The 288,358-nt window shown below is 37.3% G+C and overlaps 8 protein-coding genes and 1 long non-coding RNA gene across 64 annotated transcripts in view; 6 read left to right on the top strand and 3 right to left on the bottom strand.

The window, feature by feature from the left end:
- rols (rolling pebbles) overlaps nt 1-85,483 on the top strand; it is a 605,989-nt gene extending 520,506 nt beyond the window's left edge. For 3 of the 42 annotated variants that reach the window (XM_067097857.1, XM_067097859.1, XM_067097866.1), the window contains exons 2-16: nt 63,916-64,071; nt 67,252-67,341; nt 67,963-68,220; nt 68,988-69,119; nt 70,388-70,465; nt 71,887-72,129; nt 73,057-73,197; nt 74,690-74,797; nt 75,128-75,385; nt 75,827-77,163; nt 77,472-77,879; nt 78,185-78,864; nt 79,102-79,297; nt 79,501-79,601; nt 82,558-85,483. In XM_067097857.1, the coding sequence (XP_066953958.1) occupies nt 63,916-64,071; nt 67,252-67,341; nt 67,963-68,220; nt 68,988-69,119; nt 70,388-70,465; nt 71,887-72,129; nt 73,057-73,197; nt 74,690-74,797; nt 75,128-75,385; nt 75,827-77,163; nt 77,472-77,879; nt 78,185-78,864; nt 79,102-79,297; nt 79,501-79,601; nt 82,558-82,798 (4,427 nt within the window). In that variant the 3' untranslated portion in view covers nt 82,799-85,483. Of the gene's footprint in view, nt 1-31,828; nt 32,182-63,915; nt 64,072-67,251; nt 67,342-67,962; nt 68,221-68,987; nt 69,120-70,387; nt 70,466-71,886; nt 72,130-73,056; nt 73,198-74,689; nt 74,798-75,127; nt 75,386-75,826; nt 77,164-77,471; nt 77,880-78,184; nt 78,865-79,101; nt 79,298-79,500; nt 79,602-82,557 lie in introns of those variants that run through there. The other 39 variants (XM_067097860.1, XM_067097868.1, XM_067097876.1 and 36 more) reach the window with 20 other exon arrangements.
- Nucleotides 85,484-95,361: 9,878 nt separating this feature from the next.
- Nucleotides 95,362-127,542, bottom strand: LOC136834960 (uncharacterized). Its single transcript, XR_010851940.1, has 3 exons — nt 127,456-127,542; nt 98,155-98,336; nt 95,362-95,703 (listed from the first exon to the last, which is right to left on the bottom strand). It is a non-coding gene; the product is annotated as an uncharacterized lncRNA (long non-coding RNA).
- LOC136834959 (carbohydrate sulfotransferase 10-like) lies at nt 114,898-140,227 on the top strand. The gene is made up of 6 exons (XM_067097856.1): nt 114,898-115,445; nt 133,479-133,652; nt 134,358-134,551; nt 136,765-136,911; nt 137,133-137,315; nt 137,458-140,227. Exons 1-6 carry the CDS (start codon nt 115,107-115,109, stop codon nt 137,609-137,611), a joined length of 1,191 nt encoding a protein of 396 aa, XP_066953957.1. The 5' UTR covers nt 114,898-115,106; the 3' UTR covers nt 137,612-140,227.
- A 13,970-nt stretch (nt 140,228-154,197) lies between these two features.
- LOC136834958 (zinc finger protein 596-like) lies at nt 154,198-184,584 on the top strand. Of its 2 annotated transcripts, none has more exons than XM_067097854.1 (19): nt 154,198-154,415; nt 157,768-157,890; nt 158,454-158,541; nt 158,738-158,838; nt 159,182-159,279; nt 161,321-161,607; nt 163,046-163,116; nt 164,711-164,868; nt 167,178-167,284; nt 169,616-169,707; nt 170,047-170,154; nt 171,326-171,513; nt 172,242-172,402; nt 175,659-175,798; nt 176,529-176,724; nt 177,899-178,110; nt 179,488-179,646; nt 180,504-180,629; nt 183,726-184,584. In XM_067097854.1, the coding sequence occupies exons 1-19, from the start codon at nt 154,281-154,283 to the stop codon at nt 183,903-183,905; spliced, it is 2,730 nt and encodes a 909-aa protein (XP_066953955.1). In that variant the 5' UTR covers nt 154,198-154,280; the 3' UTR covers nt 183,906-184,584. The 2 variants fall into 2 exon arrangements, with proteins under 2 accessions (XP_066953955.1, XP_066953956.1); XM_067097855.1 differs by lacking the exon at nt 154,198-154,415 and adding an exon at nt 157,229-157,332.
- A 9,930-nt stretch (nt 184,585-194,514) lies between these two features.
- Nucleotides 194,515-204,609, bottom strand: LOC136834955 (zinc finger protein 8-like). 6 transcript variants are annotated; one of them, XM_067097847.1, is made up of 5 exons: nt 204,247-204,609; nt 199,167-199,258; nt 197,547-198,081; nt 197,066-197,165; nt 194,515-196,262 (listed from the first exon to the last, which is right to left on the bottom strand). In XM_067097847.1, the coding sequence occupies exons 1-5, from the start codon at nt 204,342-204,344 to the stop codon at nt 195,144-195,146; spliced, it is 1,944 nt and encodes a 647-aa protein (XP_066953948.1). In that variant the 5' UTR covers nt 204,345-204,609; the 3' UTR covers nt 194,515-195,143. The 6 variants fall into 6 exon arrangements, with proteins under 6 accessions (XP_066953948.1, XP_066953947.1, XP_066953951.1 ...); XM_067097846.1 differs by having other exon boundaries at nt 197,066-197,183; nt 204,247-204,557; XM_067097850.1 differs by lacking the exon at nt 204,247-204,609 and adding an exon at nt 203,587-203,980.
- Nucleotides 204,610-205,093: 484 nt separating this feature from the next.
- On the top strand, nt 205,094-220,342 carry crc (bZIP transcription factor crc). Its single transcript, XM_067097852.1, has 3 exons — nt 205,094-205,446; nt 212,465-212,668; nt 218,666-220,342. Exons 2-3 carry the CDS (start codon nt 212,536-212,538, stop codon nt 219,910-219,912), a joined length of 1,380 nt encoding a protein of 459 aa, XP_066953953.1. The 5' UTR covers nt 205,094-205,446; nt 212,465-212,535; the 3' UTR covers nt 219,913-220,342.
- Nucleotides 220,343-227,479: 7,137 nt separating this feature from the next.
- mRpS9 (mitochondrial ribosomal protein S9) lies at nt 227,480-264,165 on the bottom strand. Its single transcript, XM_067097853.1, has 10 exons — nt 263,809-264,165; nt 260,924-261,071; nt 260,622-260,725; nt 252,559-252,732; nt 249,196-249,281; nt 244,105-244,180; nt 242,244-242,369; nt 240,286-240,441; nt 235,092-235,254; nt 227,480-227,665 (listed from the first exon to the last, which is right to left on the bottom strand). The coding sequence occupies exons 1-10, from the start codon at nt 263,896-263,898 to the stop codon at nt 227,574-227,576; spliced, it is 1,215 nt and encodes a 404-aa protein (XP_066953954.1). The 5' UTR covers nt 263,899-264,165; the 3' UTR covers nt 227,480-227,573.
- A 2,572-nt stretch (nt 264,166-266,737) lies between these two features.
- Nucleotides 266,738-271,704, top strand: Prp18 (pre-mRNA processing factor 18). Its single transcript, XM_067097845.1, has 2 exons — nt 266,738-266,874; nt 270,338-271,704. Exon 2 carries the CDS (start codon nt 270,344-270,346, stop codon nt 271,388-271,390), a length of 1,047 nt encoding a protein of 348 aa, XP_066953946.1. The 5' UTR covers nt 266,738-266,874; nt 270,338-270,343; the 3' UTR covers nt 271,391-271,704.
- An 8,021-nt stretch (nt 271,705-279,725) lies between these two features.
- sm (smooth) overlaps nt 279,726-288,358 on the top strand; it is a 783,427-nt gene continuing 774,794 nt past the window's right edge. For 3 of the 9 annotated variants that reach the window (XM_067097812.1, XM_067097809.1, XM_067097815.1), the window contains exon 1: nt 279,735-279,877. In XM_067097812.1, the coding sequence (XP_066953913.1) occupies nt 279,758-279,877 (120 nt within the window). In that variant the 5' untranslated portion in view covers nt 279,735-279,757. Of the gene's footprint in view, nt 279,878-288,358 lie in introns of all 9 variants that reach the window. The other 6 variants (XM_067097830.1, XM_067097828.1, XM_067097826.1 and 3 more) reach the window with 4 other exon arrangements.

Below are 288,358 nucleotides of genomic sequence, written 5' to 3'. Positions count from 1 at the left end.
TTTGGGAGGAAGATTTACTATTTTTTCTTCTTGATTAAGGGGAAGGATTCAATATATATCTCCCCCTCCCCCTTCCCTTCCTTTATGGTGGAAATTCACGTGATTTTCCCCCTTGCTTTCAAGAAAGTATTGAAATGCCTCCCCTCTCATTGTGGGAATGGCTACTTATTTCTCCTTTCCCTTGCTGGTAAATTTTAGTTATTTCTTTCATTTCATTATTTGTGGGAAGTCTACTTATTTCATTTCTTCTGTACTTAGTAGGAGCACTACTAGAAGGAGTCTAAGTACTCCTTAATTTAGGGTAGAGCCTGCTAATAACTCGCTTCCTTAGAGGGGGAGATCGACCAATTTTCCCCCTTCCTTTTTGGGGGAAAAAATCTAACAACTCCCTTCCGTAGGGGAGAATGTTCTAATTTCCTCCCTTAGGGAATATATATCAATTTGTCCCCTTCTTGAGTTTTTTTTTTTTTTTTTTTTTTTTTTTTTTTTAAGGAGACCAAATTGGGCGAAGAAGTTCAGAGCTAACTTGACCGTTTAAAGGAAAATAGAGGAGGCAGGAATAAATTACGGAGAAAGAAAGTGCTTGGGGAACGCAGTGGAACCCTTGAATTTCTGTTTGCCTACATGTATGAAACCTGTAGCTGGCTCTTATATGTACTCGATCAAACTCGTGAAGGCTTTGTTTTCAGATAATCTTAATTTTTTTTCTCTTTGGTGGTATAATAATTGATTTCGCTATTATTATCAGTGTTATTAGTAGAAGTAATTATTGTAACCGTAATGTTACTCTTCAGATGGAATAAGCAAATTTTCACATAAATGACTTTCTTTTATTGATAAAGAAAAAATTAAAAACCTAGGAAATTATATTAAAATCCAGGCGAAAATAGTATTCAGATTATAAGTAAATAAAAAAACCATCTATTCATTTCCACCTTCAAATTAATAGGATTCGCCTTCCCACGTGAAGGACTCCTGGTCTTGTCTTGGACCACCTGGTCCTAAGAATCCTTCGGCTCGTATTCCTGTGCAGGTACGAATTTGGAATCAAGGTGAACGCCCTGTCCGAGAACAAGTTTTTTTTTTTTTTTATAAAACGCTTACTTTTTGGCCTTAGACATGCACCTGCGTTCTGCTTTATTAATGCTGTTTTATTTTTCCTGATTCATTCCGTTCGTTAACGAGTTTTTAATCAGTTACGTTCTTTTTATGTTATAAAATGATTCGCCTGGTCCTCTCTGTATTATTAATCTTTAGTTATTGGAGTTGTATATGTTTAGAGTTTTCTTAAGATATAGTGTTTCCCCTCTCGTTATATATAACATACCAGTACTGTTTTATATTCATATTTATAATTTTACGATTAAGATTATACAAGGCGCAGATTAAATGACAGTTAATTTTTTTTATTTTCATTGTTCATTTACATCTGTACGCATGCATGAAAATACACTAGCATTTATATATATATATATATATATATATATATATATATATATATATATATATATATATATATATATTATGTGGTTCTTATATATAGGAGATATATGTGCCAGATATATATTCACCACACATTTCCATTTTATCTGAGGTCTTTTGTAAAAACATCCAAAAATTGATCACCATTCCCACGCGGACATAAATGCCATACCGGTAGCTTCCTGCTTCCTTTCCTTCCGGATGGTGTAAGAATGGGCGCCCCAGCAATCTGCACGTGTCCGTCGGATATTTGCAACCGATAAAATTAACCCGTCCTCTGTTATTTTCAGCGTTCGTTGAACGCCATGCGTCTGCGCGTTTGTCTGTCTGTGCTTGGCTACGGCATGAGGTGGGGTTGGGGTTGGGGGGTCAGAAATATTTGCAGACTTCCCAGTCGGATGTACCATTGCGCGAGCGATGGTATCTTGTAAATTCTTCGGTTTTCGGATATTGTTGGTGTTGTCTGCAAGAGCACTCAGAAATCCAGTGAATAAAAAAAAAAACTGACTTGCTTGTATTGTCTTTTCCGCAGCTTATTTCAAAAGAAGATTCGTATTCCATCAACAGGAAGTTGGTCTTTACAACGGCGCATCTTAAAATCTTCGATTTGAGTCCCTGGGAATTCTGTCTATGTAACGGCACCTCACGGTTGTCAGGATTTCATACAAATGGGTTTGCGCTACCTGAAGGCTTCTTAGGCATTGCCTTTGCAGCGGCACGCCGTCTAAACTTGGGTGAAGCCATGTTTATGACCTGTCGAGGTTTTACTTGCCTCTTTTTCTCGACTGTCTCGGCTGCTGCCATTATCATCATCATCGCTCTAACCGGCGACTTCTGTTTGAGTTGTGCGTCCGTTCTTTTTATGGGTGTCTCTCGGGCGTCTTTTGGCCGCCGTGCATTCTTTCCACGGTTCTATCGTTCTTTTTGGGTGGGTAGTTTTTTTTTCTATTTTGTGGGTAGGGTTGTTACGGGGCGGGGGATGACAGAAAGTGCCCTTATGCGTAACAACTTCTTTGGTCGGCTTTTCAGAGAAGTACTGTAGAGTTCTGGAGGAATTCAGTCTCAGCAAGCTTCTTGGTAATTTGCCTTCTTGTGTTTGGGATGTGAATGCTTATGTACATCAATTTTTTGCTTGCACCGGGATTCAGATGAGCATCTAAATTTTTAAACCAGAACATTGACTGTTCTAAGTAAATGTCAAAATGTGTCAAAATAAAATTACATGGATGGACCTCCATTCATCTGGGCAAAAATAACCTTTCTTTGTTATGCCCCCAGATACCTTTGGAAATTTGATCAAGGTCAGCGTTTCTTGAAATGTCAGATTAAAAGTTTTTATTGCCAAAACTCAGAAGATTGGGTTGTTAATTTTTTTTATCTGTATTTTTATAACCGAATGAGCAATTTACGCAAATAGCGTATGGCCTATATTCCTGAAATGTAACCTTAGGTCAGTTTTACAGTCGCGTAATACCCCTTGTTAGTGTTATTGTCATTGATAAAATAGAACTATAAATTTCACTTAATGGGTCTTTTTGTCCTGTTTATTCTGAGCAACTTCCGATTTCTCTTGCAATATTTATTGCGGTACTCAAAAAGGTAGTCTCTAGGATCCCAGAGAGAGAGAGACCTTTTTGTGAGTTACCCTTTGTTTTTGTTTCTTGTCCGACTCTACGTTTACAGGATGCTCGGATGTCTTAAAGTAAGTTTATGATCTTCCATTATTCAGGAGAACCGTCTAATTTACAGAGCCTCTCTCTCCCTTCCTCACCCCTCTCTCACTCTCTTCTCCTTACCCCTTCTTCTTAACTCATCCATAGCCCTCTGTTTTACCTTTCATCCTCCCTTCTATATCTCTTCTTCTCCTTATGTGCCTTCCTCAGTCAGCAGCGGGTACGCCCATTTTGTACTCGGAACATCACAAGAGGCCGCCCACATAAGGCAACTTTTTGGCAAAGGAGGGGAAGGGGACGTTTTCTCTCTCTCTCTCTCTCTCTCTCTCTCTCTCTCTTCCTGGCCGGGCGTCTGATGGGACCTTTTTCTGCATCCGCTTCCAACCATCTGTGATGGAATACGATATTTCGATCTCCCTGGCGACAAAAGGTTTTGGTGGGGGGACATCAAAAGCATCGCTCGCGCTTTTAATAACGAAAGGAGAAAGGGTGGGGTTGGGGTTATGGGTTTTTTTGGGGGGGAGGGGGCGGGGGGAGACTTGCAGAGGGTTTCAGGAGAGGAAGGAAGCGAGGTTTGTCTGGCCTGAAGAGGTTTCGCAGGACGGAAGGCATACTGACGCGATTCCAAATTTGAGGTTCGTTTCATTTCCTTGATTAGGTTTTGAGGTTTTTTTTTTGGGGGGGGGACGTGCAGATTTTGCGAAATTCATAATTCATTTTTTTCTTCAAGTGCTGAGTTTTTAAACATCCTAACATTTATTATTATTTTTCTTTACTTTTTAATATGTAAGCAGGCAAATAGAATTGGTTGAACTGTGTCACAGCTATGAAAATTATAATGTTTTTCATTATTACTCACTTTGCTCATTGCTGTAATATGCTTAAAATAATGCTTCGAAGAATTATTGTACTTTGTTTACATATATTCAGACTATATCCAGGGACACGTCACTTACGCCTAATTGTCACATACCCCTAAAGACCTAACCCAAGGAAAAATACAGACCGTGTACCCCCTCGGGGTATAAAACCAACGTAACCATCTGCCATTTCACTGGCTGATTTTACGTTCCTTTCGTCTTCTTCCCCGCTTGGAAATATATGCTCAAGAGAGAGAAAAAAAAAACAAAACAGCGATTTGGCTGGTTGGTTTTTAAGTTCCCCCGCTTATTATTGCCGTGTAGGTCGACCTCCGAGATGGGATTTAAAAGGTGTTTTTCTAAGCATTGTCTGGCTGCCCCGGAACAACGCTTAGGTATGGGCTGCGATTTGTTGCTGAAGGCTGGGAGCTTTATTTAGATAAGGCTGCGACGAAGTGTTGGGAAAACGTGGAAATGGTGGTCTGAAAATGAATGCTCTCTCTCTCTCTCTCTCTCTCTCTCTCTCTCTCTCTCTCTCTCTCTCTCTCTCTCTCTCTCTCATCACTTCACAAGAAAGCACAGTGATTAAGCAATTTATATAACTCTCTCTCTCTCTCTCTCTCTCTCTCTCTCTCTCTCTCTCTCTCTCTCTCATTGCGTCACAAGAAAGCACAAAGATTAAGCAATTTATACAACTCTCTCCCTCTCTCTACCAGTCTCCCATCACTTCACACGAAAGCAAAGAGATTAAGCATTTTATATTCTCTCTCTCTCTCTCTCTCTCTCTCTCTCTCTCTCTCTCTCTCTCTCTCCACCATAGTCTCCCATCGCTTCACACGAAAGCAAAGAGATTAAGCATTTTATATAATTCTCTCTCTCTCTCTCTCTCTCTCTCTCTCTCTCTCTCTCTCTCTCTCTCTCTCTCTCTCTCTCTCTCTCTCTCTCTCCACCTCAAGACAGCACAAAGATTAGTCTCCCTCTCTTTCTCTCTCCACCATAGTCTCCCATCGCTTCACAAGAAAGCACAAAGATTAAGCAATTTATATAACTCTCTCTCTCTCTCTCTCTCTCTCTCTCTCTCTCTCTCTCTCTCTCTCTCTCTCTCTCTCTCTCTCTCTCTCTCTCTCTCGTATCCTAACCACAGTTGGCAAAGCGCAATCCAACCAGGCACTAATTATTTATGCTAATGAGTTTCTTTAGGTAATAACTTCCGTCTCTCTCTCTCTCCCCCCTCTGGGCGACAGTATTCTAAGAATGTGGCGGAGGCGTCGGGAAAGAATAGCTTTTGAAACAAAAAGGTCTTCAAGGGGCTGGTAAAGGAGTGAGTGAAGTATGTGAATATTCTTTGATTTCTCATTATTATTATTATTATTATTATTATTATTATTATTATTATTATTATTATTATATTTGAGGTCGTTACCAAATCTAGCCTTAGTAATGAGACAACGTATGGCTGTTGCAACTAGAGCCAATTCTGTCATAATGGCGGAAAACTATAAATATAACAAGTAACATAGACTGGGAAATAGATAAATGACGGAATGGATTTTATATGCATTTATTTTTGCAATGATATTACTTATCTTTTCAAGAAATCCTCATACGAGACTTTATTCACTCGTATCTATCCCAAGCCAGAGTACAGTCAGATTGCTGAGGTAACTCATTTAAAAAAATTAAATTAGTGGCTCTCGCAACAAACCTTACGGCCTCGTGCAAGCGGTAATGGAATGTTTTTGGAAACTAAGACCAACATAGTACTAATTGGGCTGGTGTCCTTTGGAAACGTTTTAGGAAACGTCTTATTTGGGGTTATTATCGATATAAAATTACACTTTTTTATAATCTGTTTTTAGTCTAAATATATTTATTTGTTTGTATTATACTTTTCAGACTGTTTACTTGTACAGTTCTTTTCACCAAATTTATTAAAAAAAAAACATCATAAGCCGTGAGTGAAAAGAAATTCTCTCGGCGTCTCAGTGAACGATATAAAATTTGACTTTTTGTTTATAATTATCTGGGGTTCATATATATATATATATATATATATATATATATATATATATATATATATATATATATATATATATATATATATATATATATATATATATTATTTATATTTCTTGATGCATATATATTTAATACTTTCTTTCTCGTGCATTTCTTTAAACCAAATTAATTTCAAGAAAAATAATGAGCCGTGCGTGAAAAGAGATTCTCTCGGGGGCTCAATGCATATGGCGAAACTGCCACTCAGCTCCCGAAAAGAATAAGCATCTCGGCCCTGCACGCGTGGTTTTTTTCGCCCATCTGCGAAAATTGTGTGGGTTTTCGGACGGTTTCGCGGATTTAAGAATGTCACAAACGTCCCGAGAATGTCAAAACATTACAGTGACCTTTGGTACGCGAGGGATTCCGGGTTAAGATCTTTTCGGTGTCCCTCTTGAGAGGGGTCGATGCCGGGGGCTTCCGCAAACGGCCCATTTGCAAATAGTCAGAAGAAAAACTCTCCGGAGGAGAGAGAGAGAGAGAGAGAGAGACTGCGAAGCGAAACACGGATCTCGTGCCACTGTGCGTTCTTCTTCGTCTTCTTTGTTTCTTCTTCTTTTCCTTCCGCGTCGGGGTCTCGTCTGTCTCCCGAACTTCTCACGACCCCCGCCGACTCGGCATCACTGCCTTCCTCCCCCTCTGACCTGAAGGACCTGAAGCTCCTCCTCTCATACCACCAACAGACCAAACCCCCCTCTCCCCTCCCGCCCCCATCTTTCCCTTGGCACTGAAAGTGCGTGTGTGCCATGTTTGTGCCTCAAGTTGCTTCATTGCCTTGCACTGGCACTGGCTCCCCTCGTGTGTTTTGAGGGTCACTGGGAATCATTTAGTTTCACTTTTCGTGCATTGCACTGAATTCGACGCAGTTGAACGGTTGCTTATTTAGCTTTAGTGTTAGGGAGGCGTATTTGGGGGGCGGCGGAATATGTATGCCATATTATTGAAGGTAAGCATTTCATCAGCAATTATAATTATTGATTATTTATACATACATAGCCTATATATATATATATATATATATATACTGTGTTATATATGTATATATATAATGTATATGTATATATATATAAAGGATAAATCATTTTTTTTTTTTGAGAGAGAGAGAGAGAGAGAGTGAGAGTGAGAGTATTACTAGACGGTATGCATGACGTGAAGAAAAGGAATGTCGGGTATTCTAGTCATTTGCGGGCTTTCATCCATGACATACCATAATCTGAATAAGGGAGAATGGTACAGGAAGAGAGAGAGAGAGAGAGGATGAGGGTTAAGAAATGTAATTAAGTTAATTATTCCTACCTTTCTTTTCCACCAATGCCTTTCCCCCGTTCTTAGGCCTTTGAAGCGAGTCCGTCTCTAATCCCCGTTTCGTACTTGTCTGTAATGATCGCGGTGACGCAATGGTCTAATTTTAACCTCGGGTGGATTAGATTCTCTCTTTTTATATATAGGAGGGATTCGACATTGCTCGCATTTTTCCTCCTGCGAGGAGATCTCGCTCAGATTTCTGGGAGGGCGGGGAAGAAATTCCCAGTTTGAGAGAGGGAGTCGCGTCTAACTTCCTCCCTATCGCCCTCTCCCCCCCCTCCCCCCTCCCATTTTAGTTTATGACGTTGTAACTTTTTATTGGAAGTCGTCTTGCTTCGGACGGCCGGTCATTCGCCAGGTTGATGAAGTCGTTAGTGACATGGTCGTCGTGACATCGCGCCGTCTGGGAGTTTTTGTTTCCCCTCGTCGCCGCTTCTGTCGGAGACATCGAAACTGCCTGGCGTCTGTAGCGTCTTTCTTAGACCATGGTCTTTCCTGGCGGGGAAGTGGACACCGATGCGATGGCCACTGGCCGCCTGGCATATGGCTAGAATCAGCCGGAATGAGGCTATCAGGAGCCGTCGAGCCCACACCAGGAGCCTGGTAGCCGCGTCGTTGGGCAGCACCTGAAAACGGCTGAGGACCATCGAAATCTTTTCGCAGTCCACCGGGGTCGCTGATGATGGTTCTGTTAATAGAGGTTTATTTTCCCGTCCACCTCTAATCAGGCTGTGTCTCGCTGATGGGTATTTAAAGACGTGGGTAGCGGAATGAATTAAATTAAGGGTAAACACACCCGCCGAGTAGACCACTACGACACGGCAAAGCGATGTAAGAGTCGCTTTGGTGCCGGAGACTCCGAATGACACGCGTTGGTGTTAAGTGAACCAATGAAGACACCATTGCAAATGTTATGTCTGGGTTGCAGGACTCTCTCTCTCTCTCTCTCTCTCTCTCTCTCTCTCTCTCTCTCTCTCTCTCTCTCTCTCTCTCATAAACAGTCGCTTGTATCTAGGCCTGCATCCCCAAGACCAATAACCGTCTGGTCTCGAATCCCAGCCGCAAGATCGAACGGGCGATACCACGACCGGCGTTCTTTTTCCGTCTGTTTATCGTCGCCTTTATTCTCTTTATCTGTTTTATTGCCCTTGCCCTTTGTCACGCCACACGCGGCGCCGGAATACTCAAGGGTTCCCGATGAAGGTGTTTTTTATGTATAGCAAAGAACCGTGATGTAGGTTTTCTGAAGGGCTACTAAGAATACTTGAGAAGTTTTCAGAAAATATAATATATGATATGGTTGATATATGATGAAGGGCTTATTGCAATGTTTAAATATTATTCAGGTATGAAAAATGTTTTTTCAATAATTTGTAAAAACGATTGTCTCTGTAGTTTTTTTTTTTCAGTACCTGTGGAGTTGTTCACTTATTAAAATTTACCGGAACTGGCGAAAGCAGTGGAGATAATTTTATATATTTTTAATTGATATTTATGTCGTATTTAGTCAGCCGTTTGCCATTCAGTTGCTCGGGTAAAATGCCTTTTATAACTCTCGCAATTACTAGTTACAAAATTGGTAGGAGCCTGAGAAATTAAGTTTAGTTATTTATAATTTTTCATTTTTTTTTTTTACTGGGAGCGCCTTTTTCAGAATCGTTCTTATTTTACGTCAGCTTTAATTTAGGAGTTCCCCTTTTTGCACCTGTGTGTACCTCGACACGAACGTTCGAGTGATGGGATTCCCCTCAGCTTGATACGACGACAAGGGAAGATCTTTTTCGACCCCTCAAGATACTCTGGTCTTCCCACTCGATCTGATTACGCCTTCCTCTTCCTTGTTGCCGAGGCTTGGCCGAGAGAGAGAGAGAGAGAGAGAGAGAGAGAGAGAGAGAGAGAGAGAGAGAGAGAGAGAGAAGGCCCAAGGGGGTCTGTCTCTAACGCTGGAGAAATAGGAAAACAAACCCTGGCCATGCCAACTAGAATTCTGTTCCTGGTTCTCTCTCTCTCTCTCTCTCTCTCTCTCTCTCTCTCTGGGGATGCTAGCCTGACGGCTTCATGGAAGTTCTAAGGATGTATGTACCTACGCGGTCTGGTTTTTCATTGTGGTACTGACAAACGCAATGTTGCTGAACTTAGCTGATGCAATGACGTAAAGCGTGGAAATTTCTCATTATATATATATCCATATATATATATATATATATATATATATATATATATATATATATATATATATATATATATATGGGTGTTAATATATGTAAACATATATAAATAAATTTCTGACTCATCGGGGCCGAACCCAGGTCTTTCAATTGAAAGGAAAGGCCGCTACCAACTGAACCACGCAAGTCATTAAGGAAATTGGAACTTAAGTACATGCCTTACTCCTCTGTGACCTAACTGTGCAACTCGTGCTTCTTTTGAGAAGTATTTTGGTGCCGTGGTATTTATAAAGGGCCGATTTGATCTACGTTTTAAATATAGCCTCGGATATTTGTCAGCATCTTCGATGTGGATTCTGTTAGACCTAAGAGCAAACGGAATCCCTTTCATCTCTCCTTTTAGAAAGGGCGAGGTGAGCTAGAATCTAGAAATAGATTCCATGTGCGAGGAAAAAACATAGAGCTAAGACCCACAGACGTTAGACGTAGTCCATCGGCGTTTGCTTCTGTTGGGAAAGGATGGTTATTCTTCGCCGGATATATTTTTTCATAATTTGATTTTTTTTTTCACCGGATATAATTTTCGTATTTTTCTTTGATAAAAATTTTTCACGGGATATATTTTTTCATGTTTTGATGATTTTTTCCGCCTAATATAATTTTCATATTTTTCTTTGATAAAAAAAAAAAAGTTATTTTTTATTTTTTCCACCGGATATATTTTTCATATTTTATTTTGATTGGAAAAAGCGAGATATATATTTTTGATATTGTAATGATTTTTTCCACGGGGATAATTTTCTTATTTTAATTTAAAAAAAGTGTTGCTCAGGTAGACGTAAAATTGAAATTAAAGCACTTAATGTAATATAAATAGTTTTTTTTTTACTTGAGCTTTATTTTTTAAGATTTTATTTTCAGGGAAAAAGGAGACCCCAGATTTACCATAAGTAAAAATCAGTTGGGTATTAGCTTTAAGAAATTATATACTTGAAATCTCTTTGTGACATCAAGCGCAGGTATATTAGTTATGACTATTGAGAGATAATCTTTTAGATTAACAGATAAAAGAAATTTAAATTAAAGTAATAAATGATAATGTTATAAACAACACTGGTGAAAGAAAATATCCAAATATGGAGTGTGTTTGTATGTGAGAGAGAGGGAGAGAGATTATGACATGGAAAGATGACCTTTCTAGATTAATAAAAAAGGAAGGTAAAATTAAAGAATGAAATGGTAATATTGTTTAAACAACCTTAGTAAAGAAAATATCCAGATATGGTTTTGAGTGTGTGTGAGAGAGAGAGAGAGAGAGAGAGAGAGAGAGAGAGAGAGAGAGAGAGAGAGACAGACTGACTGACTTGCTTGAAAAGGTTGCGCCCATGACGAGAGCGAGAAGTCTTGATTCTCTCACGAATATTTATAGGAGCAACCTCGGTCGTTGCTGTTGCCAATTTCATGCTGATATGGTTGCTGAACGTGTTGATTGCTCTGTTGCCGTTGCTTCGTTGCACCTGGTTTTTTGCCGGTAACGTTTTATGATGTTGGTTTTCATCGAAGAGAGTTTGAGAGTTTCCTGTTGTAGTTGTCTTGCAGAGATAAAGGAAAATAAAGCCGTAAGTTGGATAGTCTGACCTGGAATTTTTACTTATGTAAGCATAGAATTTTCTTATATTACCTAAAAGGTACAGTTGATTCTGTACAGTTTAATTAGTCAAGTTTTATTTTATTTGCGATTAAAGTATTTTGGTTAATTTTTTTTTTATCAACGGAAGGGGTCTTTTTTTCAGTTAGAGCAGAACTTTTATTCTGTTCATTTTAAGAAGTTATATTTTATAATTCTGTGCATTTGAAATGATTTTGATAATATTTAATTTAGTTTAAAAAAAAAATAGGTTTTTTTTTTCAACCCGCGTGGAAAAGATGTTGGTCACTGATTCTTCAGTGTATTTGGCATAAGACTTAAGTAGCATTTAATGCATTTATTAGGTATACAGCGTTAGGACATTCATTTATGTAAAATAAATCCTGCATTTGGAGTAAGTTTGACGCAGCCATAAAGATAAAACACGAATGAAATAACCATAGTAAGTGAATAAACTCCATAAAGTAAACATTATTAGGTAATAAATAATTCATCGACGATAGTCTTAATAGTTTCTAGGGAGCAACTAACCACTTTACGAAATTAGCTCATTCACTCTGAAGGATGAACGAACCATTTCACATTATTCCTGAATGGAATATTTCTCCTGATAACCAATAAGAACTCGCCGTTTGTCAGGGCACCGTCGTTAGAGTCAAGGGAAGGTAATAAAAATTAAATGGTCATGGAGAAGAAGGTTTGGGTAATTTTATCTCCTATGGGCCTGACCGGAAATACCCAGCAAGTCGTGAGGGGCTTGTATGCCTTTAGATACATGCCCTAGAGAAACCACCCCCCCCGCCAAGAAATCCCGTAGATACATACCGTCATGCCCTCAATGGCATGCCCAAAATACATAGCCAAGAGACGACCCTACCCGCCATATAGAGATGGACATGTTAATGGCCGTAAATGGCCTTTAAATATTTATAGGAATGATAACAGTTGTTCGTTTCAGTTTTAACCGTTACACAAACGATTATTATTATTATTATTATTATTATTATTATTATTATTATTATTATTATTATTATTCATAAAAAAAAAAATCTCATAACCGCGTGAGTCACTAAAATGGTGAAGAAATCCACATTGGTGTAAGAGTAAATATATACTAAAAATATATATATACATATATACTGTATACATACAAAACGTTTTTATATATTTTTAACATATGTTTATATATATATATATATTTCTTATATTATTATTATTATTATTATTATTATTATTATTATTATTATTATTATTATTCGTTTTGTATTTATTTTTAATATATATTTACACTTACCATTGTGGATTTCTTCACCACCATTATTATTATTATTATTATTATTATTATTATTATTATTATTATTATTATTCGTTTTGTATTTATTTTTTATATATTTACACTTACCATTGTGGATTTCTTCACATTATTATTATTATTATTATTTTCTTTATTATTATTATTATTATTGTTCTTGTTCTTGTTCTTGTTCTTGTTGTTTCTAATATTTTTCCACGGACACCTAAAACCCAAAACACGCAAAATTTAAAAACATATATGTATATGATTCAAACGCCACCTTTCCTCCTCCTCTCCCCCCACAACCTTCCTTTCCATATTGCACCATGAGTTCAAGCCTTATTTTAGACAGACGTTGATGCAGTGTGACAGGGCCGGTTGCGAAGCAGGAGCCTGGTGGCGTCATCACATTTCCTATAGGGACTGCTGCCTGCTGCCTGCTGTCTGCTGTCTCTGTCTGCTGTTTTTCCCTCTGCTTTGTGCTCTGTAAATCTCTTCAGTTCTGTGTAGAGTTTAGCCTTCGCCTTTTAGCTTCTTTTTTATTATTATTATTATTATTATTATTATTATTATTATTATTATTATTATTATTATTATTAAAAGGGGTTGGGTGTTAAGTATTTTTGGGGTAAAATGTCCCCTGTCCTACCGATGTTTAGAAGGCACCCATCCAAGCACTGACCAGACTCAACGTTGTTTAGCTCCTCTGAACAGACGACGAGTGGTATTATTATTATTATTATTATTATTATTATTATTATTATTATTATTATTATTCACAGTTTGCACACATTCATCTCCAACAAACCAAAGCGTCATTAGACTGCCAAATAATGTTCCATTAAATTGCCAAATGATCTTCCGCTAGATATAATATCCCTATTAATAAGTGAAAATTTCAGAGCCCTTATAAGTTAAGTAAAAATAAGTAAGCAAATATATGTGCAGTCCAAACAGCTGTTTGGATTGCTGTGAATCAGCGACCAACCATTTTATTTCCTAGTTATAATTTTAGTTCAGTGGACCTTTCCTGGTCTTTATGTATCTTGTATCAAAGTATACCGAGTGGTAATTATGAAATGCCCTTCTGCCATCGTAGCAGTTACAAGATAACTGTTTGTCTGCAACGAGTACATTTAATGAGATGCAGCTTGCTCTGGCTTGAAGTAGTGATGGGAAATTACCATTTATTTTGCTTTTGGATCTAACTTTTTTTTATTTTTATTTTTTATTTATTTCCTGTTCCCCTGGGTGTATGGAATTAAGCCATTCATCTATAAAGGGAAATGCATTTTCTTGATTTGTTTATCGTCATCCGCGAGGATATATTTACTATGGGGAGGGGGCGGGCGAACCCATTTCCGTCCCCCCCCCGGCACTGTACCCCTTTACGCCTCTGCTCCCAAAATCACCCCCCAGTCCCCCACCCCCATAATTTCCCATTTCCCATTGGGAATGAATAATTCAGTCCCTCATAAAACTGAAATGTATTTCCATAATTTGTTCTTCATCTGTGAATAATTACTCGGAAGTTGGTGAGGGGATGATGTACCCAATTCGTGTCCTCTCCTCCTCCTCCTCCTCTTCATGATGTCAGGCACTGCAGAAAGAGTTCGTCGTCATGCACTTTTTTTTTTTCGCCCTCCCAAACTTCCTCGGGACGGATTTAGCCCCGTGTCACCTAAGGGGGTCTTTTGAATTCCCCGTAGCTCCCCCGTCGTATGTTCTCTCTCTCTCTCTCTCTCTCTCTCTCTCTCTCTCTCTCTCTCTCTCTCTGATAATGTGTGTGGTCTTTGCATATTTTTCTCTGTATGTTTAGCCCCCCTCTCTCTCTCTCTCTCTCTCTCTCTCTCTCTCTCTCTCTCTCTCTCTCTCTCTGATAATGTCTGTCTGCCCTTTGTATATTTTCTTTCTGTGTTTATCACCCTTTAGGATAGTGTTGAATGCTTCTAGCAACCTCTCTCTCTCTCTCTCTCTCTCTCTCTCTCTCTCTCTCTCTCTCTCTCTCTCTCTCTCTCTCTGATAATGTCTGTGTGGTCATTGTATATTTTCTCTCTTATGTTTAGCACCTTTTAGGATAGTATTGAATGCTTCTAGCAATCTCTCTCTCTCTCTCTCTCTCTCTCTCTCTCTCTCTCTCTCTCTCTCTCTCTCTCTCTCTCGTTAATGCTTCACCGCCTCAAAAGAAGTACTGTACCTTGGCACTCACTCACAAGGTCTTGTCGTTGCCGCTGCAAATGTTCGCTTTTTCTCGTATTTTGAGTCCCAGAAACAGTCACCTGTTTCAGTGTTTATTATATTTTTGAAGAGAATAAGCAGATAAAGGAAGGGAATTCATTAAACATCTAAATTTATTAATACGTAAACAGTAATGTATGTCAGTAACTGTATGGATACTTAGCAACGATGTGCGTCGGAAAACATAGGAATTAAATGACCACTAGTGTTCCGAAGCTGTTTTCAGCTTTCGAGTTTTTGCCAAAGCTATATATTAACATTTGAAGACCTTTGCTATTGGGCGCAATTTTTTTTTTTTTTTTTTTTTTGTGGGCCATGATCCGTTTGTTTTCTGTCGTTGGAATCCTTTATTTTTTTTTTCACTCAGTTGTTTTTCATCCTGTAGTATTTTATTTTTTGAAACTCGCTCACAAAAGAGTTAAAGTTACGACGTAGATTACTACTTTTTAAGTTAGTTCAAATGCAGTCGTCAGTCTATCTTTCAGAGCAGTTTATATATTTTTATATTTTAGAAAATTGTAGAAAGCAATACTTAATCATATTTGTTTTTTCAAACTTATATGTATGAAGGAACTTGGGTTAATTATCTAATTTATTATAAAAGTTTTGATTGTTTTATCTTCTAGCCTGGAAACTGTGGGATACTTCGTGTGATTTATCGTAAATCTGCACTTTAGTAGTATGCTGTATTCAGCAATATGCTGAATTTCATATGAAAATAACTTGCCTTGATGTCATTGCGTCTTTAGTATCACGGGGAAATACCCGTGGTTGGTTTGTGTTCGTTATCTAATCAGTCCTTTATTTTTATCTTGTCTTGTCCGTATCTGAAACTGCCCTTGCTTCGCCGTTTATTTGACTTGGCAAATAAAACACTCGCACCTCCATTTGCTACCTTTTGATGTCGCCCGATTGAAAATAGTCCTCTGAAGTCTTTTGACAAATAAAGAAAACATGATAAAAAAAATTATTCTCACCACCGTGAACCTATGCTGATGAGAGAGAGAGAGAGAGAGAGAGAGAGAGAGAGAGAGAGAGAGAGTATTTTTAGTGCCCTGGCCTCGGCTTGTATCTGAGACTTGCAGCTCCCCAGGGAAGAAAATTGGCGACAGGTAGTGAGTGATTTATAAGTTTTTTCACTTTTTTTATCTTCGTAATTGCGAATGACCACCACAGCAAATTGGGAAAGGTCCTTGTGGTTTTTCACTGTGTTGTTAGTTGCAATAACCTGCAACTGAAATAAGGTTTTATGGGGGTTAAATCTTGTAAGTTTTTGATAAATCTCATGAAATGTTAGTGTGATTTTTTGACTGAGCTATGCAACTTGGCACATTGTAACCGCTCTTAGTATTTTAGTGATTGAAACCACTCCGCATTTGAGTGCACTTGTTGAGTAATCGAACTCTTCATTTGTTACGTACATCAAGTTTTAAATTGTAATACCACTGACTTATACACCACATACATACCTACTTACACACACACACACTATATATATATATATATATATATATATATATATATATATATATATATATATATATATATATATATATATATATATACATACATACATACGTGTATATATGTGTGTGCATATATGTAAGTAGGTATGTCTTGTTTCATGTATTCTTTTAACTCCGGGAATTGTTGAATTTCTCTCTCTCTCTCTCTCTCTCTCTCTCTCTCTCTCTCTCTCTCTCTCTCTCTGATGAGGTGGTAAGCTTGTTAAGGTTCGTGCTCAAGTGAACTTTAGAATTTAAGGCAACCTTCTTTCTTTCTTTCTAGTATGTCTCTGTAGGTGTAAGGTAGATAGGTATAGGTAAGGGGAGGTAGGGGGACTTTCAAGTCTCTCTCCCGGATGACTTCTGAGTCTTGTGCCAGTCAATTAAAGCCGTGCAAAAGCGGAAATAAAAAGAGAGAGTCGGACTTGCCGGGCAATAAGTCTGCGCAGGAATTTCGGACAAAGAGGAGAACCGGTTGGGCTAAAAGGTAAAAACGAAATTGTTCAGTTTAAAGTAAAGCGACCATTAAGGTACTCCTATACCACTGAAGTTCTCTGATAACTGCCTCGGATAGCGGCGGGTATTTTTATGGGGTGGGTCTTACTTTTGGGGGGTACTTGGAGAAATCAGTGCTCAGGTGAAAAGGTAAGAGTAACTATCTGGTTGCCGCGGCGCCCCCCGTGCCATGGGCACCCGACTTGTCCCTCTTGTCTGTTTCCATGCCCTGGGCCTCGCTCTTACTTCAGAAAGTCCCGTGGTGTGACCTACTGAATTCTGCGTTTTGATTTTTAAAAAATCCTTAAATGGTTGCAAAGCAACAGTTGGGGCTATTCCGTTCATTCATATTACAGTGTACTTTAATCTGTTGCTCCGTAGCTCCTCATTTAAACTTGTTTAGCTATTGACATGACTGTCTCTGTTCTATCTTGCTTATGAAACTCAGGTATTATGCACATTTGTGGAGTGATAGTTAAATAAGATCAAATGTGCAGTATATGGTTTTTATATAGAAAAACATAACCCTATGGTAAATGTCCATTATTTAAAAAGAGCGCCAGTGAAACTTGCAACAACCCATAGTGATTTGGAACAAAATAAGTTTCATGTTCCCAAGGCCAGCAGAGGAGGAGCAAGGATTTTCATACACTTTACAAGAGTGGGAAAATGTATATACTGTAGATGGCGTTTTAACTGAAAGTTGGAAAATAGATATGACTTATTTAACTGTAAAATGCTATTACGAACAGACATTGGAATTGTTTGCTATATTTCTTTTGGCTGATATTTTTTAATGGGCATTACTTTCTACGAAACCCAGCTGAAGAATTTAATAACCTTTATACCTTCTTCCTAGTAGAGGTGTACAGATTTATAATAATGATAATACGAAGAGAAGGGGGTTGACAGGCGATAGAGAAAGAGAGAGGGATTAAAGCGTGACAATACAAAAATTCCATTTGTTTCGGCCGGAAGACGACATATCTCTTAAAACAACCGTTTAAATATAATGGTTAATAAAATTGAAGTCGACTTCTCCTGGGGGGGTAGACAGACATCCTTCGAAGATCTGTCTACCGGAGTCATTAAACAGCCATCGTGAATTTTATTGTATGACTCTTAAGCATTCCTCACCCCCCTCCCTTCCATATATTTTATGTTTGTTTATATATTTGGTCGTAAAGTAATGGTCTTGAATCGCGTGTATGTTGGTGTCATGTTTCTCCAGTTTTACAGTATTTCATATATATATATATATATATATATATATATATATATATATATATATATATATATATATATATATATATATATATATATATATACATTTATATAATTTATATAATGTATGTATATATATAATATTAATTACTTTTACTGTAATCCAACAGCGCACTAAGAAGATAAAAGGCCTTTAAAAACTATATACATTTTGCAACTATATATTTCGGATACTTCTGTATCCCTTTTCACTGGGAACAGAATGATTGCAACTTGTGTTTAGTGTTTTATAAGGCTTTATATATATATATATATATATATATATATATATATATATATATATATATATATATATATATATATATATAATTGTTTTATAAGAAAAATAATCCCTTTTAAGTTTATACCGTCTCCTGATCTCGTTTTATTACCAACACTTTGGCAGCGAGGTAGAGATCGCAGATCCCATATCCGCTCGTAGCTGTTGTCCATAGATCCCCTCCCTCCCTAAATTTTAGTATCGTGTCGTTATCAGTTTCTGAATGCCGATTCGAGCCGTGGACGATCCCGCGGACCCGACGCATAATCGGTTTTTAATCTCTGGCGGGTTTGTGTCCGAACTCCCGTTTCTGCTAACGCGGTGTTCGTGTCGCGCGTAAATATATTAGAAGCCGCTGTTTTATTGTGTTGTATGGAGACGTTACTACAGCGTTTCGGAATGGGTCTTGGCGATTGTGGTTTCTTTTGGAGAGAGAGAGAGAGAGAGAGAGATTGGGGAAAGGGGAAGAGAAAGAGTCATGCGTGGGTATACGTACTTTGTGTAGTGCAGGTAGTGAATTTTCTTTACTGCGAAACGAAAACCTATGTATTATAGGAGAGAGAGAGAGAGAGAGAGAGAGAGAGAGAGAGAGAGAGAGAGAGAGAGAGATTGGGGAAAGGGAAAGAGTCATGCGTGGGTATACGTACTTTGTATATTGCAGGTAGTGAATTTTCTTGCCTGCAAAAAGAAGACCTATGTATTATAGCAGAGAGAGAGAGAGAGAGATTCAGTCGCTCGTGGGCAAAAGTACTTTGGGTATTGCAGGTAGTGAATTTTCTTGCATGCGAAAGGAAAACTTATATATCAGAGAGACAGAGAGAGATTCATACCATTGTAAGATGCCTCTGCAGAACTTGGAGAGAGAGAATTCTCTTGTTTAAAAGCAATTTGTTTTATTACTTTTTTGTGAAAGGGGGAGATAAATGACCTTACCTTCTGGTAAAAATCGAAAATTATTATCATTATTATTATATCGAGATATGCTGGGTATATATATTACATTTTCAAGGCTTCGATGATAATCATGGAATATTTTGGAGAAAAATTATTGCAATTAGTTGTTCTTTATTTTTGAAATTATTTTTATATTAAGAGAATTGTATCAAAAAGCCATAATTATTGTTGTCGTCTAATCTCCTTATTTATTATCTCTCCGTCCAGTCTCGCTGAAAATCACGAGAATAAACAAGTGTTGAATAACTTATCTTTTGCTGTGCCGCTTGAAGCCACCAGTCTGAGAATGCTTGGCTTTCCCTTGTGTACCTATTTTGTACTCGAGATGAAATATATACCCTTCTTTAGAAAGTTAATCTCTCTCTCTCTCTCTCTCTCTCTCTCTCTCTCTCTCTCTCTCTCTCTCTCTCTCTCTCTCTCTCTCTCAGGATTAATTTCCTAGGCTTTTTTTTTTTTTTCAAATCGACTCCTCAAGGGCGTTGTGACTGCTTACGGCTTAATTCTGTCTTTTAGATCATTTTTTCCGAGTTGTGGTGACACTGGTCTCGTCCCTCCTCCTCCTCCTCCTCCTCCTCCTCCTTCTCCTCTTCTTCTTGTATGTTGGAACCTTGAAATACATGAATATGCCGAGTAAAAAAATAAAATCCTAGGGTCGGACGCACCTGTAACGTGTAGAGAGATTGATCGGAGAAGTGCTGCAGTTTTTGTAATTTATGTCCCCGTTTAGCAAGTGTTGAAAGCAGGTATGTTGGGACCATACTTCTTTCTCTCTGTCTGTCTTTCTCCCAAAGAATCTTTTTTTTTTCTATTTTGTGGTGACAAGACTAAGAGATTTGTGTTTGCATGGGATTCTTTGTGTCAAGTGATGGCAAATAAGTGATTTTAAAGTGTCTTCTTAAATATTTTGATGCAGGAAAGAGGGAAGGACGTACACAATTCCACAGTCTGGCAGAAAAAAAATTATAGATGTAAATTATCAGAAAGATATAAATTATCATACCGTTTGCACGTCGAATTCAGGAGTTCTTGGCCAGAAGTGAATTAAAAGGATTAGTTGACACAATACCTTGCAAGAAGCTACGACAATTGAAATCGGCCGTGAATCTCCAGGCAATTATCCTGTGTATTGGCAATCGTACTCGGAGGCATATCTCGAGGGTATCAGATACCGGAGTGCTTCGTCGACTGGGTGCGATAAGATCTTCTCTAGTTTCACCCTTTTTGAAGCTTCGGAGGAGTTCAATTTTTCTCTTGTTTGGAGGCGGGTGGGGTTGGTTAGAATTCTTTGTAAAGCTTTTTTTTTTTTTGTGGGGGCGGGGATTGTTAAAATTCTTTTGTAAAGCTTTTTTTTTGGTGGGGTTAGTTGAAATTCTTTTTAAAGCTCTTTTTTTTGGGGGTGTTGGTTAAAATTCTTTGTAAAGCTCTTTTTGGGGAGTGGGGGTTGGTTAAGATTCTTTGTAAAGCGCTTTCTTTGGGGAGTGGGGTTTGGTTAAAATTCTTTGTAAAGCTCTTTTTTGGGGAGTTGGTTAAAATTCTTTGTAAAGCTCTTTTTTTGGGGATGGGCGTGGTTACGGTGGGGTGGTTAAAATTCTTTGTAGAGCTCTTTTTTGGGCGGTGGGGTTGGTTAAAATTCACTGTAAAGCTCCTTTTTTGAGGGGGGTGTGAGGGTTGGTTAAATTCTCTGTAAAGCTCTTTTTTTTTGGGGGGAGGACGCTTTTCTTATTTTTCATGTTTTTTTCAGTGTTTGTGAACTAGCATTTTGGAAAGTGTTTTCTGTGTTGTTTAGTAATGACTTGCTTTTGATGGGATTTTGCGAATCCATAGATTTTTTTTATTATACTTCCGTCTTTGACCATCATGTTGTAGGTTTTTGGAAAAATTTTACTCTCTCCATCGTGTCCGCCTTTTTTTATTCACCAAAAACCCTCCGGTTTTTAGTGAACTTTTGTGCCAGTCTTGTTTTTGAATATACATTTCATGTTAGCTCTTTTATAGCCATATTAAATTTTGCCGATAACGCTTCATAGTTCCGTGTTTTATCTTTGCTCTCACCACAAGCACTCTGGGGTAAGCGTGGGCAGCTTCGTTGTGTAACCTTGGCGAACAGGTATTGGTTTCGTCGAGATAAACTGGCTTCGATTATTTTATCTGATCTGTTCGCATTTTCGACAGAACTGCCTCTGGTTCCGTTACCCAGTTACAAAGGGCTCTCCCTTGTTGCAGCGGAACTGGTTTTATCTGAACTGCTGAAAGAGATGCTTCTAGATTTAGACATAAAGATGTAGTTTTATTTGGGCTTGGATAAGAGCATATTTAGTTCAACGCGGGGTTTGGGCAGGTAACCTAATGTCTTTACATTGCCCAGGCCTGATGGGAGCGTAAAAAGTGATAGGAAGAGGGACTTTAGTCCCCAAGGAAAACTTTATCTTTTAGACTTGTCGTCTTCCGTTGAAAATTTGCAGTCATTTGTCAGTAAAATTAGATTTTTATTTAACTTCTTTGCATACAGAATTACTTAACAAGTTGTCTAATTCTTTTCTTTTCTTTTACAGGTAAGCAACACAGTTCACGAGACGAAAGAAAACAAGGATTTGTGAGTGTTAACTGAACTGATTTCATATGTTCATATGTTAATGTATTTTCATTATAGTTTTAGTTGTTATGAGGTGCACACATACACAGACATACCCACATATCCGGCTGTGGGAATGAGGAATGTCTTTGGGCACGTTCAGTATGGCCCCATTGACCTAAGCATTGAATTATGCACCTGGTTGTTAGTCAGCTAGTGGGTCATAGCCAGGATAGTGTGTATGTGTATTTATTTCTGTATTTTAATCGTGTATAAAGCAAGCGAGTATAAAGTAATACCATTTGGTTTATATGTACTCTGTTGGGGGATGTGTCTCACCATCACTCTTGATTACATTGTTAAGAACACACATTCACACACACACACGAGGAAACACTGAAATGCTCCAAGCCCAAGCTCTTTGAGCGTGAGCATTCTCCGATCATCCAAACTCTCATGCTCCGATGATCCCAGTGTGTTTGCGGTCGAGTTAGCAGCTAAAACAGGTTTGCATCGATCCAACGGCCATTGGATCGGGTTCCCTCTATACTCTGGTTCGTGTGATTTTTGTAACTCTGTTGACAGATCCCGGTGGCTCTTGATAAGAAGAGGCCGACGGGGCGGGCAGATCGTGTCCTTTATGTAACCCAGGAGATTGACCAAAAGGCCTGCTGGTGAAGGCCGTTGTTAGGGGCAACTATGACCTCTTATGTAGCCCAGGCCTGAAGCTGAAGACGAAGGGGAAGGTGAAGCTGTTTCTAACCCGTGAGGAAACGGTAGATACGTCTCTTACTACTTAAGTATCTTCAAAAAGAGAGAGCACATAAACTGGAATACAGAAGCATTGTAGAAATTCCAAAGCTGGGGGAGAAGACGTGTGCGCTGAAATCAGCATCCTGAATTCAGGAACTGCAAATACAGACTATATGTTGCCAAAGAGAATTTTATAGTAATTTAAATCAGGCAATGTTTTTTAATTGTGTTTTTAGTGCTTTAATGATTTCATATGGGTCAAAGTGTATTTATTTACTTTTCAAGACATATTTATTTGCTTTTCAGTGCCATAAACAATTTAGGCAGTATTTTTTCTAACTCATGAAAACAAGCTCGTATTTAGCATCCATTAATTTCTCTTTCATTCATTTCTGCCACTCGAGAAATCGACAGCACTGAAATCCGTATTTTTAGTGTCACATGCCCTCCCGGGGGGTAGAAGCCATGCTCCCAAAAACCCATGCGTCAGAAGGCACGTCTACTCCATCAATCGACTGACAGACTCAAACCCATTCCATCCCCCCAGTTCCCCACCTCACCCCAACCCCTGACCCCAACCAAACCATCACCCTTATCCATCGCCTTCTCTCAGGATATACTGATGCTTCGTGACATACCCCAGATATTGATATATTTTTATGACAACGTAGCATGGTTCGTTTAGCTCGTGAGGTGCGCTACCTATGCTCTCTGTGTGTTTTCTACTGTAGATTGGAGAAGCATAATATATATATACATATATATGGCTTTTTATCATATCACTGTGACAATTTTTTATATTCGCAGACATTAAGCTACGAATGTCGTTTAACGTGTAACTCACTCTATATCTCGGAAATTATACCGAAGGCCAGTTACAATTAATAAGTGGTCAGTCACCTGGCGGATTCGAACCTCCGACAACAGCTCTATATATATATATATATATATATATATATATATATATATATATATATATATATATATATATATATATATATATATATATATATATATATATTATATATATATATATATTTATATATATATATGATTTAAATTTTGCTTTTCTTAGTTTGAATGTTTTCCAACTATGTATTCGATCTATTCGAAAGGGCGTGTCATCACGCCTTGCAATGGCACCTTTGATTTTGTTTATTGCCTGGGACTCGGCGGTGGGCGCTTGATTTTAAGTGCAGACAGACAAATGTCATCTGTTTACATTTGCCGAGCTCGGCCGTTTAGCCAGGTGGTGACGGATTCACGTAAGGATTCGATTTTATTTTATTTTTTTATTGGAGTAAGATTCGTTCCCAACTATTTTTTTTTTTAAGTGGTATTGAACACGTTTATGATCGTCATTTTAAATTTGGCAATATTATTAGCCAGTCATATTTTCATACCTTTCCTCGGTATGCCACTAAATTTCTGATTTTGTGGTAACAGCTTGTAATAGAATACGTCTATTATGATGCCATTAGTATTTAGTATTTCCTGGTGTTTGTTTTTTATTATTATTATTATTATTATTATTATTATTATTATTATTATTATATTACTTTGAGTTTTTGTAGATACCTTGTTGCTATGTTTAGATGTGAAATATCTGTTGATACCTTCAATCATACAATATGTAGTTTTGGAAGTGTTATCAGTGTTATTGGAGTTATTACGACTGTCATTACTCCATGATGATGATAATGATGACAACGGTAATGATACAAGCTAGCGTTTTTTCTTACAGCATGTGTTGACTGACATGACATCCGATATGGTTTCTTGGGGTTGAGTCTCTCTCTCTCTCTCTCTCTCTCTCTCTCTCTCTCTCTCTCTCTCTGCAACGCAGTTTTCATTGCGTATATAATGCTGTCATGTGCTTGGTATATAAAGGCACATTACGGAGAATGGTATGGGGATGTAATTAATATATTCGAAAAGCAGGTTATTTAATTAATGTGGTGGTTTGTGTGTTTTATACATAAATACGTTTGTACGTAATTATCTGTCCTTACTAACCTAAATGATGCACAATTTTGATGAATCACTGGGATAAACATGAGTAATGTCTATATATTACTTAGTTGTGGGTCCCTATTTTTATACAGTAGAAATATATCACTATATAAATGAATTTTGGATTACTTAACTAAACTGTACATACATAATACTTCATATAAAGAAACCTATCTGCTACAAACATGCATGCATAATTTAAATACATAATTTGAACCGAATTATATCATTTGAATATGATTTTTTCTCATCGTACACGGATAACCAAAATTACAGCTACTAAAAAAAAAAAAAGAATAAGGTCACCATTTATGCTGTAGGATCCAGGTGGCAGCCTATAGGAATGCCACATTGAATAAAAAATATAGTAATGATGTACGCGAACATGTTTGTGCAGTTGCCCTTACGTAAGGGGAATTAGATCTTAGTGTCGCTTTTCATGTCATTGTCACATTGATTACTCATAAACGTGTTATTAATATACGATTTTATTCTTATTTTTGGGGGGATGGGGGATTCATACTGGATAAACTTTCTAAAACATGGCCGATGTTTTATACAAATAAAACTTCAGTTTGAGGATGTGTGTATTTCTTGTAGTCAACGCACACTTAAGTCAATTCATCTCTGTTATTAGCCCTTAATTTCTGTTCCCGTCTCCAAACCAGTCCATCTCGTCATTCAGCGCTCTCCCATTATTAAGGCAGCTAGACGCGTGACGTAGCCAGGTCACGTGACAATGGGTTTCCAACTGTCGCCACCGCCACAGGATGTTTGAAACGAAATTCGAGACATTGGAGGAGGTGGAAAGAAAATCCTACTCCTTCTCCCCCCCCCCACCCCATTTTAATTCACCATCTCTGTCCACCCCCCACTCTCTCTCTCTCTCTCTCTCTCTCTCTCTCTCTCTCTCTCTCTCTCTCTCTCTCTGTAGACCCTTGCTTCTTTCTTCTTTGCAGTGTGTCACCTGTGTTTGCTTTGTATAAGAAAATGAGGTTTAAATGCTTCTGTGCGTATATGTTTTTGCTTGCGCGCGCTCGCTCAAACACACACACACGCACACACACACTTACTGTATACAATTCCCTGCAATCATAACCTGTAGAGGTCAAAGCCTGGCTTTTTAAAAAGTGATTGCAGCCCATGATGGCACCTTTATTAATACCAGCATGTTCTTTGCAGTTCAATAGGGCGTGCTACCAGCATGCGCTTTGCAAAGTGATTTGTGCTTATGAAATAAGACCATGAAGTGTGTGTGTGTGTGTGTGTGTGTACGTTTGTGAAGTTGCGGGGTTGTCATTTTTCTGTGCAGCGTGCTAGTAATTATTATTATCATTATTATTATTATTATTATTATTATTATTATTATTATTATTATATCTTTGTATTGCTGTTGTCGAGTTTGATCGTTGCTTAGAGCCTTGAAAAATGTAAACCGCTTTTATTTAACGAAGTTACTTTTTTTTATAAAATTATTGCAACATTTCGTTACATAACGTTTCCACTTTCTTGTAATAGAATATTATTGGATACTTTGTTATTGGCTGAATTGTTCCAAATTCATCTTCTTTTGTTTTCCTATCCAGTTATGCTCGTATTTTGGATATCGGTGTGGTAGTATATTACTTTTGGCCCCTATTTTTATCTTTCCACGTGTGGCATTCTGTTCCCTGGAAGCTATTCTAGCTAAGTCAAGTGTCGTTTGCTTTGTTTTCTAAGAATATGTTCATTGCGTAGAGTGGCATTAATGATAGTGCCTATAGTGATATTAATAATAGGAAGGATAATAGAAGTTATTGTAATGGTAATGCTTATGACTGCAGTAACATTGATATCTACCAAAAATTTTACTAAGATATTACAATCCTTGGTATTTTTCACTTAATTAATACGATACAGTAAAGATTCAGAATTACATTTGTTACATAGGATGCTGTAACATCATTCACAAACAAAAGAAAGAAATTCAAGGAAGAATCCCCCTTTTCAAGACCAAACACGTACGGGCGACTTTTCGCACGAACTCCTTCCCGTTTGGCGAAAAGTGTGTGAACGATTTTTTGTGCACGTGTTTTCCTAATTTTTTTGCTCCCTTTTTTTCCCAAGATGGGCCCTCGTTGTTGCCTTTCCCGGCCTCTCAGACCGAGCCTCTACCCCTCTTTTTAATGCCTTTTTTCCTCCCCCCTTCGTTTTTCTCAGCGAGGGGTGGCGACGGAGAGAGAGAAAGAGAGAGAGCGAAGAAGCCCTTCGAGTTGGTAGGGGTCAGGAAAGGGTATGGCTGATTAAGGGCGCGTATGGAAGGGGGTAGGGTGGATCCAGGAAGAAGGGGTGATAGAGGGGAAACAAAAGGGGAAGAGTGAGTGATTGGGTTTTCGCACGTGTTTCAAAACGAGGTTGAGGATGGCGGAGATAAAGAGCGATTACTTTAGATGAAATGGGAGTACTTTGCTGTTGTTGTTTTTTGTGAGTTTGGAGACCGTGATGGGAAAACAGTCTGGGTCGAAAGGAGACCATTAGAGGTGAAAGATTGGTCTTAATTTCTGTAATTGCAATTTTAATTTCTAAATAAGCTTCTAAATTGTAATGTGAATTTCTGAAAATTTTCTAAGTTTTTCTAAGTAAACTTTTAAATTGTAATGTGAATTTCTGAAAAATTTCTAAGTAAACTTTTAAATTGTAATGTGAATTGCTGAAAATGTTCTAAGTAAACTTCTAAATTGTAATGTGAAATTCTGAAAAATTTTCTAAATAAACTTCTAAATTGTAATGTGAATTGCTGAAAAAAAATCTAGGTAAATTTCAAAAACGTAATGTGAATTTCTAAATAAACCATCTAAAATCAAGCATTTTAAATAGTAGCTGTATACATGAAGAGAGAGAGAGAGAGAGAGAGAGAGAGAGAGAGAGACATTGGAATGCATAAGATAAGCAAATGAGTGCTGGGATAAGTAGGGCTTTTGGTAATAGTAGTAGTAGTGTTTGGGGTTTTAAATAACACCACTTGTCGATCCCTGGGAGAGAAAGACGAGAGAAGGAAAGTTGTAAGTTGATCTAGAGTTCCCTCTCGCTCCCCCTCTCGTCCCCTCAGATGACAGGACTCCTCCAGCTTCGTCTGCGTCGTTATAATCTCATCACCGCGTGGATCAGGATGTATAAAGCTTTGGGCCTTTGTTGAGATAGAGATCTAGAAGTGGGCGTGAGTACGAGAGGGAGTTATTATTTTCTTGTCATTGTAAAATGTTTTGAGTTTTTTTAAGGTCGTAGGTAAATATCAGGAGCTCCGTGAGAATACTGATATCCATTTTGTTTTTAAAGATTATGTTAACTTCTGATCAGTTGTGAAATATGTTTAGCAGAATATTAATATTTTTTTTTTTTACTTTCGCTGCTTATTTATTTATTTTTTTTACCTGAGACATACACTGAAGTTAACCCATATTTTTATACGTTGTATTTCATTCGTGTAAATTTGTTCAATTTCGTCTTTTAGGGACATTTGTTTGTCCAACGATCATCTGATCCGCCCCTCTTGCAAGGAAAATCAATCAGTTGATGAATTACGATTAATCTGTTCTTTGTGCGGCCTTCAACGCCCGTCCCGCCTTTTGAAAAAAAGAATTAACAATCCTTTATATGTTCTTAAGAGATTGGGATTATGACATTCGTAATGAATGACCTGTAAATGTTTTCCCTATTTTTTTTTTGTTAAAAGTTTGAGGGGAAAGAAATCCTTTGAAGAGAGCATTTCCATTCAAAAAGCGTACCTCGGTAGGAACTGGTTGCATCCTTGGCAACTTGGAACGCTATAAAGTGCGTAGGATGTAAAGGAAGGACGGATGGAGGACCCCCAGGTACGGGAATCGAATGAAAGGATTCTTATCTGAAGGTCCTAGACGCCAATTGAAGCGGCCACCCCCTCGGAGTTCTCCGAAAGGCGGAAGTAACCGTTTTGGAATGTCTGGCTGGTCGGAGATAGAAGGATTGGAGTTACGACATTTTACGAGTAATTTCGTGAATAGGAAATTTTAGAATGTGAACGGAACTGGTCAGTTGTTTCGTGTGTATGTCGATGTAATGAATTTCCCATTTAGATGGTTTTCATTAGGGTATATGGGCGTAATGTTATTTAAGGTGCTACTGTATTGACAGACTATTATATAGGAATTTGCATAACCAGCTGAATGGCATGCTTAGTGCATGAGTCCTCATTCTGAATAATTAGAATTATTAGTTACGTCTACCGTAGTTTTTAATTTCTTCATAGTTGATTCTGCTCTCTCTCTCTCTCTCTCTCTCTCTCTCTCTCTCTCTCTCTCTCTCTCTCTCTCTCAAAAGTTTACCGTATAATTATGTCATTTCTTTGTAGATGATCTCTCTCTCTCTCTCTCTCTCTCTCTCTCTCTCTCTCTCTCTCTCTCTCCCCATCATCGAATATGTGAGAGGCTCGGGCCATGAGTCATTTCTCGGGGAGGAAGGAAAAATAATCCCCTTGGCCAAATGTCCGGGATTCCGGGATTCCGAGCGTGAGATTTCGCCAGCGACGCCGATGACAACAGGCTGTTCCAAGGGTTTAAGATATTACTTTCCGTGATGGCTTTTCCTTTTTATAAAAAAAAAAAAAAAGAACAGGGGGAGTCTCCCCAAAAGCCAAGAGGGTATTACTTTTTTGGGGGGATGGCCGAAGGGTGCCTAATAGGGCCAGAATGATTTTAAGGGGGAGAGGGTTGCAAGCTCATGCGTATTTTTTTCGCACGTTTGAAAAATCTTTTTTTTTTTTTTTTTTTTTTTTTTTTTTTTGGGTCGAGTTTTTTCTGATCTTGTTTTTAGGAGTCTCTCCACAGGACCAGTGAAGTTTTAAGGGTAAGGGTTGACAAACTCATGCCTAAATTACGTGTAGGCTTGGGAGGACTATTGTATTACTGTTATGGAAAATTAAGTCACCCCACGGGAATGGAAAAGTAATTTTTTGGGAAGGCTTTGCTTTATCAGTCCCATTCCTTCCACTAGATATTGATAAAACTTCTTTTGAGAGACCTACTTGTGATTGGAGAAATGTTTTAGGAGGGTCCAGTGGTTTGGCACTTATTAGATTCATGTTTGTTTTTCCCGTATGAAATTTTAGTAGGTTTATGCTAAGTGCCATCTATACAGTTTTTTGGATAGTTACAAATATATTTCTTCCACGACTTTTCACTTATAGAAAAAGCTCTCCTTAGCGGCCAAAATTTTTTTTTTTTTTTTTTTTGTGTGTGTTTGTAAATTTTCTGGCCAAATACAAAAGAAATGTCACACTTGGCGTTCAGGCTCACTGCACACACACACTTGATTCCTTTCAAGAAGCTTTCTCTGAAAGCGTCTTGTGATTCATTCTTCCGCTGAGAGACATCCTGAGAATTAGCGAAATACTTCGAAGGGTTTACAGTGCGAGGATCTCCTCTTCAGCCTTCCCCTAACATTTCCTTTATTCTTTTGTTATTTCAACAATTTGGGAAAACAAAACGGTGCTTGGGGCTTTTAGAAGCCTTGGGATTGGCCCTCGTGTTCCGTGAATGGCTTTGGGAATTCGAGGCATTCTGTCATGTTGCTTAGGTGTGGTGGTGTCTGTCTGTCTGTCTCTCTGTCTGTTTTGAAGATGGAGGCATTAAAATATCATACCTTATTTCTTTATCGTAACCGCAATGCCCCGTAGAGGGGTAGTACCGTCAGTGCACCTCACGCGTGGAGCACTGTAGGCATTACTTAAGGTTCTGTGCGGCGTCCCCTCGGCCCCTAGCTGCAACCCTCTTCCTTCATTTTAATTCACCTCCATTCATATTCTTTCTTCCATTTTATTGTTCAGCCTCTCCTAACAATTGTCGGAGTGCAACTCCAGTTACATCACTGTAACCTTTTACTCTCAATTTCCTTTTCAACGCTGAATGACCTCATAGGTCCCAGCGCTTGGCCTTCGACGTAAATTAAATATTTTCTGTTTTACTCAAAATCTCAGACAATAAAGTTGTGTTAGAATGTAATTCATGATAAACTATACTGAACGTTGCATCGAAATTGATAATCACATGCTATTTGCATTGACGTAATAACATTTAACTGATGTTCATTCATCGCGGACTTGCACATTCCATTGTGGAGGCTCTCAGTATGCAAGCCACGTGTCGCTTCAGTGTGCTGACGTCACGGAGTTCATGCTAGGCCAACTGTGCCCTGGGTTTGTGGCGTCAGTGTAATGACGTCATGAGATTGGTATTAATGGCACTCTCTCCCTGTCATCCCCCCCTGTAATATAAATTAGATTACAGAATTCTTTGCATTCTTATTTGCGACATTCTTGATTAAGTCGGATTTTTTTTTTTTTTATTGTAACGTATGGGTGTTGAAATTTTCTTTGTTTTAACAGAATTATGTAGAGGGGACAAGATATATGACAGGCATACAGTTACAGTTATATATATATATATATATATATATATATATATATATATATATATATATATATATATATATATATATATATATATATATATATATATGGACCATCATTATTCAGCTGTTTTCCAGATAATTAGGTATTCCAATTTTCTTGTCTTTCTCCATCACGTTCAGTTCATTAATGTTGCACGCAGGTTTATCACTCTTCTATAGCTCTCTCTCTCTCTCTCTCTCTCTCTCTCTCTCTCTCTCTCTCTCTCTCTCTCTCTCAGCGAGGAAGGAAAATCCTTGCTTGTGGTGCAGCTTGTGCAGAGCATGTAGGCGTAATACTGTGATGTTTATTTGATGGCTGCCTTTGGTTTGCTGACCCTATTTGCAGAACTCAAGGTTACATTACCCAAATCTTCGTCATTATACCCTTCCTCATCGTTCTCTTCCTCTCTTTCTCTCTCTATTTTTTGTTTATGAAAATTTTTTAGAGCTACAGTTCATTCGTTCAAATTATCAATTTTTGAACTGGAATTATAAAAAGATTCTCTCTCTCTCTCTCTCTCTCTCTCTCTCTCTCTCTCTCTCTCTCTCTCTCTCTCTCTCTCTCATTTGGCGAGTACATTTTATAACCTACGTTTTAGTCTTTTTGCCTTCATTCATAATTACTAATGTTCTTTTCGTGTTGTTGTGGTATTGTTTTTTCTCCCTCTTCCCATTGCATATACAGCTCCGTATGTTCAGTACGTGTTTGAATCCTGTTATCAATTCATGTTTTAATTATGATTCACACTCGAGGCCACGACGTGGGCGGGTGCCAAGAACACGTTGATACTCGCTGGTGACCTGCGAGGTGCCCAACTTAGCTCGAGTGATGCAAGGCCCAACGTCTTGGGCACGAGCCTATAGTCAGCCACTTACGTTCTGGTGTTCGAATATATTCACTCAGTCTGGTGATCCTTCCTATTGAGAGAACTTAAATTCTTAAGAACAGTGCAGTGGTTGCCTTGCTTCCGTTATCAAGTGCCAGATATTTTAAACAAGTTTGTTAAGTGCCGGATATTTTAAAACAAGTGCAGTTATTTTGTGGTATCATGTGCCCTATTTTTGTTATCATCGCTACTGTGAGTACAGAGGTTTATCTTGGAAGATAAGGCGGACAAGGTCTTTTATTTGTGACTGCTATGGATGGACGAGGTAATGGTACGTTTTATGTTATTTATGTGTGTATGTACTTATATATGGTTTAAAATGCTGTGTAATCAATATGACGTCATGGCTGGGCATAGCAGTTAAAAGACGACTTATAGCCATGCCCTTCCGAAGGCCATGGCCGCAGTATTTCAGATGTTCAAGAACTGCCTTGTAATTGCGAGGTGTTTATTCAGATCCCAACCCAACCCCCCTGTGTTGGGTGGGTATCTGACATCACCTGTCTTTCGGTAAACACAAACTTTAATTGATAACAGTCTCCTGTAGTTCTTTTATTTATTTATTTATTTTTTATTTATGTTTATTTATTTCCATACTTTTTAACGAAGGTTTGGTTGTGAATGTTTGGGCATAAATTTTATTATTATTATTATTATTATTATTATTATTATTATTATTATTATTATTATTATTATTATCTTCGTCGTGTCAAGTGGTTTTTGTATGGCGCGCTTAGCCATGCAATTTGTATATTTTAATTTCAGTTATGAAGTCTCTCTCTCTCTCTCTCTCTCTCTCTCTCTCTCTCTCTCTCTCTCTCTCTCTCTCTCTCCATGGCATCTGGGATCTACAGTCTCATGGGAAGTCGTTGGGTTTGTCTTTGTAAGCTGCCTTTATTTGATCGTTCCCTCCAAATCTTATATTTACTTGAAACTGTATTTGCGAGACGTGTGTATCTAGATAAGCCTTTTGTTTATTGTGTTTTTACTTGCACAAGTCATTTTTGCATGTTAGCTTTTTTTTTTTTTTTTTTTTTTTTTTTTTTTACTTTTTACTCATCTCTGGCCGTTTTTGGCATTCGTCAGCAGATTTCAAACGCTCGTTTTGTGAAGCGCTGAAGTGAACTATCATGAAATGTATCTTTAAAATGTTGTGTGTATTTAAATACATTCGGAATCCTTTTGTATTCCAGTTTCTTCCGTCTCCGTAATGCATTCTTACAAATAATAATAATAATAATAATAATAATAATAATAATAATAATAATAATAATAATAATACTGATAATAATAATATTCAAAATATCATGATGAAAACTTTAGGTCGCGTGTTGCAGTGTGACCTTTTTAATGTTTTGCAATAATATTATTGCGTGGTTATGCCTCTTATTTACAATTGTTATAAGCAGAATTTGTTTATCTTGTGGGTCATTACCCGTAGAAGCCTTTGTCAAGGTACCTGGAGTCTCTAGCACTTTGTTGTTAAGTAGAAGATGCTGTTTTGATCGTATCTCGACCTTGAAACCTTTCTGAATTATGGGAATAAAGCTTCTTTATATTGAGAAAATATCTATTATTATTATTGTTGTTGTTGTTGTTGTTGTTGTTGTTGTCGGCATTACAACCTTTACATCATGACAGAATTTATCTAAAGCATAAGCACATACATCATTCATCATACATACACACACACACACACACATATAATATATATATATATATATATATATATATATATCTAATATTGTTGTTGTCATTACAACCTTTACATCATGACAGAACTTATCTAAAGCATAAGCACATACATTATATATACTGTATGTATATGTGTATATATATATATATATATATATATATATACACGCACACATACATACACACAGTACATATGTGTGTATATACATATATGCATTTGTATTTGAGAGAGAGAGAGAGAGAGAGAGAGAGAGAGAGAGAGAGAAATATCTATCCCTTAATCCTGCAACGTTCCCAGAACAGCAGTCTGTTGCAAAACAAATCAAAGCAAGTCATTTGACCACGAAAGAATATTTCAAGGATAAAGTCGTTACATCGGGACGTTTTGTCTACAAGGAGTCCTCTGTTACAGGACGCTTACATAGTCCTCTCGAGAGCTGGTTTTAGGAGGCTGGGATGCTAGTGAGGGGGGGGTTGTACCCTCCTTTGGGGTGTCTTGGCTGGGGGTTCCACTAGTGGGGAGGTAGGGGGGTGGATGTGCTTCCCAGTAGGAACCTGAGTAAAGAGACGTTGATTCAACACTATCACAACCTGCTCTTAACCACCCCCTTCCCCCCCGCACCACCTAGGTCGTGGGGAAGGACGTGACTTGGTCATTGGGTGGGGGAGGGTACAGGGAGCATGCGGCTTATTTCGCGTTGACCATAAAAGGGAGGACTTGAGTATTTTGCAGCAGCGTCGGGGAGCACACGTCTTTCATATGAGAGAGAGAGATGGCAAAAGTCTGTCTGGGGTCCACATGTAAACAGACGCTCTGCCTCGAGCTGCATCTCTCTGCCAGGGACAAGGACTCGCGTGGGTGGTCAGGCCCACCTGGGAGGGGGGGAGGGGAGGTGGTGGTAGAGTGGGAGAGAGGAGAGGGGGAAAGAGAGGGAGGGGGAGCTGGGAAGGTCGGTGAATGAAGAGGAAGATGATAATAGCATCGAGGATGGTGGGAAAACAGGAAAAGGGGAAGGAAAATTTAGCAGGTGGCAGACAGGTGAGAGAATGGAGGTTGATGAAAAGGGCAGTAAATGAAAACTGGCTTATATTATATATATATATATATATATATATATATATATATATATATATATATATATATATATATATATATATATATATATATATATATTATATATATATATATATATATATATATATATATATATATATATGGTGTATATAGTGTGTGCAGTGCGTGAGCGCGCACGCGCCAAAGAGAACAGGGGATTCCTGCTTGATTGTTATATCAGGTGATTGTGCCAGTTGGAGCAGTTTCTTTTCTTGTAAACAATCTCCTTTCATGTTATATTGGCTTTGAAGTTAGGTAAAATGACTCAGATATTGGACGGTAACTTAAATTCGTATTTATTTCGGAAGCAGTGGTTCCAGAAAAAATTAATTCATGATTAAATATTACAACATCAACTCTTGCAACTAGCCTATCTGTTAGTAAAGCCTTCATGAGCCAAGCACGGTTGGAAAAGGTATCTGTTTGCGTAGTTTTATCAGGTATAAATATCTAAAGCGTCTTCGATTTTTAAAATGGGACATTTTAGAGCAGTGTCAATAAAGACAGTGCAAACTTACTGCCTTCTGTCTGTATACTCTCAACGACAGCACCAGACAGTAAATAGCTAGAGTCTAGATCGGCCAGAAAACGTCTTTGTTCTCGGTTACTTGACAAAGTTGTATAAGTCAGTTTCTACAAAGGCATTTTGATTCACGATGTTGAAGTTAACGATGGCCTTGCTTTAAAAATCTGCACGAAACTTTAGAACTGTTGGCATCTCTTCTTGTTATGACTTTTTAACTAAAAGCAAGTCTTTTAAAACTGAGCACACAACCTGGTGCACGCCAAGACTTACGTAGTCTCACGCCAAATATTTTTAACAAATTGACTGCCATAATTGCTGTTTCATTATGTGCCATATAATTATCGGCCTTGCTAAGAGTGTAATTTATTGCATGCTATTGCAGAGGATGATGTAAGACCCTATCCTCGTTACCTGCCAAAATAGAAATAAAAATAAACGAAAAAGTAGAATACACCTCGAGACAAGAGATGTGTTGGCGGGATTTGTTTGCGCTACGAATTTCTTCAGAAAGGGTGAACATCGGCTTGGATTTGGTATAGTGAGGTTTTTATAACCCCCTTTTTCATTTTGTACGCATTGCCACAACAAAACGGAAATTTGTTCAAGAGGAGTTTGCATTTTGTAATAATTATCAACCCAAAATTCAAGGTTTAAATTGAAAACGTAGGCGATCCTGATCAGAACCGGAGTCTAGTTTGCAAGGATACGAACGACACGGCTTTACACCCACACTTGTCCCGACCAGTGACTCCGCCCTGCACCTGCTTCGAGGACCGTTCGATTACGTCTCCTCAATTATTACATTTATCCCTTCTAAAATATCCTCTCCCGTTTATTTTCTTCTTCATACATCTGTTGCCTCCTCATTCTCCTCGGTTTTTTTTATCATAATATGATAAAAACGTGCGGTTTTTAAGCAGCAAGATAATATAGTTTTCAAGGTATTCTCTATGATTAGTATGGGTCTATTAGTAAGCGTCTGTTCAGCTGATTCTTATTTAAAAATCTATTTTTGATAGACCGGTTTACCTTTCATTCGTAGACATCAGCTTCTCCCTAACAAGATTAGTGATAGACATTTACGGCTAATATGCGTCATGTTTAATTCAACATACCAGAAGGAATTTATATATATATGCTGTTGGTTGATCATGTCTCTCTGACTGTGACTAGTCTGGTGGTTATCAGTATTCATATTAATACCATGACTATAATTAAAAGTTTTCTTTTGAACTTTTGATGTACCTTCATTTGCATTTTTATTACTGAATTCTAATGAGCGTTTTCGTCATTCCCTCGGCATCACTAAATTCCAATCGGATATTATGATTATCTTGAAAGGTTGTTCTAGACTAAGCTGGCATCCGTCAGTGCGTATCGTAAGTGTGGTAATGTGTTAAAGGTAAAGAGTATTAGAATTTGAAAGAAACCTAGACGCATTTTAATCGCTTATACTTCTTTACGTTTCTATGAAATGTAGAATCAGTTAAGTTTAGTATAATTTTAGAGACTTGTGAATGAATTATTTGAAACTTGGTTCTCATTTGTCGAACTCAGTGCAGTTGGTAAATGTAAAAAAACTTGATATTTAACAAGCAGTTTATTGTGCTGTTGAATTTATCCTAATTATTTATTGCAGAGGCAAAAATGGCGAATAATTGGTAACATCTAGAGCCGACGATTTTAACACCTATTATATCACTCCTCCACCCTAAAGATAAAGAAGTAAAAGAAGTCTAATTCATAACAAGGCTATATATAAAGACTGAAATTAATCCGCCCATTATGTCCACTCCAGAACAATTTGTACCCCTTGCCAACTCTCTCTCTCTCTCTCTCTCTCTCTCTCTCTCTCTCTCTCTCTGTCGCTTTATTTTTTACTGGTCAGTCTCTCGCACCTGCATTAGTGTCGCCTTGTGGAGTGCATCTCTCTCTCTCTCTCTCTCTCTCTCTCTCTCTCTCTCTCTCTCTCTCTCTCTCTCTCTGCCTCTGCTTGTGGGCGAATTCCATAAAACCCAGTAGGTCTGTTAACCGAAACAGCAAAATATTTGGGTGGTTGTTAGATGACTGTTGAGGGTCGAAGCTAAGGTAGGGAGAGAGAGAGAGAGAGTAAAGAAAAACGGATATTAGTGTTCATTACTCTGTTAATATGTATACCACCAAAACAAGAGAGTCTGGACGAGATGATCCTCATCCCAAGGGAATGACTCTCTCTCTCTCTCTCTCTCTCTCTCTCTCTCTCTCTCTCTCTCTCTCTCTCTCTCTCTCTCTCTCATATCAAGTTTATAGTCCAGGTTGGTTATAATCAGGGTAAATCGGAATGAATTAATTTTTGCCACTATCCGCCTGCACACCTGCGTCTGTACCTTGAAAGTAACTCTCTCTCTCTCTCTCTCTCTCTCTCTCTCTCTCTCTCTCTCTCTCTCTCTCTCTCTCTCTCTCTCTCTCTTCGAAAACGGGTTCACAAGGGCAGACACATCAATATTATGTACTGTGTGCTGTAAAAAAAAAAAAATGAGTGGTGTTCTGTTACATTAGAATTTAAAACATTTCCTGAATGCTTTTTATTTCTCTATCTCTTACTGTTCGGCTTCAGTATTGTGCGATTTCGTAGATATGAATAATGTGATAATTGGTCATTTCCTTCTTTTTTATTTTTGCAATGAGTAAATGAAACTCGCAATCTAATGTTTTTAATCCTTTTCTCTCCTCTTGTAAATTGTATTACAGTATTCATTAATTAAATAATTTCATATTTGAGGCTGACATAAATGATAATGAAAATTTATTACAGCTGTATTTAACGTTTTGCGTTTCATATATATTTTATAAACTTCTCTTGACTTCCTGGTATGTAACTTGCATTTATGTATGTGTAGCGCGCTTGCGCACACGTAGGCTAAAGTGTCATGGGCGCGGTTGTTCTTGTGATGGAAGGAGGAGGACGGGGGGAGAACGGACGGGTGGGGTGTGTTCCCCCCTGTTTACATATAAGAAAAAGTGTGTCTGCAAGTAGGATGTGGAGTGTAAATGCAAAGTATGTTTTATGGGGCTTCGAGCCTTTGAGAGTGGCAAAGGATTTGTTATTGTATTTATTCGAATAAATATGTTTTGGGCTTATCAGTGATTGTATTTATCTTTTTTTTTTTTTTTTACTTTTCGATTTTGTGTTGACATCATGACGAAGGGACATTGATTCGCTGCTTTTCATGAAAGAAGTCGTATGTATGTTTTCCATGAAAAGGTTTGTATATATATATATATATATATATATATATATATATATATATATATGTGTGTGTGTGTGTGTGTGTGTGTGTGTGTATATATATATTTATATATATATATGTTTATATATATATATATATATATATATATATATATATATATATGTGTGTGTGTGTGTGTATAGTGTGTGTGTGTGTGTAAAAATACACATACATATAATTTCAAAAATTCTGGGAAGCAAAATGTGAGTTGTGTTCATTTTTTATAATGCACGATTTATTATTTTTTTTTTGGTTGCCGAGAATTATAGCTAATGTCTGGTATCTTGTATTTAACAGTTGGAGGCAATTTCATTAAGTTTTGGTATTAACAAAAACGATAATGATTATGAACTTGAATTTAAACGGTCGACATGATTGTGACCATTGCTGTGACGCCAGAGTGCGGAAACCAACCTAATAATAGTGGAGATTATGACTGCATATTTTGAACTCAATACAAGGCTATCTCGTATCACACATTTGAGCGTTTGAGAGTGCAGCTCCGTGTTTTGTGGACAAGATTATTCCTGGGGTGCGCGAGATAGATGGTTGTGATTTGTGGGGAATTCTTAATTCTTTAACCTTCGTGGAACTGACCTGTTCGAACGCTGTGAGCGTCGCCAGAGCGGAATGTGCATTTCGTCTGTATATTTTCAGTTTGTTGACTTTGCCAAGCTTGAAACAGCGTGCTGGTTTGTTTAATGTACTGTAATAGCCACTCATTTTGCAGTCGTATCATTGTTAAGCGCCAGTAATATTTTTCTTAATATATATTTTTCTGTATACCTTGGAAGTTATAAGGCAGGACCTCTGAAAAAATTCTCTGATCAATGCTTTGTCAAAACCTTGATGTTAAAACTTTTAAATCTTTATGCTTCCCGAGCATAAAACAACGTATCTTTTAACATTTTCCGGTAACTATTAAGTCCACAAACTATCGACCATGTCAGCCATAAAAAAAAAAAAACCCACCTTCAATAAACAATGCTGAAAGAACCCTTGAGTGGAAGTCAATATTGGAAAATCGTGTTTTCGGTATTTTGCCAAACAACCCTTGACAACCAGTCTTGATGTCAACATCCCCTCCCCTCTACCTCCCCCCCCACCCCGTTCTCAGTGATGCATGGGTTGATGATGTCATCTGATGTCTCGCTAATACATCCCACGCCACGTAGGTTAAACTGGTTTTTTTTTTTATTCTTTTTCTCTTAAAAGTCTCTCAGTCACCGACATCATCTTTTCTACCTTTTTTTTCTCGCTTTTGTGTCTGGAAAACAGACGATGAAGGAATGCGTGGGCCTTCGAATTTTCCTGAATTTTGAGAGAGAGAGAGAGAGAGAGAGAGAGAGAGAGAGAGAGAGAGAGAGAGAGAGAGAGAGAGAATTCTCTCCTGGTAATGAATAAATGTGAGAGAGAAACATGAGAGGAGAGTTTTTAAAGTGTATGGGAGAAAGTGGTTTTCATTTTCCGGATGCAGAAAGGAAATGTTTGAGAGAGAGAGAGAGAGAGAGAGAGAGAGAGAGAGAGAGAGAGAGAGAGAGAGAGAGAGAGATTTGGTATTCGTCTATCAAAAGTTGTATGAGGAATAGTGTAGACTGAATCGAACAGCCTATGAGGTTCAGTGGTGGGAGAGAGAAAAAAACAGAAATTTAATATCCGCTCTAAGAGTTGCTGTTTGGGTTAAGTCAAATGAAAAATAGAAGGGACATAGTAATTCAAAAAGTCTACGAAAGAGAGAAACGGGGCGGTGTTTGTTTAAGCTTAAGGGCGTTGCAAGATAATGTTGTTTTTGATAGCTAAACACCGTTAAAACTCCCCCATTCCTTGACACCTTGCGTTTTACTCCAATACGCCCAGAGAAATAAAGGGAATGCCTATTGTTATTCACGCTTAATTATCTTCCGTAATGGATGTTGAACGGATCGTAAAACATTTGCTATAAACAATTCCCTCTTTTCCTTATAAGAGTACCCACTATAATCAGACCCGTTTTAAGAAGGAAATCTCTCTTCTTTTGGATTTTCATCATCTTTAAGAGGCGTGGGTACCTTTCTTTCCTCGATGCAGGAGAGAGGGTTATAATGGCCGTGTTGTAGTGACCTCTTTCAAGAGAAGGATTTGGAACGCCCATTCTCTTTCTTCGGATTCAGAAGGTTTTTTTTTTTTTTTTTTTTTATCCAGACTGATTCGGCCATTGCTACTGACCCGTAAAAGTAAAAGAAAAATATCTGTTGTGATACTTCTTGGCTATTGTTTAATTCTAGATTGAGAGTGTATATATATATATATATATATATATATATATATATATATATATATATATATATATATATATATATATATATATATATATATATATATATATATATATATTATATATATATATGACGAAATAACACCTATTTTTTGGAATTCATTCTTTGATAATGCAAACGAACTGTTTGCACATATACTGTATATATGTATATATATATATATATATATATATATATATATATATATATATATATATATATATATATATATATATATATATATATATATATATATATATATATGACGAAATTTATTTTTGGAATTCATTCTTTGATAATGCAAACGAACTGTTTGCACATATACTGTATATGTGTGTATATATATATATATATATATATATATATATATATATATATATATATATATATATATATGAGAATAGATTTCATTTACTGAATAATAATATAATAATAATTATAATGTGTGTATCTGTGTTTCACGATTCTAGATTTTCAACTCACTCATGTGGTTTTTAGTTCTCCTCAGCTACATATTTTCTTTCATGTCCTTTATTAGCAGTAAGTTCCCCAAAAAATGCTATACATATGCAGAAGGATATCACGGAAAATTATAGGGAACTAATCTTAGGAGGAAGGGTCAACAACGAGGTACGGTACAAAAAAATGTATGGGAGTTATAACTATTAGATCTTCCTACGCAGAGGAAGAGGGACACGTGGTCCTTACTTCTCCATATTCAAGTTCCCGCTCTGGAAATGACCTCGGGCGCTCGTTCTTTTATTAAGAGGTAGGATTTGAGCTTATGACAGGGATTTAGACCTTGAAGTGGTTGTAAAGAGAGAGAGGGTGGCCTTAGATCAGCGTCGTAGAAGTAGTAGGAGTGCTACTGTGATTATTACAAGAGCATAGGCTACTGTTTGATTTTTTTTTTTTTGCTAAGACCCTCTTTTTTATATATATATATAAAATTAGGTGTGTCTTAGGTAAGGGCTCTCTGTCTTTCTGTCTCGGACGCTTGTCTTATCATACAGTTCTTCAGTGAATTCAAGGAAATAATTGATGTTGTTGGCGCCGTCAGAGATATTGTACTCGTATGTTTGATATATTTTGAATCTTCAAGGGCCCCAAGTGTCTGAATCTTGAAGATTTAAATAAAATGGCCTTGAAATAGATCATTAGACAGGAAGCGTTTGAATAAAAAGCCCTTGAGAGATCTTAGAAGAAACGGACACAAAGAGCCGCGAATAAAAGCACCCACTTTGAAGCTTATAAACGGAGAGATAAGCCAGAGTGAAAAATAGAGCCACTCCTGGGGTATATAGTAGGAGACACGATCCCTTGTTGTTGGTGCTACAGCTGAGGCTTAAGCAAAACCCCAAGGGCACCCCCCCCCTCTCTCTTTCTCTCTCTCTCTGTACATCCTCCTTCTTGAAGGTAAGCCTTCCCTGACAAGGCACACACGGCCCTGCCCTCCCCTCTACCCATGCCCCATCTGCCGGTTTTGCCAGGCTCCCATCGCTCGTGGAGTTCGGTCGCGAAGTGCAAATAAGGCTTCCACTGAGAGAACCGAGTCAGCCGACCATCGCAGGCAAGCATTTCCTCTCCAGAAACATCATCCATGCGGGGCATTTCCCTCCCTTACCAATTTTGCCCAGATCTCGCTGGAGCCTCCATTCATCCTCTAGAAAGTTTAGAGTTATACGTAAGACTCACCAGTCGATGTTTGGTACCGAGAATCGTCGCTGAAGTATTTGGTAACAGCCATGTGGGGCATTTCCTGTCTGACCAATTTTGTCCAAAACGTTCGCGTCGGCCATCGGAGGAGAGGTCCTTCCGTTCGCCGCTTGGGAAGTGACGGTTGTATCTGAGAATCATCACTCGAATATTTGGTGCTGAGGATCACCACTCGAAGTCGGTTCGTGTACAGTTATCTTCATCGTCATCTCACTTCATCGAGAAAATAAACAACGTAATAGGATCTGATCCTTATGGTCACAAGGAATTCAATGAAGGGTAGAGGATTGATTCCAGGAGGATTATGCCAGCCCTGGATATTAGATACTTCCATGAATGGACGCGGTACCAGACCGTGGAATTTAATTCTGGTCGCTCGGATTGGTTTATGTCCTGAGACGGGATGTTCCGATGATGATGCGTCACTGTATGTGTGGGGCTGAGGGCCACCTTCGGTTTGGTAATCAGTACTTTAGGCACACGCTTATATATATCAACTATTCACAACTATACACCTTTCTGATTTGTATGTATATATATATATATATATATATATATATATATATATATATATATATATATATATATATATATATATATATATATATATATATATATATATATATATATTATATATATCAGTATATATATATATATATATATATATATATATATATAATGATAATAATAATCTTTATTTCGGCTCGGGGCCATATACATGGAATATACAATACAATACACACAATCTAGATACATAAGGTAACATGATAAAATAACAATCGGCAGTATCCACACAGTTGCTGAAGAAGTAGAAGAAAAATAAAATTATATATATATATATATATATATATATATATATATATATATATATATATATATATATATATATATGTGTGTGTGTGTGTGTGTGTGTGTGTGTGTGTGTGTGTGTGTGTGTGTGGTCCCTCCAATTTGATAACGACTGTAATTAATCAGTAAGTACCTTATGCTACTCATTAAAATATTCCTTTTACACACCAAGCATTCGCGTTGGCAATTTATTCCTGCCACCCTTGAAACAAAATCGTAGAAGTCTTGTGGCATTGAAACTAATGTACATCTTCTTTCAGTATTTTCATGTAATGTGCCCCTAGGTCCTACAGAAATGGACAACGATACATGCACGCCATACGTTTGCTTCCCAGGATATCGGGACCCTATTAATCGCGAGGGGTCGTTTGGCAAAAGCCACCGATACATACCCATAAGTTGATCGTTCGATCGATTCCCTAACGGCAACAGCTGTTTTTGTCACCTGAGGCAATCAACCCTTCCTTCTACTGTCCTTTCCCTTCCTCCGTTTCCTTGCATGCAATCGGCCGATGTCAGTACAGCTTAGGTAATATGCAGTTTGCTTAATTTACTCTTTTAAGTGGTTTTATCTGTAGCAGTTTTTTTTATGACGGCTAAGTTATCGTTGATGGTTATGTTGATATTGAATCTTATTGCATATACTGAGGTTGCATTCGAATGGATGTGACTTCCTGCTACTTGGGAAATTAGTCACGGACCCGTGCTGTCCGTAGGGTGGTGACCATTGCAAGGGGTTTCTTTTAGTTGATTTAATTCAAGTTTTAAAATACCTAGTTACTCTATAGATTCGTTAACCGGTTCCTCCCCTTTCATTAACGGCGAAGTAAATAATCTAGTGATGGCGTTCCCCCCCCCCTTTTTTTTTTCTTCACACAAACATTGGGGGATCCTCACCCTGCTCATGTGTTCCCAAATTCGTTTTTTTTTTTTTTTTTTTTTTTTTTTTTTTTTTTTTTAAGTTGCTGACCTACATCTTATATAAAATATTAAATATTACACCATTGTTCCTCCAACACAAAGAAATAACTTTATCATCTGCTGTACATCAAAAGCCTCTCAATGAACAGGTATTTCCCCGGTATGACACATTTCTCTTCGTTTGCTTTAAAAGGAGAAAGACATTTTAATCAGACCCCCGCTGTCTTGGTCAATAGGAAATTATTGAAGGTGTTCACCACTTCTCAGTGTGCTAGAATTCCTCTTACGAAGTGATTCAGCGCCCCACTTCCCTCCACTTCCAGGATATTGAACCAAACGGCTTTCATCATTGCGTTAGGAATTTGTGATCTTTATCTGCTGAGTTTCGTCGAGTTGCAGTGCCTGTGTGTTAGTGCTGTCTACTCTGTTCTCTTCAAAATGCAGTTCCACCCCTCAGAGCAGGCTGCCAGTTTATTCCAATAACGACTAGTCCATTGTAGTCTTCAGTATTTATTTCTTCATTTTATTATTTCAGAAAAGAATAATTTCAGATTTAATTGTATTTTCTTCGAAAGAATAAACGTTATGATTTTTTTAAGTTTTAGGTAATTAGTGATTATTTTTTTTTTTTTTTCTACAAATGGAATCGATTTGTCATTGTTTTTTAATTCGTATAGTTTCATTGCATGGATCATTTTACTTTTCAGTATTTTTATTTTTCACCCGTAGAGTAAGTTTTCTGAATTGTAGTTCGATTATATAATATATATATACATATATATATATATATATATATATATATATGTATATATATATATTATATATATACTTTATAGATAGGTAGATAACCCCTACTGAAGACTTTTCTTGATAACAGTTTAATTTTTTTTAACTTGTTACCTCTACCAAACTACTCCTCGGACGAATAGTACAGCATACGTCCTCCCAAATTCCCCCACATCCATGAACCATGTTTGGGTGCGATAGTTGTTTGCTAGTGGACGGGGTTTGTGGGTGGGGGAAGGGGGTTGTTGATCGTAAAGGGGGAATTCGCAGTAGCCTGAAGGTGCTGATGATGTGTGGGGCGTGTAGGTGGGTGGGCAGCTTAGCTATAAGATGGGTTATACACGAGGCAGGTTGTGGTGGGTGACCTTGTGTGTGTGTGTGTGTGTGTGTGTGTGTGTGTGTTTTCAAGGGAAGTGGTTAATGTACTGTTTTACTGTTAATTTCTCTTTGGTGCTTGACTGGCAGAGAGATATTCTCGTATCCATTATTTTATTAAAGGAAACGAGAGAGAGAGAGAGAGAGAGAGAGAGAGAGAGAGAGAGAGAGAGAGAGAGAGAGAGATTAGGAAATACTTGGGCAATACGCATTACTGGCGAATTATGGATCCTACGTAGCATAGATTGTGCAAAAATATGACACGCCTGTAGAAAAAAAATGTATTCTTGTCGTCTTTGGAATTGTGAAAGTACATTTTTTCTTAAGTTAATAGACTTTCGTTAAATACTTCAGGTAAATATGTTTTAATTCCTGAACGTCTTTAAATTTGGTGATGATATTATAAACCTTGAGCCACTTAATAGACCGACTGAGGGGGCGTGCCCCACTTTACTGTGAAGGAAAGGTCGGGAACAAGAAAGTGAAGTACAGAAGAAACGATTGGTTATTTACTCAATTATGAATATTACTTCTTCAATTCCTTGTAATTAAATGAGCAATACACTTAGGAAGAGAATAAATTCACATTCAATTTCCTGTGTAGATGTTTCAAAATCAATACAGGAAGCTATCGAGAGTTTGTTAAGCTCTCATAATCAGAATGAGACTTGAGCAAGTTCTTAAAAGTTCTCTAACCAAGATTTCAAAATATACAAAGAACAGAATCATTTCGGGATTATTTTTCAATATTAAAATCATTTATTTTAATTAACAGACCCTTTTTTAAAGTGGAAATGAATAGAAACGGGAATAAACCACTGTAGGTGAAAAGGTTTCGTTTGTAGTTGTGGTCTGGGGAAGAGAAACCACCAGAGAGAAACGACCGGGGAAAGGAGTGAAGGCATCCATTTAGCCCCAAAATCTCTGTGGGCATGAAAACTCATACATTATGCAGAGAGGGGCTGGTCCAAGGGAAGTGCTGGCTGGCTCTTCCTCCTATACATTTGTGGTTCACCCTTCCCTTGCTCTGTATTAGGATTGCAGTTCACCCTTTTCTCTTATATTCAGCCTTATATATATATATATATATATATATATATATATATATATATATATATATATATATATATATATATATATATATATATATATATAGTCTTCGAGGGCTGTAATTTAATGTAGATGGTTGTTTGGGATCTTTCTTTACGTTTCCCTCATATTCTGTTTTGATGCAATATGAACAAGTACCTCTCTCTGAATACTTCATATCTCCTAATTATTTCAGTGCAATATTCTCTCTCTCTCTCTCTCTCTCTCTCTCTCTCTCTCTCTCTCTCTCTCTCTCTCTCTCTCTCTCTCTATAGGTCGTGAAGGTACCCCCATCATTTCCGTGTGTTTGGTATTAGGTGGAAGATGCGTAGGTTTGGCAAATGGCTACGCTGGACGTGGTTTCACTAAAGAATGTGCTGTAATAAGTCATTGATATTATCATCCCTTTGGGCCACTTGCCCTGCAACTATACTCAACCCTGGATTCTGAAAAAAGAAAAAAAAATTAACCTAATTTACTCGCCCTACCCGGATGGTGGAGTTGTAGTTTATGTGGTAGGCTGTGGTTGCAAAGAAAATGCTGTGTGTTCTTTTACCATATATTTTCGTGGAGATTGATAATAGCCTTTCTCTTGCTCAGGTTAATTACATTTACCTTCGTTGAACCCAGTCCCTTTTTTTCTCTCCTTATTCCTCTTTCTAGTTGTTTCATTTCTCATGCGTGGTTATTGCATATCTTACTCTTCGGTATGTCCACAAATTCATGTGGCACCTGCCTAAATGCTATTTATCAGCTTTCTAAACAAAAGGAAAACGATTATAAATGAGTAAAATATCGTATGATAACATCTACGTAAATTTAAGCAAGTAAACAGTAAACAGGGAAAAGAGATGAATACGGAGAAGCCAGTGTAAGTTAGACGTATCCATGCGAGGAAAAAAAATGATTAAACGTATTCCCGTGTTAACGCCTTGCAGTGTGGAGCACCTGCTAAATTGCAGGGTTATTGCAGCATCCAAGTAAGCGGTCCTTATGGAAATTGGTCCATTAGTTAATGAAAGGGAATTAAATGTTGGGGCCCCTGAGCAAGGTGCCCGCCACAGCAGCTCGGGTACGGATAGATGGAAGGTAAGGGATAAGGGGAGGATGGCCTGCTTCCTGATACTTCTACTTACCTGACTCCTTTAATTTTTTATTTATTGTATTCCCTGATTTTTCTCAATTTTGCCTCCCGGGTTTCTTGATGTAGGCATAATGTACCATCAGTGAAATATTTCTATCAGGGAACATCAGTTTCACTTTCTTAACATTATTTTCGTAATGATTTTTAGTGTAATATTTTTACATTTTAGAAAGGCTCCAGTTGCGTATCTGTCATTTAATTCAGGTTGCACAGATTTAAGAAATCTTTAGAGGTAATGGCTCCTCACCTGCTCGTTTTAGAGACATTAATTTTACCTGTATTACAGGGAACGGTTTGGGTTCTACAGAATTACTTCATTTCGATAACCGTAATGAAAGTTAAGATAAATGTTGATGACTGACAACAGTTTTTATGACCATGATGAGTTACTAAAGAGAATAGATGGAAAGGTTTGATTATGAGCTATGAAAATGTCAGATTTAGTCCTTGAGTATAAATAAATAACTGCCATTGAAAGATGTAGCGAAGTATTTTTTCTTCTGTGGGAAAGCTTTCGTATCAGCTGGGATTGCATTGAAAATTTACGTAATTTTAGCCTATATGGATACTTGAACCTTCAGATTTATTTTGCTCTTTGACGTTCTCAGCAACCAGGAATGGCAAGACAACTCCCCCCGGCTCCCCAAACCACCACACGAAAACCCGAAGCTTGTATTTTACACCACTTTAGAGCTCGCTTGGAGTGGGTGTGGCTTCGTATGTATGGCAGCCCCGGAGTAGTGATGTATAGTAGGACATCTGAGGTAATGATGAAGTGTTTCTCCAAAGTATCCGGCGAGCGAACGGCCTTGAATTTGTAAATTTCAGTTCTTAGGATTTCAAAGGGAGCCGCTGCTCATTTGTAATGCGCGAGATGCTGGCCTATCAATCACTCGGCGTCTGGTATTCATCGAGTGCAAATGTGGTGCAACTGTTGGAAGAGAAATAGCTTTGCGAGATGAGACTCGAACCTCGCTGCTTTACGCGAGATGCGTCGAGCGCGTCAATGTCTCTTCTGGTCAGAACCGTTGGTTCTGGGGTTCAACTCCATTGCGTGTAGCTGTATCATTAAACCTGAAACTTTGAAGAGTTTAAACATGCTTTCAGGCATGGGGCTGACTAATTATTCTCTGAGGCGACTGGCTGTATGACACTTGTCTCCTCCCCCTCCCCCTCCCCTTGGTTTGGGTGGAGAGAGAGGAAATCCCTTGGTGCTGGGTATGCAGCTCGAAAGTCTAAACAAATGCATACCTGTTATTATGCAAAGTAATGTCTTCATCTTGTGGTTATTGCTTTTCGCGCTACATATGAAACTCTTTTCAAGGGTTGTCTGTTTGTTTATTGGTTAAAGAAAGGAATTCAGATCTTAAAAATTAGTATTTTGCCATAAACTCAAGTACCTAAGTATGATAACGAAATGTGTGTTTGAGAGAGAGAGAGAGAGAGAGAGAGAGAGAGAGAGAGAGAGAGAGAGAGAGCGGGCTGTAGGAAATGCCACTTTGGATTAAAGAGAAGCTTCAGACCAATACTTACCAGTCATTAGGCGTTTTTTTTTCACTTGTTCTTCAGGAGTCACCTGAAGTCATCTCTCTCTCTCTCTCTCTCTCTCTCTCTCTCTCTCTCTCTCTCTCGTATGTGATTTACCTTTGCAGCTATGAAGAACTGGTTCTTGTCTTTTTTTTTTTTTTTTTTTTTTTTTTTTTTTTTGTCGTATCCTACTGTGCCTCGAAGCACCAGCAGGTGATTTGAACGTAAGTGGTCAACCTAGAGGCTTACCAACTTCGGCATGTCGGGTAAACACTGTTCAGGTAGATATAGCCTTTGGGGCCTTGTCCTTTATTTTGGCAGGTGTGTGTACGTCTTAAGAAGACACACGACAACTCTGGAAGAGGAAAAACAAAAATGTTCGTTTGTGAAATTTACGCTACCATAGATTAAGGCAAACGTATTTCTTTTTTTTAATATATATATATATATATATATATATATATATATATATATATATATATATATATATATATGACTATTTATAAACGTGATTCATATACAATCAGAAAGCTACAAACGTCCTTTAATATGGTGAATTGGATATTAAAGGACTGTCTCTGATTATATATATATATATATATATATATATTATATATAAAATATAAATATGATTTATATACATATATATAAACTTCTTTTTGGCAGCCATGTTATTCTGTCTTTTTACCTAAAATAAAACATGATTTGGAATCACATTTTGTAGCGTATACTTCACCAAATGTTTGTTCGTTATAGTTTTGTTAAATATATGCTTATTCTACACGAGCAAACACACTTGGCATTTACTCACAAATATGAATGTATTTCGCTTGTCGACAGAGTAATTATAAAATTCTTGGAAAATTTAAACAATATAAGAAAAATTTTGTGTAAGAGTTCTGACAATTTTTTTCAAATTCAGAAAGACAAGCTCGAAAAAAAGATCTTAAGAGATTATTTTTAAAAACCTGAGGAACATAACACTTCTTCATAGAAACCTCTTGTTTTATTTACAATTTTTCGAAATTTCAGCGTAGTGGATTTTTATGTTGCTAGTGTTTTTTTTTTTTTTTTTTGTGGGGCCTCTTTAGGATATTTTGTTCTCTTTGTCGATCAGGAGACTTATGCTAATCCAGTCCTCTTGTGTGGAAAATAAAAGTAAGACGAACCGCTTTTATTGACTCGAGAGGTCTACAGTTTCGGATTTCAAAAGGGCCATAAAAGGCAGGTGATAGGACAGCGATTCCTTAACAGGCGCACGTTAGGCTCCAGTAAATTCACATTTCACCCTTGTCGTCAGCCGCCCTTTCTTTTCCCAGATTTATTAGAAAGTGACCTTTGGGCCCAAGAGACTTTCCAGGTGTCGCATTTTACTCAGCATCCATTTTTTAGGCAAGTGCTTGGATTTTTACTTTGGGTGATAGGCTTTTTTTTTATTTATTTATTTTTCTTTTAAAGAATTTACTCCCATTGGTTTGAATCAGTATCATTGGTTAATCAGTGCAGATCCTTTCGGCTTCGTAGTTACAAGCATTCCAAAAAGCGCGAAGAATTCGAGAAGTTAAGAGGGCCTTAGAATTACATATGTCTGTAAAAGTGACCAATACATGTTTTAAGTCGTTTGTGTATAGTACTTTGACGTCACGTATCAAAAATGTTTCCTCTGTTCCTTCGCTCCGATTTTTATCATTTAGTCGTGATATTCGACCCTCTTGAATAATTTGTAAAGAATGCCAAACCTTCACCAGCATCTTTGCAAATGTCCTTCAAGGATTTACGAACTGAATCATCAGCAGTAATGTGTGAAACGGCGTGATTCCTCTCGGTGTAGAAGTTGGACAGGCAGTTGCCCTCAGTCTGTTTAATGGAGAGTCGTTTTTGTTGTTTACTAATATGAGCATCAGTTTTTTTTTTTTAACTTGAAAGAAGATTCGTTCCCAAGTTATTGGCATAGCGCTAAAGTTTTCAGAACCCGAATAGCCTCAAAGCTAAGTTTTTCGCTTCAACGGAACGCCTGATAAAAATAAAACCTTTTGTTCAGTAATGTCTGTTAACCAACACAATGGAGTCCTGTAAACTTCCCCCCACCCAACCCTTCAGAAAAATAACGTCCAGGAATCTCCAACACACAATAATAGGGGTAATGTTCGTCAGGTCGACTAAAAGATTAAAACATTTGGTCAGGAATCTCCAGCACTGCAGCAACCCACCCTTCATCCCTCCCTCCCCCAGCTTGCCTCGTCCAACCGCCACGCTGTCCAGCCCGTCCTGGATCTTCTTACTCTCCCCTCACCTCCCTCACACCCCGCCCCCTCCCCCCGAATCCTTTCCCGCCACCCCTATGACTCATCCACGCTCGCGTCCTTTATATCCTTCCAACGACTATACCCTTCTTGCAGCAAGTCCTTTGGCCCGGCCTTTGGGGTGGGGGAGGAGATGGGGGGGTTGTTACTAAGAATGGTGTGGGTGGTTGGGTGGTAAGAGGTGATTTAACACCAGGAAAGAGCAGCGTGTTTTTTGCAGCCTTCTGGGTTCATGCTGTTGCCGTTTTTTTTATTTTTTTTATTGCAGGTTTTTCTTAGTGTACTGATAATTCATGTGTCATTCCCCTTGCTTCGCACTTGCGTTTGTATCTTTGTGTTCTTAGGTTGTGTGAGTGGCGTAGTTGTTTGTGAATTGCTGTAGTGGATTTCCAGTTTAATGATTTTGTGCTAAATCAGATTTGGTGTCAGATTTTCGTGCAGAAACACCTGAGACATAGTGTTGCGGGAAACTGCTGTTGTATTCTATCATCCTTTATTGCAGAGGCTTGAAGCACGGCCACCGGTAGCCATGCTTGAAGAACGTCGTGGCAGAAATATGCCAGTTGGGTCCGTTAAATTTTTTGAAATATTTTTCCGTTATTTCTGGTTATTTTACCCTATCGGCTGGAGAAATCTAGCCTTGACTTTTCAAAGTTGATTCATCGATTTTGAATGAAGTTATTGTAATAGTTTTTAACAGACATCAGGTTTCCAGATTGTTTCCCAGGCCATTTGCATAATCAGGTGTGTGTATTTTAACTCTTGGAAGACAGGTAGGCTTATGTGACCCTCCGTAAAAACATCACCACAGCCTGAGGCCATTATGTAAAGCTGGAAATTACCATAAAAAAAGAACTTTTACAGACGCTAAAACCAGTTGGAGGAGAGCCTTGAACAGGTGTATCCCGTCGGTATAACTTTCAGAAATTACTGAGGTCGTCAGTTTTAGCTGAGCCATAACTTACAATGTATCAGAAGCGACCGTCTGACATTTTATCGAGAGCCGGTTTAGCGTACTTCTAAAGAGCTAGAATAGTCTCTTTGAAGGACTCTGCCAGCAGAGTTGGCATGCTAGAGTGTATTCTTTGCCTTATTGCTTATAATACTTAGCATTAGTGACTATTACCAGGTAACTGTACATTACTGAAGACTTATTGTGTTAAGGTATCATACCACACTGGTAAGAGTTGCTGTTTCACTCTCCTTAATGTATCTGATTGGTACCTACAGATACTATGCTGCACTAGTAATCGTAGTTTAGGTAATTTCACAAGTTCATGAGAATTATTGTCACCAGTTATATTTCACAAGTCCGTTGATAAGCGCAGACTAAGTGAATCCGTAAAGCAAATTACCCAGACCACCGCCTCTTGATTCAATCCCTTCATCTGAGTCTAGCGTAACATCGGTTCTGTCTTCGACTTATTAAGGTTGCTTGCAGCTAAAAGATATAAATCACCCACTCTCTCCTCTCTCTCTCTCTCTCTCTCTCTCTCTCTCTCTCTCTCTCTCTCTCTCCTTAAAATTGGACACTCATAGAGCAACCAGGAGGGAGGAGGGGACTTCGCAACAAGCGTCCTGTTGCAGCTCTCTCTCTCTCTCTCTCTCTCACCGGTCTGGCATGAAAATAATTGAATACCTGTTCTTGCAACCTGGTGTTTGCGTGCTGTTACAGAGCATGATCATCCGTAACACCTTGAGGAAATGCACCTGGGCTGTCTTAATTTATTCTGAAGAGATGCACAACAAGCCTCCAGAAGCAGTGTCTAGTAGAAGGAGGCGGGTGGCTCAGAATAGATTGAGAGTTGATTAGGATAGGAATGGCTCATGGGATAGAGGTTTGAAGTGCCTAGTGTAAAGATTATATGACGCTCCTGTGTTTTAAGGGTCATAAGGAAGTTAGGAAATGAGCCCTGTTAGTGAGGATGGGGAGTACTGTGTACAAGTCTAATGAGGCACTGCGATCATTTAAATCATTTAAGTGGAGGGAGAGTATACTGCAAAACGAAATATGTATATTATAAACATATAAACCCACATGTTTTGCATATATATATATATATATATATATATATATATATATATATATATATATATATATATATATATATATATATGCATTTCTGTGTGTGTATACCTGCCACAGTATATAGGAACTGACATTTGAAGAAACGACAATTTCAAATCTCGGATGACGTCATCTCGAGGACGAGGCACATAAGGAGTTGGTGGAAGGGGTTGGGGGGGGGCGGGGGTTATGGGTAAGCAAGCTTTTGGGGGTCGTTGCTCCCGCATCCACTCCTGTGTATCCTTCATCAAACAGGTTAGCAGCAGGAGTAGGTTGGAAGGTTCTTTGGCAGGACGGTTCTGTCCTGCGATGAAGACTCATGCAGGACATGGCGGCCAAAACGATTATATAGTTGGAGGTGATTTTTTTCTTCTCTCTCTCTCTCTCTCTCTCTCTCTCTCTCTCTCTCTCTCTCTTCTCTCTCTCTCTCTCTCTCTCATTCAGTATATATTTTTATTACCTTCCCAATCTCTCTCTCTCTCTCTCTCTCTCTCTCTCTCTCTCTCTCTCTCTCTCTCTCTCTCTCTCTCTCTCTCTCTCTCCACATCCATAATCATGGTTTATGGTTGTGGTTTCGGGTTTCCTTTATTGATTATGCTTGTAGTTTCTCGAGTTCTCGAAGTTTAATTTGGCTTTTAAAATCTGTTAAATATTAATATGTTAATATTTCGTTATACCAGCATTGTAATGTCTACCGACGTCCAACTCCACATGAAAGAAACAAACACACGAAACCCCATCATGCGATGCATTGCTCCACGAAGCCTGCCTGCGCCAGTAAACATGGGTGAGAATCTCTCTCTCTCTCTCTCTCTCTCTCTCTCTCTCTCTCTCTCTCAGTTTCTCTCTCAAGCGTGGGCTGCAGCTGCAGTTTGGACAGACAAGCGTTGGTTGAGGCTTTTGCCCTTTGGCGTTGGTTGATTTTGAGAGAGAGGAGTAGAGAGAGAGAGAGAGAGAGAGAGAGAGAGAACGCAAAGACAAAGAGGAACAAGCTGTCTGGAGAGTGTCTGTTATTTGTGCAACCTTCGTCGTTTAATGGAATCAACGATGGAATAGGTAACTTCTGTTTCTTCGAAGTATTTGTTATCTGTTTAATTTCAGGAATGGTTTGATTTATTTCTGTGTACATTTTTCTGATAGAGAGTTTTGTGTATGCTGTTCTAGTTTCCGTATCTGTTGACTGATTTATGAACAAATCCTTTTTGTCGCCTACTTGAATAAGCTCTTTTCCAATTACAGCAAAGTCAGTTTCACTTTCTGAAGTATTTTGCTTTGTTCTTATTAGGTAGGAATGGATGAAGATGACTACTTACTCGTGAGATGAAATTCCCCATATAATAGACGCTGATTTTCACAGGCTTGTTACTGTATCATAGTTCTCCATATTAATATTCTACTGTATTGACTTGTCAAAGTCACTTATTTAGGGTTGACTTGCTCTTAATACAGGTTGCTCACAGATCAAGATGCCGTGCTGGCTCTGTGCCAGCTCAGTCGAACAACATCCACGCAGTGCCAGAATGTCTTTAGAAAATTGTAAATTCATTATTAGAAGTTATCCATAATGACTCCTCTGTATTTTATTTAATTTAGAACTCGTTGGGGAGTGTCATCCAGTTTTATCCATTAAAACAAAAGAAAATTATATAGAAAAGTCAAATTTTGATTTAGGAAAGTCAAATTCAGATATTCCCCCCACTAACCATTCCTCCTGTTGCATTATCGCTTTTTCTTACTGATGTGTCATGGAAACTCGATTTCCAGCTTGGTGAGGAGACGTCCTTGAGGTGTTTTCGAGTCCGTGCGAGAGGGAATAAGGATCCAAGAAGTTGGATCGCATGATTTTGCATGAGTTAGGTTATGCGTTGGAGTGTATCGTTGAGAAATATTGGGCTTTATTTTGAATTTACAGATATTTCAGATTCTCTTGTTATATATGAAAGCCAACTGGAACTGCAGTGTTATCAAAGCCAGGCATAAAAAGAAGGTAGTCTAAATAGACAGTTGTCTAGATGAAAATGAAAGGGATTTAACCTAACCCTAAAGAAAACTGATTGGCCTCGCAACACGATGCATGTTATAGCAGATTTTAGAGATTAAAAATTGCATCTTTGAATAAAAAGAACTGTATATGTGTAGCATACTGGGTCTCATCTCCGAAAAAGTTGGCAAACCCGCCTCTTAAAACGACAACAAGCCTATGGCTAAATGGAGATGGCTAAAAGCAGAGAGGGAGAGAATGGATTAGAGAGAAAAAGAAATAAGTCTAAAGCCAAGGGAAGTGATAGACGTTCTCCTCAAAGAAGGGGAGGCTATAGAATTCGGTAATTACAAGGGAGGGCAAGAGACTAAGAAATAAAGGAGCGTTGGTGTTGATCTGTTGGAGATCTCCACGAACTGGCAACACCTATTGCAAGGAGGCGGCTGGCCATTGCAAGGTTATAGAGGCAGTTGCAGGATTAAGCTCTGCAGTGCGGGGGCGATGGACACCTGAGAGAGTTGCACTTTTTTGAGATGGGGAGACGCCCTTCGTACCTCTAGTCTCCTCCCCCCCCCCTTCCCCTCCCCTCGTTCTCCTTGATTCATTTCTCTCTCTCTCTCTCTCTCTCTCTCTCTCTCTCTCTCTCTCTCTCTCTCTCTCTCATTTAATGTACTAGTCTTTGTTTTATCTATATGTGCTGCGAGGTCTCTCTCTCTCTCTCTCTCTCTCTCTCTCTCTCTCTCTCTCTCTCTCTCTCTCTCTCTCTCTCTCTCTTTTAATGTACTAGTCTTTGTTTTATCTATATATGCTGCGAGGATTTTCTCTATGCATTCGTTTTGTCGTAGCCTTTGTCCTTTTTTTTTCTTGCGTCAGCGTAATCTTGTTAACCAGTCTCTCTCTCTCTCTCTCTCTCTCTCTCTCTCTCTCTCTCTCTCTCTCTCTCTCTCTCTCTCTCTCTCTCTCTCTCTCTTTCCGCGTAAGTCTCGTTCCTGGTTCATTACTTGGATTTATTTTTCAACCTTATCCCTCTTTGTGATCCTTCTTGGGATTATCATCTTGTCCTCCAGACTTGCGAGCATGATGCCTAGATGCTGTGCTTGTCAGTGGTAATTTATCCTCTTCCTTTTATGTCTGTAGTTGAAACATTATTATTATTATTATTATTATTATTATTATTATTATTATTATTATTATTATTATATAAAATGGAAGGAGACATTCAATGCAAATGAACTCAGACACCGTTGAAGTAAAACAGCCAAACTTCACCATCGATTAATATCACACTCTCACCTCTTCTTCCTCCTCCTCCTCCTCCTCCTCCTCCTCCGTTACCCTTTTTTGTCCTAGTTTATCGTGTAATCGTATCTTATCCGTTATTGTCTTTTTTTCTTCTTCTTCCTTTTACTGGGAGAAGAGAGGGTGACTAAGGCCCTTTGCCGATATGCAGGCGTTGTTGGCGGAAGAAGCCTCATCATATATGGGCAAAGGGAAGTAGGCTCGAACCCTTCCCTGGCGTTGCTGCATCTCGGGTTGCCTTCGTCTTCTTCTTCTTCTTCTTCTTCCATTGGGGATGCAGGACTTGTTTGTGTGTCCTCGTGCGTGTGCGCGTGCGCTTGTATGCCTGTGTGTGTGTGTGTGTGTGAGAGAGAGGGAAAGAGAGAGAGAGAGAGGGGGGAGGGGCTTTTGATTGTATATCTTCGCTTGATTTATTCCGCAACTGACCAATTTTCTAATAAATCTGCAACGGTTGCACGAACAGAGCCTTGAAGGGAGTATACTTTGCCCCATTAGTATCCAATAAGTAGATCATAAAGTGATAACAACACTGGTGTAAAGGATAGAGACAAAGGAGAAGAACATTAAATCTACCTTCTTCAGTACTTCATATTTTCCAGACAATTTATGACTTTCTTCACTCTCCCCTACTCCGACTTATCCCACTCCTGTCCTATCCCAAGCCTCTGCCTTGCTTGCTTGCTTGCTTGCTGACAAAATACATCCTCTCCATTTAGCAGAGAGTGCGTTTAGGAACAATATGTCTTGGGGAAGCACTTGGCTTTAAGCTTGACTTGTAGATTTAGTCATTCTCTCTTTCTCTCTCTCTCTCTCAAAAGAAATAAATAAATAAAATAAAATCATTACATCTTGGAAATACTAAGGTAATTGACCACAAGATAAATTTCATTATTCTTAATATTACTGTTTTTCCGAATGATCTAAGTAATGCCCTGTTGTTATCACATGACTGGGCTATCGAATCTCGCTTCGGTTTTCGAAGAAGTCTTAGTTGCTGCTTGGTGGAAACACAAACAGGTTTCCAAAATGTATGATTAAGATAACTTGAGAGAGAGAGAGAGAGAGAGAGAGAGAGAGAGAGAGAGAGAGAGAGAGAGAGAGAGAGAGAGAGAGAGAGAGAAAGCCAAAAAGACGGTTATACTGTTCGCTTATTTATGGTCGTGTTCGATCATTTTATGATCGCCCAAAGACCGTAAATGGCGTGGCTTTGTGCTTGCAAGTTAATGCTTCATCTTCTATTTCATTTTCTGAAGTAAGACGTTAAAAGGTCAAGTGTCAGCGATTGAAAGATAAAGCGTAATTTTCATCCCTTCCACGTGTGAGGTCTGTTAGGTACGATTTTTTTTTTTTTTATTTTTTTTGGGGGGAAGGGAGTGGGGGGCGCAGAATCCTGGGCGAATGGAGGTTACTTTGCTAACCCACTTGCTCCCTCAAAAGAAGAGGAAAGGTAGCGGCCATAGAAGTGTGAGAGTGAAGAGAAATGGAAAAATCCATATGAAATAATGCAAGTCTTTCGCATTGACTGGTAGTTATTGTACATTGTGAATAATAATAATAATAATAATAATAATAATAATAATAATAATAATAATAATAATTTGGAAGGATTCCCTCTTTTAGGGCAGTGTTTTTCAAAACAATTGCTGTTTCATTTGCAGTTAGGTGGTATAATATATTTATACCACCTACCTGCAAACGAGAAGAATATAATAAGAATAGAAAAGACTCTCTACAAGCTAAATAATAATAATAATAATAATAATAATTATGATGATGAGAGACACGTCCATATGCATATTCAGTCGCAGTTGCAGAATGAACAATTTGGTCCAATTACATGTAACAACAAAGAGTTGTTTCGTATGAAATTACACGCCTAGTTATTAGAAGTCATATAACTGTTTGGTGACCTGTTACATTAATTAATCATCAGGCAGTGACCATAGTCGTTGGGAAGCCAGTTTACATGATCCATCAGTCAATCAATTGCTGACCGTATGTTTTTTTGTGAGATTTATATATATATTATATATATATATATATATATATATATATATATATATATATATATATATATATATATAGATAGATAGATAGATAGATATGTGTGTGTGTGTTGCTACGAACAATATTTGTGTTTACTGATATGATTTGCATTAATCATATATGTTCAAGAATCCCTGTTTATGTACACCACCACCCGTCTTTCCTTCTGTTGAGACTCCTTGCCGCTTCTCGTATTCTGTTTTATTTCCTCGCCTTGGTGCCCAGCCGTCTTCGCTTTTTTGGACTGCGGGACCCTAACTTCTCTCGAGCTGTTCTGCTGTGGTATCATTATTTTGTTCTACATACGTAAAAAGTGTTTGTGAAGTATTTACAGTTGTGTTTTATTCGTAAGTTGAGAATTCTGTTTTATTTATGTAAGAGTTGTGTTGCATTTGATTACTGGGAACAGATGCTATTTGCGTAATTATATAACCCGAGCATTTCCTCATAATTCATTTACGTTCCTTATTGTTCTGGTTTAATATTTCCAAGTGTCTCTACGTGTTTGTGTAATGACTCCTCACCTACTCCTAGACCATAACACATAGGATATCGTTACAGTATACGTAGTTACATACATACATACGTATGAAAGATATTAAAGTACGTGAGGTCACACATCCTGCCTCTGGCGTGATTCACAAGAAAGAATTCCAGCGGTTGTCGTGAGAAGCATTTACGAGATAAAAGACCCCATTCCTCTTGCCTTCCCAATAAGGAAGCATCACCTTCGGGTTTCGTCTAAAGCTGTCATTTCGTAGCCTCCGGAAACTGTCCCTTGGTCCTTGGCAGGTAATAACACCTGTACGGCGACGTGACTGTGAAATTATCGTGCATTTATTCCTTCGGTGGAGAGAGAACTCGATATTACGGTTAGCGATATCAATTCGAATCTGGAGGCTGTGTCGGTGTTGAGGGCGATTGTTGTAACCACAACTTTTTTCTTTGATATTTTATTGCGGCTTTGTATCAGTTTTCTCAGTTGTTGAGTTTAATTTTTTTTATAATATATATGTATTTATATCTGCACTGTATTTTTCAATTTGTCGCTATGCCACTGAGAACCAGCGTATTAATTTGTCACTGAATCATATCTATCATTTTTATCCTGTTTCAGTATTATTATTACTATATTATTGGTGTTATTGCACTTATTGTTATTACTGTCTTTGTGCTAGTTCCTGTTTATTGTACATTTTTGCCATTACTTTTTAAATCACCGATGTTTTCTTGAGATGTTTCGTATAAGAAGAGTTAGATGTGGAAGTGAAGTCGTCTGTCTTTGTTTTTAAGTTCTTCCTTGAGGCAGCCACTCGCTGACTGATACACATTAACCCCCTTGAAATATGGAATGCCAAGACTTCCATCTTCTGAACCGCATACCCTCCGGGCACAATAAACCAACAGCGTTTTTAAAACACGACTTGGAGATTAGCATTATGTAGATGGTGATGCATATCAGCCATTGGCTGATGTCTTCATTGTGAATTCAAACTTTTTTTTTTTTTTGAGGCGGTGGTAGGGGAGTTGAGGGGAAGGGGTTGGGGTGGAGGCCTGCCCCTCGTTCCCATAAATCTGAGGTTTGATGGGTAAGCCTTCACTGTCTTGTCTTCCTTCTTATGTAATGAAATATTCTAAGTGTGCTGTCTCATACAGGGAGATTATTCTCTTCCTATATTTCCTCCATAGGGGAGTTAGTGCCGACAGTTCACCTTTTGCGGTGCATTGCAGGCATTACTTAAGGTTCTTTGTAGCGTCCCTTCTGCCCCCCTAGCTGCAGCCTCTTTCATTCCTTTTACTGTATTCTCTTTCTTCCGTCTTACTTTCCACCTTCTAACAAGTGTTTCGTAGTGCGACTGCGAGGTTTTCCTCCTGTTATGGCTTTCAAACCTTTTTACTGTCGGTTCCCGTTTCAGAGCTGAATGACCTCATAGGTCCCAGAGCTTGGCCTTTGGCCTAAATTCTATAGTCTGTGCTATTCTATTCTTCATATATTTCGACAAGCGTTACAACACCTTTCTTTCAAGATGTTGTTCATTTCGCACTTGAGTTGTTCTTCCTAGGATTGGGTGTTGGTCGCTTCAGCTTCGTACGTTGATTCATTTGTATTCATTTGTATTCTCCGGAAGGCAACTTGGGTTTCTTGGTCGCCAGCAAATAACTTCATAAACTTCATAAACATCGCGAAGACTTATTATCAGTTTGTTGATCTTGATGAAGTCCTGTGTAGAATTACTTATGTAATTTTAAGACTTAACGGTTTGCCACTGGGTAGTTGGTGATAAGTTTAGAATACTTTACTAGAACAAGGGCGTTTATATCTTTTGAAGGTTGCTTTTTGTCAAATTTGAATCGTCGCTTAATAGAATAAGTCCTGTGATCGTTCAGATTTCTGATTTTTTTCCCTCAGTTCGAAGAGAGTTGAAAGTAATTTGATTGGTTGATGTTGTTAAGTTTTAGTTATTTATTGAAGCAAACATCGTCATAGCATGAAGTCGTGGCCAAGATAATCTAGATGTTTGAAGAGTATCTTTCTTATGTTGTAAAAAAAAAAAAACCATCGTTGCACAAGACACAGTATAAAATGGAAACGCTATTTACCGTTGTTTTACCGGTAGAAGGAATTACATGACCGAGGAGAAACAGGGACGAGGGTAACATCATTCATTTTATTGGTAAAAGGAGTCAGAAAAAGACGTTCGCAAAAACAAAAACAGATAACGTCTTTATTTACAGTTTTGTTTTAAGCCAGCTCGGGAATTTTCAAAGGTCTGCAGAAACGGAACAGGCTTTTGACCGTTGTTGTTTTACTCGCAGAAAGGAATCAAAAACAGACCCACACGGAAACAGAACAACCTCCTTTTTGTTGTTCTGCTGAGAGAAGAACCTCAAAGAGAAGGCTGCTGCCCGTACGTACGTGTCTTTTGATGCCACTGCATATTCATCAGGGTCTGAATGCCTCTTTAGTTACCGCGTCCTAAGGACTGCGGTGGTAGAGGTCATTTTCGGTTTATGGTTTTGCATAAAATCCCTTACGTGGACCCTGACCCCGCGGTCCATCTTGGTTACTTCGCAGAATTGTCAAAGCATCACGTACTGCGGATGGCTGTGAGGGAGTGTTGTTGAAAGGAATGGCAGATTTGAGGCAGAACATGGGAGATGTGGGGTGTTTTTGGTGCGTCTTTTGATACGGTGCAGATCACTCTCGGCATTGTTGAATCAGTAGTAAAGTATTCATGGTTTTTTTTAATAATGATTGGTTAAAAGGATGCCTCATGTGTCATTATCTGGTCCTGTGTTTTTTTCTTTTTAAAATGCAGACGTGTTTAGTTTAAGATTGGCATTTTAATTGCATTTTTGGCATTTCTGCAATGTTTGCATATTAGTAACAGTAATAAAGTAACAGCAAAAAAGCAGTAAAATAAAAGAGAGTGCTGTAAATATTTGAGTTTTATTTACCCTAAAGAAGTCCTAAATCACCCACCTCCAAATAAGGCTTAAAATAGCTTATAGTTCCTCTCTCTATCAACACGTACCTTCGTCGTCTATCATGAAGTCGTGGCACACTCCTAATTTATAATATTCGCCTCCCTGAAGATTCCTCAGGATATTCCCTTGGAAGGATACATCTTCGGAAAGATACATCATCCGGTACTTTGACGTGGATCACGAAGTGTTGAAATTTGCTTTGGCCATATTTGGGTTTCTTATGGCCTGTGCCGAAGTGACAAATTTTGATGGAACGTCTGTTAGGAACTATAGGGAGGCTTTGGTGGACACGGTCCCTCCGACTTGGTGTTGGTACTCGGGGATGGGCATTGTGGCCATGGGGAAGGTGCTGTGTTGGTGGGATGTGTATGTTGTCAATGAAATGTGCATGGTGTCCTTGGGAAAAGTGTAGTACTTTTTTGTCATGGGCATCGAAGCTGTGGGATGGGTATAGTACTTTAGGATAGAGGACTAGATGGTATCGCAAAGCAGTTGGTTTGGTGGCCATGATGCCAACAGGGTGGGTATGGTATCCATGTTGTGGCATAAGGACAGGGTTAAGGCAGGAGAATACAAGCATCCGAAGGTCCTTCGTTGCCAAAGTCTGTTTCAAAGAACTGTGCTGTGAGACCTTCAACACGGATGAAAGAAGCCAAGTGGAAGACTCGGGTGAATAATGAAAACACCGTTTAGGCAAGAGATAAAGGGATGCCCCGGCTTGTGGACGGTTTGAACAGAATATTAAGAACTTGATGTACGCTGGCTTTCATACCGTGTTTCCTTGTCATACGCAGGACTTGGTAGTCAAGGACAACGTTGGTTATGGTATTATACGCATGTTCTCTTGGGAGTGAGTTGTTGTGTTGAGAGTCTTAATATTATGTTTGTGAACTAAATCGTAAAAGAAGGATAATAAAGAGGGCTTTTCTTATGTGCATGTGTGTGGGCACTTGCGTAATGTTGAAACGCCAAGATGGTCTCTACATCCGTTTCATCTGCAACAGAAATCCCTATGTTTTTTTGTAAATTTATGGGGGTTGAGCACTAACAGTGCTTTCCATTAAATCTCAAGTGTGCCTCTTAATTGACCAAAGCATTAATTTTAGTGCCTGGTAGATTGTGAATTGTAGAGGGTTGCAGCCAGATTGGAGAAGATCATGGGGTTTACAACCCCATCCTTGAAATAGCTGTAGAAAGCTATTTATAGCAAAATAGCATCATCTGGACACACACACACACACACACACACACACACACACATATATATATATATATATATATATATATATATATATATATATATATATATATATATATATATAATAGTATAATACATTGTCTATCAGAAAGATATACTGTCTATATATATGCATATGTATATAATGTGACATAAGAAAACGCGATTTTCAATTGCAATTTTTCTTCGTGCACATCCATTGGTTGGCATGTCACAGTTGATTTGATACTGTATCTATATGACCCCTGTTTAAAAAGTGCTTTCTTTCTTGTTGCAGACGTCTACGCCAAACTAAAGGACGGTGGTATCTGCCCCATCTGCAGGATGCCGTTCGACAAAGGCAAGAAGCGAAAATTGATCGACCAGTGCGGCCATGAGAGGTGCTACTCATGCCTCTTCAAGTCCGAGACTTGTCCAATATGTGCTCTTCAAGGTAAGTTTTTTTTTTTTTTTTCTTTTTTTTTTTTTTTTTTTCAGTTAGGGGTTTTCTTTTTCTTTTCGTTAGTTAAAAGGTGCCTTCAGTTCGCGGCAGTTATAATTTAACTGAAAGTATTCTGCGGTACTCAAATTGACAGAACTTTTTAGGTTTTGGCACTAGAAACTAGAAGAGAGAGAGAGAGAGAGAGAGGTACTTGTCAGCAGACCTGTATGCTTAGGTGATACAGAAAAATTTTATATTTTAGCTAATGCCTTCGAAGAAGTATTTGTCCCGACGTAAATCCCGGCTGGTAATTAGTTAATGAGTTCATATTTGGAACCAAAGTTTCCTCTAGTATATCGATTGCCTTCGTGAGTCAGCAGAAGGGATTAACCCATTTATCATGTGTATTGTCTCACTACTTGAAGCTGATGATAAGATTAACGTTTATATTACGACTTGCGCTTGCATGCAAACCCTTATCACGGCTTCATTCTTAAGAATACGTGCACTGAGTCCTAATTATGTAAATAATTATGTATTTTTAGTCATAAATTATATCACATATGTAATTTTTGTGTTGGGATTGGGTACACTTAATTATATAACATTGGTCAGTTACCTTTGTGCTCTTGAATTCCCTTATTCTTCAGTGTTTTTGTCAAGTAAAAGTTTTTAGTAATTTTTTTTCTATAACCACCCCCTCTCCCCTTCCAGTCCTCATTATCCGGAATTTTAGATCCTTGACGTTGTATAAATTTCTTAATAAAGTCGATTATATATCCCTTTATTCCGCCCACCCCCTTTGCCTACGCTTTCGTAATCAGAGTGGTAGGCGCCAGCCACAGTGATAACAGGTTTATCAGCTGCTCGAGAGATTCACTTTGGCTCCTGATAAGGCCAGTAGTCGAAGGGACGATGACTCGAAGCTGATTGCGGCGTCTCCCTTCATCCTTTATAGGATGTTCATTTCGATTTTATTATTATTATTATTATTATTACAAAGAAACTCATTCGAGAGATTGAGAAACAATACAAACTCAACGGCACCCAAACGGCCATTCTGTTCAGTGAACTTTGTTTGAGCGAGTGTCTTCTTCCGAGATATTATTATTATTATTATGGTACAAATTTGTAAAAAGTCCTACGAGTCGCTAACCACCCCTCCACAGACTGGAATACCAATTTGTGAAAAAGTATAAAACATCCAAGAGATGAGAAGTATAATGAAATACAGATGAAAATAACTAAACAGCAATCGTACAAAAAAAAAAATCTTTGACAACAACACTTGATTTGTCGGTATTTCCGTCAGCCAAGGTGCCCACATTTGGTTAACATTTCAGTTCGACTGCGTCCTTATTGTTATCGCTACTGAGCTTGATTATATCTATTTGTTGCCTTTAGAGTGATATGCGTAAATATGTGTTAACGTCTGTGGAAAGAAGAAAAAACGTGTAGTAAAGAGATACGGTCACGCTCGGTCAGGTGTCTAGGTGACTCATCCGCGATGATAAAAAAATAGCACAAAATTTTATTGCCTTTCCAGTACGTCACCCTCCCCAGCGTTCTTTCCCACTACAAATCCCCCTCCGTTTTTTTCTACGATTCCCTCCCTCCGCGTGATAACCGTTTTCCAATCAATCTCTTAAGGTTTGGAGATTAGAGGAGATCTGTCAATGGCGAAGATAAGAGCGTGGAGCATTCTTGAAAGCACAATGTGTACTTGGAGGGGACTGTCACCGCGAGTTAGATTTTATGGCACGGATTGTTAAAGTGGGTTCTGGTTATCCCCATTATGACTGGCTACATTGCAGTGGCGAGATTAAATTTCATTAAATAAGTCAATAATAAATTAATATCTTTAAAGAAATTACACGGCACTGTTCATTCGTAAAGAACTCTGAAGTGTGTTTGACCATTGCGGAAATCCCAGCTGTAATAAAATATTTTATCCGATGCAAATCTTAGGCAGTTTTGTAGTCAATGACCTTTTTTAATTTGTCAGTCCTCTGAATTCACAAATCGTCTCAGAGGATGCCGTGTTACTTTGTAGTTTGTTATTAAGCACGTTATACATTACTGTCATTGTAAAACAAACACCACTTTTAATTATCACCGTCATCAACTGGAAGGGGGAGGGAGAGGACATTGAAACACCAGACACTTGAAGTGTCGCACTTAGTAGTCATCGGACCACGTGGCCCACGGAGAGCCCCTTCTTTAATATAAGGTCTCAGATGACAGTTCACAACCACCCGTCCCGCGACCTGCTCCCAATTTTGCTCGTCATTGAGAGTGCCCAAGTCAGACTTCGCTGTCAGTTCATAATTACCTCCGGATTTGAACGTGCCTTGTCGTGTTACGAGTCGAGAATTACCAGTAGTTTTAGTTACAATGGGTTCATTCAACAAAAACTTTTATTTTATATATACGTTTGTCAAGTGCAACTAGGTTATTTCAACACTTGCTTAGGAAATTAATTTTTCATGTTCCATGTGGGTGTATTTACTTGTGAAATACATTTCACACTCAGAAATATTTTGAGCTCACTTAGTAGTCTCTAAAAGCTTTTCCAGTATATTGAAGTTTTATCATATATAGATATTATATTTAGAATAAGTAGGAACTCTGGCTGTCCAAGTAAATTAGCGTATCATTAAGCCCATTGATTTGATTTCCCATCCGTAAGCCTTGTCAATAATTTTCATCCCCGTTTTCTCATGTAGGATAATCATGTTTACCCTTCCCGATGTAGATTGATATCCGGATAAGGGTACGTGGGGATACAAGGCCTTGGCGTAGGATATCCAGATAGGATCTACATCCTGCCCGGAGGACATCTCGATGTTCCATTCATTCTTTTGTCTGGATTAGATCCGGTGATCTGATATCCATTCTGAGACAGGGTGATCGAGAGAAACAGGTTGATGGAAATGACTTCAGATTCTTTGTCTTTTCCTGTTACCATGTGCCTAAGCTGCGATAACATTGGGTTTATGAGAGACTAGAAGTATTTTTTAATTGTTTTTCTCACTAAAAGGACAATCTGGTCTTATGCTATTAAAGGCTCTTGTTCTTAGAGTAGCCAGCCCTTTTTGTTTTAGGTATAACCAAAAATATGCAGGTTATCTCGCTCTCTCAGCGTGTACCTGTTGCATTTTATTCTGTTCTAATGTTACCATTTCCTTACAGCACCTCCGAAAAAGATACAACACTCACAGTCTCGGACGTCGTTGTCACCAGCAGGAGGAGGCCAGGGACGATCCAAACTCCTCACAAATGGTGAGTGCAGCTTAACCTAGACTAGATATACTACTTCGTGTAGTGCATTGGCTGACATCTTCCAGATAGTTAGATTCAGGTTTCTTAGCTCTGACATTGCATGAAATTAGGTGATTCAAATTCAGGTTGGAGGAAATATACCATACAGTGTACTGTCATTTTCAGTGATTTTTGTAAATTTATTTCACTTGTATTATTTCTCACCATCTTGGAACTCAAAACTTGTGGTTTTCCTTCAATTACTGAAGTGTGGTAGTTGATGTTTTTATACTATGACTCTTTAATGTTTGAAATATAATTTTCAATAGAATAGTTGTATGATATGATTAGTTGTATTTCATGCTTTGTAGTAAATAGATTTTGTCTTTGATTTTTCAACTCATATGTATCTGTTGTTTGACTTTTGTAATAAGCATTTGCAGAAATATGACCCTGCCAAATAAATCAGTGCCTCTGTAGTACTACACAAACACACATACAGATTGCAATAAAATTTTATGGTAACCATGTTGTGTCACAAGCAGTGAAAGGACACACTGCTGAGGAAAAATTGCCTCTTGTTTTGACATTTCCCTTCCCCATTTAACCTACGTTTCCCCTTTGCATTAATCCTTTCTTTAGGCACCTTCACATCCTACTTCAAAGGTGGAGTTGACCCAGGACTCCCTCCAGAGCGGCCTTCCCCATCCCGTTCAGTTTCCCCTCGTCGAGGAACCATGAGTCCCCTCTATGCCTCATCTGCTCCACAGGGAATCATGACACCTGCACAAAACATTTATTCGCCCCTTGGTGTCCCTGGGAAGGAGACGCCCTATGGCACACCACCCACCTATTCCTCTTCCTCCTCCCGTTTCATTCCCTCGCCTGCTCCACCGAAAAGTAAGTTTGCAGAATCTCTCGTATCCCAGTTAACCTCAGTTCTCAGCTCTCTGTAATCTGCCTCTTCCATAACACACCATATTGTCATCGAAATTTCAGAGGAAAATGTAAACACTTGGAAGATACTTTAATTTCTTGTGGATTAATATTTGCGCAGTTCTTTATTGGCTTACTGTTGAGAGTGGGAAGTGACTTGCAATGTTCAGTTAAGTATAACTAAATGGGTATCTTAACTTTGTTGTCTTATCAGCATGGAGAGGTATTTGATCTTTAATTACAAATTAAAACAAATCAACCCTTGCTGGTGCCTAGAGCCTCTTGCTTTCACCACCTTATATTCATCCAACTACTGTATTTTGGGGGTTAATGCTTACATGCACTGGCTTTTTCAACTTCATCTTATGATCATGAAAAAGATGCCTTCTCCTATGATTACATATGACTAAATTGCTTGTTTTGGGGACTGGATTAACTAGCAGTATTTGAAAACCCATCACTGAATGATCACTGAGTGCTTGAAATGTCTAAGGTGATTAATTATATGTCCAAGCATTTTTACAAAACATTGCTTTGATATATGTGATATAACGATCTTAAGGCAATAAGTGAATAACACTCATTGGTTTAATGTTGTGAGTTTTAACACCCACCAGCCTCATTTGATAGAACTAAAACAACTTATTCAAGTCCCCCCTCAAGGAAGATTAGGGTGAGGGCATTTTCCCAGTGGCTTCAGTTGCTATATGGTTTTGGGTGCTTATGTACAGGTGTTGGAGGGACGCCTTCCAGTGCCCGCCGACGAGGGGGTTTCAGCCCTCGCATACCCCCTCTCTCTCCTTGGTCCAGAAGGTCCCCAAGGCCTAACACCGTCAACGTGGACTCAGCACACCACCTAACAGGTAGCCGGAATGGGAAAAAGCAGGCACCTTTACTAATATATCCAAGGAATAGACAGCTTTCGGAAGTCTTCTATTTTCCTTGGTCCTGGATCTGGATTGTTAGTTTTGGGTGAAAGAAAGTTCTCAGTAAATTTATATGTTTAGTTTACAGTCATAGTCTCCAAATAAAACTAAAATTTTTAATATTAGTCATTGCACAAATATAAGAGGGTATTTACAATGATACCTCAAGTCCAGATTCAGTTTTAACTCATGATTGCTTAAGACGTAGAACATGAAATTTGTATTTAAGGATGAGCGGGAAAAATATACTGTATGTGAATGGGTATGGATAGTAGAGCATGTTTTGAAAAGGCAATTTTAATAACAAAAATGGTTGCACATGGAAAATTTTGTCTATTAAGCAGCTGAAGGGCTTTGTTATAGTAGTTTGTTTTAGCTTGTAGAATGTTGAGCCGTGTGGATCAAATTTTGGAAATTTTATGGGCTGTTTGTACATTGTCTTACGTTTATTTAGGAAACTTAATTTTTGGTAGCCACCATTATGTTCATCCCAAATGTCTATGAAAGTGCTAATTCTGAATTACTATAGAACTCTTCTAAGAAGTTCCCAGGGGAATATAGGTTTGAAGTCAGTAGACAACAACCATAATCTGAATTGTTTCCCAAAAGACAGTACAGTATAAGGAAGGGATGCTTACCAATATTAGACATTTTTGACTGCATACTTTGGTGAAGGAAACTTCTTTACATTGTAACATTTCAAGAAAAACTAACCCTCTCTTTTGGCCAGATAAAGAATAGACAAATTACTGACAGGTGTCAAGATCTTACTATTTGAAAGGAAATAGGACATGTATTGATGTTTGTCTGAATGCACTGTACATTATTATATAGAATACCTGTGTTTCATTTAACAATTTTGTAGTTATGACCAAAACGGGCAATGTAGAGGCCTTTAGGATTTAACAGTTAGATAAAATGAATCTTGTGACGTCTTTGTGCAGTTGTCCTTGTGTTCACCGTACACACAAAAAAAAAAAAATACTAATAACTGGCAGTAAGGTTGAGTCGACATGAAGAAAATCAAGCATTTCTGCTTGAAGTCAATTTGCCTGTGGCAAAGTATTCTCCAAAAACAACCTGGATACGAAAAATATCCTCCTCCTTATCTGTAGACTATGCCCCTAAGTTAATGAATCCTGTAATAATGAAAATATTTAACTAACCACCTATTTTCCTCCACTTTTTTCTCTCCCTTTACGTAGCTCTACTCTCATCGTCGGACAAGAAGAGCTCGAAAAATATCAGTCTTGCTCGCAGGATAAAATCCCTCTGGAGTATAGGTACTTAATCATGCATGACTTTGTAGAAGAGCTATTTCTAATTCAAGAAGCTGATTTAATTTTTTTAAAGGCTTATTATGAAGCACGATTTATCTTCCAACTCTTCTCTAGCTTGGGCCTGTTAAAGGAGCATTTTAAAAGCATTGTCTCCTGGTCTTACCATTTGTAGCAAAGTTTATCATGGTGTTATCAGTGCCAACTTACCTTTCATCTGTCTGTTTAGCTGTGTTCTTTTTAGAGCAGCAAGTTATTCAGGTGTTAGCTGTTGGTTATAAGGACAGACAGTCCATGATGTGCTCAGTTGCAAATGAAAAAGTGCTCACAAGCTTTGTTGATTAGATAGTTAACTTGCTTTCTTAATTAGATCACTCCATTCATTCCTTGCATTTATCTGTGGTAGTTACTGTTGCTTGCATTCATGTCAAGTAGTCAAAGCTGCTGTGTTCCTCATGCTGTGTACTTCAAGAGTACTGTAATGTGTACTGCATATGTGTGTGTATGTGAAATTGAGCATACACACTGATATAAGTACTGTATATCCATCAGATATTTTATTCAAGATTTCTCTAAATCATATGTATGTTCATACTGTTCTTATATTTTGTATGGCAGCTTTAACTATAACAGTAGTGTACATTAATTCAGTGACATTTCTGTTATATTCATTAGCCGTCCATGAAAAATAATTCACAATCCATGAAACCAGATGGTAGTTTTGATTATTTACTTGCACCCCCTCAATACATATTTTGCACTGATGTAAACTCTTGCATGCTGACACACTACACAAATGCACACATTTAAACTGTAAATACAAGGTTTGTTTTCACTCATTAACATGCTTGGATGTAAGATAAAAATGCAGTAATCTGGTTTATAAACAGCTCTTGAAATTTTTAGAGCAAAAATTTATTTGTATATTTTCCTGGTAACTGTGGTTTCTGTCAATAGTCTCCCCAGTGATATCCTAAAAGGCTATCAAATTTTTATTCTGAAAGCCCTTTAAGTGCTCTTGCCACTGCTTTCTCATAAAAATGCATAAAGAAGGGAATGGTATTTCAGAAAATGCTTCGTGATTTTAAAAGCTCACTTCCTAAAGCCATTGCTATTTTTTCTATTTAAGATTGAGGCTTTGGTTTAGGAAATCCCTCATTAGTATTCTCATCCCATTTGTATACTTTTCTTCCGTGTTCTTTTCCCTATCAAAGTATCTCTTTTAAGTTTTCACATCTCTTTATAGCACTTTTCCCAAAATTAGCTTTGCAGAATTAAGTTAAGTGCTTCTGTATCCTGTGACTCTAATATGACAATATTTCCGTGATAATTTTAATATATTTAGTTTTTACTATATCTTACAGTTGTCTTAACAGCAATACAGTATTGATTGTGTGCACATTTCCTCATTGTTATCTACCTTTTAGATGATGAGTGTGAAGGAGACACAGAGGCTGCCAGTGGAGGTGGCGGAGGTGCTGAAGCTAAGGATGGAAGTGATCTTTATATGCGACTTGGTCTCCTCCTTGGTGAAGGTGCAGCGCCTCCGTCTTCAGCGGCACGTCAGCCTCGAGCTGCCTCTTCCCATACATCCTTCAGTTCCCTCTCTGCTTCGTCAGAGGTCAACACCACTGCTTCAAATAATACAAGTCCAGTTTCCACTTTAAATGGTAAGATACATTTTGTACCCTTTAAACCTAAGCCAGATTTCTTGTAAATTACCGTAAATTTAGAGCAGAACCAATTCTGCAAGTCATAGTGTATTAATGACAGTTTGGGAGTGGTAGAATTACTGCAGTAAAATATTGCCTCTAGAATACAGTACTCCAAAAAAGTCATGATTTTTTTTTTTCATGTGAGAGTATTCCACTAAAAATAAAAAGAAAAAAGAAAGAGTACTGTACTGTACTGTATATCTTTACCTCTTTTTGTGCTACTCACTAATTTTAACCAGCTAAATTGTGGTGAACTTATGCTAAGTTCACAGCTGCTAAACAAATACTACTACTTATATACTGATACTGACACTGACTGACTGCTGCTCAACTTCTTTAAATACAGTAATATTAACCATTTTGCAGTGTAATTAGTCTTTTAATATCTTGAATAAGATTCATTCCATCAACATACCACATACATGTTGGCAAACATGTAATTTACAGTATTTGCACATGCTGTATTTTCCTATAATGTATGACTATGAAACTGCCCTTGAATGAAAATATTATATGCAGTGCTTTTCTATTGGTCATTAAAATCTCTGCTTTCTATAATGCAGATAAGTAGCCTCCACCTTATCCAGAATCATTTCTGTTTTAATGTTACAGTACCAATATTTTATTTTAGTGCTCTTTATGAAATAAAATTGTCATTCACAAGGAAAAGATGTGAAGTTACAGCACAGACTTCTTCAAGCAGTGCTGGAGTTGTAATATTTTGAGAAGGCAGATAATGCCTTTTATTAAGTTTTATCAAAGGAGAAATAAGTCTAATAGTGTTGTAAGTGTAATTACTAGCATTTATAAACCTAAATACATGGTTTGTTCTGAGTAAAACCTCACGCCTGTGACTCTCATAGCATGAACCCATTCCAACAGGCTCCTCTGAGGCTGACCTAAGACTCCCAGGTGCTCGAGACCCATCAGTGGAAAGCATGAATTCACTCATGTCTCATGGTGCTGGCTCTTCTAATGCTTCAGCCTCCCCCACTACTACACCTCGCAGGCACTCAGTCACAAGTAAGTACCTTTGTGCCTGTACATTGCGTGCTTGCTGTTTTTATTTTGATTTTGCCTTGTAGACATCTATTTTTCAGTGTAAAATTCCTCATGTTTTATTTGTGGGATTTATTTGTAGAGGGTTTGTATAAATTGCCTTCTTTGTAGAGGAGATAAAACATTCATTATTGACATTTAAAATTATTTTATTTTATTATTGCTTTCCATCTGTTGATAATGCTAAATACTAACCCTTGGAATAAAACAATATTTTTATATATTGACTGCTTTATCTCCTCCAAAAGTTATCTGCCTGAATTACCAAATGCTTTTTGATGATTTGCATAAAGCTACAGGCTGTCTTGAAGTTTAATACAATTCATTAACGTGATTCTACAAAATTATACTTCACCTTTTAATAATTAAAGATCAATCATAATCTTAAGCAGCTTTGTTACTTCTCAGAAGTAGCATGGATGGACCCTAAAGTGCATTGCAGCTCTCTTTTTTATATATTTATTTAACATTCCAATTAACTATAACTGAATGACTGGCTTAGCTATTGGCTACATTGACTACTGACCAAAATTTATCAGGTATCCCTACTTCACAACCAAGAGATACACTTTGGGACAAAACCTGTCACTGATAGTTCAGAGATCTATTCAGAACATGAACTCAAAGAAGCAAGCAGCTCACCCTCGAACATTTCTGTCATATGTCAAGATTCTAAAATTGTGTCCTGAATTTGATTATGAAGTACAAGGGGAAGGACACAAAGTTTGTCATGGAGTTTAGTGTTTAAATATTGAAAACATCAGAAAATAGTCATCCACTTGTTCAAGAAAATTACAGTTTAATTTCGGAAATTTTGTGCAGGAAATGTTTTATTTGGAAATTTAGCAAATTTTATTAAACACATTGTGCCTTTCTGCTTTACATTAGGAATTCAGCTTTCCTTCTGTATGATTATAGTCTCAAAAATATATATGGCCTTACTTTGCATAACCTTATGCTATTTGAGCTTTTTGTACATGCCTGAAGCTCTGTAATCTCTACTGCATTATCCTTTCTCTGATACTGCTCTATTTTCTTGTATCTAGTCAGAGCCTAATTTTCTGGAATCTTGTTCTAAAACTCCTCTTAACTTTAACTGACTTGGTAAATGAACAGTTATTACTACATTTTCATTGAATTAAAATATTTTTCATCTCATACTGGCTGTTGGCTCACTCATGCATTTGATTTTTATAAATGAGGGGCTGCGTGTCAAATTCCATCCTTGTTTATTTGCTCAAAACATTATTGAAAGGTGCATTTGGTGAGCCACACTAGTCAAAATTTAATGAACAGTAAGGACAAAAGTTATTCCCTTAATGTTGTATTATCATATGACAATAGTTCTCAACATTTAAAGAGAAAGAATGATGCATTTTTGTGTGATTTCGCCTTGTAATTTAAGCTTGTTTTTATGGTATGTTGTTTGAGACTAACTTTATGCATGTGGTGTTAGCATCACAGCCTGGCCAAGTGGAGGAACTGAGTCTGTTTGGAAGACGGCGGTCCTCTGTCCGACGCTCAGCTCGTAATGCGCACGTGAAAGGCCCGATAGATCCCAAAGGTAGGTTTCCAATGATGTCTTGTATAAAGGGGTTACCATATATACAGTTTTCATTTAGCAAGGAATAGCATTGGTATTAATCAGTTTAATTTGAACACCCTTGAGAAAAGTAAACAACATTAATGGCAGATGATTTCTATACAGTAGTCAAGTATTCATTATGACCAAGTGAAAAGCAAAGGACATTATTGGTAGATGATAATTATAGTAAAATATTCATTGTGCCCAAATGATTTGATTTTGGGAATAAGTTAGTAATTTGTCATAATGAAGCTACAGTGTGTTCAGTGTGTTGTGTCTTAGTAAGTGGACAATAAAAATTTTTTCCAGTGCGGTTTGCCAGTTACCGAGGCGCCCAGCTGAGCTTACGACCGTTGTTCTTTGAAGTACCACAGCAAGACCCTGATCCTCTCTTCGTTGGCCGTGCCTGGCTCTATCGTGAGATTGAAGCTCACATTACCTCTGAAGCTCCTACAAATCGTGGTATAATTATCACAGGAAATGTAGGAGCTGGTAAAACTGCAGCTATTTTGCAATTGGTAGAGTACAGTTGCTTTGGCCGAAAGAGAGATGAATCCATATATCAAGGTAAAAAGCTCTGTTGTACTGTATATTTCAACTTTTTAGTCCAAGCTTACAGTTAAGGAATTTTTTGTTTTGTAGCAACTTAGTACCAAAGTACTAAGATATTTAACTATAACGAAATTTGTCCACATCATTCTATTAATACTCTAGCATCTCCCTGCAAAACAAAAACTCACAAGCCTCCTAAGTATTGACATTATAACTTTCCTCCTGTCCCACAGGAATACTATGATATTTTGGAAAATAAATGATTTTAAGTCACCTTAGAAAGGGTGCACCTGCCAATACAGTAGATAAAGGATGGACATTGATGTTTAATAGATATGTACATGCTGAATATTCTCAGCATTCATTCCTTTGCCAGTCTTGGACGTTACCTTTGGTTATATGTTTTTATGTATGTTTTCTAAGATTAATTATTAATAACTTTATGTATATTTTTAGACCCATACAGCAAGAATGGTGGATCTACATACAGTCGCATCAGCTTGATCCCAGAAGGTGTGAAATCCTTGGCTTCTAGAGTTGTAGCCTATCACTTCTGTCAGGCAGAAAATTCAGTCACTTGCCTCGTTCCTGATTTTGTGCACTCCATTGCAGCACAGTTGTGTCAAGCACCACAGCTTCATGCTTATCGTGATCTACTGTTGGCAGAGCCCCAAACTCAGGCTTTACTAGCACTTCCAGCTTGCATTAGTGACCCATCATTAGCCATGGTGAAAGGCATACTAGAACCTTTGCACAATCTTCGACGTTTAGGAAAAATTGGACCAGATCCTCTACTTATTGTAGTAGATGGACTCTGTGAGGCAGAGTATCATCGACCAGATCATGCTGACACCCTTGCATCATTTTTAGCTCGCCATGCTGTAAAACTACCTGCTTTTGTTAAGCTGGTGGTGAGCGTTCGAACACAGCTAGCAGACTTGACACAACTCCTGCCTTTCCACCACATCTCCCTCGACCCAGATCAGCGTGCAGATCCTGCTGCAGACATGGCAACAAGAGACCTGTGTGATTATGTAGGTTTTCGTTGTATGCATTCACCCACCATAAGGTCAAATATCACAGTAACACAAGGGAAGATAGAAGGTGGTTCCTCCCAGCATCGCTTCACCCAGCACGTGGTTGCCCAGAGCAGAGGCTCAATGCTATACATCAAGCTCATTCTGGATCTCATTGAAAGAGGTCATCTTGTCATGAAATCAGGATCTTTTAAAGTTCTACCTCAGTCACTGAATGAGATCTTCCTTTTGCTTTTCAACCTGAGGTTTCCCAGTGTGCGCAGTTTTGAAAAAGTTGAGCCAATTTTAAATGTGGTGTTAGCATCTTTAAATCCTCTAACTTTGCCTGACATATATCACTCAGTTAATGCAGGCCTCTTATATAAATTCCTGTCTTGGGATGAATTCCTAAGTAGTTTCAAGATCCTAAACTCATTTTTAGTCAAAAGATTGGATGATACATACATGCTTTTCCATCCTGCACTTCGAGAATGGCTTGCACGACGTGCTGAAGGGGAATCAGCCAAATTTGTCTGTGACACAAGAGCAGGTCATGCAAATTTAGCTTTAAGAATGTCTAGACTGGAGTGGCCTTTGGATGCTGAAGCCTCCTTAGAACTTGGTCATCACATTTTGAAGGCTCATGTCTATAAGAACATGGCACGTGCCCTTCCACTATCTCCACGTGACCTCCAAGCACTCTGGCTTGCACAGTCATCTCATAATGTATCGCAGGCACTAGCATGTACACGGAACTTATACAGCCCCAATACCAAGGTAAGCCTAATATTTTATTGCACTAAAAAAGTGAAATTGTAAGTTTTTCACAGCTGAATAATAGTACATTATTTGCATTGCAAAATATATGTCTATAATTTAGAAGGATAACTAGGTTCATATTTTTAATATAAATAACTTTTATATTAAGAGGCTTCAGGGCTTCAAATGTTTTCAGTTTGAATTCTGTTAGGTATATTTTGTTGTACAGTATATAGTAAACTGTATACTGTATTCGTAAGTAAAGGCCTCTGCATATATTAAATCCACTTAAGAGTATAGCCTTAACCAGACATGTCTTTCACCAGGTCTCGAGGTTGTTGCTTCTTGCTGGTGCCTCTCCAGACTATCCAAGTGAACATCTTCATAACTCTCCAATCCTAGGAGTATGTGCTCACCAAGGTCACACAGAAATGGTTGCACTTCTTATAGAATTTGGTGCTGACGTAAATCAAACTAACAGTGAGGGGGTAACAGCGCTCGGACTTGCTGCTGCACGTGGCCATTGTGATGTGGTGAGACTCCTTGTTCAGGCTAATGCATCACTGACTATGAAAGATAAGCAGAATCAAACACCGATGGTTCAAGCAGCCGCTGCAGGTCATTTGAATGTAGTAGGCTATCTCCTTTCATGTGACTGGCCAGGACCACATGACTTACTCAGGAACCAGGCTCACCAGTCTCTTGTTGCTGCTGCTTCTAATGGACATAGTAATGTAAGTGCAAAATCATGTGGAATTTTTAAAGTATTTTGGGTGGTGCATTAATTTTTCTTGTTGCTCATGTTAATTGAGATTTGTGAGAGAATGGTAGTTTAGTTCATTAACTAATGTTTAATTCTAGTAATCATTAAATTTTCCATACAAGTTAAGCATTATTGTGCTTGCAGTTGAGTTGCTAAATATTGTAAATTTGTTATTCTAGTAATCATTAAATTTTCCATACAAGTTAAGCATTACTGTGCTTGCAGTTGAGCTGCTAAATATTATAAATTTATTAATCTTATTGGGTTATTTTCCAGGTGGTTGAATTTTTATTAGACATGGCAGAAGTTAGTGTCGATGGTGAAGATACAGTTACAGGCGAGACAGCATTAACTGTTGCTGCAGGAGCAGGCCACACAGCATTAGTCGCAGCTTTATTACGAGCTGGAGCTAGTATAACAAGAACAAATTCTAGAGGTGCCTCGCCTCTCACTTGTGCTGTAAAGAATGGTCATTATGAGGTCGCCAAATTGCTGCTAAGCCAAGGAGTTGTTGTTGAGAGTCCTGATGCTTCTGGCCGAACACCTCTCATGGTAGCTGCAGCAGAAGGACACTTAGGCCTAATGGAGCTGCTGATCTCACGAGGTGCCTCGATCTCAAGAACAGATAGGGAAGGTCTCACTCCTTTGGGTTGGGCTTGCCTTAGGGGCCATGTGCATGCTGTCCAGTATCTGGCAGATTGTAATGCAGACCTAAATCATGCTGACAAGACTGGAAGGACACCACTCGACCTAGCTGCCTATCAGGGTGACCCAATTGTTGTACAATTTTTACTTGATAGAGGATCATTAGTGGAACATGTTGATATAAATGGAATGAGACCTCTTGACCGTGCTATCAGTGCCCGCAATGCCGCAGCCGTGCAGTGTTTCTTGCGACGCGGTGCAAAGCTGGGTCCTGCTACATGGGCGATGGCAGCTGGCAAGCCTAATATTCTGTAAGTATCGAGTATTTTTTGTAATTTAGTCTTTTATGCACAATAATCCTCAGCGTACTCTGTTTATATTGCATGTGTAAATTCATGTGTATCTCTTGTATCGTTTGCTTTTTTATCTTTCGTGTCATAAAATACTGAAATGGAAAACCTATAATGAATTTTAATGGCATTGTCTACAATGATTACTGTGCATAAGTAGGTGTCAGAGACAACTGATTTTTCTTATATCTTTAATAGAATAATGCTACTAAACAAACTGCAAGAAGATGGAGTGGCTTTGTGTAGGAAGGGTCGTTTAAAAGAAGCTGCCCACCGTTTCTCCTATGCTTTACGTAAGCTACCCACTGGGGACCAAGGAGAACACACTTCAACCTTCTCTCATCTCCGATTACACCTTACTCTCAATCTCTCACGGTGCAAAAGAAAGATGAACGTAAGTCTATTGATTACTGTATTTTTTAGCTGTTTCTGGGGTCAAGTTAGATGCTTTATGTAAGTATTAATAAATACATGCAATTATAACATTAAATTATAACACCAATTATATTATTTTAGTTTTCAACATGGCTTATAATGAGGAATGGGTTCAATGAAAACTACATTTCCATATAAAATAATCATATGCACTTTTTGCAGGAGATTGATGAAGCAATACAGCTAGCTGATAATGCCTTGGAGATGAAAAGCGACTCATACGAAGCATATTATGCTCGTGCAAGAGCCAAGAGGGAAGCTAAGTAAGTGTGCTTTAATTTTTTCAGATTCATATTGTAAAAATGGGATGAACAGTTAGAAAGTTTTATTAGAAATAGATGTACATTAATACCATTTAACAAAGACAGTGGCTGTGATAATTGGCAGTTTATGACGGTGACAAAGTAAACAAGCCCTAAGAAATTGACTTGAGGTTACAACCATATCTTAACCAGCAGTTCTTACAAAATATATAGGTAATTTTTTGGTTTGTAAAGGTGACTTTTTTGTTTTCATTTGTCTTTAGACAAGACTTTATTGTTGCATAAGTATGCATGATATATATACAAACCATATTTTCACCACTTAATTTACAATGCAAAGTTCATTTTTGTAAGGAGATCGTTTTTATGGAGACTTAATTCACATTGACACCTGTAATGACCAAAAGCTGTGAATAATCAAAACTCTCCTTGCTACATTTTTATATGTAATCATTATTTTAATTCATTACCTAAAACCTGATAACAATAGTGTTTTATTTCTCATGTTTTGGTCTGTACAGGTGACAACAGTAGGCAAGTTTAAAGATGAGGAGATAAACAGTTAATCTCCTATTTGAGATAAATATTTTTCAGAACTTAGGTGGTTTAGGCAATGGTAATAAAACAAAGAATAGTAGCTTCGTAAAGCTCTCCTGTACAGAGATATGTTCACTAAGTAACTCTAAGAAATCCTTCTGAATTGAAGATTAATTGCAACCATTGAACCTGTGAAGAGAGTCAAGAAACATTTTAACAAAAAGGGACATTGCCATAAATTTTGAACTACATCATTTCTGTCTGTTGTATTTAAAAATTACTGCAGCACATTCTAGAACAACCCTCTCTCCTTATTTTTGTTTTGTAATTAGAAATTACAGTTAAAATGTTATGTTCTTTTTATTGAAATCCAAATTTCTTCCAATCTTCCCCACATAAATGTAAAAACCCCAGGGCCCCTTAGCATCTTTGCTTTTTGTTACTGCATGTTTTCTTGGCTGCAATTTTTAAAAGTGAGAAGGGAAATCATACTTATTTTTTAATTTATTAGTTTATTTAACTTTACTGTCATACGGTAATTTCATCATAGCTTTAACGTCTTTGGACTGTCATACAGTAATTTCATCATAGATTTAACGTCTTTGTTCCAGTTCTTTTCTTTATCATATAAAATTTCTTTCACTTCTTTAACACCTTCTGGGCTTGCAAGTTTCATTAAAATATTTTGTTGATTAATTTCTTCCTTTATATATTGTGGATTGCATATTCTGAAAGCCTTGAAAAATAATCTCACTATGTATGAAAATTATCATTCGTAAGACTTTGCGGGAGGTTTTTCATAATTTGGTTTCAAATCTCTGTGTTTTGTATTGCCTTCTCATCAGCCAAAGCTAATGTAGATCCCTGTATTGTCAGTTAAAATGTTAATTTTATCAGTTTTCAAATTATAAATTTTTTCACACAGTGTATCTACACACATTTTGTGTGTTCTAGAGAGCAAAAATGCTACCTACATATCTCATCCATACACATATTTTACATCATTACTTCTTAGAATTCCATTGTCCCGTAGTCTGTATGTATATCTTACCACCATAATCAAAATATGTTATCCACACACAACTGATTAACTTACAAATGTTACTACATTGGAAAAAATGTATACAGTACATCACTTCTTGTAACTTAAAATGGAAAAAGCTATTTATAATGAAGACCAAGATTTTTAAAATGAACTTTATTCCCAAAGTTACCAGAAAGTCAAGTCAGTACTTGAATGGCTCTCCTAAGATTAATAAAGAGAACATACCACCCTGCCCCACAGTAGTTTCATTAAAAAGCTCTCTCCCTCCCCTTCCCTTCCTTCCCCTCCCAAGAAATAAAAACATACGCTCTCTCTTAACAAAATTATAGAGTAATTATGGGTGGGATTAGTGTCGTTGTCCCATCTAAAAACATTTTAATGGTTTTTCAGAAAACCTACAAAGCCTATTATTTTCAGTTTTGCAAGAACTTCCTTATTCACAGATATCCTGTTAGAAAAAGCATTTGGGTGTATAAGAATTTAAGAAGGGTGTACTCATTTCCTTTCCCATGCAGTAAACTTGGTAAGCTAATATACACTTATGTAGACTGTTTTCCATACCACAGTGTGAAGAAAGGTGTACTATAAATTTTATTTTAGTGTTTAAAATTTGCAATCCAAAACACGAGGAAAAAGTTATCATACAAAATTATTTTCATAACAATACAGTTAGGAAGAAATTCAAATTATTTCTAAAAAGAATCAGGCCTACTGGATTTGATTTAAAAACCAGGCTTCAATTTAAAGTACTGTGATAGGAAGAATACTGGAAATCCCCAGATTGCAAGAAGTCAAGGGATTAGCAAGGACATGTGTAGGTGTAAGATGAATTGCAGACAAAATCAAGGGGCTGTCGTAAGCTAGTGCAAAATTTTGTAAATAGTTCATATTTACAAATAGTTACAGTGCTGAATAACAAGAAGAAAATATATGAATAGATTTATGTAAAGGGAGATTTCTTTACCCTATCCATGTTTTTATAAAAACTAAAATGGAAGTGAGAGAAATCAGGTAGAAAGCATTGTTATACATGAACTTGGATGATTCTTACTGGTGTATGCTGGCTATAGAAGTTCATAGTGAGATCCATGTTTTTACCAATTAACTATATTTGCATAAGAGGTATTTTTGTTCGAGAATATTAAATTCTGTCGTGCCAAAGGATGTTCTGTTTAATTTGGTAGATTCACCGACTTTTAATACCAAAACATTGTACTGTACAGTATGTGATCTCATTATTAATTTCCCAATTACCTTTATTTCCAGTTTCAATTTGTCACTAACTATTTTGTACTGTATGCTTTTAGTGATTCTATTTTAATAAGGAAATAAATCTGCCAATAACTGACTAATAAAATCACACTTACCTTTCAGGCGTTTACAAGAAGCTCTTGAAGATGTGAATGAAGCTGTGAGGTTAGCTCCTCAAACAAGAGATGTACGTCGCGTTCTCATTAAAATTCGTGATGAAATGCAAGCGGAGCTGGACTCCTGCGCTTCTACAGACCTTGCACAACTTCGCCAACTAGCTGCTTCAGTTGACACATTATCTGAAGCCGACCTTCCTATGACATCAAGCATCCTGTCAGAATCTGGATACTCTTCAAATATTTAAATCTGAAGGGTCAGGCAGCTTTTAGACTCCAAACATTTTAGTTACTAAAAAAAAAGAGAAAAAAAGAAAAAAAATTTTTTACATGTTTTAGTTATCCTGGAGTCTTAAGCTTTAGAGGAAGCATAACAGTAGGAGTTCTTTCAAGAAAAACTATGTAGGTTATAAGAAAGTTTTGAATGAGTCAGCACAGAATAGTCAGCCCCTGTGCACTTATAAAGCCAAGATGTATCCAGACATGACTTACCGGATTTATCTTGTTTCCACTCTGTACTTGGAGATAATAACCGTAATAATTCCATTCAAGAATTCCACTTGATTTGAGACTTAACCCATAAGCTACCATGAGCCTTCTGAGAGAAAACAAGAAAAAATGCTATTTTGTTTTTATGTCTCATTACTCTTGTCCAGCGTTCATAATGCCATTCGTTTGTGAATATCCCTTTTTGGTATGTTCTTGTGGCGTTTACTTGTGATGAAAGTCTTCATATTTTAATCTGCTGCATGCTAAAAATTTTTTATATATATAGCAGGTATTTATTTTGCTACTGACAAATTAGAATGTAAGGCAGTCTCAAAAGGCTCATGTTATGGACTCTGTTTATTCCTGATTGTGACTGTATATCCACACTCATGGTGATCCTACAATCTCTGACTGGCTGGGTAAGCTTGCCAAGACTGGCCTTAACAAGCTGGCTGAGACTCACCTGATGTTGACCTCTTGATTTGGACTCTTGTAAAAATTTCCTTTGGTGGCCAGAGCTTTAGCTTCTTGCAAGTAATTTTTTCCCAATTTGGCTCTTTCTCTGGCCCCATGTAATTGAGATGATGTCTCTAGCATTCTTGATCCTAAGGTAGTGCTCTGGTGATATTGCTTCTCTTCCTGAAAGCAGTCTTCTTCTCAGAGCATTACTGGAGGGTTGATTCCTACAGCACATCATTGTTAAGGAGAGTGGCTAGACCAGCATTTAGACCCAATCAGCCCACTAACCATCTGTAGAAGGTGTGCTGACTGTTAGCTCATTGTTGCTAAGGATTTTTGTAAAATATTTAACAAAATATTTGAATAAAATTCTTTAAAATAAATCAGGAACTTTACAAAAGTATACATTTTTGGTATTAAAAATAAAATCCTTGGTAGCATTGCATTTTCCTGCATGCCTAATTTATGGCTCTAACATCAGTACTGTGCACTCTGTCATTAGTCATCACGTGATAGTTGGTGCTTGTGATGTTAGAAAATTAAAAAAAAAGCAAATATAAAAAGTGTGGTTATACCTAGATCCGTATGAATGATGGAGTACGCCTGATAATATTCCTGCCTGAATGATGTGAATAATTGGGTATGCCTGGGGATGATTGTGTTAGCCACCTGCCTGTTTGTGGTATGTTTATATTTATCCCCATGTATTACTGAGACACTTGTGATATCTACAGAGACCTCCTGAATCTCCTGGATGTCATGACATGCTCATCTCAATATTAGGGAGGCAGGGCATGGATGACTTACATTTTACCAGTGTTAGTGAATGTATTATATGTTTATTGTTAATCCTCCTCTTATCATAGCTTATTCTAAATGTTATAAGTGACCTTGCCCAAGTGCCCTTAGCAGCCTTCTGTTCTCCTTGTTAGTGTATCCTCCTATTAAAACAGTGTTCAATTTGCTGCTAACATATCCTGCCTCTCTATATTTCCCCCCTCGGAGTGTTACCTTGTAATTGTCAAGTTTTGTCAATTTGGTGAGGTTAGGCCATGGATAAGAACAGAAACCTGAAGATGTATAGGCTTCAAAGATAATTAGGGGCATCAGCAGTAGCGTGGTTGAAAAAAGCCTGCATTTGAACTGGTTTTTGTAAATCCATGTCTAACCCTCCTTGATTAGAAAGAATCTAATTGGCTATAATTATTAGTTGACGATTGGCACTTCTTAAATTGGCATCCACTATTACACACTCCGCAATAGTCTAAACTGGGTATATCAATAATGGCATGACCCCAGAAATATTTACAAAAATACAGGTAGACCTCTTTATATTTCAAAGAGGGCTTTTCTGATTGTACAGAGACTATTCCTATATGGAGGAATATAGGAAATCAGTGTAGCTTTTAAGTACTACACAGTACTGTGTAGCATTGACACATGGGTTGCCCATGTGTCTTTAGGGGTCATTAACATAGGTTTACTGAGTGAATTTTTCCTAAATTCTCTTTGTACAGTAACCTTAAGCTAAAATGGCATAGGGGTGAAGAATGTGTATACACTGTGTGAATGACGCCCACGGCGTAAGTTGCTAGTCATTTTTAATAGAATTAAGAGTGATGGTGACGACAGGTTCATGAAGTAGCAATGCAATTTTTTATACATACACATACATATACATATAGAGAATTATATATGAAAACAAATAAAACATATTCAAGAATATAAGGAAACAGAACTTTCTATCTCCTTTTATTAGTTTTATATTATGATTACTTATCTTACAGTTGAAATGCTACATTGACTTGTCTAAGAATTGTAATGTGTTGTTATGCAGAACTCACAATTAAGTGAAATATAGACTTGATCTCTTTATTACTATTATATTCCTGATCATTGTGCTGCCAAAATTTTTTATATATTGTAATATGTGCTGTATATGTAATTGAATGGTCTGCTATGCATTAAATATGTCGAGGTAAATACTTAAGAGTTTTATTTGAGCCTTGCATTTATTTATTGCTGCAGTAATTGTACAAAATGATATTTTACCAGACCAATCAGAATTAGAACTAAGACATAAAAAGGCTGCCAATATAAGAGTAAAGTTAAATATCCTTTAGGCAACAGCTGTTTCAATTGCTGATACTTGTTAATGAGGAAGTTAAGGTGTGAGAGAGAGAGAGAGAGAGAGAGAGAGAGAGAGAGAGAGAGAGAGAGAGGGGGAACCCTGCCCACTAAACTGGTGGGATCTCTAGCTTTCTTCCAGTTGCAGACATACATGGGGTGGACAGAGGTGGATTTATGATAAAATACTTCAGGTTTGCTTCATGTTACCAAGAGAATAAAAATCTTAATTTTTAAATATAGGAGGCTTGCTCTTAAGTGGGAGATTTGTCTTGCACAGCTGACTGGCACTATTCCAGAAATCTGGAAACATGAGGTTAGGAACTCCTTCCAAGTCTGAAAGTCTGCCTAACAGCAAGAGACTGATGAGATGATCTATCGCCACTTGCTAGTGTGCACTTTCCCCAGTTAGATGGATCAACAAAGTGATGTTTATTCCTGTAACCTCCTGCAGTGTGTAACAGAGGTGAGAGGCTGATAGGATCACCTACCAGAATTTATGTTTACCAATTCGAACACAATCATAGGAAAAACATCTAAAGAAACCCTTCCCTCCTGTCTAAAATACAGAAAATCTACAGGGATGAATAATAAGGCTCTACACAGCCTACCTTAATAGACCTTAGATTTCTGTACAGGTTCTTGGTTAAGTAGCTCACCTCCATCTAGCCATACCAACACAAACACAGGCAGGAGTATGGAGTATCAAGGAGGAGGCAGAGGAGGGGAAAGGACCATATCCTTCCAAATGTTTTACCATCCTAAGCCCAACTATGAACCTTGTGAGATGACTTCTGTACAAAAAGGTTGTCCTCCATACTCTCCAAAGGTGGAAGGGAAACTGGTTATTGTTAACCCTTTGAAAAGAACATGCCCCTACGTGACCAGGACTGTTCCCAGAGATGACTTGCACCCTAGAAGGCAACATCATTCGGTTATATATGTAATGACTCCTCTCATGTGTGGACATGGACGAACGGCAAGAGGGGTAACTGGGAATGAGAACCCTACTAGCCTGCTCAAGGCAGAGACCAAGCAGATGGACATAATCGGATCTCATCTGCTCCACTGAAACGTTAAAAAATCTCCAGACACACATGTAAAGGAACAGAGAGACTTGTCAAAAAGACAAGCTAACTTAAGACTGGCCTTTCCAAACGTCGAAAGGCTCAATATGGGAGGAATGAAAATAAAAAACTTATCTTTAAGGCCTGGAGGTTGGGACTGAGGCAGGAAGTAATTGTTTAAATGTACACAGGACCCAGTCCAGACAAAAGAAGAGTTCAGGTATTGGGGAGGAATGACAACAGGCCACAAATCCATTGCTGTGCTAAAATAACATGCACATATCCACCAGCAAAAGGAGTTGCTGTAAATGAGTAAGAAGTGATCAACAAACATTGACCTGAACTATACCTGGAGATTGCCCTGGTTTCAAGTACAGTGACATGATACCAACACTAATCAAGCTTCCACATTGGTGTGGGTGGTACTGGACCTCAACACACACAACCAATAACAGACACCAGTGGACACACAAGAATGTCTACACAGTAACAACAGGTGCAGCAACTGCACTGGAAACCATTCAGCAAGTTGACTGGCACCATGCCAGTAGACCAGTTCGGTGAGCAAATACCCCGAGGGATGATACTGGTCATGTTGGTCATGGAATGGAATGGAATATAAAATTTAGGTCAAAGGCCAAGCACTGGTACCTATGAGGTCATTCAGCACTGAAAGGGAAATTGAGAGTAAAAGGTTTTAAAGGTGTAACAGGAGGAAAACCTCTAAGTTTCATTATGAAACAACTGTCAAGAGATGGTGAAAAGTAAGATGGAAGGAAGAGGATATGAAAGGGGATACAGTGTAAGGAATGAAAGGGGTTGCAGCTAAGGGCCAAAGGAACACTGCCAAGAGCCTTAAGTAATGCCTGCAGTGCACTGAGTGAGGTGCAATGACAGCACTACCTGCTACAAGGGATAATGGTCATGAGTATTAGTGGAGTAACAAACCTATGGGCAGTACTTGAGCATAGGAAGAACACGGTAAGTAGAGTACATCACTGGAACTGAGTCTGTCCTTAAGATAAACGTCAATGAACCAACATAAATGCAGTTACTGTAACTGTGAAAGGCTATCAGTGCCATCAAAACTGGAACAGTCCAACCATAGACAAAAGGCCTGCAATCCTTAAGTAGGAACCCAAATGGCAAGCCTCTTGGCCGAAGCCAAAGGAACCCAGTGAGAAGAATGCTCAGTGTGCCCTAAGGCTGACTGGAAAGCCTAGCAACTCCCAAGAATCAGAAAAACCAAATCAAGCAAATATTTCGGGGTACAAGAAACTATACATATGCCTACAATCATCATACCAATGTAGAGTGTAAGGAGAACCAAAAGAGATAACTTTGCCACTATCCAAACATTCCAAAAGTGGCATGTAAGTATAATGGGAGAGCCTGAGAGTAATCCACAGGTGAAATCATGAGTCCTATAACCACAGAGGCACTGGGAAAGGGGAAGGAATCCTTGAAAGACAATACCAGAAAAGAAGAAGAAAACAATCCAACCCTGCCATGGGAGTATGGCTGACAGTTGGTAACAAAGTGATGAAAACCAACAATCTCCTCCAAGTACTTCAGTCCCAAAAAGGAATCAAAGACTGGTGTCTCCTACAGGAGAAGGAATGCTTTTGAGGAATTCCGGACAACCCCAATGAGATGACTCCAAAAGCCCACCCCTCTCAAATTACCCAAAAGCCTGGGAAATGTGGAGAGGACAAGGACATGAGACAGCCAACCTGTGTGATCATGCTGGGAGATGCAAGCAAGCATGAGAACAGAAGTTGCACAAGCAGTGCATGTGCAAGAACAAATTACACTCACCCTAGCATAAGAAGACAAAAGCATATCAACAATTTACTATAAACCATATTTTAGTGATGTACAAAGCTGCACACTTAACTCTAACAAGTAGGTAGGTTAAATTATTCAAAGGAACAACAGAATATGAAAAAACTCCCAAAATATATGAAAGCATACTTTCCAGATATGTAACTATACAAACAAGACACCATCATAACAGGACGACAAAGATTAAATGTTTTGTATGAGCAATTATACATAATTGTAAAAATGTGACAAAACTTGGAGCCTACAAAAAAAGCACACTCGTATAAGGGCCACAGTCTAGCAAAAATACCACCCAAATATCATTCTCATATCCATGACGTGGAAAACCCATGGGAGAATACAAATAAAGGATATAACAACACAGCTTCACACCTGAAGTCAAGTTCTAAGACCACAGAGCGCAACAATGGAGACATCTCAACTTAATTATGCCCAAAGGAAAAGTGGATGTTCCATCAACCAAGTGGGTGTGGTTTGCCCCTCTCACGTGCTATACATGAGTGCACATTAATTATCTTATTAATAATATCAATTTAATCAATTTTCAAAGTTTATTTTTCATTAAAAATTATCAAATCTTGCTTGTTAACACGCATTTGACTATAAGAAACTCTGAGGCTAGAAAACTGTACTGTACAAGACCAAAATTAATATTCAACAAATAAAATCAGACTGTATGTAATTACATGATCCAGACAAACATCTTAACAAAAAATGGAACACTATTAGTAGTAGCTAGGAAACCAAGCCACATAATAAAAATTCATAAAATAAACAATAAGCAAAATTCGTTTTATGGTCAAAACCAGAATTACTGAAAAGGTGAGGAGGACTAAACAACTTGGGTTACAGTCCAATATAGGCCCTTTAATTTATGCTACAACCTAGATTTTTTTTATTTTCAGTTTCACAAACTGTCTCAAGTAAAGCCTTTTAATTTTCTTTAACTGGTGTAGATCATCCATACATAAGAATTCTGTACAACTCTTGGAGACTCAGTGTAAGAAAGTACTAAAAAAAAAAGCGTGTGACCATACCTTCACCCATTTTCTGTTAATTCTTTGCCTCCTAGACAATTAACCCAAGGCCAATTGAAGGGACAGAACAAGTGCATCCTTCTGAAACAATGATTCTGAAATTTGTTTCGGGAGGTCGAATAGACATGCTAAGCGGGAGGAATTAAAAGGTATAACCCGATGTTGCAGAATCGTAAACCCCATTACAATGAAAAAATTGACTGAGACAAGATCCTTGAATACCCTTCACAGTGAGTGTATGCACTAATTACAGTATCTAACTGTACTGTTATCCATACATCGTCAAATTCACAGGGATAAACTAGATATGCAAGCAAAAGGGTAATCAGCATCTATCCACGTTAAAATGCCAAGCAAAAACACAGGGGTTCTAACCAGGACTGAGACAGTGAAGGTGGAGATGTAAGGTAATAACTGAAGGTGAACTGTGGGGTTGCAAAAATTACTGTATTAAAGTACAGTATAAACAGTTGCAAAATGAAGATACTTTATGAAGCTGAAAGTTACATGTGTGCTTGGATACAGTGTCAAATTGTTTTTTGCTTGGGGAAACTATTATTTAAACAGTTCAATCAGATCAACTTTCATATGGCTAGCCAGATGGGTTTATTCTGAATAAATAATAACAAATTCCATCCACTACTAATTTAATTAAACAAACAAAATGGTTAGAAATAAGACCATCATAAAATATGTCTAATTGTAGTATTGTATTGCATTCTGGGACTGGGTCAAGTGGGTTATTTGTGACAATAGCCACTTCCTCCATTTTCTATAACTATTCCAAATATCTCTAACATTTAATTCATAGCTGTTCTTATAATTTTTTTCCAAATACTATGCAATTGCATCTTTCCACATTACCACTTTGTTCAGACACTATTTTGTAAAGTGGAGTGAAGCTTTCCTTGAGACTGTCGGTTCTCTCTGGTATTTCCTTTCCATTTAAATACTCACTAACAAAATGATGCACATATGACCATAACGCCCTCTCTCTGGTTTTCTGGTGAAGTTGAAGGCTAAGCCGCCCCCACCCCCACACCCAACACACACACACACACACACACTAATCACACCCTTCCGTTAATATCGCTGATAAAGACTTTGCATGTGACATACACCTAGGCAGTTTCCCTGAGAAGGAAGGACAGATGGCCCACATTCCACTCTGATGACATGCACTCAAGACCCAAAATCACAAATGACCTTTTCTTGGGTTACTATCCATCCTTGATCCCTGCCTACAGGACCTGCAACTCAAAATGTCTACAGGCACTCCTACACCAACTCAAATCTCATGTAATTGATATTACAGCTAAGTCATTAGACATTCTTTGTTAGCTCTCAAGAGTTCAGAGCGTTCAAATGCCCATCTATTCTGACCACCCGCTTCTTGGTCATGTAGCTTTAATCAAATTTAAGCTTATTTTAGTAATCTGTTCCCCTTTATTACTTAAAAGTATAAAATCAAAATTTATTACATCAGCACTGAAATACTATATAACCAGAGCAAAGACTGACTGAAATTACTGTACTTCAAAAAATGACTTATCACAGTAAGCTGTAAAGATATATAGCTAATGTTACTGCACCACTGTGGTACCAAGTATCACCTTAATTTGGCACCTATAAATCCACAGACACTACAAAGAAATTTCCTATACAGGTACTGAACTTGAGTGAATAAATCTGACAGCCTTTCCAAAATTTTTCCTTTTCTCGATCTGGTCTTCTTGACTGCAGTGAGTTACTCAAAAACAAGATAAATGTCAAACGTTGTATATCTGGATTCGAAAAACTGGGTGGGATAACACATTTCAGAGTTTTTTCATCAAATACTCATGGGTCAAAGTAATGATATCAAATTTTAAAACAGGACAAAGTTACCATTTATTGAAGATGACGGGTTTTATAGATGGAAAAAGAAATCGCAAGACCAGCCATTTTCAATCAGGTGTTAGAAGTTGCATTTTTGGGTGCTTAATCAACATTTCCATTTCCCTTAAGCCTTCATGAACAGGAATTAAACATATTTTAGCATTTATACATTCTGGATATAATTTGTGGGATGAAAACTTGATCTGTTGAATGAAAAATATAAAAAAAATACTCTGACTTGCTTTTCTGAGACTAAGGACTAGGTTCAAGCTAATAATAACGATCATAAACTTCTCGAACTAGGATCAGGATGCGTTCTTAATCTTTCCACCAATTTAAAGGGATTTAGAATGGAAGGTTCCATCTCTGTTAGGAGCGACCTGAGTGGATGGTACAAAAAGCATGCTGATTCTTTTGGCTGTTAGGAAACTTAGCAGAAAGGTGACCTTTAGAACCATGTCTTCTGAAGAAGTTTTCCATATACTGTACGTTCATGAGGAACTCTATTTAACTAGGCTGCAAGTGACATGCATGAGACACATAAAAGATAAAAATTAAGAAATTAAAGCTACAAAAAAGAAATAATGGAACAACGAAGGCAGACTTTTGAAAATATATGTAAGCGTGGAACAACTGAGTACTGTATGTGACTCCTTAAGAAATTAGATCCCTTGCGAAATAAAAAACTGTAACCCTCTGGACCACTGGAAACGACTGAATTATACTAAAAACATATGGAGTACCAGTCAAGAGAAGGGCTGGCCAGATGGATATTATTATTTTTATTAAAACAGCCTTACTCGGTTTGCATCCCAAGCGTCTGGTATCCTGGCTGTAAACTGGCCCCCTAGGATCTGACCCACATTACCCTACTTTCTTAGGATTTCAAAATGATCATTGCTGTGGCCAGCATTAAGCTTTTCTGGGGTGAAGCCAGTTTGAGGCATGTGCACCCAGCTTTCTCCTGAGGTTGCCTGGAATTACCCCTAATACTCCTATACTATTTCCCTTTCTGCTTTCCTGATTTTCCGAGAATCCTTATTTCCATCTTTAGATCTGGGTACTTTTATAATTTATATTTTTTCTCTGCCGTTGTCCTTGACTCTTGCGTACCATAGTATGGCTACATTTATCAAAGATACTTTCTGGGTTTCTTCACTTATCAGATTTCAACCTGGTCTTCCAGCCAGTATCACATGATCAGTCCTTACGTTGTAGTCCCAGACTACCTTGATTTTATTGTTTTGCAGCACTATTTCTGGTATAGGGCTTTACCTCTAGTCTGCACATGGTAGGCTATACTCTTGACAGATCTTCCGATGAAAAGCCTTAGCGACTGCGTCATGCCTTCTTTTGTATTCACTTTGGACTAACAATGAGCGATCACAATGTATTTGATGGTCTCCATATTCTATGGGCACAAGTGATGCTGATATTTGGCCATCTGTTTTATTTTGTACACATAGTTTTCATAATACTTGGTCATGTGCTGCAGTGAAAATGCCTTCACTCTTGTTAGGCTCTTCCCTGGTCAGCCACTGCCAACCACCGTATCCAGCTACATCCTAAGTCCTCCTCTGTTACTGGCAATAACTAGTCATGGGCTTGTTTGTTTTCCAAATTTCTCTTGAATTTTGCGTCTGGCTCTTCTTTGCCAAAATTGAGTTTTTCATTCCAACCTGTTATCAAGCATTCATCAGATTTCATGATTTTCTGTCTATAATTTCTGCTCCTCAATTGTCTTGTATGCTATTCATCCACTAAATCGCATTAACAGCACAACCCTGAGTTGACTGCCTTTACAATGTTTCCACCACTGAACTTTATATAGTAGTACTTTAATTACCGAGCTTCTCAGCATTTGCCATATATATTCCTATGCCAGCCACAATGCTATACTCAAAGGATAGAACCCCTCACTTGTGAACTTACCTAAGGCTCGTTGCCAAACATCCACAAGAACTTAATGTAGTGCCTTTTGGGTCACCATTAGTGTGCTGGGATTGGGCTCAAAACTAGGAGTCATGCCATCCAACTCACACTTCTCCTTGTTCTAACAGTACAGTAATCAAGGTCATATCCAATACTATGCACAGTTCAGGAACTAAAGATTAGTCATATAGTGACAAGAACTGGATAGGGTAGCGTTATTAATGTAGCTGCTCTCTGATGCCACCTAACTGACAACAAGGGAGAATCGAGTCTGGGCGAAGGGAGACAAAAACTTGTGAAAATATGGTAAAGGAATAGATAGAACTACAAAAGTGTATCAAAAGAGCATTACAGGAAGTATTCAGAGAAAACCAGGATGCACTCCAGCAAGAAAGTATAGGGAAACTGATATCATGCAATGGATAGCGATCACAAATTGATGTTATAATGAGGCAATACAAGTACAGTACAACACTATGTAAAAGAAAGATATTATTTGTGGATTTTAATAAGGCATTAAATAATACACCACGATGAACAATTATAAATGGGAGGTGCTAAAAGATTAAACATGGAATGGTGCAAAGTTATGAAACTAGACAAAATGCCAAATAGTGAGGTTTTGTAATGGACTGGCTGCTGAAGGTTGTACTTGACTGTATTGTGCCACAGCTTAGGCAATTTTTATTATAAAATGGTAAAAAAAAGTATAAAAATAACTGAGGATTTAGTCATGAATATGATACATTTCCAATTAGAAACTTTTGAATCCCATACCTTTACTCATAACCTCTGGGTAAAACTAGGGGAAAGCTTATGCATGCCGAGATGACACACGAAAACAAAAGATGGTGCACTGTCAGAATGTAAATGTAACTGACAAAGCAACCAAAGACGAAGGAAGGAATCATCCACTTTCGCACTATGAGGCCAAAGAAAGTAAGCAAAACATCAAATAAAAAAAACATCAAAATTACACAAAATAAAAATCAAATTTTATAGCATATGCATAACACACCTACTGTGACTGTGCACAAAGGATTGAAATTATCATCAACAAAGTAGCTTACTAAACCAGTAATTCACAAGTCTAAACTAGATGGGATAGCTTTAAAGACATTCATAAATGAAGTGACACCTAGAGATTAAAAATCAGTTTGGGAACTATGACAAGGACTGCAGGGAATGGATTAAAAAAGTATGTGACGACTCAAGGTAATTGAAGGCCAAAGACAATCCGAAACCCTCTAACAATACTGCCTAAAGTGTGCATCCTGGACCGTCTGTAACCAACAGCCGCTGTGCAGCATCCATAGAGAAGATTCAAAGAAACTTATGGAGTTGACTGACGAAAGAATGGATCCCTCCCTCCTGGCACACAGTCTCACCCAGAAGGTCAAAACTAATTCTTAGTTTTTTTTTTTTTTTTTTTAATGAGGGAAGGCTAGACTATTATCAATTCACAGTACATGTGCATCTGATATCTAACCCCGTCTCCTACGACGCTCCTGATTGGCCATTGATCAGCCAGTCACAGGGCTGGAAACTGGCCAGTCTGTTCCAACCGTCACCGAGACAGCATCTAAGCTGCGACCTCTCCTCATGAAATATGTCTTTCAAAAGTTATAACTTTCATTACACCTCAGTTTTACCCGAAGAAAAGTAGTGTTTCTCAATTTCATCACTAAACATCGTCAAGCCAATGATTTAAGGATTATAATGATATATATGAATTATGTACTTCAGTACACTTAATGCTAAAATACTGAAAAAGACATATTTCATGAGGAGAGGTCGCAGCGTAGATGTTCACTTGGTGACAGCTGGAACAGACTGACTAGTTTCCAGCCCTGTGACTGGCTGATCAATGGCCAATCAGGAGCGTCGTAGGAGACGGGGTTAGATATCAGATGCACGGGTGGTGTGAATTAACTATAGCAGAGGACAATAGACTGCCTATCCCGCTGGCCTCTATTCAGAGACTGGGCGAAGAGAAAACTTCCACAAAATGGTAAATAGGATTGTTATTACAACTACATTTGAGTTTTATTGCTTGCCTCTGCTTACTCATCACGTACAATTCTGTAGTACTATATTTCACAGACTTATCACAGGCTATTTGTACAGATTAATACAATATATACTATACCGAATGACACTCACTGACCTTTTAACACACAAAAATGCGATTTTTTTATTTACCTGTATTTGAATACTGCTCCGCTGAAATCCTGTTTCTCATAACGTAACAGAAGATCCAGGTAATAGTAGACCAAGAATTCTGGTTTTTATTGCTATTCATGTGGAAAATTTTTACTCCTGAAATGTTAAAACAAATTTTTTATACCTAACACATGTCATGATTACCGTAGTGATATAATGTTTAATGAAACAATGATTTAATTTATTTTTTAAGTTTTAACTTTCACTGTTAATCTTAATTTTAATCTTTAATCCTTTCTATGCAAAAGCTAATCTGACTGGCAAACCTTATGTCCTCATCTAGCTTGTAGCTGGAGAGGGTGAAAGCAGAAATGGCATGATACAAAACAATCAATTATATATATATATATATATATATATATATATATATATATATATATATATATATATATATATATATATATATACATACACATACATATATACATATACACATATAGGATACACACATATATACAAATGTGTTCTTTATCTTTTTTGCACTATGAAAATAACACGTAACTGACACAGAAATCTTATCCAGATCCATGTGAACTAGAAATCGGTTCGAGAGTTCGTCTTTTCCTAGAAGGGATGGCACAAAGAGAGAGAGAAATGTGTACCAAGGAAACAAGTTTTACATCGTTTAACAGCGGAGATCATTCTAATCAGAACTGTGTTCTAGTTTTGGGAGGACTTTTACAATATTACTTCTTTCTTTGAAATCTCACAAATCAACATTAAATAAATACCATTTTAAAAACAACTATATAGCCACCAAACTGAAAATACATGACAGCACAATATATTCCAACGACTAATCACCTACAACGATCATCAAATATTACAGAACGCACAATATCAACGACTAGCAGGATTTGTTCAATAAATCGTTAAGACTTCGATACAGGATGCGTCACAACAACGTAAGCTCGGGAGACAACACAACGAGACAACCAAGGCCTAGAGAATAGGCCTACACGTACTCTCTATAGCCTACAGTAGTCTAGACCTTGGAGACAAGACAACCACAGATCTCAGCTTCTGATAAAAACCTAGACTGCGATGGGCGAGGTATGTGGGACAGCGTATGGAGGAGTGAATACCACCGAGCTGGTCAATCATGAAAGGTATAGTAGAAGGAAGAAAGCCAGAGGGTAGACCCATGCTACGTGCACTGGGCTCTGAATGCTAACATGATGGACTCTGTGAGGGCACGAGACCGAACACCGGGTAAAAGCATGGCCACCGTAAAAGTCAGGTGCGAGCATTCTCCGTCACCAAGTGACGCTGAGGGAAGGGAGAGGATTTGTCTTTGGCTAGTCGTAAATTTAATTTTTCAGTGTTACTTCATAGAGTTCTTTCTAACATTCTATATATAAGTGAAACTAAGGATATTCATCTAATACTTTAGGCGTACATACGAAAACGATTGCAACTGATTACATTCCTTGTAATTTATCTGAATTTTGTCATTTTTTGTATTAACAAATGCCAAAAGTATAGTTTTTCTATGAATATTTGGCCATTTGAACAAGTAATCTGAAACTTAACATCTACTTTTAAAGTATCAGGAAACTTATAAATACCTAAAGGAACATCACTTCATAAACTGTCATTAGAATCACTCCTACCAACCGCAAGTACGAATAAAAGAGTAGTGTTCTATGTAGGATTAACGCCCTTATTACTATACATTTAACTGTCCGTGGGAAAACCTTGGATTTACAAATGTTACAATGAAGAGACAAGCGCTATTGAACTCGCTACGGTAATTCTACGGAAGGCATTGTTTGTTAATGACATTTTTTTAATGAACAATATTGAGAAGGGTGTTGGCTACATAATGCAGTATGTGAGAGATAACTAGAGAAATTTACCGTCTTTTATGTTTTTGTTTATTTTTTGGCTCATCCCGGACGGGCTGGTGTTAAATATGGCGTCCCGCGGAGCCTTTCTACGTAAAAACATGAACAAAGAAGGTAAATTTCTCACATTATTTCGGCAAAATTCTCGAGTTATCTGTACTGCATCATATACATCCTTTTCTACAGTGTTCTGTCAACAAAACTTCATTAATAAACAATATTCCAGTGCGGAGCTCTTCCCTGGAATACCTTTGTCACAAACCTTAGCGGTCTCGTGCAAGTGGTAGCAAGTCATAGTGCAGTTCGAAAGTTCGAGGAAGTTTCTGAGGCCAGGTTACCTCCAAGGTCTTCTCAAAGGCATATCAATCAACTGAAAAGCCAGGTCACAGTAAAGAATGATCATCATCTCGAACCTGTTACCTCTCTCTCTCTCGCAAATTGTCTGTGAATAACGCTTATGTCGTTTTATAAAGGCCTTCGAGCAAAATTGTCTCACTTACAGAGGATCGCGTGTTAGAAGCATCTGAGGGTTGGTACACGCTCATACTGTATTGAGTAACATTACCGTGTCGGCTTTCAAAAGAAATATTTCAAATATTGAAGTTCTATCTCCGACACTGGCGAACTGATTGAAATTTTACTACCACACAATTATATTACTATCAGCAATAACTATTAAATAAATACAACCCAACCTTACCTTACAGCACACCGACGTATACAGTCGAACCTTTGTAACAAACACTCAGTGACTGTCACCAACACTCAATAACCACGATAACCGATTAACCGCCTCCTTCCGAATTAGACGATGGGGCCGTTTTCGTGTTTTAAGTCACGTTTCACCAAATAAGAACCACCACCCGATACAGCTTTGTCACCCTGAAATGATAACGGGAACTTTAACCTTGACAGAGGCTGATAATCACCGTAAACGCAGATATTGGGTACGATTGTAATGTCGACCTGAAATGGTGTGAATTCTAATATTTTTGTTGAAATCCTGCTTTTGGTTCTCGTGTTTCAAGGGGACGTTACTCATGACAGTTACTACATTAAGCAATCCACACATACATACAAAAACTAGCACAAAGAGTATAAATATATATATACATTTATTATATACCATACATTAGTATAAATAATATATATATATATATATATATATATATATATATATATATATATATATATATATATTATATACATACAGATTATAAATATATATATATATATAAATATATATATATATATATATATATATATATATATATATATATATATATATATATATATATATATATATATATATATATATATATATATATATAAAGGCCAAATTGCAACTGATGGTATACGTCTTCTTGCCTTCATATAATATGAACTCCTTCGTCACCCATGGTTCCTCATTGGCCCGGTCGATATCGTTCTCGGTAGCACTCTGCTAGGCCCGCGTTCGAATCTCCGACCGGCCAACGAAGAATTAGAGGAATTTATTTCTGGTGATAAGAAATTCATTTCTCTCAAAAATGTGGTTCGGATTCCACAATAAGCTGTAGATCCCGTTGCTAGGTAACCAATTGGTTCTTAGCCACGTAAAATAAATCTAATCCTTAGGGCCAGCCCAAGAAGAGATGTTAATCAGCTCAGTGGCCTGGTTAAACTAAGGTATACTTAACTTTTCGTCACCCATTTTCTGGTGAGATCTTTTTATTTACACTGCATAAAAGGTGCATAACTGTAAACTGAGAATACACATCGCATATATAACAATTTATATTTTATAAGTTATTATTTCATAAAAGAATAAATTTAATAAAGCATGAATAAAAATGTAAATAAAAATATAAGCTAACAAAATATAAAAAATAAATTGGCGTACTGCATAATATAAAGGTGACTGGTTTTAAATCTATAAAAGAGAGCTCAGTAAAACATTAAGAAACAATACGTATTTGAACCAAAAGATAGCCCTTCTCGACTCGGACGGTCACGTAATACCCACCAAGCCACAATCCACGTCTATCTCGGGGATATCGCCCCTCTCACCTATAATCTTGCCATTCAGTGACCTGCTTTTTTCCCCTACGCCATCAAGCTATGGAATTCCCATAAAATATAAAATTTAAAATAAAACGCACAACATTTATTTAGATCTATTAAAAGATTTACACAGAGCTTTGGAGAGCCTGCTCGGGTGGTGATGTTGGGAGCTGAGCAGGTTTTCTAAAGCTCAGTGTAAACATTTTCAGCACATTGAAGCAATTGAATTTAATTCTTAATCGTCAATAAAAGTAAATATAAATCTTATGTTCACTACCTGAAATATACGAGTATTTTTCAGTAGGTTTATTTGTAAAACTTAACTTTCAAGCACGTGTATATTTTCACGAATGAATCTTTCAATTTGGGTAAGCCTGCAGTACAGCGGCGCACACGTCGTTCTGTAATGCACGATGTCACGTTGTTGGGAGGGGGGGAGGGGCTCCGTGGGGGCAAAGCCCCACGGCCAGGGTAGGGCAAGGGATCCCCTGAATAGAACATGGAAAATGTATGATATCCACAAACTCTGAAGTGACACCATTCAACAAGTTTCCAAAATAAATAAAAATACAATTAAAACTAAAACATTTTCAAAACAAATGAAAGGTTAACCTATTTGAAAACATCTACGAAACAAAAATAATTGTTCTAGAATAACTGGCCTGAACACTAAACCAAGATACTGAGATGGAAGGAAGTACACCTGCCAGGAGTCCCATCGGGAGACATTGATGGGAAGATAAACCCATCAGGAGAGACTGATGGGAAGATCATCAGGAGACACTGATGGGAAGATGGGCCCATCAAGAGACAATGATGGGAAGATGGACCCATCAGGAGAAAATGATGGGAAGACAGACCCATCAGGAGACACTGATGGGAAGATGGATACCCATCAGGAGATACTGATGGGAAGATGGATACCCATCAGGAGACACTGATGGGAAGATGGATACCCATCAGGAGACACTGATGGGAAGATGGATACCCATCTGAGAAGACGGACCCATCAGGAGACACTGATGAGAAGATGGATGCCCATCAGGAGACACTGATGGGAAGATGGATACCCATCAGGATATACTGATAGGAAGATGGACCCATCACGAGACACCGATAGGAAGATGGACCCATCACAGATGAGAAGACACCGACATGAGGAAGATGGATCCATCAAGAGACACTGATAAATAAACATCAAGAGAAAATGATGAGAAGATAAACTAATTAAGAGACACTAAAGGGAAGACAGGCCCATCAAGAGACACTGATGGGAAGACAGGCCCATCAAGATACACTGATGGGGAGACAGACTATCAGGAGACATTGCAGCAGACACTGATGAGAAGATACACCAATTAGGAGACACTGATGGATAGACCTCTCAAGGGACAATGATGGGAAAACAGACACATTGATGGAAAACAGACCCATCACATTGATGGAAAACAGATACACCAGGAGACATTGATGGGAAAACAGACCCATCTGACATTGATGGGAAAACAGACCCATCAGGAGACATTGATGGGAAAACAGACCCATCAGGAGACATTGATGGGAAAACAGACCCATCAGGAGACATTGATGGGAAAACAGACCCATCAGTAGACAGTGATGAGAAGATACACCAATTGAGGAGACACTGATGGACAGACCTATCAGGAGACATTGATTGGAAGATAGACCTATCAGGGGACACTGATGGGAAATTAGACCCATCGGGAAACATTGATGGGACGACTGGCCCATCAGTGTACACTGATGAGAAGATGCACCAATGAGGAAACACTAATGGATAGACCTATCAGAGACACCATAAGATAGACCTATCAGGGGACACTCAGACCATCAGGAGACACTGATGGGAAGATAGACCCATCAGTAGACACTGATGAGAAGATACACCAATTAGGAGACATTGATGGATAGACCTATCAGGAGACATTGATTGAAAGATAGACCTATCAGGGGACACTGATGGGAAAATAGACCCATCAGGGGACACTGATGAGAAAACAGACCCATCAGGAGACATTGATGGGAAGACCAGAATCTTTGCGACTCAACTGGGCTGCAATGTCGCTAAACAGTGTAGTAAGAGAGGTAACCGAGTCATTGACACTTCAGATCTCGGAAGTCAGGCTTCAAGTGCCACTCCTTAGCATACTCATTTTTTTGTGACGAATTCTCATTAGAAGACTTCTTTTTCTTCTGCCACCCCACCCCTATCCCCCCACAAGAAAAAACTATAAGGAAATGAAAGTTTTTACTATTTGTTATTACTTATAGGTGTGAATAGTTTACATAAATTCTATCATTAATAATATTAAGACTCTTGAATAAAAAAAGGTTACCACAAACGATCACATTTTTCTTCAAATTATCAACCTTTCTAATTCGATAAAATACATTTTCCTATACGTCCATATGCATTGTATCAATGAACAAAACGTTATAGTTACAATGTTATCAAAAATTACACCCAAGTACGGAGTCTTCTCATCACGAAATAGAAAAAAAAGGTCAGATAAAAATCAGAAATAAGAAATCCAGTCTTTGTGCGAGCTGCCATCAAGAAAAAAAGGAATAATGGGAGAAACTGTGCAATTCAGGGCTTCGTCACATGAAGATGTTCGGTGGTATCATTTCATGGACGTAGCCGAGTGGTGGGGGAGGGCGGGAGGGAATCCGTACACCCACCCAAGACCGACCCACCCCTGCCCTCAAATGACAATAAATTATTGTACTACTTCCTTAAAATATCACGAATTTATTTTGTACGACGAACGTAAATTAAAAAGTATATTTAAATACATTCTATTCTCGCTTTGAGGAAACTTTTCCCTATCGAATTTGAGGTTTATTTCTTGTGCATAAATTAAATCTCGTGTCCTGAAGATTGCTTCTTTGGGTATCGCACGTATGAGCAAAATTTGACACTTAAAATGATTTAGTAGCGGTAATGTATGCTGTCGTGATCTCCTTATCATCGACTTAGGTATAAAATGTTTGTTTCTCTCTCTACATACCAGTCTTTTTTGGCACGCAAACGGTTGTTGGTTATTTGCATTTACGGAAAAGCACATGAAACAGGATGGTATTTAAACTTCCGACCTCTGCGTTAGCTGAAAACGCCCACTAAAACACACGAAAAACGATTTGTAAGGAAAGTATATAGAGGAAATTGCCCAGCGAAATACTTTTTACTGTTATTATTATTCAGATGGTGGACCCTATTCATATGGAGCCAGCCCACAGGGGCCATTGACTTGAAATTCAGGCTTCCAGAGAGTATGGTGTTCAACTGAAATAAGTAACAGAAGGTTATAGGAAATAGAGGGAGACGAGATCAGTTATTTGAAAAGAAAAAATCAAGTAACAAAGTAAAAAATAAATAGATAAAAATGCAAGTGAATTATTAAAATACAAGAAGAATTGCATTGCATCTTCGCTTGAACTTTTGAAGTTCCAATGGCACAATATCCTTTCTGTGGTACATCTGGTCCTATAATATAACTTCTATTTTATGCAGTACATGTATACGTATCCAATGTATATCCGGAGGTGAAATTTGTCCAAATTATTATAATGTTAATATCGAAAAATTCTCCATCAGTCTGTGTTAAATCAACATTGCGTAAAATTTGCAAAGGTTTACTAAAGACAAAAAGAATCTGATGTAAACTTTCCATAGACTTACTAAAAGATGAAGGTAATTTTACATGTTTGCAAAGGCCTAATAAAGATATAGGAACGTAAACTTTGCTTTGTCTTTCTGAGGACAAAAGAGTTTTAAATGAATTGTGCAAAGGCTTAGGCTTACTGAAGAAATGCAACCCTATGTAAACTTCGTAAAATCTCAATGAAGACAGTTTTTTCATAACCTAGCAATGGCTTACCGGTGACAAAGGAATTTTACGTAAACTTTACAGCGGCTTACTGGAGAAAGGACTTTTGTTAACTCTGAAAGGCTAACTGAAGAAAGTAGAATTTTGTGTAAACTTTGCAAAGTTTTGCTGAAGACAGGAATTTTATATGAAGTGTTGAATGCCTTATTGAAGACAAAGGGAATTTTATGTGTGTGAAGTTTACAAAGGCTTTCTAAAAACAATGGAATTTTGTGTAGGCTGTGCAGAGTCTTGCTGAAGACATTGAAAAATCTTGAACAAAACACAAGAATTAGAAAGACAGCTCACTCAGTGTAAGTTGTATTTCTCTTACTATCCGAAATACAAAAAAATACAAAAATACCCCAATCTTTGACCTCAGTTATGATACGATCAGTTTGATAGTCCCTTCCCTCTGAAACGTTGGCGCGTCTTTCATTCGTACGCGTTCCATGAATACTATTTGAGATTCTCACTTCCTTCAAACACGTGAACAAGCACCAAATGTCTGAATTGAGACGGTACTTTGCAAGTTGATATGAAGGTTCTGGGGTAAGGTGGCCAAGAGTCACAACGAGGCTCGATGGCCAACAAATTGAGACCATGTAATCACAAAGCAAGGACGGGACATTTCGCCTACCACGGACACAAGCCTCCTTCCGGTTGGAAAGATAATCAATCCAAATGTCCTACGTCGATATTTAGTAGGAGATTAAACATTCCTCTACAAATAACAAAATACAGAGGGATGCGGAAAATAACCTTATATTTGAGAAAAAGAGGGAGCGGGGAGTGAGTTCTAGAGAATACGAGGTCAAAACGGCAGTTACAAAGTCCGCTAAAAAAAAATGCCAAACAAATAAGGGTATAGTTTTCGAGCATACTTCAGATGCTGCCCCGCGAGTTCGTGGTGTTAATCAGCCTATCAAATGTCGCAGATCCTCGCAAGATTTAAGATTCTCTTGCGAGTCAAGATGTGCCCGATTCGGTGGAATGGCCGTGCTCCGGGGTCAATACATTGTTGCCACTTCTTCCTCGTCCTCAAAATCCTACCCTTCCCATGAAAAGCCTCCTTTCTTTGCGAAAACTCCAAACCGTTTTCACACTGCTCTTGCAAATCCGGGTTTAACAGTGTGACTTCAATTTTCAGATTTATTCATGAGTGTTGCTATCCAAATGATGTACTATAAGAGATGATTTTTTTATGCAGCTTTGTAATTTTATATGAAATACAAAGCATGTGAAAGTACTAAGAAAATGCAAAAACTATTATACCTGTAACATTTCAATTAGGTGTGCCTTTTGATTTTGACGTTACTATCATGGCGTTCCTATACCAACGTCTTTTACGTTACCTGCAATTTTTTGTTTACTTTTTCTCTTCTATGTTTCAACCTAATTAAAAAGTTAGGAAAAACAAATTTTTTTTCATCCAAATCTTACAATTAAACCTCAAAAAGTAAGGTTTTAAATTTTCTTTTCTTTCTTTCTGCAAAATGCAGAAATTTAATATTATTTCGTCAGTAATTTATCGGGGTAGTCTAAACTCGTGACAGGTTTTAATCATTTTCTTTTCTTTCCTTTGCAGATGCAAAATCCGTTTTTAAATCACACACATTATATATATATATAATATATATATATTTATATATATATATATATATATATATATATATATATATATATATATATATATATATATATATATACATATATATATATAAATATATATATATGTGTGTGGAGAATCCTCAACAGATGACGCGTAATCAATCAAAAACCGGGTCTATAAATTTATATATATATATTTATATAAAAATTTATTTTAAAGAAACTTATGTTGAGTCATGTATTTTGAGCCCGTCGGTTTGCTCAACAGCATTTAGGTTTTTGAGTCTTGACGTGGACCCAGTGGCGCCCCTTAAAAAATGGCGCCTTTTTTAATGAATCGCCGGATGCTTCGTGGCTTCAAATTTAACCGTCCCTTAAATCAAGGTGGAAGAAGAACAGGTGGAATCAAGCGCAGCTCGAGACGAGTCAGTGACGTCAAACTGAACCAAGAACTACTCACGGTCAAATATTACTGCAATGCATTTCTAGCCATAGGGCACTATTGCATTGTTTTATAGTTCAATTAGTTCATTATTAAGTAGTTATATATAAAATGATATTTCCCTTTAGAGAAGAAAATATATTGTCATATAGCCTACTGTAAATGAAATACGACCAGGATAAAATAATATATTACTTGAGTAAGAATAAGAGGATGAAGAGAGAGAGAGAGAGAGAGAGAGAATTCTGTCGTGAGTTTTACTTAACCTAATAAAGACCTAGGCCTATATCGATATATAATTTTATATATGCCTACTGAAAATCACGAAGGGTTTTGGCCATAATATTAGGCCTACTTACTATAGTTAATTCACTTTAGCTAGATATATCTGCCTGAACGGCCCCCCTAAAATGACTCCTATAACTGTCTACAAAAAAAACAAAAAGCTTTCTTTAGCAGCCAAGTTCAGGGAGGCCTTTTAAGCGAGCTCTTCAGGAGGAGGAATCTAGCTTAAGTAATGCACATTAACCCACGAATTGACAAAAATACAGAGAGAGAGAGAGAGAATCTTCTCATAAATTTTCCTTATCCCATAAAGAAATCTAGGCTAGACCTATACGACTATATGCTGTAAGCCTAGGTATTTCAGTTTATAGCAATGGGCCTAATAGCAACAAAGAGTTAACAAACAATATGAGAGAGTTGATAACAGGCTCAAGCAAAATCACTTTCATGAAAATTATATCAATCATCAAGCAAAAGTGTTGCATAGATATAGGCTTAATAAATAAAACAATTATACAAAAAGAAGGCATACAAAGATCTGAATTGTAAGCTTTATAAACATGCCTTATAAACAGATTAATCAAAATTTTTGTATTCAAAGTCGGCTGATAATAAACCAAACCATTTTCATTTGAGAAATATTGAATTGGCTCTCTCTCTCTCTCTCTCTTTACATAATTCAATTCTAAAATAGGCTAAGCCAACTAAAATATCTTCTATTGATACAGCAAATAAACAATATTTACCTGGAGTTATATCCTTTGTTGAGTAGGCACAGCAGTATCTTTCAATCTGTGTGCATTTTTAGGATGATAATCTAAAAATATATGTCTATGGCTTTCTCTAATACTACCAGGGACAAAAAGAATGGAGCATATTCTTGCATTCTTCACGTTGAAATCATCTTTCCTTTTGCACAGATTAACCTAAGTTTTGCAAAATTAAATGCCTTTTTCTTGGCAATGGCGGTCATGATTATCGCAACCAAACACAGCACATAACACCATCTTTGTTGTCTCTTATCAGCTGATTGAAATGTTAAAAGATCGGCGAATGAGCCAATGAACCTCTTGCCACCCACTTAGCTGGGTTCCAAGTGACGTCACTGCGCGGGAAAACGCAAAACTTGTTCTCTCACGAACTCTCCTTACTCTTCTTTCACCTTGCCTTAAATGATGATCGGAAAACTGGTGCGTTCGTCAAAACATAGGCTGCGACTCTATGTCTATGATTTCCATTCTGATCGATATGAATAAAGATGTTGATTTAAAATCTAAATTTATTTCAGAAAAGAAACCACCAACTTCTTGATTTATCTCGCAATAAAGACGAATATCATTTGCTGGATAAGGATATGCGTGGTAACAGCGTACTGACCCAAAACAAAACGGGCCCGAGCGGTCTTGGCACGAGTCTCTTCCTAAATTTGCCATCTCATATCAGTCACCAGTGTCAACTCGACGTCAAAGCAATGCCGATGTCGTGATGATACTTCAATCAAACAGGGATGACAGTCATGCTATTTCTCTCTAATTTTGCTGAAAGGGTGTATTTTACAGCCCTGGGTAAAGTGGAATTAGATCATTGCACCAGTCTGCAAAATTCTGCGACGGAATTGCAGAAGAAAAATTAAATTCCTGGAAATTCTGATGGGTGGCGAGTGAACACAAACCTTGCTGGTGTGTGTGTGTGTGTGTGCAGTGGTGCATATAGTGCAGCAGATTGCTGTAAAAATCGTTCAGATAGTGAAACAAGCATGAAATTTGGCACAAACATTCCTAAGACTACGCTCTCTTAGAAAAGGGCGCTGGCCACCTGAAAATCCAAGATGGCGGCTATTTTTCAAAATGGCCGCCATCTATGTTGAGATTCACTGGTTTGGGAGCATCTATTGATGGAATATGCCAGTTTTTTTTTTTAAACTCGACTTTTAGGTTATAAAAATGTTCCATACCACACATTTTATTGAAAACCCTTTACTAAATGAATTGTAACCAAGATGGCGTACAAAATGGTTGCCATAAAAGTTTTTTTCTATCCACAGCGCTTAGCAGACATAGAGACCAACTGTTTTTATTTAATGGTATATTCATGTGATCAGACAGTTTAACTAATATGCTATTTTCAACTGAAATAGTAATGGTATGGTCACATACAACATTGTGTCTAAGACTGTAACCATAAAAAGAAAAGAAGAGAAATACGGACTAAACGCAACTAATCTATGTATAGGTCTCTCAACCTACACCTTTGAAAATTCGAGGATAAGAAGGTAGGCATAGCATGACACGTTGGATGCTCAAGCTAGATTATCTACTGAAGAGAGGGCAATATTTATCTAGACTTCACATTTGCAAGTGCACAGAGCTGTGCAGGGAAGACCCAGCTTTGTAGCACTTGCACCTTTCCTGACAGCCTGCTTTGCATCCACATTTGGTAAGCTGTTGGCAACTCTTGGCTAAGGGCGAGTTGGTTGTCCAGAGGACTTGCCATGCTTCACCAGACTTTTGCCATCCCCACTCAGCAGGGTTCTCTGGCTGTGGCTGACACTGGGTGGCCTGCCCCACACACAACCAGCCTGGTACGCAGCACGCTTGGTGTGTTGGAGGAGAGCCCCTGGTTGGTGGAATGGCCTCATATGCCCTTTGTTTTCTGGCAAACATATCAAGTCTAGCCTCATCCACAGTGCCAGCAGTGCTGGATCTTTTCATACATAAGTATGACAAACCCTCCAGGACCTTCAGGTCACTCTCTTCCACTCTGAGAGGGTAGTGACTCAGTTTGGAGAACACAGTAGAGGCCTCTGGAAAGATGTTCCATGTCTGCCAGGCGGTCTTCTTGCCCTTGCTCCGGAAGGCTGACACTGTATCACAGCCTGTGAACGCATGGAAGAAGAGCATGCCATTCACCTTCTCCTGGCCCAGAGAGTTGCACAGGTCATGCACAGCAATCCAGCGCAGGCTCTGGCCTTGGCCAAATGCCACCCATAGCTTCTCTAGCCCTAGATTGTGGAGAGTGGAGAAAGCACTGACTGCAACGACAAGAACATCTGCGTCATTTGCTTTAACCGTGATGGTCTTGGCTCCATGTTCTGTGGCATATTTGGCATGGAGAAAGATGCGGGTGTCAGCTTCCTCATGAGAGCACTTTTCCAGTCCCTGAAGACTAGCCTCATGAGTGCTGAGGACAGCAGACCCTTTCGTGGCAATGACAACATTTGTGGCAGACATCTGGGCAACTTTTTGTCTGCCAGAACTGGAACAACTCTGTCTTGTTGGCATCGTGTCTTAGGAAATTGCGCCAGTTGGATGGAATTGTGTTCTTGTCTGTCACCTTGCGCCTTCCTCCTTGACCACGTTGGAGCCTGGTCTCAGCTTTGAGGCTGGATGTATTGTATACATCAAATACAAGATGTGATGATGTGTACTTGCTGCTATAGGATTGTATCACAGGCAAGAAGTCGCAAAGTGCATAGCCCTCAAAGGTCTTTTCCTTTCTTTGGTGGCAAGGCATGGACCAAAGCTGATCCATCTACAATGAGGACATCAGTCTTTGGTTCTTTGTCTTCTAGTGTAACATGACTCTCCAGGACCGAGGTCAGCTGAGACTTCTGACATGTGTACAGCCTACCACCCTCACTAAGGGAAGCTGGGAATGTTTGATTCTCGTGCTGGAAGAATTCCTGCAGATCACATTCACGGCTCTGACAGGATATAAATAGCTTTGAGAAAAGCTGGCAATCCTCCTTCAGAAGTTTCTGCTTTGACTGTTCTACAGGAGCAGCTTCTTGCCTGAAGAAGTCAGTTCTGTTCTTCTTTATCGGCTCATAGAAGGAGACTGCATTGTTTGCCAAAGAGTCTGAAAACTTCTGAAATTTAGTGCGCCTCTGTCAAGGTGTGTCTGTAGAAGTTCTGCTGAGCTGGGGTGGGCAATGTCTTTGTTGTCAATGGAATACAGATCCTGGCTCTCTTCCTGAAAAGGACTTCCCAAGTGTTGCAAAGCCAATGACAGCTTGCTGACTCTCTCCAAGAATGTCTTCTGCGCATGAGGTGTTTGTTCATGGTGTGTTGTCTGCTCATTAGACTCCTTACTTTGAACCTCTGTTTCGTATGCAGACACCAAGCGGATGATCTCTGGGCCAGCCACCATCCATCTTCTGAGTGCTGACGGATCTTCAGTCAGCCCAATGGCTCCGCCATCAGCCTTTATAAAGGCATTGGTCTGCTCATGAGCTTGGTCAAGAGCCATTGCTGAGAACTGGCAACTGGTCTTGTGCACAACAAAGTTGCCAGCCTTGAACTCCTTGTGCAACTCTGGGTGTGAACTCTCTAGGGTAAGCATGTCCCTGAGGTGAATAGGCAACCAACGAGCATAGTTTGTATTATTGTTGGAAAAGAAGTAGGGTATCAGCTCATGCAATGCCTGGCAGTAGAGGACAAAATTGGCCTCACGGAAGGACCTGATCAGTAGGAATATCACAAGTTCCATAGACAACACCATGTGCCAGAAGTGGAACTGTGGACTCTGCTGTCTTCGAAGGTCACACCACTCCTCAAACTCTAATGCCTGCTCATTGTTGTTTGCTTTCTCAGCACAGTAGTCAGTGTATGCTGTCCTCAGGAGTTTGTACAAACTAGAGGCTGTAACCTGGTGCATCTGCCGTGTCCTGGTTACACTTGCAGCTGACAGGAAGGGATTCTGCAGTTCCAGATGAAGCAACTCCTGCCTCCACCAGAGCTCCTGTCCAACCACTGCCATGAAGAAGAGTACCAAGAGATGTCATTGCTGCCATCTCAATGTGCAGACCACCAAACATTACCAGATACTTGTCTTCGCCATACTGATCAGGCCACTGCCACTGCACCTGCTTTGCTACGGCATAGATTGGCTGATCAGCTGTGATTATGGGTATCTGGCCAGGGTTCAGAAAATCAGTGACATCCTGCACTTTCTGCATCACGCGGTGTTTGATCGTAGCAAGAGAATGAGCCTGATCACGCAGGAGAGGAAGCAATGAAGTTATGGTTACTTCAAATTCTGGGGCTTCTCTTCATTTCAACGTGAACATGGGAATGTTCCTTGCCAGCATTGTGTACCCATCATGGTCTAGGACATGATGACTTGGAGGTGATGTCAAGTGCTCACCTCTTTGTCCTTCTGATAAAGACAACACAAACTCCAGTTTGTTTTTCTACTGCTCAATATTGGATTGGCATCACATTCTGCCATGATTTCACTTTTGATTAAGGCCGAGGGTTATCCTTTTACCACCTTAAACAAAGCACACATTCCTGTATGGGATTCAACTAGGTTCGGTCTCCCCACACCCAGCCCGATCATTCATCCAGTGCCATTTAAGTCCCGTGTGATCTGTACACCATCCGGGGTAAGTACATGAACCATCATGTACAGCTCTATACCCTTGGCTCAGCTCTCCCGCGCTGGCACATCCTGTCTATTCAGGTGCGGCTATCTAACTATAGCTGGTCTGGGGCTGTTAAAAGCATTTGGGACACTAAACTAAACTATACTACACAACTACTAGTCTAAGACTACAGGATTAGTAAAGCTGGATTAGCTGGCACTGAACCCCATGCTGAGTTACACAGCAGTGATGTCACCAGTGTGCCCTGGTTGTGTGCAGACATACACTCTTTTACATTTATTAATTTTCCTTCAAAATTGATGAGTTATTCTGAAAGAGATGGCCCTCATTAGGATCTAAAACCACAGAAACCAAGATCCATGCTTAAAACGATAATTGTTGAACGGGCATTATTTCTCATTATAATTATTGTTTCTACCTTTTCTTGGCAGCCATATAGCCCCCATATTTAAAGGTAAACTGTACTGGGAAGCTACAGAAACATAATATTCACAAGAAATAGTATGGAAGAGCTTTTTACCATATTGCTAGAAGCAAATACATGCCATTCTAGTGAAAAAAATTAGCCAAAATCTGTCGATACTGGCCGCCATCTTGGAATTTGGCCGCCATATTAAATTTTTTTTGCGTACAGCGCCCTTTCTGATAGAGGGAACTTTAAAGAGCACTTGTGCAATATTTCATGCTTGTTTCACTATCTGAACGATTCTTATGAAATATGCAATTATCTGCTGCACTAATATCGCATAGTCGCATATAAAAGGGTAGACATATAATTGAGATTTTTTAATTATATAACGTTATGTCTGACATAACGCTATATCTGAAAAACAGTAACTCCCGAGAAAAAAAATTAGACATCAAATATTACATTTCTCATTTCGACCTCACGCTTCAGTGGACGACGTCCTGTTTAAGAGAAGAGAAAGCTTTCTCTTAGAAAGTAAATGACAAGTTGAACAAAATAATATATTTATACATTACAAAAAAAAGATAAGCTCCCAGATGCATGATTCCTATCGTCGACACAGTGTTATCTGATGTACAGTTACAGAGTCAGGAATAAAAAACCTCGGTAAAGCAGGAATTCGATTCCGAAAAGAAAGTGGAAAATGCGCCGAAGTTTCTTCGGCGCAATCGAGTTTTCTGTACAGCGTATAATACTGTATGAGCCGCGGTCCATGAAACTTACAGCCACGGCCCTGTGGTGGCCTGTCCTATAGCACTGCCAGACGCACGATCATGGCTAACTTTAACTTGAAATAAAATAAAAACTACTGAGACTAGAGAGCTGCAATTTACGTTTGATTGGAGGGTGGATGATCAACATACCAATTTGCAGTCCTCTAGCCTCGGTAGTTTTTTTAAGATTCGCGGGCGGATAGAAAAAGTGCGGACGGACAGACAAAGCCATCTGATTAGTTTTTCTTTTACGGAAAACTAAAAAACCATTTGGAACTACCCTCCTAACCGGAGCAAACAGCCACAACCGTTAGAGAGACGTTACGAAACCTGTGGATGATCAGAAAAAACCGCCTGTTGTATAGAACAGGCCAGAGCCAGTGTCACTGATTCCGCAGTTCAGCGGACTTCCTAGCTTACAAGGATGGAGATGTCAAAATGTTAAAGAAATGAGTTGGGAACAATGGAAGGGCTTTCACCAATGAACTGAAGAGAGGACTGAACTGCGAAAGCAATAATTATCTTAATTATCAAGAGCTTTTGCCGCTGCTGCTACTAATTCTATTACACAACACTTGTACTATTACTACACAAGTGTCGGTTGATATCAATTTACACGGAGGAAGAACAAAACTACCTAATAACATTACTAGCGAACGGAAAAATACAAAGGTTACAACAGCTGCTATTACTCACACCAGAAACAGGCACATGTATTCACCCTGACTATGGGTACAAAGCAATTGCCTGAACGAGAGGGAGAGAGAGAGAGAGAGAGAGAGAGAGAGAGAGAGAGAGAGAGAGAGAGAGAGAGAGAGAGAGAGAGCCTCGTTATAAGAGTACAATGCACTTGCAAAAATGAGTACGTGAGAGGGAAACGCTGCTTCGAGAGAAAGAGGCCGCGTCTATAAGAGTACAATGCACTTGCAGAATAGCATACTCAGCAACAGAAAGTTTAAAATTGCTATGGGCGGCAGAGGTCGCATGGGACTATAGACCATACAAAGACTTTCTGTTCTAAACAACGGCGCAGATTAAGTGATGACATAACATAATTACAAACCTGTGTCACGTTTTGCTTTTATTCCACAATCATTGCCATTTTGTACTGCACTTTCGCGGGGATTGTTTTGGGTCTAAGGGTGCGTACTGTACACATGGGCGAACAGTATTTTTACTTCAAAAGCTGACCAACAATTTTCTAAAACCATCAGAGTTCATTGGTGTCTTTGAAATTAAAATCCTTTCCAGTTGCTAATGGGTGATCTAGGCTGTAACAGTAAGTGCATGGTACGGAGAAATGAGTTACGCAACATAAGGAGAAAGAAATTTATGGTTACTATCACCCGAGCCATTATTAATCAGCCAATAAGACCGTATATATATATATATATATATATATATATATATATATATATATATATATATATATATTATATATAATTGTATATATATACATATAGACATGTAGATAGATAGATATATGAATGCGTGTATTCAATGGAAGATGTTGAGTAGGATGGTGTACAGGCGGTTTGTTAAAGTGCTACGTTTCTCCAAAAAGAAAGTCGGTAAAATGAACTAGTATAAATTCTAAAACAAGCAGGTTAACAACTTCCTACGGGGTTGAGGAACAATTTTTTTTTTCCGGTGCAAGTCTTACGTAAGTGTTGGATGCTGCCGAGTCCAAAATCTCCCGACGCTAAGAAGCTTGCAGGCTACACCACAGCCCAGTATGCACTATCAATATATGCCGCGTAATTACACATCCACACATAAATGAAAAACCGTAGGAACCCTCTACGTATTAAATAAACTTTTAGGAGGGATCTAGATTTTACTACCGAGACCAGCAGGACCTGTTTGTTCCAGGTCCCGCACAGCGACCTATAAAGCAGGACTAAGTTAACCAACCCTGAAAAGACGCATAGCAAGAGCATCCCACACCTGGCATCTTGCATCCAGGACCCACTATAGCGGGTTCCGTTTCAACGCTTTAACATACTTTACGCTAGAGCCAACTTAATTCCAACCAACTGCCTTCCTTCTTACCAATATTACAGAAGTTGATGGTCATGAGTTTCAAGGATTAATACTTCCTTGGTGATGTTTGATATTTTTAGATTCTGCTGATTTATATATATATATATATATATATATATATATATATATATATTACATATATATATATATACTGTATATATATATATATATATATATATATATATATATATATATATATATATATATATATACATCCCGGTTTTTACATATGAGCATATTATCAGCTGGGATTTTTTCGTATAAGAGCATTTCATGAACCACGAACTAATCATAAGTTTCTTAGGAAAATCAACAGCAATCTAAGCTACTGCCGAATTCCTTTAAGAATAGCTCCCTTATCCCAGGAACCATTCACTTGCTTGCGTAAAGAACAAGGACTTCACGGGGTCTCGGGGCGTAGAACAACGGCTCTCACTGAAAAAAAAAAGCGAATCTGTGATTAACGGGCTTCTCCCCTATGGCCTGTGCTACGATGTTGCGGGGCCCATCGGGTTTACAGCGTCCCTTCCAGTTCAGACTGCAGAGTCCCGCTGCCTGCCGTCGTGGACGGGTGTATATTGAAGTGCTGGGGTAGACCGCAGGTTGTTGGAACCAAGCACCTGGTGACGACGAATATAGGACTAATAATAATCTCCGCATGTGATGCTTAAGATTGAAGTCGATTGTGGAGTTTTTTTTTTAATTTAGAGACTTTCAATTTAATTGTTCTGTTCTGATAAGAAACACATTACAATATTAAATGGCCAACCATGATGAGCTTGGCCAGTTGCAAAAGAGAGAGCTTGACCGTTCGCAAAGCTATCCTCTTGGCGTTCGCGATCGTTATATACAATTACGTGATGTTCAGCAGAGATCAGAAACCCGAGAAGGACTCCGGTTACGAAAGTAACAACAGTTCTTCCGGGAAAAGCTCCCCGGACGGCGTCGGTCTAATTGGCGCCACGGAAAACAGGACAGTAAACGTCACGGCGTCCGGGATAAGGACGTACACCTTCAAGATGCGCGGGAAGAAGAATCAAACTTCCAAACAGACTAGTCGGAAGAAACATTTCCTCGAAGATAAGGTCGTTGTCATGGATGACGTCTGGGTGAGTAAAAGTGGTTGTCATGTATCAGTAATACAGCAAAGGTAATTAAGCTCGACCGGTTGTAAATTTTAATGAACCATGATGTCATTTTGAAGGTATTTGTATATAATCTTTACTTTGCATACAATACAGCCACATACTTCACTGTACACACAGCCAGATACATCACTGAATCACTAAAAGAAATACTCAGTATCTAGACGGACCCCTATTTTTTTTTTTTTTTTTTTTTGTATGTTTGGGCCGTTAGCTCAGGCAATTCAAAGTGCCCGTAACTAGTCCAGACCTGATGGAAACAATGAAAGAGAATAGGACTTTATAAACTCCAAGTTGGCCAAATATCAGTGGCCTCATGCATAAATTTGGGGGTGGGGCAGAAGCAACGAAAAGAATTTCTAAGCAGATTATAGTACATAAAATAAGTACAAACTGCATTGCATGATGTTAAGGAAGATATTCTCGAATAATCATTACAGAAAATGATTATTAAAGAGCAAATTATTAAAAATATGAATAATAATTTAAAATATAGTGTTACTTTATTGACAATTCACTCAGACAAAAGGTCGACCAGATCGTTTCTAGGAGCATTTGAGAGGATTCATAATAAACAGTATACAAACTGTTGGAAAACCTCAAGATATATGGTACGTCAGTACGTAAGCTTACATCAGTAAAAATTATTATTATTATTATTATTATTATTATTATTATTTCGGATGATGACCCTGTCTTACAAACTTCATCCAGACGGCCATACTATTTAATGAAGTTTATAACATTATTATTATTATTATTATTATTATTATTATTATTATTATTATTATTATTATTATTATCATCTAAACAGAATGCACCATTTGCGTGACAGACTGCAAGGCAAACGATGTAAAACTGAACATAACACGCAAAGGAAAAAGGGTGTAAAATTGAACATAAGAATAATGAATAGAATTGAAAACGTACTCGAAATTAATTTACTATATTGCGATCAACAACAAATAAAGCAACAACATTAAAAAATGGACAAGCTCAGGAAACTGGGAGTTGATTGCACTACGTACCAACTGGTAGATAGACAGACAGAATATAGGATTTAGTCCAAAGACAGAATATAGGATTTAGTCCAAATGCCAAGCGCTGGGACCTATGAGGTCATTCACCGCTGAAACGGAAACTGGCTGTAAGAAGGTTTGATAGGTGTTACAGGAGGAAAACCTCACAGCTGCACTATGAAACAGTTGTTCGTGAGGATGGAAAGACAGATGGAAGAAAGAGAATATGAACGGAGGTACAGTAAAATAAATGAAAGAGGTTGCAGCTAGGGGCCGAAGGGACGCTGCAGAGACCCTTAAGTAATGTCTACAGTACACCACGTGAGGTGCCATGACGGCACTAGCCCCCTTCGGAATAAGTAGCAATTGAGTTCAGACGCAAGACAAAAATTACAGTTGCTAAGGTGCTACACAGGGATAAGAAGCACTGATTATATGGGATCTACTACGTGGCACCATGGATGGCCAAACAGCCAAGAACTGGGACCTATTAGGTCATTCAGCGCTGAAACGGAAATTGACAATAAAAGGTTTGAAAGGTATAAAAGGTTTGAAAGGTGTATAACAGGATGAAAAACCTCGCATTTGTACTATGAATCAATTGTTAGGAGAGGGTGGAAAGTAAGATGGAAGAAGGAGTATATGAAAGGAGGTACAGTAAAAGGAACGAAAGCGGTTGCAGCTAGGGGCCGAAGGCACGCCGCAAAGAACCTTAAGTAATGCCTACAGTGCACCGCATGAGGTGCACTGACGGTATCCCTCTACGGGGTCGTGTCATTACTGACTTCGGGTCTGGGTAAGATACGGCCACCCCGTTTTCTGTTAGCCACACTGGCTTCTAGGCGCGGCGGTTACATGACTTGAAAAGGATGTTCTTCCAGCAAAAAATAAATAAATAAAAATATTAGAAAAAGTTCCTTGTACATCCTCCAGTTTCTCCCGATTGCTAGAAAACTCTACACACCCAAAACATTTTAAAAAATGGTTCTCGAAAGTACAAAGGAGACCATTGGAACGGAAGCGATGATAAGAACAGAAATAAAAAAAAAAACGAGATACCAAACAAAGGAGTCAAGTGAGGGGAAAACATCCAGCCGATTTACAACGGAACTTTTTATATTTATTCCGTTCGTAATAATGTCTCGTTAAAAAATTGGATCTAGCTCTCTTTGCCTCATTTACACACAGTATAATATACGTACATACAGTATATATAAAATGTGTGCGCGGGCGTTTCTCTTTAATTACAAGATTAATATTTCTTGGAAATAAAAATCCACAATTGCGTGAGGTATATTTTCTTATGATTATATAAGGCCTTTTTAAAGCTGCTGTATACTTTGATACAATACATACATATATATATATATATATATATATATATATATATATATATATATATATATATATATATATTATATGTATATGCATGTATTTTACTGTAATGCAACAGTGAACAGGGGCACAGAAGGAAGTGCTCGAAATATATGGATGAAACGTTCGTACAGTGTTTATGGGCCTTTTTATTTTTTTATATATATATATATATATATATATATATATATATATATATATATATATATATATATATATATATATATATAAATAATGAAACGTTACTTGATCTGGGTCGCGGTAGGTCAATCGACCATCCGAAGTGTATAGGGATAATGCCTTTACCTCAATAAACGAAAACCTCATTTTGACTTCCACCGAGATTGCTGAAGGGTTTCTTGTTAATGGATATCAAAAGCTTTTTTGCATCATTATGTGTCTCCTATTTTACCCAAGTATCTGATCAAACCTGTATATCCGGGTTTCTCTAATCCACACTGTATGATTTTGTATGAATATCTCTTTCTCAGTAATGTTCCTCATGGATAGTTTTCTCTTAGCAAAAAAAAAAATCCTCTCTCTCCCTCTCTCAAGATTTTATATGAATATTTTAAAATCTCTTTCTCAGTAATGGTACTCATGGATAGTTTTCTCTTAGCAAGAAAAAAATTCTCTCTCTCTCTCAAGATTTTATATGAATATTTCAAAATCACTTTCTCAGCAATATTCCTCATGGGTAATTTTCGCCTAACAAGAAAAAAGAATTTTCTCTCAAGATTTTACGTGAATATTTCAAAATCTCTTTCTCAGTAATGGTACTCATGGATAATTTTCTTTTAACAAAAAGAGAAAAGAATATCTCTCTCTCTCTCTCTCTCTCTCTCTCTCTCTCTCTCTCTCTCTCTCTCTCTCTCTCTGTCAAAATTACAGTAATATTCCTCATGGAAAATTTTCTCAGAACAAAATAAAAAAGGATAAACTCTCTCTCTCTCTCTCTCTGTCAAAATTACAGTAATATTCATGGAAAATTTTCTCGGAACAAAATAAAAAAAGAATAACCTCTCTCTCTCTCTCTCTCTTTCATGTCAAAATTATAGCAATATTCCTCATGGAAAATTTTCTGAAAAAAAAAAAAAAAAAAAGAATAACCTCTCTCTCTCTCTCTCTAGACTTGTCAGAATTACAGAGGCTTGCCATGCCGGCTTTCTCCCTCGGGAAAGAGCTTCTGGAGAATTACCATGGGCACTGAAAAATGCAATTCATCGTCGAGTAATTCGAAGACAGACTAGTCTTTACATCATGAGAAGTCAAACTTGGGCAAAAACTCGGCAAGTGAAAAAAAAAAATTACGAAAAAATGTCTTCAAAACTGGATGTTTCACCAAAATGTACTCAACGCACGCACACATGCGCGCGCACACACAAACACATACACATATAGCCTACATATATACACATATGTGGTTTCTTTTTGGGGAAGTCTTATATCCATAAAAATTTGAGTGTGCTTCACTAACCATGGGCAGCCTTGCAGTCATGAAAAAAAAACCACGGTAGTTATTGTTACTTTATAATAATTACATAAAAATACTTATTGCAGCCCAGGTCTTAATATGGAGATATTTATTAGTGTGTGAACACTCATATATAACAAGATAGCTGAATTCATACATCACAAGGTCTTCGAATTCACACAGAACAAGCTATCCGAACTCCCCAAGCAGGCTTCCACAAACAGTAACTTGAAGAATCTTGGAGGAAAAAAAAAAAAAAAAAAAAATCCCAATAATCAGACACAAGAATCAAGCGTTACAGGTTTCTGCAAAATCCTGGACTTCGGTGCCCTAATCAGAACATGCCATTACCTTCGCTCGTAATGCTTAAAGCAAACCAGTCGTCGGCCATTCGCCAGCCTCCACCCTTTGGCTGGAAACTTCGGCTTCGAGATTTTTGCTTTGTTGCTCAAAAAGAACCTGAGACATTTAGAAACTTATTCCATAAGTATTGATGCTCGTATTAGTAATACCTGTGCACTGGGCTCAGATTTGCAGTCCTTTAAGAGACTTGCTGTAAACTGAATGCTGTGTGTGTGTATACATAAATATATATATATATATATATATATATATATATATATATATATATATATATATATATATATATATATATATAATGTACGTGTATTACCTTATTCACCTTAAGACCCACCACCACAGTCGACTAACTATTACATACCCAAGTCTCTGCTAAAGTTAGCAAAGGTACAATGGGATGGGCCTCGATCAAATCGCTCGGTTTCTCTTGCGAGGAAGGAAATCGTTTGAACCACTGACATACTGTACTTGACAAAAGCTAAGCACCGCCAGAGCCGCACTTAATGACGACGACGATAAGCAGTGGTACTTGGATTGCGGGTTCCACGAGCAATTTGCTGAGGTTTATAGGTCTTCCTGGTGCAAGCAGTCAGCATAATTTTGGAGAATGCAAAGAGGAGGTTCTCTCAGAATTCACAATCATGACAGTAAGCTTTCGCAACAAAAGAAATTTTTTGGAATTATATGTCCCACGCTTGGGATACTGGCTTAACTGTGTATAATGCCGCTAAGCGCAGAAGTATGAGCCAATAGAGATTAGACTCACTCACCGCTGCCCTAGTAACGAAATTAAGTCGAGACTTTCGGCAATGGAGTAATTATCCAGCAACTTCAAGTTATTTGAGCTATAAGATGCAACTCGAATGTAGGCTTTAGACACTTTTATATATTATATAAATTTGCCGTTCCAAGACTAAAAAGCTTCCACTTGGTATCGTAAGAACTGAAAATATCAAGTCGTTCAAGAAAAAAATAGATTCCTTTTTTTAGAGTGCTTTGACGGTGTGGATACGACAACTATTATGGAGTACATAGTATAATAAAAGAAAATAGATCTCAGATTGTGTCTGCATTATTATGTATATGAATACAGTTTGCGGGTCTCGTAGAAAGATTTCGGTGGGGTGGAACCCTAGAAAAAAAAACAATAACAGTAACACCAAAGTAACAGTCTATATTACAAGACCTGAATGTTATTACCAGACGTGAATTCTCTTGCATAAGAGTATCATCGCTTGTCGTTTCTTCCCACATTTGTTATGCACACCTGCTCTACAGTTCATGCATCCCAAGAGACTGAAAGAATAAGTGACCCATTACGATTTCCTGTTGCATGAATATGCAGAATAATAGTCGACTCCATTACGCGGTTCAAATTCTAATCGTCTGCCATCCGCATTCATGGTGTGTGTTGGTTCGTGAGGTAGTAGCCCATGTGGTGAGACTATTCTCATGAGCACAATTCATTGAAGTAAACACTATTATTAAGCATAACACACACATATATATATATACACACACATGTATGTATGTATGCATATTAAACATTGTCTTGCCAGGTGGTGGCTTCAGTGAAAAACAATACGATGGGCGCTGCTATGTTCATTCTTTAACTACTGAAAATTTCCACACATACAATGCAGGTTCACAGTAAAGCGTTAAACCTTCTAAACACACTGCGTCCATCACCTCTTGTCTTGCACTACGTATATGCATAATTTTGTAGGTCTTAGACCACAATGCCACCTTCACTGTTTCACGGAGATTCACGCAGATGTCGGATCGCGGCAACAAGTCACGGGGAAGTCTTGAGGTGTAGACACTCCAGAACAATCGCAGTTACGTAAATACGTCGTAGTCTGTTTAAATGTGGTCCTAGTTTATAAAATAAATCACTGTTTAGTCCTTTCGTCTGACAGCTGACATCGACGTGGTGCATGGCACATTACAGCGCCTGGGTAGTGATGGTTGGCGAACATTCATATGGTATCGTGTGTGAAATTACAGCAGTTATAAGATGTAGTCCGATACGCTACGAATATCCACATCGCAAAACGATTTTACCACAAAGTTTCAAACGATCTGAACAAAAAGTTGTAAAAGTTTCACGGCAAAATTATACTATTGTACTAAGATTGTGGCGTCACTCTGGTGGAGCAGAAAGGATATAATATCGCGTAAACAACCCTGACCGTAGTGGAATTTCGTGCTCGAAAGACCAAAACTTGTCATCTAGGCCTACAGCACAAGACAAGAGGAATGCCGAGAGGCAGCGCACTAGGACCCATATGATTTACTGTAGAACCTACCAAATTATCATGAATCATAAAAAAAGGGGCGTAAATTTTCATCAGATGCTACCCTATTTTACACAATTATGGACAACGCTACAGATACCATGGCCAAAATAGAGAAGATAAAGGCATAAAAAGTTTGCTGACAATAAAAAAGACTGCATTGATTAACAATGTATATTTATAGGGTCGAAGAGAAACTGGAAGGCTCGATATTAAAACAGTAAAAATTAATTATGCGAAGTTCAGTCAAAAGTGAGAAACTTGGGAGTTCTAATTTAAAAAAATAAATACGACAAATCAATTATGAAATAAATGAAACTAGGCCATTATCTCCTACGAAATGTATCCATAATGAAATATCCGAAATTGGATACGCTAAAATTGCTTGTACATAAAAATGTAATTCAAGACTAACACGAAAATGGTCAGCCAAGTTATTTACCCAGAATGCCGCAGGGTTTAATCAGCTCAATAGCTACCTGTTCAGCAACAACTGAACATGAAATGTTTTGGCGTAAATTCCGAAAAAGAGTAAAGAAAAAAATCCAAGAAAGAGTAAAATAATAAAAATGTAAAAACGCATAAATACGCGTAAGAGCACGGGAAAATATAAAGTAAGTTAAGTGGACCAAAGATGCAGAAGATGCAGAAACTGAACAAAAAATTACTACGAGGGTCAGCGTACACAATAAATTGTCCCCAGAAATAAAATACTCAAGAAACTTAAAACTTAACTAATCGCAACATTTATGACATGGAAGAATAACTTTAGAAAACTATGAACTTCAACTAATAAATGGGGTCCGTTGGATGGATGAAAGATAGGCCTACAAAAATAAACGCGCATGATGATGATAATGAATCACTCACCCACGGAAACTGGTATCTTTCAACTGTTCCGATCAACTGTACGAGTTAACGGTAACCCGGCTGCTATTCACCTATTCAATTGCCCCAAAACTAGCTCGTCGTTTGGACCCACAAATTAAAGATAAAGTCTAATTTGAAGCTAGTATATAAGTGGGTAATTAAAGTAAATTTACTGATAAATCTGAAAGGAAATTAATTTTTTTTCCATTAAAAACATTCTGCCAGACTTTGTTTGTATCGTCTATACTGAGTAGGAAGCTTTTGCTGGTCACCTTCCCATGTAGAAAAAGATCAGTTGTCACTCCTCATCAGTTAAAGGATGATCGTGACAGCGTTTGGCGCTCTCTCTCTTCTCTCTCTCTCTCTCTCTCTCTCTCTCTCTCTCTCGCCACTCCTCGGGTGAAACGGCTCTTTTTGTGTTATAGAAAAAAAAAATTCTGCCACATTGTTTCTAAACATGCACAATGAAAAACGTGTATAGCCTATCTTGAGAACACGGCTGTAGACATGAATTATTTGAATAGCTGACGAATGTGTTTGCACCCGCTTAAAATCTTTTCCCACTGTGAACCAACTCTCTCCTCCCATACACGGGTAGGGGCCAATGAACTCTTCATCGGTGTTACGAAGGCAAGCCGTATGGAAGGCATATCCTTTTCACACGAACTTCTTTAGAAAGGCTAGAAGCTAAAGGAATGGTGTATTCACTTCCAGGCTTTACTGTAATTAAAGCTTTTTAGCGGTTAGGCATAACACTTAGGACTTAGAATAGTACAAAAATATTTATGAACAAACCGTTGGCGTCAACTCATTTGATACACTACGGACTACTTTTTACCAACCACGCAAATTAGGTAACTAGCGTCCCGGAGAAGGGAGGAATGCAGCCACACGATGTTATGTAAGTGATTTCCGCGAGATTATATGGGCGCATACAGGGAGTTCTGACCTAAGAAAAATTTCCAGGTCTTAGATAACAAAATAAGCGACAAGGATTATCAGTTCTGATACAAAATTAAAGTTCGGTGTCATGGCGGATTGGAGGCCTACATCCATACCCAGTTGATGGTTCCTCAAAGATACAGTAGAGGTGTTATGTCTATAACCAGGAAAAGCATGCCAGCGAGTACGTGAAAAACAGCAAAGTATAAGGAAACATCACTTGAGAAGAATAACGGAGTGCAAGGAAACACGCGTGTCGAAAAGGAAAAGAAAGTATAATGGCTGGTACCTGGGCATTGACCTTGCTCGTAAGCTGTACAAACTTCACTAACGTTATTATTTCGATACACTTCGTGTGTCAAAGACAATGTTTAATCAAACAGAACAAGGGATGATGATTTCGTAAAGCAGACCTAATGGTGAAAACAGGGACTAATCATGAAAACCATCCCAGGTGGGGAAAAACAGAAACGAGAAAATTACATTTTTGATAGTCAACGAAGCGTGGAAAAACTGTACTGGAAAATAAAAGACGAAAACACCACAGTTCAATAAAGGCATTATAACCTTCAATAAGAGAGTTTTCACTTACCCAAAATATTAAGAAACATATATTTAACATCAGCAGAATATATACCTCAATTATACTCAGGAGTGAGTAGTATTAGTTGGATTTACGAAAAATGCAGCTTTCAAATAATGATATAGGTTAAGTAAAACTTAAAAAAATAGCGTGAGACAGAAAGTACCTATGAGCTGCTTTGGAGTTTAACAGAGGGTTTGGAATCCCGAGGGATGAAAAGGTTACTGGGTACGCAGAGAAATTCTTAACGGGTGTGAAATATATGAAAAATTTTAACATTATAGTTACACTATGTTCTCTCTGATCGACAGCTTACGATTCAAGCTGTTGATATCATGACATGTCATATGGCGTAACGATGAGATAAATTTTACTTCAAGATATAAGCGTCTATTGAGAAAAATGGAATTAACTGCGCAAGAGGGTTAGAAGGCGTACAGGGTAGTGATATTGGTATGTGACAGGTGTGGGGGGCGTAGCCCTGGACTGATAATGAGCTGATAATGCTCTCATAAAAAAAATACAAGATTTTTTATGGCGAGAGTAGCTGTGAGATGTTTTGTTTTTAGAAGGCCTTGGTCTAGTTTTTCTAGTGTATTTGACGAGCAAAATAGGTTGTTTTTAGGCCTACCGCATAACTGACCAAAGTATTACCACTAACTTCACACATTCAGCTTCACTCACCGTGATAACGAAATATGAAAAATATGGGGAACTAAGGCAGAAACTATTGGGGTTAACCTGGTTCGCGTCACTAACTATAAATTGTTTTGGATTCGGAATGAGAAACAATTACTAAGTGGTATACAATGATGAGTACTGTTTCTTGTTTTGCTCCACGCATTACGCTTGTAATGTCTGTGAAAATGTAATATTTACAATTACTTATGAAACCTTTAATACAACGATGATACAATAATTTCAATTTGAAAATTATAGCATAATAATCCGCGTTACCTGTAATGTTTCAGTGTGGCCTGTAACCAATTGGTTCTTAGCCACGTAAAATAAGTCTAATCCTTCGGGCCAGCCCTAGGAGAGCTGTTAATCAGCTCAGTGGTCTGGTTAAACTAAGATATACTTAACTTTTACTCTTCCATAAAACTAGACCTACAGTAGGTCACCTAAGCATAACGCATGATTAACGCAAAGTATCTCAGTAATGATGGCAGAGGAAGACGCCTGCGCTCGGCACCTATTTCTATGAAATGAATAATTATGCAATTCTATCCCAAGTGACGATAAAATAATTTGAATCACGGCAATTGAAATATGGTACTATCTGTTGCGAGCAGTATTATAGGTACATTATTTTAGGAACGAATTATTCTATTAATGACTTTGCTATTAAACAAAGGCCTATAGCAAATGTAGACTAAAAATTTTTAGTCAAGGTAAGGAAATTTGGCAGTTGTCTTATAAGTGTAACATTTTATTAATGAAATTATTCAAGAAATTGATGGCATAAAGCACAATGTTACGGAGTGTAAGGAAGTTGGTCTCTGGACACTGACCTTGTTCGAATGCTGTAAAAACTTCGGTAACGATATCATTTCGATACACTTCATAGATCAAAGACAACGCTAAACAATCAGTTCAGGACGATTAGGCCGTATTATTTTCGGCTGTGAACCTGTTGGGCTGTCACAACTTTAGGCCATATGAAGTTTCGGCCATAAGACATGGCGGAAGCTCCTTGGGCCCCTCGGGTATCAAAGTATTATATACACCCATTTCGGCCGTGTGCTAGTTTGGATGTTACGGCCTAAATGACTTGCGGCTGAAACGACCAGGGCCCATAACAACAATGGATGACTAAGACCTAATGGTAAAACTTGGGCTAATCATGAAAAGTTCCCCATGTAACCATAAACAGTAACAAGAAAATTACATTTTTGGGTCAATCAGGCCTGGAAAAACTGTAGTGGAAAATAAAGGTAATTGCAAAATTCATGCGGTTTGATGTTTAATTAAATCGGAACCGAGATGGACGAAAACACTATATAATTCTTCAATAACGGCATTCTAACAACAAAATATAAAGAAGCTTACCAGTATTTATCGGTGGAACATATATATATACCTAAATTAATAAAGTATATATGGGTAGTATTTTTTGGATTTTTTCACAAGCCTACCAAACATTAGGCCTATAAAGACAAGCACTTTCCTTGCAGGCTTCGGCATCATGGAATTACAATGTATGATAAACTTAAGACTAAAACATGCATAAAGTCTCGATAATTAGCGTTAAAATAATGATAAAAGCTATGTAAAAGTTACAAAAATAAGCGTGGGCAGGAAAGCGTGCATGAGCTTCTTTGGAGTCTCTCACAGAGGAGTTGGAATCCCGAAGGGTGAAAAGGTTACTGGGTAAGCAGAGAAAGCATTGTTAATGGGTGGAAATTAAAAACTTAAAATATTGTAATTATATTTGGCCTTGTTACCTTTGATCGACAACTTACGATTTCAAGTTGATGATATATGACGTAACGATGGGGTAAATCAAACTTCAGGAAATAATCAGCGTGCCTCCGTTTTTGCCAACAGTGTAAATTAACAGAACGGGGTTGGGGAACATATAGGGTAGTGGTTCAATACGAAATGTTGGAATGGAATGGAATGGGACATAGAATTTTAGCCAAAGGTCAAGCGCTGGGACCTTAGGAGGTCATTCAGCGCTGAAACTGAAGTTGACAGTAAAAAGGTTTCAAGGGTGTAACAGGAGGAAAACCTCGCAGTTGCACTATGAAACAGTTGTTAGGAGAGGATGGAAAGCTGGAAGAAAGCATATGAACGGAGGTACAGTAAAAGGGATGAAAGGGATTGCAGCTAGAGGACGAAGGGACGCTGCAGAGAACCTAAGTAATGCCTGCAGTGCACCGCATGAGGTCCACTTACGGCACTACCCGCCTGCGGGGTATACGAATTGTTGTCCCCCTTTCTGCAGGCTAGATTGAAAGGCAAAACAAGTTATGTTAATAGGTCTACCCATAATTAACTCGAGTATTACCGCTAACTTCACAAGGACTAAGACTAGTATATGCAAACTCACCGTTGTAACGAAATATGGAAAATATGGAGAACACAAGCAGAAACTATCAAGAGCAACTTCAGACACATCTCCCAATAAACTGTGTCGGATTCGAACTGAGTTTCGAGAAGAGAAACAAATGCTAAATGACGGTAACATAATGAGTATTGTTTCTTATTTTGTTATGACCATTTCTACTAATGTCTGTGAAAATGTAATATTTACTTTTACTTCTGAAACCTATATACAACGAGGATATAACCCTTTTAACGTGAAAATCATTACATAATTCGCGTAACCTGTAATGTTTTAGTTAAACTTAATGACGACTTAGGCAAGAACGTTAAAATTATGAACAAAACACGACCCAAGTCATATTCGTTACAGTAAAAACTAGGAAAGTTACGACATAAAGTAAGTTATTTTTAATTTCCAACACTGTTAGTTAAAAAAAGAAATAACCGGAAAGGCGGTACACCTTAATATAAGAATTAAACTGTCTTGCCACTGAGAAACCTTACTACCGTCTGTAACTGGATATATAATGATAATGTTACACAGTGTTGATGCCTTTGAGACTAAGCACAGTACTTAAGATTCTGCAGTCTCTATAGACTTGAAATTACCTAAATCCTACCACGGTATTTATAGTTCCAATAAAAAGAGATAACGTTCTCAGTCTTATTTTCCTAACCTTGCGTTGGTAGGCCTGCGATTCACTCCTGTTAAGACAGCTCTCTAAAATACTGCCAAATTCCTTTCAAAAAATGTACATTGGTGACATACCTGGGTTATCCGTTAATTAATACTTGTAAAAAATGGTAGGGTAAAACCATACTTCCTTATTCACATATGATTATGACAATAGTAAATGCAAAACAGTAACGTGATAATTCAGAATTTCCTAACCTAACCTCGCCAAGGGTTATAGGCTATTGACCTGTACCATTACTGTCAAGCAACCTGTGGATGCATGAGGTTAGGCCTATAAATATTTAATGTAACTTGGTTGCTAGGCCCTTAACTGAAATCTAATATTTACCTTACGTATTGCCATGATTATCCACTCAAGTTCATTTCCATACACCAGTGCAACAAACAAGATTGTAGTTATGCACTGGATTTATAATGTTTATATTTATCTTTGTCTGTTTCCACCGATATTGCTGTTGCTTTTTAATAATGATAGCAATCTTTGTTTTAATTAACAGGCCGTTTTCCATCAGGGTGGTGGGGTTTCGAAGGAAACAATAGAGCAACAATTGACATATATTCATTCTCCCTCATCTAAATCGAAGTTTAATCCCGGCTGATAAGATACAGAAATTCATCAACAGCAGTTGAACCATTGCTTCAAAGTATGAAGATATTCTTGCACTTTATCAAGAAGGGATATAACTATTAGTTAATAATCGATATATGGAAATCAATTTTGCTAAGTGGCACCCCTACATAGCCTAGGTATTATATGCAAACAGCACAGCAAAGAGCATTGCATCAATTGCTATAGAAACTCTGATTTCCTTTCTTTTTATAGAGACTTTCCCAGCACACCGGATGCATATAAGAAGCCTGGCAAATTTCATGGGAAGGTCTGGCTGACTATAACCAGAAAATGTTGGAAATTACCAAGTCAACTCTCCCATGGGTCCACCCTAATATATCTAGGAGATGGGAAACTGCCTTTATGTCGTCTGATTGGTAGGGCGTCCCAGTTTAGTCGGCCTGAGAATATACGTCCTCTCTGAATGTCGGAGGGGAAGTACGAGTAAGCTTTGATCTTAGTGCTATTTTTGGATGCCTTAACAAAATGTGATTTATGATGGCAAACTTATGCAACGCCGTACTGTCTAAGGGGCTTTTATTATTTTAATTTGTTTTATAACTTAACAATCTTATATTTGCTACCATTTTATAGTTTTTATTAAGCGTTAATTGAATATAGTGAGTGTGCTTGTGTTGTGACTGTTTCAAGCAAAAAAAATAAAGTTTATTTACTAACATAATATTCGGTGTTGATGACCTTTGTTGTTGTCACTCCAAATAATTTACTGTTAAATCGATCAGTTGATTACTGGACACTAGGCCCATTTTATTCTGATGCCTCGTGTGGTCCTTCCTCTTAAAAAATAAAATCTAACCGCTTTCATCTTTTGTTTTTGTATAATGAAAACCATCTAGAAACATTCATTCCTCTTATCACCATATTTAGAAACGGAAAGGCTGGCTCTTGTGACGCCACCTTCCTTAAGGGAAGTGCCGGAAAGCCGAATAATTCCGTGTGAAAACTGTACTCTAATATGGACTGGATTTTTTTTTTTATGGAGGCTAGATATCATTTCCACGATCAGGATAAATCATTCAACTTCCATTAAGGTAATTAAAGTCTAATTTTAGGTTATTGTTCTCAATTTATGTGAAAAAAGAAACAAATAGCTAAACTTGATCTATGGCACCATAGCTGACCTACTCTTCCATAGAACTTGGTCTAGCCACGACGCTTGAACACAAATATAGCCAGTAATGGTGGCAGAGGCAGACGCTGTTGGTCATCTGTTTGCACTTAATGAATAGATTATGCAACGCGTTCCCAACCGACGACAGTATCATTTAGAACTATGGTACTATCTGTTGTTAGGAAAATTATTTTAGGAACTAATTAATCTGTCAGTGACTACTGTAAAACAAAGCCTTATAAAACGTGTATACCGTTTTTGTTTTTTTTTTTCAGAAAAAATATATGGAAATTAAGCAGCGTGCTGCACGTTTAATGTTCTAACTAATGACATTATTTACTAATCCTTCCCATTTACCAAAGAAGTAATTAAATCCGTGTGACATCATAAGCACCATCTGGCGCGCGGCGTCACTAAATACAAAATATAAATAAAAAATAAATAAATAAATAAATACATAAGAAAAGGTCGCCGTGTGACATCCTTTTTCGCCAAAAGGCCGGCAAGACGAACTAACCGACCCCAACCTGCCCATAGGTGGAATTTTTCGCTCGCTACCGTTAGGGTTACTGAAGCTGAACCATCATTTGCGAATAGTGTCGAGTTTTCTACCTTGGAGCGAGTGTGTTGATGAAACAAGACGCCTTTCGAGTTTACGAAAATAATGTAATCGAGGGAATCACGTAAATGTTTGTCAGTCATCCTCTGTATAAGATTAAAGTATATCTTAATACACAGAATTCAAAACAGTAGTACTTGGGGCATGAATTAAAAACTCTTTCTCGCCTGAGGTGATATCACATGGTTATTCAACCAAGTAATATTCTTTATGCTACCTTCTAGTAAATAATGTCATTAGTTAGAACACTGAGCGTACAGTACGCTGTCTAATTTCCATACATTTTTTTCGAAAAACAAAAACAAAAAATCATACACGTTTTATAAGCCTTTGTTTTACAGCAGTCACTAACGCAGTAGTTAGTTCCTAAAATAGTTTTGCTAACAACAGAAAGTACCATATTTCTAAATGATATTGTCGTCGGTTGGGAACGCGTTACATAAGCTATTCATTCCGTGCAAACAGACGATCAAGAACGTCTTCCGCTGCCACCATTGCTGGCTTGGCTACTTTGCGTTCACGCGTTGCGGTTGTGGCTAGATCTAATGTATAGCTCTATGGAAGAGTAGGTCAACTATGGTACCGTAGATCAAGTTTAGTTACTTGTTTCTTTTTCACCTAAGTTGAGGTCAATAACCTAAAATTAGACCTTAGTTACCTTAATGGACGCTTAATGATTTAACCTGATCGTGGAGTTGATTATCTAGCCTCCATAAAAATGCATTCAGATATTATAGCATGATACAACCTATTTGGGAAATAAGTTTTTTATTTGGACAACGTTATGCTTGTAGGACAACTGCCGGCTTTCCGTTGTTTTGTTATTATTATTATTATTATTATTATTATTATTATTATTATTATTATTATGCAAGCCATATAAGAGAAATATAAAAACAAACCAATAAGATTAAGCTATTAAATTATGAAATGAGACTAATAGAAGTACATTTCAAACCTAGTTTGAATCTCAGAAGTTACAACGATTCAACCCGGTTATTATGAAGTTCACTCCTAGAAAAATGTGAGCACTGAACCTCACAAAGCAAAGGCAAGACTTCGAATTAACTTCAGATTCAGTATGAGAGAAAACAGCCGGGTAATCGAACAGCATGCCAGTTTGATCTAAGGTCTGAAATAGGAAAATTAAAAGAACTTATGTTTTCATCCAGCGATTTAAGATGCAAGTCATCTGCGCAGGAAAACACTCGGGCCCAATAACAGAATAAAAACCCGTCCTCAAGTTGGTCGCGTCTCCAGAAATCGTGAAAGACGTACTTATTAAACCAGCTCTTTTTTTTTTTTTCTTTCTTTTTCTTTTTTAGTCATTGAAGGAGAGATAAGGCGGATAAGCTTCTCAAAAGTGAATTTTTAGTCGAGAAGAACACCTAAACTTTCCAGCGAGTTGCACGTAATTAAAAAAAAAATGTCATTACTAATAACTATACTCTGAGTTTTGTTACTGTACTATTTCATTCCTTGTAATTTGCATTGTGCGCTGGTTTCATCTGAATCTGTTAAAAGAATTAGCAACCGTGGGTGCTGAAGAAGGCTCTTTACATTATTCAGAAACCTGATTTTGTTCTAATGTTATTCTGAGCGCTTACTTTTAACTGCGTCTACTTATTAATGATATATATATATATATATATATATATATATATATATATATATATATATATATATATATATATATATATATATAAATATATATATAAAGTTATGTAACAGTTGGCAACAATGAATTATCACAGCAATATGACTGCCTCCTTAAACCACATCCTAGTGGTGGTAAGTTAATTGCAGATACTTCCACCCAACGCAGTTATGCGCAATTCAACGGAGGTTTTGTACTCACCCGTGTCTGTATGCCATCTTGTTTATTAGCTCACAAGATATTTTAACAGGCCACCAAGAAATTGCAGTAACATGTTGTGAAGGAGCTGGTTTAGTACCAAAGAACTGCGTAACTTTGATGCAAATATGGTTGCGCATCGAGGATTTCACTTTATCTTTGAAAACTCCCATTTTCTTCTTCTTCTTCTTTGTCGGGACAAGTGAGCTATCGGCCTAGGTTAAATGGAGAAGGGTGGCCAGGATCCGGATCCAAGCACTCTTTAGACCTTGCATTGGGGGATCTTATGTGGTATAAACCTTAAATTAGTTCTAACCTAACAATATTATGCCTATCGTCGTAATTTGACACTACCAGCTACTCAAATTGTCTCTGATGCCATCTTTATAATACCTAAATATTGCTCGGATGCTGTCAGCTCCCGAGCATAAATTATAAATATAAATATAAATATATTTATAAATATAAATTGCTTTGAGGCTCTCAATTCTGTATTACTCAAATGCTGCCCTCCCCGAGAAATATCCATGACACCATCAACCCGCAGTCAGTGTTACATATTAATGATATTCTTCAGGCATACAACCGAGAAGAGGTAAATGTCCATGGTTTGTGTCGAGACCGGTTTGAAGACCGTTACGTTGTGTGATGATTTTGTGACGTTTACCTAATTTTAACCTGATGTGAGACTACAGAAAATTGTTTCAGTAAAATGAGAGGATTGGGAGAAGCCCATTCGTTAGTTGACATTAACAGTCCTAGACCGATGCTATTGACAGTGTAAGAAAAATAATATTTATTAAGAGCCTTTTATCTTTGTTGTGGGTCCTTTCCTAGATTAAACGTTATTGGAATGAATAAATTAAGCCTTAATCAAGATATTGTTGCACTTATTGTTTCTTCAAGCCTTAAGTACAATAAAATACACATCGAACATTTATTTACAAACAGTTCTCTAGACAGACATACTTTTTATCGGCTTCGTCTCCTTAGCCTAAAGTTATCATCTGTTTGCAGCCCTCATTTAAACACCAGTCTTCATTTTATTTATTAATTATGTAAATTTTTCTTTAACATCAACCCATTTTCTCCCCCCCATCCCTTCAATGTGCAGACGGAAGAGAAGATGGCCGCTCAAGCCAAGATCTTTGCCGACAGAGCAGCGGAGTTAGCAACATCGTGCGAGGAACTGCGGGATGATTCTGTGTTTCTCCGCAACATTTCGGCAATACATGCTAATTTACGCTGGGTCCCTAAGCATAAACTGATCTGGTGTCCAGTTTACAAAGTAAGTGGCCAATGAGTTTTGATACTAATTTGACGAAAACGTCAAACTAGACCTACTTTCTACGGTAAACTTAGCTCGAAGTTGCTGGTTTAGTACAAATTTTCTTCAGTGGCGTCCTTTAATATCAGCATTGATATCCTTTATTGTCCCTAGGATTATACTGGGAGTTTTTGTTACTGCGTTAATGGTGACTTTACTTAATTTTTATTCTTTCTAGCAAGCTTATCTCTAAAGTAAACTAGATGGGTTTGTTCATTCTTCAATAAAAACCAAGTTGGCAACTAAAATGTCCCCTATGTGTTAATATGAGCTTTGCCGAAAACTCTCAAGTTCGAGAACATCAGGCAGTCTTCTCAGATAACTGAGATCACTATCCCAGGTGATGTGCTCATGGAAAGAAACTTGATGTGACTATATGTCCCACTCCCATTGAGCAACAAGCTATTGATTTGATCGTATAAATACCCCTGTTGTGACTGTAGATCATTCTGATCAACGATTAACACTTGCTAATGAAACTGGTTCTAGTTCCTATAAGCCATTCAAGTAACTTCCTTAAACTGACGTGACTATGTGTCCCACTGGATAGCAAGATATTGATTAGCTTGTATAGATAACCCTGTTGCGACAGTAGACCATTCTGATCAACAAATTGGTTCTAGTCTCTGTAGACCATTCAAGAAATTGTTGCTCTCTCCCCTGCAGGCAGCTTCAACGACGTGGATGAGCAACCTTCTCCTTCTGGCTGGAATGAAATCCGCAAGCAACAGCTTCCATAAGCAAGTCAAGAAGCTATACCCCCCACCTAAAAGCCCAGAAGAAAGACAGAGACTCCTGGAGACGTCCATGAGAATGCTGATCGTCAGGCATCCTCTGGAACGCCTCCTTTCGGCTTACAGGTAAACCAAAAAGACTGGTTTGTTATGGTTAAGTAACACCCACCACCATACCTAGCCTTTGTTTTATTCTGTGACTTTATTTTTCCTTCTAGTGCTGAGCTCTGGAGCTCTCTCCCTGTCTGCTTTCTGTTGATACTGTGATTTTACTTTGTCCAAGAGGCACGGGCCTGTCGTTTGGGGATAGGCCTAGTGGGTTTTTTTTCTTTCTTTTCCTGTAATTTTTTCTAGGCCTTCCCTTCCCGTCTGCTTTCTAATGTGAAATTAAAAGTTGTGACTGTGGGCTTCCTAACTTCACATAAACGAGGGTTTGAGAGACACCAAAAATAACATCACAACTGTGTAATTCGTTCGAATTTGATTTGTTCAGACGCACCACACACACATATATAATATGTTTGTGTGTGTGTGTGTTTTGTGAGTGTATGTTCAGCAAGTCTTTAGATATGACATTGTTAGCGAAATGCATTAGATTTGTGTAACGTCCATATAAAACTTTTATTATTCAAATCGATATATCTAATCATTAAGAAATGTAAACCAATTGAGAAACAAGAAAGAAAAAGGTTTGATCTAGATGACAAAGCAGAACTAATAAAGAATAAAACTCTCACTGCGTATTCAACCTTTGGGATTTCGCCAGCCACTTTTTGTAGCAGAAAAGAAGGGAGAGCAGTTCATTGGCACAACTGGGTATTCGTGACACTGCCACGAGGAGCCGTTAAAGAGGCATATCACTCCTACTACAACTGTTATGTAAAGGGGATCCCGGAAGTGGTATCTTCGAGTATAATGTCTCTCTCTCAATATAGCTCAGTTGTAGATGGCAAGTTTATTGTATGCTGAGGAGACGCTTTCGCTATCTGTTGTGGATTCCCCGAGGAAGACGAGAAATGAATCATGACGGCTTTGCTGAAATGTTTAGGTTTCAAGGACTGCTACCGCATTCCGTAACTGGTAACAGAAATACGCAACTGTAGTCTCTCTCTTTTTTAACCTAACGGTAATTATTCACAACCGATATCATTTTAACCAGTGGAGAGTGCTGAGCGTGAAGCTCCGCTAATCAGTGGTATCGACGGCGAATATTTATCGTCAGCTACGAATAAAAACAAGTAAAAAATGCGCCGAAGTTTCTTCGGCGCAATCGAGTCTTATGTACAACCGCTACACCGTATAATCAAGGCCACTGAAAATAGTTTTCTTTCGGTGGTCTCAGTATAATGCTGTATGAGCCACGGCCCATGAAACTTTAACCACGGTCCGGTAGTGGCCTGTCCTATATCGTTGCTAGAAGCACAATTTATGGCTAAATTTGACCTCAAATAAAATAAGAACTACTGAGACTAGAGAGCTGCAATTTGGTATGTTTGATGATTGGAGGGTGGATGATCAACATACCAATTTGCAGCCCTCTAACCTCAGTAGTTTCTAAGATCCGAGGGCGGACAGACAAAGCCGGAACGATGGTTTTCTTTTACATAAAACTGAAAAAAGACTGTAAACTTGTTTCAGAAAAGTAATCGAAATATGTCTTTTATAATCGACCTTAAAATTATCTGTAACTTCACAAATATAGAAAAAAGATTCGCTCATTTACTACAGTAACAACATCTTCCATCTGTTTCTAGAACAGATCAGTTGAATTCTCTCGTTACTTTGTTTATAATTATTTGCTTTCTGTTTTAGACTAGATCGCAACTGAAGTTAAAAGTATAAATACGAGTAAACATCTTTGTATTTCAGGAGCAGGCTACAGTCTAAATATTTTTATATATTAGAGAATTTTTAAATATTTCTATGAAAAGGATGATCACAATCACAATCATCCTTCATTCATTGTCTTTGGAGATGGAGAAAACTATGGTGAATATCTTATTTCTTCTTTTACAAAAATACGCATTACAATCTTTATTTTACAATCGAAATTGGTAAAAGGTATGGACCACTCTCTTGCGATTTATGTAAAGATCAAAGGAAATATTCTTTTTTATTTATTCGATCTTAAATGAAAAATATTTCAATATTCCTCCTTAACATTAAGGAATTATTAGAAACATGCACTCATTCCAGAGACGAAATTTGATCATTTTATTTTAAATGACGAAAAATATTATATATATATATATATATATATATATATATATATATATATATATATATATATATATATATATATTTCCTTTGAATATAAAAGAGCTATTCTCCCATTCCAGGGACAAAATGCTCCGGGGCGACCAGTTCCAGAGATTAAGCCACGCAATCAAAACCAAGTATCCGGATCCCGACATAGACGAAGATGCTACCCACCCAACTTTTCATCAGTTTCTCCTACACATCAGAGACAACATGAAGAAGTTCTGGTAAGAAGAGAGAGAGAGAATTAGTTTGCATTTCTTTGCAGACAAATCGGAAGTTTTAACTAAACGACAATAGACGTTCTATTCCTAGACTTAAGATCCTAAACTTGTTGAAAACCAACCCCATTGCTAGACCTAACCTCCTGTTCCTGGGCACCTAATTCAGAAAAACGAGAACCTCTAGTACAAACAGATTCATCTGACCCCTCTATGCTTCTCTTCAGGAGTTCTGAAGGCACATCAAAGGTCAATCCTCACTGGCAACCAGTTTGGTGGACTTGTGGCCCGTGTCAAATCATGTACGACGCCATTGCTCACATGGAGACGCTCACGGCAGACCAGGAGTACATCATAAGGAAAGCCGGCCTTAGGGATTTGGCTGTCAATGCTCACACGCATTCGTCTAAGTAATTATTCTTTTATATATTTACCTTTATTTTGTGCTGCCTTATCTATATTGTTGATCTTGCTACTGAACAATTGGTATGCCATGATCTGCTAGACCTATGTTGATAATCACTTCCTTATTTCTCTTTTTCTTCTTTGCAGTCTTGACTCTTTCAAAGGAACAGACGAAGCCACCTTCAGTTACTTCAGCAAGATCCCCAAAAAGCTCATCCAACAAGTATCGAACCTGTACAGACATGACTTCCAGCTGTTCGGGTACTCGCCGGATAAGTTTATCGCCATGGGGACTAAGTAATCAACTCGAACATGGAGCTCTGTCACTCTCAGACCGGGCGGTTCAATGGCTTTTCCCTTCCTTTTGTTGCCAGGCTTTAGAATTCTCTTCTGACCAACGTTTATTCTGACTTTTATGTCCTTCCTTCCTTTAGGAGGCAGTTCCTTTACATCCTACAAGGATCTGGCTTCACCCTGCTTCCTGCCCCTTCCTTTTTGCAAGCCTGGGCATAACGTAAGAACCTAACCTAAATAACCTAAATGCATTTATTCAACCTTACCTCATCTTCCCTACCTAACCAGAAGGGAATTTGAAGTCCCTCGCCGACCTAAAGCCATTTGCAGTTGGTCATTCAAGATGCCAATCAAAAATGGAGAATGTAAAACATATCAGTAAGTGCAAATGGAAATAAGCACTGTAATTAACATCAGTATTGCATTCACCGGTAATTAGCATATTAGTGAAATACGAGTGAGATCAAGATTTAAGAAATTATTAGTTTATCGTTCATCAGAATAGCAATTTTTCCCCAACAAGAAAATATACTTTTGCAATATAGGATGAAAATTTTGTTCATTTCTCTCCAGAAGTGAGGCTTTTTACTGCCCAGAAAGCTAATCGTCTGTTTATTCCCCCCTAAAAAATTAATATGTGTTAATTTCCTCGCCAAATTTCCAACCAGAATTTGAGAGATGTCTATATCCAACCAGAAATTGAAGATCTGTTTAATTAACCAGTGAGTAAATTATTGCTTGTGTCTCTCATAGAGATGTTCTGTGTAAATTTGCAAATCAAATCCTCTTTTTACTTCTCATCAGGATTGAGGATCTGTTTATTTCCCTCTAAAATTTGTCTCTCTTTCTTTGAGACTTTCATTATGAATCCCATGGATTTAAACCTAATCTTCTGCTTATCCCTTGCCAAAAGTGAGGATTGATATATTTACTTCCCTTGCCAAAAGTGAGGATTGGTATATTTACTTCCCTTGCCAAAAGTGAGGATTGGTATATTTACTTCCCTTTCAAAATGAGGATCGGTTTACTTTCGATTGTAAATTACTTTTTTTGAACTTCTTGCCTTTTTTTCCTGCGTAAAAATCCTATGGATTTAATATTTGTAATGTATTTGCTACTAAAAGTAATATGTTCTTCGTATTGCTGGTAAGTCTTTCTTTTCTTCCTTCTAAAACTGCGAGCCTTTACACTTTTAAAATAGGGATGATTTATTTCTTCACTCTTAAAAGGGGGTAGTTTTATTTCCCTCCTCTTAAACCGAGGATGTTTTATTTTCCTCCTCTTAAACTGCGGATGTTTTATTCCCGACTCTTAAACTGGGAAATTTTTAGATTTCTTCCTATTAAAGTGAGGATGTTTTATTTGCCTCCTCTTAAACTGGAGATGTTTCATTTCCTGACTCTTTAACCGGAGATGTTTTATTTTCCTCCTCTGAAACTTGGGATGTTCTATTTTCCTCCTCGTAAAGCGGGGATGTTTCCTCTTCTTAAACCTGGGATGTTTAATTTGCCTCCTTTTAAACCGGGGATGTTTTATTTCCCTCCTCTTAAACCGGGTATGTTTTATTTCCCTCCTCTTAAAACAGGTATGTTTTATTTCCCTCCTCTTAAACCGGGAATGCTTTATTTCCCTCTGCTTAAACCAGTGATGTTTTATTTCCCTCCTCTTAAACCGGGTATGTTTTATTTCCTTCCTCTTAAACTGGGTATGTTTTATTTCCCTCTTAAACCGGGTATGTTTTATTTCCCTCCTCTTAAACTGGGTATGTTTTATTTCCCTCCTCCTAAACTGGGTATGTTTTATTTCCCTCCTCTTAAAACGGGTATGTTTTATTTCCATCCTCTTAAACCGGGTATGTTTTATTTTCTTCCTTAAACCAGGGTATGTTTTATTTCTCTCCTCTTATACTGGGTATGTTCTATTTCCCTCCTCTTAAACCGGGTATGTTTTATTTCCCTCCTCCTAAACTGGGTATGTTTTATTTCCCTCCTCTTAAAGCGGGTATGTTTTATTTCCATCCTCTTAAACCGGGTATGTTTTATTTCTCTTCCCTTAAACCGGGTATGTTTTATTTCTCTCCTCTTATACTGGGTATGTTCTATTTCCCTCCTCTTAAACCGGGTATGTTTTATTTCTCCTCTTAAACTGGGGATGTTTTATTTCCCTCCTCTTAAGCTGGTATGTTTCATTTCCCTCCTCTTGAGCCGGGGATGTTTTATTTCCCTCCTCTTAAACCGAGTATGTTTTATTTCCCTCCTCTTAAACCGGGGATCTTTTATTTCCCTCCTCTTAAACCGAGTATGTATTATTCCCCTCCTCTTAAAATGGGGATGTTTTCTTTCCCTCCTCTTAAACTGGGTACGTTTTATTTCCTGACGCTTTAACTGGGGATGTTTCTTTTCCCTCCTCTTGAGCTGAGGATGTTTCATTTCCCTCCTCTTAAACCGGGGATGTTTTATTTCCCTTCTCTTAAACTGGGAATGTTTTATTTCCCTCTTCTTAAACCGGGTATGTTTTACTTCTCTCCTCTTAAATCGGGGATGTTTTATTTCCCTCCTCTTAAACCGGGGATGTTTTATTTCCCTTCTCTTAAACTGGGAATGTTTTATTTCCTCCTTCTTAAACGGGGGGTTTATGTTTTACAGGGATTTCTCCTCTTAAATCGGGGATGTTTTATTTAAACCCCCCTCTTAAACCGGGGATGTTTTATGTCCTCCTCTTAAACTGGGGATGTTTTTTTCCTCCTCAACTGAGTATGGTTATGTTTATTTCCCTCCTCTTAAACGAGGGATGTTTCATTTCCCTCCTCTTAAACCATGTAAACGAGGGATGTTTTATTTCCCTCCAGGGATGTTCTTAAACAGGGGATGTTAAACCATTTCCTCCTCTTAAACGGGGATGTTTCATTTCCTCCTCTTAAACGGGGATGTTCCATTTCCGGGGATGTTTCATTTCCTCTTAAACGGGGATGTTTTATTTCCCTCCTCTTAAACGGGGGATGTTTTATTTCCCTCCTCTTAAACGGGGGATGTTCCATTTCCCTACTCTTAAATGGGGGATGTTTCATTTCCCTCCTCTTAAACCGGGGATGTTTTATTTCCCTCCTCTTAAACAGGGGATGTTTCATTTCCCTCCTCTTAAACGGGGGATGTTTCATGTCCCTCCTCTTAAACCGGGGATGTTTTATTTCCCTCCTCTTAAACCGAGTATGTTTTACTTCCCTCCTCTTAAACCGGAGATGTTCCATTTCCCTCCTCTTAAACGAGGGATGTTTCATTTCCCTCCTCTTAAACCGGAGATGTTCCATTTCCCTCCTCTTAAACGAGGGATGTTTCATTTCCCTCCTCTTAAACCGGGGATGTTCCATTTCCCTCCTGTTAAACGGGTGGATGTTTCATTTCCCTCCTCTTAAACGGGGGATGTTTCATTTCCCTCCTCTTAAACGGGGGATGTTTCATTTCCCTCCTCTTAAACGGGGATGTTTTATTTCCCTCCTCTTAAACGGGGGATGTTTTATTTCCCTCCTCTTAAACGGGGGATGTTTCATTTCCCTCCTCTTAAACGGGGGATGTTTAATTTCCCTCCTCTTAAACGGGGATGTTTCATTTCCCTCCTCTTAAACGGGGGATGTTTCATTTCCCTCTTCTTAAACGGGGGATGTTTCATTTCCCTCCTCTTAAACGGGGGATGTTTCATTTCCCTCCTCTTAAACGGGGGATGTTTCATGTCCCTCCTCTTAAACCGGGGATGTTTTACTTCCCTCCTCTTAAATCGAGTATGTTTAATTTCCCTCCTCTTAAATCGAGTATGTTTAATTTCCCTCCTCTTAAATCGAGTATGTTTTATTTCCCTCCTCTTAAATCGAGTATGTTTAATTTCCCTCCTCTTAAACCAGGGATGTCTTATTTCCCTCCTCTTAAACCGGGTATGGTTTATTTCCCTCCTCTTAAACCAGGAGGGTTCGGGTATGTTTTACCCTCCTCTTAAACTGGGGATGTTTTATTTCCTCCTCTTAAACCGGGAATGTTTTATTCCTCCTCTTAATCAGAGTATGTTTTTTTCTCCTCTTAAACCGAGTATGTTTTATTAAACCAGGTATGTTTTATTTCCCTCCTCCTAAACTGGGTATGTTTTATTTCCCTCCTCTTAAACCGGGTATGTTTTATTTCCCTCCTCTTAAACCGGGTATGTTTTATTTCTCTCCTCTTAAACCAAGTATGTTTTATTTCCCTCCTCTTAAACCGAGTATGTTTTATTTCCCTCCTCTTAATCAGAGTATGTTTTATTTCTCTCCTCTTAAACCGAGTATGTTTTACTTCTCTCCTCTTAAACCAGGTATGTTTTATTTCTCTCCTCTTAAACCGAGTATGTTTTATTTCCCTCCTCTTTAACCGGGTATGTTTTATTTCTCTCCTCTTAAACCGGGTATGTTTTATTTCCCTCTTAAATTGAGTATGTTTTATTTCTCTCCTCTTAATCCGGTATGTTTTATTTCCTCCTCCTCCTCTTTAAACTATTTCTCTTAATCCGGGTATGTTTTATTTCCCTCCTCTTAAACCGGGGATGTTTTATTTCTCTCCTCTTAAACCGGGTATGTTTTATTTCCCTCCTCTTAAACCGAGTATGTTTTATTTCTCTCCTCTTAATCCGGGTATGTTTTATTTCCCTCCTCTTAAACCGGGTATGTTTTATTTCCCTCCTCTTAAACCGGGATTTATGTTTTTTATTCCCTCGCCGGTATGTAAAAGTTTTATTTCCTCCTCTAAAACCGAGTATGTTTTACCGGGTTTCTTAAACCGGGTATGTTTTACATCAACAGGAGAATCTGTTCACTCATGGCCAAAAATAAGATATTTTTAGATCCCCATGAAAGAGAAAACGTAGACTGGTTTACTTCTATCTAAAAGGCAATATGTGTTCATTTCCACGTCCCCTGGAAATGTGGATGATGTATTTTCCACCCAAGAGGAAAGGTTAAGAAATTATAAAGTGTCTGTTTTATAGAGACTTCTTTTCTGTGTATGAATTATGTTAATTCGCATATAATCCTTATTTATATTTCAAAAGAATTGAGGATTTTTTTATTCTGTGTTTTATTCTTTTTACTGCTCGCCAAAAGTTCTAGATCTTTTTACTTCCCTCCAAAAAAAGAGAAACTGTCTTTATTTACTTTCTGCCAAAATGATATATCTGTTAAGACTCTATCACTAATTAGTTTTGCTTGTTTCCCTCTAAAGTTGAATTATCTTTGAACCTTTCTCGAAAAATTAGGATCCGTTTAATTTACGGCGAAAATTAGATTCTGTTTATTTCGTTTTAGAAATAGGCATATTTTTACTTCCTGCCAAATCAAGATATCTATTTACTTCTGCTAGAAGTAAGCATCTTTTATTTTTTCTACCACAATTCAGGACCTATTTATTTCCTGATGCAACTAAATATTTACTGGCTTCTCTCTTTATGAGAAATTTATTTTATAATCAAGATTAAAGATTTTTTTTTTTTAACCCCGCCAAATCCCATAATTTGGACTTTATTTTTGTTTCCATTGAGACTTACTTTCTGAATCCCATGGATTTAATTAATGTTATATTTCCCATTCTCTCCACAAGGTATGCCTCTTGTACCGTGTCAGGAAGGTTTATTTTTTTTAAATAAAACTTTTAACATATCATAAACGTCTTAAATGCACTCACCCTCAAAATGATAAGATTTTAACTATTATTTTCTGAAGAGGTTTCTCGATTACATCGTACAACGTGAAATATCAGAAATATATCAGTTCACGTGTTTTTTTTTATTCAGTTTATCGTTTGCCATTGTTTTTCTGAATTTATGTAAATATTTATTTATGCATCACTTTTATGTGTATTTTATCTTCATGAAGTTTCTATTTATAATTGTATGTACTTTATGTCTGCTTCAAAATGATAAATATGTCCTTTTAATTTTGGTAAAATAAATCGTGACAGACAAAAAAATTGTTTTATTTTCCTCGAAAAGTTTGATAACTCTAGTTCTAACAAGGGTGACGGCGCCTGTCTGATATTGTTGAAGAAAGTCAAATTTTAAACAATCAAGGTAAGCAAATATGTTCACAATTAATGTCTGAACTCGATAGAATTCTGACTTAAGATTTTCTGTTGAAAGTCTGTAAAATCAAGGTAAGCAAATATGTTCACAATTAATGTCTGAATTCGATAGAAGATTTTATATCGAAAGTCTGTAACAAAACTTAAATTCGTAATGAAACATTCTATGGTGGGAAACCACAATAAATAAATAAAAAAAAAATCTGTTGTACTGTCATGTTACCAATACATCCATTAGCGACAGTAATATTAGCCTATTTCTCTCTGTTGCTTAAACTACACATTCTGAGAATTTTCTGAAGTTCGGTAGCCTCGACCTTCGTTTGAGTTCCGCCAACATAACATGACTGGTCCTTTTTCAACATGCAACTTATCCGCAGAATGTGTCACACAGTAAAAGAGTTGACACCTCGGTTACAACTATTGCTTCCGAACACCCATCACCCTCTCATAGCTGAATGACGTCACTTGCTATGCGTTCGAATCCCATGAATACGAAATCATTTCATCCTGTAGACTTCGTTTGGTTATACAATTATTCATAAATGTGTGCAATTATGAAATTTTATCATATAGACTTCCTTTATTTATATTTTTACCAGTATTCACAACTATGTACAATTATAAGATTATCGATAGCATTAGAAAACTACGGCTGTTCATTTTGAAGGAACTACAAATATTCATTTCTTTCATAACACCGCGAAGAGCGACCGAGTTTATAGTAACAGTCAGCAGGGACCTGAGTAACAGTTACCCAGACGCCCTCTCGCCAACACTACCAAATAACTGTCTCAACGCAAGTTCAAAAACTTCTGTCAAGCCCCCAGTGAAATTGTCAGGACCGACATATCATCCTTAGTTTCAGGAATTCATATGGGTCCCATTCGCATAACGGTCAGCAGCCCAGTTGACAGGAATAACTGTCCAGAAATCAAAGAAGGCATTTTCGTTTCGAGATGGTGGGCTGAATTTAAATGGGTCCTTGCATACGTGTAGGGAAGTGGTCATATCATATGCATGGGACATATTGGCAATCATATGTATGTGTATTACATCTGTGTTGAGTATATATATATATATATATATATATATATATATATATATATATATATATATATATATATATATATATATATATATATATATATATATATGTGTGTGTGTGTGTGTGTTAAGTACTGATAAATAGACCTTGGATAAATCACTAAAATATTAATTTAATTGGGAATTTATTTCAACAGTATATGACAATTCATATATATATATATATATATATATATATATATATATATATATATATATATATATATATATATATCTTCTTCTTTAACGTGCTTTCCTTTAAATAGTTTTTTTTGTATAAATCACTGATGCCTTCTTTTGAAGGACTGATTTGGCTTTTGGGTAGAATAGTCTCGATCGGCTACCCTGCCTGACATCGCTTAGACCCCGGTAGCGCATGTATATGAATTGTCATATACTGCTGAAATAAATTCCCAATTAAATTAATATTTTCAGTGATTTATCCAACGTCTATTTATCAGTACTTACACCACACACCTTATTGCAAATAGACCTTACGCAAACTAAAACCCAATTATGTAGAGTGAATACTCAATACTATGAAGGTTTTTCGACCGTTGAAAAAATTTGTAAACAAATAAGTTCATTAACTAAATTTTAACGAGAATACAATAAAACCTAAGAAACTAAAATGCTTCGAAAGCTTGGTGAGCCGAACGTTATTGTATAAGGCTGGCTAGATCACATGACTCGAGAATGGTGCAGAGTGGTACACTATAGACGCACTATAAAAGGACCAGCCTCATGAGGGCAGAATGATGACACGCGCACTGTCATATGACTAGCTAAATCTACAACAACAAAAGCGTTGTTTCAATCTTACTGTAGGTTCGCGTATGTGCTTCTTCTCATGTTTATGTCATGGTTTATTCGTTCATTTGTTTAAGTATGTGTGCATAATGTTTTCTTTATTATTATTGTTTAAGTCTTTACCGCTTCATTATTTTCTATTTGTCTGTTATGTCATTCGTTCATTTGTTCAGTCCTGATGATATGACAGGAATGCAGTTTGCCACTTTACATATTAATCTACCTGATGTTCTATTCCTGATATATATATATATATATATATATATATATATATATATATATATATATATATATATATAAATATATATATATATATATATATGTGTATGTGTGTGTGTGTGTGTGTGTGTGTGTGTGTGTGTGTATGTATGTGTGTGTGTGGAGGAGAATACGGAAATACATGTGAACAAATTACATTTCGTTTTATTTATTTTCAAACATTTCCAAAATGTATTAGAATTAACGATGTTCGTATTTTCACAAAGACAATTATATTAACTTATGTAAAAAAAAAAGGCTGTTCTTCGTAAAACTCTAAAAATTTATCCTGTCATTTACAGAATAAATATTTTGGCCTTAGCTAGCCAAAATATACACAAACAGACGTCGCAACATTACTTTTTACCGTCAGTAATTCGGACCCCACGTAACTTAATCACACAGTTCTGTTCACATAGTCAAGTAAAGCAGGAAAGCTTGATGACAGTTATCCCAGTCTAGACCATCTTTCGTCCCCAGGATATGCTGAAGAAGCACATTTCTCAAATTCGAATTACAGTTACAATATTGTCCTTAACTAAGCATTGATAATTGTTATCAAAGATTCCTTACAGGTCACCAGTTTATAATAAGACGAGAATTCCTTTCTTGAGATAAAGATAAAAAAATAGGTTAGTGCTATCTTTACTCCTGGCGAAATAAACTGGTTCTTATGTTATTATGTAACCGTGCTGGTACCTGTGGTCTCTTCGGGATAGCCCCTATAGTCGTCCAAGAGTCATTCAGTAAATTAAGACGTCTAACAACAAAATAAGCAATGTGTTATTGTTCACATTTATGTAGAATAAGCAATAAAGGCTAAAAAATACGTGTTGCTTGCTCTACCGTTATAAGCAGCCGAGTGATTTAAACAGCGTCGTCCTGAGTAATACTTGACACACCTGTTTACTTTTTTTTTTTTTAATGCACTGACGTTCATCTTTCAAAAAGATTCAGTTTAATGAAAAGTGAAACCAATTGCGTTTTGCAAGCCTATAGACTTATAGATTAAAAAAAGGAAAAACATGGGAGATACGGATTTTGGGGGAGGGGATATAGCAATGGAGCAATTTCTGATTCTCGACCGAATCAGCCTACCTCCCCTCTTGAAGTATCGGTTATTGGACTCTAGAAATCCAGCAATGAGGAAGGAATTCTAAATATCAGTTGTCGCTAAAAATAAGTTACTGAACCGGTCAGTCCTGGAACTGCTGGTTTCGACGAATAATGAAAAATGAGGCCGGCAGAGTGTACAGTAACTCAAACCTGTCAGTTTGGGTGGAAGGCAAATGTAATCTTCAGATTATGTCATCATTTTCTATTTTCATAACTTATTATTAAGGCTTTGGGATTGGCTCTAAGCAGAATGTTCGCTGTGGTATTCTTGTGGATTACTGATGGAAAATTTTCAGTTGTATTTTTTTCACTATTCATCGTAATAGTGTTTAAAGGTCAACTTGAATGCTTACGTACATGCAACGATCATATGACGTGAGGAAAAACAACTGATTTGCCTGTTCTATTTCCACGGCTAAGAAAAGGACTAACTATAATAGACAGACATAACAAGATGCCCATACAAGATCTTATATTAATGCATTGAGAGAAAGGATATTTCTTGCCGTGAAACCCACGGGACTTTCAGTTAATTTTCTTTTAAGTATAAATATTAACCAATTTCCAACCAGCTCTCTTTGTATAAAAATTCCTCTTTTGTGATTCCAATTTTGTTAATTCGGCTACTCTATTTCACCACAATCTAACATTGTAAATTTAAGCCTCGTATGATACCCCGATGCTATTTATTTTTCATCACAAAGCCACCAATTTTCTCTTCAGTTCCTTGGAATAGCCATTTTTTTCCTCCCCCACGATTAGCGTTTCCTGTGTCGTGTAGACCGATCCCAACAACTTAATGAAAATGTTCGAGAAAAATGTAAACATTCCGTTTTTTAAAGTCAACAGCTTCTATAATGCACCGGTTGGATCACGCATAAAGAATATGCTGTTTAGTATAACTACTTTATTTATACATGAATGTGAAAGATTTCCTTAGATTTCTAGCAAGAGTGTGGTGTCTGTGCAGGAGTAGGCGCATCTAATACTTTGCCAACAACTCGTTTCTAGATTTTTCCTGCGCGAGATTGCTTTAAATCTTTTAATACACAGTAGATTTCTCCACCTCATGAGATTCAGGTCTTTAATTTAAGCTTTATCGAATCATTTGCCGTCATCGTCTTCCCTGGTTTTTGCTCCATGACTATTTGTCATGCATTCTTACTTGACCGTTTGACTTAAAAAACAAGTTCTAGGTCATGAAAACCTATTAGAGCAAACAATTTGAAATCGTGACCCGCATGCAACGATAATCTCTCGAAGTCTTTATTCAGTCCTAGACCGGGGCTACATGCGGTACCTGTAATCTGATTGATGTTCCGTGGAATGCTTGACAATTTCCTATTCTTTCTCCTCACGCAAGCTGACTTTCCCTGCCAGAGGATGTGCAGCGAATACATTTTTTCTTTTCCTATTTTACCTTGCTGCTGGTAATCGTTGGATAGTCGGGTATCAGCAGTCACAAGTCTCGAGTAACTTTTGTGCCAGAAACTTTAAATTATCTACATCTACATACACGAGAGCTTTCTGTATTCTGTGTTACACCGGCTGTTGTTCCTTGAATAGTTTGCATACAATCCCTGTGCATTATTCCCCGAGTTACTTTTCAAAAACTACATAAAATTCATAGTTTCTCAGCATCAGTACACTTAAAGCTGAGATTTTCATTGAGAGCATCCCTTGAATTTCACAGCTGTTTCAATCAACATAAAACAACATTGAGGGAAATATAGGTTTGTAGGTTTATGTACTTGTACTACACTAAATTACATTGCTTCCGAACGTTATGGAGGAAATATGACTCCTGAATAGTACGCAAGTTTGGTAAGACGGCATTTATAGACCCATCGTTAGCCGTGATCGTAGGAAGTCAAGTTGGCTGCTTTGGCAACTGCAGATGAGAGGAAGGAGAATTAGACCTATAAATGATTTTTTTTTTCTTTCAAACCTTCTTATATAGTACTGACCCGAAAAAACGCACAGTTTACGATGTATTAGGCGAACTGGCGAGGAATCAATATCTGTTTCGGCGTGGCTACATTGCCCCATTCTTATTGGCCTAAACTTTGTCACTAAAGGAGATGGCTCCACTTATGAGGGACCAGGATAAGACCAAAGCAACTAATGGTCTCCGCCTATCTTACCCGCGTATGCACATCGAAGACTCCAGTGAGGCTTTCGTAGACTTGTAAGTCACAATAGACGGTGCTACTGTTCTTGTGTATATTTTCATGGAAAAACTGAGACTATCTCGGAAGTCTGATGCTAACACTACGTGGTCAAATGAATACCCCGAGGGACAAATAATTATGGATACTGATACAAAACACTTTACCTTTAAAATTATAACAAGGTGAAAGAGACTCTAATAAATTATAGCAAGAAAAAATAAAAATGCAAAGGTGAGGAATATTAGATAAAGTAAGATAAAAAAGAAAAAAAAATGAAAATTAAGATCGTAACTTCCAAATTGAAGACAGAGAGCTGCAACACAGGGTTGAGTAAAGTAATGACATTTCAAGGACTGAAAGTCTATATTGATATTAATTAATCTAAAATACTGCTTTAGCGTTAAGTTAGCCTTTTCGTTGAAGTGAATGCATATATATATATATATATATATATATATATATATATATATATATATATATATATATATATATATATATATGTGTGTGTGTGTGTGTGTGTGTGTGTGTGTGTGCAAATTTCTGTTGAGTTCTATGGCTTTTTGATTGTTGATTAACTTCTTATTAGTTTGACAATATTTTCTGAATCTTCTACGTTCTTCCAAATTCAGGTGATGGACAAAAAAACGAAGATTAACTCTTTGTTCTATTTACTAGAAACACAACACCACAGCTGTTCCGTCACTCGTCGTGACCTCTTCAAAGTGTATGATCTGGACTGTTGTTGCTCTTTTTATTAAGCTGGCCTTATGCCAGCACAGGCTCTTGCTCATAGAGCAGCCCGTAAGATAATCTGGACATAGCGTCCTGTTGTTCTGTTACAGTGTGCGGACGGATACGTAGCGCCCAAAACAATAATAATACAATAAATCATTATAATAACAATAAGTACAAAATAAACAATTTTAATTAATTTACAGTTATAAAAGCTACAATACAATAAAATTTATAATAAAAACATAATTTAATTTGTGAAAAGTAATGAAAGCAAAATCACGCGTTCTGGTGGCAACAAGCAAAACAATTGGAAATGCAGGTATACGGATTGCTTTGGGTTGTGGGTTGGGGGGAGGAGAGAGAAAGCGTGTGATTTAAAAGGTGTTGCTGAAGTTGCTATGGTTGTTCCTTACGTTAGCGTTGTATGTTGTAGGGCGTCTGATAGATGGGAGTGATCTTTCCGCTTCTAGTTCAATGTAGGTTTATGTAATAAAATGCAAACAGATTCCGCTTGTTAATCTATGTTCTTCAGTTCTTCATTGTCGGGGTGGGTAGAGCTCTCGGCTAGCACGCTGTTGGCCCAGCGTTCGACTCTCCGCATGCAATGAAGAATTAGAGAAATTTATTTCTGATGATAGAAATTCATTTATCGTCATAATGTGGTTCGGATTCCACAAGAAGCTGTAGGTCCCGTTGCTAGGTAACCAGTTGGTCCTTAGCCACGTTAAATAAATCTAATCCTTCGGGCCAGCCCTAGGAGAGCAGTTAATCAGCTCAGTTGTCTGGTTAAACTAAGGTATGCTCAAGATGATATCTGTATTCATTTGTGTCGTAGGTTCGCGGTTGTGGAGAATACAGATATCATCTACACAGATCATAGCCGCCTTAGATTGCTCAAAGCAGAATCTGCTTGCATTTTATTACATAAACTTGCATTGAACAGACAACTACTAAGGGATTCAGAGCCGATGAAACACTGCTTTTCGGCAATACCTTTTTATCAAAGGCATAAAGGTGGAAGTTGGCAAGTGTATATTTTATAACCGTACCTAATTTTTGCAAGTATTATTTAGTACCTAAGTTTAATAGTTCTGGTACTTGTCAGAGTAAAAGTGTGTTTCCTATGCCAGAGCCATCGGAAATATCACTCCCATCTAGCAGACGCCCTACAACATACAAAGCTAACATAAACAACCATAACAGCGGCAGAAACACCTTTTCAATCGCACGCTTTCTCTCTCCTCGCCCCCCCCCCCAGAACACCTTTCCACTCCTCCCATCCCCGCAATCGGTATACCTGCATTTCCATTTGCTTTGTTTGTTGCCGCCAGAACACGTGATTTTGCTCTCATTATTTTTCACACAGTAAATTATGTTTTTATTATAAATTTTATTGTATTGGAGCTTTTATAACTGTAAATAAATTAAAATTGTTTATTTTGTACTTATTGTTATTATAATGATTTACTGTATTATTATTGTTTTATACGCTACATATCCGTCCGCACACTGTAACAAAACAACAAGGCCAGCCAAATCTGAATTTACGGGCTGCACTAGAAGCAAGAGCCCGTGCTGGCACAAGGCCAGCTAAATCTAAAACAACAACAAATCTGAAACAACAACAACAACATGTCCAGTTTATACACTTTGAAGAGGTCACGACGAGTGACGGAACAGCTGTGGTGTTGTGTTTCTAGTAAATGGAACAGAGAGTTAATCTTCGGGGTTTTTTTTTTTTTGTCCATCAGCTGAATTTGAAAGAACGTAGAAGATTCAGAAAATATTGTCAAACTAATAAGAAGTTGATCAACAATCAAAAAGCCATAGAACTCAACGAAATTTGCATGCAAGAAAACTTTGCCCCAAAAGCATATATATGTATGTATATATATATATATATATATATATATATATATATATATATATATATATATATATATATATATATATATATATATATATATATATATATATATGTGTGTGTGTGTGTTTGTGTAAGTTTAATATAAATATTTATCTTTTATAACTATCTTAACTATCATAACATTACTGTGCATATTACAAAGGTGCATTAAATATCCTGATGCCTCAAACACAGTAGTCGATATGGTAGTGGTAGCTATTTCTGTAAATTTTTTTGCATAAAATTGTGTTCTTGTAGTTGTTTGTAAAATATTGTATTATATATATATATATATATATATATATATATATATATATATATATATATATATATATATATATTAAATTAAAGTTTTGTATTTATGTGATAATCTTACATTACAGATGTATCACTATTTATTACTCCTTCTCATGTATTACACCTTACAGGTACTAAAAGGGAACTCAGTGAAGGATGTACAAGTAATGTGTACATAACACGCACCTCTTGTACCGTTACTCTTCTCAGATGTTCTACGTTTGCATCTTATGTATTTTTTGCTTTTTATAATATCTGTAAAAACTTGCAAACTAAGTAGGTTTTATGTAAAAGTGATGGTCGGATGTACATAACAGTTGTTTTAGACTACTAACCTGGTCCAAAGTCCGGGTTTATATGCATCAGTTATAACTTGTGTATTTCTGAGTTTTGTTGCTTATGGTGTGTCCTTTTGCTTGAATACATAGCTACCTTGCCTCTTGCAATTTCGCTGTTTTTTTTCGTTGTTCATCATAGACATAATGTAGAATCATTCTGGGATTTTTTTCTTTTATTGTACAGAGTAGCCCACATTATTAGTCAAATCTACACTACTATAGCGCCTAGGAAAAAGAAAATTCCTTAATTTTTTCGTGACGAATCCCTCTTTGATTGACCTCTGACCTCTTGGACTATAAATACTCTTGATTCTTTCAGAAAATCGCTCTCAAACCTTACAGTGACTGAAAATTTCTATCGATACAGTATCAGTATAAATTATTATAATTATTCGTTTATGAATGAGCATCACAAACATTTGTAATTTAATGCCCTCTTGGACTATGAGTAATCTAGATTCTTTTATAAAATTGATCTCAAACCTTACAGTGACTAAAAATTTCTATCGAGCCAAGCATTAATATAAATTTATGGTGCGTTTGTGAATGAAGGTTACTTATGTTGTAATTGTGACTGAACATCACACATATGTATGTTATTTTAATACCTAAGATGTTCTCTTAACAAAATCCATCGCCAAATGAAGAAATAAATGAAGATATGTAGAACTAGGCTTTGAAGTGATAAGCGTTTCCAAAGCGTGAAGAAATCGAGGAGTTAAGAGGACATTGCGGGCATTAAAGTTGCAGATGTATCTGATAAAATGTGACCAGTAGATTATAGTCTATATATATATATATATATATGAATATATATATATATATATATATATATATATATATATATATATATATATATATATATACATATATATATATATATATATATATATATATATATATATATATACTGTATATATATATACGTGTGTATGAATGTATAATGCACATACACATATATATATACATATATATACTGTATATATATTGTATGTATAATCTACTGCTCACATTTTATCAGATACATCTGTAACTTTAATGCCCGCAATGTCCTCTTAACTCCTCGATTTCTTCACGCTTTGGAAACGCTTATCACTTCAAAGCCTAGTTCTGCATATCTTCATCACACACACACACACACACACACATATATATATATATATATATATATATATATATATATATATATATATATATATATATATATATATATATATATATATATATATATATACTGTACTGTAAAGTTCATTCATAAACATAAATTTATATTAATACTTGGTTCTGATAGAAGTTTTCAGTCACTCTCAGCTTTCAGATCGATTTTATAAAAGAATCTAGAGTATTCATAGTCCAAGTGGGCATTAAAATTACATATACTTGTGATAATCATTCATAAACACATAATTATAATTTATATTGATACTGTGTCGATTGAAATTTTCAGTCACTGTAAGGTTTGAGAACGATTTTCTGAAAGAATCTAAACTATTTATGGTCCAAGAGGTCAAAGGTCAATCAAAGAGGGATTCGTCATGAAAAAATTAAGGATTTTTCTTTTCCCAAGGCGTAGATTTGACTATTAATGTCAACTACTGCGTACAACAAAAGAAAAATCCCAGAATGTGACTGCATTATTATGTCTAAGATGAATTGAGTCTGCGGGTCTCGCAGAGCGATTTCGGTGGATCGGGACAATATAATAAAAACAAGTAAACAGTAACAGTATAAATCAATCGAGGTCAAAGTTCAATCAAAACGAGACTCAGCTGGTGAGGAAGCACTTTTGTTTTTAGCGCCAAGTGACGTCACACGGTTATGGCCTTCGGTGAACCATACGCTGCCAGTCCCACTGTAAACAAACAAGATGGGAACAATGCTTGCGGATTCTTCATACTGTCGCCTCTGCGCCACGGAATCCGACGTAGGATACACCATCTTCGACGACAGCGAAGAAAAGGCGTCCCTGGCCATTTTGATCAACAAATATCTGCCCATAAAGGTATAGGCCTAGTGCAACATTGCTCTCTCCCTCCCCGTTGCAGTTTCTCGGTTGATTATCGGAGTCAAATCAGACCTTTAATTGAAATTTTATCATTATTCTTTTTCTGCGTTGCCCTCCGTGTCTTATGCCTCTGTATGTAGGAGAAAGTTATTATTCATTCAGGCAGCGTTTGCAATTTTTCGTATATATGAAGATAATAATGAAGAGAATAAAATGGCGGAAGTTGTTGTTTTGGTGGAGTAGTTGCCAATTTGTGATTTTTTTATCTGCCGTCCAATGCGGGGTAAACAAATAAGTTTAAGAGTTCTCACGTCCTGAAACTTTTCTATGAATGAGAAACTAAGGTCCTTTTTATATTAAATTGTATCCCGTCGGCCTATTTTCAACTGGCAATCCGTGAATAGTCGTGGCAGTTTGCCATTCATTAAGCAGAGCTGTTCATGCCTTGTCCCATTACCTCGAGCATCGGCCTAATCGTAAATCACGTAGGCCTAGTCAGCTTGCTGAAAATATATGCGGTGAAAGTAGAATCCCTTATTTTAAGATAAGGTAATCCAAATATTCGCAAAGTAAATGCTGCGTAAGGAATATGAGAACTTCCTTATAAGGATGCAATTAGCCTAATGTTAGCCAGGGCTTAGGCCTATCTTAGACTACCGTGTTACCCCATGCACTACCCACGATTTGTTCTAGGGTGTTCAGGGAACCGTTGTTAATATGCTTACTTTGAACAACAGTTAACTCTTTTGGAATATATCTTGGTCAATGTAAAAGATTCTGCAATTTACCTATAACTGATAATAGCTTAGGCCTATGCAATTCCAGAGTATGTCCATAGCCAAATTGGATAGCCTGTTTATTTCAGTTTAACTCCTCCCAAGAATCTGCTTTAAAAATCCTAATTAATTTCATGTTAAATAATAGTAAAAACTCAGGGTATTACAATAATACACATTCCAGTTAAATAGTTTTCTAAATATAATAATCATTAGGCCTAAGCCTGTAGGCTATGGTACCTTGATTTCTCACCAAGTAGGCCTCATGAACCGAATAGATTTCCAATCACTTATGTCGTGTTTTATGCATTCGTAACAATTGCTGCTGGGGAAAACCACTGTTTTTTGTGTTCCCCAGACCCTTGTGTGGACTAGACCTATAGGAATTATGAGAATCTGGGGGGAAACTATAAACAAGGGCAATGGAGCAACAGGAATAATATAAAATGCTTAATTCACAAGACAGGACAAGAAAAATATCTAGATCAGGTCTAAATTTAGTATATCTCAAAACACAATGTAAAGCACACTTCTTAACCTAACTGAGCCTTAGCTAGGGCACTGGGTCTTATTAAAACCGCCCCCCCCCAACCTAGCCTGACCAAGAATGCTGTAAGTTATACCACGGAGTAAAATATAGGGACGCTTCCTGTTCTTACCTTCCATAATCTAACTTAACCTGTGGTGCTTTGTCCTGGCTGATTAGGGTTCTTGTCCCCTTAACCCCCCCCCCCTTCCCAACCTGACCTAATGCCATTACTCATTAAAATGAAATGTAGGAGTATAACCCCAGTGCAACCTTGTACTCGGGGTAACTCGCAGAGTGGTCCACCCCCGCCATTCTTAGGATATCGGCATTCCTACCATTAGCATGTTCCTTACCTTGAGTTTGAGAGCTACGGCTAGAAATCATACACGTGTTCCAGCTCTCCAAATACGTGTAGTTTCGGATAGCAAAAGTTTGCTTTTGCCGAAATGAGATATTTTTAATGGGCATTGATGATTATTTAAGTTTGGAGAAGGCTTGTTATTGTGACTCCTTATGCCTGTATCCTAAATTAGGTTAATTAGCTTTTCTTAGGATGGTGATCTAGGGAACACCCCCCCCTTCCACTCACACACACATCAAAGTAGGGATTCACAGCTTAGGTTATTTAGATAATTGGAAAGCTACCTAACTAAGATAAGTATTTAAGCAGCAGCTCAGACATGTATCATTCACAGTTTATGTGACAATGCCCATCGCAGAAATTATAAACCGTAGCCTAATAGTGCAATTACTAATTAAAGTATAAGTATTCACTCATATGGAACAAGCCAAGGCCATGAACTATCTAGCAGTACTCCAGAGAACAGAGATAACATAATTGAGAACAAGAGATAAAAACAGTATTATAGTGAAAAAACAATATGCATATAGAAAATGAGGGCAAAAAAGGTTCATAAAAACTTAATAATGTACTCAGTATAGGTTACTTGCTTGAAAGTGAAAAAGGTTAAGATCATTTTCCACAGTGCACTGTAGGTAAGGTGCTTTGTGGCCAAATGTTATGATTAATTTATTCATTCATTTTCAAGGAAGGAATTGGTGAAAGAAGAAGTGATTGAAGTCGTGGAAATGATAGTTGCTAGGAAGCTAGGGGAAAGAGTTTTATACTTGGTTTTGAATACCAGGATAAAGATGTACGTAATTCTTCTGTTCCTGTACCAAATCTGAGAGAAGTTTGGCAGTTTTGAATTGCAGAGGATTTTGTGTATTTAAATCATAAAATGCTGTTTATTTTCTAGATACGTAAGTTAACCTTGTGGATCAGAAGTAGAAAGATTTTTTTCAAGAAGTAAGGTACCATACTTGAGATAAGTCCATAGAATTTGATGAGTAACAAAAGCAAAGACTGCAAAGGTGGAAGATTAGTTTTCAGTCATACTGTACATTACATACAGTAGATAAGAGATTCAGGATGTAATAAGTTGTAAGCTATAGATGTACTGATGTTCCATTAAACACAACCCTTACATTTGAAACTAGCTAATCACAAGGAAAGAGTATAATTAGAAATATGGAAAGGGTTTTGGGAAATATCTCCGCGAAATTGGTTTTATAGAAGAGAAGCCGAGTGTTTTCCCATAAAATCAAGGTAAGCAAATGAAATTTTTTTAATTGAATGGAGAAAGAATTAAATCATAGCAAGTCTATGTGAAAGGTCACAAGTCAGAACCAAAATAAACTACCTGATATGGCCATGTTCTCTTGAGTGCTGGTTGGTTGATTGCATAGAGATTCTTAGCTTCTCTCAGTGCTAGGGATACCATGTACTTAATAACTTTTGCTGTTTCAAAATAAAAGAAAGTTGTGGTGTGATGTATTCAATGTAGTCAGATTTTGTTGGAGCAGAGGAAGATTGGTGATTATGGTGCCAAGCTGTTAGCAGCACCGGTATGAATGGGCAGATGACTATGATTAGAGTGAATTCAAATGTAGTGTCAATGGGTGGTTGATGTATTGGGCACCCTATTTCTCAAAATATACTTTTGAGATTTTCATGCTTTAACTTTTCATTTTTTCTACTCAGGTTGTTGACAATGGCCAGTTACCCATACGAATCTGCGAGCGATGCCACATGGGTGTGGCTGCTACGGTGGATCTCATTGACAGAATGGTGGAAGGACAACAGAAATTGAGATCTTTATTAATGGTGATTCAATTTTGTCTTTCTCTGTGTAAATCTTACATAATAATTCCTGTATTTTTTTCAAATCAATGTATGATTGTAACAGGCAGGTTAGAACTGAGTTTTGATAAACTGATAAGTTATGAAAGACACCATCAACAGTGGGTAATGTTACATGTGTGTGTGTGTGTGTGTGTGTGTTTGTACAGAAAGATGTTGCCAACCTTCAGACCTATAGAGTGCCTCAGTTCCTTTGATAGCATCATCACTTATTCTTGAGAGAAGTATTCTTTGTTTTGATAGTGTATTGTACTTTGTGAGACTTTATCTAACAGTTCTTCAAAAAAAAATATAGGCATACCTTATTTCTTTGTCTTTTAGATGTAAAAGCCTTCTTTTATTTATTATTTTATTATCTCTGCTATTAAATATGTTTCTGAAATATCTGCATAGTACTTTCAGTGTGTGGTGGTATGGTTAGTTGTCCAGAGACACTGTAATAGACACCCTGTTGGTCTGTTGAATTTTAGTCTTTTCATTTGAGAATTACTATTTTAAAAACAATTTTTCACAATTTTAATTTTTAGGCAGAAGAGCAACCTGCAAGTGTCCAGTCGACTCTTATTGACATACAGGGGGACTCTGATGATATCCCAATGGATGATTTGGCCAAAGGTAATAAAGTTTATAAAGTTAAAATCATAAACTTTTTTTTTAGATATTGAATTTAGCCTAGTTTTGTGCCTTTATACAATGAAACATCAAGTTAAAGACAATTACTTTTTATTCAGTGTATGCTAGAGATTATGCTTTATATATAAACCTTGTTGTCTCAAAACTGTAGAATATCGTAGGTTCTGTTTCTCCCCAGGGACTGAGGTGTCAAAAGTATTTGCTGAGAATCATCCAATGAGCATTGCAGTAGATGGGCCTCCCCCGAAGAGAAAGCGAGGAAGACCGAGGAAAGGTGAAGTAAGTATGGGATATCTTCCCTCTGTTAGCATTATTTTTGGCAATTCTTGTATTAAAACACCTATATATAAACCATTATAGGTAAAGGTCTTATAAATAGTCTGTATATCTCATATATCTTTCATAGATTAAGATGGACATCTTGTGGGAAAATGGCAGAAGTTTGAAAAAGCAAAAAATTATGAAATTTCTCGGTATTACATTGGACAACGTGAATATGAAGTATTCCATCAAAAGTCACTGTAGCTTAGTAGTTTTGGTCTTTAAAATATATATAGTTGTTTTTAAGATTATAATTTTATGGATGTTTTATATACCACATTTAATAGGCTTTTTTTTCTAGGGACCCTCAAAACCAAAGGTGAAAGTTGAAGAAGTAATCGAGGAAAGACTGTCGGGTATGCCTCGTAGATCCAGTAGGAAAGCGAGCTTGCCTACCAGGTAAGTTGTCCTGTATATGTGTTGTTTAGTGATGTATTTTTCACTGGTTTTCACAGGTTTGGGAACTTAATTTTATATTTTCAAAATATTGTATAATTGTCCATCCATATTCACAATGATTAGGAATGCCAGTCCCTCAAAAATATGAAAATCTGCAAATTAACTCTTGTCTCCAAGAATGGGGCATTCAACCAGCACTTAGGCTAGCCTAGGCTAGGCAGCTAGCACTTAGTGGTTTTGCTGCTGGTTAACTGAATTCAGAACACCTCAGATTGTATTAGTAATAAATAACAATAGTTATCTTGAACAAAAGTATAAGATAACAGTATAATTTATTTGCTTTTTCTTCATACTAGATATGGTCAAAACCATGACATAAAACCCTCAGCACTACCAGCCAACACATTAAGTACAGTTTACAAATCCCTTTGTTCTGCAGTACCAAACAGCATGAACAGTTTAATTTCTTGTGTCTTTAGCAATGTTTCTGATTTTAATGCAAGTTTTCAAATGTTTGTCTTCTCCAGTTTTGTTGTTATTTATGGTGTTATGAATAAATAATTAAAAATATAGTATAAAAAATGCTTGCTAATACAGAAAGAAATTGGTAGACAGATAAGAGATTCAAGGTTAGTCTAGCACTGATTAATATTGTGTACGGAAATTGATGTAGCTTACAATGGTAATAAATTTGTTATACTTACAAAAGTCAGTGAAACAAATACAGCATCAGAAATTAACTTTTCACAGAGAGAAAGAGAAAGAATTCTAAGCTAGGCAAATGCAAAAGCTCTGAAATCAATTTTTTAAGTTCATGTAGCCTATAACATGCTAAAGGACAGTGTGGCTGAGATCTTTGGACATAGGTTGTAAGGATTACAGAAAATAAATTTTTGTCTGCAGGACCCAGATACATAACTATGTTGAAGTAGTATATCTTTATTAGGATTAAAATTAGGGTATCAGTAATATTCAATGAGAGAGAGAAAGATTACAGTAGTAGGATTAAAATTAGTTTATTGGTAATATGCAGTAGGGGAGAGAGAGAGAGAGAGAGAGAGAGAGAGAGAGAGAGAGAGAGAGAGAGAGAGAAATTGTAAGCTAGTGCATAGGCAGAGCAACAAGAGATTTTTGGTAAAATTATGCAAGTTTTTGTGTTTTCATCTCTCTTATTTTATTGTATACTACCATAAATTTCATTTTATAAAATTAAGACTGTTGAAGATATTTGTCAATATATAGCCATATTGAAACCCACAAATATTGAGGGGCAAATGTACAGGTAAACTTTATATACAGTACTGGAATTAGAGGTGGGATAACAGCTGCAAATAGATAAAGGAAAGCTGTAATCTTTTAAGTAAATATCTATTTTAAGTAAATATATATTTATCTCAAGATAAAATTTGTTCCTCAAAGTTAGTATTGTTATTATTATTGTTTGTATTGTTGCAATGATATTAATATTGTTATGATTATTTTGTACCAATGTGAATACAAATTGATGCCTTTTAAGTGGAGAAAATCTTTGTGTAGGTGAAAAGGACACTTCGTTTCATTAAGATATTTAAAGGTCAGGGTCATATCTAAGAGTTCAAAAGTCAGACAAGATTTTAACTTTGTCCAAAACTTGTAATTAGGCTATACAAGATAGCATCTTTATATTTGGCAGTCATACTACACTCATGATGTCAGTACTATGTGGAGTAAGGTCACGGTCTAAATTAGAGGTTAGTTTGAAGTTTGACACCCTGATGGCAGTGTGTTTCACAGAGACATCTTGTTATTTCATGCCAGAATGTGTATGACAAGGAATCTCTTAATTTTTTTATAGTAGGCTCTTTTTAATATAATATTAAGCTTACACTTACATTACTGTATGCAAAAAGATTCTAGTAAGACAATGTGTGTCACTTTTTGCATATGCTGTACTAATTTTGTAACTAAGTTAAAAATTTTATCATTCTGTTTAAATTTATTTCAAATTGTATTTTGTTAATTCATGTCTTATTTCAAACATTTATTTTTCACATGAAAACAGATACAGAGATACAATAGCAGGACAAGATTTTGAAAAGTTGCTTGATGTCAGTGTGAAAGAGGAATACCAAGAAGAAGGGGACATGGATGACACAGATGCAGACTACAGGTATAATGGCAGTTATATCAAGCCCTCTCTGTTGGGAGTTATTCCTGAAGATTTTGGCATAAAGGAAGAATTTGAAAAAGTATCAGAAGATGGCACCAGCATCATAATAGCTGCTGAACCTGCCGAACAGCCTTCAGATCTCCCAGTTTCTGTTAATATTGAAGTTGATTTTCAAGAAGGTAAGAGTGGTATTTGGTGTTTTTTACTATGTGTATGGATACTATTTTTGTGCTGTGCTGAAAAGTATGCTGGAAATACAACATATTCTATCTCCCTTACCCCTACATAGTACAGTACAGTATTTTTACTTGAGTCTGAAAATATGTTAATCTTCTTTCATTATATTTCTTAAACATCTGATATTTTTAATAGGAAAGAAAGTCTTCAGTCTTCATACTTGAAGGAAACAAGTACAGTACAGTATGTTCTATCTAATTGTATTTTTAAAAACTGAAAGTTCTAATTTTTACCATCATCTTGGTTGATGTCCTTAAATGTTCACCATATAATGGAAGATAAACAGTGAAACTTAGAGTTTTACTTTTCAAATCAGCATAAATATTCCTCTGTGAGGTTTTATTTTGTAAGTTTTAGTAATGTGTACTATTTTGTTAAATAATAAGTTTAATTACACAAGAAAAATGGCCATAGTCTTGAAGTTAGTTTTGGGATCAGTGATTGTAGCCTATTAACTTTCTATTTGGAATGACTCCCAAAATTTTCAGCTATTTTTGTCTCCAGAAGTTTTCTCTCTGTTTTGCTTCTGTTAATAGACTTTTGCTCATTTCTTTTCCTTGCACTAAAACCTTCTTAGGCATGCTTAATTTCCTTCATAGCATTTGGCACAGTTTTCCTTTTTTACTAATACATTTTGCAGCTTGGGGTACTGTCATGAAATGTTCTTAGGCAAAAGTTCTCTGAAGGAAGAAGTGGATTAGTAGCATGACTGCATATACTGTATAGATGTTTGTCACCAATTAGCTGTTTAGTTGGTTCAGTGTTGTTTAGAATTTGGTTGATAGTGAGAATGTGGGGCAGGAAGGTGAGAAATTTTTATATTTGATAGGTTTTCATTGAAGAATTTAATATTGTTTTAAGAAATTACATTGTTAAGCTCACAGAGAATGAATAGCACTTAGCTAGAATAAAAAATGACTGAACTAGAGTGTAAAATGATAATGGAGAATGGAGGAAAAGGAAAAATTTGTTACCACATGAACGATCTGGGAGCATTGCATTAATGATAGTGCAGAAAAACAAAGAATAGACTAACTTTACATCTGAAACCAGACGGACCTTACTGCAAATGTTCATTACTCACCAGTGCAAAAATACTGAGTCTTTTGTCATGAAACATTTCATGGCAAACAAATTGGGCAATATGAGTTATGGATTTGTTATGAAACAAGTATTTTATATCCAGTTCTATTAAAATCCTATGAGGAATTAATACACTGCAAATTCTAAAGGTGTATGCAACCGTCCTGGTAACATTGATCTTCATAGGTTAATGGCAACTTCACTAATACAGAGAGCACTTAAAATTATTGGCTGTATCTTTTTGCTGATTATCATTATTGGATACAGTATTCTAATAATTGAAACATTTTATTTCAGATGGTAACATCACTCTGCGTGGTATGGAAGATTTTTCACGAGGGAAAAAGCCATTGGTTCCATCAGTCCAGGTAAAGGTTGAATAATGTTATTCTATCTTATAATTTATGAAACATTTTCGCATTGTTATTGTAGTGATTCATTGCTTTACTCCATAATTTTCTGTTAGATCTGGGAATAGATTCCATGAAATTACAGACTCCTTTACATGCAAAAGGCTTAGCATGTGTAAGTTCAGAAGAAACCAGAACTACAATAAAAAGCATTCAGAAAAATTACTTATAAAAGTAAATTTTTGAAAAAACAGCAACTGCAAAGGCATGGCAGTTTGCAACTCCCTTGGTTGTTGCCAAGGCATAAACAGTGAAAAGTCTGTGTGCTTCTTTTCTGATTAATTTGACAAGGACTTGAAACTACTGGAAGAAAAAGATGTTTATGTATAGCTAGTGGAAGATTTTGATACAAACTTCTACAGTGCAATTGTTGGGCTAAAGTGCATATACATTATATGTAATACCATATCATAGTGTCTTATGTGTTAGATGATTATACTATTAACTGTCACTTAGTTAGGCATGCAATATTTTACTTTGTAAGCATTTCATTATTAGTATTAATATAAGCATTGTGGTTTTATAATTAAGAACTGGGTAGTTCACAGGAATTTAATAAAAAAAATTTAAGAACTATTTTTCAGACAACTTTATTCTACTTTTTAGTTGATGCTTAGTTAGTAATAGACTTTGAATAACAGTTATGTAGTGCCAATAAAGAAAACACATTTACCAACACCAGTAACAATATTGTTTCATAGATATTAGGAGATACATTGAAGAATTAATTGTTGTGCCATAAGTTTGGATGATATTGTTTGGCCAAGCTAATTATTGCTTGTTATCTTCTATTTAGAATAATCTAGGCTTTGCTAAAATACACTGCGTTCATTATTTGCCTTGTATCTATATACTATGACTGTATAAATGATTCTAAAAGTTGCACATAACATCTGCTACCATATGTTCTCTTTAGTGTGTTTTGACAACATTGAATGAGGTTGAAGGTGTTTCTAAGGTTAGTTCTGAAGGGTTTTTTGTGACTTCCATTTATTTTCAGTTTATTTAAGGGGTTTAGGAATTTAACTCTTACATATGTAGAGGAGTCACTGTATATGCAAAGCCAAAGCACTCAGAATTTCATCTCAAAAGCACTGACATGTTTAAATCTTAAAATATATATGTTGTGTGTTGCACTTAAAAAATTTCACTTTCAACAGCTTTGGTTTTAATTTTGTAAACTTATGTGAATTTCTGTGTAATTGATTCAGAAGACATCTGCATGAGGCTGAAAGTGTTTTTGGGCATTTTCTTTTTGTTTTTGTCCGTTATTGACTATTTGAAGCATTTTTACAGTGACATTTCAAGTGCTGACACTTTCAGTTTTGCATCATGAAAATTAAATGGATTTTATCAATGGATGATAGAAATTGATGTGTTGGAAAGTGTGTCTAACCATTAAGATGAAAAATTTTCCATCTGTTGTTTTAGATCAAGTTTTTACTTTGTTGTTTAAAGAAATTTTTAGTGGTAACTTTTGTTTTGTTACTTTGTGCAAGCTGAGCTGCATTAATAATGTGTATGGTACATATTTACTTTTGAACTTCTTCAGATTACAAGTGTGGGAGAATCAGTAAGCATTCCACCTAAAACTTCCTTTAGTGAACCAACTCTTTTCCGTAAAAAGCGAGGGGCCAAGAAGAAGGTGAAGTGGTCTTGTGATATTTGTGGTAAAGGTTTCTTGCACAAAGGAAGATATGTGCTTCACACGTAAGTAAATACAATAAGACATTCTTTTGAAAATTATTTATTTTTCAGAACTATAATTAACCCTCACTTGCAGTCTTCATAAATCCTAGACACCATTTCTAATTCAAAAGAAAATCATATACTGGTTGGCAGCACTACACATATGCCTCATAAATCCTGAGGTCCCAGGCAGCAGAGAACCTCATTTTTTATATATTAATTAATTAGTATCAAGGCCTCCACTTTCTTAGACATTTTAGCTGATCCTTTTGTATACTGGGTGGTTGAATGGGAATACGTAGAAATTGTGCAGACGGCATCTTAGGTGTGGTTTTTGGAAAATGATGGCCTTGATTGTGACTGCGAGGAGCTGGATTGCTGAGGTTGCTGCATTTTGTAAGGTCTATAGAAGAGTTATTTTGTGATTGCTTTAAATGATTGGAACAGTGCTGTCCATTTGAAAATTCTTCTTGTGATAGCTGTAGACGTCAATTTATTACTGTACTAAGGTTCTTTGCCATACAGAGCTATTAATGATCTGCTAATAGATGACCTAAGTAAATAGGAGGATAGAGGCGAGACCCAAATAGATGACCATAGTGAAATTTCGCAACATTGGTGGAGGATTTGGCCTCCTAAGGCAATGAGGCCCTGCCAGCACCCACCATACATTTTTGCCAGTTGTATGTTGCCAAAATATTTCCTCATACTTTCCATGGAGTTGACTCTCACTGTAGACAATCACACACGTATGGGAGATGGAAGTAAGTGTCCTTGGGAATGAATTTTATCAGTACAAAAGGAAGGCAACCCTGTAAGAGATCCCACGAATTTTGTAAATTTCAGCAGGCGTTGACAGAGAAGATACTGTAAAGGCCTAGATCCTATTGATTGATCATGACCCATAGTTGTACCTTTGCATTCATGTGAAGAGGAATAACATTGTTTTCCATGAGACCTCTCTAGGTTGAAAATCACAGACTCAGTCTAAGGCCTGAGAGAAGGAAGCCTCATCCTTGAATGACAAAGAGCTTCTTAGGTTTCTTCTGACTGATTGACTGATCAACAGCATTTGGTCTAGCCTGGAATCAAATCAAGCTTGGGTGTATTGAAATCCGTGGTAAATTGGATAATCTAGTGGGAGATGCATTTGATGTAGGCCTGGTTTCTGAAGGCTTCTGCTTTGGTTACAAAAGCTACACAGATCTCTTACAATAAATAGGAGGAGGAGGAGAGTACTTTCATCATTTTTATCATTGTTATCTTTTTCTCAACAATGTGATTTTTTAATAATTTAAGTATGAAATAGACTAATATGTATCTGTATACATTGATGGCCTACTAAATTTTTATAGTTTTCTTTACATATATTTATGAAAATCCATGAAATTCAAGGGTATCTGTATTTATCAGTTTTTGTTCATCTTTATTCACTTTATTGTGATGCCAAGTATCAAGCATTACTTACTTTTTCTTTCTGTTCGCTGACAACTAACATGAGCTTACTAGAATGCTGTATATAAAAGTTCAATAAAAGAAGAGAAAGAAATAAAAGAACTGGAAAAGAGCCTTAAAGTAATGATATATAAAGGAAAATAAAATACTCTGAAATGTGGAAATGATAGAGGAATGAGGCTTGTAGAGCATGTTATGGGAATATTTCAGAAGGTGCTGTAAGGCTGAAAAAAGTGTTAAAATCGATAAATGTTGGTCTGGTTTCTTCCCTGAGAGATCAGTAACAGAAGCAGTAGTTATAATTAGGCAACATCAGGAAAAGTACTGTGCAAAGAGGGAAAGATCATACCACATATTTGACAGAGTACAGAGACATTACAAAGACAGTGTGCCAGAAAGATTGATTATGCCAGTGATGCTACTCTACCAGCACACTAAATGTAGAGACAGATGTTGATGTCCATCTAGGATTGTTGCTGAGCCCTTTGCTGTTTATCATAGGAAATGATTGCTGAAAAGGGTGCCCCCTGGATGCCTGTTTATGCAGATGACATGACTGCAGAATATTGATTGGCTTGGTGTTAAAAAAGTATTTAAGTCACATGGTTACTTCAAATCCTTGTTAAATCTTCAGCATTTTCAGTCTATCCAGTTGTAATTTATTATACTGAATATAATCTATATTTTATAAAAATAAACCTTTCAAGCCAGTCTTGTGATATTTTGCTAACTGGTCTTGTTAAACTATACCAGATATTATAAAACTAATAATCTGATAAAAATAAACATATGTACCTCTTTTATTTATGGCTAATCTTTTATTGTGTTTCCAGAAAATGTACCTGATTGTGACATTTCTGTAATTCTGTTTTCAGACGTTTACATAAACAAGTTATTCTTCAGTGTGCCTTCTGCAAGGATAAATTCTCCACCTTAGAAGATCTTAACATCCATCAGACTTCGTCCGACCATAAAGGATTGGGTAAGTGTCATCATTGTGCTCAGCGGGAGAAATTTTTGTCTTGCTCCAGATTTCACACTTCAGTCAGGAAGCCTTTGTGTGGAAGTGTTATTCTTTGGTCTTGTTTTACTGTCTTATAGTAATAAAAACAGTAATAACCAAATTCATAGAGCATTTTTCTATGTTTTAATCTCAGTAATGACCCTTTATTACCAGATTTTACTCTTGAAAATATTCTGCATTTCAAATTATTTTACAGATAAGTTTGTTTTGCTTGATCATTAAAAGATTCATTTCTGGTCATCATTATTATCATGAGCATAGTTATATAACATTTTTCTAGTAGATTGTCATGGATATATTAAATATGTAATGAGTTTTCTCCCAACTTTTTTTTGTCTCATACCCTTCTTCCTGAATGCATCTGGTTCAGATCTTCATATGTACTGTACCCTTTTTCTGTTATTTTGTGGAGCATCTTACTGGTATTTGTTCTTTATTTCTATGTCTTGTTTTCTAACTAACTACTCCTCTCTTATTCCTGTTACATGCCTTAAACTGTATTAGCCTATTATTCAGTCTCTGGGAACAACTCATGGCAGTGCATTTCAACCATGAATCTCAGTGTTCAGCATTTTGTAGTCTCATCTATCCTAGATCTTGTCCAATTTGTTTGTAAGTGCCCATGTCCATGTCTATGCTTCTCAGGAATACAGTCTGTATGCATAAACCAAGAATTTTGCTGTTTGCTAGTAGGGTACATTTATTCATATTCCAGAAAAATCTCTCCTCTTGATTGAGGCTGTTGTTAATCTTTTTTAAAACTTTAATTGCAGTATCTCTAACAGAAATAGTCTTCCTTCTGAAAGGACTGTTTCCACCATGTAGTTGTTGTCTTCCCTCTCTTTACCCTTTGTTTTAATACATTTTAATAGGGAGAGGATCAAAGGCAGTCAGCTACTACCCAGGTTCTAATCCTGAATGATGCTGACTAGAAGTTGAATGTATGCCTTGCACAATAATGCTTGATGTAGCCTGAATGCAAATTTTGGTCATAAAAAATTACTGTCTTCACATTTTGCAGTCTTGAATATTTCCTTTGACACCATTGGTTATATTCAGTGCTTAAACATTATAATCATCCCAATAGTACCAAAGCAGCACTGAGAAAACACAACCTCTCTCTCTCTCTCTCTCTCTCTCTCTCTCTCTCTCTCTCTCTCTCTCTCTCTCTCTCTCTCTCTCTCTCTCTCTCTCTCACTAGTGTGAACAAGAGAGTTCAAATCATGATTTGTAGTGATTTATATGAATTTCACCTTTCTGAATGTTGAAAAGTGACTGCACATGAAGTTGTAAGTGTTTAAATATGTTGGAAATTTTCTCACATGGTCTAGAATGAACTGAAAATGAAGAGAAATCAGTTTTAATTGCACATGTAACATCAGTGTCCAAGACTTAATTTCTGTAAATGGTTAACTAGTATTCTGAAATGATAAAATAGATTAAACACAATATAGAATTGTGGCATTAGTATCTATCTAAACAGGCAACAGATATATGGTAGCCATTGTACATATTCCAGACTGGTAACATAAAATTAACCAACATTATTTTCAGTTTGTAAACATGAATTTTAAGGAGTTTTAAGCCATACAATAAGATACAATTTAAGAATAAAATTACACTAAGCCCAGCCTAATGAAAGTTGAAAATACTAGTAATTTGTTTTTCTGGTAAAATTACCTTAAAACATGGGTAAAGGTATTGATGTTATTGTAAATCATGTCTTCTTTTTCTTTTTCCCACATACATATACACATGCCATAGCTAAACTGCAACTTGCTCCACTTTCTAAGGGCTTTATGCAACACATTGTGATAGTAATCAAGGCTTTTTTTTTTTTTTTTTTTTTTTTTTTTTTTTTTTTTTTTCCGTAGCTGCATTTCTTTGTGTGTCTTTCATAAATTCTTGTTGGTTTCTTCCCAATTGGTGAAACAACTTTTTTCAGTTTGACCATCCTCCAATTTTTACTAGCCATTCAAGAACAAATCCTTTGGACAAGTTCCATTGGAATCAAGACTAAGTGGTGTCATAAACTACATTATGCTACAGTAATGATAATTTTATTTTGGTCCAGTTTTCTCCCTTTCTTCAAGAACAGATCCTTAGGACCAGACCATGAGAGTCTAGAACATATGTCTGTGGGGCAGTTGAATTTATAATAATGATTGGTCCTCCTTATTGTGTTTTTTTTTTATCGCTACTGTACTCCTATTTTGATTATCTATGCTACTTGATCTGTACTAATATTTGTATCAAGGTTTTTTATACCAAAAATTTTTACTATTTCAGGAATTATTGAAATTGAAAGTGAGAATGACAAAGTTGATTTCAAGTGCCCTCACTGCCCCAACAGAACCTTTGTCACTCAAGAAGGTTACAATGTAAGTAAATTTGTTCCTAGTACTGTACAGTATTTAGTAGGTAATTCATGTCAGGAGGGATAATTAGCTATAAGTGTTAGTTCCCTTTACATTACTTTTAAAGAAAGTAAATTGTCTTCACAAGTGCGATATTTTAAGCAGCGTGAAAATTTTTATGCTATTGTAATTGTAACAGGTAAAGGCTGCTAGTGGACTTCCAGACCTCATCATTGGGTTGAAGTTCATGGTGGAAGTAAATTATTCTGAAAAATTGTCTCAGACTTGTAAGACCTGCTGATTTTCCATAAAGTGCTAAAATGATGTCAGCATCTCACCAAATTACATTTTTTTCTCTTTCAGACTCATGTTGCAAGTATGCACGAAGGTGCCAAGCCTTTTGCCTGTGCAACATGTGGGAAGAGATTTGCTTATCAGCATAGTCTTCGTAATCATTATGCATTGCACGAGGTAATAAATATGATGTACTAGTAGTTTTAAGATATTCTGCTACTTCTTAAGACTGCTTCTCTCTCCTCATTATGTGTCCAGACTCTTTGTCTTTTATTTTCAGCAGTCTTTTTATATATAGTTGATCTTCCTTTTGTTTTCAGCTTCCTCAGAATCTCAATTATCTTTGCAATTGCCAGATTTCCTCTGCATAGAAAAATACAGTCTTGAGCATTCATCATCATAATTTTGCTTTGTTTAGTAATGGGATTTTCTTGCCAGCAGTCAGAAATTCTCAGTCCACAAAGTATACTGTAAAAACGGAAGGTACTGATCATAATACAAAACTAGGATCCTGAGTTCTAAATTATCCAGGCAGCCTTCCTTTTGTTCACAGACATGAAGACAATCAATCCTACCTTCACTCTGACTCTTTCTGATGTAATAAAGTATGGATTATTTTATACATACACTATATAACACAAGTAAACATTAAGTTTATAATATTCTTATTTACAGTTACGCTGTATTTACTGTGTAACTTTCAAAAAATTTCAAAGGACCCTGTCTAATCAATGTAAGGTTGCTTGTAGCTTGCCAGTTCAAATACAAATTAAGATATAGTATTTAGGTCCAAGCTTTTTTTTTCAGTTACATCTTGTCAATAGTTTGAATAATGTAAACGTATTACTTGATAACTAGACTTAAGTGTCTGTAGAATTTTGTGGTGTGCAAACTTTTGTTCATTGCACATCAAGAACTTTGGGGAGTCTTGTAAAGATTTATATATCAGAAAAGAACAAAATAATCCTAAAACACAACTTCCATGCAAGCAAAGGTTGTAAAGACCACAAATTGTTTTTCATGAAGCTCAAGGTAATCATTTTTCCCTGTATTTTGTTTTCAAGACACCAATTGAACTTTACAGCAGCTCACAAGTTATTACCTTCTCTGCTTGATAGTGTGTCTAACATTTAATTAGTTTTACTGTTACAGCTCAAGCTTCTTTGGTTAAAAAATTTAGGATATTTTATGAATAAAAGAATTATAACACTGAGGCACATAGTTTTTCAGCAGACAATTACTTTAAAATATCAGTCCATTTTCAAATTTCTAAAATGTCATTAGTTTTATATTTATGTATCCTTTGCAAAGACGTCCTGAAAAGTATTTTATGCCCCATCTTTTTCAGCCACCAAAAGAGGAACGTGAGTATCCTTGTACTACGTGTGGGAAAGTCTTTACACATCCTAGCTCGCTCATTTACCATCGGGAGTCAACTCATAATAATGGCCGTCTATTCGTATGTCACATATGTAACGCTTCATTCAAACACAAACAGCTGCTTCAGAGACATTACAGTGTACATTCAGAAGAAAGGTATGTTTTGCTTCCAGGCAGTTGATCTTTCAAGAACATTTTTTGCTTGTTAAGGGTCATAGTTGTTGGATGTTAATTCTAATTTGGATGCTGCTGAAAATGAGTCAAGTCCGCTTTTAGTACGAGCATATTTGCTGCCAATTTCAGTGTGATTGTTCAGAATATAGATCAATATATTTTTTTAATTCCTGTTGTGAAATGTGAGGTATTACCTGTGGAGAAGATTAGTCAGTTCAACTCCCACCTGTGTCTCTCTCTCTCTCTCTCTCTCTCTCTCTCTCTCTCTCTCTCTCTCTCTCTCTCTCTCTCTCTCTCTCTCTCTCTCTGCCATGCTTTTCAGTCTGTCTTCTAGCTCCTCAAATGTTTGTCTTCATTTGATAATAAGTCATCCAGACTAGATCTGAATGATTCCAGAAATATGACTTTGTAGCTAAACAGGTTTAGTTTAATTTCTCATATGATTGGCTACTTAATAGGAATAGTAATCATTTGAAATGTTAAACATAGTAGTACATCATTTGCATAACTGTTGACCATATGTAATTATATGTAATTGCATATAAATAAAGATTTGAATTTGAATTTGAATTTTGTATCTTATACAGAGGGAAGAAGGTACAAAGAAAAGCTTTGCATGCAGTATAAAATTCATGAAATAATCTTAAATATTGCTTATTTTATATAGACGTTGCTACAGAGCTGACTTATGCTGTTCTGTTTTCCCCCAGACCATATCCATGTGAACTGTGCCACCAAGCCTTCAAAACTCGAGGAAATTTGTACAATCACATGAACACTCACACAGGCCTTAAGAAGTTTACCTGCGAGATTTGTGGCAAGCAGTTTAATCATCTCACCTCACTAACACTTCACGTGAGATCCCACACAGGTAAGAAATCCATTGCATTAACTTATTTTAATACATTTGATAGAAAAGTTTTTATTGAATACACATTAACCAAAATTTTATTAAAAAATGTGCTGTGAGAGATTGTTTTTTTTTTTTTTTTTTTTTTTTTTTTTTTTTTTACACTTTATCTAGGGTCAGCTTTGAAGTGCATAAGGTGTAAGTTTTGGCACACAAATTGACAGTTTAAGTATGAAAATATACACCAAAACTAAGAGCAGTCTTGTATGGTGGGGATAAAATGTGAGCCTTTACCAGAATGCCAGACATTGTAAAAGCCAGTCTAACGTTCACTGCATATCACATAATGTAATGTTATAAAGATCCCATGTGGAATTTCTGAATAAAGTTTGTTCTGTGAGCTTATTTAACATATTTAACACAATAATTTTACAATATAAAACATGTTTTTATGCACAGCTATTAATCATATTCTGTGTTTAAATGTTCCTTGTCTCACTTGTACCCTGAAGAGAACACACCTCCATCCAGCTGGACTTTTGCATCCACACTCATTCCATTGTTTCTTAGGGAAGGAATGGGTAGGGTTGGAATGAGGGCATAACTCCTTATGATTAATGGGGTTGTAAAAATAAACGTGCACCTAAATGAGATGGCAGCCAAAAGTAAACTGCATAGGATTGAATGTGCACTGACTTGGTGGGTGGTGCTTCCGCCCTTACCATCAGTGGTTATTACCATAACCACCTTGCAAAAGTTTATCAGCTGGTTTTCCAGCTCGCAGAAAGTTAATCCCAGGTTTGTAAGTTAGGAAAAATACAGATTACTTTAAAAATTTGTCATTTTTATATTACAAAAGAAAGACTTGTTGGCTATAACCTTGTAATTGTAAGCTACCTGTAAGGTTATTGTATAAGGAGCAATTAGAGTGAAGCTATCCCATATGTAGCAGATTGATGATCTAGGTGATGGTCTTGTTCCGATTCCCATGGAGGTTTTGCCTGAAGCCAGGCATTCCAGTATAGACCTGCAGAAGGGTGGGAATAAAGCAAATGTTCACACTCAGCAGAGAGATAGGATCCATAAGCTGAAGTACTCACCTTGTCAGTGGTTTGACCCAGTTCCTGAGCCCTTGAAGCTGCCAGAGAGAGGGAAAGATAAAAGAAAGGATAAGAATATATCCCATACTAATCATTTGAACAGTCTGCCTGTTTGTAGCTGTAGTATCGAAGGGAAAAACGTCTACATCTTTGCAAGTTATGTCCTTGAGGTAAACTGTAAGGATGAGTGGCATCTCTCCACATACCTATCTTGAGGATGGCTGCTAACTAAGTATTATATCTGCAGGTCGTTAAGATGGAAATTGCTTGAACATGAGGACTATGACTTGGAGTTGTGGTAAATCCTCTTTGGATATTCCCAAATAGGTCATGGTTCCTTGTATACTCGTATACATAGAAACAACCTCAGCTAGAATAGTGAAAGAGTTGTGACATCACTCAGGCTTGCCTGTTTGGTCTTCACCATAAAGTCATGAGCAAAGGAAAGGCTGATGGAGGACCAGTTCTCTGTATGGGTAATGATGTATGACAGGGCATGTTGTTTGCTTGTTGTTTCAAAGAAGCCAAGGCTGGAAGAAATGCTTTTGGATCTGTTGTCATAGATTGTCGTGACTTTTTCATGCTCTTGTTTTTTTTTGCGGGGGGGGATGGGGGGACATGACCATGTGGGTTTAGGTAAGTTTTTATTCCAAAAGTCCTCCCATTTAGCTGCTAGGTGTCCCTATTCTGCTCGGAGTTGCAGCCAAGTGTCTCTCTCAGCAGAGCAGATGCTCATCATGGAATTTGCTAAAATTGATGCTTGTATGTCACCCTCTGACTCTGGCAACTCTGTGGTATATGGAGAGACTTTGCTTTTTGACTTCAGAGTCATCATGTTTTCAACTACAGAGTTTTCAACTACTTTGGTTCCAACTTGTTAGGAATTGTATGCTCTTTGGATTGTTGGTACCACAGCTGCAAAATCATCCTAAGATGGCTTTCTTCCTTCAGTCAGGGGACCTTTTTCTAAAGGAAGCAGAGTAGACCAGAGTTTTATGAGCAGCATACCTTTTATATGTATGTTGGCCCAAGAAGTTCTACCAGGTATTTGCTTTATTGCCTTCTTCAGGTCTTAGGGAAGGGCAGGCAGTATTGTTGTCAGATATTTGTACACTTTCTTTCTATGAAAGATTCTGGCTTCTTTTCCTTGGATAACCACACAGACATGGCGAGTCTCATAACTTTTATGGGAGATGACACATCCAGAGGGATGGCTCACAATTGACCCAGACTTTGCTTATTGATGTATAAACACTGGAAGGCCAACTACCAGCTTAAACTTCAGGCCATTGTTCCTTCATTTAGTCATAATCACATTCATAGATGACATTCTTTGAGTTGAAAGCTGTTAGAAATTTGCAACGAATTCGCTTTGTGACTAGAGTCTTTTATCACTTCCTAGTTACTCGGTTGCTGTGTCCTGTTATTACGGACCACCTGATTTTACTTGTATGCATGTTTGTGAACTCTAAATACATTTGGTTTCTTTGCTAATATCAACCCCATGAGCTCTCAAGTCAGCCCCTTTGCCCAAACTGGTGATTCTTTAGTTTCATCAGAAGCTCCTGGATTATGATTTGGGCTATGTAAATGATGGGTTCATAAGGTAAACAAATTGACTACAAACCTATAATTTACAGTTGGTCCCCCTCACAACCATTTTTATTTCTTTCATCCATATTTAGACTACTTGGGGAGTAATTTATCACCAGGCTGGAACCCTTGGCCCATGTAGGTGTATGTGTTGTGCTGCCAGCCAGCCAGCAAGCAGAAGGTCATCATCATTTTAATTATAAACAGGAATGGAGTATCTTGAATATATGAAGACCTGTGAATTGAAAGTAACATAAGTAACAGTTTATTAAGAAAGAAAAAATGAACTTGTTTTATGATATGTACAGTATTTGGTAATGTTTTTAAAAAATTTCAAAACGTGACAAGAATTTTCATACAGAAAAATGGAGTGTCAAACATTGTGAATATCCACATATTGGGACTAATGAAAATTATGGTTTTATGTTGAGAAAACTGTAACTTTTATGTACGAAATTTATTATTTGGCATTTTTATAAATTTATAAGAATATGAACAAATTTTTTTGTGATTGATTGCATTATCTGTGCAGAAGCTGCTGAAGTAAAATTATAGTAACATTTTTATTAATATTTCATTTTCAGGGGAGAAACCATTCAAATGCAAATTTTGTGCCAAGAGGTTTACACAAAATGGAAATCTTCAAGAACATATCAGAATTCACACAGGAGAAAAACCGTTTTGCTGTGACAACTGTGGAAAAAAATTTACGACATCATCACAGGTAATGCTGTTTGTATTGTATTCTGATTTGTCTTGAAGACCAAGCTTATTAGTTATTTTTATAGTTCTACAGAATATGATTTTTTTATGATTTTAACATTCCAGAGTGTTCTTTTGCCTCAGTGGTCAGATAACAGAACTATAAGAGATAAACCCAAAACATGATAAAGTCCCAGTAATGAAACATGCATGGTGGGGGTTACCAAATTAGTGAGATCAGATCATGGAATTCCATGCTGAATATTATCAGCATCACAAAAAATCTTGAAAGCTTAAGAATAGGTAACCATCCTTTGAAGGCATTAGATTATTTTTATTCCTTTTTATCATCTCTTCACGAGGCTGCGAATATGGCACAGGCCTTCTCCAGTTGATCTCTTTGTCAAACATAATTGAATGTTAATTACATTATGTATACTATCACCAAGGAACTTTGGAAGGTCACTCATAACTCAACAGTTCACATAAAAAATCAGTGCTTATAATGAATTTGTGTTTCTAACCAGATATAGAATGAGTCGCTTTTTTCAAGAAATTATTGAAGTGCTTGTAATGTGGACAGGAATGATACTGTTATGATAATAATAACATTGGCAACTCAGATAGTGAATATGATAATTCCCATGTTTGTTACTGTTTTGAGCTGGTTTTTAAGATTTAGGTTTTTCATTTTTTAGTGTTTAATATAAAATTTTATACAGTATTAATATTAAATATATTTTTTTTAACAGTTCAAGTTACACATGCGTCGTCATTCTGGAGACAGACCTTTCACTTGTTCATACTGCGGCAAGGGATTCCTGAATCGAGAAACTTGCCGAGCTCATGAAAGAAAGCACCGTGGAGAAAAGCCTTACATTTGTGCTGTGTGTAATAAAGGTTTCAGTGAACAGTACACCCTTAGAAAGCATCTTCGTATGCACACTGGTAAGTAGTCCTTGATCATTAGCTACTTTATATGCTATCTTTGTAAAATACTTTATGAGTGGCTCACTTTATACTTTTAGAAGGGTTTTAGGATTGAGTTTAACCATCATCCAACACACTCTGGATGTCACTCAAGGATACCTTATGTCGAAGTATTTTTGGGTAATTTTTACACAATTTTCATGTGAATCTAAAGGAATAAAACTTGCAGTACATCATTTGATATAGCTGGATTTTCAAAATGCTATGGCTCTTGGCCAGAGTATGATGTATCAGGATGAGGAAGTGACAGAGAAATGTGGCAACTTGAGAATAGAATGAGATCTCTAAAACTAGGAGAGTTAGAATAACAAGTAGTCAGAAAAACAGTATATATGGAGACCTTTAAGAAGGCTTGGGAAATTACAGAAAAAGGAATAAGTCAAGAATTGGACTGCTTGGGAGTTAAGAAAGTATGCAGGACAAAGCTTGTGGAGAGATCCCATTTTATGCCTTAACCCTAAAGGGAAAAATTTACTGTGATGAGTGCACTGTTGTTTTTGGTAAGTCTAGTGCCTAAGTTTTGTACATTGGGATCATTTTGCCTAAATTTTGTATTGGAACAGTTTTCCATTGGGTATTTTTTGGTATAATGGGTAGGTTTTGTCCATCTGTATATTTTGAATCTTGAGAGTATGTTGTATATTTTTTTATTTGTATGAGTTATGTTTGAAACTCACTGTAGACAGAACTTTACATATTCTGAATAGGAAATATCTATTGGTTCATACATATCAGTGGATTTTGGCTCAGCTTCCATTATATTTGCTGATGTACATGTCTTCTGTCTAGTAAGACATGTTACCTGCTTTGTTTATTTTTATCCTTTTATTCTGAAATAAAACTTGCAATGGCAGTACATTGCATATTTTTTGTAGATGAAGGATATTTACATGTAATAAAATAAAAATAGCATTAAGAAATGTGTTTAGATCATGGATATATATTTCTTAAAGTGTAGGTGCATATTGCTTACCCTTTAAAGCAGAGGCTGTTGTACTTGCTCAGGCTTTTTTCCAGAATTCTGCTCTAAAATATCAGATTTATGAGCTGCATAAACGATAATTGCAATTGATGATTTTTATTCATTAATACTGCTTAAACAGTGATTACAGAATTTCACTTTATCCAACAGGTGAGAAGCCTTACACTTGTACAATATGTTCCAAGACGTTTAGAGATGCATCCAACTTGCACAAACATAGACGTAGCCACAGAGAAGATGAAGCATGGTACTTGCCAGGTGGAACAACAGTTGATGAAGGTGATGGTGACCACCCCATTATCTATATTCTTTCTGACAAGGATGACCCTGATGCTACCACATTTACAGCACTGCAGGCTGTGGTATGTATTTAGATGTGTGTGTCTGTGCTTTGGGTGTAGGTAATATGGATACTGGATATACTGTGGTAAGTTGTTAATGATCCAGAGAATAAATTTTAAGTTATTTAGGTTATTCATCTTCCCAGTTTTTTTTTGTCATTTTTAGTTATTCCATAGTTATGTGGACAGTAAGTTGGCTAATAACCAACCACATGTGGTAGAAAAAATTAGCACTTTTAGGACTGGCTAGATAGTCTAATGCCAGAACCCTCTCTAGGTATGAATTTTGCCTTTGCTTATGTTCACACTAATCACAAAAGAGAAAGACCTCCCTTCTTTTTCTTTTCAGTAATGAAGAACTTAGGGAATACCTATATCTAACAGATATGATGCTTTGTCTCCAGGCAAAGTAGGTAAAATATCAAATGATTTAATACATAAAAAATCAGCATTGAGATCCAGCATCCTACTTGACAATTTTGTCATAAGGACATCAAGAAAAATTAGAAACCCAGTCTTTCAGGACCTTCTCTTGTAAAGGGATCTTCATGGAATCTTAACAGAGCAAAAATTTGAAAGGGAAAACTTCAAGCAAGTAGTATTATAGAAATGAGCTAATATTCTCAGTTCTGTCATGTAGTGAAGCTGCCAAGGTCTGAGGACTGAGTATGGGTATGAAGAGCTCAAGTTCCTTGTTCATGAAAAATCACCTGTAATCCTATGGTTCCTAAGGAATTTCTTCTACTTTAGAGATACAAAAAGTAGATACCCATTATTTGACAATTTTTAGCAAATGTAAAGGGCAATATCATAGCATTAGTAATGGAACATAAAGATAATGAGGTTCTTAAAAAATGTGTGTGTGCATGTACCCACTTCCACACCCAGGTGGGCAGCTTGTCTTGTACTGACATTTCTGTAGCAAATCTAACTGTCTTATAGACGTTTAGCTGGAGAATATTAGATGATTGGCATTCAAGTGTCTGTGCACCAACAGTCATTGAATTTAACAGTAGCCCTCCAATGCAGATCATGTCTATGGCACATGGATAGAGCAGATTGATGCAAATTTAAGGAACTGAATGAAATAAAAGGAAAGGTAGAAGAGGTCCCGAGTTGATGATGTCACTGACTTACTCAGCAGAACTCTTTACACGACGAGAATTTGATCCAAAGTGCAGAAAAATGAATGATTGATTATTCCAGTTTATGTTGTCAGCTAATGACATTTTCTACATAGTAATGGACTTCCCAATATTCCCAGATAATCCTCTGAAAGACTAGACTTCTTCTGTCAGTTAACATAATTATGCTGAAATTCAATACTGGATTTTATAACATAAATAAAAGTTTTTGCATATGCAGTGTTGTAATAATTGTACATTTCATATGTTTCAGGATTCAGAAATGGGGGAGAATTCTCATCTAGAAAATATGGCCGAAAGAGAGGCACATATGATTCAAGGGTTCTCTTTGGCTGCCTATGAGCAGCCATCAACAGCAACTGCAGTAATGTTACAGGAGAGAGGATCTCAGGAAAGTGATAGGCAAATACAGGTAAGTGGGATGTACCTGATGTTATTATGGTAAATATTTGTAGCTGATCATTGAATCTGATGAGATGAAAACCCATTTACGCAATAATTTCTTTCGTGCAGAGTAAGCAGGCAGGAAATTCCTCTGAAATCTAACTGATTCAGTTCCCTGAACATTTTGTGGAATATGGAATTGCTGCACTGTGGTTTTGGATTTGGAGATTTTGGGGGGGATTCTGAGATTTAGTTGACATTAAATGATGTTATCTGTAGAAAACAGAAAAATATTACTATAAATATTTTGATTTCTGGCAACACTGGGCTGAGCAAATAGAATAATCCTAAACCACTCCAAAATAGAAAATATTAAAGTTTTTTTTTTCTTGTCTTTATACACAGTAAGTAGTATAAGTAGTAACATTATGTATGCTGTTGGAAGGAAATTTTCTTATATTTATTCTTGGTTAAAAGCCATTTACCTTTGTTTTTTAATTTTCTGAACAAAAATGAAATCTGTTACTGACTAACTTCAGTGTATCGTTCTGACTACATATATATATTTTTTGTCTCTCATTTTTAAAGATACTACAGTAAAGTACAATAATTTCACTTCAGATTGTGACCATAGCCAGCCTTTAACATGAAAAATTTACAGCAAGAATATAAGAAAATTATGTTAGTTCGTGAACGATAAGCTAGAAAAGTTTGTGTTGTACCACATAAGTTTGAACCCCCAAATTCTCATGAGGGTTAACATTTGGTTTTATAAATAATACTGCTTAATGCCTTTTTCTAAGTGGGGCTTGACTAGAAACCAGTTGACCAACATAGATTTTTTTATGATGTTCCTTATCTTTGCTTTGTTACATTTTATTTCAGATATTTACGGATGAAAACGGACGCTCTGTAATCCCCGTCATAAATGAGAATGGTCGTTCAGTTATTCCAGTTATAAATTCTTCTGGAGAAACCATTGGAGAAGTACAGGGTCATATCTTAACTAGTGTGAGTAGATTTTCAATCCAGACATAGTGTGATTAGGTAACAGTAATGATCTTGCTCCTTTTTGCGTTATCCAGAGAAATGTGTGAGCTATTAAGTATTTTCTATATTCATTTTAGTGTGGAAAACTTTATTTTTTTTAGTGTTCGAGACTTTATATTTAGTGTCATGTAGATGCTTATCAATATGTTGTTTCACAGAAGTTATGGATTTGCAAAATTTTGATCTTATACCAACTTTGCTTAATTTTTTTAGTACTTGTAGATTTTTTTTTTTTTTTTTTGAGGACTTTGCCCACTTTCTGAGTTGCTGGTTGCAGTTGCACATTCAGTGATAATATACTTGACTACTGTAGTACCAAGGAATTGAAACCATTTCTGGTTCCATTAAATAGTTCTCATCTGCCAAATGCTGTGTTCAGTGAGTTTATATACATTATAGTACATATTGCTTATTGCAATATGTACCATCATATTGTACATACTAAACTGACTGTAAGAGGATCAAGAAAGACCTTTTCTCTAACCTTCAGGAGACTGACAGTTAGAGAACTGACTTGGGTGCTTTGGATAATATGAGACCTCCAGTCTCCTGTTATTCGAAGCACACAAGTCAGTTGCCTTAAATGTGATACAATAATTGTAGGGCTCCTCCTTCAGTCACCTCAAAGGGTGAGCTTGTCATTGAAACTGGGGGCTTGATTGGTGCAAGAAAGAACTGGGTGATGGTGTAGTTTTCCTACCCTAGCAGGTCCAGCCATATCCTCAAAGTTAATTCAGAGTACAGTATGTAGATGAGGACTGGACCTTTGTTGTTTCCTCATCCTATTTTCCTGTTTTATCTTAATGGTCTCTCAGCAAATGTACAGCTCACAACTGCAGCCAGGAAAATGTTTAGTGATTGACTACAGATTAGTTTTAATGAAGAGTGAGTTGGACAGCATCCCAGACCACCTTTAGAACTGGAGTACTGTACATAATGTGGTCTAGCAATGGGATTATTTATGTCTAACCTTGTTTCAGTATTGGGTCCAATCTTGACAAGACTGATAACCCTTAGGGCACTGTGGGTGAGAATATATTCATGCAGATCTCTTTGAGCTATTATTAACTGGGGAATAGCTAGATTATGTCTCTACTGGTAGGGCCCCCCCTCTAATTGATGAGAGTCAATCTTGGATGAGAAGTTTTAAGTCTGCATCATGAAACATTTTCATAAAGTTAATCAGTGTTTGTACAGTGCTCGACTATTTGAGTATCATGAAACATTTTCATAAAGCCAATCAATGTTTGTACAGTGTCCGACTAGTTGAACTAGCTTAGCAGAGGTATATTTGGCAATTCCACCCAGATACACGTTGATCTTAGCTCAGCTCATCCATTTGCACTTTTACTGTTTAGCGCAGTTTAGTAGATACAGTATACTCAGTTGCACTGAGAAATATGCAATAAAGGGCAAAGTATGGGTAGGGGAGGTGCAAAAGAATGATTAAGGGTTACTTTATAACTTCCAAAATCATGGAAGCCTCTGAAGTTATGGATTTGCTATGAAAGACATAACCCAAGATAGTACACTCACCCAGCACATGATGTGTTAAGCCAGGTACCCTAGGAAACCCATGCTTTGGTGTGTCATAATGTTGATGGATTAAATCATAAAAAGGATGAGGATGAATGACTGGGATCTCTCCCAACCTGTAGTATACATCAATTGCCATGATGATAGGTCCCAACAGATAAACATCTAAAGATTTATGGGTCATATCTCATAAGTAAGAGCCAAAAAAAAGTATTCTTGCAAAAACAAGCATGCTTTGAGGATGGCAGACAATTCCAGGATATACTAAACCAGGGAGGAGGAGGGGAAGGAGGAGGAAAGCATTTGAACCATGGGCTTCGAGGTGCTCGTGTGAAATGTCTAAATAAGCTGGGAAATAACCTGCTGATACCAACAGAAAATAAAGAGTTCTTTGAGACTGGATGATTCTGCCAACTCATGAAGAGACATATGAGAAGGAGAAGGCTGGAAGAATTCTATGTATTTTAAGTACAACTCAGGATTCTCATAGGGCACAAAAGACTACTGTATCTTCAGGAGAATAGGAGGGCAGGGCTTTTACTAGAAGGGTGAGTCTTGACCATAGAATCCAGGGCAAACAAAAGACCCACCAATAATTAACAATTAGAATGAGACATTGCCTGGGAACACAGTCCTGGAGGTCAAATCCAGGAAGGTGTCTAACAGAGCTTTATAAGAAGACCTAGTAAACCTCCAAACTGGAGGTTTAAGAGTAGCCCATGGAAGAGACTAGGCAAAATGCTGAAATAAAGATAGAATGTTTCCATCATTTCTCAAGTCTTATCCATACTGCTGCATTAGTTTTAGCAAAATCATTAAGAGATTCAGCAACATTGCTGTACTGTGCTCAGAAAGTAGGAATGATGAAATAGAGTAGCATTACTTGTATAAGAAGCTTATTTTCAAGGTCAAACCACATACTGTTTGTACATGATCAGTGAGCCAAAAACACTACCCCAAGGAACACCAGATACATGTTACATTCATGTATTCAAGCCAATTCTGTAGTAAAGGAGAACAACCTGGGAATTCTTCTGAGCTCTTAACAACACTGCAGAAACATGAAAAGTGAGGTAGTGACCTATTGTGAACCTGAGAAACCAGGTGGTGCATATGCAGTACTTCTACCAACTCTCTCCTGTCTGTTAGACAAAAGACTGCAGTGTCTGGGATATTGAGAGACCACAAGTGTGGAGTGTATGTGAGTGATAATACTTGGGGTGACTGACAGATTTAATGATAATCCATGTTAGAGCTTTATTTTTTTAATCCTGTTAAACAATGCTCCATTTATAACATATTGCTCATAATGTTAGTAACATGTGTGACAATTATGTTCTAAAGGATCTAGAACTGGTAAGATGTTTAAGCCTTGAAATTGTTTTCTTAATGATATTGAAATCATGAGAGTATATTCTTTGAATATGTTTTGTCATTTATAGATACAAACAATTTTGTGTTAGAAAATTAAGTGTTCCTATATGAAAAAACATTAAGTAAGGGATGTTACATATCTTTCAGTCTGAAAGTAACCCAGATGTTGGTGCCTTGGGGAGCAGTGCACTAGAAATAGCCTTGAAAGATGGACAGCCTCTCAGCTTAGTCATCCCTGAAGGAGAAGATCCATCCCTTTATGTACACAGAGCGCTTGAATCGGCAGTCATATCTCAACACCAGAAAGTTACAGCGCACAGTGACTAATCAGTCACTGTTTGGTCTGCTCAATATAATAACTTATCCTTCCATTCCTTTCTATAATGCAAATTTTGTTGTGATAAAACTATTTGGTTAGGGTAATTTAATAATTTTTTTAGGAATTATCCTGACTGTAGTGATACTATATACAGTATTGCAGATGTGAATGAATGAAGTACTCTATTGTGTGTCATTGTAATTTTCAGCCATTGATCATTTCTATCCATTTGTATTATGGTCTTCCATAATTTATTTATTTGTCACTCAGGAATATTTTTAGAAGTATTCGTAAAATTCATGTTTTAATCATTCATCTCGCGTTATCTTTTGCAACAGAGAGCAAATGTTACTCTGAATTTTCTTTTTTACTTGAAGATCTTATTTGATGTAAATATTGTCTTCTGAAATTTATTATTAAAAATAAGGTGTCAGTTCCTATGTAAGCTGTGTGATTGGATACTTGAAGAAGCCACTATATATTTTGGCATACAGTATAACTGAATCATCCAAAATCTTCCCAAACCTTGGATTGTTGTATTAGACAGTATGTAAACTTGGCAACACCAGAACCCTACACAGAATACCAGTAGGTTGATTCGTTGACTGTGCCACCCTGTACTGTTTACAGTTTTGATTTCAAACCAGTGGTCTGATTAAACAACAGGATAATAATTTCTCGCTAAAATCTGTTACCAGTATGGTTCTACATTATTGAATGTAAAAAAAAAAAACCACATGCATTAAAAATAAAAAATCAAACTGTTCCATGGTCCATCAACTTTACTAAGTGCAAACAATTCAGTCATTGATGATGGTTAAATTACCATGCTATCACTATAGAGGTAGCTTACTATGATAAAGCATTTACCTTAGCAGCTCAAATGATATTGTTAATAGGTCGATTCGAAGCATTGTATGTACAGTTCATTCACCTATAAAACAGGTAATTTGAGGTTAGATTATGGCCAAGCAATTTTTGTATTCCCTCCCCCCCATTGTACTAATGGCAGTTTCTGTGAGCATTTAACGCAAAAAATCGATACAGCAGTAGATAAGCATTTGACACAAAAAGGACACATAAGCAGACAAGTAACACTGCATAGCTAGAAAGACCCATTCCATAGATGGAATACATTTCTTTAGCTTACCAATATTAACATTATTGTAATGTATTGAATTAGCTTACCAATATTAATATTCTTGTAGTGTATTGAATTACTCTACTGTAATATGAATAGGCATAAGCAAAAAATTTCCAGTGAAAAACAGGATCACTCATAATTTTTGTAGTCTGGTAATATGGTTCCTAAGTTCCCAAATGTTCTTTTACATGCTATAGTTCTAACTTTAAGCAATTAATACTTATGACACCAAAGTATATTGCCACTGTTATTAAATGTATTGCTGGAATAATTTCTTGCCTCATCTTGGGACTTTCAAGGTGTTTGCTCCACGCTCTCTGGTATATTGCACAAAAAAAAAAAATCCTGCTCTTGGTAAGAGTAATAAGGTAACACAAATTTATATGCTCATCTCTCATTATCTATATTACCCTTCTGAAGATCAGTATCCAGCACATTATAATTGCTATAGATTAGCAGTTCCAAGAAGGGCATCCATTAGAGTGACCAAGAGAGACGTGTAACATCTGTATAATTTAATATGTAAATAAAAAAATTTTCCCTTGTTTAATCAATAAATATAAAAAGATGTTACAGTATACAGTGTGCATTTGAAAAAATTAATTGTTAACTCACTAAACTTGAAGTTTTTAGTTTGGGGGATATGAGGTTGAGGCTAAATATGAGGCACATTACTCCTTGAATGGGGCTTATATCTCAAACTTCAGCATTATTTGCCATATTATTAAAAAAATTTATCAGTCTGGAAATTTTCAACATTTATTTTCATCAGTTTTTCCTGATGTAAACAAAATGTTATGATTAAAATGCTGTGCTGTGATAAAAAAAACACAGCATTATAATATAGATGAAACATTGACCTTGACCTTTGGAGTATGTTTTATACATTCCTACGTTTTCATCTATTTCATGAGATTACAAAAGTAAGATCATAGGAAGTGCAAAGCATGTGTTTTTGGTGGTAATGTAGAACAAATCCTTTAAACGGTAATATATAAACAAAAGAAGTTATAGAAGCCACATTAAAGGTGAATGAACTGTATTTAATTCACTGAAAAATAATATATCCCCTAATTGTTGTTTCTCCACAGATGGTTAATTAGAATGAAAATTAGGTAACTTACATATCTGTAAGTTACCTGACCCATCAAAATACATGGTAATGTTGTAAGAAGAAATTGGGACTTTAGCTTATTTCCTGTTTTCATGTTTCCATGGCTGAGTAAAGCCTTTGGTGGATCAAGAATGAATTGATGAGGGATGCAAACTTAAGCACAGTACTGTATTGTAAAGGTAAAATTTCTTAACCATATATCTGTTAAATCAAGTAAAACACAAGAGTGTTGCCTTGTTTTCAAAATCACTTCTGAATTATTGGTTTTTATTTACTGTCTCCACAGAAATCACACATCTAATCGGTAAATATTTTTTATGTTTCACTTCAGTTTTAATATTGGTTCTGCCTAAATACTAAGTTGATATTCTTATGTTGATGATTATTGAGCTGTTCTCCAGTTCAGACTTCTAGTTTTCCCTTTAATCATACTGTAGTTTCTTCATATTCAGTTGCATTATAAATATGTTGTATATTTTGTATTCCTGATGAATGACAGTTAATTTGCATTTGTTCATTAGATATTTGAGTGGATTTTCCAATGGCAAAAATGCTGATATTGTAATATTTTGATGTAATATATACTTTGTAAAAACTATGAACTCATTAAATTAGGGAAATTGTTTGTGTATATGTTATGCCTTGCTCCAGAGTAATTATTGATAATATATGTTCATCACAAATATAAATTGTACATGTATGTAAGCCTAACTACCAGACCATTACTGCTTTTGGACAGACTTTTTAAATTACCAGTAGCTTGTTTAGTTATATGTGCTTCTTGCGACAAGGATTCGCTACACTCACTCGTATTTTACTGGTCTTTGGTCTTCCTAACTCATGCTTATTTCCCTGATGTCATCTGTATTTTACCATCCCCGACTACTTTGATTTTCATTGAAATTTGAGTATTCTCTTAAATTTTATTAATCCTTGAACTGTATCTGGTATTATTCCTGTTACCTTGAAATTATCAAGTATATTTCCTCTTCTATGGATCACGTTCAGTATTACTTTTCATGTATTTCCTTTAGCCTTACATAATTTTCTAGGACTTAAAAAGGCACATGTAAAATGCAGTCTCTGGAACAATGAACAATTAGGATCTTTACTGTACAGTATCTTATTGTCCCCTGGCTGCTTTGCAATAAACTTTTTGTCAGTTCCATTTGATCACATCCCATGTAGCTGTTGAACCTTACCATGCTCCAATTGTCATCTCACTTAAAAACATCATTTGCACAAGCCCCATCAATGTTTAGAAATGGGACTCTGGGATGGTGTTATGTATTGTACAGTACATTATTTTATATTCTGCACAGGATAATAGATTAGTTTCTGGATTTGTTAACCATCTTTCACTGGCATGTGTTATAAATTTGAAAATTACTCTGTGATAGGGTTTACCATACACTTGTTACTGTACATTTATAGAATCCAAGAAACATTCACCCCTCAGAACACGTGGTTATCCAGCTTATTATTATATTATTATTATTATTATTATTATTATTATTATTATTATTGGTTTTGTTAAACAAAATGGCAGTTCCAACAGCATTTATTTTTATAGTATTTTAGCCACGTAAAATAAGTCTAAACGGGCCAGTAGGAGAGCTGTCTAATCAGCTCAGTGGTCTTTTCTTGCATAAACACTCAATTCGTCTTGGTTGGAATGGTTGCAAGCAATTGACCGATATTTATTTCCAGTGGTTTAGTGATGTGTAGGAAATGAATATCGGTCAATTGCTTGCAACCATTCCAGCGCAAGAAAAGCAATTGATAAGACGAATTGAGCGTTTACTATATAAAAGAAATGCTGTTGAAACTGCCATTTTGTTTAACAAAACCTGTATTAAAGATAGTCTTTTTCTTATTATTATTATCAAAAACAATTGGTGTTTCAAAGGGCATTTATTTTGTAGAGAGTTTTCCCTGTTCTTTTCATTATATTCATCTGGTCTGCAGGTAGATGGTATAATAAATTTCCAAAGACTGTGGAAAGATATTCTTCTTTCGTCGTGTATTTTACTCTTGTGCTCTGATGTACGCACAGGTGGTCATCTAATGGGAGAATTTTATTATTTTATTCAGAAAATGAACCTTATTCGTATAGAACAAGCCCACAGGGGCCATTAACTTGAAATTCAAGCTTCTAAAGAATATGGTGTTCATTAGGAAATACATGTATGAAATTAAAAGTTAGACATATTTATAGCCTTCCTGCTATAAATACCTGTCTACTTTTTTTAATTTCATGCATTCTCTCATTAGATGACCACCAGCGTGTGTGTCAAAGTGCAGGAGTAAAATAAACAACGAAAGCAGAACATCTTTCCATGACCTTTGGAAATTTATTGTACCATCTACCTGCAGACAAAAAGAATATAATGAGAATAAAGATTCTCTACAAGCTAAATGCCATTGAAAAAAGCAGTCGTTTTGATAACACTGCCCTAAAAGAGTTTCTCCTAAATTATTATCATTATATTATTATTATTATTATTATTATTATTATTATTATTATTATTATTATTATTATTTGAATGGAGAAGACCCTCTTTCAAGCATGTCTGGTTAAAAAGAATGGCAGCATCAGTGGAATTGGTTTTATATAAGGTTTTCTTAATTATTATTATTTTCTTTTCTTCAGGACTGATATTTGCTAAGAGCTGGCCAATGTACGTAGTCTGGATAGGGAAGATAATTGTTTTGAAAAAAATTCAAGTTTTAGTATCTAAGACTCTGTCACAATTCTTGAGTGGTAGAGCCTTCTTCATGAGGGCATAGCGGATATCCAATGCTTTCAACCATATTGTCGGTTCGTTCTCAAGGAAGGGTGGGTTTGTCCTGGTTGAAATGGGGTCGTCAGTCAGTATTTATAGGGTCCCGGTTAGTTGGTGGAGTTGGGCACTGAATTTTGATTGGCTGGCTAGGAGATCAGTGCCCCGAGCAAAGCCGTCTGCAAGACGTTGATGGTTGCACCCATTGCCACATGCGGACACTGCAGTCTGGGTGGGTAGTATTTGGAAGGCCACTCACAGCAGATGGAGGCATCAACTGGTTGGTCCATTCGTTCAGCTCAGGAGTGCCAGCAGGTGATGTTCTATGGGCCACCATCGGTACTCCTGAGCTGAACAAACGGACCAATCAGGTGACGCTGCCATCTGCTGTGAGCGACCTTTCCAGTACTACCCACCTAGGCTACAGCGTCCACATGTGGAGACAGATGCAACCATCAACGTCTGGAAGACGGCTTCACTCAGGGCACTAATCTCCTAGCCAGCCAATCAAAATTCGGCCCTCAACCCCATTGACTACTGAACAAACCCACCCTTCCTTGAGAATGAACCAACAATACGGGTGGAAACATTGGATATCCGCTATGCCCTTAGAAACCATGAAGAAAACTCTCTACCACTCAAGAAATATGACGAAGTCTTACATACTAAAACTTTAAACTCTGTGGCTATCAAATGCCATATTTAACTTCTTATATGAAACAATACTGTAAAAGTCACTTTTTCAGAACAATTACCTTCCTTATCCAGGCTGTACATCAACCACCTCTTAGAAAATATCAGCCCTGAAGAAAAGAAAAGAAGAAGAACTGAAAAGACCTTATATAAAATCAGTTCCACTGATGCTGCCATTCTTTTTAACAAAACATATTACTGTATTATTATTGTTGTTATTATTATTACAGTATCATTATTATGTTCAAGTTATCCAGAGCACTGTGCAGTAATGCACTCACTTTTGCTGGGGTCATTATTCTTGTGAGTGGCAATATCTCTTTTTGCTTGGGTCATTATTCTTATGTGTGGCAACTTCTCTTTTTGTCATGTAATAAGGCTTTCCTTTTGCTACCTTTCCTGGTAGTAAACTTATTGTTAATTCAGGTATAATACTGGCACTGAATAAGATGTACATGGATTTCCTAAAATTTAAAATTTAGCACAGTTTATGGATCTCAAGAGCCTTCAGAAGCAGTCATCTTTTGAAGCTGTATCCTGATGTTGGCATTTACAGCAATGACTGGGGAAATTGCCAGATTTAAGGCATTACATTGTGGCAAACCACAGATTGGTACTGTACAATGATACAGTATTGAATAACTGATTTGTCACAGTACCTTACAAGGAAATGTATCTCCAGTTACCATCAATTTTAAGGTAAGGAAAATGAGTAACTGTACTATATTTTAGTTTTTATAATTTTAAGTATTTAGTTTTTCATTTTTTTATTTTGTAGGATTTTTCCCATAAATCACTCTTGTGGCTTATAAGTAATTGAAGCATTGAGGGATTTAAGATAACCATGAAATATAGGGCGGCCTTAGCAGAGAAGTAAACTCTACACTCAGCTGTATAAAATGAGTGAGTTTTCAGTTTGCCAATTGGAATGCTTTAGCATGATGTCCTTTATGTTTATGAATACAAGTATGTAATGTGGAAAGTCAAGTGGCTATAACCTGTGGTCATCAAAAAGTATATTACCTAATTGGACCATGGTCAAACTGCACACTTAAACCACTGTTGCTATGTTGTATAGTAATGTTTGGAAGACCTGGTTGTTGTTATTGTTCATTTACAGACTAACCAGTGGTCTGGTTGAACTACCTATGTAACCAAAATTTCTCATATTGTAGAACCAGAGATTCATTTACAGTTTAACAATGGTCCAAATAAACAAGGTACTTACTCAGTGACTATTAATTACAGCTAGTTGGCTTCCTCAATTTATCCATGCACAGTACACAGTTGGCCATAGAATCATGTAGAATTTACTTCAGCAATTTGAATACATGCAACTGGGAAATATAAAAAAATAAAAGCTCCAGAATGCACAATTTGAATTTTCTGCACACTCAGAACATAAATGTAAAAATATGAAAAAGAAAAAATTCCAGCGTAGTATAATAAAGCATTATTATTATCTTGTCATTGTTACCGTTGCACTTACAACACTTGTAAGAATTTAAGAGAAAAAAGGTGGCTAAATGCCATTGTTGGGGCTTGCTACAAGCTTTAACTTTTAAAAATGCTGTAATGTGTGATTTTGGGTTAAATAATGAGGAAGCTTGAAAATATGAAATTTTATGTAATTTCATAAAGTAATGTATATCACTTTTGCTTGTATTAACCTAATTTAGATTATTCACTTATATATATTACAGTTGCTTTCATAGACTATTCATGCACGTATGCAGTGGGCCTTTCCACTTTCATATTGAATCGTACGCGCTTTATAAGGCCTTTATGCTGTTACTGTACCCATGCCCAAGATTTCTTATGAAAATACATTACCTTGGATCAGTACACCTTTAGCTGTAATTGCCAAAAGACACCAGCTGTTTTTGCACCCTCCCAGGTTACATCTTCATCCTCAGTAGAGGACAGTTGCCCTTTTCTTCATGAGATGAGGGAGACAGTGATGATTTAAATTACTGTATCATTTTTATAAAGATTTGAAAGCTAATACTGTATAGCTAATATAGAGGAAAGTAATCAACACAGTTTGTCGAATTGGTTATGTTGATGGCAGTGACAACACTTTACAGTATTGGATATGTGAAATAAAGTGAACCAAGACTGGAATAGTGATGACAATTGCTGTCAGAGTTGCTTTGCACATAACTCCATGTTTCAAAGAATTCCCAAGTTGCCTTGAGTGCTTATCACACAAACAAGGAGAGAATACGAAATATCTTTCTTTATAACTAGCATGAAAGTTTTTTGTTTTTAATAATGTTCTCAGTTGTAAAAATAATATATGTGAAGAAACAAATCTGTCCCCTTCAATATGTAAGGTAAACATAAAAAAAAAAAAAAGTTTAAACACAATAGTTATTGTGGAGAGAAAAGCAATTCATTATGTCATTCCAGACAAAATGAAATAGCTAACCTGCAAATAGTTAATGTTTCCAAACTGAATTATTGAAATAAAAGATATATTCATTAATCCAAATGAAACCATGGTAACATGTAGGAAATAAAGATCACATGTACTGAAACATCATTCCAAAATTTATAAATACTGTATATTAATTAATCACCAGTTATGTAAGGTTTCTTATTTTAGAATTACTAATTTATTTGCTTCAATTACATTATTACCAAGTAAAGAATTAAGATATGAAAGGGACACCAGCTAAATAGACTTAGGAAGCAACTCTGTAAGGGAGCAGGCTGGCCAAATGGGATTGCTCTGTTATGCCTCTGTGTATTATAAACTTTTCCAAGATTGTGCAGTCTTCACCACCAAAATCCACTGGGGTAAGGTGACATAAACTACTGAACTTGATATGTTATTCTAATACTGCTCTTCCTTTTTGTAGGGAAGAAAAATTAACTCCAAAGTTTTGGAACAACTCTGTAGGGCATGCCATTCAGGATACTTGAGCTGTCTAAATTTGGTTAAACATAGGGTAAACTAAAAACTATCAGATTTGCACTTTTTGACATTTTTTTCATTCATGTTTAGTATTTAAAGGTAATCTTCCCCATGTTCAATATATCTTTCAAGTTCTCAAACAGTGAATGGTTTGTTTGTTGTGAAGGACTATAATAGAATAAGAAGATTGGACACTTTTTTTTCCCATCAGATACTGCAAAAAATATGGAGTTCATAACTGAGGAAATTTAATTTTTTTTAGCTTATGATTTTAAAGTGAGGTTTTCTAAAATTGTAATTGTAGGTTAAAAAATGTGTGCGAAAATATACAATTTTATATACTCACCTTTCTTATTTGATGTAAAACTTTACAAATTATAAAGAAAGCTTTTTATGCATAGGACAAAGTGTGGACACCAAATATGTCGTACTGTGCATACAAAAATTTGGTTATTGGTATTAAGCATTTAAGGGTAAATTTTTCATATTCTCATTACCTAGTCTTCAAGGTTCACTCAAAAGGTGAATGGTGTCTTGTCTGTTTGTCTATCCATAATGCTAGTTTCATAAAATTCATAAAAAACAATTGCAGGCACTAGCAAATTCAATTATATTTTTTGGTTTAGCATTTATATTTGTTCTGTAGTTGCAGTCATTCTTAGATTAAAAGTTCCTTTCTGGTGATTAAACAAAAATATCTTAAATATATAAAAATATTACTTTGTTGCTTCAGTACTGAAAGTGTACACTTTTTTTGTAAAGTACCCTTTAATGAGAGTTTACTGTAGTATCTACATAGCACTGACATTGTTTCAGGTATTACAAGTATTAAAGAGATGATTTATACAGTACTTTATACAAGAGGATTTGCTGAGGGTATGTATAAATATGTATACAACTTCATGTGAGGAATTTTATTCTACACTATATCCAACTTGTATGGAAATCCTCTTGGAACCAAACCCATGCCTAAGTCAAGGGCTAACTGAACTTGTATATGGCATTACGTTTTCAGCCAGTATTTTTTATTTTGAAGCAGATATTTGCACAGATATTATAATTTGAGGAGGTAATTCATTAATAAAACAAATACCTGTTTGTGTTTATATATAAACAAAAATGCTGATACACTTTTCACTAATTTATGCACTGTTCTCATTGTATTAGGCAACAGTAACAGTAGTCCCAACCTCTGGTTGCAGTGCAAGTTGTATAGAATAAGAAAAGGTTATGCAAGGAATTGGCTTCTGTTCACATTCTGTTCATCTTCAGGATGAGCTGCATGTGAAGTTACATCAGGTAGGCACAGTACTATATAGTCCACTCTTTGTTCCCTGTAAAGGGGAAAGTATTTCATGGAGGGTCCATGTAGTCTTTGGCCAATGTTCTCGACAGAAATACCTACAGAGAACTACCAACAAAAGCTTCACTTTCAACTTCTTCCTATGTGCACCACTTTTCAAAGTTAACACCAGTGCATTTGGTATGGGTTGTATAAATCATCTAATCTTTAGACATGAAAGGGTCGAACAATATACAGTATAATCTCCCTGTTAGTGACAATGCATATTTTTGCCAAGATCAAGAAAAAAAAAAAAAAAAAACACAAGGGGTAGAAGTTCAATTCGCCAGGAACATTTCTTCTGATGTCCAATTTTGTGATTTGAGAAGAACCTGTCTCAGTTTTCCAGTATGGTACAGGTTTGTTTTCCAGTCTGGTACAGGTTATGTTATTGGTATTCTTTCTATTTATCCCTTCAAGGTTTGGGTTTAAAAACTGTTAAAAGTTTTTTTTCAGAAGCTATTCAAAACAGATTGTCAGTTGTATAGTAAATTGGACTTAACATTTGCAATACATTGGCCATAAGTTGCGAGTGCCTTATGACTTCTGCAACAGTTTATCCATAATTGCTTGTACTACGGAGCCCTTATTACTAGAAACCTGGAGGTAAAACAAAACATAATAGCTTATACTGTATATTAATACTTTTTCATTGGATAAATGATTTTTTGCACTTTCAATAATTCTAAATTGCTGTCATGTAAGAAAGACTACAAACCTACACACATTGGGATTCTTAAAAGCATTTAAACAGTCAATTTACATTAGTTTTATAAGAAAATAAATGCTAAAAAAAATAATAAAATACCATCATAAAACTACATCTAAAAACTAACACAGCACCCCTATCTAACAATAACAGATTTAATGCTTAGAGATCAACCTTTGCTCACTGGGATGAATTATATATTTTTTGGGAAAAATTTGTTTGATTTAGGAACTGCTAACCTTGAAAATTTTCAATTTTCATTCAGCTAGATATATAATATTGATTTAGCATTAGACTCACAGTGACTCAACTGTCAAATTTTGTGTTTTGGAGTAATAATGAAAGTATTTCTCAAAATTTGCTTAGCAATTAAACAATTTTTTTAACTCATTGCATAGCTCTACTTTCACGCTAATATTGGTTACATTAATGTACAAAAAATAGTTACCTACACCACTGGGATTAGGTACTGTACAACCAAAGCCATAACATACATTTTTTTTCTTTTTCTTTTTTTTTGTACGACTTATGACAAATGCAGCTATTGGCTTGGCCGGGGGTGAGATGAACCTGCCTGCGAATGTGGATTGTATTGTCTTGGGTCTGGAGGAGGCATCATATATGAGGTTGCTGGGAAAATAGAGTGGGGATATGGAATTAAGTTGGCCATTGCCATTTGTGGAGTTGGGACCATGTTCGGGGATATTTGTGGCTGTGAATGGGATGGAACTCTCTCATTTGATTGATCACCTGATGAGTGTTGTGGCACATTGTGTGGAGACTTCTGGGCAGATGACTCCTCTGAACTGCTGTGACCTGGGAAAGAGTGATGGTTTTGTCTGTTCTGTTCCTGGCTGCCTTGGTATCTACCTTGTTCTGATCCTCCACACCTATTGTTTCTTTGATCCTGTTCATTTCTTTCTTGACCCACCCTGTCTTGAACCATATTTCTCTCCTGGGTTACACTATCCATGCTCAGTCTTCTGTCTTGGCCTACTCTGTCAAGTCCCATCCCTCTGTTCTGCTCCATTATGTCTTGTACTATTTCTCTACTTCCCTCGCCATGCTGTTCCCTATTCAAGTTAAGATTACTAGGAATCAGGTCATCACGTTCCTCTTTAACAAGCCGCTTGGCTTGCTGTAAAACAATTCTAGGATCAGGCACATCTTTATGGCACTTCATGTGAGAAATAAGTGTTGCCATCTCTCTAAAATGTTTTCTACATTCAGGATGCGGACATGCGTAAGGCTTGTCTCCCAAATGTGTTCTAAAGTGCTGGTCAAGGATGGCTTTTTGCCGGAATTGTTTCCCACATTCCATACATGCGTACGGTTTTTCTCCGGTGTGAATACGTAAGTGCTGATTTAATATTGTTCTCTGTCTAAAAGTTTTATCACAAAATGCACATTCGTAAGGTTTTTCTCCAGTGTGAATACGAAGGTGCTGCTGAAGGTGAGTTGGTTGCCGAAATAACTTTCCACAGTCTGGACACACGTAGGGTCGATCACTACTGTGCGTTCTTTCATGCTGCACAAGCCCTCCTTTCAACTTGAATGACTTCCCACACAAATTACACTTGAAAGGCTTGCTTTCTTCATCATCTGCATCATCAGAGTGATTCATGGGAGGATGAGTTATTGGGATCATTGTTGGTAAACCCTGTAATCAAGTGGGAGGTAATATATTAAATTTCAGTATATTAAATAGGTTTGTTTCATTAAACTATCACTATTGGAAAGTTACTGTATGTTCCTAAGGCTGATCATACTCTTGATAAAGGATATTTTCCTAGTTCATACACATAGCAATCTTTAAATTATCAATCTGCCATTTTAAAAATGCATTAACCCTTTTGTAATATAAACCTGAAATGAAATTTCAAACAAAGACTAAACTATTGAATAATACAAGTTTTGAAATCAGTCAAAAAACATGGTCCACAAGCACAGCAACAACTCTTTAAAACAAATTTAAAAACCATTTCATGAATACAAAACCGAAGTATCCCATCTCCTCTTTCCAAAAGAAGATTAACTAAAGATACATCCTTGAGCATATTTTAAAGAAAAAGTGTTTGCAAATGAAGATACTGTAAAATTCTTTCCTAACAAATTAAGATTAAAGCTTTGTAAACTGAAATGGCCACTATGTCCAGTAATCAGAATAAGGATATTGATGACCCATGCCACAGAACTATTTGCACAGAACAAGGAAATTTATGCTTTATAAACCTGCGTAAAGATGATGCTCTAACTAGAGTTTTAACACTTCTGAAACATGCAATTTAAGTCACTCTAACATAAAAAAATGCTTAAATTCCAACATATCGTGCATAAAAGAAACACTATTTTTGCTCACCATCCATACCTCTGGGCTTGAAAAATATTCCAGACAGAAACAATAAAGATATAAAATGGAAAAACAAAAGACACCTGAGTTAAGGTGCTGAAACTTTTACATACCGTAGCTGTTGTCCAGTTTTTCCTTGGCCTTCCCCTGGATTGATATGAATACATAACAGGGCCAGCAAGCTGTTCAGGAGGTGGGTACTTCCCAGATATCCTGAAATATTCATGCACACTATTAGGATTGTAGTTTTTCTACAAATTTGGTAGAGATAGATTTATCCTCACTTTATTCAAAGTGCTGAGCACTAATAAAGTACTGTACTTAAATGCAGTTAATCAGGCAATGCAACCACTTAATTTCAGATGAAGATCTTTAATACTCTAAATACATGAAGAAATATGTAATATGATTATTAGAAATCTGAATAAGTGCTTTTCCCAGTGTATGATGGGTTACTACACCATATGCAAGATATAACGACTGTACGTTTAACCAGAGATCAAATTCAAATGATGGAGGTATGAAAATTACATACTCAGCACTCTGTTACTGAAGAAAACAAACCATCGAGTCCTCTTGTTGCAGCGTACTCACTTTCTAGCCTTAAAATCCAGAGCGCTGGGTCCTGGAATTCCCAAAATCATTTCAGTTGGTGAGTCAAGGGTATGGACCTCTCCTTTAATCGCATCTGGTAAAATAGGCCGTTTCAAAGGAGGACTTTCAGATCGTTGGAAGCCCTGAGGCTGATAGGGGTCACCAAGAGCCACGGATGATGTTGACGAGGAGGATGAAGAGGGACCAATAGATCCAGAGGAGGCAGACTGTGCATTAGAAGCTGATGTGATGGGGGATGATACAGAAGTCGGGGAGGATATGTGGCTTGTCTTTGATGCATCACTGCTTGGAGTTGTCGGAGCACTGGTAGTTGTGGGTGTTTTTACAACTGGGGAAAGGTTCTGATACACAGAGGCTGAGTTAGAAGGTTGTGCTGAGTTTTGAGAATTTTGTGAAGTTGGGGTGTGTTGGGATGAGGTTGGAGAATGATGAGGAGGCAACATGTGAGGGGGGTATGGACCTCCTCCAGTTGCTGGTGCCCATGGAGGAAGGTAGCTCATGTTACCACCAGGACCTGAAAAAAGAAAGAAATCCATGCATTACCCACACAATAATGTATGTATTCATGTTTTTCTATTTTAGGTTTGTGCATACAACATATTTCCAAAAATCCATTAAATAAAACCTTTTAGCATTACCCAGTATAAGAACATGGGCAAAAATGGGAAAAGTTGTCATTCCTTTGCTTCTCATTAACATTCTCAATGTACATAGTACGTATATCCCTTCTCAAAACTAGATAAGATAAAAAAATTGCACTGACAAAAAATTATGAATGTTAATGTAACAAAGGCATCATATGCTGTACTGTATTAAGATTACAGGTAGTCATACGTATTCTTCCAGAGAGTAATTAAAAATTTTATTTTCTTAAACTTCTGCCTGTCTTAACATCTTTCAGCAACAGTAAAAATTCACATGCATCAAGTAGCAATACTATATGCATATTTGATGTAATGCTTGCTCACGTTTCCATCTCAAAACATCACTTTCATCAATTTCGATGTCAGCTTCTATGGTTGTCAGGTCATTGAAACATAATTCTATGAATAAAATCCCAAACTCAAAGGAAAAAGATATTGCATCAATCCCAAAACTAAAAGGAAAAAGATATTACATCTACACAAAAAATAACTAATCAGAGCTTGTGTGTGTTCTCAGCTATGCTAATATGTAGTGACTGTAGTTACTCCAAATTTAAAGTGATCCTACAAATCCCATGTGTCTTTTCATGATTTTTCTTTATAAATCTACATACCTGTCAACTAAACCTGTATGCTGTTACATGACTTCATCACGTAAGTTAAAGGAGCATGGATAAGATCCCAAGAGCCAAAGGAGGGAGAGGAGCTGATCTTAAATACATACATCCAAGAGCTCTAAAACAATGCCTATGCCCAGCTGTATAATAAAACAATCTCACTGGTAACTTGGCCCAAATTTCCAATCATACAAAAAAGGTAAGAAAAGTACAAAAACATAGTACAATACAAGGTATAAGATATTTTAATCTACATAGGGACAAGTTTAATTTAAAAAGTGAGGATAATAAAATAAAGCAAAGTATGGGATGCAACTAATGTATTCAATTTTTCTAACCTTTATCAGATGAAATATAGCGGTGGCTTGCTAAGAATAAACTTTTTGCAAAGTATTTTTGATTTTTTTCCCAACTGGAACTCATTGTGATACTGAAACAGATAAGAATGAATTTGATAATAAAAGTTTGTAACTTATCTAAAAAAAAAAAACTACAACAATTATGTACAAACTTAGAATATAAGGTTCTAATGTTGTACCAGTACTCTATGACTAGACAATAGCAAATTACTTGATTATTACTACAATAAAATGGAATAATTTCAGAAACCCTACTTCAACACATGCTCAAGAGAGCCAACTGGCTATTTTACACTAATAACTATTGCTACTAAATAACTTGAACTTTTAATTTCAAAAATAGAATTATCTTACCTATTACTATAAAGTAAGCAAGTTTATTCTTAGCTATTTTTCTTTGGAGAATTTATTACACTATGACTCAGACTGGCTTGCCCCTTGTAACATTAAACTTTGTCTTATGCACCTTTCCCCAATTTAATAACTGTGCTTCATAACCACAATTACTGTATGAGAAAATTAGCATATTTAAAAAATAAGTACAGAACTAAATAAATTTTCAAAATTGCACCTACAGAAAACAAACTATGTATTTATGTTCAATTATGCAGAGAAACATGGCAATTAATAGAGAAAACATGAATACTTTGAGCCATCAAGATTTCCAATATACTACTGATTTATGCAGAAAGGGAATATTACATGAATTCTCTCCATGGCATTATTGTTTTAGTAAATCTTTTTTTAAAAAATCAGTTTACGACTGACCCTCTGGTAAGGAAGGTTAGTGAATTATAAGTTTTTTTTTTTTATAATCAACATATGATTTGCATATCCAGAAAAATGAGAATGTCTTATTCACAGTAAAAGTTTATTCCTGCCTATACGATTAATATTCCATTCCAAACGCTAATACGCTAATGCCTGAGAATTTTTCCTACATTTTTCACATATGCTATCTTCTGAAGAGTCCTTAATGAAATTCATATTAAAACCTATTGTAATGCTCCTGTCACTGAACTTATACTGGACTAATTTCAAAATGGAAACAGATAAGCTTTGAAATTAATGTTAACTAGTCGTTTCAAACTGAAAACAATAAATTATTAGGGGTGATATGGTGAATAAAACTAGCTGGAAAAGAAAAATTAACTGTCCTTAGAAGAGTGTCATGCTAATGTACAGGGATTTTTCATTTGCATGCTCTGATCCCCAAACATTAATATGTATCCAATACATAGGGCAATTGTGAAAACTAAAGTAAACCCTTAGGTCTGCAACAAAGACTGTATCATCTCAAATCTTGATGACACTGACTGCAACAGTTGTATTTCATTAAAGAAAATAATGTTGTAAGTCTGAAGCAGATTTATAAATTTCCCTATTAAAAGAGAAAAAATCTTTATCAACAGGTCTTCACTATATCATATGAATTTTATAACTTTAAAAACCAAAATTTTAAAATTGTTTACAGTTTACACTGCATAAGATATTAGACAATCTTGAAATTAGAACAGTGCAAAGAAAAATAATTCTTTGTAAAAGAATGACAAATAGAAAAGATAAGTAGGATGGGGACAAAACTTAATACAGATTGAACTGGAATGATGAAAGATGATATACATAAGTAAATAAATGAAAATAAAACAAACTTGTGCAAGTTCCACGAAGGGTAGCTTTGTACGCAATCTCTAATCTAAGAGAGCTTCTTGAACAACACCTTGACAAAATGAAACCCATTTAACATCTGAAAATGATTTTAACACAAAGATATAGAAACCATTCTAATATTCTCAGTCATTTGCAAAGCTTACCAGAAACAGCTGATGCAACATAATTTTCAACTTCCATATTTCTAACAGGCATTTTATGTTCACAGATGAGCAGAGCAGATTGTAAGAACATGAGCTATACAGTGTACAATGATACTCAAATTTCCTCCAAGGTTAACATATGTACCTTTTCTCTCATTTAGGCCTGATCTTGCAAGGCTACCTGGCAGCGTTGTACTTACGTCAAGAGACTAGGTCCACATCTTGAATATTGGAGCACTCTCACAGGCTATGTTTTGGTGAAAGGGTAGTTTTCATATCTAAATCTGCTTTATTTTTATATCATTATATCTAAACAGATATTAAGTATAAGAAATACGAGCGCTGACCACAGCTAAGCTGCACTGACACTTTAGTTGAGGATCAACTTTTCTCTCACTAATGTTGTAGCTGCCCCATGTGTCCTGTGATTACATTTTTTACTAAAGAAGCTTTACCATAATATGCTTTCAAGAGCCATGTGAGAAAACTTTGAATTATGGCAGGAATGGTCCCATTCCTGTATCTTTTGGCACACTATGCATAAGTACCTCACAGCTTGAGCATATGCCTGAACCTTTGGCCTTACCCTACACACGTCACAAAATAAAGATGACTGTCTCCATGAAGACATCAAACACTGAATGTGTGCCACAGTAACTTACTTTGTGACTGAAGCATACTAATAAAATTATACTTTCCAACAGAAGCATGGTTTTTCTGAAGCGTTCACTTCTTCAACCATTTTCACAAAATGAAGTCAACAAGGAATATCCAAAAAGAACTTAAAAAGTGACAGACCTGAGATAGCAGGTGAAAAATTTATGAGAGGAATTGGTACTGTCATTGTAGGATACCCAACTTGGGTAAAAGAAACACTACAAAACTAAGTTCTACCATGTACAGAGATCTGCCTGTATAAAAATAAAGTTGTGAAAGAGCTCCAAGACTGAGGAATCACCAAGTGAGGCAAGATCTTGTACTGTATAATGCATCCAGACGTTTGCAAAATGTGATGTGATGAGCTACATAAGTGCAATTATGTAATATAGATATATATATTTTTACCTAGGCATCATGCTCTAAACTAAAATGTGATATATTACTCATGGTAATATTTTTCTCCTAGTATAGCCTACTGTACATATGACTAGAGTCAGGCATCGATGACTACTGGTTTTATGTTAGATAACCTTCAATAAATTAACACAAATCAAGCATGACAGAGGAAAACAGAGATTAAGAACAGGGAAATTCTAAAGAAAATATGATCAGTGCAATACAATATGGTATTAAAATATGACAAAAAACTGCAAGCAAAAACTAGGAATATTAATGTTATAAAAATGCTTAAAAAATAAGAAGGTAAACAAAAATTTAAGACTTACAAATAGGTAGTGTATGTTACTGCCTAAAAAAGTTCCTTACAAGGCATACTGCAAGCATTAACCCTTGGGTAAGATTTGTTTCTACGTAAGCAGTGTTAAATCGTCAGTTGGCTTGATTATCGACTGCGTCAGACATAAAACTCAAACCGACCAAAAAAAATACATACACATGGACTTGAGTAAAAAATAAAAATCAGCCTGCAAAACATGAGCTATGGGATTTTTAGACTGCTGTCAGCCTAAAATATACTTACAATAAATCATTTCTTTTTTGAGAAAAATCCCAGTAAATTAAAGAAACCATGCAATACACATATAATACATGGAAAATATGAAAAAACCAATAAATGTAACAAAATCATTACTTATGAGGAGTTAAATAAAATTATATTCAAGTGCAAATTAGAATATTTACTTGAAGCTGATGAAATTTTTTAAACTACAGTATTCTACAAAAATTAAGTACTGTATTGTACTCTATACTTTGCAATAAAATGGGTATTGGAAACCCTTACGAAGTATAGAACATCATCCAGAAATTTATTTCGTACATTCAAAATATGCATATACAATAAGATAGCATATGACTATATATGTGTATATATATATACACACATATCTATATATATATATATATATATATATATATATATATATATATATATATATATATATATATATATATATATTAGTAAATAAATTATAAATGAGAACAGCAAGTCCTTTGGAAAAATTTTGAAATCTGGTACCAAGCAATTCAAATTTCTAAACATATTCAAGTTTTTGCCATTATATGGCTATACCTAATATACTTAACATAGAAATTATGATTTCATATGAAAAGCCATAGCCTACGAGGTAGGCTATATTCTCATGTGTTTATATTAAAAAAAATCAAAGGAATTTCCCAAACTTACAATTTTAATTATATATATATATATATATATATATATATATATATATATATATATATATATATATATATATATAATATTTATATATATATATATATATATATATATATATATATAGCCTATACCATTCAATGTTTGCTATATCTATTAATAAAAACGAGTAGCCTATAAGTATTATATACACACACACACACATACAGACATGTGAACACACATACAAACACAACGACACTGAAAGAGGTTCAAATATAATTACCCTAACAGAACCAGGCAGGCAATGTCTCACCTTGCACAAAGTCTACCTGACCAGGCTACCAATACCCATGAGTGATGGGCACCAAATGAATTTGGGCTACTGCAGATCTTCGCCCTCTTAGGAACACAGGGCAGAGGCAATCTTTGTCTGCCAGCCAGAAGGGCGACATAAAAAATACCGACGTGAACAAAAGGATTACGAGGGAAGCGAGTGATATGTCGTCCAAGTTGACATAGGTTGGTAGCTTGGTCTAGCCAGGTTGAGAAGTGTGTTAAGAGTTGAAGGAGGAGGGTTGGGCTGGTAATGCCCTGAGGTTAAATGCACAAAAAACTCATGCCTTCCCTCTTTAATCAATAAATTCCATTCCATGAAGTTTCTCGGCAGATATCCCCTTAGACCCAAGCCACATCGGTAATGGTTAGCCGTTGACGAGCGTGTACTTGAAATGGGAGAAGGATGCAGTAGCAGAACGATATATAGATGGAACGAGGGCATACGGGGACATAAACAAAGGTCGCAGATGAGAAAATCATGGAGGCATTAGAAAGCTTCCCGGCACAAGGGGCTTCTCATCTTTCGTAGGGGAAATCTCCGGAGTCTGAACATCTCCCGCTAAAAGTTGTTCACCAGCCGATAGCTCGTGAGCGAATGCTACAGAATTTGAACTTTAGAACACGATTTAAGGCATACCTTTGATGATCTCCTTGTAGAAATCCGAGGCTCCCTGGTGAACAAGGCTGTAGTAGAGACTGATGTACTTGGCGTCTCCAGACATGTGAAAAAATCATAGAAAAACTCGCACAGACTCACAAGGGCCCCTCCCACAACACACATCCAGCCTATTTATCACTCTACCCTAGCCTGTATTCCTTCAATATCTGCTTGCAATTCGCTTCATCAAGGCAGCAGATTTTTATTCTTTTTTTCTACTTTTTTTGCCTTTTTATTTTTACCCTATGGATTTTATGACATCATTTGTTGTGAGAGGCTAAGCCCCACCCACGTCTAGTGGGGCAGCCAATCAGCGCACACTTTGCCCACGATCAATTATATGACGGTATTTTTATACACTTTTTCACAAAATATATACATTACTTTAATCCTCAAATTATCAGACTTTATATTTTTATTTTATTTTAATATGATACGGTAATTTCTACAAAATATTTAAAAGTTATGTAAATTAACAAACACTTTTCGAAATAAAAAAATGCTGGGAAAATTTAAGGCAAATACGCCAGAATTTATTCATATAGTATTTGGAGATTTATGTATATGAATTTTGTGTATTAAATATACTATTACAATTGTATTGCAAAAACTGATGCAACATTGCAAAAGGCTTTTACTTTGAATAGTAATACGTGTGTGCAGTTTAAACATCTAATTGTCATAATAAACGTCCAGATAGGGAAAAGAAATTTAGAATAAATCATAAAAGCTTAAAATGCGAAGAACTATTACATTAGGTTCTGATATTATCCAGAAAATAATAGTTTGGCAAGATTTATTTATCCAGAGTAAAATTTAACCCCGAGGCGTAGCGACATAACAACGTATTTATTAATTCGCAACAGAAAATAGTTCTCCGATAACTTATTCTTTTCTCCCCGGGTCGTCAATGCATTGGGTTTTTTATAATGAAATAGAAGTTACGGTATAATTTGGCATTTATATATACGGTTATTTCCTTAAAATGTTCTTTGTTTCAGTTTGGCGGAGTAATATTGTATTGGTGAGGAATTCCAAGAAAGGAAAGTTTACGTCAGTTTCACCCATGTCGCCGCAAAGAAAAGAATACAGTTTTACCCGAGTGATATCGTTGCCGATATGAGTGTTTAACTGCACCGCCCACGCGCCTTGCGCGCAGTACAACATAATAATGATGGCGTGAGTATATTTGTATAGAAATTGTCTTTTGAAATATATGGGATGTGAGGATTTTGGCGTAAAACTTGGTATGGGACGACAGCAGCTGTACGCTCGACTCTTGGACTGCCAGTCACGAGCAATTTAGAAACCTGTTATTTTGACATATCCCCTCCCCCTTGGGGGTGGGGGGGGAAGGCGATGGAGATTGCTCGCGACAAGTTAAGATGGCCTACCACATAGCTACAAGGAATTGTATAAATATATACTGGTAGCCTTTAATTTATGCCTGTTCTAAGATAGAATCGAGGTATATTGTTCTGAGATAGAATAGTAGAATCGAGGTATATTTATGTCCATCTGGATGTATCGAGGGTTACCCTAAGAGTGTGATTGGTTCCTCAGTTGGTATAAGGACGTACGCTATCCAGTACCCTGTATTCGATGCCTTGATGTCATATGACGTTAAGCTGTCTTACAGATCCACAACATGTTCACTGGGTAGTGCTTCATCTTGTATCAAACTTGTTTCTTTCAGGCAACACATCCTCTGAAACTGTGACTCTGAACTTCTTTAAAACTTAACTTTAGTTGCCCGGCTTGATAACCACCAGTTGCCGACCAGGACAGGTTACAGCCCCTTGGGAGGGTCCATGGCGGGGAGCCAAAGCCCCCCTGCCAGGTCTGGGCATGTCGCCCTAAGTTAGGTTAGGTAGTTACGATCTGGTTAGGTCAGGACCTGGCTTTATAGGAAAGGTTGTCTATTAATGTATGAGGAACCTGGCCCAGTCGACAGCTTGGGGGAATCAGGCCACACAACTAAAGTAAAGTTTTACCATGACTCTGACCTTATGTGCTACCATTGACTCTCAACTCTTCGTTAGCAGCCTATGGTTGCTTATGACTCTGACCTCTTACTCCTGCAGCCTATGATAACCTATGGTTTACCTCCCATGTTGGCAGCCAAGCCTGTAACTTGGGCTCTCGGCTTGTGGTAGCCTGTGACTCTTGAACTTTTGTGCCAGAAGCCTATGGCATTGATTTCTTATGCCAGCTGCCTATTTTGGCCCATGACTGATCTCTTTCTCCTGCAGACTGTGGCAGGATATGACTCGACTTCTTACACCAGAAGAATGTGATAACCTGTGACTGATATCTTATGCCAGCAGCCTACAGTAGCTTCTGACTCTGACCTCTAATGCTAGTAGCCCATGGTAATCTGACTGACTGTGACTTTGCCAGCAGCTCATAACAAATCTTTTATATCAGCAGCTTTTGATACTCATGACTCTGACCTCTTACAGTAGATTCAGACCTCTTATGCTGGCAGTCTATGATTGACCATTACTCTGACGACTTACGGTAGCCAATGACTCTGATGCCTCGTGCCAGCAGCCCACATTAGCCTATGATTCTGACCTCTTATGCCAGCAGCCTATGATTGACCATGCCTCTGACTGCTTAGGACAGGTGCCTACATTAGCCCATGACCCTGACCTCATATGCCAGCAGCCTATAATAGCCTATGGCACTGACCTCTTAACACCAGCAACCTAATATAGTTTATGACTGACCTCTCATGATAGCACCCCAAGTTAACCTATTGCTCTGATCTCTTACACCAGCAGCCTATGATTGACGACTCTGATCACTTATGAAAGTAGCCTATGTTAGATCATGATTGACCTCTCTCCAACAGCCTATAATAGCCTGTGACTGACCATGTGTGCCAGCTGCCTATTATGGTGCATGACTGATCTCTCGACTGCAGCCTCTGTCAGCCCATGACTTTGACCTCTCTTGACCGCAGCCTCTGCCAGCCCATGACTCTGACCTCTTACGCCAGCAGCCTGTGACGGACCTGATGTCAGCAGCCTATTATAGCCTGTGACTCTGACCTCTTTCACCAGCAGCCTAAGATAGCCTATGACCGTGACCTCATATGACAGCAGCCTGCATTAGCCCATGACTTTGACCCCTTTCACCACCAGTCTATGATAGCCTGTGACTGACCTCTTATTTTATCCCATGACTTTGACCTCCAATACTAGCAGCCTATGATATCCTATGACTGACCTCTTTTGCCAACAGCCTACAGTACGTTGTGACTCTGACCTTTTATACCAGCAGCTTTTGATAGCATATGAGTCAGACCTCTTATGCCATCAGCTTGTGATAGCCTATGACTCCGGCCTCTCATGCCAGCAGCCAATGATAGCCTATGGATCTGACCTCTTATGCCAGCATCCTTTTGTAGCTTATGACTCTTGACTTCTTACGCTAGCTGTTCTGAACTTAATTAAAAAAATTTGATGAGAATAACCAAATCCTTTTGGTGGGATACTTAATACCACCAGAAAACTAAATTCTGGCAAGTACATTCATACTTCCAAAAACAGGTAACATCATTTTGTCATTTTCTACAATGAGTCATGAGTCTCAACCAAAATTGGGTTACTTCATTATAAAAACTTCTCCAATCAGCTGTAAATTGACTTGTAGTGCCCACAGTATCAATTAGAACAATGTGTGACAGATTCTTTTTAAGCCAAGAATTATGTACCAAATTTGCCGGGGTGTCAAAGAAAAAAAAAAAAAACTTGAAATCAGAGCTATAACTACAAAACTTCTATTTGTTAGCACTATCAGTTAAATCAGGAAATGAGAAAAGTATAAGTTTATCTTTTGAGAAAACCCTTTGGTAATCTTGCAATAAATGAGGGAATGTTCGTCACAATAACTACTGTACATGGCCAGACTGACATAAAAACCATCCGTCTGGGTATTTCCAAGCTGTGCAGACAAAGGACAAATGATATAATTAGATGATTAACAAAAACATGCCCAAGACCATCTATCATCATTACAAAGATAGAGTTGCATTTGTTAAATATGGAGCATACGTAAACAAATAATAGTTTGAGTGCCTTCATATGACCGAAATGTAAACTTAATTGTTTTAATTTTTAGTTTTACGGAATTGACATAAAGAAAATGGTTTTTTTTTATTAGCAAGAGAAAAATAAAAAAAGAACTGTTGCAGTTAACAGGACAGACAGAAAACTCCATTAAAATTACTTGAATAATTACTGGTTGCTTGGAAAGCAATACCCTGACTATTACTGGTTGCTTGGAAAGCAATACCCTGACTGATGTGTATTCCCTATAGGAGAGGGAGTTGTCAGAAATGTTATACAGGACTGTATTTACACACATTTTCCATCATCTAATTTGTAGTGTAATTATCTTAAAGCAGTATTCCAGTAGGGTGTTTTTATCAAAATGTCATACTGAACCCACATCAGCTTTGAAATGCAGTAAATACGGGATTCCTGTAAACAACTGTTCCTAGTTAAAACAGATTATGAAATGAGATGTTCGGTGAGTGTTACAAATATCTGTAAAGGGCTCATGAAAACAGTGACCCCAACTAGGGCTAAAGCTGAGATGATGAACATATCAGGCAACTTTATTGGCAAATGTTTTTTAAAAAAAACTTTCCGTGACTGAAGTTGAATTATACACGCATCGGATATTGTAGGTGCCAATCACTAAATCGCACTTAATCTGTTTCTTAAACAGTATGCTGTAGGCCTATGTGCAAGGTATTTTTTATTACTTTTTAATATTTATACTGATGACTAAAACAGTAGAATCTTTATATCATGACATTTCCAAAGGGTTAAGAAGTCTTTTTAAAACAAAAGTTTATAGAAAGCTTAGATGCTTAGTATTGAAATAATGTTCTTGTTGTCCCATTTAGTCCAGTTTTTAGTTTCCAAAAGATTTATCAGTCACATTGACATAGCAGTCTTGTTTATGGAGTCCACGTACTTCAAATATTAGGTTTTCCTCTAAAAGGTTTGTAATTTTATCAAGACTTTTCCCTACCTTACCACTTGGGACATAAGACAGTTGTAAGGTTCAGCAGTTTCATAGGCTGGTTCCCCTAGATTTCTAGTGTGCAGTTTGTCAGATTCCATTGCTATATTGGTATTGAAACTTAAGCTTTTTTTATCACTATGGCATAGTCATTGAAGAACAGAAGGTCGTGACCATTTCAGGTCGTTATAAAAGATTAAGAGTAGCCATTAAACAAGCAGATGAGTTGTGAATTGTTAAATGGCTACTTAAGTTATGCGAGTGGAACCTTAACCTTGTTTTTGCTTTTTTATTTTTAGGCAAACTTGGGTCTTGGAGGTCTTGGCTCATTCTGTGATATATTAGTGTCTCAGATTGCTCTTGTTTGCCAAGTATCGTTTCTGTTTATTCTCTCATACAGCTTCCTTTATTTAACAGCATTGGTGTGTTGCTTTCCTCTCCATTCAAATATTTCATTAATACATACTTTCACACTTGTTACAAGGTGATGCTCCAGTGAAAGTAATTTTTCATTATATGTATATACATGTATGTATTTATATATGCTTTTGGTGATGGGCAGCTGCATTGCAGTTGTATGGTTCATCAAATTCACTGTTAGGGGACACTGTTGATGTCTACCACAGACTTCATGCTTTGACACCTCAGATTATAAGTTCTAATAAGCATGGTATATATATTAATTTCACCCAGTTTCTTGCTTCACATTTATTTCAAATAAAAAGTTCCTAACAGCTCCAGGAATGAGTTGGAGCAAGTGTCTGTAGATTCAGTATTGTAGGTATACCAATTCAACTTGTGCTGATTGGGTAGCACCATGTAGGCTATGAGAGGCTATTCCATTTTTGCGTGAATGATGGGTTAGTGTTTCCAAGATTTGATCTTCAGCATAGGTTCTAGGCTACTGGTTCTGTAATCTTGGTTTTCTGATCCTCAGTTGAAATTTGTTAAACCCCACAATAGCTCGTAGGTGTATGTTGAGGGAATTGCTGTGCAATTGTTCATACCTTGGTTAGCATTGCAGGCGTTTAGGACCAGTTAATAGGACACTTGTTAGAGTTGGTGAGCAAGAACATATACTAACCTCACTAAGCAATGCCTTCAGAATTATATATCAGAGGTGCCATGTGGTCTGTCTTCACCTTGGAAAGGTCTGGAGCAACTTGCTGGACTTGACTTACTCTAAACCTGTTGCCCTCTCATCTTGACATCTCTAGTCCAGAAAGTGGGTGGATGTTTTAGTGCATTTATGAGATAACAGTTGCCAAAGCCTTTTTCTTTTGTTAGTCTTGACAGAAACCACCAGACAGTTATTGTGTGTAACACTGTCTTTCATCCATGTTGTCCCTCTCTGAGGCTCTACAGTAGAACTTAGATACTCTTCTAGTCAAAATCTTTTCCCAGTGTATTTTAGTAATGAATTAACCACATTATTAGAATACAAATATAGTGAAGGTAATCCAGTAATACCTTGCCGCAAGCATTTTCTAATTTTGTTGAAAACTGATCACCATACCCAGGAAGCAATTCTTAGTCAGCTCAAAATAATGTGTTTTCAGGGGGCCACATGCTCCAGTCTCATTTTCTGTGTAACAGTTTTATCTCAGATTAGGCATATAAAATTATCATTTGTTGTAACAGGCTGTTGATTAACAGCATACACTAATGTATCACAACAGCTATTCCATTTGCATCTCAAATTGCCTTACTGTAAGATGAAACCAGTCCTTGTTACACAGAACCCTGGTAAAATAATATGAACCTCAATTAGGGTCTGTCTTGGGTACCCAGTCCCAAAATTAATCATGTCTTATTATTTTTCTTGAAATTTACTTTGCAATACAGGGCATTTGAAGAGTTCCTGAAATATACTATATTATTATAAAAGTTTTAGTTTATTATAAAAGATGAGTGTATTTTGCTATACAAACTAGGTAATTAGAAAGAGATTGCTAGACAACTGATAAATAAGAATATTCTTAGATTCTTGCATGGAGTGCAGTGGAAAGATCTTATTTCAAATGAAGAAATGCTGAGAGTTACAATGTCTAAGGCTGGAAAATACAGTGAGGTGTTTTGGGCATGCTATGAGAAGCAAAGACTTTTAGAAAGGGCTGAAAAATTCTGAGGGAATTCACTAACTTCTAACCACATGAGGAGAAAATATATAGTATACAATGTTCAGGTATTAGTGGGTTGGAGGAAAATACAGTTTTCAGGTTTTTATGCATCTCATTGCTATTTTTAAGGGAGAAACCAGGAACTTGCAATCCACTCTGACAGTTTTGTTGAAAACTGTATCATCATGCAAATTCATCTTGAATAAATGAATATTAAACTTTGTGAAGAGTTTTCTGTATTGAATAGACTGCTACAGGCACTTCCATGGGATTACCTGTTGCTATAAAAGTTTGGGTATCCAGAGACTAAATCTTTAATAACCTCATTTATTCTAATTTGAAAAGCATAGTTTGAACAAAATATTTAGTTTAATAATAAGATTTATATATTCTCTATTCTGCTAGCAAACGATCAGAATGAAAATCCAGTGTATTCATACACTGTAGTCATGAAGTCTGTAACAAGAGCACTACAGTATATTGAAATTTACGGTACACTTCATTAATGTATTCTGGAAGTCTTTTCCGGATGATCTATATAAATGTTTGTCCCCTGCTTTTATACCCTTGCCAACCTTGTGTCTTCCTGCTTAGGATTCTGGTATTATCATTATTTTAAAGCAAGGTTCCTCTCTAAAGTGAATAATCATACTAGGTGCAAATAAGGAAAATGAGAAAACAGAGGGACTGATAAAGATAATCGGCTAAAAAAATATTTACACAAACATAATGTAAGTCAGAAAGCTCAGGTAGTTGTGTACCATGAATGTTCTGTGTACAGTAGTCACTGTAGTATTGGAATTAGAACAACTAGGCTAAATATCCTATTTATTTTAAAGTTTTTTGGGATTAGTTATATGAAGTTGTCTGTATGGAATGTGTGATCAGATGAAAGTAAATTTACCAGTTTTAAATAGGGTCATGCATTAATTAAATCTTGAAATCACTCTTTTCAGGTGTATAGTGATATTTCTCAAAACGTTTTGATATATCCGTTTAATAGTATTGAAAACTAAAAATTTGTTCTTTCATTTCAGGTTTTCTTTAAGTACCTTGGTGACTTCACCAGCTAGTTACAGATCACAAAGTAGTAGATCGAACCTCTATCATGATGGAGTGCAACTGGAATTCATCCAGCCTCCCATGGCTCGCCAGGGATGAGCAGGATTTTCCCTTAGGGGCCAAAGACGCATCTTACCTGCCTTCTGCCACAAACATTGACTTGAACCATGATGTCACAGGTGAGTTTAGCAGTGTTCTTTTATTCATTTTTCCGGGGAATATTGTTCTGTATATCTCTGACACAGAGAGACTGTGAATCTTTTAGTTAACATAAGTACTTGCTGCAAAGTTTAGCATTTCGTTTATTTATAGTTTGTCACAATTTGTACTCTTGCTTTCCACAGCACAGCACAACCCCCTTACAGGTTTTGTCAAGTGAACCCAAGCATGTATGTTTTTTCCTTTGAATCCATTGTTTTTACTGAATATTGCAGTAATAGGGCATTCATTGCTTATAAACTGAGCATATTTGGCTAGTCCTCCGTACACATAATGGACTGGTGTTACTTTTCAATTAGGCTATATCAGATAATTTCCTTTGTATCACAAGACTGGTCTGGTAGACTACTTAGTGTATAAATGCAGTAGAGGTGACAGATATAATTGTTAACCCAGTGTTTTGTTACTCATCATTGCTAACAAGCTTTATCATAGCCTCACACTCTGTTATTCTAGGTGCCTAAAGTCAGCACTCGAATGTTTCGTGATGTTGTTCCAGCTTTTGTTGCTGATTGTCATTTGAATCCTGAGATCAAAGGAACAAGTTTTATGCAGCGGACACTTAGCCCATACATGAAGGGCACTTCAAGTGCAGTTATCCAAGGTCAACATTAAGATGTTACAGAACTGTGTGCGACCCCATACAAATTTTCAGCAGCCTCTGTATAGCATAATTATATTTATTAAACTTCCTTACCCAGCAAACACAAAAAAGGAGAAAGATACCAGTCACAGAACGAAGAAAACTATATCTTGTTATTAGGATTCACATGCCAAAAATTAAAGGAATCTCAAACACTGAAAGTTACGGGAAACCCAGAAGTTAAAGAACTGAGATCCCTGGGATCAAAATTAGTGAAATGTTTAAAAACAAATATGCAGTTACAGTTGTGGAAATCACACCACCAACTGGAAGGTACATGATAATACACGCAACATAATAGACTGAGGCATAATATAAATAAGTAATATGGGAGGATGATGACCAATGAATGGCAAATCAAAATAAAAGCAAGGTGGTGGCACATTATTATCTGCAAAACCTCATTGTTTATGGTTTATATATATTTAGCACTGTACATTATTCTGCCCTTTTTCCCCATCCTTTGTGGTGGATGTTAAACTTGGAGTAGATCCATTTCAGGGAGCCCACCGGTGGTCTTGATTTATCAGTATAGGTATAGAAGTGCTTCACATGATCAGATTGTGCTGTATCTTTATTTATGAGTTGCTCCTGCGAGCAGAACCCAGTGGGATGCTTTTATGAGCAGAATCCAGTAGAATGCTCATATATGTATAACCTTATGTTGTCATTTTTTGTTTTGTCACTGTCAATTTACAATCTCCTTTGCTCTTACAGTTAATGCTCAAATTTGTTGTAACCTTCTGCATTCACACAATTTGCTAAGATCGCTTCAGACAACTGGTGGATATATTTTTGGCATTCATCAATAAAACTTTTAGTCAACATTTTGATTCAGCATTTTCCCATCCTATTCAACTTTCAGTTTTTGTTTTAATTTAATTTTCTATGTGGATTGTTAAAGCTTCTGGATTTCAGTTCATCCTAAACACACTAAATTTAAAATTTTGCAAAACAAGTGAGGGGACCTAACCTAATCATAATTTGGAAAGAGGTTTGGTAGTTATAAAATAGCCTATGCCAGCAGCTAGCTTACTTAACTGAAGCCCCAATGGGAGAGCACGTTTAGAGGACACAGAATAGGCTGGATGAGACAGTGAAGATTGTGTATCTTGTCTCTCAAGAGCCTTACTATTTCCTGAACAGGGTTGAACCTTAGGCTGAGTCGCTTTGTTCGAGTGTATGGGATAACAGGTATGACTTCTCTAAGTTTGCCCTTAGCTCCATGACCAACACAGTAAGGATGTTTCCCAGGGACCTCTTTAACTCTACAGAGGATGCCAATGGAAGACAGTTGTCAAGACAACACATACAATGAGTCCTAGACGTTGAGCTCAAGCTGCCGCCAGTGCCAGAGTCCTAGTGGAGAGCTAAGGAGGTCTTTGGTCGGAAGCAATAAGCCTGAATTGAAATCCCTACCAACACATAACAAAGGAATATACTAGAGGGTGGATGGATGGGATGTGAAATAAGTGGCCTCCAAAGTCTAAAGAAACAAAGTCTCACTTCTGAACCAGTTTCCTCTCATCTTTGGGTGTTCCTCTGAAAGGGAGTCAGACAAACAAACTTGTTTATGTCGCAACCTGCCAAAGGTTTTAAAACATGGAACATTGTTGAATTGAGCCATTAAAGAAGCTTTTCCATAGAGGTTAGGTTGTTAACATCATTTCTTCCTCTTTTTTTTTTTTCCCCCAAAGAAGTGATGGTAGAAACCCAGCTTTTCTGGCAGAGCTTTAATGATGGCTCCCTTCAACATTGAAGAGACATTTGGCAGGACTGACAGGAATCATATGTGATGGATCAAATGAGTCACAGGAGCCTGCATCCAGAAAGGAAAAGCAATATCTGTCCCAATGGACATCAGTAACCCATCCAAAGCTTCTATGTTAATCCAGAATTTAAGGAGATGGGCTCCACCAGAGTCGTAACAACCAGCAGTGACAACACACACACTTGTTGTCTTCCACCCTAGCCCGGAAAATTCTGCCATAATGAAAGGGGGGAAAGTCCTACATTGTTGCAAGGCAGCCTTTTGTTCGTTGCTGACTGGAGGATGACTGTTAATTGGAGTAAGGCTGTTGGTGTGGAGTGATACAATCTTTACAGCTGATCTGAGTAAGAATCAGAGCTAACAATGAGTCTTATTATGAAGTGTGGACTTTCAGAAAGGTGAAACAGGTGAATATTATAACCTCGATAAAAGGTGGAATTAAGCTTTTTCCCCAGGTCACAGACTAGGGCTTCCAATCCAAAGAGTCAAGGGCAAGTATTTCACAAAGGTCAGCAGCTAAATGGGGGATGAGAGGTTCCTCAACACACACACTTCCATATGAAGTTCTTCAACTGTTGAATGTGAAGAATGAAAGTATACTGTACATCAATTGGTACTGATCTCATAGGGAAAAGTGTTAAGCTGCCTGCATTGGCAGTTGCATCCTGTTAGGAACAATCGTTTGCCAATTGTTCCCATGGTGGGTTGTTGCCTCCTTTGCTTGTGTATGTTTTTCTTGCTGGCAAGTTGACGTATGGTGGATGGTATCAGACTTCGCCAATCAGGTCCAGGGCAGTAGTAAGTCTCGGCAGCAGAGCAGCGGAGAGCATTTTTGGACACATGGTTGTCGTCTCGACTCTGTCGTGGGCGTCCAGTGTTGGAGAATTGTTTCTGAGGACTAGATGGGTGTCTTGTCGGCTCAATCATAGTTGTCCTGCAGTATTTGTTTTACTGATTATGCTGCTTGATTTTCTATTGGTTTGCTAATGAATTTATTATGCTACCTATTTTTTTGTATGTTGCTGCTGCTGACTTGTTTATGGATTTATGTAAAATTTAATTACATAAGTTTCACCTGGCTGCCTCTGTTTATTTTCGTTAATTTTTTTTTTTTTCGATAATTTTAAGTTTTTTTTCTCTCCTGAACCTGACTCACTTGTAAATTTTGTAAATAAATTAATATTAAGGTCACTTTTTTGTTTTGTTCTGCTCCTCCCTCCATTGTTTATCACCTTTCGTTAGCCATTACAGCCCAATTGCATGTTTTGTATAGAACCTGTTGGTCTTGAAGTAGCGAGATCATAAGATTGGCGCCCTTAGGCAAGGATTGGTTCTGTTTTGGCTGGCGGGGGTGTGGCTCATCGGGGGAGAGTATTTTGTTTTAAAAAAAAAATTTTTTTTTGTAAAAATTTTTTTTTGTTAGGTAGGGAGGTGTTAGGAACAATTGTTTGCTCATTGTTCCCATGGTGGGTTGTTGCCTCCTTTGTTTGTGTTTTTCTTGCTGGCGAGTTGACGTATGGTGGTGGATGGTGTCAGACTTCACCAGATAGGTCCAGGGCAGTAGTAAGTCTCGGCAGCAGAGCAGCGGAGAGCATTTTTGGACATGATGGTTGTCATCTCGACTCTGTCATGGGCATCCAGTGTTGGAGAATCGTTCCTGAGGACTAGATGGTTGTTGTGTCGGCTCCATCGTATTTGTCCAGTGTTTTACTGATTATGCTGTTTGATTTTCTATTGGTTTGCTAATTTATTTATTATGCTGCCTATTTTTTGTATGTTACTGCTTCTGATTTGTTTATGGATTTATGTGAAATTTAATTATGTAAATTTTACCTTGCTGCCTCTGTTATTTGTTTATTTTCAATAATTTTAAGTTTTTTTCTCTCCTGGACCTGACTCACTTGTAAATTTTTAAATAAATTAATATTAAGGTCACTTTTTTGTTTTGTTTTGCTCCTCCCTCCTTGTTTATCACCTTTCGTCAGTCATTACAGCCCAATTGCTTGTTTTGTATACAGTAGAACCTGTTGGTCTCGAAGTAGCCATTACTTGACTGCCATATGGAGTGCAACAATTGTCTTGACTATTGTAATATCGTAGTTTTGTTTGCAAACAGTTCTCTAGGGTTCCTCATCGGAGTCATCCATCAGCAACATGCTGTTATTCAACAAGTCAGGCCTGGCCATCTTAAGAACCCAAGGAGTGGCAGAGATGATGGAAGGTTTTCCCAAGACTAGGAGGTCCAGGAAGAGGGATCCTAGATTAGCCCTATTTGTTAGTATAGGATTGTTGCTGTCATGTGAAGGTAATCAGAAAAACACTTATGGTGCATCAGAAAGGCTGCTGGTTTGAGAGAACCAAAGGCTGAGAGAGATTTAGAGAAGGGTATGAGTTGGTTTCCATATATTAAGGTTCAGAAAGTGAAGCCCTATCCTTGCAACAGTACTTAGAATTCTCATGGTAGAAGGACAAATCTCAGGAATCCCTATACTGTAATGGTTAGAGAAGCTGTGTAGGATCATAAATGGAAGTTTGATGGAAATCAAAGGCGTAGCCGTGGTGGACTGTGCACTAGATGTTGGCAGTGTGTTTAAAGCAGCAATGTTGCCAGTCATTGGCACAACAAACAATGATGGCAAAGGCTTGTTTAAGAGCACAGCTTAAGTAATAGTCATTGCTGTAGACAAAGGTACAATCAAGAGACGATATTGAAATAGCATGCATTACTTACAGCTGGCAGTATGTGTGATGATGACCCCACTTTTTTTTTTAGGCCACTTTTTATTCAATTGTGCCATTTCTAGTGCATTTACCTTTTGTGTGCTCATTTCTACATTTTTAAAAACTTGAAAGTGTCAAATCATCAAATGCTGCTTCATCTTCATGAAAGGTTGTATGGACTCTAGGTGTATATGGAGCAGTGTGTGTATGTCAGAGGGAGTCTCAAGTGGCAAGTTCCAATCATTTAAGCTGGACCAAGTCAGTAATGAACTGTCATCAGAGAAAATGATTGATGCCCAGTCAGGAGGGACTTAATGAACTGATCATTCTGCCTCACCACCACCTCAAGCCCTTTGAAATAGTCTGCTCACCATGTGAATAGTCCCCAATACATTTTGTAAGGACACAGTAGTTTCCTAAAACAAGAAGAACTGGTTATAATGTTGCCAGTATATCTTAACACCCAAATTTTAATGAGTCTTTCGATTGTGCTATACTAATGATAAAACTGAAAAAGTTTTTTCAATGTCTTATTTTTACTCCATTTTAGTGGCAGTTGTGTTAATTGTTAGAAGTTTTACCTGTTATCTATACAAGAATTTTTTCAGGACACAAAGCATGTTGCATACACTCAGATGCATAAGACATTTGAATTTCAACTGTTAGTATCTTGTAGTTTTTTTAGATTTTTATATTCTGGGTCTCCACACAGTGAGGCATTTAGCTGGCTTGGAAGTTAAAATGTTCATACATGGTTTATTTAATTCTTCACATGATTTATTTAATTCTTCAGATTTTTAAGTGAACTTTGTATATTTCCAGACCTACCTGATTGGATGGAAAGTCGTGACATCATGGTACACCCTGATGATTCTCTCTCCGTCTTCCCTACACACCCTGAACAGATGGAAGTTGAAAGCAGTTCTCAAGGTTTTGGTGGATTTCTTGATACAGATGAAGATTATGGTCTAAGTATTAATCCAGATGACATGCTAGTACCCTTGTCAGAACTTCAGCCTGAGAAATATGTCCCTCAGAACACCATCTTGCCAGTAGCCTCTGCTTCAAAAGTTTCAGTGCGTGTAAGTAAGGTTAGAGTACCAAAAAATTCTGTTGAACATTCAGGAATCCAGAATTCTACCGAGAGGAATGCTGTGCAGCCTTACAGTTCCACCAGTGTCCAAAGCACTGGTTCAATTGAACAGATTGAGGATCTGCAAAATTACAATGCTGATGAACTCCTAAACGAATTAATCTATCTCGCAAATCGTGAGCCCAATCACCTTGCTAGCTTGATTGAATCTTTAGATTCATCATTAGTTCAAGCAGGAATGGATGAATTGTTGTCACAGTTGAATAGTGATAATGCTAATCAGGAAATGCCAGCTCCCAGTGCTAATCAGGAAATGCCAGCTCCCAGTGCTAATCAGGAAATGCCAGCTCCCCTGTCACCTGCTTGTGTCCCATCTCCGGTTCCATCAGTAGGAAGCTTATCCCCTCAGTCTACTGTTGATTATTCATTCCATCAGTTACTATCCCCAGTGTATTATGGTGATGAAGTTACCCCCAAATCTGAGAAAGTTACAGTAGTTCTTTCTCCCTTGTCTGTCTCACACACTGATTATAGCTCATCAGTATCATCTCCTGATGTAGAAGAGACCTCATCTGTTGCATCCCCAGCTGTTGAAGACAATTTGTCAGTTGCATCCAGTGTTAATGATGAAGTAGAAGCAGAGTGCGACTATATTGAGACTGCAATGCACTCCTATTCTCGCTCCCCACGCAAGAGCAAATCTAAACGCAAGAGTTCAACCAGCTCTCCGTATCCTGAGAGTAGGAAGGAGCGTAAGAAAGAACAAAACAAACAGGCTGCCCTTCGTTATCGCCAAAAAAAGAAACTGGAAGATGATGAGTTAATGACAAAAATTCATGCAGAAGAGGAGAGGCAAAAAAAGCTTAAGGCAAAATATTCCAACTTGAAGCAAGAGCTCACTTACTTGAAGAAGATAATGAGGGAAGTGCTCATAGCTAATGGCACTCTATCTCCAGAAGCTTTCAAGAAGAAGTAGATACATAGAGTGGCAGAAGTATTAATCTTTTCCATATTTGTAGGCAAGATGTTGCTTTGGCCCCTTTATGTGCACTTAATTTAAGAGCATGTGTTGGATAATTTTTTCCATTTAATATTGGCACATTTTTATGGTTATGAAGGCTGTTAGAGTTGGAAGTTAATAAAAATATGCTTATATTGAAAGGAAAGACTATCCAAACAAGTAAAACTTGACCTTTATGAGTAAACAAAAGTTGTGGATCATATATTTTGATAGACCAAAAAGTACACAAGTTTCAAGTTCATATATTTTCACATATAAAACTTTTAAGAACTTAATGATTTGTCAGGTTTTACCCTTAATATAAGTTTTTACTAAAATGTGCTCATAGAATATTTTCATGTATCAGTAGTGTTATTTAGTAGTTAATAAAAAATTTAACAGCTTACTTTGTCTTTTCTTTTATCAAACTCTCTACAGTATTAGTTTTCAGTCTGTATCCGTTCATGATTTTATTGTAGCATTTTCTTTTGTAAAATGCAAAACTTTTATACAATGCATACTTTTACTTGAATAATTCAGAATTAAATGTTTTTTGTCAGGTGCACTAGGCAGTAAGTGGACTTCAATGATAGTGATCTTGTGTTTTTGTCTCACCACAAAGTCAGTTATGCTTAGTTGTCATGAATATACTTGGGAATATACTGCTTTTTACCCCTAAAGAACTAATGGTTGATTGGTAAGTACTCGTGTATATTTTCCTTAATTTTTTGTGCCAGACTATTCAGTTTAATAACAAAAATTCACAGTCCAATGAAATATAGTTTATGAATGTTCAGTTTAATGAAATAAATTCACATTGCAATGAAGTATAGTTTATGAATGTTTAGTTTAATGAAATAAATTCACAGTGCAATGAAGTATAGTTTATGAATGTTCAGTTTAATGAAATAAATTCACAGTGCAATGAAGTATAGTTTATGAATGTTCAGTTCAATGAAATAAATTCACAGTGCAATGAAGTAAGAGTTTATGAAACTGCCGAATTTTATATTAACTTTCTGAGCAAAGATGACCTTTGAAGTCCTTAACATTTCCTGTGTAATGTGTAGTTTTGCTGGAATTGTTTGAACTACATTATCACAGCCCATGTGACAATGACATGAATTCTTCCATTTGTTCACTTGGTTGCAACAGCATTTGCTACCGCGTGAACAAGAGCAACCAGAATCTACCACATCGGAATGTAAAGTGCTATGGTATAAGGGCTTGCTACTACTCTCCATGCTGGATGATTCTAGAGCTTAAGATTGATGGTCTGGGAAGATTTCAGATCCCACAGGAAGGAACTGCTTCAACACCCACTGTAGAAGACTGTAAGGGAAGACAAGTCAACTGGGCTAGCTGAAGGATAAAGGTGAAAGGAATATCCTTCCCTTGGGTGACAAGTAAAGCTATTGTCAGTCCTAGAGACTTTATGTGAAGGTTAGTCTTCCAAAGCATAGGAGGCAAAATCATGAGCAAAGATTCGACATAGCTCTTCCTTTTCTTCTCCAAGGAGTGGCTCCATAACCAAGTAGGAGGAGAGGCATAGCTGTAACAGGCACCATCCGAATAAACTAGCTCCTTGACAAACAGCATGGGAGGCAGTCACAGCCAGAGCCAGAGGGTCAGACAAGGCATCGACAAAAGATGGAGTATGGTGCTTCTGAGATCCCTTCTGCCCAACATGACCCATTCATCCACTGGCAGTTACGTAAGTTGGGCAAACAATGTTGATCCCAATGAGGAGGAAATAAATGGGGCCATTCTGAAGGGAAGATGCAAACAACTTACAAGCTCAGCCTAGTGTATCCTAACAAGCATGCTGAGGCAGTTTATAACCAAAAGTGAACAAATGGTCCAAGCTATCTGTAGTAATGCTCTGCCTTAATAATATATAAAAAAAAAAAACTGAAAAAATGAACTGGTAAACCAAGAATGCCAAAGAAATATACACAATTGCAAAGCTGAAACTCCCCAACCTGACAGAAAAGGGAAACAAAATTGAAAAACAAGTGCAAGGAAGTAACATTTAATGTACACCCAAATAATTTTGAAGGGCAGGTGCAAAGCTGACTCCCCAACTTGCAGCAAAGTGGAGGTGTACATTCAGCACAAACAGAAGTAGTCTCAAAATAATGAAAAGGAACTCTGGTAATGAAGATGACACATTGGTAATAAAGTAGTAACGAAGATGGCACAATGGTAAAAAAGTACAAGTGGTGTAACCCTAGTAGAGACAACTATCACACAAAATAAAAACCAAGGTAAGTGGAGCGTCACATATGAAATGGCCAGGAATTGTCAAACCATTTGGGTCATGTTGCAAGTAGGATTCTGTTGCATGTAAGGCAATCTATGATTAATAAGTTTATAATGAAAATGGTGTTCTGTGTCATAACAGTTTTATTTAAGTAACTTGCTAAGTAATTACATAGCTGTAGTTTCCTCTTGCAAGACAGCTTAAATTAAAAAATTCGTGGGTAAAGCTTCAAAGTTAAGTGCAGACAAGTGGTCACGCCCACTAACGGGAACACCAGGACTGACTTAGCAGACAATCTCATTCTGTCTCTGCCGCGCTCGAGTCAACACCGTGTGTCGATGGCAGCTTTGTTCATAAGTATGCCAGTTGGAAACCGGATTTCGGTGAAGTATTATCACTGATTTCGAGTAGCCTACAGCTTTCAGGATCAGTATTTTATTTTGTTATTAGGTCTGATTCAAGCACCAGCTCTCATGCGTCTGGCGCCAGCCTACTAGTGGCTGATACCAGTTTCTCTTGTAAAAACATACTGTTGTTCTTTTTTGAGCACAATTTCCAATTGAATGCCTATTCAAGTGGACGACTTTAGTCTCTGATTATAGGGTGTCCTCCTTCAGTGTCGGACTCCCTCCTTTTGTCTCTTTTCAGCTTGTTCCACCTTCGCCTAGAGTTCCAGACTGGCTGAATTGCTTCCTTTTGTGACATCAGTTAGTGTCTCGAAGCACTGTCCTTTGCAGACAGGGACTTTTGTGTATGAGTTTATGAGCTTGTTGAAGAAGGCTGTCACCTCTACAGGGAGTGGGGAGTCTGACTTTGGTTTTTAAGGGAGCAAGACAGTTGTTTTTTGTCCTTCCCTCCCTCTGATGCTTAGACAGAATTAGTCCTCCTGGTTGAAGTTCTTTGCAAAATTTTGAAGTAAGGGTCTTTCTTGACTGACATCAGGGGCAGGGGCTAAAAGGATAGGAGTCTCAAGTGTTGCCACGTGACATCACTTCGCAGCTACTTTCAGACGGCATACATTCTTGGTCCATATTTCCCTTTGGTATTGCGATATCTTCCCTCTTGACTGTTCTTTTATGGAAACTTTTCTTGGGCTCCAGGCAGAAGGAAGTGCCATGAGCCCTCTCTCTAGCAATGCTTGTTCTCGAGTGCCTGATCATCTTCAGAGCTCCTGACCCAGCTTTATGGCACCTGACAGAATCCCGAGTGCCTGACACCTGTTTCAGAGAGCTCGGCTCTTCCTACCCATACTAGGCTCCCACTGCTAAATGCCCAGTACCTTTTCACAATTTTTATTTTTGTTTATTTCTTTATTTTTTAGAGCATTGTGTTGGACTGCAGCAGCAGTTGTCACTTCTGGTTTTGTTCAAGACTGTTGTTACCCAGACTTTTGTACATCTTGGGTACTTTCCAAGTTCCTATAAGCATGTCAGATGTTCGTTTTTAACCAAGTACAGTTCCGCATATGTTGTCAGTTTGTACAACGTGTCATCAAGTCCATACAAGACATTATCACGCTAAGAAGTCGATACCACCTTGGTGGCGATGTGTCCCAGGCTGTCGAGTACTGACAGGGTCGGCAACTAGTCCAATTGGTGTCTGCGGGTCTGCACAAGGTTCTACAAGTTTGTTTGCTTGCAGAGACCACTGTCGTCCACTCTCCAGGGCGATTGGGTGGAGTTCCTGGATATGTAGGATACTTCATTTCACGTCCACATACAAACTCTGAAAGATATCTCAGACCCATCCTATGAGACAGGGTCTTCCAGTGCAAGAATTTAGGCTTTGACATCTACAGCATAAGACTTCTCAAGAGTCCTCACTCTGCTTACTTTTGTCTTTCTTTCTGACTGTGAATTTCAGCCTGTCCCACAAAACTAATATGGAAAAAAACTATAACCGAACTCTACTGTTTTTCCCAAAGACCTGGTTTTCATCGGACTCACGGATTTAGGCTTTTGGAAGAAGTCCCTCATCATGAGACTAGTCTTAGACAGCTTCTCACTGCTTGTTCTTGTAGAGTGAGCCTGCTCAGGGAACCAGGAAATTTCTGGGGCGTGTCCCCAGGCGAATGAACCTTCACGTGTGCCAGAGAGTGGAGAGCCATTTGCTTAAGACTTCAGTTCTTCTCGACCCTCGCTCACTCCTAGACTGTGATATTCCTTTAGACAAGATCACAGTCCTTACTTTTTACATTAGCTCTCGCAACCAAGCGACGAGGTTTTTTCTGTGGATGATAATTCAAGTTTTTTCTAGTCCAACTGTAATTTCTGGTGGTTGAACTGAGCTGTCAGAAAATCACTCATACTCTCCAGAGTACTTTGAATCCCCTGAACTGTTGGGTTATATGCCTCAATGGGGCAGGCCAATCTTGATTGTCTGCCATCTCAAAGGAATCTTCTAGTCTGGGCAACAGACACCTTACTGCAACATCGTTCCAACCTGGACCTCTAAGCTCTTTCACCTTTCGACATGGTCAAGGAAGGGCTGAACCTTCTCAGGCTCGTCAGAACGTTATGACATTCCTCATAGCCCTGTTCTGAACCATAATTTATGATTCCCAAATTGCTATGGTTGATTGGTGGACTCTCCAAGAATCCTTCCACTATTCGTTTCTTCTCAAACAACCTCACTTCAAGAGACACCAGATGGTGGTACGCTCTTACGTGGACAGGCTTTGGGCTGTCCGGGTGCTTGTCAGGAAGGAGGGGCTTTATTCAGAGGTGCTACAAGAGACATGTGAAAGATGCAGACATCATCTTCTGGCTCAGTCTACCAATCTTAAGTGAACGATGTTCCAAATCGGGTGTCTCAGACTCTTAAGTTTCTTCTTGTGAGACACTTATGACTCAATGGCAGCATTGCCTTTTTTATCAGTGAGGATATAGAAGCTCTAACATTCCTCTTTTTAGGGGTATTGACTCAGTAACGCAGTTTGCTCGTTTACCCTGAGGTTTTTAACCGAGAACGAGGACGCTTTCATGACCTGGAACTGTTCTCTCCCTCTCAAGAACGTAATGGTAGAGAAGACGGTCTTGACAGCAGGGGACAGTGCTCTGGGATCCCAGGAACACCTTCCAGCCTGAGCCTTTACCTCGTCTAACTTCTAGCTTGCCTGGTGCCAACTCTGCCCCGAGCTCCTAGGAGCTCCCACCAGCTCCCAACCAATTAGTTATCTGGCATCCAGTTCATCTGGCACCAGCTTCAATCATCTGGCGCCAAATCTCCCCACATCCTTGGCTCTGGGGAAGAGTAGGAAGCGCTCTCTTATGTTTTCAGGTATTACCTGAGCAGGATTGGAAGCACAGGGGGCCATTCATAACCATAGCATTCTGACAAGGACCCTTTTTTCACCCTCCAAGAATGCATTGATCTTCTTCATGTATAGACTTGGTTTATGAGACAATTCTTAGTTTCAGGAGAGCACTGGGCCTACTTTTAACTGAAAACTAAAGCCATCAGAACAACTTCTACCTCATTAGCCTTCATTTCATCATGCATATGTGCCCCTCATGTCCATCCTACAATCTACCTACTGGAAGTGTAATCGATTTTCACTTCTCGCCTTTTCAGAAAAGTTTAAAGTGTTCTTTTTTTTTTTTTTTTCTATACCTTGTGATTATTAGTAACTGGCTAGGCATTACAGAAGGAAGCATAGGATTTTCTCCTATCTCTTCACCTTGTAGTAAGGTGCTGAGTTTTGTGAGAGCCGGTGGTTACAATGTACCTGGAGCACCCACCACTCTCAGTGGATGGTTCATGGTCTTAGTTTCAGTGCAGGTGATAGTGTTATCTGGTTATTTTATTGTGGTACTGCACCCAGGGCAAAGGCACTTTTTGAAGTTTTGCTAGCCTTTGTTTAACTCTTTGCTGCAAAAATTCCAATTATGCTTTACTAGCCATTGGACTTCTTCGCTGCAAAGCCGCCACATCACTACAGGTTTAGTTGAGCACCAACCAGAGTCAGTTTTATGCTACAGGCTCTCTTAACTAATAAGGAACGACAAGCACTGTTTTCAATGCTAGCAACTTTTTCTGTTTCAAATTCATTACATGTCTTAATGTTTTGGAGTAGAGTATGTCCATGTATCCCACCTGTCAGTGTGGGAATCAGCTAAGTAATTACAGTACTTGGTAAGTTACTTATATAAAAATGTCATTTTTATGATAAAGTTTTATATATACTTAACAAGGAATTACATGATGGGAGCCCTCCCACCTCCCCTCCGATGGACATATGACACAAACAGAATGAGATTGTCTGCTAAGTCATTCTTGGTATTCCTGTTAATGGGCAGAACCAGTTGTCCGCACTGAACTTTGTAGCTTTACCCGTGAATTTTTTAATTTAAGCCACCTTTGCATGAGATAACTATAGCTATGTAATTACTTGGCAAGTATACATAAAACTTTATCATAAAAATGTTGTATTTATTTTATCATCTAAGTGAGGGTAGTAAACATAGCTGGAACTACCAAGTAACTTGGCCTTATCTCAAGGTTGTGCTCATTTGTTAACCATTTGCAGCCTTCCTGTGTCATTATGCTATACGTGAGCACTTTTTGGGGTTAGGCAAAATAATCTCAAGAAACCAGCTTGTAATTAAGCTTGAAATTGTGAAGATTTTCCTCCATTTTCCTTGGAAGTAGTTCTGCTTTCTGAGCTATAACATCATCTTTTGGCAAGGAATATCAGCAAAACATACGTAAACAGTGCCAGATGTAATTATGTAACAAAGGGTATTGCATGGTGTATGCCATCCATAACAGTGTGATCCCTCAGAACTAATCAGAATTTGATAAGCACACTGTCCATCATTCATACAGCAAAAAATTCAAGCCCAGGAAATGCTTGGTCATGTCTTGCTTTAGAAACTTACTTTGTTTACTGTGAAATTTATGGTTTATAGATACATGAAGTGTTAGGTGTGCTTTTGTTTTACTGAACACATTTCTTAACCCTTGTAGAATGAGTAAGATGCACATTACCTTGCTCTGACTAATAAAACATGTTGTGGAAAGCATCTTATCCTACTCAAGTCATAGAAAAATTAAAACTGCCAATTCAGATTGGAGCTAGATAGCATAAATCATTGATGGCTGGCTTATGGGTTGTCAAACTAGAGTTGAAATTTCTTTGTTGTTTTTTTATTTATGACAACTCAACATTGAATTTTTTAGTATTTACCCACAGGATGTAAAGGTGTACTAAGCATGACTAAGCCTCAAAGCAAGTTACCTTCATTGTTTTAATGTTAAAGGAAAATAAACAGTACAGTATTAAAAAAAATTTTCTTTATCTCATTAATGTACATAACTACATAACATACCAAGGCAAATTAATTTACAGCACATCAAAGGGTACAAAATGGAACTAACGTTTCTTCCATGTGAATTTAGCTCTTGCACCCTTCTGTCCTGGCTTCTTTCTCTCTCTCCTTCGTGGATCACGTGTCAGAAGACCAGCTGTGTAAATAGAAATAGCAAGAATGTAAACAAACTGTTTTTGAAGCAGTTTTGAGATAAAATATCTTTGGGTTTTGGCCAACAAGGAGGAAACCAGTCCAACATAACTGCCCGGTCAGTTACATTTCTAGACTGCCCCCTAGAAATGAGTGAGAATTAACATATAAATTTTTAGCAAATTATATTTTTCCTACATACAAACCAGAGCCTTTCATATATGGAATAACCTTCAGTACAAGTGGAATAGCCATTGACTCTTGGTAAACAAGGTATTAAAAAAAGGGTGATGAGTGGGGAGGGGGGTTACCCACACTCTCCTCACACTTGCCATTCCATTCTTTCCTCTGGCAACAGTGACAAAATGGCATGGCATGGTAAAGGTCGACTACAACCTAAATGAATGGCTTCCATAAACAAAAGCATTTCTGGAGGAGGGGAGCTCGGCAGATTGTCCGTTTGAGTTGGGAAGTATTAGAACACTGCTTGTTAGCTAGATGACAGAGTCCTCTTATGGGGAGTTCTGCCGAGCCCCCCCTCCTCAAGAGGGACTTTTGTTTATGGAGGATCATTTAGGTTGTACTCACCTTTACCACCACCAAGAGAGTTATTCCTGCCATGAGAGGAACTGTGCCACTATCTCAAAGATGTTTAGACATAAGCCAACAGGGAACATTCCCACTGTTACCATCCAGAAACATACCCAGATACTTGATCTGTTGCTTGGGGATAAAATCAGACTTGCCAACTTAATACAAGCCCTAGGTCATGACAAAATGCTAGCAGGTGATCTTTTTCCAGCAGATGAGGGAAGCCAAGATCAACCAAGGCAAATACACTTCGAAGGAGCTCAAGCTAAGACTTGGTGAAAACCTCAGGAGCTATCACCAGTCCAAAGCACACAGCATCTTACTGCAGACAAAGCAGGGGTACTTCCAAAAGTCCTCATCGATGGGTATTTGAAAGTAGGCATCCTGATGGTCTACTGAAATCATGAAGTCAGCCTCTTTGATCAAATCTACAACTTGTTTCCACCATGAAGAGTCTACCAAATATATTCAATCAGTGCTAAGAGATCAATGACTGGTCTCCAGTCCCCGAAAGCCTTCTCAACCAGGAAGAGGAGGCTGTAACACCCTGGATATCGCCATCTATGACTTCAGCAGTGCCTTTTGTATATCATCATTTCCACCTTTGTCAATACAGCTTTAGATTTTCCACAAATCCAGAGAAAAAATCAGGAACAAGATCGGTGTTATGAAGAGAAAAGAGCAAAGGTCCTTGAATGTCAGCCTGTTTCCAACCTGCAGGACTTGATATGACCCAAGGCCCTGCTCCTTGTTGCTACCAATTTGCTCTTCGGCTCAACAGGCAACCCTCAACTTGTGGCAGCAGAGGAGGATCATCGCTACCCTCAGTGACTGACACCCTTCTGCTTCCCTCTTCCACCCTTCTTGGACTGGCTAAAGACAAGGATGCATTGTTGGGAATACTCCCCACCCTTCCTAGCAGAGGAAGGAGACTGATGGTCCTGCCTGGGCTTCTGAATCTGGGGCTACTTCTGCACACCAGACATGAGGATTTGTTGGTTGATGCCTTTGCTCCCCCACAGGGTTTAAATGTCACTATGCAGGTAAAGAGAGTCTTGAGTATCCTCCTGACAAAAATGCATCCAGCTTTCCCAGGGGAAAGTTGATAAGCAAACCCAACTCTGAACTATTCCGCAGTGATGGGCTGTTCTTTTCAGACGCCTAGTGAGAGAGTACAGAGAGAACATTCTCTTTTACAAGACCAGGTTTGCCCACTGATTGGTTACTTGATGTGCCAAGTGGGTAACAGCCCAGCCACCTGACATTTATCATCCTCCTGACTGTAGTTCTGTCACCTGAAGACCAATAGCTGTGATGACACAGTCAGTGACAGCACCCAACCACAGGTCTAATCAAGGCACTGCTAGCAGCAAGAGAACTCCCAGACCCACAGATCAGTGAGTTCACCTCTGCAAAAATACCATGAGATAAATGTGACCTTGGCAACCTGACCAATGGTCTTGCTCAAAATTAGAGCCTAAAATCTGCTCTGAAATCAAGATCGTACTGAAGTCATTCCTCTTGATTATTCCACCCTGAAAACATTGCTCCAACTTGGCCTGAAGGGGTTCTAGAGGAGCAGGTCCCTCAGGACTTGAAGGTTTCCCAGAGGACTGAGCTACCCATGATCCCAGAGACGAGGGGGTCATGACAGACTTCTGCTCCCTCTCTCGCTCCTGCTCCATCCAACACCAACTGAGCCTGTAACTGAGAAAGTAGATGGGAACTCTAGGGTCTTAGTCTGAATGGAATTCAGATCTTGACTCTGATACTAAGTTGAACTGAGTACAGAGACTGAGGAGAGGAGCAAGAGGTTACACCACTTCTCTCTCTTCCCTCATGCTGGAGGTAAAAGAAATCTGAGATCTCTCCCCACAGCAATGGTGCCCAGGTTGCAATCAGACCAGTAACAAAGTGCGCTAGGCGAGAAGTGGTATAGGGTCCTGCCTATAGTATTTGCCTAAAGATGAACAATAGGGAGATCCTGACCTGCTTCTCACCTGTTCACATTACAGAGACTGTGCAGAAAGCAAACAGGTTACACTGGCCTCTTTTGCTGCAGGGAACAGGGCTACCCAAAGTCAAGCCCAGACTCCAGAGCAGGAGGAACGAGGGGCTGCACAAAGCTGTCCTGTTGAGAGGCCGAGAGCTCACAACAAAAGAGGGAACAATCCTCATGTCAAAGTGGATATGTGTCACAGCACTAACCCCTCCTGAGGTATGATTTTCACCTGGAGGCGAACTGGCACCTCTACTCTGCTGCTAATAGGAAGCGCAATAAGAAGTCTACCTGGATCTCTTCCTAAGGGTCTTAGATTTCCCATCCTTCATATACTGAGGAAGGCAGTATGAGGCTGAGGAAAATGACAACATTGAAGTAATGGTGATAACAATGACGAAGATGAAGAGGAAGAACAAAGGTAATGCTTCTTACTTTTTCACTCCCTTGTCCTTTCTCCTTAGACAATCTGCACACTTGAGAGGTGGTTGAGGCAAGGGGATGAAAGGTCACATCAGCTTGCTCAGATACTGGGGTTACCACAGCCACTCAGGGATCACCCGTACTAAAAGAAAGAAGTTGCTGGAACTGAAGAAGCAGACACTTTGATAAATGGTTGGTCAGGGTTTCTTCCTGTTAGCAAATCTAAGAATTCAGCAGGTGACAGACTACTTACGATATTCAAAGATGGCCACATTTTACAAAGGTAGTCAGAGGAGGATAATTATTTAGCCTCCTCATCCTGAGATGAGGGATGAATGGGTTTGGTAGTAGGTGATTTACCCTCCTAGACAGGGAGGAGCCAGAGTCAGAGGAAGAGGGATGGTAGCCTGAAGAAAGGGTCTAGAAGGTTCTGATTTACTTCTGGCATAGTGATACCCTCAGAGGAACCTGACAAAACCCTCCAATGCTTCCTCCTCCCCTTACCATACTTCTCCCACTGGGGTGAAGGCCAAGAGGAACATTATCACAAGGAAAGGAACTGGTACATTCCCTTCCTCTACACGTAGTATAATACTTGGTGTGTTTAAACAAAATGGGGGACATGAAACTGCTACATGGCCATCCATGACCTTGACACCAGCACTGGACTTGTTTGTTCTCCATAACTGACAAAAACAGGGCCAAAAGACACAAAAATAAAAGTTATAAAAAAGCACAGGGCAAGGAATAAAGAACTTGGAGGTACTCATCCAAAATCCAATGATCACATAGAGAAAAGTGCAGGTCAGCCTGCTGTTGTGTTGGCCAAAGAAGAATGGAATGGAGAACGAAAGGGGCATATGGGTGACACCCCCTCTTCTCATTCATTTTAACTACATTGTTTACCAAGAGTCAATGGCCATTCCAGCTCATGATGAAGGATACACCAAATATGAAAGCAATAGTTATATCCTAACAGGAAAAAATGAAATTTAATAGGATTAATATGAGGAAAAATTAAGGTAACAAATTTTAAAAAATAACACTAATGTTGAGGAAAAATTAAGGTAACAAATTTTAAAAAATAACACTAATGTAGAATGACAGGACACTTGAATCTTCAATACTCCTCACATTGTACCAAGCATTATTTCCAATCATTAACACAGAGTAATTTAATTTTTTACCAATACTATTCTTTTCTTACTGATTCTTTCTGTATTTTATCCTCTCCCCTTACCTGTTTTGCATCTTAACATTTTCTGATTATTTCTACATACTTTATTCATGCCAATCTACAGTTGTATGTAAGCAGCTTCTCTGAGATCTTGCAACTAAGAAGACCATATATCAATGCAGATTTCACACTGTTCCTCTTGGCTGTAGCTAATGAAGCTTTTGTTAAGAAAAAATTAATAACAGCATACCATTCACACTGAAGTGTTGACATTATCTAACCAGAAGGAGAAATTGTGGTCAACTTCTGCAAGTACCTACTAAGTCCTTCCACTCAAGGGGTAATAGTTTCCATAAAAACCAACCTCTCTCAAACAAACCAGTAGCAAGTAACATGCTAGTATCAGTGTAACAAGATTCATAAAAGCTTTTATGAGCACTAGGACTTCCAGGTCACCTCAGTGTAAGGGCAGACAGACCTAGCCAAATTCATAATCAGAATGACCGGCTCCAATTTGCTCAACAAAAGAGCACTGCAGTTCCTGTATGTGCAATATGCCATTGGCTTTTGCAAAAATGCACTTGTGATGTATTGGAAGGCTTCCTATAATACCTGCAAGAAATACTTGTGTTGTTCACATACACACATGCACACATCCATAAAACTGGAAAATGTCACCCTGCACACTTGTAACAACTCTCATTCACATTTTCTAATGTTTAACCTATTGAGAATGCTTAAAACCTAGTGATCTCCACTTACCTCACGATGGCATTTTGTTGCCTCTCTCTAGTTATCAAACAATTTTTCTCAAACAGTCTTTTCAACTGTTAAACTTTCGTAAAGAGTTAGCCTGAAATTTTTCCCATCTGGTCCTGGTTTAAAGTTAGTTTAGTCATTATACAATTTTTTTCTCCATTCTTTCTTTAACTTTCTGCCTGAAATCCCATCTGGTCCTGGTTCATGTCATCAAAGAGCAGCAGAGGCAAAGGACAGGACATGACACTGTTGTACAATGTCCTCCAGACCAAAAACACACACACGACTGGCACCTCTCCATCCATGTGGTAAAGTGAAACCAGTACCTATTGCTCAGCAGGTAAATGTATATGTTACATAAAATCCCCATCCCTAACTCACAGAGATAGCAAGGTCATGTGCAAAGTGAAAATCTGTCAGCTGTGAATGGGAACACCAGAGGAAGTCATTTATTAAAACATCACTTTCTGGCCTTCCTCATGGTCTTTTTGTTCTGCCATTTATTAAAATTAAGTATTCTCATAAAACCTTCAAACAAACACCAGTCAGATGAATATCTGCTATTGCTTCATTTATTAAAAAGTATTTATAGCTCACATATCTGATTCCCATCTTTTTCAGTTAATGCTTAAAAGTCAGGTGCACAGAGAAACAAAGGTCATGCTCATTGTTAACACCAGGTTTTCCTTTATGGGGTTAATAATAAATCCTACTCTCTTTACTTGTCTCGTGCACTTTCTGACAATTCTAATCTTGTTCAGACCTTTGTCTATGTGCTATCTTCATGATTTTCTTTGCCTTCATAATGGTCTCCTTTCCCCTACTTCAATATTCTAAATATAATAATTGCTGCTCAACCTACCCACCCCTTCTGATCATATGCACAAACCATATCAGTCTTAGATGTTTATTTACTCTGCCTCTGGACAACGCACCTCAGCACCATCCTATAAATCAACATGACTTTTCTAACTCGGTCCAACCATGAATCTCAATATATGATTGTTACACATCTTCACACTTGCCCATCCCACCACTGTGTAGAGAAGCACAGGTTTGTACATGCCTGTATAATTACTACAAGCTTTAGAGAGGTTGGCTGAAATGCACTGGCTATTTTAAGAAAAAGGTGGAACCCAATGCCTTTGATGTGCCTAAGCCTGAAGAAAGGAAGACAAGTAAAAAGGGAAAATGGTAGGGATGAACCCCCAAAAAATCCCATAATTATGCACCTTTTGATCACTCTCCAGTACTGTATTTGCAGAGCTAGATGTAAATTAAAAAATTATGCTTCAATTAAGCACTCACAATTACTATATGTATACTTGTGTAATATTCGACTCCATGCAATATTCGATTTCCATTTTTTATTGCATATATTAGGATTTTAGCATATACCCCATGTAATGTTCGAGTTTTGATTATATATTTGGAATCAAATATATAGTCTAAGATTCTGACACCTAAAAATTGAGTTAAAGAAGCTAACAGCTTAGAATATGCCTATAAAATGTATGAAAAATCAGTGTATACTCATTTCAAATCATTAAAATTAACTATAATAAACAAAAGGAAAAATCTTCCAACCTTCTTTGTTTACAATCCTTTTGTCATAACTACAGAAAGCTTGCCATGAAACCACTGTAACTAGTGTACAGTATAATCATCATACATTTTTATTCTTTAAAACCCCTTCAACCACTAAAACTAACAGACATTATAATAACCATTCATTTCTATTCTTTAATCTCTCTTTACTCGATTCCACTATTCTTTTAACTCTATCGCCCTGTTACTGTTTCTTATATCAGAAGTTTTCAAAATATTTTTATTCAATACCCTTCAGTATGTCGTCAAATGCACACAGGAAGGTTACTGCTAAATTTATATTGCAAGTGATTGCTTTTGCTGAAGCAAGCAACAATGTGCAAGCTGCTAACAAATGTGGTATATCAGAAAAGTGTCCGTGACTGGAGGAAGAAAACAGGAAGTTTAACTGAATTTACCACATCCTTTTTACCAAAAGAAAAAAATGTACAATTTGTGAATCATAAATGAAGAGAAATCAGCTGATGTAACACAAATGGCAGCTAATACTTGTTTACATTCAGGAAATGTAGGCTACACTTATAGCCTAGAACAGCCATAAATAAAGAAACAAACATAACAATAATAAAAGAATCTCAGATAAGTAGAACATTTGTATTTGTCTTTATTCTGCAAAAAAAAATAGTTCGTCAACTTCTGTGGAAGAAAATGCTATTTTGTTGACTTTCGATGTCAGGAAATCCAAAGCCTACAATTAGCGTAGTCCCAAAATCTTGTACTCTTCCAAAACTATACCTCATGTAACGTTCAACCCCAAAATTTCAGGCCATAAAATTGGTCTTTAAATATTGAACATTACACGAGTACATACAGTGTCTAATATTATACTTTCAGTTCTAAAATCTACTAAAAAACAAGTTTATGAAAACTTACCCAGCCTCATTTTTTCAACCATCTCTGAGTCTACAAATGAACGTAGTGCCATAGATATAGCATAGCGGATAGCCCCTGACTGACCTGTAGTTCCTCCACCTTCAACTTCAGCAACAACATCAACTGTGCCCAAAACACCAGAGAATTGTAATGGGAACAAAATCTGCAAAGATACAATAAACAAATGACATGGGGTCTCAATATAACAGTAATTATAATCAACTGCTAAACCTTTTGCTTTCCCATCCTAAAACCCATTTCCCACAAAATTTTAATTCAGAAACATATGACATATAACAGTATCAGATTTTTTTATGCATTTGCTGATGGGATGGAAACCTAATGCTCTTATCTTGCCCAGGCCTCACAGAAATCACAAACAGTAAGGGTTAACGTCAATGGAAGCCACATGTCTGACTCTAATCACAACATTAAAAGAATTCTACACGGTTACAGAGAGGAAAATTTTACCGAACTGAATCTAGTAATAATCTGATTGCTGAACTTGCTAGATACCTTCAGTAAAGCAAAGAATACAATATATATATTGTGCTATACCACCATTTGCAATTCCATCATCTTACTTTAGTCTCACTGTATTACTAAGCAGCTCTCTAAGGGAATGGTGATTAATTGTGCGTCGCTTATTAAAAAGTAGTTTCCTAGCATACAGCAGTGTGTATAATGAAAGAAGGTAAAGATGGCCACAATTTTTTGTTTTGTACTCAACAGAGAATTGAAAACTATCATCACAGGTGAATCCTGAGATAATACTATATATAATATAGCAGTCCTTGAGAATGCATGGTTTTCTGCTACATAATTCTCTAATCAAACACCCAAGTTAAACACTGCAATCATACAGAATTCCATACATATGGGGCCATTCAAAAATTACGTAACGCCTTAGGGGGCAGGGGGTTATGGTGAAGTGTCATGAGGGTGAGTGGGGGGAGGGGGGTGCAGCCATAGGTTACATAACATTTTCAGATTTTTTTCCTTTGTTTCTTTTGAAAAGATGTAAATGTAGAAGGACAAAAGACAGATAGTAAAGATTCTGCAACAGACTTCTATTATATTTTATTAATATTGAGAATATGGTACTGTATTTAATTTTTTTTTTTTTTTGCATAATTATATGTTTAAAAAATATCACAAACTCAACCCTTGTCTGTACTTCAACATTTTCTACTATATGTATTACTTGACATAGAATAATATCACAAACTCATTCCTTTTCTGAGCTCTGACATTCTCTACTTTATGCATAAATACGACTTAGAAAAATATCACAAATTAAATTAATCCTCTTCTAAACATGGCATAAGAGAGGCTAGACTTTAATATATTATTGCATTAAAAAAAGGGAAACATACTTATTCGAGGTGGGGGTTACTAGCTGATGTTACATAATTTTCTAGGGGTCTGAACTTGCATTATAAGGCATGACAAGGGGGAGGAGGGTAAAAAAATACCAAAAAAAAAGAGTGTTATGTAATTTTTGAACGGCCCTATGACTACAGAACAGAATATCAAAAGGTCAAGGCAATTACCATCATTGCAAATGTCATCTTCCAGCGCTCACCAGGTAAAGACACCATGAAGGATAAGGCTGCACTATGAAGTACTTGATAATGTTAAAGAAGTGGGCTTAAGATTTCACTGAACTTAACAGCCAAGGCCCAGATAACTCATATGATAAAATGAAATAAATTTACTAGAAGTGCCTAAGAGAAGTGTGTTCCTAGTCTCAGGTTATCCAACCAAAAACTATGGATGCTCTACGTTTTGGGGTGATACTGTATTAAGGATATAATATTATATTAATTGATTAGTTGATTATTTGTTAACTTCTTATTACAGTATTCATTTTATGTACACACTGGTTTGTGCCTCTGCTTGTAATTTAATTATTTTATGCATTCAAAAGTGGGACCTCAACTTGGCAAACCGCAGTAAGTACAATGCAAGGAGGAAAAAGCATGGCCACAATTTTTTCTGTAGTCAAAAGAGAATTGAAAACCATAATCACAGATAAGTCCTGAGATAATGCTCCTTGAGAATGGAAGGTTTTCCAGATTGAATATAGAAAATCACTACACAATCTTCTAACCAAACATTCACATTACAGGCAGTCCCCAGTTTATGGCAGGGGTTCTGTCCCTGGCGGCGCTGTAAATTGAAAATTGCCGTAACCTGAAGCATCATAATTATAATGGGAATAAACAGCACTTCAGCACTGTTAACGGTGCCGTATGTTCAGGTAACAGCACCATAAAGCGGGTAACGGTGCCGTAAATCCACTTACAGTGCCGAAAAATTGGGGTTAACTGCGCCATGAGGCAAGTGCCATAGGTTCAGAATGACATAACCCGAGCCTGACGTAACCCAGGGACTGCCTGTAATCATTTCAACCATACTGAAGCAACATGACACTGGAATTAGGAAGTCTCCATAGTATGACCACAAAACAGAATATCAAAATATCATTACATGTCATCTTCCCACCAGGTAAAGATATGATGAAGGGAAGTGTAAGGCTGCAATATGAGGTATTCAATAATGTTGAGAAAGTGGGCTTGACATTTCCCTGAACTTTACAGTCAGGGACCAGATAACTCATGTGACAGGATGAAGTAAATTTATTAAAAGTGTCTAAGTGAATTGTGTTCCTAGTCTCAGATTACCTTACACCAAAAACCATCGTGGCCATATGTACACCCAGATCAACGGGGTGGCGATGGGTTCTCCCCTCGGAGTCCTCTTCACCAATTTCTATATGGGCACTGTGGAGCAAAGGGTATTCGAAGATATACACCAACCAAGAATGTATGTGCACTACATCGACGACACCTTCGTCAGCGCCAATTCGCAAGAGGAGATCGAAAACCTGAGGCGTGCATTCCACAACCATAGCTGCCTCAGTTTCACGATCGAGCAGAGCCAAAACCGCTGCCTCCCCTTCCTTGACATCCTTGTGGAACAGAGAGAGGCCTCTTCTCTACGAGGGTCTACACGAAACACACGAACCTGGGCATGTGTATGAACGGGGCGAGCGAGTGCCCCGAGAGGTATAAGCGCTCCACCATCAGCACCTACGTCAGGAGGGCCCTCTCACACTGCTCCTCCTGGAACGACACACACGGAGAAATAGAACGTGTAGCCCAGACCCTCGTCGACAATGGACACCCAAACCAGAATATAGAAGAGTCTATCAAGGCGAACATCAATAGATGGTACCGTCAGGAACCTCGCCCCGATGCCCCTGAACGCATAGAGCTCTTCTATAAAGGACAATTTCCCCATAAATATAAAGAAGACGAACGCGCCCTCAAAAACATCATCGAAAATAATGTCAGCCCTGTTGACTCCAACAAGAATATACATCTGGTTATTTATTATAAGAGCAAAAAGACGAGCAGCCTGGTTATGCGTAACAACCCAGCCCCCCCTCAGCAGGACCCCTTGAAGAAAACCAACGTGGTATACCGGTACTCATGCCCCGTCCGAGGATGCCTCGGTTCTTACATCGGTATGACCACCATGCGTTTCTCCAAGAGGATTTCCTGCCACGCCCAAGAGGGGGCTATCTTTAATCATGCCAGGACCGTCCATAACCAGAAAATAGAAAGAAAAAACATAATCACGAACATTGAAATAATTGACCAAACTGCCGACCACCGCTGCCTACACCTCTTGGAAGCATTGCACATTGGGAAGGAGAAACCAACCCTCAACATTACACAGGAAATATTTCTCCTCCCCACGGCAGCCAGGAGACATGCACCGAGCGATCCCCATAGCGAACGTGCGAATCAAAATTCGGCATCGGAGGATCGAAATTCTTCCATTCATCCCCAGCACTACAACGCCGCTCGCACATCGACCTGGGAAAATAGGCTCCGCCCGAGGGTACATGCCCCTGGCAGCCAATCATAATTCAGCACTGATCAAGACCCCCCTATAAATACCAACCCGAACACCTCGTTTCTTCAGACCTTCTGCAACTACGTCCAGAGGATGACCAACGAGCTGGTCGAAACATGTCGACGGTACCTAAAATAGAACCTGAATCCAGACGAACGATTTCTGATTGGATATTTTAATAAAAGACTACCCATATTCCGCACACTATCCTTTTCCAACATGAATATCGGGCAGTTGCTGACTACCATCGCTGAGCCCGAAAAGCGAATCATAAGGAAGATAGAAAAGACACTATATAAGATAAATTCGCATAATACAGCCATCCTTTTTAATAAGACCTATTATTATTATTATTATTATTATTATTATTATTATTATTATTATTATTATTATTATTGCCATTGTCAGAAAGGAAAGCAGCTGCAAATCAGGGTACTTTCGTCTCCAAAAACGACAAAACATCAGTGAGTTACTGGCAGAATGCAGTAACCCTGAAAACTCAGTATTGGAAAGAGAGAGAAACTCTACTGTAGAGTATATAGATTGAATGCAGCAATAACATTCAACACTACATTTTTGACAGAAGGTCTACTACCTATATATTATTATTATTATTATTATTATTATTATTATTATTATTATTATTATTATTATTATTATTATAACCAGACCATAAGTTGTACTATTGATTCACAGGGATGGAATAGAGGAATAGCCTAAGAGGTGAAAAATGAAACATGACATACTTGAAAGTGGATTATCAAGTTGGAAAAAACTAAATGTAATTTCTTGGGATATCAATCTTGATTCTTAAAAGGCACAATAAAATAATATCTAGTCATACACTTAGTTTTGCCAAAATTAAAACTTAGCAATGTTCTGGTAAATATTCATAAAACCCAAATCATTCACCCAATTTTTATGGGCTAATTTTCAAACTAACCAATTATGTTTCTCATTCTTGGCTTGGCCAAGGAGTACCAGCATCAGTACCCTTGTGACATGTTGGTGAAAATAATGCATTATTACAAAGGAGAGAGGGATTGAAATCATCATGGTTAAAACATGATGACTGGTAAGAGTATTTAAAGATTTGCATGGAGTACCTGATAAATCTAGTATCTAAACTTGTTAAAAAAGTTATACTGCTAGATTATGAATCGTATTCTTTCAACCTATGAGTTCAAGAATAAAAACCAAATGAATGTGTTTGCATGCAAACATTTATATTTCAAAGATAGCCTACTATAGTAGGAAATATCCATACCTGCTCTCTATCTTGAATGTTGCTGAAAAATAGTATATCTTTTTTATTAATTGTCACCTTTCCTGAACCCCTTCCATATATTGTGACAGTAGCAGTGGACGTTTTTCTTCTTCCGGTTGCTGTCATGTATGGAACACCTCCAGCAGTGAACATAAGCTATAAAGAGGAAACAAAAACAGAAAATCAAGAAATTTGTTTACAGTATTTTATATACCTTGTAAGCATTAAGTAGGTACAGCTGTGTACAGTACACATATTTATAAAAGCAATTAATTTTGCAAATATACCTCTGAATTCTAATGATAAGTAAATCAACATTTTAAATTGAATGATAATTGCAAAACACTGGCTAAGCCAGGCTGTAAGTACTTTAAACAAATTGTGCCACACTATCAGCTATGCAAGTCAGCTCCAGGGCACCCTATCATGAAGGTTAAATGCCACCTTTGTTGAACTGAATAAAGAATTTAGGCCAAAGGTAATTCAGCACTGAACTGGAAATTGACGGTAAAAGGTTTGAAAGGTGTAATGGAAAGAAAACCTTGCAGTTGCACTATGAATCAATTGTTAGGAGAGGGTGGAAAGTAAGACGGAAGAAAGAGAATATGAAAGGATGTACAGTAAAAGGAACGAAAGGGGTTGCAGCTAGGGGCCAAAGGCACTCTGCAATGAATCTTAAGTAACGCCTACAGTGTACTGCACGAGGTGCACTGACGGCATTAACCCCCCCCCCTAAGGAGGCCACATTTGTTACTTAGTGGATTTCATTACAGGAAAGGGCAGACCCCTGAGCTGTCCATTAAGTTGAGGTGAATATACTACACATGGGTTCATTTATGTATTTACCTAAAAATTATTATTAAAGTAGATTACACAGACCACTAAGTTCAATTTCAAGATTTCTCTAAATCTCATACAAAGAATTTGTTCCACAATGAGAACTGTAAATTGGATGATGGTAAAGCTGAAGAACTACAACAGCTGGGTGGGAAGAAACAAAAAAAACAATTGAAATGTAAAAGGTGTGTTGTTACCACTGCTGGGATAAAAGCCAGCAGTTTACACATACCCCAAATAGGGAAGTTCTAGTATTTAAGAAAAGCTCTACCTAAATTTATCAATTCGAAACATCTATTAACTCAAAGAACAAAATGACTAACTTCATACACATCTTTTTAATTGAAAAGCTTCTTAGCTAGCAAACCACTTCGCTGTATTACAGAACTTTGCAAAAATATATAAACAGTGTAAAGGGATAGAAAAAAAAGCACAGCAGAATTATACAGTTTGAAGATGAGAAAATAAAAGGATGAAACCTTCAAACTTGCTACAAACACATGTGGACCAGAACTTAGGACTAGTTTGTGGCTTTAAGTCCCTAAGGAGATTCCACCTTCATCACCACTCACACTCACAACAACTTTGTCAATTAGAAATTACAGTACTAATACAGTATTAGAATCATGATGGACTACACAAGCTATGAGAACTTGGGTGCAAACAATTCCTTATCCATTCAGTTATTAAACTTTGCATGTTTGCCATTTTGCAGCACAGAAATATTAGTCTACTCTTTGGGGAGGATTTTAAGAAAAGCTCTAGAACAGATATGAGGCCTTAATTATGCTGTGGACCTAAGCAAAATTATACCTAAATGATCTATTATGCATCAAACATTTATTATAAACAATGTATGAAATATGAGCTTTCCAAGCGTATATTAATGATTAACTTCACAGTTTGGCTAATAATTATCAAAGTGTTTATAATTTTCAGGATAAAAAGCTTTCTCACCATATGCTGTCACTGCATTTTGGTTATTTTTTTAATAGAAAAGTTAGGATACTGAATACAATTAAACATACACTGGATGCTAAAGTTCCACGGACGAGTCAAAAAAACTGACAACACATAAAACAGAAAATGAACAAGAAAACATGAAAAACTTATTCCCTTACCTTTGGAATCTCCTGCAAGAACAGTACACTCACTTTCTCTTTTCTATAACTCATGATAAAATCTTTTTCTCTATATGAAAGTGGATGTGCGACTAGACGATTCATTGACTTGATGAAGAATTCGTACTGAAATAAAATTATGCCATACTTCTCATCATCAAGAAAAAGCAACCCACTTTTGTAAAATAATCAAATATCTGAAACCTTGAACTCTTAAGTTAGCTAACTCAACAGCCTGAAAAAGATTTTTCTCAAACTTAAAACAAGGCGGCCATACAGTACTGGAAAATTTTCTTAGATGAAGTGAACAAAGCATAACGATGACTCAAACTGCCAGGCTGTCTCACATTCTACTAGGCCTTCTATTATCAGATACAATGTTGTTCCCAATAATGACTATAGATAAACATTTAAACCCCCTGCACTTATCAATTTATGTTTCACATCATATTATCATTATTATTGTTGGATAATTTAACCAGAGTGATTATTAACTTCATGAAGTACGATCTGTTAACAAGTGAAGGGTGAAGATTGTCAAAATACATAGTTAAAGAGGTTTGAGAGCAAGACAGGAATAGACTACAGAGAACAGATGAAGCTGGGCTGAATAGGAAGCCAAAAAATCCATTTTGCCACCTAGCAATTGCTGCCAAGGAACTGAAGGTTGTACCTCATATAGGTTCAGATAAACATGAAACAAAACTATGTAGAAATCTATACAGGTTTAGGTTATTGTTAATTTTTTTTACTATGTAACTCTTCAGGCACTTGCACTGTGTCCCAATGCTGCCAAAATCTCCCAGCCCATACCATTTGTTCAGAGGGAGAACAACAATAGCAAGGTAAAACAAAAAGAACAAAAAACTTATATAACCCACACTAAGCAATGATGTGTGTAAAACAAAGAGGAATTTATTTCAAGACAATCAAAAATAGCAACCCAAGTCAATATTCTTTCTACACATACTTGCAGAAGAGTTAAGGTACTAGTGAGCTCATCTGCTTTTTTCATTTAAATATGTAATATGAATTGTGCAACTAGTCTGGAAGTGACATACTGAGGTCATCTTACGTGAGTAAGTATGGATTACGACAAAAATGAAACAGGTAACTTTACTGATGTCCATGGTACACACAAGGGAATTGTAAACGTTTCCTACTTTTCTTGCTATTTCCTCTTTGGAAAAATATGTTCTCTGCACCTCCCCATGCTGACGGTTCTTCACAGCATCCCTTCAGCCAAGGCTGTATAACTTTCCCTCTTTTACTTTTCACACATTCCCTAGCTCTCTTCACTTAACTGTTCATTTTTTTCTTACACCAATTTTCATCATTTATTTATGAATTAATCTTTTTGTGCTGGGCACATGGGTATGGAAATCTGACTTGGTGCTCTTATTAAATCAGTTAAAAATAAAGTCGGTTTTTTCCCCAGGAGGGTCAAATTACAGACTTGAATATCTATTTTGATTCATTGTTTTATTAATGAATGAAGCAAATATGAGTGGAAATTATGCCTAGGCTTAAGGACATAAGGATGATGATGAGGAAGAAGAGACAGAGGAGGAGGAAGAAGGGCAAGTAGAGACCTGATCCCAAAGAAGCTAGCTATCTCTCGAAGATTTATAAAAATTATGCCTGGAAGACATACAACTACTTCCAAATCTTCATATTACTACTACTTTAACACAAATGCAATTTTCTTCCTTTAACTTTCTTGGTTAATTTCATTTGTTTTACATCTTAGAGTGCACTTCACTTCATAAAATATTTCATTAACAGGTAAAATAAAAATTCATAAAAAACTTCATTAACAGGTAAAAAAAATTATGTTGATAAAAAACACTTGAATACTTACATGATAATCTTTCATGGCTTCAACAATTTTTTTTTCTAATTCTTCCTTAGTCAACCATTCTGATCCACCAAAGCTCCTTGAAAAAATCAATGACATAACAGCATGAGTCTTTTCACAATAAATTCTTGACACACAAGTGGCAGCCAACAATAAGTACAGAATATTATGCATTTAGGACAAAAATACAAGGGGCAAAAAATAAAAATATTGAGAAAATATGCTATGTAAGTTTTAAAAAAGGAAACCAACAATGGTAATACCTATCTCAGGGATGTTAAACTTAGTCTAGATGCAATTAAAATTCATCACTGACTAAACATATTGAATCAGACTTCACTCAGTCTTGGAAAGGTTGTTTATATAGCACATTTTCACATGGATAACTGTAATCAGCACTCAAGACAATGGTAATAAGATCCCCAGTAGCTTGTCAGTTTTATTCAAAACAGAAAGTTTTCTGAAATTTTTCACAAGAAGTAAAAAATTTAATTATAGAAATGCTATATATCATCATTTATGCCTGGAACTCTGAATGGTGGTGGTGATATCAGGATAAAAAAGAAAACTGATCTAAACTGCAAAGGTAAAGCTTAAGGGATGAATGCCCAAAGAAACAATCAATTGGTAAGATTTGTAAGACTGCAGGGAATCTCATCAACTAACAAAGTCTGAGTAATGAATTTTACCTTTGGAGGGGAGCTAATATGTAAGAATTTTCTGCAATTTAAGTAACATTACATGAATTTCACTACCATAAAGATAAAGTACAGTAGTTATGAGCATGATGTCCTGTACCTCAATAGACAGAGTAGAAGATATATATATACTTTTTTGTACTGGAAAAATTAAAAAGACTAATAACCATGGGAGTGTCTTTTGCATATCTATGATGTCAAACATATATGCAGCTTGTCCCTTTACGAGATTAGACATGAAACGACTTCTCTCCAATCTCTTCTTTCTCGTGCCCTTTCTGCTTCAATTCCCCCACAATCTAGGTCTTTTTTTATGTTCTTTTTCCAAAATTTCCTAGGCATTCCTATAAGTCTTCATCCTGTTACTTTCATATCTACTATTTTTTATACTAAATTTTCTTCATCCCTTCTCATGACATCCAAAACATCTCAGTCTGAGATCTCTGCTAGTATTTTCTAGCCACTAAACACCACATTTCATTGCCATTTCCTAAATGTTAATATGATCTTCCCATAGCACTTTGGTAAAGAGCTTTAGCAATTTACAGTAACAACTCAAAATCTTTATTTGCTTTGTCAGTGTCCATGCCTTTGCTCACATAGTACAACTTTTCTTGACACATCTTCAACCTCCAGTGGTCCTCCTAGCTGTGGCAGAGCTCCACCAGGAAGAGAACAACTCAGCGGAAAGCAACACGAGGTAAGTGGACATGAGAAAATGTAAGTAGAGTGCAAAGTATGCAAATTTGTAAAATGACAATCTGATGCTTCCTCGTGACTGTATTTATCTAGTGTAGAAAATATAAAAAACTGAACATTTTCGTCATAAAAAATTGCTGTTAAAATTTGAAACATGTATTTCAGCAATTGCTATTTAAAGTAAGGCAAAGCCTACCAAAACTAGGAACTGGCAGGGGTATAAAAGACAATTGCCTGGTGAAAAGCTTCATCTAGGCAGAATGTATAACCCAACTGTATAAAAAACACATGAAAATGACACTCAGAAAACTTGTCAAGCAAAACACTTGAAATATGTTTCTAAAAAAAACACAATACAAACATAACATTAGCAGAGACGAATATAGAGCTAAATCAGCTAACAAAAATCACCTGTTACTCATTATCACATACACCAGCATCAAGCACATAGCAAAAACACAGGAGAAAAGGAAAACATTATGTTTGGGAGTACTAACAAAAATCTGCCGACACTCTGATCTAAGAGGTCACATCCTTTTTAGGTTGAAGTACCTCATCTGGATTAGCACTTACAGAGTCCTGAAAGGAGGGGATTGAGAAATCCTTGTATCTCTCGTCATAAACTAACAGGTTCTGAGTTTTCACCACAAACTCAAGAACAAACTAGAACAAATGAGATTCCCCACTAGATAGGACAAGCCACATAACTTTACTGAGGATAGGGCCAGTAAAATGACAGTCTTGAGTGTGAACTCCCAGTACAAGACCTCTTTAAGGGCTAAACATCACCTGAATTAGGCTGTGAAGAACAAGTCACATCCCATTTGAAAGAAAAAAGTTCATGAGGAGAACAAAACTGCTCAGAGCACCTCATGATGATGAAATCCATAACTTCAGTCTGAAGACCTGGCTTAAGGCTGAATGACAGCCTTTTAACACTGAGACTTTTCTCAACAAAGATAGACAACGAAGTCTGTAAATCCACTGAACAGAGGTTCCAACCAAAGACTCCCCCTTCTATGCCACCAATCACAGAAGATGGCTCACTTTCCTTGGTACACATTTGACAAGGATCACTGGAAGTACCCTGACCTCTCCTGTGCAGTCTTACAAGAAAAGCCTCTCTCTCCTGCGTGACCTGCTATATAATCCTGAAACAGGTAGCTAGAGGCACTCTACTGCCTGATACCTTGGGAAGTATGGCTGATGAAGGGGAGTGGGCCACAAAGAAAAATCTCTCAGCACCACTACCAAGACAGTCAGCAGATCAGGAAACCACTCAGCATGGGCATACAAGGCACCACCAGACTTATTCTGAGTACCATTGTGATCAATACTTCATTGATCACTTGGCAGATTGTTCAAGGAGTGCTGGTAAACGTCTTCCATAACCGACACAGATTTGGTACAGGAAAGCACAACTCCATGAGCTTCGTGTTTAACTGAGAGGCAAACAAGTTGGTCAATGATGTTTCCCAACTCTTGAACAGCCTTTCTGTCAAGAGAGGGTGAAGGGACTTCTCTGTCTCTTCTACCTGCCCCCATACAGTTGAGCTGATTGGCTACCACATATCAGGCTAAGAGCTCTACAGCAGGTAAACCACCCACCCGTGTATCTGCCTCACCAACTGACTGAGATGAAGGAACCATCCTCCTCTGCTTGCTGACATATGCCACTACGATCCTGTTATTGCTCATTGCCACTACCAAGTGACCCATCGCATGTCCCTGGAATGCTCACAGAGCTAGCAAAGCCAGTTGCATTTTCAAAATGTTGATGTGCAGAGAAGGGTTATCCTCTGGCCACACACCTAAGGTGAATATGCTATTCAGGTGGGCACCCAAATTCTCCTTCAACGTATTAGTGAACAGCTGCATCAGCAAAGGTGCATCAGAGAGGGAGCATCACCTGGAGTTGACCAGTACCACTTCAGTTGCCACAGCAGAAAGTGCAGGTAGAGTCACCTATGTGAAATGAACTTTTTCCAGGACAACAGACGGCTAAGAATGAACAACTAATGCCGAGCTGGTTGTTCCTGCCTAGCCAGGAACTGGCACTGCATCCTACCTGAGCTCACTAACCTAGAGTCTGAGGGAAAGACTCACTACAGTACTGCCGCATCTATGAGCATGCCTAGGTTCTTTATGGGCTGGGTATGGATGAAATCCGACTTCTCCAAGTCTATCACAAACTGCAGGACAAGACAAAAAAGTGAGTAGGTGGTATCTGTTCTGGAGCAACAGCACCTCTGAGGACAAGAACTATTCAGTCATCCAGGTAATGATGCAAGTGTATACCCTGCAAAAGGGCACAATCAGAAACCAAGGTAAACATTCATATGAACACCTGTGAGGACATAGCAAGACCAATGCACAGAGCTTTAATTTGGTACATACCTTTTGTTGCAGACAAAATGGAGGACTGACAGAAAAGCACTTGTCAATATATGTCCCTCAGATTCACAAAACACATTAAATCATCCTGTTGGAATCCAACACTGATGCCATTTCCTTCTTGAACCAAGTCTGAAGGACAAACTCGTTCCACTGAAAGAGATTGATGACTGGTCTCCAAACACCAGTTGCTTTTCCCTGGAGAAATAGGCAATTGCAAGGCCTAAGAGACAGTTCCCTACAGTTTGTAGGGTACCCTACTCCAACATCTCCACATATGCCAACAGGGTCAGAGTTTCTGGAGATCCTGGAAGACAGGATGGGAACTGTACCTGTGTGGGAGCCCTTGAAGGGTATTCTGTACCTGTCTCAAAGGGCACAGCCTACCCAGGACACTGTCATATTGCCCAGTGGCATTACAGGCAACCCCTTACTAGTGGCAGCTGTAACCGAGGTTCCCCAGAAGCATGAGCTGGGTCCTCTCCTACGAGAGGTGTAGGTGCACCATGCTCTAGTGCTTGCTCATGGCACCATGGCACAGTATCAGCCATTATACACCAAGCTAAAGATGACACCCCATTCAAGCATCTCCACTATGCCAACAGGGCCAGAGCTTCTAGAGATCCTGGAAGACAGGATGGGAACAGTACCTATGTGGGAACTAAGAGTGGATGATGGTCCTTGAGGGGCATTATGAACTTGTCTCAAAGGACACAGACTACCCAGGACTCTGCCTCCAATGTCTCTGCCACATTGCCCAGTGGCATTACAGGCAAACCCTTACTAGTGGCAGCTGGAAATGAGGTTCCCCAGAAGCATGAGTTGGGTCCTCTCCCACGATATATGAAGGTGCGCCAAGCTCTAGTGCTCACTCAGGGCACCAAGGCAAGCGATCAGTACCACAGTATCGGCCAATATACACCAAGCTAAAGAAGACATGCACAGAACAGGATTCCACCCCATAGTCATCTATTTTGTGGAGCTCCTTATATTCAGTGAAAGCTGAATCAGTAGAGGCTATGGGAGAGTGGGAACAGGTAATATCATGCACAAGCAACTCCAGGGCCTGTGGCAAACCATAACAAGCCCAGGGTGCAGCATGATAACATGCAAACAGATCATCCCAGTTCCCCTGCGCACCATGCAGTAAAGACCTATTACACACTAACCCCATTTGTACACACATGGTCCAGGGATCATCCATGCACCAAGCATAAGGGTAGCACTGACTCTTACCACCTGTTCTTCAAAAGCATGGGTGAACAAGTCACTTGCACATACATAACTAAAATGCTACACTTACAGTGTTTTATTTGTGTCCTGGGTTACATTGTAGTGGCTCATCCTACTTGCAAAGTGGTCCAGTTCCTGTACCTTCTCAGTTATTTCCTAAAAAAAAACACACACACAATTGATTAATAACTAATCTATGTACGTAGCTACGTATAAAAATTACCATTACTGTACATCCCACTGTTGACATGACTTATTGCTGGGTATTGCCAATACACTACAACTTTATTAAAATAAAAAGGAACCATAATTAACAAAACAATATGAACCTAGGAATGACATATGTGAATAACAAAAAGAAGGAAAGAAAAATTAAAAAAATCTCACTTTTAAACAACACAGCTGTTTCATAATCACAGAATACTAACACTTCTGTCGTATAAAATTGAATGTAACAGACTGCATGACTGATTTTGATTATGAAATTTAGGTCTTGAAGACCAAGCGTCGGAAAACAGACTGCATGAAGCACTTACGGTTCAGCTCCACAAAATGTATGAAGAACCTACATTTAAAAACTTTCAACTTTCAAGTCAAGAGTATGCAAAGTTGTATAGTACTTCTTATTTAAGATAGTTCAGAAACTACTGTAGACTGGTATAAAAAACAAAAACCATCCCTTGAAGAATGGTACAGTGTATTCCAATGCAGGACAGTCACACCTTAGTTAACCCTTAAACGCCTACTGGACGTATCATACGTCGACTAAAATTGTCTGTTGGGTGCCAAGTGGACGTACCGTACGTCGACTACAAAAAATTTCAACCTTCGGTCAACTTTGACTCGACCGAAATGGTCAAAAAATGTAATTGTAAGCTAAAACTCTTACATTCTAGTAATATTCAATCATGTACCTTCATTTTGCAACAAATTGGAAGTCTCTAGCACAATATTTCGATTTATGGTGAATTTTTTGAAAAAACTTTTTCTTACGCCTCTTGTGTAACTCGGCCGAAAATTTCAGAAATTCTTTCGTCATTTTGTCGTAATTTTTGCACTGTTCTATATTAGCCGTTACATAAAGTTTTATATATGAAAATGTGCGCAATTTCATGTAAAATACAGCAAAATACAACCCATGGTTGTAGCTTTTATCAGTTTGGAAATATTTTCATATGAACCACGATAATTGCCAAAATTTCAACCTTCGGTCAACTTTGACTCAACCGAAATGGTCAAGAAACGCAATTGTAAGCTAAAACTCTTACATTCTAGTAATATTCAATCATTTACCTTCATTTTGCAACCAATTGGAAGTCTCTAGCACAATATTTCGATTTATGGTGAATTTTTGAAAAAAACTTTTTCCTTACGTCCGCGCCAGAAATTCTTTCGTCACGTTGTCGTAATGTTTGCACCATTTTATATTAGTCGTTACATAAAGTTTTATATATGGAAATGTGCGCAACTTCATGTAGAATACAACAGAAAATAACTCATGGTTGTAGCTTTTATCAGTTTTGAAATATTTTCATATAAATCACGATAACTGCCAAAATTTCAACCTTCGGTCAACTTTAACTCGACAGAAATGGTAGAAAAACGCAATTATAAGCTAAAACTCTTACATTCTAGTAATATTCAATCATGTACCTTCATTTTGCAACAAACTGGAAGTCTCTAGCATAATATTTCGATTTATGGTGAATTTCTGAAAAAAAAAACTTTTTCCTTACATCTGCGCGCGGTAACTCGGCCGAACATCTCAGAAATTCTTTCGTCACGTTGTCGTAATGTTTGCATTGCTTTACATTAGTCGTTACATAAACTTTTATATATGAAAATGTGCGCAATTTCATGTAGAATACAACAGAAAATAGCTCATGGTTGTAGCTTTTATCAGTTTTGAAATATTTTCACATAAATCACGATAACTGCCAAAATTTCAACCTTCGGTCAACTTTAACTCGACCGAAATGGTAAAAAAACGTAATTGTAAGCTAAAACTCTTACATTCTAGTAATATTCAATCGTTTACCTACATTTTGCAATAAATTGGAAGTCTCTAGCACAATATTTCGATTTATGGTGAATTTTTTAAAAAAACATTTTCCTTACGTCTGCGCAGTAACTCAGCCGAACATCTCTGAAATTCTTTCGTCACGTTGTCGTAATATTTGCACAGTTTTATATTAGTCGTTACATAAAGTTTTATATATGAAAATGTGCGCAATTTCATGTACAATACAACAGAAAATAACTCATGGTTGTAGCTTTTATCAGTTTTGAAATATTTTCATATAAATCACGATAAATAGAAAAAATTCGACTTTCGGTCAACTTTAACTCGACCGAAATGGTCGAAAACTGCAATTGTAAGCTAAAACACTTACAGTCTAGTAATATTCAATCAAATAGCTTAATTTTTCAACAAACGGGAAGTCTCTACGCACAATATTTCGATTTATGGTGAATTTTTGAAAAAAACATTTATGTCCACGCGTTACGAATTCATGCATCATTTTGTGATAATATTTTCTCTGTGTTGCTTTGATCGTTTTACAATTTGTTATATACCAAAATCATCGCAATTTAGTGTACAATACAAAGAAAAACAAAATAACCCGTTAGCTTGAACCGTTTTGCTCACAGCGCGATTTGTATAAAATTATATATGAAAAATTTTTTTTGCGCTGTCATATATTTCAATATTTATATATGCTAATGATATTTTTTTCCATTTCTGATGGTTGCATACTAAACTTCAGGCAATGACAAAAATAAATGAACCAAAAATGAACTCTTAATCTTAAAAACTAAGCGTGCTGTGATTTTTTTAAAAAACTTTTTTTCTGCTTCGGCGCTAACTCACCGAACGCCGCCGGCATACGGGAGACGTTTTTGTAAATAGAGGCTCGGTGTTTAAGGGTTAAACGGCGCTTGGTTAAAAACCAACCCAAATTTTTAAAAGTGGATAAACAAGATCCTACTAGGTGTGACAATACTTCTGATATATAATTAATCAATACTTCTAACACATACCGACTTACGATTATTCTTGATATTGTAAATTCTGTTGTAAGAAAGGTGATTTATCATATGAACCTTCTAACTAAGGTCTCAAAGAGGCAATGACCCAACACGAACAGAGTCCCTTTCCATCCTTGTACTTGGATGGTTGTTGAAATTTATGTCCATGATTTATCAGACATACTGGACACATTTGTGAATAATCAGTCATCACTTAAACACACAGACTGGTGAAAGATAAAGCAATTCTTACAGCAGTCTATGTTTACTGATAAGATTTCATAGCTTTTTCTTATTTCACATGAATATGAAAATGTTACATGTTGCGCATGACTCTCATTCCCAAACAGTCTCAGAGTAAATTGCACATTAAACCTAGGTCAGTTTTCAAGAAGCAACTTACGTGTAAAATCTGATAATAATGTGGTAATCCTGTGTAGAACAAGGTGTGGAATGGACGACCACTATAATCAAACTCAGCATCTTTCCTCTTGAAAAATACTTCAGTTGGATGTTTCATCTGTGGTACAGCACGAGGTTCAAACAACCCAGAAGGAAACAGGTATGCAATTGCTCTCTGTAAACAAAGAAAATAATGCAAATTTTACAGGTAAGTGGATAGCTAAACAGTTTTGTTATAGGCTACATCCATTAAATTCAGTTTAAAAAATTTTTTTTTTTTTTCACAAACTCACTTCCTAAACAATTCATCTCAAAACCAAAATAAAATTATCTGCTGGTCAGCAGAACTGCACATGAACCTGACAGATCCTTGGGTTCCCAACTAGTTAGAGCTTTACTTTTCAAGCAGTTTGGCTTGACAGCCATGAGGGATCAGTGGAGTTGGGAGGTAATCACTCCAACTGTAAGTAATGGGATTTTATTAAAATCTTATCTTTTTCTTACATAAAACTAAGCAACAATCATAACTTATTATTCATCTGGAATAGCAATTTCAGAGGGAGGCTTAGGTTGATAAAAAAATTACTAATTAGGACAACGGATCTGTCTGAGAGAGCTTTTGGGATTGAGATAAACAACCAATCCATGGCTTTAAAGGAAAACTGAAGGTTGTTTCTGTAGGGAAATAACCCTCAAAATCACAACACAACTAAGAAGTTTGACTGCAAGCCTTTACAATATCCTTGGAAGAAATTGTACTAACCAAAATACCGAGTCAACTGACTATTCTAAGTCCACAGCTGGAAACAGTCCAGGGTATCTGTGTGTCACATCCTCAAGAAGGGTTTACAAACATCTGGAACCTCCATGCAACCACCAGAAACCAAAGTTGAAATGAAATATACCTGTACTACTGAAGAGGTCATTCTTATTGATAAAGAAAATGTGAAGAGCACCTTGGTTTGATCACAATTGCCTGGAGTTGTCCTTGACACATAATTATCAGCATTAAAAGGACAAGTCCAAACCATGGCAGGGGTTACTATACGGAGTAAATGAAATTAGCTGATCTATCTTGAAAGTGAAGGAGTCAGAGGAACCTGTCTTGAAGATAATGTCCAGTAAACTTGAATCAGAGGTTTGAAGGGAGGCTTAGAAAATTCTTCAGTGATAATGAGAAGCCCCATCTAGGTGACTAACCTCTCCTGCAGTATGTCCTGGTGCTTTAAGCTTTCCTGAGGGCAGACATAAATCCTCTAAAACTACAATATTTCAGAAACAAAACTGCCTCTACTGGAATGCCTGTGCTTCTGAGCCTTAGCTGGAAAACCTTAAGAGAGATCTACACCTCCAGGTTCCCAAGGAATCTGCAAAGATAAGGTTGGCATAGGTATTCCCCCGCCTACTAAATCTTCTGGGGATGACTTTCCAGCACAGAAGACAACTGGCAAACCACCTCTGCAATGGCCACAGCAGTGCAACTAGCCATTGGCACAAAAATGTTGCAGCTCTAAACCGGACCTTGTTGAAAGGATGACAGATGGAGACTTCTACAATGTCCAGTGCGTGAATGAGGACATTTAATTCCAAATCTGTTTGGTTCAATAAAAAGGAAAATTATGTTGGGGTATCATAAGGAAATCCAACAAATGGTGTTCCACAACATCCAAGAACTTACAGATGCTTGGATGTGGTGAATATTTCAAGGGAAGAGTGGAACCATGAAAGAGTTTTTGGCTTGATCTTTTCTTGATGAAAATTGAAATTACTAATTTACAAGGATCTCTATATCTCTATCAACCTCAGTCCAATGGAGAAGCTACTGCAATCATAATCAGAATCATTATTTCTCCTCTCTTGCTCTTCACATGAAGAGTGAAAGTTTATGACCTAAATAGACCACCAATATTGATCAAGTAACTAATGTGAAGTTCACTGTTCTGTACGAACCAAGTCGAGTTGGTGCCTTTAGCATGGCAAATAGGTTTAGCATGGCATCTCTTACATGAGGGAGAGGCGATGCATCACTATCTCTTCTCGGTCAAAGGCCATGTCTATCTATGGAGAAGAGAATTAGTTAATGTCTTCTCCTTGGTTAGTATCACAGGGTGAACTGTGCAGACTTAAAAGGGTTGCTCTCCATGAAGGAATATTACAAGTCTATCAAGTGCTTATGTTGTTGACACATCCAGAACAAGACACCAAGCAGTCACCATTGCAAGTGTAGCTTGGATCCTTACCAGGGCAGTACATTACACCAGTCCCTATCAAAGTACCATTAAAGTCTTACCCTTGGAGCTACTACTCTACTTAAGGTTCATGTTAAGAGGAAAAACTGTTACTAATCTTTTTAAACAAAGATGAGCAAATATGGTCACTCTTCCTGCACAGAAATTTTTTTACTGTGGATGCAGTCTCTACTGCAGCTGGTGCAACCATCTGGCATTCCAGCTGATACTCCTCTTAGCTGAAGGTGCAACCTCTGATGAGAACCATTCTGAAGTAGCACATCAATCTTTATGGATCCCACAAAACAGTGGGCTGTGGATCTCTGTCTAAATCATAACAAGAGTTGACAACTAGAACCCAGGAAAACCATGCCTTCAATCCCAGGCTATAGTTCAGTCACTGTACAGGTATAGTCACTGGAAGAGAAGCAGTCACCGCTGGTGGTGTGATCACCAGCAGGGGATCAGTCACTACTGCAGGAGTAATCACTAGAAGAGGGACTATCATTGCTGAAGGTTCAGCCACTGACAGAGGAATGGTCACTACTGGAGGCTCAGTTGTAGCTAAAGAAGTAGGTAACTGCTAGTAAAGGTATAGTACAAGGAGCTGCACCAATTTTCATCTCTTGCTATTATTTAAGAACAAATCCTTCAGAGGAGCCCAATGAGGCTAGAAATATAACTCAGCTTATCTGATACATACTGTAATAATAATAATCATCATCATTACCATTCACTGATATCTCCACAATGGGCTTAATGGTAACAAAAGGCCTTATTACAAAGTTGAAAAATGGCCTTTGTCTCTTATCAAAATTTTGCTCACTATTCAAGTGTGCTTCCTTCCCTTTGAAATATCATCTGTTGATCATATATCTTATATATTTTAATGTTCTTGAAATGCCTTTCAGGCTGACAGTGCTAGCTGAATGGTATGATTTCTTTTATATTTGGCTGACCCCTAACAGTACATTCAGTCCCTATCCTGCCCTAATCTAGGTATCATCTGTCTGTCAAGTCTAATTAAACTGTCCAAAGTCAATTTCTGTACATTGTAAAGACATACTACTCTTACAAATATGAGCTGCTAAAAACCAAGAAGCCAATAATCATGTGACAGCTTCAACATTTATGTTTACTCCTTGCCAGCTTTCATTAATAAAAATCAAGTAACACTACTATTTACAAACCAATCTAACAACCTTACTGGAATTCTGTTTCCCCACTTGTTCAATAACAACTTTGACTATAAAGACATACTAATTACTTAGCTAAGAGTTTCTACTCAACGGCAGCTTAAATTTTGAAATTCATGGTAGCAACACTCTTTTGTTTATGTAGGTGACTAGCCCCACCCACTTTCAGGGTAAGAGAGCAACAACTCAACCTAGAGCTCAATTTGTTTATGCTCAAAAAGTCCATGCGAGGGGAGGAGGGTGGGCTCCATCCGTAATTACTGGTTAAGTATACATGAAACTTTATCATAAAAATGTCATTTTTATATAAGTAACTTACCCAGTAATTACTTAGCTGAATCCATACTGACAGGCAAAGGGCTTCCTGGACATAATGTACCCCAGAACATTAAAAAGGTTAATGAATTTGAGAAAAGAATAAAAAACGGTTCTAGCATTGATACAATGTTCGTTGTTCCTTACCTGGTGAGAGAGCTGCTGCAAGTAGATACTGACTCTGGTTGGCGTTCATCTCAACCTTGTAGCGGCGTGGTGGTATAGCCAGGATCGCCTCTACTGAGTGAAGAAGTGGTCCGATTGCTGACAAAGTTTTAACAGAAGCTTTGTGACAAAGGAAACTTCCGATTGCAGTACCGTAAATATAACAACCAGAAAAAACACTGTCACCTACACCATACAATTAAAAAACAAATATCCATCACCCAACACTAAAAACTGGTGGGCACTCCTTATGCATAGTACCTGCCAGGCTCCCCTAGGACTCAACACCCTAAGTGATGGTGAAGAGACAAAATAGAGGAAGAGATGCTTCCTACACCTCCTCACTGAATACTAAGCCAGCCATGGAAAAAGATCCTAATGTAGTGCATTTTTCATAGAATGTTTCTATGTCTCGCAAGTAATGCATCACGAACACTGACTAACATTTCCAGTATGTAGACTGCAAAATTGAGGAAAGGGAAAGATTATGTTTAAAAGCTACCGAGGTAGTGACTGCCCTCACATTAAGGGCTCTCATCTTCAAGACAGGTAAGTCTTCCTCACCAATTTGGGAGAGTGCTTCTAAAATGAGGTCTCTCAAAAAGAACGAGAGTGCATTCTTAGACAATGGTCTACAGGGGTTCTTCACCAAACACCACAAGTTACTAGCTGGTCCCCTGATCTTCTCTGTCCTATGAAGATAATATCTAAGTGCCCTCACAGAGCAAAGAACTCTCTCCTTCTTCTTCTACTCCTACAATGTTCATTAAACTTTTAATGGTAAAAGAATGAGGCCAGGGTTGCACCGTATTCTCATTCTTCACAAGAAAATTCAAGATGAGGGAACACACTGCATCCCCTTGGGAAAAACCGATTCTTTCATCTATAGCATGAATTTCACTAACCCTTTTAGCTGTAGCTAGCGCCACCAGAAACAATGTCTTTTTAGTAAAGTCCCTCAGTGAGGAAGAACGCACGGGCTCGAAACGAGGACTCATGAGCCATTTGAGGACTATATCCAGGTTCCAAGGACAAGCCTCTTCCTTTATTATTCTTGGTCGTGTCAAACGACTTAATCAAGTCAGAGAGGTCCTGGTTCGTTGATATGTCTAAACCTCTGTGCCTAAATACAGAGCTGAGCATAGATCTATATCCTCTTTAAGCTGATGAGGAAAGGCCTCTCGAAGTCCTTAAGTAAAGCAGACCTCTCAAAGTCCTTAAGTAAAGCAGAAACTCTGTAACTTGAGCTAAAGTGGTCTTAGAAGACGGGATGTTGCGTCTCTTATACCAGAGTCTAAAGCCGCCCACTTGGCCTGGTAGACACTGTCAGCAGACGTATGTCTACATCTAGCAATAGTTTCCTCCATAGCTCTAGAAAAGCCCTTCGATCATGTGAGTCTGTTGATAGTTGAAACCATGTCAGCCCCAGAGAGGATATGCCCTGATGGAACCTCCTGAAGTGGGGTTGTCTGAGCAGACTTGAAATGGTGGGAAGGAGTCTTGGGAAGTCCACAAGGAGCCCGAAAAGCTCCAGGAAGCACTCCTTCTGCGGCCAGAATGGTGCTACTAGGGTCATTTTGACATTTTGGTGTGACTGAAACTTTCTGAGGACTTTGTTTATCATCCCAAACAGAGGGATGGCATACAGATCCAGGTTGGACCAGTTCTGCATCATAGCATCTGTCGCCCAAGCTAGAGGGTTTGGAAACGGGGAGCAGAACAGAGGAACGCGACGGTTCCTGGAAGATGCGAACAAATTCAGTGTTGGCTCACCCCCACAGCTTCCATAGTTCAGAACAAACCCAAAGTCCAGAGTCCACTCCGTGGGGGTATTTGTTTGTGGCGACTCAACTTGCTCGCTAGCACATTGCATTTTGCATTTCCCTTGAATGAAACTAGTTATCAACCGATTTTGGTCTGCCCAAAGCAGCAGATCCTTGGCTAGCTCGTAGAGGGAGAACACGTGGGTTCGCCCTCAAAGTCTGATATACTGTATGCCAGCACTGTGGTGTTGTCCACACAGATCACCACCTTCTTGTTGTGGACCTCCTCCTGCAAAGTTTTGTACAGTAATCCTAAATGGATCGCTTTCAACTCCTTCAAGTTGATATGCAGGTTTCTCTCCTGTTGGGACCACACTCCCAAAACTTCTTTGTCCCCCATGAGAGCTCCCCAACCCAGATCTGACACATTGGAAAAGAACTATAGGTCAGAGTTCACAACAAAGAGAGACTTTCCCTTCTGCAGCCCATCTGTGGAGTTCCACCACCGCAGGTCTTCTTTTATCTCCTCCGTTATTGGAAATACACGTCTTGATCTATTTTTCAATCCCAGCTGACCCTTAGAAAAAATTGCAGGGGTCTCATATGCAACCTTCCCAGTTTCACGAATTGCTCCATGGAAGCCAGAGTGCCTAGCAGGCTCATCCACTGAGTGGCCACTCAATCACTAATGAGCGCTCGGCAACAAACGGGCACTAGCTCTCTAAAGAGCGTCCTGCAAAAATATGTGGGCACTTCCGAGAAGCGGCATGCTTAAACGAGGAATGCTTAGAAGTCAGACGCTAGTCCAGGCACCATTGATTGGCGCTCCGACTGAGAAAAGCGTTCAGGACTATTCCAAGCACTGCACGAAGGCTGGGAGCTACAGGAAGGCTCTTTATGCCTTTTGCTGGGTAGCAGATGGGACTGATCCCTGAACGTAGAACATCTTTTCAGAGGGTGCAACTTGTCCAAGAAGCACCACTGGCGCCCCTTACTTGGACTTGAGTCTCTAGAGCTCGATGAAAGACGACAAACCTCCAAGACGCCTTTCCAACGGCCGTCTTTTGTCGCAACCTGGGACACAACAGGTGCCACTGAGAGGGCAACTACCTCCCTTGGGCCTACAGTATGCCTACTCCCAGGGTTGGGGGAGTATGGCAGTGACCTTCACCTAAGAGAGTCAGTGGGACGGGCAGCCACCTCCTCCACTATCACTTCACTTGCACTTTTCTCATTAAACTTTTCCATGAGGAAATGCACTGATCCACCCATTTGGGCCACTGTGTTGGCAAGAAGACCAAACTTTTTTGTCAAACTCTAACTCGAGGCTGGCGCAGTCATCCGGATTGGAAGTGTGGAAGCCAGGAGAAGGAGTAGCTGGAATTGGAGGAGGGCTGGAAATGTAAAATGGAGTATAGAGTTTTACTTCAGACCACTGAGCTGATTAAAAGGGCTGGGAAGGATTAGACTTATTTTAATTTAGAACCAATTGGTTACTTTAGCAACGGGACCTACAGCTTAGAACCGAACCACATTATAGGAAATGAATTTCTATCATCATTACTCTTCATCAGCCAGCGCGGAATCGAACTCCGCCCATAATGATGGTCTGAAGCTCAACCAACTCGGCCAACAAAGGGCTTTGGGGAGATTAATTTAGCCTGAGAAGAGGCAACAGGAACGTCAACATTACTAGACGTAAGATTCGTACCCTGGCTAGCTAAAGATTTTACTTCGGCTCTAGAAGCTGCTCTCCTCTTATGGTCTCTTTCTTACTAAGAAAGGTGAGAAGCTAAATTCTTCCATTTTTTCTCATCCCACTCTCTATACTCCTCGCAAGTCAAATCAATAGAACATACCTGTCCTCTACATGCAGTGCACAAGTTATGCGAGTCACAGCTAGCTTTTGTCAATTGAGTATTGCAGCCTTTGCTGCAATACCAAAAACTAGAACTAGTCTGACACAGTCAACTAGCAGTACAAGTCAAAAATCAGTAAATCTCCTAGGAGAACTAAGTCAGAAATAATGGTTTCACTGAAAACCTATCTAAATAATCAATGCCGAAGGCTATCAAGTCAAAAATACTTCACCAAAAGGGAAGATCTCCAACACAATTCAAATTCAGCTGCAATTCTTAACACCGTGTGTGGTCTTAAGCCGGCAGAAACAAATTGAGCTCTTGGTTGAGTTGTTCCCCTCTTACCCTGAAGGTGGGTGGGGCCAGTCACCTACATTAACAAAAATGTTGCTACGGCGAATTTCAAAATTTAAGCTGACGTCGAGTAGAAACTCTTAGCTAAGTAATTACTGGGTAAGTTACTTATATAAAAACAATGTTTGTACATGAATATCTTCAAATGAAAAGAAGAAAGATAATTTCATCTTCAAATTCTTACATCCTTATCTTCATCTGTAAATGTTTCAGGGTCTTCTCCCATTATGTTGGCAAGATGTCGTCGACCTATCTCATATTCAGCAACCTGCTCCGCCATGAAAGCATCTGAAAATGTGAACAAAAATGTATTAGGTGTGGAAAAAAAAAAAAAAAAAAGCTTCATAAAATCAAGAAAATTCAAGATATGAAGAGAAAAATCGGGACTAATGTAAAAACAACTTTCAAAGTAATTCACATCCTAACTTCTTACTATAGTGGCTTCAACTCTTTACCCACATTAAATAAGTCAGTAAAACATCTTACCATGAGCTTGAGCACGTTCCATATATGCTTTCATGGCTTTGCTCATCTTGTGAGACTGCTCTGCAGGTGCTGTCACATCTGCTTTGTCAGCAGCAGTTGAAAAAGGAGCAGAACTGAGACTCCTTGCCACTGTTGCTTTCAAATTCAGCTGCAATGTAAACCAACTCAGTTAAAAGCAAGAACTGTATACATTACCAAAATTAACAAAAACATGAAAATGTGCAGCACCAGCAAAAAGTATTGTATGTGCCTGAAGACTTCGTTTACCAAATTAGGATACATTCAGAATTCCTATAACACAACAAGTATTTTTCCATCCCATATAAATCTGCCTAGGAATAAAAGACAATTCACATTATAGCCAACATTCATGAATTAGCATAGCTGGTTCCATATACAACATAATCATTAAAAAAAATACTCTGTAAGTAAAACTGATACAATAAAAAGCAAATAATCAATAAAAAGCTAATTCAAGAAAATGAGCAGATAAAAAAACAATAAAAAGACATTGGCAAATGAAACAGTCACATAGCACCTTCCAGCAAACAGACAGAAACAAAAGACTAGGTTAAAGAGCCTATGCAATTTTGACCTACTCCACATTTTACTACTGAAAAAAAAAAATGAAAAATAAACAGGTATTGACCAGAAAAGCAAAGAAAATTAAGAAAACAGGATTACACTGAGGAACTGTCAGTTTACTAATTGTACAAACCCCACTGATTTAAGATATTGAAAAATTCATTAAATGTACCACTGAAATTTACTCCAAGTGAGTGTATAATACAATCATTACTGAAGGTGCACTTAAACTGGGTTACAGTATACATAAAAACAGATACATAAATTTGTTAAAGTTACAACCAATTTCAAATTATTTAAAAGCAGTGGACAAACAGTAAAATTAAGTGTGCATTAAACGACTGGAAGATGTCCAATAAACAAATAAATACTGAGAATAATAGTAACATACAGCTAATAATAATAATAATAATAATAATAATAATAATAATAATAATAATAATAATAATAATAATAATAATAATAATAATAATAATAATAATAACTCAATTCAACAGACTTCTGTACTCTTCAGCCACATAAACTCTTAAATTGAATGTTAATTGTACAAGGTTTGTTTAGCTGAGGAACTATGTGGCATTGCTGTTTGCTGCAAGCTATCTATTCTTTTAAGATATTTTTACTTATCAGAAAGCCAGGCCCCTAAAGCATCTGTTAAGCTGATGCGCCACCTGTAAGAATAATACGTGCAGTATAACTGATGTACCAAAAATGGTTCAGTATTCATATTATCCACAGCAGGGCACAGGCACAATAAGAAAGGCTTCCATTTTGTTTGTGAAATAATTTTAAGTAATACAAGCAAGATGCATACAAAAGAGAGCAACTAGATTCATCTGCACCAATTTGGAGTAAATGTGGTCACTGTCGAACTTCACAGTTCCAGAGGTCCTCTATTCCTCACGGTGCTGGACTGTGGAAGTTCTAAGTGAAGGAACCTCAAAGTTCAAGTGAAGCCTACTACCCTAAAACAATGCTCCGGGGTGAGTGAAGAATGACAGGCACAGATTCCGCAGACGAAAACAAACCTAACCTTTTCTAAAACACTGTGACCTGACCTAACCAGACCTTACCTTCCTAACCTCACTTAGGGTGCCTTGTCCTCACCTGGCTGGGGAATAGGTGGCTTCGCCCCCTTCTGGCCCCCCTATGTAACACTAAACATCAGAAACATGGATTAAACTTCTGTTCAGAGGTAGTGTTAGAGCCTGATCCCGTCCTTCTGCAAAGTACCCAATTCTCCTTGTATATTATAATTTACTTATATTTTTACTTATGTATTTATTCATTTTATTTATTTTTTCTTTTGGAATACCTGATCTCTTCTTTATTTCCTCTTATCTACTGTTACTTCTTTCAAATGAAGACCATATTCTTTGGAAGCTTGAATTTCAAGAAAATGGACCCTAGGGCTTGTTCCATAGGCTATGAATAGGATTCACGTTCTGAATAACATAATAAAAATTAAACTTTCGGCAGATTTCTTAGACTGAAACACGATGACGAGTTAATCTCTGATAAAACTGTACATGTCTTGCTCCCAGCTTAAGGAGGATTTACAGGTCCCATGGCTAGGCCGGCTAGCCTAAAAGCCAGGCGATCATTAGGAATGGAATATAGAATTTAGGCCAAAGGCCAAGCACTGAGACCTATGAGGTCATTCAGTGCCGAAACTGAAATTGGGAGTAAAAAGGTTCTCAAGGTGTGACAGGCTGGGGAGTTCCTAGGCATTTTTGGGCCCAGGGTGCACAGTCCCATTTGGGGCCCCTCTTATTGGGTGGGAGGCAAGTGAAGCGAGCCAAAGCAGCTGGGGGGTTCGGGGGGGGGGGCTGTAAGCCATCCCCGGGAAAATTTTTAGAATATGAGCAATTGTAGGATCATTTTAAAGACACTTGTAAATGCAAATTTCAAAAATTTTATATCTTAAATTTTGCATTTTGGGGCTGCCTCACTTTGAGGCCCGGGGGGCGATTTCAAACAGGCCGGCCCCCCTTCAGGAAAGCCACTGGTGACAGGAGGAAAATCTGGCAGTTGCACTATGAAATACATGTTAAGGGAGGTTGGACAGCAAGATGGAAGAAAGAGAATATGAATGAAGGCGCAGTAAAAGGAATGAAAGGGGTTGCAGCTAGGAACCGAAGCAAATATGCAATGAACCTTAAGTAATGCCTGCAGTGCACGGCGTGAGGTGCACTGAAAGCACTAACCCCCTACAGGGTGGCGATGGTTAGGCTGGTGTCGAAGTTGACGCCGACAAAGACCCTAATCTCCTGAAGCATACTTTTAGGAACTGTACCTACCTGGGGTCCGTGGAAGGCTTTAACACTAGCTGAACATCCATTATGAATAAGTTTCCCAGTCCGGAATAACTGGACTAACGTAGAAGACATCGTGTATAGCAGTTTTATGTCAAATTTCTTGAATCTCACTACCCTCAGCAATCATTGGCTCCTGCTGACAAATACAAAGCAGTCTAGGGTGTTGTAACGGCACCTCTTGACCTGTTTTGCAGAATTGTACATGAAAAATTATTATTTATGATAGTAATATTAGTCATCCTTATAATATATCATGTGCTGTTATATATCATTTGACTTTCACTTTGTTCACTTTGTTTGGCTTTGTGTACAGTCCTCCACAAGGATAATTCCCTCTCTGGCGGGCCCTTGTACGTTTTCAAAATAAGGTGCTTTTTATGTTTTATATTTGTCTTTCAGTGTTGTCTCGTCAGTATCGTAGTTCCTGTAGAATAGGAGAGTCTTTAGTTATTTTTTAAATTTGCTTTCTTCTTGTATGCTCTTCACTTCAGGTGGTATTTTGTTGTATAATCTTGGTGCACATGGTACAAATGCTTTCTCGCCTGACTTACAATTTGTTCTAGGTTCAAATAATGCTAGATGCTTCAGTTGTGTAAATGCCAAATGGCAGTGGACCCAGAACGCCTTGGGGTACTCCTCTTGTTAGGCCTTTCTTTTCTGGTTTCACATTTGATATAACCACCTTCCTATTTTCTAAGTAGCTTTTGTACCATTTGTGTACATCATCTTCGATGCCCACTGCTCTCAGGTCTTCAAGCAGTAGATTGTGGTCAACTGCGTCAACTGTTGCACTTAGGTCAAGCATCACCAGGATGTCACATTTTCCATTTGCTATAATTACTACCATATCATTTATAATTTATGAAATTGCATAGAAGATTATTAGTCAAAGCCATGATCCGTATTATTTTTCACCTTTGACCATATTTTTTTATATACTGTGCACTTATTGCCATCATATTTTATGTTTCGTATGACTATGGTCTTTCTTTACACAATTTTTACACCTGAAGATGCTGCTAGTACATTCATTTGATTTGTAATTTTCACCACATCTAGGGAAAGCTTGGTCATTTCTACAATTTGTTGCGCTATGACCAAATTCCTGACGTTTAGAGCATTGATAAGGCCTACTTTGCAACTGCTATAGGCTACAGTGTACACAATTTGTCACCTCTATCATAGATAGTCTTTCATATTTGTGGTGTGCATTTGATGATGTTGTTTATATTTGTCATCTTTGGCTATCATTTCCTTTACAATTTTCAGGTCGTCATTTTCAGAAATGAGGCACTTTTACTCGGGATACATTGATCTCATTCTCAAATATGACGTTGAGCTGCTTTCTGGATGTTGGTTTGTTGGCTTAGGTGGTTTATGCCAGCAGGACCCTTGATCTGAGACAAAACTTAAAGTCTGAAGGAAAGTAGCAGAGCTACTGTAGTGGGGAAACCCGGACTCTGCTTCCCAAACGGATCATCCGATAATTAAAGGACATCTTGACTACACACTGTGACACCAAGACAAAACTGCTAGATCCTGCTTCTATTTTGAAAGTTTTTTTTATTTATAGCTTCTAATCAATAGACACTGGTGATGTTATTTAACAGAGCACCTTCAACTAGTCCTCATAAATTCATCACAATTCTTTATTTGCATTCATCACTTGTATTTCTTCCAGTTGTTCAATGTAAACTTTTAATTCGAACACTGCTGTCACGTTACAATAAATGTTAATTTCGTTATAACTTTAGGACAGTTTTGGTTGTTCCTTATTTAGTTTCCATTCTTCCTATCATTATCTCTATTTTACCATGTTTTTAGAATTGTTCATGTTATAATCAATTGTTTTTGGGGTGCTTAGGGGAATGAAGTTTATCATCTTTTTAACAAATGGAGATTATATATAATTTTACCTGTTTTTAACCAAAATAAAGAACATTAACAAGCACAAAGAATCGGATAAGCCGATTTAAAATAGATGAAAATAAGTCTTGATATATAATTTTAAGGTCAAGAGATTCTTAAAAAAGCTTAATCTTATAGAGTAAAGTTAAATAATACAAAAGTGCATATGGTAAAAACAATAAAAACATGTTATTGCTTATCGACGAACACATGGCATAAAACATCCTCTTTAGAAGCATGCAACCGAAAGTATGGAATATGAACAAATGTAGATTAATGGAGTCAAGATACCATAGAAATAGAATTTTTTTTTATCTTTTCTTATGGTTTCTGATTCTTCGTTGCTTACTTTACATAACAAATTTGCAGACACTCCATCTCCATGCAGAGAGTTAGATCATAGGGTTGGTTTCTTATACATTTTTTACATCTTTTTAACTAATTAAATCCTTTACTTTTTTACCACTTTATACAACAGATTAAGCAGATGTTGTTAGCCTTGTAAACTCTCCCTTCATTTTCATGGCTTATCATACGTATTCTCCTAGCTTTTTGCTTAAAGTTCTTCAGCCATCCTTTTCTGAAATCTCTTCCTATAGAAATCTATAGGCTATATTTCGCATGAGAATAAATGTTCAGTGTTATCTGCTTCCGTACAAAGGGCGCGCATCTCAGTTATATATTTTGTTGCTAATTGCTTTCCACACAACTCCTCACGAATGAACATAACTTCCTCATTGAACAGTAACATTCCAGAAACTTTTATAAAGTTTAGTTCCCGAAATCGTTTCTTCTTCTAGGAATTGAAAAGAATTCATTTCCAGTAGGAACTTGCGTAACCATAGATAATAATGTCTCTCCCGTAATGAAATTAAGTGAATTGAATTTTGTGTTATTAAATTGAAAAAATATTCTAAAACAAATTGAATTATAATAAATATAACTAAAAAAATTTGATCGTGAGTTAAAGTGATTTTGAAAATGATTTATTGTAAAGTAATTTGAGAGACATCACTGATATTATCTCACAATACGGCCACTGTCAACAAAAACAAAAGGATAACTTTCGTGCAATATTATAACTCCAGCAGTAGACATTTCCAGCTTGAATTTTTCCATCAATAGCACATTTCTAATGAGGTAAGCTTACCATGTAACGAAAGGTTAGGCCAAAATAGTCCTATACTAAAGCGAAAACTAGCAGAGCTATTGAACCAACTTGTCAAGTGGTATAGCCAAGCGTAGCTGAAGTTCCCAGGCAAGGTTAGTTTAGGTTATCGTACCGAAGCCTAATTTCATTTAGGTTAAGTTTGAAAGGTTCCGCAGATCATGAACAAATCACATTTTCTTAATTTACTAGGTTTACATACCAGGTTATCAGACTTGGTTATTTTTTAAACCATGCTAGGCCAAAACTGCTTTATAACAGTAGTCTGATTTGGTAGAGCCAGGAGTCTAATCTGTGGATAGCCTAGTATATCTGTTGCATAATATATACTTTAAATAATGTTATGGTAGAATGAAGAGTGAGGGGTCACGACTTTGCCTAACTTGGGGTGTCCAGGGATAGTGAAGCTCCCCCAGGGCGAGTGTAGAGCGACGGGAAGAAGCTCAGCAGCTGGAAACAAACTTAACCCTACCTAGAATGCCAATGGTAATTCTAAGTAGCCTATTAGCTCCGCACCTGTTTTTACCTTGGAAACTGGTTTTTTCTACACTCTTAGGGCTTCTGATACTGGCAGTGCATTTGTTTGTTGTCGGTCAAATGGAGTGTCTCTTCGCCGTGTTTAGTACTGGCCCGGGGGCGGTGGTACCCATACATTAACAAGTTATTGCACTGGAGCTCCTGCAGTTTACGTTGACGTGGGTGTCGTCTGCCAGTTTTCTAGTCGCGGAGGAATACCAACATACGAAATCAGTACTAAAATGACGAAACCATAACTAACCAACCTGACCTAACCTAGTGCGGCGTGCCCCTACCTAGCCAGGAGGGCTTCGCCCCCCCCAACCCCAGAAAGATAGAGAACATGGCGTTTGTGGAACTACTTACCTTGGCAGATACCTTGGCAGACGCGACAAACGGCATTATGTGGCGTCAACGTAAACTGCAGACTACCCATTGCACTTGCTGGACGGGGTATGAACCATTCCAAACAGACGTAGCTGTGCTCTGTCTTGTGAAGATCGCGTTTGGAAACCCCTTGTTGGATGGACTTCAGGGGTTAATTACAGGTTAATTACATTTGTGCAACAAAAATTGAAGGTAAATCCATAATTAGCAACCAGAAACCTGTAGAAAAAGCCAAGTTAGAAGGAAATTGCTGCCGCAGAGCTGCTACTTAGATCTACCATGCCAAGTCCTGACCTAAGCAGACCTTACCTTCTTATCCTTACGTAGAGTGCTGTGCCCTGACTTGGCCATGGGGCTTCATCCCTCCCTGGATCCCCCCAACTAACGCTAAATGTCAGAAACAATGGACGGAGGTAAGGTTAGAGTCTGATCCCATCGTTCTGCAAACTAACCCCCCCCCCACCAGGTTAGGGCAAGGCGTTCAAGGTTAGGTTAGGTTAAGGCAAGTCTGCTTAGGTTATATTCCCTCTGAAATTACTATAGTAGCCCTGATCCCTCACTCTGGATTCACTCCTAGGATGTTCGGGTTAGAATGACATATTAGTGTGAAATTGGAGGCTATTATTACGGCGTGATACCTGCCAGTCCCCCACTGAGAATTTACTCCTAGCCTATGTTGTTTACATTTATGCCTTTTGTTTATGGTTATATTTACTGTTTTTTTTTTTTTTTTTTTTTATAGCCTATTTGCCTTCATCTCTGAGGGGGCTGGTATGAAACACAGCACTTATTTTGTACATAAACTAACAATTGCCGAGCTAGAGGGCCATGGTAGTAGTCCTCAGTTTTACCCAAATTAATTTCTTGTCAAGTATATAAATTACATATATTTCAAATTGTTTATCCCATCCTATGTTAGATGCTAGTTGCCTATTGTTGCCCCTGTGTTTTCCTTACCTGTATATCCAACATGTAGTTGATTTGAGAGGAACCCAGTGGGAAACATATTTGTAATAGTCTAGCCTATAATTTTTCATTCTAAATTTGGTGAAATGGGGTTTTCATTTTTTGTATGTGCATTTGATATTCATTTCCTTTAAAAATTCTTGGTTAACTCATTAAACCCCTTTTATATCAAACGTTAACAGTGGTCCCCAGTTGGAAATGGTTGTTGGTAGTGGGAAGTAACACAAACAAGCAGAAAGCAGTTATTTATAGTTAACCTAACCCAACTTAAGATGCCAAGTCCTGCCTTAGGGGTGTTGAGGCTTTGCCCCCCAATTGTAGAATTAAACACTTGGTAATAAAAAGTTGTTGGAGTCTGAAGACATCCAGAAATTAAATCATGAGAACTTTTAATGAGATACAGAAGTCATTGGAAACATCCAATGGGGTCTTAGAAAACTGATACAGCCATCTTACAGCAATTATTAAATATGTAAATTGTTATTCAATTGGCCTACAAGGTCCATGAGAAAAAATGCGTTAAACATTATAATTTTATCTTTGGTACTATTTGGTTTGGTGTTATTATTAAGGCAATGTAAAATAAGGGAAGGTTTATTTACCACAATATATCAGATTGAATAACTGTTGTACTATAACTAGGGTACTTTGCAGACTAGGCCAGTAGGCAGTAAGCTTAAATATGCTGTTTATTCAGTTACTGTAGAGACTGCTGTAGTTCTGTAAATCATCAGACAGTTAGATTAGGCTGTTTGCCATATTTATAGTGTATCATGCCCCTCGCTTCATCAGTCTATCCCAGCATAGGCTGTAGTAGCTGATTTTCACTTTGGCTAAGCTGGCCACCTTAGGTTGATTGAGGGCACAGGCCTTTGAGATTGAATTTTGTTATTTTTAGTCAGTAGCAGCCAAAGCATACCTCGCACAAGAAACTTCATCTATGAAAGTTCAGGCTTGTTTCCAAGGAAAAATACAAATTACTGAAAAATTTGTAATTTCAGATGTATCATTATTAAAAAGTATAACACCTGAATAATCAGTGTATAATGATCAGTGGTTTGATGCTGTTGGAAAGGCAGTTATATACTTGCTAATGGTTACAAGTGTAAGTGATTTTCATGGAAAAAATAACTGAGGACATGTTATTTAATTCCAAATATATTCCAAGTGGTATATGGTATGTAAGAGCTGTATATTTTTTGGGGAGGGGGTAGCTAACCCTTAGATGTGAAGCTCAGAGATGCATCTTACTAAATGGCAAGGTTGCATTGCCCAAAGGCTTCAAGTGTGATGTAATGCAAAGGGTGTTTGTAAAATTACAGCAAACAGTTTATTTCCCTTTGACTTTTATAGATTTAGTTATCTGCTTGCTATTAATGCTCTTTAACAATATATTATCAATAGCATGTCGTATGTAGTTATTTTGTTGACAAAGCTATTCCTAAGTAGCAATATCATGGATTTTATTAGCCTTGGGAAAGATGCAAGCTAGTTCCCGTGATAATATTAAACCGTGTACTTCTGCCGAATTTAACTTATAATAGCTACCTTTCTTTTTATTTCTAGATAGAAATGTTAAGCCTTCTTAAAAAGGAGATTGCAGACAAGAAACGCACCTTGGAAGAAAGCAATGTCTTAAGCAGTGGAAAAAAATTCTTCAAGCGAGGAGACCTGAGTGCAAAGCAGTCTGAAGAATACTGGCAACGACACGGCTACAGGTCACAGGATGGAAGCGATGGCCGCGGAGAGTCCTCAAGTAATAATGGAGGTTCTTCTTTATCGCAGGACAACGTAAACAAAGATTTGGGGGATGCTCCAGAGTTACCACGTGTTGAAGTTATTCGTCGATTGCGTGAACGTGAAGAGCCAATTTTACTGTTTGGGGAGAGTGAACACGATGCGTTTCGAAGACTTAGGAGACTTGAAATCTTGGAACCAGAAGTTAACAGAGGTTTACGTAATGATTTTCAGGAAGCTTTAGAACGTGTGGACCAAGCTTATTTGAATGAAATTTTGAAAACTGAAGATGGTGATGGAGCCCGTAATGTGGCCCTCTCTGGAGAAAACATTACTATGGAAAGTGTTATCGAGATGGCCAAGGATCTCAATAGTGGGAGTGCCAGCAATGAACTGAGATGCAAAGTTATTCTCAAGTTTGTCCAGCTTATTTTACAGTTATGGGGTAGTAAACATAATGCTAGACCTGAAGCAGAGAAAATGAGTGTGCGAGGCAAAATTGATTCTGCAACATATACTCAGACCCAAGCATATTTGAAGCCACTGGTCAAGTATCTAAAGAAACGATCTCTACCTGATGACATCATGGAGTGCCTCATAGAAATCGTTCAACATTGTCTTGATCGAGATTATGTGAAGGCAAATGATGCTTATCTTCAAATGGCAATAGGCAATGCACCATGGCCAATTGGTGTAACTATGGTGGGTATTCATGCTCGTACTGGACGAGAAAAAATTTTCAGCAAACACGTTGCTCATGTATTGAATGATGAAACACAAAGAAAATACATTCAAGGGCTTAAGCGACTTATGACAAAATGCCAGCAATATTTTTCTGCAGCACCATCCAAGTGTGTAGAGTATCAGGCTGTGTCTCAGTAACTTTTTTTCCCTTCATCATCATCCTCATAATTGATGATTTTACATCAGATTTCCCATTCCAAGGTTAGATGTGGAATGAGTTCCCTCCATTGTCTTGAAGCCCCATATGCTCTGTGTTTGTTTTTAATAATTTTCAGAGCTATCATACTGGTTTTGTCTTGCAGTGAAGATAACATGCAATTTCTACTTTTCTGTCATAACTGCTCCTTCTTCCTCACTACTCAATCATTTTATCATTTTCATATCATTAGTGGTTTTAATTTTATTTGAAGTGTAAGACTTACCATATATGTAGTATATGTATTTTTGGTAAAGACTTTGTTTTATTTTCCTTCAGTAAATCAATTGAAATATGGATGTTTACCATACACTTAGGAACTTTAATTAGCTTGTGATATTGCAGAAGTGTTTAAAGTATTTATTGTATGATTAGTAGTTGGATTTTACATTGAAAGTTTAGAAATTCTGTGCAAAAATGTCTCAATATCTTGAAATGAAAATTTATTAATAACTGTTTGCAAAGATTCATGGCAAAGATCTGCAGTTTATGAGAGACCTAACCTTTTAGTTGCAGCTTTTGCAGACATGGAACTTCTAGTCAACTACAAGTCCCTATTGAATCAAGTTGGCATACAATGTATAGTACTGGAATGAGATTTGCAACACTTTTCTGAAGGTACCATAATCTAGAAGTAAGAATGCAAGTATACAAACATTAGTAGGCTTGCATGTTTACTGCAATAATTTATACTTTAATTTGATTTTCATAAGTAGACATAATATTGCCTTGTCAACAACTGTATGATTACAAAAACTATTAGCGATCAATTAGGGAAAAATTTAAATAGATGTACTGTAGCATTAACATTGAATCACATCCCCAATTCAAGATTTAAAGAAATTTAGCTTAATAAATAAAAGCCTAAGCAAAAATGATTCACTGGCAAGTAAATTGAAAGGTACTATTTACTACCTAAGCCTCAGAGAAGTTATTGAAAGCAGTAACTCACAGAAAACAGTCTCAAAATGAACTTGAGAGAGGGGAACATTGACAGTAAAATTAGAACAGAAATATGGTGAAAGAAAACACACTAACAGAGTCATTTCCACAGATGCAGTGGGCAAAATAATTGATAAAAATGGTTGTGAAGATGATAGTGAAAAGACAAAAGTTAACCTCACTAAGGTGATAAAAATGTTCATGATCAAGAAGTCTTCTGTCATTAAGTAACAGAGGGTCCTGTGTCATCTCCCATTCCTAAAGAGGCTGGTTCTTTACAGGCATATTTGTTTGAAGTCCCTTCAGCTTATACACTAGTTGAAAATTATTAACAGTGTGATAATTGTTACTGTTACATTAATATCCAGCAACTACTTTTATCCAATATCTAATTTTTTATGAAATTCCAATTGTTCTGCATTTGCTAAAAAAGTTACATTATGAAATCATTGGTTGTCAAAAGTTTTTCTTAGCAGGTCTTTGGCTCCAAAACATGTTTTGAGGAGTACAGAAGTTTAGTTTCTTTCTTTCTGTACCCAACTTGTTTGAAGTGCCTTTGGCACCATCCAAAGCAAGCACATCAGGAAGGACAGTGTTGCGTGGATATAACAGGCAGACAATGCAGCAGTGGTTCTGGAGCTGGTAGGCATTGCCTCTACTCAAGTACTGTAATTCCAATCTAGCAGCACTAGACACTGTAGAGAGTCATGGTCACAAAAGAGGAAGAACAGCAGAACAGATGGCTACATGGAAGACTGCATCAAAGGCATTTGAGAGTCCTCCAGTGTACTGAAAATTGTTTTTAATAAAAGTGCTAAAGTGATGCATTTTTTAAACAGGTAACTATTTATGACATGTTCAGGAGGAGCATTTTAAAAGCTCATTCGTTGCTCTGTACTTCTGCCAGCCAAGAGTTTTGAACCTTTTTCATCCAGGACCACAGAAATTAGAAGATACCCTGGTGGATGGTCTTGACAATTTTCAAGGTTAATAGCCCCTTGAGACCTTCATGGTTGATGATGCTGTTGTAGAGCCTTCTGATGTTTTGGTCTCCCTTGGCAGTCTTCATTGAACCTTTTGTACACGTGTAACAATGTAACAAAATAAAGTGAACTGGTGTTTTATAAAGCTGTTAAGTAGTGGGATTTTTGGGTGTTGCCATTTGTGAGCCTATGTGGCACACTGTAGATGGTATTAAAGGTTCTTTGTAGCATTTCTTTGGTCCCAGTTACTTTGCCATTCTCTTTGCTCTCTCACGTAGGTGTCTAACCTCTTTCAGGTTACCATGTTCAATTTTCATCTCATTTGATAAGTTCTTCAGGTGATTCCACAAGAGTTTAGAAATGTGATTCATTAGTCTTATTAAACTAAAACCGTGATGATGATAATGATGCAATGTTGGGTATTACATTTAGATAAGAAAATGCAGTAGTGATATAAGTAAAAATGGCAGTGATATTTGACAACTTGAACAGTGTTTAATTGACTAACAAGTCATGCAGGAAACTGAGAGGAAGGCTATCTGGTTATCAGGAGTTTTGATACTTCAGAAGCAGTACTGCTCCTGACTATTATTGATATTATATTTGTATCCAGTGTTATCATCTATGTACTTTCTTTCTCTTTCTTCAAATATAGACATTCTTTGGTGTGTCAGTTTGCAAATCATCCAATAGAAGTGCCTTCAGATTGTCCTTCTTTACAGGTACAAATTTATGTGAATACCTCATGAGTGGGTTGGAATAAATATCTTTTAGTGTTCTTGTGACCTATTGGAGGTGCAAAGTCTTGTGAGCCTTTATGGATTGCATAAGTAAGAGGCTGAACAGACTTACATAACTTACTGGTTGCTTTTACCACCAGAGACCTCGTAATTTCTGTTTTTTTCATACAACATGGTAGCCATTATCATTCATGGAAACTTCTTAGCAGTGGCATATTCTGTACTGGTATACAGAGCACACAGTATCTTCATTCCTGGGAAGAGATGAGTATTGGCAGAAACACTGAGTTACTTGAATCAAGTTGTTTCATAAAACAGTTGTTACATCTATGAGTTTGTAAGTACAGTAGTTGTGGAAATCCTGGGGTATGTTAATGGTGGTGATGTTGCAACAAGAATTTTAAAACAGCCATTACACTGCCTATATTGTTACAATATGAATCTCCAGTTACTGAGACTTCTGAAACAGAAACAATGTGGTTTAAGAACAAAGTATAATGCAGATAGAAATGTTAACAATGAGGTAAATCCTAGAAAAACCATTTTAATAGAGAAATTTTGTCTGAAAATTATATGACCTGTATTTATAGACAATATTTTTATAATTATTTTTAAATTATTCAGAAGGACCTAACATAGGTATAGATTCAGAAATAAGGAGATTGGAAAAAAAGTAACAACAGAAAAAAAATCCAGCAAACACAGTAATTACATGTCTATGCATTTGCAAACAACACATCAGAAAAATTAAGGTAGTGGTACAGGTTTCCTTAACATAGTATTCTGCCCCTTGGTAGAATGTGGACAGTGACTCTCTTAATGGTGTTCATGTATGACAGGTACTGTGAAAACTAAAGAGTTAAATATGACGTATAGGAGAGGTGGACCTGAATAATGCTGTAAATGAAAGGGATGTATTGTGAATTTGAGAATGTTTATGGAAGAGACTGTTGGTGTAATGTAGGAAATTAAAATGCTGAAAAATGGAAAGATGCCTGATGGGATTACAATTGAGACCCTACAGTACAGTGGTGACTATATTAAAATCAAGTTGTTGACCAAAGTGTTTACTGTATGTTTTGATAAGGGTAGGTTCCAAAAGACCACAGTATGCAAAGTTAAAGGACATTATGTTAATTATACTTAGGAAAGTGTGTACAGTATAGGATTTTGGGACACTGGAACTTTGGGCCTGTGCAGTACAGTACTGTAATTTTAAAAGCAATATATTGAAATATAATGAAGACATAAAATATATGGATTATTGAGGAAGGTTGCTTACAAGACAGAGTTGAGTGGCTCAGTGTGTATTTTGGTTGTCCATTAAGGGAATGGGTTAGTGACTCATTTCTCATTGAGACAACTTATTGGAGGAAACAATTACAGTAATGGTTATTTGAACTGGTCATGAAACTGACCATACTAACAATATGTTAAAGTTCCTCGTTGGACGGATCGATATCGTACTCAGCTAGCATTCTGCTAGGCCCGCGTTCGACTCCCTGGCCAGCCAATGAAGAATTAGGGGAATTTATTTCTGGTGATAGAAATTCATTTCTCGTTATAATGTGGTTCGGATTCCACAATAAGCTGTAGGTCCCATTGTTAGGTAACCAATTGGTTCTTGGCCACGTAAAATAAGTCTAATCCTTCGGGCCAACCCTAGGAGAGCTGTTAATCAGCTCAGTGGTTTGGTGAAACTAAGGTATACTTAACAATATGTTTAAGGTTCGATTCCTTAGTGAGGCAGAGTTACTAATTGTTATATCCTTCTGTGTTTCCTTTTGACCTGAGTAGTGAGTTCATTACCTAACAGTTAATAGACTTGGGTAAATTGCAGACAAATAGCAGTTGGGTATGAGGCCAGCAACTTCATTTCAAAATACCTGCTAAAAAACCGAAAGGGTAGCACCTTCTGGAGTCACCCTTCTTTTTCAAAGAAAGATGTGCAGTGGGTGGAATAAGAAAGTGGGTGATGATTGGAGTACAGAATGGTTGATGTTTGCAGATGATGCACTTTCAATTGGGATTATTTAAATATAAAATCCAGAAACTACTAAAAACTAGTCTGAAAGTGTTTATGTGAGAAGGTTGTGAATAAATTTGAACAAAAGTAAGGATATGAGGGGAAATGGAAACCAGGAAGTGGAGCTCTTAATGGTAATATGGATGAGAGAAGAAGTGAGGTAAGGTAGGTAGCTGGGTGTGTACAAAACATTGAGGGGAGACTTGAAATGTCTTTGGAAGTCAAGGTTGGAATGTATGAGGGTATTATTGAGCCAACTCTCCTTTATGGAAGTCAAGTATGTTTTGAATGTTAATGAAAGAAAAAAGGTTGAAGCTTTAGAGCTGAACTGTGTGCATATAAGGCTTAAGAAGAATTGAAAGGACGAGAAACATACAGACATGTAGAAGGCATAAAAAGGCTGGATCATGTGGAAAGAATGGAGGATGATTAAGTTAGTGAAAAAGTGTCAGATTCAGAAGTGTTAGGAGCGAGGAGGAGAGAAAGAGCTAAAAAGCACAGAATAGAGTGTAAAATGCACTAAAAGAAAAAACGTCATAATATCCAGGGAGAGCGATAATGCTTGCAAGGTGAATGGATAAGTGTATAAATGGTTCAATGTGCTGTTGGTGACCTTTATGTATAAGTGTTTGAAGTGGCTAATACAGTATTTTGAATGTTATCTGCACGAGGGGCTCAGTCACAATTCAGAAGTTAAAGTATGAATTTAACAGCAGCTGTTGTCCTGTTTTTCTGGTTAGGGGTATTACACACACACACACACACACACACACACACACACACACACATATATATATATATATATATATATATATATATATATATATATATATATAAACTTTATCATCTACACAACTGTTCTGTGCATTAGAAGAATTACTAAAAGGACCTCATTCAAACTGGATGGTATCTGAGTAAATACTCCATTAGATGCCATCCAATTTGAATAGGTCCTTTCAGTATATATATATATATATATATATATATATATATATATATATATATATATATATATATATATATATATATATATATATATAATGTGTGTGCATATTCATATATATATATATATATATATATATATATATATATATATACGTGTGTGTGTGTGTATGTATGTATATATATATATATATATATATATATATATATATATATATATATATACATACATACATATATGATGTATATATATATATATATATATATATATATATATATATATATATATATATATATATATATATACTATATACAGTATATGTGTGTGTGTGTAGACATTTGTGTTAATGTTCACAAAAAAAGGCAGGCCACAGGCCATACTCTAGTTGCCATTTACCACAAAACTGAGCAACATAAGGGAATTCTACAACAGCATCATGAAAGAGAAAGCAAAGTGGAAGGACGGCAGAAATAGAATGGCTACAGGCAGGCGGAATAAAAAAAAAAAGGAATGGAAAAGTGTGGAAAGTGGGAATGCAAAACGGGAACTCTGAAAGTACGGGAGTTCGTATCCCGGTGAACTGTGGACTCGACAAGATAATCACATTACCTAGAAAGTTTATTGAATAATGCTTTCACTATTTCTCGCTCACTATGCCTTTTATTTCCAAATACTGCGAGTTTGCCTTTAAATGGTTTCCGATGGAAATACCAGGGAAGGCGGACGGCATATAGTGTTGAAAAAGTTTCTTTCTTTCACTAGCGCGTTGAATGGTGTATGCGTGTTTCTCGTATTCTTAAAAATTTAAAGGGTATGGCAACTTTTCTATGAAATATATTATACGATTGAGAGGTTTATTTTGTCTTCTGACAGTTATTTTTAATTGCTAACTAGGAAGAGACTCGGAACTTCTTTGGAAATCAAGGTAGGAATTGATAAAGGACTGCTAAGTCAACCCTCTATTTTGGAAATGAAGTGTGGATGTTGAATGCAAGTCAAAGAAAATGGATGGAAGCTGTTTAGATGAATTGCTTTCATAGCATTTGTTGCCTACGGAGAACTGAAAGAGTGAGAAGTGTGGAAATGTATGAAATGGGTAGCTTAGGTGAAAGGATAAACCAGCGTCTTTTGAGGTGGTTTGGTCACGAGGAAAGAACGGAGAACGAGTGGTTGGTGCAAAAAAAAAAAAAAAAAGGAAGAGTACAATTCAAAAGTGTTAAGAGAAAGGGAGGAAAGGAAGACCTAAAAAGTGCTAGATAGATAGATGGATGGAAAGAGAAGTTGGAAGGGAAGGGCATGAATATCCGTGAAGCTGATTCTGTGGAATTTTCTTGGCCAGAGGTTTCATCCACTGTTTATCAGTTGAAGTATGAATGTGTCAGTGAAGAATATTTGTTCCTTGAGTCACCTTCTGTTAGAGAAAACAGCTTTATTTTGAAAATTTTTATATATATATATATATATATATATATATATATATATATATATATATATATATATATATATATATATATATATATATATATATCACTTCAGCACTGAGTCGTTTCCTTGAACATTAGAGGTTGAGACGCCTACAGAAACCACTTGAGGCCTAATCAGTCCTTTAAATCTTTCCGAAACTGCACAGAATTATAATCAGTAACGAAAGAAATGCCCTGCGTAAATTTTCCACTGGGTATTCTAAATCTAAACAAAAGGAAAAAAAACCCTATTTGGTTTATTCCCAATGGCGTTCTTGTATTTTTTTTATTTCACTGTTTCCGTGCGTTTGTTATTCTCGGATGACAGAATGGCCCCGATTACCCCCAAGAAATTCTGCCATTTCGCAGCCACCAATACACAAATAACGCCATCTACAGCTGAGCCCGTTCATCCCATTGATAAAAGGCCACCAATTAATTTTCCCGCCAGTTTCTGTCTCCTACCTCCTAAGCTATGGCGGGATGCGTTGGATGTTGTCTAAACGTTGCTGAGGGATTTTGAAAAGTTTATATGTTTACTTGAGGCAATGTTTATGTCAGGAGAGTATAGCAAATGGGCGAGACAAGCTGATTCATTCACCTTCCCCTGAAAGAGTCAAAACTGCCAATATTGTAGCTATTATTTTCTTTTATTCAAAACAGATGTATGCTCCCTTGTCAAAACATGCAATGTTGCGGTTGAAACTAGAGAGAGAGAGAGAGAGAGAGAGAGAGGTCGCATCTGTTGCTGCTATGTCTAAATTAAAATGCAATATTTTAGTGCGTATCGTAATCTGTTCGGATATTTACTGAATTAACCACTACGGTTTCCTTTTTCCTTCAGAGGGACAACATGGGTCTTCAGAAAGACGGTAAACTACGGCTAAAATAAATCGAGATGGTTTCTTTGTCATCCAGTTATTAGAACTAATTGTGCAGGCAAAATTGCTTATAACTGAAGCAAGTTTTAATAAAAAAAACTCATAAGAACGAATTACATATATGCTGGGGTGTTTCCGGAAACGGTAGCTTTATTTCTTTATACAAAGATCTTATAATTTCCTGCCACTACTTTTTTTCCCTTTTAAAATAATACAGAAAAAAGATTCCCATTTGGAAAAGCATATATACTGAATATATATTCGTTTGTAAGTACTCAGTCAAATGACTTCAGCTGTGCGCATTTGACTGAGCGTAACCGTCGAAACGTAAATGGCGGAAGTATCCATTGCAGCAGGTGACGGTGTGTTATCCTACTATTTTCAAGTAAGCTGTGACCACAGTAACTCCTCTACGATGTGGAAGAGACATTGCAAGCATTATGGTGTTCAGGTGAGTGGACTGTTACGTTCAATTTTAAAAGATGAATGACACTTGTTGTTGCTCTGCCAATGGGCTAGCCTACATGCAATGGCGGAAGTGAAGTAGTTTTCAGTCACGTGACCGATCAGTTTACTTGCACTAACAGGATAGCGGTTTGTTTTCGCTTATGTTCTACCATTGTTAAAAAGAAATAACGAACGCTAGCCAAACGTATAGGTGGGTCCTACCTAAACCCCGTTTTTGGAAGGTTAGTGGGTTTATTGTGTGGCCTAACTTTGGTTGGTGGGGTTACTCAGTTTCATCGGCTAGGCCAAGTTTAAAATTCGGTGAAGCTGCAGAACCAGTAATCAACAGCAGGTATTTGTTCGTTTATTGAAAAGGTTGGTGTCGTTCCCAAAAATCATACATAAAAGAGATTAGATAATTGGACTTTTTTTTTGCAAAACCTAGCTTCTATATATAGATCCTTCGAAATTTTGGTAACAATGCCGGACGCACCTTACCAAGGTTGTTTTTGAGAAAGCCAGCCCCAAAAATATTTCACTTATTTTGATGCAGAAACCTTTGATACACTGTACCATCATTATCATAAATGAAAACAAAAGATAAGAAAAGCTGGAATATAAGCACAAGCAGAACTCATTATTTTAGCCAGTCTTGGAAAGGAAATGGAATGCAGTTGGGTTAAGGGTACGCACGCCAAAAAATGTTTGACAAATTAAGGGTGTTCAAGCTCAGATTAGGCTCAGATTATGGGATCAGAACTTGCACTGTTGTCTGGACTTTGATTGGGACACATGAAACGTGTCTCAGTTTTTTTTTTTTTTTTTTTTTTACGAAATTTGGATGGTCGACAAAGCTTTAAGCAGCCATTTTAAAACATATTAATTGTAGGTATATTTAATTCCGTAAGAAGAAAGATACGTGAGCCTTTTCCTGAAAATCATTGCGACCCCGTTCACCTAAACAGTTAATAAGTACCTGTTGGTTAATCGACTGTGGTTGATTGTAACCAGGATAGGAAAGGGCATGAAGCAAGGGTTCCCATCTTAAAAAGGATTTGCTGATAGCCAGGAGGTAACATTCCTCTGAAGCCACCTCCCATATATAATCAATCTATATCTATATATATATATATATATATATATATATATATATATATATATATATATAAATGTATATATCTTGTGTATGCAACAACAATTAGATGCAACAATTTGCTACCGTGTTTATATTCAGTGCTTTGACAAGTGGTAATTAAGAAATGCGTGCCAATTAACTCCAAGGAATAAGATGTGAAAAGAAAAAATGTAGAAAAAAATGTCTGTTCTTTATATCCTGTACATTCTCCCAGCAATTATTACTATTTCACCTCATGATACAGACCTCTTGACTTGGCTAATATCTTCCTCTCCCCCTGATTATCTCCCACGCGTCATTCTTACATCCTGTTTTCCTTGGTTGTATGACTTAATTTTTCATTTGTTTTCGTGTATGTCCTGCGTTTAATTACTTTAATGTTCGTTTTGTCGTCCTTTTACTTTGATGTTCTCTTGTTCCCCGTTGCTACGTCCCAGGCACCCTACCTCATGTTACAGCGTCTTCTATTCTTCCGCTTCCGTTTTTTCCTCTAACCTCCCATTTGCCATTCACTCGTTGTTCCTCTCCCTCCTTCGTTTTCCGTTTGCGTCGTTCGCCTTTTCGTTTTTTCATCATCAGTGGTTTTCTTAGTCGTCTAAGTTTCCATATTGTAACTTGACATTACCTTTTCTGTAATCCATCAATGTTACCAGGTTGTGTCCATTCCTCGTTACATCAGTGTTCTCCGGCTCTCGCAATTGCTCTGCTGTTCCATCAGCGCTTTCTGGTTCTTTCCCTGTTCAACCATTCCACCAGCGAGTTATATTTCTCCCGTCTTTCCATAAGTAGTTCCATGTTTTCTCATGTTGCACAGTTCCACTTTTAATGGTATTTTGTCAGTCTGCTCTTTTATCAATGCTCCTTAGCATACCCATTGCATTAAATCTCTCTTAGTGCAATTGTTCCGTCAGTGCTGCTTGGTGTACTTGCTCCCATGCAAGGTCTAGAGAGTATACTCTCTAGACCTTGCTCCCATGTACCAACAACGTTCCCTATCTGTCTCGCCGCTGCACCGCTCTGTCAGTGGGTTTCTTGTTCCATCATTCCCTAAGCTATTCCTTGTATTTTTTGAAATACCATTTTTTCATTGATACCACTTGTTGTTCCGTTAATGTTCCCAATTTTATTGTAATACAATTCTGTCGATGCTTTTAGTTTCTCTTACTGATACCACGGTCTAGACCAGTGATCTTCAAACTGTGGGCCATGGCTCACTGGTGAGCCATGGCCTGGTTTTCAGGTGGGCCACGGACATTTAACTAGATTATAATAAAAAATAAATTAACGATATAAAAAGTAAAAGAATAAAATTAAAACAAAAGAAATAAAAATCTGAAACGTCAACGTGAAGGCAAAACTGTAATTCATTTTGTTGGTTCATTCCTAGGATCCAGAACTGGGTTAGGAAAATTAATGCCGGTAATTTTGCAATGCTTGAGAATTTTGTGAAGTTGTTGAATTGGTAAGAATTGGTAAGCGTGCACTAAAAACACTTCTACCTTTCTCCTCCACTTATATGAATCAGGCTTTTTACCTTACTTCAAATCAAAACAAAAGCAAGAAACCCTCATAGAGGTGGAGGATGAATGCGATGTGTTGTCCACAATTCTCCCCAATTTGATAAGCTTGTAGATATGGAACAAGTACGTCCATCTCATTAGCTGCCTTACGTGAGTTAGTGATTACCGTGAACAGCAGAGAAGCTGCGTTTTATGTTTATCTTTTGGCCATGTTTCAAGCCGTAAGGTTCGGTACATGAATTTTATTTACAATAATCAAAGTTCAGTCATTGATTTCTAGATTATTATATTTAACTTTCATGAAAATTTCTTAGATACATTTACCATATAATGCATTTATGAAAATTCTGTTTGAACATGTTAAGAAAATGTAATAAAGTTCCTTAAGTACCTGGTATTGTATGTTTTATTATGAACATAATTTATATGCTAAATCTCAAGGGCAGTAGGCCATGAATATTTGGAAATGCCTAAAGTGGGCCATGGTTTTAAAAAGTTTGAAGACCACTGGTCTAGACCATGGTCTAGACTCTAGACCGTGTTAGAGTACCCAGCTCCATCAACACTCGGGCGACGAGTTCCCATTCTCCTGTTCCCTCAACATTTCCCAGTTCTATGTTCCCATTCTCCTGTTCTATCAACATAATCCGGTCCTCTCATCACTCAGCCGTTCCATCAGTGTTCCCTGCTTTCTTGCTTTAACGTTTTGTCACACGAACCCTGGTTCTGTTACGTCCTACCTATCCCATTCTCTCCGTTCCAATGAACGCTCATCGGCACTTGCGTCTTTCTGCTCTTGTTTCCCAGTTCCATCAAGCGCTTCCCAGTTCTCTTGCTGCACTCCCGTTCCATTGCCGTTGCCTGTTCCTTCTCGCTGGCCCCCTTCCTGATTTTTCTACTTGGCTTGCAGTTTCCCGCCAGACGCTTCCACTATATTCTCCTGCCCTAACTCTCGCCTCACGCCTTCCCTACCGTGCGTTTTCTCTTTTTTTATTATTGCTTTTTGGTCGAGTCTTTCCCCCTCTTTCGGTTACCCTTTCATGGCTGTGCATTCTCTCTCTCTCTCTCTCTCTCTCTCTCTCTCTCTCTCTCTCTCTTCTATTCTCTCTCATGTCTGTCTCTACATCAGTTGTATTAAAAACATGTCTGTTTATACATACATACATACATACATATATATATATATATATATATATATATATATATATATATATATATATATATATCACATATCATATATCATATCATATTTCATTTAAATTCAACAGGACAATAAACTCCCTTTGTTTAGACAGCTGGAGTAAGGGTTCTCATAGCAGAAAGCTTGGTTATTTTCCTCATATTGGCCATCTAGAGTTTACTCTTACGGGAAAAGGTATTGACGTCAGTGACCCTGGTACGTGTGACGCTAGATAAATTACAGTCACTTTACGTCGAATAGTGTCTGCAGCTAACATGGCTTGTGGCTGATGTATTTATTTCGATGGCAGTGCTTGTGAAAAAAATGCATTTCTATGGATTAGAGTGCTTGTGAATAACATATTTACTTGAAATGAAAGTAAGTATATGGTATGATAGCGCTTGTGGAAAATGTTTTTATTTGTAAGATAACGTTTGTACTAAATTATTTGTTTGTCTTAAAGTGCTCGTCAAAAAGTGTTTGTGCTAAATTATTTATTGTCTTAAAGTGCTTGTCGAAAATCGTTGCACTAAATTATTTATTTGTCCGAAAGTTCATGTAAAAAAAAAAAAAATGTATTTAGATGACGACGTTTGTTGAAACAAGGCCGAGCTGTCGGCGTTTGTTTGATGTAGGCTACAACAGATGGGCGATCAAGAGTGGCCCGAGAATTTTAGATTCCTAGTATGAACACGGAATGGTTCCCAGGAATAGCCCTCGAAGTGGCAATTCCAGAAATGTATTCCGAGACGCCATTGCATACGGTAAATTTAGTTGCTATGGGAAACCATTCAACTGTATTTCTCGTGTCAGTGCATTGCTGCTGTAGTTTGATTCCAGTCTTGAAATGTAACGTCTCTCTCTCTCTCTCTCTCTCTCTCTCTCTCTCTCTCTCTCTCTCTCTCTCTCTCTCTCTCTCTGACGTACGTAACGGAGTTTACACACACACACACACACATATATATATATATATATATATGTGTATGTATATATATATATATATATATATATATATATATATATATGTACCAGATATGTCCAGATATGTCAAAAGATTGGGCGGGAACTAAGAGTACATGTGGTAGCCAAGGTCAAAATGTAGGATGGGTTTGTTGAGCCAGCTCCCCGCTGTGGAAGTGAAGTGTGGATGTTGAAGAATAAAAGGAAAAACGTGGATACTATAGAGATGTATTGATTACACAGTGTATGTGATGTATGAAGAACTGACAAGGTAAGAAATGTCTTTAAAAATGGTCAGTTTCAAGAGAAAGGGTGGATCATTGTTTTGAGATGGTTTGGTCATGAGAAAAGAATGGAAGTTTTAAGAGGATGGAGGAGAAGACCTCAGAGGGACTGGATAGATGAATGTGAAATGGGTATTAAACAGAAGACAGCATCCAGTAGGCAAGAGGTTTATGAGATAAAGGTGAAAGGTGCAGTATGTGTGTAGGGGGTTCAGCGAGCTGCTGATGAGTTATCAGTGAAAGGGGATGAAGAGGCTGATGATGAGGAAGTTTTCTTTTGTGAGGTTTCATACACGGTTAAGCATTTAAGTTGTAACTGTGGTACTGAACGCAGCCTTGTTTTTTCTGGACACCAACACCGCCAGTATAATCTTGAGGGGAAATAGGTTGGTGGTAACATACATATACACAAATACCTATATATATATATATATATATATATATATATATATATATATATATATATATATATATATATATATATATATGTGTGCAAGTATGTATGTGTATATGTATATATACACATATATTTATATATTCCCCCTTTAAAAGTGATATTTTAAAGGTTGGCCAATTTTCAAACAACCATTTTTTTAGACGCCGTTACATTTTTTAGACACTTCCGTCTTTAAAGTTCACCCAATTTTAGACACCATCCTCTTTGCGTCGCCTTTTTATTAAAGCACCACCTCCTAAGAGGTCTTCTCATCTTCAAAGTTACCTTTTAAAGGGCCTTCACTCTCTTAAAACTGACCTTTAAGTTTAAATACCGTTTGTTGTACAAAAAATCGCATTGCTTAAAAGAAATCTTCATTCTAAGTTATTTTGAATTTGAAAGTCATCCCCCCCTTTTTTTTTTTTTTTTTTTTTTTTTTTTTTTTTTTTTAAGTATGGTAATCCCGTAGAGGTGTAGTGTCGTCAGTGCACCTCACGCGGTGCACTGTAGACATTACTTGAGGTTCATTGCAGCGTCCCTTCGGTCCCTAGCTGCAACCACTTTCACTCCTTTTACTCTACCTCCATTCATATTCTCTTTCTTCCGTCTTGCTAACCACCCCCTTCTAGCAATTGTTTCATAGTGCAACTGTGAGGTTTTCCTCCTGGTACACCATTGTAACCTTTTACTCTAAATTTTCCTTTCCTTGCTGAATGACCTCATGGGTCCCAGTGCTTGCCCTGCGACCTAAAATTGTACATTCTTGAAGCATGGTAAGGTCACCCCTTTTTAAAAGTAGTAACACTTTTGAATGGGAAACTAACGTTACCGGTAAAGTAATTTTTTTTTTTTTTTTTTTTTTTTTAAGGTCATTTTAAATGTCGGTTGAACTGTCCACTTTTATGATCCTGAAATCTGTTTGCCATCACAGTCCCAGGCCGTAATCTCTTTCTCGATGATTCTGGTGACTAGATTAAAGGCACAGTTCGTAATTTTCAGTATTTAATCCTAAGGGTATTGTGACTGTAAAAAAATAGTGATTATTATTATCATTGTTACTTAAAATATTCAGACATCCACAAGAAACCTAACGGTTTATACCCTTGCAAAAGAAGCTTTCACAGAATGAAATCTCTCTCTCTCTCTCTCTCTCTCTCTTGATTTCTTTGTAAAGGGAACCTATATTCTCTTGTATCAAATGACTCATTATTCTCTGTAGAAAGGTGCTGTATTACCTCTCTCTCTCTCTCTCTCTCTCTCTCTCTCTCTCTCTCTCTCTCTCTCTCTCTCTCTCTGTAGTAATATGGTTATTGATTTCCCTGCAAAGGGAAGCTATGACCTCATCATACGACTTATGACTTCTCTGGAAAAAGGTTACTGTATCACCAGCCTCTCTCTCTCTCTCTCTCTCTCTCTCTCTCTCTCTCTCTCTCTCTCTCTCTCTCTCTCTCTCTCTCTCTAGTGATATGATTCGTAATTTCTTTAAAATTTGGAACCTGTAATCACTTATAGCAAATGACTCCTGATTTCTGTGTAAAAGTCTCTCTCTCTCTCTCTCTCTCTCTAATTTCTTTTTAAAATTTTAATTTCTTTAATCATTTACAGCAAATGACTCCTGATTTCTATGCAAAAAGCCCTCTCTCTCTCTCTCTCTCTCTCTCTCTCTCTCTCTCTCTCTCTCTCTCTCTCTCTCTCTCTCTCTCTCTCTCTCTCCCGGAATCAAATCCAGTCATTTTTCCAACATATGAATTTTCCTCTTTTGGAGGTTATCCAACTTCAGGCTGGATTTCATTATTGTTATGATTTCCTTCAGTGGCTTATCATTAAGGAATCTCTTCATAGAAGGCCGTTGTTTCAGAGCAATTGGGTTTTTAGTTTTCTGAAAAAGAAAGCTATTGAGATGGGTTTGTCTGTCCGTCCGCACTTTTTCTGTCCGCCCTCAGGTCTTAAAAACTCCTGAGGCTAGAGGGCTGCAAATTGGTATGTTGATCATCCACCCTGCAATCATCAAACATACCAAATTGCAGCCCTCTAGCCTCAGTAGTTTTTTTTTACTTTATTTAAGGGTTAAAGTTAACCATACTTGTGGGTCTGGCAACGATATAGGATAGGCCACCACCGGGCCGTTGTTAAAGTTTCATTGGCCGCGGCTCATGCATCATTATACCGAGACCACCGAAAGATAGAACTATTTTCGGTGGCCTTGATTATATACTGTACAGAATACTCGATTGCGCCGAAGAAACTTCTGCTCATATTTTATTTGTTCTGTATTTTGAATGGAAAGGAAGGTGGTTTTTTCTCTCTCGTTCAAAGACGTTTTATTTGTAGCTTCAGCGAGGCCGACGTTTTAAAACGCCCAGTGTGCGTTGAGAACGTTCCTGATTGATAGTATTTATTTGGGACCAAAGTGTTTGCATGATGCTGTGATTGCCTTATTGCAAAGAGAGAGAGAAAGAAATATATATATATTATATATATATATATATGCATGTATATATATATATATTATATATATATATTATATATATATATACATACATACATACATACCAATGTGTGCTGTCCATCTGGTCCTCATCAATAATTTTGGGAGGAGATTACTGACCCAGTAAACTTTTCCATCGTAGAGCGACCAAGCGCAGTCTACTAATTACCAGATACATAATTCATTACGTAAGTCATGTCAGCAGAGGCGAAGTAGAATTGAGTGGAATTTGCCAGAAGAGTTCTAGCTTGCTTTGAGTCGAATTCTGAATTCTATATATATATATATATATATATATATATATATATATATATATATAATAATATATAATATACTGTATATATATATATATATATATATATATATATATATATATATATATATATATATATATAAAGTATTGTGCGTGCATTTCTATTATTTCAGCTCTACAAAAAACTGCAACCGGTCAAAAAAAAAAAAAGATATTCGGAGTGATTCCT

This window comes from Macrobrachium rosenbergii, chromosome 54, assembly GCF_040412425.1.
Source record: "Macrobrachium rosenbergii isolate ZJJX-2024 chromosome 54, ASM4041242v1, whole genome shotgun sequence".
Classification (NCBI taxonomy): Eukaryota; Metazoa; Arthropoda; class Malacostraca; order Decapoda; family Palaemonidae; genus Macrobrachium; species Macrobrachium rosenbergii.
The sequence above is the reverse complement of the archived record's forward strand: the minus strand, read 5'-3'. Positions and strand labels throughout refer to the sequence as shown.

Coding starts and splice junctions, on each gene's coding strand:
- LOC136834955 (XM_067097846.1), bottom strand. CDS start 204,344: ATGATTTTTTCACATGTCTGGAGACGCCAAGTACATCAGTCTCTACTA. Junction 198,082..199,166: donor CTATATTTCATCTGATAAAG/GTTAGAAAAATT, acceptor TTCTTTTTTCAG/GTCCTGGTGGTAACATGAGC. Junction 197,184..197,546: donor CTGGATTTTAAGGCTAGAAA/GTGAGTACGCTG, acceptor CAATCCTAATAG/TGTGCATGAATATTTCAGGA.
- mRpS9 (XM_067097853.1), bottom strand. CDS start 263,898: ATGTCTTCTACGTTAGTCCAGTTATTCCGGACTGGGAAACTTATTCAT. Junction 252,733..260,621: donor TTACAGATGAAGATAAGGAT/GTAAGAATTTGA, acceptor CTTTGTTTACAG/AGAGCAATTGCATACCTGTT. Junction 242,370..244,104: donor AAGCCATGAAAGATTATCAT/GTAAGTATTCAA, acceptor ATTTTATTTCAG/TACGAATTCTTCATCAAGTC.
- LOC136834958 (XM_067097854.1), top strand. CDS start 154,281: ATGGGAACAATGCTTGCGGATTCTTCATACTGTCGCCTCTGCGCCACG. Junction 171,514..172,241: donor AGTGTACATTCAGAAGAAAG/GTATGTTTTGCT, acceptor GTTTTCCCCCAG/ACCATATCCATGTGAACTGT. Junction 175,799..176,528: donor AATTTACGACATCATCACAG/GTAATGCTGTTT, acceptor TTTTTTTAACAG/TTCAAGTTACACATGCGTCG.
- crc (XM_067097852.1), top strand. CDS start 212,536: ATGATGGAGTGCAACTGGAATTCATCCAGCCTCCCATGGCTCGCCAGG. Junction 212,669..218,665: donor CTTGAACCATGATGTCACAG/GTGAGTTTAGCA, acceptor GTATATTTCCAG/ACCTACCTGATTGGATGGAA.
- LOC136834959 (XM_067097856.1), top strand. CDS start 115,107: ATGATGAGCTTGGCCAGTTGCAAAAGAGAGAGCTTGACCGTTCGCAAA. Junction 115,446..133,478: donor TTGTCATGGATGACGTCTGG/GTGAGTAAAAGT, acceptor TTCAATGTGCAG/ACGGAAGAGAAGATGGCCGC. Junction 133,653..134,357: donor TCTGGTGTCCAGTTTACAAA/GTAAGTGGCCAA, acceptor TCTCCCCTGCAG/GCAGCTTCAACGACGTGGAT.
- Prp18 (XM_067097845.1), top strand. CDS start 270,344: ATGTTAAGCCTTCTTAAAAAGGAGATTGCAGACAAGAAACGCACCTTG.